At 33.5% G+C, this 288,358-nt stretch overlaps 9 protein-coding genes and 2 long non-coding RNA genes across 12 annotated transcripts; 2 read left to right on the forward strand and 9 right to left on the reverse strand.

The window, feature by feature from the left end:
- The first annotated feature begins 7,437 nt into the window (after positions 1–7,437).
- On the forward strand, positions 7,438–19,707 carry LOC123655037 (2-oxoisovalerate dehydrogenase subunit beta, mitochondrial). The gene is made up of 8 exons (XM_045590884.1): positions 7,438–7,558; positions 8,372–8,508; positions 14,299–14,442; positions 15,846–16,001; positions 16,367–16,538; positions 17,301–17,446; positions 18,105–18,191; positions 19,488–19,707. The coding sequence occupies exons 1-8, from the start codon at positions 7,438–7,440 to the stop codon at positions 19,626–19,628; spliced, it is 1,104 nt and encodes a 367-aa protein (XP_045446840.1). The 3' UTR covers positions 19,629–19,707.
- A 5,035-nt stretch (positions 19,708–24,742) lies between these two features.
- LOC123655038 (inner nuclear membrane protein Man1-like) lies at positions 24,743–27,875 on the reverse strand. Its single transcript, XM_045590885.1, has 2 exons — positions 27,779–27,875; positions 24,743–27,693 (listed from the first exon to the last, which is right to left on the reverse strand). The coding sequence occupies exon 2, from the start codon at positions 27,683–27,685 to the stop codon at positions 25,358–25,360; it is 2,328 nt and encodes a 775-aa protein (XP_045446841.1). The 5' UTR covers positions 27,686–27,693; positions 27,779–27,875; the 3' UTR covers positions 24,743–25,357.
- A 3,910-nt stretch (positions 27,876–31,785) lies between these two features.
- On the reverse strand, positions 31,786–44,260 carry LOC123655039 (fatty-acid amide hydrolase 2-B-like). The gene is made up of 10 exons (XM_045590887.1): positions 44,093–44,260; positions 41,904–42,129; positions 41,109–41,326; positions 37,619–37,730; positions 36,614–36,792; positions 34,875–34,994; positions 34,252–34,353; positions 33,332–33,499; positions 32,809–32,988; positions 31,786–32,130 (listed from the first exon to the last, which is right to left on the reverse strand). The coding sequence occupies exons 1-10, from the start codon at positions 44,258–44,260 to the stop codon at positions 32,041–32,043; spliced, it is 1,563 nt and encodes a 520-aa protein (XP_045446843.1). The 3' UTR covers positions 31,786–32,040.
- A 28,205-nt stretch (positions 44,261–72,465) lies between these two features.
- LOC123655439 lies at positions 72,466–76,944 on the reverse strand. The gene is made up of 2 exons (XR_006743400.1): positions 76,820–76,944; positions 72,466–74,329 (listed from the first exon to the last, which is right to left on the reverse strand). It is a non-coding gene; the product is annotated as an uncharacterized LOC123655439 (long non-coding RNA).
- Positions 76,945–77,923: 979 nt separating this feature from the next.
- On the reverse strand, positions 77,924–138,651 carry LOC123655437 (amphiphysin). Of its 2 annotated transcripts, XM_045591248.1 has the most exons (8): positions 138,422–138,651; positions 89,534–89,669; positions 84,410–84,600; positions 83,458–83,562; positions 81,793–81,963; positions 81,061–81,175; positions 79,568–79,759; positions 77,981–78,744 (listed from the first exon to the last, which is right to left on the reverse strand). In XM_045591248.1, exons 1-8 carry the CDS (start codon positions 138,488–138,490, stop codon positions 78,557–78,559), a joined length of 1,167 nt encoding a protein of 388 aa, XP_045447204.1. In that variant the 5' UTR covers positions 138,491–138,651; the 3' UTR covers positions 77,981–78,556. The 2 variants fall into 2 exon arrangements, with proteins under 2 accessions (XP_045447205.1, XP_045447204.1); XM_045591249.1 differs by lacking the exon at positions 79,568–79,759 and having other exon boundaries at positions 77,924–78,744.
- LOC123655438 lies at positions 87,650–88,388 on the reverse strand. The gene is made up of 2 exons (XM_045591250.1): positions 88,227–88,388; positions 87,650–87,913 (listed from the first exon to the last, which is right to left on the reverse strand). Exons 1-2 carry the CDS (start codon positions 88,347–88,349, stop codon positions 87,674–87,676), a joined length of 363 nt encoding a protein of 120 aa, XP_045447206.1. The 5' UTR covers positions 88,350–88,388; the 3' UTR covers positions 87,650–87,673.
- Positions 138,652–140,066: 1,415 nt separating the features above from the next.
- Positions 140,067–177,110, forward strand: LOC123655436 (trichohyalin-like). Its single transcript, XM_045591247.1, has 14 exons — positions 140,067–140,315; positions 140,822–141,051; positions 154,419–154,583; positions 155,554–155,632; positions 159,094–159,297; positions 159,827–159,994; positions 165,389–165,565; positions 166,063–166,293; positions 167,691–167,920; positions 169,138–169,302; positions 169,990–170,068; positions 170,330–170,533; positions 170,920–171,104; positions 176,819–177,110. The coding sequence occupies exons 1-14, from the start codon at positions 140,313–140,315 to the stop codon at positions 177,018–177,020; spliced, it is 2,322 nt and encodes a 773-aa protein (XP_045447203.1). The 5' UTR covers positions 140,067–140,312; the 3' UTR covers positions 177,021–177,110.
- Positions 177,111–179,407: 2,297 nt separating this feature from the next.
- Positions 179,408–190,953, reverse strand: LOC123654917 (dynein regulatory complex protein 11-like). Its single transcript, XM_045590774.1, has 19 exons — positions 190,870–190,953; positions 189,491–189,657; positions 188,984–189,195; positions 188,569–188,764; positions 188,244–188,378; positions 187,599–187,710; positions 185,831–185,979; positions 185,042–185,201; positions 184,420–184,587; positions 183,602–183,750; positions 183,382–183,535; positions 183,176–183,279; positions 182,700–182,845; positions 182,054–182,211; positions 181,826–181,928; positions 181,290–181,413; positions 181,020–181,139; positions 180,256–180,328; positions 179,408–179,578 (listed from the first exon to the last, which is right to left on the reverse strand). Exons 1-19 carry the CDS (start codon positions 190,951–190,953, stop codon positions 179,435–179,437), a joined length of 2,658 nt encoding a protein of 885 aa, XP_045446730.1. The 3' UTR covers positions 179,408–179,434.
- A 20,699-nt stretch (positions 190,954–211,652) lies between these two features.
- LOC123654918 lies at positions 211,653–212,960 on the reverse strand. Its single transcript, XM_045590775.1, has one exon. The coding sequence runs from the start codon at positions 212,958–212,960 to the stop codon at positions 211,653–211,655; it is 1,308 nt and encodes a 435-aa protein (XP_045446731.1).
- Positions 212,961–213,205: 245 nt separating this feature from the next.
- LOC123654919 lies at positions 213,206–216,862 on the reverse strand. Its single transcript, XM_045590776.1, has one exon. It carries the CDS (start codon positions 216,860–216,862, stop codon positions 213,206–213,208), a length of 3,657 nt encoding a protein of 1,218 aa, XP_045446732.1.
- A 50,326-nt stretch (positions 216,863–267,188) lies between these two features.
- Positions 267,189–267,382, reverse strand: LOC123655040. The gene is made up of 2 exons (XR_006743307.1): positions 267,291–267,382; positions 267,189–267,247 (listed from the first exon to the last, which is right to left on the reverse strand). It is a non-coding gene; the product is annotated as an uncharacterized LOC123655040 (long non-coding RNA).
- Between the last annotated feature and the right edge of the window lie 20,976 nt (positions 267,383–288,358).

Consider the following 288,358-nt stretch of genomic DNA (forward strand, 5'->3'; position numbering starts at 1 on the left):
ATTACTGGACTTTCATTTGGACAAAATATCTGTGTTGTTACGGCAATAAAATATATAGCCGCCCCCTATCTTCCCGTGGGTGTCGTAAGAGGCGACTAAGAGATAGCATAGTTCCACTACCACCTTGGAACTTAAAAAGCCGACCGGTGGCGGGATAACCATCCAACTGCTGTCAAACGCCCTTAGTAGTGGAATATCAAAAAATCCGTTCTTAGCGGACGTTTACTAACTATAATCTACCTCCCTGCTAAATTTCAAAAACCGCTGGATCTTTGTCCATCCATCCAGGATGGACAAAGATCCAGCGGTTTTAGAGTTCTCGTGATGAGTGAGTCAGTGACCTTTCTCTTTTATATATATAGATTACGATGCATTATTTGGACTCCTTTTCACCATCTATAGAGCATACATTTTAAATTTCGTCTCTTACTTTAAAAACATAGGCCTTTCATACAAACTTCCGACCCTCGTTTTATCTTTTACGTCCTATACAAAACCTACCTTCCAAATTTCAAGTATGTAGGTGTTATAGTTTCGGAGATTTCGTGATGAGTGAGTCAACCTACCATCCCCCGTTTTAACCCCAAAAGGGAGTTGGTTTCTAAAGATACATTATTTGGACATCTTCTCACCATGTATAGACCATACATTTTAAATTTCAAGTATCTTACTTCAAAAACATAGGACTTTCATACAAACTTCCAACCCCAGTTTTATCCCGTTAACGGTTCCCGTTCTCGGCGGATGTTTACGCCCTATAAGGAACCTACCTGCCAAATTTCAAGTTTATAGTTGTTATATTTTCGGAGATGTAGAAGATGCAGAGTGACCCGACATCTCTACGCAGTGCCAAATAATCGAGCCGATCGGAGAGAATCTTTTCGCCAACGATTCGAGCCGCTCGGCGTTGAACACGGTCAAATGGAAGAAGCTGGTACTGAGGCGCCCCAGTCCATAGGTGAGAGCAGTATGGGTAGCCATGTTGGGCCGGATCTGTGCTTTATATAATTGTAGGCGGTGGCAAGGCATGAAATACTGCTTCGCCCTACTGAGCACACCAAGGTTCTTCGAGGCTAGTTTAGCCTTTCCTTCCAGATGACCACGAAATTGCACATTGCTCGATATGTCGACGCCAAGTATCCCAATACTGGCCGAGGCTGTTAGGGGAGTGCCTTCAAATTTGAGAGGAACGACGAAGGGTGATTTTTTTTGCGGTAAACGCGCAAACTTGTGTCTTATTAGGGTTAAATTGGACTAGTTTATGTTGTCCCCATTGCGACACTTTGGCTAAAAGAGACTCGATTTCAGACACAAGTTTGTTCCGACGCTCATCGACTTGTTCCCGAGAAATATTAGGACGGCCTGTGTAAAAGGCGTCCCCGGTGCTGTCGTCCGCATAACAATGAATGCCACTAGTTTGTAACAGGTCATTGATATGCAGAAGGAACAAGGTAGGTGATAGTACAGTTCGTGATGAGTGATTCAACCTACCATCCCCCGTTTTAACACTAAAAGGGAGTTGATTTCTAAAGATACATTATTTAGACACCTTCTCACCATCTATAGAGCATACATTTTAAATTTCAAGTCTCTTACTTCAAAAACATATGATTTTCATACAAACTTCCAACCCCCGGTTAACCCCTTAGCGGTCGAGTTTCGTAAAATCCGTTCTTAGCAGATGTCTACGACTTATAAGGAGCTTACCTGCCAAATTTCAAGTTTGTAGGTGTTATAGTTTCGGAGATTTCGTGATGAGTGAGTGACCTTTCGCTTTTATATATATTATATAGAAGATTAAAAACCAATCAACAAAATAAAAAAAAAAATCAAGAATAGAAAATATTTATATAAAATTCAACATTTTTTTTTCAAATTGTATTTCTTCTATACTATCCGAAGGAACTTCGTTCCTACCTGGTGTCCCATGACACCACAAAAGTTTTTATTTAATTGTACAGTAACTCAAGCATAACTACGTTAGTAAAAATGAATGTTGCTAAGCGCATAACTCGAGGATGGCTCGACCAAATCGGCTAATTTATTTTTTGGATGTTCCTTAAGGCCCACGGAAGGTTTTAATACACAAAAAAAAAAAGATTTGTGGCCCACGGAGTATATTCTGTGGTCCGTGGTGTAGCCGGTGTTCATCGATTTATAAGACGTGATCACCTCAAAAAACGATAAAATGGTGTCAGAAATATGCACAGAGAAAAATAGTGTTTGCTCACAAACACCACTTCAATTTACATCGACAAGTAATGAGGGGGTGATAGACGTGCGAGTAAGTTCACGAACTTGTGGCTCGACGACCTTTTTTTAAGACGACGACCTCCTTTAAAGTACGCGTACTTAGCGTGACACACTAGGTGTCTCCCTAAGTACGCCTACTTTAAAACCGCCGAGTAAGTTCGTTGGCGATCCAACAAGCTTGAAATTTTGCTCGAAACATACCTCCGCTCGAATGTGTGGCAACACTGCGAGCAGCGAGCCGCCAATTTTAACCGACTTCCAAAAAAAGAGAATGTTCTCAATTCGATTCTAGATGTATGTTACCTCAGAACTTTTGACTGGGTGGACCGATTTCCATGATTTTTTTTTTAAACCAAAGGTGTCGTGTGGTCCCATTTAAATTTTATTGCGATCTAACACGTAATTTTTGGGTTATATCTAATAATGCGTATTTACTTGACTGTTTTTTCGTCTACCTACGATGTGTTACTTGATACAATTGAAGTCGGTTTTTTTACACACAATTATGTTTCGCCAGTCCGTGGACGTGCAACGCTTGTAATGTAGGTTTGTAATTCTTATTACTTTTGATTGAGAAATTACTCAAAATGAATTATTTCAGAACTTCGTCTTTTTTTGTTTTAAAATGTAATACGATACAATTCCTAAGTAACACAAAGCTTCTTGTCGACGACATCACAATACAGAATGAATAAGCTTCACGTGTATCACCGACGTCGAGCCGAATAAGTTCGCGATATTAAAAACCGCGTACTTTAAGTACGCACGTCTATCAATCCCTTAACACAGGTGGTCAAAAATTACTCAATTAATTCGCATTATTACGGATGACTCAAAAATACTTGTCAGATGTCGATGAAATTTGAATGTACATGCGTATACGTAATTTAAATATATATGTGTATGTTAGATGACATGCAACAGCTTTCGGTTAAAAAAAGAATCATTAAAATCGGTACATACAGTAAAAAGTTATGAAGTAAAGATTTAAAAAAAGATACAGTCGAATTGAGATCCTCCTCCTTTTTGAAGTCGGTTAAAAATATGTTTTTTTTTACATTGCCTAACTAAACAGGTCACAGTACGTGTCTATGACTCGCATGTAATGTTATGCATGTGTCTGTCTGCGCTGTAAGGCCGACTTTTACTTTCAGTCACGACGCTGGACGGCCAATGACTCCAGCCGCGGTTACTGCCAGGTAATCTATGGCATTACTATTATATACAACTACTAACATATTACGGCTAAAATAAGCCAAGTTGATATTATGCATATAAAATACTAGAATAAATAAATAAATAAACCCCTCACACTCAATAGCCCACACTGGGACTTACTCCTTTGTCGGGGGTGCAAGAACTAATTGCCCCGACACGCGTCGACCAAAAAAATATTTTTCGAGAAAGGATATAGGCTGTATAACATCATAAGATTACCGATGTGAGCGGAACTTCAATGAAAAATGTTGCAAAAGTCAGGCCGCTAGCTCTCTCAAGCAATGTTTCTCCTGGTTTCAGTGCGGGCTAAGACGCGGGATGAAGCTAGCGTTTGGTATTTGTTAAATGATGTGGAAAACGCTATCTTTATTTTTATATCTATTATATATATTTTTATTTTTCACCTGCTTGAAAATTCTAGAATTCTAGATTACAGACATTACGAAAATCCTAATTATTGTAAAAATTGATAGCTGGGAACATATAAACTTTTTAATTAATATCGAAGCCCTAACAAAATGAATTATGAAAATAATACCAAGTTTCTTTTGAAAGTTTTATTTAAAAACAAGCTGTGCCCGCTATTTCGTCCGCATGGAATTTAATAAAAAAATTATTGTTCATTTCGCAGAGTTATAAAATAAATATTTCTTAAATAAAAGTAGCCTAAGTTACTCTATCCCGTCCCGTCAAAATCGGTCCAGCCGTTTCAGAGATTAGCCGGAAAAAAACAGACAGACAGACAAAAATTATAAAAAATATTATTTTGGTATATGTACCGTATACATGTGTATTTAGTAAAAAGCTGTTATTTTAATATTACAAACAGACACTCCAATTTTATTTATTTGTATAGATAACTTTTTACCCGCCACCGGCATGCAACAACGGTAACAAATTTTAGAATTACGGAGCAACTCGGGTTCTATTCCCGTTAGAAGATATTTATACGTATAGAAATCACTCACTGTTTAATTACAATGCGTTTGTCCTACTGTGTCTCGTTTGTTATCATTAGCATCAGATAACGATCCTTACTCTTAATGAGATCGTAGGTCAATCATTCACCAACCAACATATAATCGACGACCGAGAATTAACTTCGAGCCAAATTATATTAACGCATTGTATTCATTCTTCATAACTAAAACTGCGGAAAAGAAATTACGCTTAGCGTCTAAATATTACTTGTCCTAAATTTTGAGATTCTTAACATACTGTCTCTGTGTGGAAGAAGAACAACTTTATAATTATATTATTAAATCAAATTAAATATTATTTAGGCAGTAATAATAATAATAAAAATAATATTTATTTATAGATTAACTATTTATTTAAGCTGATAATAATCAAATATTCATTATTATTTATTTTTATAAACAACTAGCCGACCCGTGTCCACTTCGTTGGGCGTTAATTATTATTTTTGTAGTAATAATAGTAAAATTTTCGTCTCGTTCGCATTTTTCCGAATTTTTTGTTTAATAAGCCTATATCACTCCTGAATAGTGTAGCTTTCTGTTAGTAACAGAATTTTCATGATCGGATCAGTATTTGCGAATATTACCCCCTACAAACAAACAAATTTAGAAACTTTACCTCTTTATAATATTACGAGTAGTATAGATTATTTTATTTTCTTGACTCATTTCAAAAATCCTTCATCATCGTCATCACTTCAGCCTATCGCAGTCCACTGCTGGACATAGGCCTCCACAAGTTCGCGCTGATGGAAATGAAAAGTTGCATGGAAGGATGGTCATTTTTAGAGCAAGAAACTTGAAGCTTATTTTTTAGGCTGTTGATTCGATATAAATAAATATGACAAGGTTATAAAATATCAATAGGGAATAATAGAGCATGAAAGTTTGACTGGAAATATGTAAGGTTTATATGAATGTTTTATAAGCTTGCGACAAGAGACAAAATATTAGAGCTATTCTGGTGTCCAAAATAAACCAAAAGATATATCCAAAAAATGCTGTCCAAATTCACTATTTCACGCGGACGAAGTCGCAGGCGTCGTTAGTTATTTTTAAAGAATAAACACCTACCCTAGCTAATACAGCTCACTACGTTATAGTAGATGTGGCCACATAACATCCTTTGATCGATATTCACATTTGGCGTTGCGACAAAGTATGCATCGTCTCATAAATTCGCGTCATCAAAGATTACCCAAAAAGTACTCATTATATCTCCATTATATTTAAATGGAACCACAATGACAAGTATTAGCTTTTGATTTATAAAAAAAAAAAAAAAACATCAAAATCGGTGCACCCAGTAGAAGGTTATAAAGTGTAATACAAAAAAAAATTCAAGCAATTCAAGTAAATACGCGTTATCAAAGATTACTCAAATAATAGTAATCAGAACTCGATCAAATTTAAATGAGACTACATGACAAGCAATAAAATTCGATTAAAGAATCATCAAAATCGGTAAACCCGGTAAAAGTTATACCGTTTAATATAACGTAAGTCGATGAACAAATAGTCAAGTAAATACGCATTATTAGATATAACTCAAAAAACACTTATCAGATCTCAATTAAATATAAATGGGACCAAATGATAAGTATAAGCTTTTGATTTAATAAAAGAAACACCAAAATCGGTGCACCTAGTCAAAAGTTCTGAAGTAACATACATAAAATAAAAAAAAATACAATGGAATTTAGAACCTCCTCCTTGCTTTGCATTGCGGTGTGGTGTGGTGCGTTGCAGCTCGGTTGACCAGAGCTCCTGAGAGATTGGGGGTAGGGTCGGCAATGCGTTTGCGATGCTTCTGGTGTTGCAGGCATCTTTAAGGTATGGTAATCGCTTACCATAATGTGAGCCATACACTTGTTTGCCGACCTAGTTGTAAAGTTTGTGAAAAAAAAATGTGTGTGAGTACATAAGTACGCACGTAAAAAGTTATCCTTCATTGGCTAGCTAACTTCACGTTACTAACTTCTTCTTTGTTTACTAGCTAATTTCAGGTTTAAGTTTTTTTTCGTGACGGTATACGTGCGCATCATAAAATTTTACTCTCATCATTTTTCCCTAACATGCCAAAAGAAGTATAACTTTACGTATTTGTAGTAATCTATGATTTTAGCTGCCGCCGTCAACGTGATAACTAGTTGGATTTTGCTCTATCATTTACGAACCTTTTAATCTCATTGAACAAAGTCTAATTGAGTGTTTTTGATCTCCACTTATTATAATAACCAATTTCGTTACAATCTGACCAATATTTTTTTGCGAAAGAGAAAATTAAATATAACTAGCTGACCCGGCGAACTTAGTATCGCCTAACACAAACTTTATCGTATGGTATTAAAGTTCAAATTGACTTTTAAGTATTATCACAAATCTTTTGTATGGGAGTATAGAAAAGTTATAATATTCGAGGAAGGATTTTGTACCCATTTTCTATTATAGCTTTTTCATAACAATTTTATGTATAAAAGACTATTGTATACAACAAGAGTAGCAAATAAATTAATTGAAATAAACTGTACCAAAAATGTTTAACTTTATCACAGTCGTGTAGTTTTACTCCGTAAAATGAAATGTACAAGTCAAAAACGTCAACGTCAATGTTTTTTGTAATTAAAGATTATGTTATCTATATAAATATATAGATAACATACACAACATAAGAGCGTAAAGAATAATTACTATAAAAAAAAAATTATGCTATATATCATAATGTATTTAGGTATTCACCATTTCGCAATATTATAAATATTCTTATTCAGAATAGTAATTTTCATTCTAAAAGACGTTCATAAACTTTTACATATTATATTTGAAAAATAATTAAAAACCAATGTTTTTATAGCGTTAAAATCCCGATTCTTTCGTCATACGTTATCACAAATTATCAAGTTCACTAATTACAATTGCAGATAAGACATAATATTGAATTTATTCCTTACAGTAAGTTACAGTCCTACGGGCGTTACGTAGCGATATGGCTAGTCTAACTCAAAGAGTTTTGAATCTCAACAAATTATTTAAACGTGTTAACAATGGGACAAAAAGGCTTTCATCTCATTTTACATATTTTCCGGACAATGAAAAACCAGTGGAAGGTAAGTAACGGGAACTAAATTGAATAAATAAATTTGATAAACAGTTTTCATAGTAAGGATACTTTAATTTAGCAATCCTATAGTTCAATACAATCTTCTTTAATTTATTTCTCTAACAATTTGTAGAACTGCTTATAACTACCAAACAATTACTGTGATTAGAAATCTACTCAGAATACTAATATTTGTAAGCTCAATTAATAACAAAAGATAATTTTGCTTCTTTATATTAGAAATATTTAAAATATCTTATCGGTTACTTATAATACTTAGGGGTTACTTTATAAGGTAAACATAATTTTTCTCAATAGGTAATAAAGGATTTTACAGATGATTGTTTGATTTTTATTTATAATTATTTATTTATTTTTTTGTAATATAATTATGGGATGTGAACAATTAATTAAAATTTACAACTTAAGTACTTATGTTGCATGTGGTTTCTCCATAAGCTTACATTTAGCTACTATGCAAAAACTAGCTTATAGGTAACTGCGTGATGTTAGTATAGATTATTTTTCTTTTTTCTTTTTTTTAGTTTCAAAAAATTCTTAGAAATAAGTTTGTTTAGTTTATTAATTACAAGTAACAAATCATTCCTTTTATATATATATTTGAATAGATAAAACATTAGATGAAGTTTATGTATGTATATGTCAGAGGTTTTAATATCAAATTACATTTTTCATATATAACTATAGGTACATAGTTGTGGTATGTTTCCAGACCTCCGGCATCCATAGGATAATCCATTAAGATTTATTCTTCATTGAGTGTGAGACACCACTTATCATTTATTTATTTTTTATTCAGGAGAATATTCGAAAATGAATATGATGCAGGCTATAAACAATGCCATGGATTTGACACTCAAGAATGACCCTACGGCTGTGGTGTTTGGTGAAGACGTGGCTTTCGGTGGTGTCTTCAGGTGTGCTTTAGGATTACAGGTACAATTTACAATGTTCAATGTTTTACATCTTTTATTAAAGAATACTGAGGAATAGTTAGTTTACACTAGATATTTGTACTTTTTGTATAAAAGTATTTGGTTCTTGGATACAAAATTGCAAATTTTCTAACTTTCTAATATCTACATTAGTTATAACATTTTTTTTTTTTTTTTGATAACTTAAATTCCAAACTTTTCTATAAATAACATAAAAATATATTTTTGAATATATGTATTTAGTTTAGGATTATGAGTTTGTGTTGTTATAAATTTCCAATTTTTGTTAGTATTTAATAATAGCATACTTTATTTTATTTGTTTTTATATGTTCTACACAATGTATAAAACAAAAAGGTTAAATTACCCATAAATAAAACAACCATAAATAATCAAAGAACTTGAGACAGCTATTGTATAGCTAGAATATGAACAATAAAAGGAAAGTATTTTATAAAAATATATTTATTCTATGCTCTAGTTATGCTTATCAGGAAATAAATGACATTTTAAAAGTAATTACTTCTTCTTCTTCTTTAAAGACTATGGCTCCATCAGCTTTTCGCCGATGATTTTGCCAATGACAAGTACCTACTGAAAGTGTATAAGTCCGGAAATGGTCCGTTTTTGACAGTACAATAGTGGGATAAGCCGCTTAAACTGCAGTTAGTTGAAAATATTTGACATGACTATTTAACTTTAATTTATTGGTAAATTATAATTTTATATCATTGGTTCTAATAAACTTAGTTAAGACAACACAAAAAGAAGATGGCACTAAAGTTAGAAGATAAACAAACATTAACCGGCCGCGGAATGTTTTTGGGAAGCATATCATATAGTGATACAGTTAATTTCAGACAATTAAAAAATAAATGATCGAGAGATCCTTCCTCCAAGCCACATTCACATAAGGATTTATCACGAATGCGTAACTTAGCTAAGAACACAGGTGTGCAGGAGAAACCCAATCGTATATGAATAATTATCGACGTAGTAATTTTACCTAGGTCGGAGTATTTAAAAAACCATGGCTTGGTAGTGATACACGGCTGGATATTGCCATAATATTTACCTGTAACTAGTCTTGAAGATTGCCATAATCTATCCCAAGAATTATCCAGGCATTGTTTAGCCAAACTTCTAAAGTCTCGGGTAAAGCATTTATTATATTTATCGCAGCCTAGGTGAATCGCGTCTTTTGCACATATGTCTGCCATCTCATTACCTGTTATACCGCTGTGACTCGGTATCCAAGCAAGCGCTACTTCAATATTCGACTGATGACATTTGAACAGTGTTTCTTTTATCTTTAGAGTAATGGGAAGATTATTTTTAGCATGAAATGGACTTTTCAATAAATCCTGGAGGCAGCTTCGAGAGTCAGTGAATACTACAGATTTATTAAGACCATGAGATTCAATATACAAGACAGCTTCCAAAATGGCAATACATTCACCTGAGAAAGTTGAGGAGAGAGGAGGCAGTTTGTAATTCAAGATAATATTGTATTTAGGAATCCAGACAGCAGAACCAACGTTTAACTCGGGGTTAATTTTAGATGAGTCAGTGAAGAAATGTAACCATTCTGACCAGTCCGAATCGATTATTCTATTAAACTCAAGTGCGGCACCAGCTGATTCTTTAGTAATTCCTAGGTTCAAGATAATTCTAGGTTGATATATCAAGGAATCGTAGCTATACGTGAATAGTGGATTTTTGTCAAACTGATATATACTATTGATGTTGATTTTAAGAAAAGATTTAGTAAGGGGAGGTTTATCTTTATAGGTCCAAAAATTTGAATTATTAATAAGCTGATTGAGATCATGGAGTTTATTAATTAAAGGGTGAGAAAAGTTTTGTACGGCATTAACAAGGAACCTGTCACATAAGAACTGTCTGCGAAGATGTAAAGGAGGATCAACCAATTCCACTTGAAGGGCATTAGTAGGAGACATTTTCATTGCTCCAGCTATAATTCGTAGGCATTTCACTTGTAATCTAGTCCAATATGAGAGAGCAACCTTATTACATGGTTCCAAAACGAAACTTGCATAGTCAAAATGGCTACGTATAATCGCATTGTACAACAACTTCTGCGAATAAGGGTGCGATCCCCATCTAACGCCCGAGAGAGATCTTAGAATATTAATATTTTTTTCACATTTGTTAGAAATATAATTTAGATGTTGAACGCCCGACATTTTGGAGTCCAGTATGACTCCCAAAAATTTTACGTGATTCTGAATGGCAATAGGTTGGCTATTGATGTGAAGAGACACGCTATCTGGGACAGAGCGTTTTCGAGTGAAAACGATGCCAGAGCATTTTGGGACAGACAAGGTAAGACCATGATCAGTTAACCAATTATTTAAGTAGTACAGGGCAGAATTAAGTCTAGAAGTGCCCTCGGAAAAAGTGGAAGAACAAGAATAAAGAGCAATGTCATCAGCATATTGCAAAAACAGAGGACCGATTTGTCAAGGTCGTAAGTATACAAATTGTACAAAAGGGGGCTCAGAACGGAGCCCTGAGGAAGCCCTTTCCAGACTATTCTTTTTGGAAGTAATAAACCTTGGACGCGAACCGTGATGTATCGGGCAGAGTAAAGATTAAAAACAATATTGATCATTTTCATCGGCAAGTTTAAGTTAAACATTTTCGGACGGAGAATACTGAGCTCAACGTTATCGTATGCAGATGAGATATCAAGGAAGGCGCCAATAACATGTTTCCCAGAGCTAAGGGCACGCCAAACATCGGTGGTAAAGATGCTGAGGCTATCTAAAGAGCACCTTCCCCTTCCTAAAGCCAAATTGATATTTAGACAATAGGCCTCGACTCTCTATAAGCCACTCTAATCTATTTTTAATAAGGTGTTCCATAATTTTAGTCATAACAGATGAAAGAGCAATTGGTCTATATGAAGAAGGATTCCTGGGGTCTTTATTGGGTTTTAGGATAGGAATGATAATATGAGTTTTCCACGAATCAGGGACAATTCCGGAGCTATAGATTAAATTATAGATATCAAGCAGATATAGTTTAACAGAAGTGGGGGATTTCATAATAAAGGAGTATGGGATACCATCGATCCCAGGCGAAGAATCCTTAAGTCCATCAAGGGCAGAAAGTAGTTCGTTTAAAGAGAAGGAATCGTTGAATCTTTCGGAAGTCATGCAAGAGGGAAGACATAAAAAAATGTTTTCAGAAGGAACATAGGGAGGAGCTAGATTATTAACAAAGTTAGGCAACCAGTAAGAGGAATCGTTAGAAGAGACGATACGGTCATCCTGAAAAATTTGTCTGAAAGATTTTATTTTTCTCCACACAAGCGAGGCAGGAGCTCGCGGTGACAAAGACTCGCAGAAGTTACGCCACCCACTAGACTTTTTCTTTGAGAGTAAGCGCTTAGTCTTAGCAGTTGTTTTCTGTAAATTTAGGTAATTAATCATCGATAAATCAGAAAGATAGGTAACCTCAGCAGCCTTGCGTTTCCGAATACTATCTGTGCATTCAGAGTCCCACCATGGGGGCGAAGGTATTTTATCTAGAAAAGAATTTTTAAGTGGAATTGATTCATCAGCTGCAGAGGTTAGACACACACACACACACACAGAGTTAGTGTGTGATGAACATTAAAATCTCCTAAGATGACAAGAGGAGACGAAAATGTGGATAAGATATTGTTTAATTCTGAAATTAATGCTGAACTAGGGTGTGGTAAATAGATTGAAAACAATAATACATTAAATATTTTTGCACCAATTATTTGAAAACCAGGACCATGGTAAGGGATATGAATTTGCGAGAAGGTAACAGTTCTATCAATCAGAAGAGCGGACCCTCCGTAGCCATCATCTCTGTCATCACGTAAGCACAAGTAGCCAGGTACTCTAAATATAGAACGAGGCTGAAGCCTAGATTCTGAAAGAGCAAATATTGCAGGTTTATATTTATTGATTAAATAAATTAATTCATGTTTTTTATTTCGAATACTTCTACAATTCCATTGAATCCATTCCATTGAAATTGATCGTGCGACCCAGCATTTTTTACTAAAGTAGATATAAAAGTTTGCAATAAACTTAGGACATTGTTCGGTAAAGCGTCTCCAAACTTAGAGATCATGTTGACAAGAGCGCAGACCAAAATCTCAATTAAATTATCGTTAGGAGTTAAATTTGGGGTCGGCTCAATCATTTGGGGATTAGGAAAAGCACAACCGTTAGGCATGGTAGATTTAGGAGAGTTGGTGAGGGAGGAAAGAGCATAAACATCATAAGAGGGGCGCAAAGGGGTACTAGGACGAGGAGTACTGAACACCGTTTTACGGTAGGAGGTAGAGGGAATGGTAGGAGAGCTTTGGGATTGGTGAGTGATTTGAGGAGAAGGATCTGTAGGAGAGCTTTGGGATCGGTAAGTGACTTGAGGAGAGGGCTCTAGCCTAGGCGACGCTTGAGAAGCTGCAGCATAGGATAGCCGGGGCAGATGAGGGACACGCGATGAAGCCTCTGTGTAACCAATACTCTCTTTGGTCATAATTAGTTTAATCTGCTTTTGCCTTTCATGCTCCGGACACTTTGAAGATTCTGTAGCCTTATGATTGCCTCTGCAGAAAAGACAAGAGACATTTTCATCTGAGACAGAGCAGGTTTCGCCAGAGTGAGGTTGGGCACATTTGTAGCATCGGGGGGTGGAACGGCACTGGCCCTTAGTGTGACCGAAACGGCAACAAGCAAAGCATTGGATGATCGGTAATTGGTACAAAGAAACACGAAGGGATGCGTGAAAACAAAAAACTCTCTCAGGTAAATTCTGTCCAAGAAAGGTTAGGGCAACTGTAGTAGTAGGTATCCACTCAGGTTTTCCATCGGTAATTCTTTTTTTATTTAGGCGACGAGCTTTGATGACTTTACCGCAGTTATGAGGGTATTCCATTCCCTCAACCATATCTGATAAAGACCATTCAATGGGGACAGAGCGGACCACGCCAATCCTCGTGACTTGATATTGTGGGATAGAAGCCTCGTAGTTATTTGCGGATAGAATAGTATTATGGATAAATAAATTTGCTAGATCAGCCGACAAAAAATCTACAGAAATCCTATTTCTGCCTAGGTTTTTAATGCCTCCGTTAACAATTCCATTTGTGGAGTTCTTATAAAGGAACTGTGCGAAATTGAGAAGGCGAATGGATGGACCAGATTTTTGCACAGATTCCAATTTAGAAATATGAACAGAAAAGGGACCTTTATCATCCTGATTATAAGCAACTTTATTACCTGTGAAATCTGGATCAGTATAAGTGTCTAGCACAGAGGCAGACGGAGGAGAGGCTTTCTTTACACTTTCAGGAACAGGATCCATTGACAAGTGCCTTTTATTGCCGCCAACGCCGCCACCTCTCCCATCAGGAGGAGGTGAAGCGTCCCACTCCATATTAGGGACTACCACTTATTACATAAAATAAAAACAGCACTACTATTCAAAACAAACCGCCACAGTATACAAAATTCAACAATAAACACAAAAATTTCCACCAAATAATAGGAAAGATACAATAGCACGTGTTGACTCTCACCTACCCTCAAACCAAAAGTAATTAAACAATTTCCATTTTCATTACTGTACACAAATTTTAGTAGTCAACTGTTATAACTGTATACTTAGAATATAGGCATAGATAGAGCATTTTATAATAAAAAAAACCTACTACACTATACTGTATTTCTTTTTATCAGTAAATAAATCACATTTTAAAAGTAGTTAATATGTAAATTTTCAGGAAAAATATGGCAATGACAGGGTGTTTAACACTCCACTCTGTGAACAAGGTATCGCTGGGTTCGGTATCGGAATGGCTACAGCCGGTGCTACAGCAATTGCAGAGATACAATTTGCCGATTATATTTTCCCTGCATTTGATCAAGTTAGTCTTATTTCCTTTTTTCTAACTATTAAACTGCTATATTTGTAACAGTTTTATATCACAAGAGGCCTCTTTCTCCTACATTAATTTAAAGTGTTTATTAAAAAGAAATTAATAGATAAAGCCGCGATTCGGTGCAGGCTTCCATAGTTGGTAAAGATGTGTGGACTTAGCGACGTTGTATTTCATGCAAGATATTGTTAGTTTTGTTCTGAAACACAGTTTATATATTGTTTTCAAAAGAGTAACTGCCAAGTTTCATGCCAATTCTTCTCTACAGAATCACGGTAACTTTACTTTTAAAAATAATAATAACTTTCAAAATTTTAATTTGTAAAATGACGATTCGAAAGTACTTTTGAAGCCTATTTGAATAAAGTAATTTTTTTTATTTTAGTCCGTTGGCCCAGTTTGTAGTTATCCTGCTTTCTGCTCCGGAAGTATTTATTTGTATAAGTATTATTTATATCTATGTTTTTCGAAAAAAAAATGTAGCTATACCAGTCGACTGTTACCTATAACACAAGCATTAAGTTGCTTACTTTAGGAACAGACGACGGTGTGTGTATGTTGTAAATATTTATTTATTTATTTTTATTTTCAATGACCAGAAGTGAGATGTTACAGGGTGAATCGATTGTGATCGAAAAAAAAGAAAGACTAGTACTATTTTATTGAAAAAATCGGTTAGTTTTCTATTCTGTATTGCGCAGTTACAGTCTGTAACTTTCCCATTGCTGGGTAAAAATGGCTTGGCAAGTTTAATTTGGGATGAAAATAATGCTCAATATCATGTTACCTATCGCTGCTTTAGCGATAAGGCTGCCTGTTGCAACTAATCCAAATTTATTTTTTATTTATTTTTTTTACTTAATTAAACTTATGTTACTTTTGTGTTGGTGTGCAAAAAGTGTAAATAAATAAAAATAAATAAATCCTTTCAAATATCAAGCAGATTAATAATATGGATATTATATGTTTTGTAAATATTATATTAAAGCCATTATAATATTAAAATATTGGAGGTTTTTAATGTTTAGGTTCTGGTATAGTTTATCAAATATATGTTTAATCTGTGAGATATTTTACTACTGCATTAAATAATTGTAACTGTTAATATGAGACTCTTATTTATTATTTTATGTATATTTGCAACTGCACCCCACAGGGTACAGTATATCAAGAGGCGTTTATTTGACTATTTATTGTTTCTGTACAATGTGAGTTAGCTACAGGCGACTATGGCACTTTTTTATTATTTTCTGTAAATATGCAGCTACATCCCACAAGGGACTGTTTATCGTGAGTCGCTTTTCCTGTATATCTGCAGCTGCAACCACAGGGTACTGTTAAACATAAAGTGTTTATTTTATTAATATTATCATTATCTTTTTAACGTGTAGCTAGTGAATGAGGCAGCGAAGGCCCGCTACCGCTCAGGGGGTCAGTTTGAATGCGGGGCCCTCACTGTTAGGAGTCCGTGTGGAGCGGTCGGCCACGGGGGCCTGTATCACTCACAGAGCCCTGAAGCTTTCTTCGCACACGCGCCTGGCTTAAAAGTATTATAGTATTTCAGTTTTTTTAATAACAAAACACACACACACACACACGAACACATTCGTATATGAATACATATATGTATTCATATATGATAAATAAATTGTGGTGTATCCACACTTATATTGTTGGTGTGAATTGAATTTGTTCAAATTCTATATTTCCCACAATATGTAAGTCATTTCCCAAAGTAAAGCTTTAGCCACACCTTAAAATATCAGCTATTTGTTAATCAATGTGTCATCAAAACCAGTTTAGCAGATTCTCTCATTATTGACAAGTTAAAACTTAAAAAATGGAAACGAATATTTCATTTTAAAATGTAATAATTTGTTGTATATTTAATATATTATTGGAATATTTCCAGGTGGTAGTACCAAGAGGACCAATAACAGCAAAGGGGTTATTACTATCGTGTATACAAGACAGGGACCCGTGTATATTCCTGGAGCCCAAGATTCTGTACCGTTCCGCTACTGAAGATGTACCAGTGGATAACTTCACACTACCCATTGGAAAGGCACAGGTTTTGCGACAGGGTACGTTGACTTTGATTAAAAAATCGTAATTGATAAAAAAACAGCGAGTATACGGTACCTATAGCGTTTATTTATACTGTCGTTGAAACGTTAACAAATCGAGGAACCGCCATTTTGAAAAACAAAAGATCGGGTAACTGCTGATATAGACAATATAAAAACGGTACTTACATATGAAACAAGTAATAGGTTAATTATGCTTCAGGGAGTAAAAAGTTAATGAGTAAAATATAGCCAGTAATTAAATTTAGAAAACATTTACTCACCACCGATTTGCAGTATTATATTATAATATAATTAAATATATTTTTCTACAGTCACTAGTGATCACTGCCAATAAAATATGTTGTATAAACTTGAGCAGTGATAAAAAATCTTAATAAATCCTATAAAAAATTAAACTAAACGCCGTTGAAACCACCCAGGATACGTCCTATAATTAATTAATTAAGAAGAATAATTATATAAATTTTAGAACACCATCTTTAGGATAAACGTGTAGTTGCTCACACAACGTCCTGTATACATATTTATTTCGCTTCATGATTGCGTGAGTCTTCAATACACCAATTGTATCTCCGATAAAATATCCTTTGAAATAACAACACTAGTAAAATAATACTATCAATAGTTATGGCATTGTAAAAAAGTTTTTGTTCACAACGAAATAGGTCCACGCTTTTACAAGTAATATTGTGTCTTTAAGATTAAAGCGTAGCGGTTACTGTAATGATATTATTGATGGTGATGACAATGTTCCAGGCGACGCGGCGACACTGATAGGCTGGGGGACACAGGTTCATGTATTGTTGGAAGTGGCCCAAATGGTCCAGGATAAGTTGGGAGCCAGCTGCGAGGTCATCGATCTCATGTCTATCCTGCCGTGGGACCAGGAGACTGTTTTTAATGTGAGCACTGTACTGCTACGACTGTTTAAAATACGGAGGGCAGGGGTTGATTTAATGGAATCCAAAAATACAGCCCCGGGGCGTCCACAATATAGTGGCTCCACTAGACCTTTCCGACAAAAAATAAATTCTTACAAATTTCAACTAGTATGCAACTTTTTCTTTGTCATTTTTTTTTCACTGTTTTACCTCACCTTCAGTATTTTGTACATAAATGATTGTATTGTTCTTAAGTATAGAAAAAAAACGACTCACCTATTATAAAAAAAAATGTGGGAAATAAGTGGGGGGGGGGGTGATAAATTCATAAATCTGATTTTTTTTAGTCTGAACAAAACTTTGAAATAAAAATTCTTTACCCACGCTTAACTTGGAAAGTAAGCTGGTAAATGCGTGACCAAGGCTTTATGAAAAGTGTGATAAAAAGAGTTACGTTTCGTATATCTAAGACACAGTGGAGGCCTATTGTGCAGAAGTTTTACTTCAGTCGTGTGGTCTAAAGCACACTCGTTTGTTTTTTTTCAGTTTAAATCCAAAGGTTGCCTAGAAAAAAAATATCTATGAAATAAGGCCGAATTTTTTACTTTATTTGTTTTATATTTTTTTTTTATCTGGTGTACAATTATTATTATTACATATTGTTTTATTATCGTTACAGTCGGTGAAGAAAACAGGCCGCTGTCTGATAGCACATGAAGCACCACTCACTTGCGGATTCGGGGCCGAACTAGCCGCTGCCATACAGGTGACCTCACAACTAGCTTTAATATTTATAGATATGTAGATCTATTTATTACTTTATTATAATATCTAATCTATCTCTCTCATCTAATCATTAATTTTATACATCTATAAATCTTTCTGGTCATAAATATAGTACGAGATCTGGCTTATGGAATGTCCAGTGAGCGCGCAAGCACGGTTATAATTTACAATGAAAGGACGGTTTATCCAGAACCAACTCACTTCTTTAATTTAATAACTTTATTAATTGATTGCCGTTGTCTGGATGTGATTCATTAGGCAACTTATCAGATATACGTCGATATGTGTATTATCTTGCACATGTACTGGATCATTTTCATTAGACACATGAGAGTATATATTTCTTAAGCCAGATCTTAGACTAATAATGCTGTGAAAATAAGTATATTTCTTCACTAATTTTATACCACTAAAGACATTTGCATTTATACTAATTTTTGTAAGGTTTCATATCAAAACTGTCAACAAAACCATGATCATATGGTATTTAAAACCAATGAAATAAGTTATTTTAAAGTTGAAAGTGAATAAAATTAGTCATTATCAAGGTAATCAACTTGACGCTTGTGTTACAGGTAACAGCGGGTTGATATAGCTATGCTATGTTGGCGATAAACTCCGAAACTACTGAACCAATTTTTATCAAATTTTGTAAGCATCTGTAATTTGGTCCAACTTGGGAGATAGGCTAGTTTTTATCTCAATTATTGATTTCAATATTGGTTATTGCAAATTAAATATTTATTATACGACTTTAGTGTGTTAATATCGGTTACTTCTATAAAATCTTAATAGATGTCGGCTCGGCATCTAAATTGCACAGATATCTGGTAGATGGCGCTGCATTTCTATATCTAGATTATATATGGCGCGTTTGAATATAGAATTTATATATATTTTAATAAATTATAATTACTGAACCACAGCAATGCGTGGCTGGGTCAGCTAGTAAATATATATAATTACTCCCAGACTCAGGCGGGAATCGAACCCACAGCACTAATCAAAAATGTTATTGTGTATATTTATCATTGGAAGAGCGATGTCCCTAATACAAGCATGATGTGCTTATTAGGAGGCTTCATATACTACTGTTTAAGCTATTTTGTATGGAAATATATTTTTATCTATCTGCAATCAGCCATTTGATATAATCAGATTCGTTGGACTATTAATGTTTTGTATGGAGCGTCAAATCCACTAACTACTAATATGGAAAGAAATAAACGATTGTTTCTTATTTATATATATCTTATTCTTCGAACCGCCCCCGCAGGCCGAGTGCTTCCTGCACCTCGAGGCCCCAGTGCAGCGTGCGGCGGGCTGGGACGCGCCCTTCCCGCACGTGTTCGAGCCCTTCTACCTGCCCGGCCGCTGGCGCTGCTTCGACTACATCTCGCAACTGCTCAAATATTAGCGCCTCCCCTACTGCCCCAACATCAGCGCCTCCCCTACTGCCCCAACATCAGCGCCTCCCCTACTGCCCCAACATCAGCGCCTCCCCTAGTGCCCCAACATCAGCGCCTCCCCTACTGCCCCAACATCAGCGCCTCCCCTACTGCCCCAACATCAGCGCCTCTCCTAGTGCCCCAACATCAGCGCCTCCCCTACTGCCCCAACATCAGCGCCTCCCCTACTGCCCCAACATCAGCGCCTCCCCTACTGACCCAACATCAGCGCCTCCCCTAGTGCCCCAACATCAGCGCCTCCCCTACTGCCCCAACATCAGCGCCTCCCCTACTGCCCCAACATCAGCGCCTCCCCTAGTGGCCCAACATCAGCGCCTCCCCTACTGCCCCAACATCAGCGCCTCCCCTACTGCCCCAACATCAGCGCCTCCCCTAGTGCCCCAACATCAGCGCCTCCCCTAGTGCCCCAACATCAGCGCCTCCCCTACTGCCCCAACATCAGCGCCTCCCCTACTGCCCCAACATCAGCGCCTCCCCTAGTGCCCCAACATCAGCGCCTCCCCTACTGCCCCAACATCAGCGCCTCCCCTACTGCCCCAACATCAGCGCCTCCCCTACTGACCCAACATCAGCGCCTCCCCTAGTGCCCCAACATCAGCGCCTCCCCTACTGCCCCAACATCAGCGCCTCCCCTACTGCCCCAACATCAGCGCCTCCCCTAGTGGCCCAACATCAGCGCCTCCCCTACTGCCCCAACATCAGCGCCTCCCCTACTGCCCCAACATCAGCGCCTCCCCTAGTGCCCCAACATCAGCGCCTCCCCTACTGCCCCAACATCAGCGCCTCCCCTACTGCCCCAACATCAGCGCCTCCCCTAGTGCCCCAACATCAGCGCCTCCCCTACTGCCCCAACATCAGCGCCTCCCCTACTGCCCCAACATCAGCGCCTCCCCTACTGCCCCAACATCAGCGCCTCCCCTACTGCCCCAACATCAGCGCCTCCCCTACTGCCCCAACATCAGCGCCTCCCCTACTGCCCCAACATCAGCGCCTCCCCTAGTGCCCCAACATCAGCGCCTCCCCTACTGCCCCAACATCAGCGCCTCCCCTACTGCCCCAACATCAGCGCCTCCCCTACTGCCCCAACATCAGCGCCTCCCCTACTGACCCAACATCAGCGCCTCCCCTAGTGCCCCAACATCAGCGCCTCCCCTACTGCCCCAACATCAGCGCCTCCCCTACTGCCCCAACATCAGCGCCTCCCCTAGTGGCCCAACATCAGCGCCTCCCCTACTGCCCCAACATCAGCGCCTCCCCTACTGCCCCAACATCAGCGCCTCCCCTAGTGCCCCAACATCAGCGCCTCCCCTACTGCCCCAACATCAGCGCCTCCCCTACTGCCCCAACATCAGCGCCTCCCCTAGTGCCCCAACATCAGCGCCTCCCCTACTGCCCCAACATCAGCGCCTCCCCTAGTGCCCCAACATCAGCGCCTCCCCTACTGCCCCAACATCAGCGCCTCCCCTACTGCCCCAACATCAGCGCCTTACCTACTGCTCCAACATCAACGCCTCCACTACTGCTCCAACATCAGCGCCTTACCTACTGCTCCAACATGAGCGCCTATCCTCGAATATTAGTTACCTCCCTCCCTTATCCCTACTGCCGAGCTTGGGTAAAAGGCAGTAACCGTTTTTATTAATTTGTTTATCTACTAAACACTATTGCACATTTAAATTACACAAGAAAAATTACAATTTTTTTTCACTATCAAAGTAAAATTTTAACGCTATTATGTTTCTCTTATACACAATTAAGGGCTGGTTTCACCAATTGTGGATAACGCTATTTGACGAATAAATAGCATCCGACACTTTAAAGTTTTTGATTCATTAATATTTTTTACCATCGAATTCTACTATATCCATGAGATATTTCTATTCTCATATATTAATCTTAAAGATTTATTGATTGAGCAGATCCTCCTGGCCTATTCTACCTCCCGCTGTCAAAGTCTAATTGTATCGTCATGCGTCAATTAGCGTTATCCACAACTGAAAAAGGCCCTAAGTATTATTTATTTAACCTATGAAACAAATAATTCCATACAAATCATAATTTTTAACTCAGTTTTCTTAAATTTTGATATTTATATTGTACTGCCCTCTATTTGAGCATGGCAACATACCTACATAATGAGGAATTTCGGGGGGAGAAAATCCAAACAGTACCCCCTTAATTCCTAAATTCTGATATGATGATGACAGTTATATTTCAAGAAAAAATAATGTTATATATGATATTTTTCTAAAGTCTTAACACTTTGTATCAAAACGAATTAATCATCAGTAAGATAGATGAATGATAGATGTAATGTAATTATTTTTATACTTTTTAAAATTCTACATCAACTGTTATAATAGTGTTTATTAATCAGTGTTTTGTCATATTTCAATGTTTATAAATATATTGTATTGGTAAATGGTTGATAAGCACTTAAAGCTTAACAATTACATATAAGAAATGAATCTTGAAACAATATTCTTTTGTATTATTTTCCCTATTCCTGTTTGTATGAGTTACAATACTACTAATGAACCTGGTCTTCTCTCAAAATTCTCTATTTTACAATTATATTAACCTTAAAGAATATTAATGATTAAGTAAATTTAAATTTACCACTGATTCGATTTGTGTTATCTACAAAGAAAAAACAAAAAACTCCACACACTCCTAATATAACTTGCATGAAAATCTAAATTATGATCTTATATATTTATCGAAAATCCTAAATAAAATTGTATAGTATTGTATTGATAGACTAACTTAATAAAAATTTTGTTTATAAGGTAATTACGTTTGCAGCAATCAGGAGGTTGAAAAAAACCGAATAATTATTAATTATATTAAACGTCGCGTTGGCGCAACGGTCACAGCAATGGTTTGTTGTTGCGCTGGCGGTTACGGGTTCGATCCTCGCACATGACAAACATTTGTATTAGCTATACAGGTGTTTGCCGTGGTCTGGGTGTTTGTGCAGTCCTTGTGGATCTCCCCACCGTGCCTCGGAGAGCACATTAAGCTGTCAGTCCCGGTTGTTATCATGTACACCTGATAGCGATCGTTACTCATAGTAGTGAGAATATATCCGCCAACCCGCATTGAAGCAGCGTGGTGGATTAAGCTCTGATCCTTCTCCTACATGGAGAAAGAGACCGAGACCTATGCCCAGTAGTGGGATATTACAGGCTGAAACGTATATTATATTAGAACAATAATATATAGGTACTAATATTATAAAGAGGTAATATTTGATTATTTGTTTGTTCATTAGTTTCGGAGCCAGTAGGCTCCGATGACTCCGCTCCGTTGATTTGAGAAATTCTTGTATTGTTATGAAGCTACACTATACACGGGCCGCTAGTTATGTTATAATTAACGACTACTTTAGACGAAGGTGATCTAAATTGTATTACAGAGAATAAAATTAGAAATTAAAACAATGGGGCACTGCAAGGCTGATACAGGGAACTCCTGAGGTGGTCGCCTGGGTAGCTTTTGGTCCGGGAGCCTGTGACAGATTTTTAAATCCCTCCTAATCAAAAATTCTTCAAATATATTAGGGATTTATATTATGAATATTCGCGACCGTCAGCTGCAATTCCGTGTTGGGTCTTCAATTAATCTTTCCAGGTTAAAAGTTAAAGGCTCTCTCAAGCTTTCCACCCAGACACAGCAATCTAAAATTATTTTTCATTCACAGTAGCATATAAACTATCACCTATTTTTAGTTGAGTGAAAATCATTGAAAAAAATTTTTTTTTCATGTTGAAGCAGCCAGCTGACTTATAATCCACCATGTTGAGTCAGCTGACTTTATTAACCGACTTCCAAAAAAGGAGGAGGTTCTCAATTCGACTGTATTTTTTTTTTTTTTTTTTAATGTATGTTACATCAGAACTTTTGACTGGGTGGAGCGATTTCGACAAATTTTCTTTTAATCGAAAGGTGGTGCGTGCCAATTGGTCCCATTTAAATTTATTTGAGATCTAACAACTACTTTTCGAGCTATATCTAATAATGCGTTTTTACTTGACGCTTTTTTCGCCGACCTACGTTGTATTATACCACATAACTTTCTACTGGATGTACCGATTTTGATAATTCTTTTTTTTGTTGCAAAGGAGATATCCCAAGCTTAGTACCATGATAAGGAAACCAGGATCTAATGATGGGATCCCAGAGAAATCGAGGGAAACTCTTGAAAATCCACAATAACTTTTTACTGGGTGTACCGATTTTGATAATTCTTTTTTTGTTGGAAAGAAGATATCCCTAGTTTAGTACCATGATAAGGAAACCAGGATCTGATGATGGGATCCCAGAGAAATCGAGGGAACTTCTTGAAAATCCGCAATAACTTTTTACTGGGTGTACCGATTTTGATAATTTTTAATTTAATCGATAGCTGATGTTTGTCACGTGATCACATATAAATTTTATTGAGATCTGATTACAACTTTTTGAGTAATCTTTGATAACGCGTAGTTACTTGACTATTTTTGCGTCGATCTACGTTGTATTACTCGTCGATGTGATTGAAGTCGGTTTTTTTTTCGTTTACGAGCAAACACAATTATTTTTTTAAACATTGAAAAAAAATTTTTTTTCATGTTAAAACAGCCAGCTGACTTATAATCCACCATGTTGTCAGCTGACTTTACTTTTCCTTCAAGATAAAGTCAACTATAGTTGACTTTATCTTGAAGGATTATAATCCGACAAATTTTAAAGTGGAAGGAAATATCTAAAAAAACTTTTATTTATTCATACGTGGGCGTGGGGCTGCCCAACCCGTCGCAGTCTGTCGCGAATATTCATATCATAAATCCCTAATGCATTTTACCTAGCTACCGTACCATTTCAACATATCGTGAGATTACGGTTCACTAACTAGTGGTATTCTGTATGATAAAAAAATAAGTTTTTCACTAATGTAAAATATTAGAAATTAGTTTTTACATAAACACTAAGATTGTATTCACATTCCTGTTATTACTTCCAAATAAAAACCACATTTTTTCTAAATTATTTATTAAAATTAAAAATCAATACATAAAAAAATAATCCTAGAAGATAAATGAAGTTAGTAAGAGCACTTAAATTAAAAATTAATACATCAAAGAAATCAGTTTCATATTGTGCCATCGTTTCATACAAATGTTAAGTGAAAATAATAAAAAATTTAATTGAAAAACCTACAAACTTAACCTACCTAACAAACTAAAATTTTTAAACAACTCAAATCAAAACAGTAAATTCAAGTAACGAATGCAAACCATTTATTCTAGTAACTTAGAGTTTTAACTACATGTTAAATTTTGTGATGTCATTTATTTACAATGTCAAAAAGTATATTCTATTCTATTAACGTTAAAAGATTCATGTTCAATGAGCGGCAAACTGCATTGTAAGATAAACACTGTCTGCTTGCATAAAGATAACATAGTATGCAGTTGCTTAATTGTCTAGCCCGACGAGAGACATTATGCCATCTATTTATTCTAGGAAGATTTTAACCTTTTTACTTAAATACCCCAAAGGACTGACTAAATAGCTATGAGCATTTAAAAATCCTTTGATATAAAAAATAATAATTCGAAACCACTGGCGTAGTTTTGTACGGAATAAATATTCCAAAAATGTCCTGACCACTTTTAATTGTAGTATATAGGATTTATTCATCCCAGGTTCGCCGCAAACGGGACGGTTTCAAGTATGGTCCGGATGATGGGGAGTTAGGAAACCTTTGCATGTAACGCTCCAAACGTAAATATTTAACTGTGATGAGGCGTCCCTCATACCACCAGCCATGAAGACTCTTATAAACAATGCCAGCATCCATAGGGGTCGCACATTTTACATAAACACAGCATGATGTACGCTCAATGTCAATATGAAGAATGTTACAAGAATCGCATTTCTCGAGGATAACGTCCTGGATTATAGTTCTCAAGTTGGGATTAGTGTCGTTCTTTTCAAACATATGACGGATTTTCAAACATGGTGTTGGAGATACTGCTAGATTGTTCACGGAACCTTCCTGAGTTTCAAACGCCTGCCCCTGCCAGGAAGTGCTTCGTTTAGGACTGCTGTGGGAAGCGACCCACCTCCACACTCGGCAGTCCTCTCCATCTACCGACTGAACCTCCATTCGTACTCTACTTTCATTCTTCTGAATAAACTTGACTGCCGCATCCCAGGTAGAATACATTTTTTCTCTATTTGGAGGAGATATAAGAGTATCCCTCACATGGTCCACAGATATGTAGGGTTCCCCGCTGTCCTCAGTTTCTTGTGATATCACATCTATAATTTGTTCAACCATCGAATAAATTTCCTCACTTTTCTTCTTTTGATAATTTAAATAATATTTGTATAGTTTTTGCAAACCCAATACCAATACAGATATGATTCCAAGAATGGCTAATGTTAAACCAGCTGAATATAATGTATTAATAAACAGACATGAAACAGGAGTTGATGGGTCGGCAAGAGCTATTGCGACTCTGCCTTGATAGCGTTGGTTCAAAATATCATTAGTAGATGTAAGAGGTGTGTACTCTACTTTTTGATCGTATGAGGTTTGAAGCTGTACAACATTTAGACCCCATCTTGGATTATGGACAAGTAAAACTTCTAAGTTATTCAGTTCTTCCCTAATCTGACGGTTATCCTGTCCTGCTTGTTTTCTAGCTAATTCCATAATTTCTTTCTCTGTCAAGTAAGGTTGAGCTCCAGGCTCCCCACATTTAAAAGCAGCCGTCCGAGCGGTAAGTTTTGGATGTATAAATTTCAACAAATCTTTAGCCAAGCCTACTTGATCCTCAAGAACGCAATTAGCTTGGGGTCTATGAGATGGATTGTGACTGAGTTGACATATCGGTATCACACTGTTTGTGTCATCTACTACTGATGTGATATCATTTTTCTTAACTACATACACGAAAAATAAGAAAAAAAAAAAAAGTGCAACAAGAGCAACGAGGGCAAGGGACACAACATTATTCTTCAAGAATTTTTTATCATTTACTGCCTTATAGTCCACTATGTCAGATCTAGAAACGCCTGTGATATATGATCTGCGTGGGATTGTGCTTCCATTGGTTGTGTCACGGTCCAAAAATGATGGTGGTTTAGGTAGATCAGGCTTCAGAGACGTCAGCCGTCGTGTAAAATTACTCAAGTAGGGAGATTCAATTTCATCCACACTGGAAGTAGAAGGTTGATAAGTAGTAGAAGGTTGATAAGTCGTAGAAGCATAATTTGACGTGTAGGACCTGAGGGGTGGTCGATCAGCCATAGAAGAAGTTAAACCAAGTCGAGACCGTATTGAATTAAGTTGATCGGATGATGATAAATTAGATGTATAATTGGTTTGCGACAAAGACGGCCGAGAGAAAATAGATGACTTTCTGGGGCTTGTAGATGCGTCGTTTGTTGGCAGTGTGCTGGATATGTAGTCACTAGACCTTGAACTACTTCTAAAAGGACTAGATGTTTTCTTGTCACTGTCGACATCACTGTCCGAACCCGTTTCATAGTCGTCCTGGTCATTAGCGTAAGTACGTGTCACCCGACGCGTTGTAACCGTTTCCACTTCCTCGTGTGTGCGAACGGGGGCCTTCTCTTCCTCTGACTCTGATCCTTTATCTGAATCACGCTTAACAGGAGAGTCTTTCTTTATAGGTATCCGTCTCGACTTGTTAGACACAGGCGGTAACATCGCTCCGCCTGTAGTAGCCCTTCGACCACGTCTCTCTTTTGTAATGTTTGTAGAATCTAAGTCAGATTCTTCGCCGCTTGAATATCGTGCTAGTGATCGCCGACTCTCTACCTTGCTGTCAACGCTGTTTCGCGGCTTGCTTTTGTTGTCTAAGACCATTTTTAACTTTTTTACGAGTAACTTTCTCGTAGATGCTGTAATTGGCATTACAGGGAATCCATGCTCGGCCAGTTTGGTGCGGAGCTCCGCGTCTGACATTGAATCAACTTGATCGGCCATTGTGAAATCTGCAATAACAACAACCAATCCTTAGACCACCGCTAAGTTTTTTACGAAAAACAAAGTTACAAAACTAATAAGCAACTTTTTCACCTTATTTATAGAGCGTGCACACAATAATTACGTCAATTTCTAAAAACAAAAATTCACCGGCGCGTCATCTCGCACGCGCTAAAAACGTCGTTACGTTTAGAATGTTGTATTGCCAGTTAACTAGTTATTAGTTTGTTACTTTTTTACTACTCTTTCTCTACATACCTTGGCTTTTGCGCTTGTAAGGTATAAGCTATTAAAAAAACTTGTCTCAAGCTAAACAATTGTACATTTATACAAGATTGTGATTTATTATTTATACAAACACAATATCTATTACTTTATTTCGTGGCATAAACAACATTTCTACCTTGATTATGATTTAACTTCGCAATGGCAATGGTTAAAAATGATATAATTTGTGTGCTTACAAAGCATCTAAGCCTTACATGCTGAACATTTAAAAAAATATTTTGTTGTATTTGTATATAGTAAACAAAGGTTTACTGCCATGCAAAAAAAAATACTTTTAAATTAAAAGTTTTAATAATTTTAATATTGATAAAAGTTGCGTACGCACATAGATCAAGTATAAAAGGTATATCTAAGCGTACGCAATGTATTACGTTGAGTCGTTGATAAAGCTGAGAAGCGCGGTAAATTTAAAATCCTTTAAATAATATCTTTAGAATATTGTTTCAGGTAAATTTAATATTAAAATATCTACATGTTTTGAATTTTTATATGTATATCATCCATTCTTAATAGATTGATGGGCCAAAAGCGTGAAGATTAATAGAGATAGAATATATATATATATATATATATATATATATATATATATATATATATATATATATATATATATAGATAGAGAGAATATATTGTTAAGATTAATCTTAAAGTAGACAACCACTTCAAATTTTACGAAAATAAGTTATTTATTAACTTTCACAGCCACTGTCAAAAGTTAAAAGTGTTTCACTTGGCCAGGATTTTAACCGTTATTGTCATTTTTAAAGTCGGTTATTTCGGCGAAGTTTTGGATAATCGTGGTAAGTCCCGACAAGCAAAAAAACGATTTTTATTTGCATTGTCTTTAACTGGCGCAATACAAGCTTAAACTAACAAATTCACGAAAGACTAACCCTGTGTAACAAGTGAAGCTAATGCTGAGTGTTGGCTTTTTTTGTGGACGTGGAGTATTTTAGATTATAAGTCGTACATGTTTACTTGTATTATTCATTCTTATTGCTTTTACGACCAAATTAATGTTTTGATTTTCCTTTTTCTGGCTACGAAATCACTATCTTCATCAGGTAGATAATCAAATTTATAACACATAATTAATAACATATATTGATAACAAGATGCCAGTCAAAAAGTACAAGCAAATACTTACTAAAATAATATTGGTTAATTTTCCAAAAAAATATTTTTTTTTTTTAATATCATACACATCACAGCGATGCATGTATTAAAAAGCTTGGGTGCTGATGCCCAATTGTCCGCAACTACTCCGCAGCCAAGTATAAGCATATATTTCTTTTGTATTTATACCTTCGTGACAATTTTTATATACAACTTGGTTGGAACAAGTAGATATAAGACTCACCAGTGGTGTAGCGTGTTTTTTTGCCGCTCGGGGCCAACCGAAAATTTGTCACCCGTAATGATTTGCCTAAATTTTTTTTCTAATTAATGTAATATACTCATTGCAAGCACAATTTTAATCATGTACAAAAAATCGTGGTGATTTTCGTATGCCGTTAGAGGCCACCCTCACCCGGCACCGCTAACGCTACGCCACTACGGCTTACCTGATTATAAATGATTACCGCAGCTTATAGACGCCTACAACACCAGAAGCATCGCAAGTACGTCGTCAACATTACCCCCAATCCCCCCAGGAGCTCTGATCGCCCTACTCACCACAGGAACACAATACAGCTTAAAAGCAGTACCTATTATTTAGCCGTGTGTAAGGTCGAGGTACTTCCCCAGTAAGCCTCCAGATTTTGAACAGGATATTTCCTGCTGTTCCTGACCTCAGTTCAGTTAAATCGTGTGATCTATTTTCAATTAAAGCTCTCATTTTAGAATGATGCCTGAGTGGCCGCAAATAAGAGTTGCTAGTCTTTAAAAACGCTAGGTGTTAAATATATAGTGAAAGAGAGAGATATATATATTACCTATTGATTTCGCAGCTGGAATTTAAACTACTATCTGTTTATATTATTTACCCACTAGTTTTATATTTCGCATAGGTGTCGATTCGTATCCTCATACAAATATTTAAAAAAAATCTTTGACGTCGGTACTGACCATTTCAATATTACACAAAATTTTATTATCCTCTGGTTTTTTCGACTTTTACTATTCATTTCCTCTATCTTAACACAAACTGTTACTATTATTCCTAGTTATATGTAGGTACGGTTTTAAATAAATTGAACCATATTTTGAAAGTTTTATTATAATAATAAGAATATTGTATTTTTTTAAAGAATATTTATGTTACAAATACGTTTCAAAACGCTTATTTAAATATATTTCACAGCACATTCAGATTTAAGAGACAGTAATAAACACTATTTAAATAAAGGATTAATACATTTTTTACATAGAATAATTAAAATTAAATATTTTGAATATTTACAAATATTATTTTAAAAATTATTAGTATATTAAAAACCAATTAAATTGGTTAAATAGATATGGCATAAACATTTATCTATACAACAAACATAAACAGACAGAAGACTTTACTTTTAAACTTCCTTATTATAGTGTCCTCATATTTTTCTTTATCAAATGTTATCAATTTAAAAAAAAAGTTATATATAAACTAAGTACTTCTATAAGGTTTTTTTTATTAAACAAGAATATTTGGTAAGGTCCTGTAGATAAACCTAAGTGCTTTATTTTTATATAAAACATTTGTAGACAGTTACATTATCAACATAAATCAGTAAGTTTTTTAAAGTTTGTCCTATTTAAAAAAATAGCCTATATATTTTAATAATAAACAAGTTTACTTTTTAATGTTGTAGGTGGAATTGAATCTCTAGTTAGTTATATTATATAGGTAACATATTAAATGTAACATTTTAAATATTTCCCAGTTAACATAAAGCTGGTATTTAATGTTTTTCGATTTAAATACAATTTGATAACCTTTAATAAAACGGTCTGTTGGTATTAACAACACAAATAAAGTTAGAGCGTCTGCTGTTAACGTACAAAACACCATGTTTACCGAAACATGTGTGCGATATGATTTATTTATAAAAAGACTATAATAAAGTATACAAAAGTTAACAAATTATTACAGCATCAGAAAAATACACTAAGCTATTATGATATATGTATTTGCTATATTTAACTAAAGAATTTTCACTTATCATTCTATATCTCATATTGCTAAATAATAGAAAAAAAAAACCAGTAAAGAACTATAAAATTAACGTAAGTATAATTTTATTACAGTCTGACATACGAAAGCTAAACCTGTGTTTTAATTTTTTTTTTGTTTCATTTTTCTTTGTAATTTTTTATGCAATGATTAAGGATATAAAATTTCTGTTATTTTCAAGCGTTTTTCAGATTCAATTTTCGTATGTCAGATAAGTTAAAAATTACCAATTTAAGGAGGTAAGGTGTGCGCGCTTCATTACAAAATATGAAATTTATACATACTTGATATTTGTCACATAAATTAACAAATTGTATATAAATTTTAGTTAATTTGCGCTTTACAAACCATTAGTTTTATATGTATAAATAAAATACTGAATCATAATTTGTTTATGGAGCGTGCATATTTCATATAAGTTATTTGCTTGTTTCTTTAAACCCCATGTTTCTGAACCGTATTCTTAATTTGAATTGTATGATTTTGATTTTTAATACTGAGTTACATTTTGAACGTAACATATTTTCTTCAATTACAGTTATAAATAACATAATAGAATTACTTAATTGTATTTTTTTATTTAGATAAATATTTAGAAGTCTTCTTAGGTCATGCAATTTTTACATAATTAAAATAATATACACAACTTACATACAGTCGAATATAACTTTTTTTTTAATTTTGACTTCAGCTATATTTTTCACTATGTACATATCATATAAAATTAGGAAGAAACGCGCTGGGACTTCGATTCGACGTTTAAAAAGGTTTCTTTACTTTAAGTAGTCTTTAAGTTTATAGAATACGCAATCCAAAATCGATCTACCATACTTTTTGTATAATAGACACCACGTCATACATGTGGTTTATTGACTTTCGACATTTATGTGTAATTTTTTATTTAAATTTATGGCGCGGGTCGCCAGCCTCCAAAGCCTTTTTCGAGTTCTTTCGCAACTGCTAAACATAATCTGTCCTGGTTTGGTCCCGCTATCACCTGGAAAGGAGGTATTGTATTTTTTTGGTACAAAATTGTTAGGTTTACATTCGATAGTTAGATGTTTACAAGATGTTACATTACAACGCAGTTGCGTGAGTGCGTTGTATTTGTGGGTATGTTTGTGTAATGTGTTTGTGCTGTATGTATGTGTAGCGTGTTTGTGCGGTATGTTTGTGTAGCGTGTTTGTGCGGTATGTTTGTGTAGCGTATTTGTGCTGTATGTTTGTGTAACGTGTTTGTGCGGTATGTATGTGTTGCGTGTTTGTGCAGTATATTTGTGTAGCGTGGTTGTGCGGTATGTTTGTGAAGCGTGTTTGTGCGGTATGTTTGTGAAGCGTGTTTGTGCGGTATGTTTGTGAAGCGTGTTTGTGCGGTATGTTTGTAAAGCGTGTTTGTGCGGTATGCTTGTGAAGCGTGTTTGTGCGGTATGTTTGTGAAGCGTGTTTGTGCGGTATGTTTGTGAAGCGTGTTTGTGCGGTATGTTTGTAAAGCGTGTTTGTGCGGTATGCTTGTGAAGCGTGTTTGTGCGGTATGCTTGTGAAGCGTGTTTGTGCGGTATGTTTGTGAAGCGTGTTTGTGCGGTATGTTTGTGAAGCGTGTTTGTGCGGTATGTTTGTGAAGCGTGTTTGTGTATGTGTGCCCAGCATGCTGCACAGTGTGTGTGTGTGCGCGCACCTGCACGGCGACGGGCAGGCCGCGGCAGGTGCCCAGCGGCACGGCGGCGGCGGGCAGGCCCAGCACGTTGAGCAGCATGCTGTACAGCACGCCCGAGGCCCGCAGGAACACCTGCCGGTGCAGGTGCGCCTGCGAGCTGTGCACCGGGTACAGCAGCACGCCGGTGTCGCCCAGCTTCTCCTGGGGACGGAGGCGTGTGGAATTAGACTACGCCATCATATACTGAATTGCTTGAGTAAAACTAGGGCATCAAAATATATACATAAACATAAACTAAACATTAAAAAAAAAAAACAATACAAAACAATTTTAATGTGCAAAGGCGATCTCATTGCTAGAAGAGATCTTTTCCAGCCATTTTTATTATAAAAAGCTGATTTTTTTTTTTGTTGCAATCCAGGAAGGCTACAGGCTATATAATGTATTAGTGTGTTTTTTTCCTAAAATTAACGCGGGAAACCGCGTCGCATAGCTAGTAGTATAATAAAACTAAGTGTAAAATAATAGAAACAGCTGAACATACCGTCATCATCTGTCGCAGTCGAGCGGCCTTTTGTCGGTATTTCGGTAATGCGGCTTGTGGGATGTACAGTTGACTGTTTTTTAGCAAAGCGAAGCCTAATGCCTGCATCGATCGAGTTCCTCCTCCGAACAATACTTTAAGTAGCTCCAAGAACAGGCTCTTGTCTTGCTGGAAAAGTAGAAGTTAGTTTTGTAGTTCTGAGAGGTCATCCATAAAATGTATGGGCCAAAAAGGGGAAATGAGGGTGGTTTGTTTAGCTTGGGACGAGAAGAATGGGGGGGGGGGTCGAAAGAAATGTTACATTCACAGTTTATTATTTTTATAACACCACAGTTCATAAAATCGCAGCCAAATATAGATAGGATGGTGGTCAGCTTTCGTGACGTAATATTTATTAGGGGTAGCTGAAAGTTTGACTTGTGAGTGTTAGAGTCATTATCGTCATTTTGTCGTCAAGAGCTGACGATTTTCTATTCATAGTAACTTAAGTACCTACAGAAACAGGTTCAAGTCTTACAAAATCAAAATCGATAATCATCATCATCATCATTTCAGCCTATCGCAGTCCACTGTTGGACATAGGTCTCCAAAAGTTCGCGCCAAAAAAGACGTGAACTCATGTGTTTCGCCCACAGTCACCACGCTGGGCAGGTGGGTTGGTGAACGCAGGGCTGGCTTTCTCGCACTGAAGACGCTGCTACCCGTCTTCGGCCTGTATATTTCAAAGCCAGCCGTTGGATGGTTATCCCGCCACCGGTCGGCTTTTTAAGTTCCAAGGAGGTAGTGGAACTATATTATCCCTTAGCCGCCTCTTACGACACCCACGGGAAGAGAGGGATTGGCTATATTCTTTATGGTCATAACCACACAGCACTTCTACCATTCATGTTATAGGTAATTATTTATTTAATAAGACTTACTTTAGGATTCGCAGGATCTTGGAGCATATTGGGTATGTCCTTCATTGCGAAGAAAACCGATATTGACATTTCTACTGAATCTTCTAACTCTGTGAATTTTTCCTGGAAACAAAAATGTGATTTAAATTTAATTTATAGCATTAAATGCATATAATTATGAAATTGTAATGATAGGTATAGGAAATGTGTGTCCGCGCGTGAGTGTGTGTTTGCGTGCATGTGTGTGTGTGTGTGTGTGTGTGTGTGCGTATGTGTGTGTGTGTGTGTGTGCGTGTGTACGAATGTATGATTGTGTGCGTATGTATGATTGTGTGCGTATGTATGATTGTGTGCGTATGTGTGTGAGTGTGTGTGTGTGCGTATGTGTGTGTGTGTGTGTGTGTGTGTGTGCGTCTGTGTGTGTGCGTATGTGCGTGTATGTGTGCGTGTGTGCGTATGTGTGTGTTTGCGTGCGTTCGAAAGTGTGTGTGTGTGCGTATGTGTGTGTACATATGTGCGTTTGTGCGTATGTGTATGTGTGTACGTGTGTGCGTATGTATGTGTGTGCGTGTGTGTGTTTGTGTCTGCGTATGTGTGCGTGTGTGTTTGTGTCTGCGTATGTGTGTGTGTGCGTGTGTGCTCACCGCCTGCAGCGCGGCGCCCCGGTCCCGCAGCAGGTGCGCGGCCTGAGCGACCGCCGACTGTATGCAGTCCGCCACCGGCAGCAGGGCTACTGAGGACGTCGCCTCGCACATGTAGTACACCTGGTTGCGTGCACACCCAAGATAAAGTACTGGACTATGTTTGTTAAGTTTGTTAAGATTTTCTGAAATGCAGCTACATAAATCAACCAAACTGAACATTTTATAATCATTGGCACAGATTTGGTAAGTCTAACTAAAAAAAAATTAAAAATTTAACTTTTTTAATATTTTTTTTAAAGTATTAAAACCTACTGTGGGCTTTAAGGAACATACAAAAAAATATCTTAGCCGAATTTGTCGAGTCATTCTCGAGATATGCGCTTAGCAACATTCATTTTTATTTATATAAAAAGATTCTAATTGTAATAGATCACTTAGTGAAATTACCCAGACACCCAGACAATATCAAGATCAATAGGAATTCGTGTCTCTACGATGTACAAGGTTAACATTTTTGAATTGAAAATAATATTATGCCTATTATAGATGATTTATAATAAGTAGAAAAATTAATTAAAAACACATCAGAAAATTACAAATTACCAATTATGTCATACTAAATTATAAACACATACATTATATTATAAATATTAGTAGATGTGTTTCGTTTTTTCTAAGGTTATTGGAGACATGAAATCATGTGGACCACCAAAATCACCCAAAATGAAAACAAATCACTTGAAATCGCTCGAACTTTTGAATTAATTAAGCAAACAAAGATCGCTTCATTCGATCGAAAAAATTGTCGTAGACGAAATGGCTAAGTCCACAAATCGTCACCTTTACTACCGTATCACCGTGAGCTCAACCCTATTGAACATGTTTGGGCTCAAGTGAAGGGCTACGTGGCAACAAAAGTTATAAAAATGATGAAGTTCGAATCTTTTCTTACATGGAGTAGCTAAAGGCCAAAAATGGCTGTCATGTGTCAATCATGTGTAACCAAGATCGAAACAAAAATGTACGAAGTTGACGGGTATGTAGAAAATATGTTAGAGCAATTTATTGTTCACGTGTCTGCAGAAAATTCATCAAAATGAAGTGATGACGATAGTTTTTAAGATTACAAGAATTATATAAAATTTATTTTATTTATAAGTTCCTATCAAAAATATATTTATACTTTAACCAATATTGTTTTATTGTTATTTATTTTTGAAATTAGATATATACCTATATAAAAATAATTTATTTTTCTCTACAGTAAATTTTAGAAGTATTCAATATGAACGAGCCTTTACAATTTCAAAACCAGAATAAAGACGTTGGCCCCGCCCCTAACAATGACCCATCTCACTCTGTCAATATCGGAAATGTGCGAGAGACATACTCAGTAGGTACTAGCACAGCCTATGAAGTTCTTTTTACGCTGTGGTACTTAGTTTGTTAAAAAAAACAGACGAACAAATAAACCATCGACGTAATTCGTTTTGGACCTTTTCAACGTAGTTATTTTAACAACAAGTCCGTGATTATTTTATGAGGCAAAGCATATTTGATTCGAATAGAAAAATGCTGAAATTGTCAACTAATTTAAACCGCACCACGAAACTATAGTTTGTCCACTTAAAAAATCAAAGTATCCCAATAATTCATTCATACGAACTCCTGGAAAAGCCTTACCATCGTACAAATCCCACGATTACAAATTACAATTTCAAAAATATTGTCTAATTTACCTTTAGCTGATCAATTTTCACTGGCTTATCCAACTCCAGAAGACTTGCTTTATCACCCGCCATGACCTTCAGTAATGGAGCGAGGTCACTCGCGAAGCGGGTCATCGGACCCACGGTGAGGAACTTGGGGTAGTTCTCATCTGTCAGTGTTGGAATGTGACCTTCGATTGGTATTATACCTGTAAATATATGGGTGTGATAGATAACTAAAATGCTGTATAAAACAAAGCATCAACGTGTGCTTTTAAATGAAAAATAAGAAATTATAATTTTACTTAAGTTCAGCAAAATTATTTACTCCTGTTAAATAACAAAATTGGCAGGAAACACTGCAAACTTTGTCAGAGGACAATTAAGAAATTAAAACTACTATTTACCATTGATATATAATTACGCCTCTTTCCCGTTGGGGTAGGCAGAGACCACTTCTTTCCACTTGCTACCATCCTTACATACTTGTTTCGCCTCGTTCACTTTCATTATTCCCTTCATACATGCTCTTCGGTTTAGGGTACTCTTGATCTGGCCTTTTTTCAAGACGTCCCTTATTCGATATCGAAACATCCGCCAAGGTCTACCTCTTCCAGCCCTTCTGTTCACACTCGCCTTTACACTTTTTTCGTCAATCGCTCTTCACTCATTCTCTCGACATGTCCAAACCATCTGAGCATATCTTTCTAAATTTTTGTCACTACATATTCTTTCAGGCCACATTTTTATCATATTTGCTCATTTTCTATTTTCGTATCCTACATTGGCGGGTTAAGCCGAACCCGTCAATATTTACATTAACTACATAAGGTACTGCCACTTTCTCATTTTTTGTTGCCTTTTCTAATTGTTAAAATAATGACATAGTAAGAGACCCTAACAAGACACGATCTTCAACCATTCGTATTATCGATAAAAAATATTTTATATCTGCTTTAGTGCGTAACAATAAATCGCGAGAATCAGCTGAAAAATTCCTTAGACCATCAACAAATAAATGTATTTATATTGTACCTGGCGTAGGCTTATGCCCGTAAACTCCGCAGAAGGCAGCGGGTATTCGAATAGAACCCGCGATGTCAGATGCTACTGAAAATGGTGAAGCTCCACTCGCTAGTAACGCTGCCTGTGGAATTAATTGGTATTGTGAATCGATATGTCTGTATGACCCGACATAATTCGTATTAGCGACGCTTAAATCAACTAACGTGACTTGGACGAGCTGATCTAGCTGTTGTGATGTATTTGACACCAATATGAGCTATTTTATAAATTCACACATGTTATGTGTTCGCGGTTCAGCCTATAATATCCCACTGCTGGGCATAGGCCTCTTTCCTCATGTAGGAGAAGGATCAGAGCTTAATCCACCACGCTGCTCCAATGCGGGTTGGTGAAAATATATACCCTACTATGAGTAACGATCGCTATCAGGTGACCATGATAACAACCGGGACCGACGACTTAACGTGCTCTCCGAGGCACGGTGGAGAGACCCACAAGGACTGAACACCCAGACCACGGCAAACATCTGCATGACCAATACATATGTTTGTCATGTGCGGGGAGCGAACCCGCAACCGCCATCGCAACAGCCACAAACCAGTGCTGTGACCGTTTTTATGCTAGTAAAAGTATATTGATATAAAAGAGAAAAAAAATATTTTGATACGAGATTAAACACGGTTTAATGTAATCGTAGGTATCTGTGTAAGTAGGTTGCGGCCAAAACATAATCAAATATTTTTTTTTTTAAATATATAAACTAGCGCTTGACTGCGATCTCACCTGATGGCAAGTGAAGATGCAGCCTAAGGTGGTGCGCGCTTGCCTAGAAGATGCCTATTCACTCTTGATTTAAAGATACCCAAGTTATAGTTCGTTGGAAAAACGGTAGCCGGAAGGGCATTCCAAATTTTTGCGGTGCGTATTAGGAACGAGGAATCGTTTAGTGCGAGATCGTGGGATTTCAACCACATAGCGGTGCAGATTCATGCGATGCCTTGCGGTTCGGTGGTAGAAAGGTGATGGTGGAACCAAATTGTATAGTTGTATTTATTGTATATATTTTACAAAGTAAAATTTTAAAAGTAGTTATTATTTTTAAAAGTGAAGCTACCAGCGGTTCGGAATACAGATTCTGCAGGTTCTGCAAATTGTGTGTATGGTCACAAAATGATAAATTATTATTTTTTTTCCCTAAAAATTAAGAAAAATCTCAAAAAACTCCAAAAATAGCTCATTGGAATATAACAATTGTAATGTCAGAATTGCGTCTCAGATATTCTAACGAACTTATTGTGATATTAAATTACGACTGCACATACAACATGCGACCTTGAGGCAGTAAATCATATGCATTAGTAAAATTAACAGTCACTACAAATTTAACACACATATTGTACTAATATAGAAATATAGTTGTTTCAAACAGTGTTAGTGGTGATTTCCATATAATTACAGGCTTATATCAATTTTTAAGACATTGGTACATTCTTATGTATAACAAATGATATGGGTACTGCTTTTAAAGTTTTTTTTTTATTGCTTTCATTTTATCAAACAGCTTTTTAGGATGCTAAATGTCGTATAGTAAGAGATCCGAACTAAAAATGAATTTCCACCCATCTGCTTAATGAATTAAATTTATTTTAGTATATTAGAAAAAAATCGTGAAATATTCGACTGGAAAATTCCTGGCCAAGCTATATTTAATTCAAAATTGTTTTTTTTTTTTTAAATGCACCCACGAGTTATGGAATAAATTTTATATCTACCGACAGTATGAACCCTGTCGAAAATGCAAACTTGTATATTATTTTCCTGGCATAATTACTGGGCGGCAGGTATATTAATATATATTGTAATAATAACTTTCACACACATGTTTGATAATAAATCTTACATCAAAATGAGCACTGTTTCATTGCGAATACGATGAAATATAGGGTCGACTGTTAAACAATCGGGTTTGAATGACGGTTGGCGAATAGTATATAGCCTGGGCAGGAATTTTCCAACCATCTCTTTAGCGATTTATCTATAACATACTAAAATAGATACAAAGTATTTTTTGTGAAGCTCACATCTAGTTCGGATCTTAGACTATAGTATCTTTAAATAAATAAAGAGACTGCATAATTATAAAACTGTGTACCTGTCTTAACACTATTTACCTATGAACAGGAAACGTCTCAATATTTATTGAATTGTGTTTGTTTTTAATAGGTTAACACATAATGTGCGACTCGGTTGAAGTTATGTGTGTATACTGCACCTTATTTATAAAATATATGTACTTTTTGAAGTTATACTCCATTTGGCGCGTTAGGGAAACGTTATGTGGGTAAATTTTTACGATGCGCGCGCACGCCGTCACGAAAACAAACCGTCAGACTGAAGTTAGCTAGTCAAAGAGAAATAAGTTAGCAACGTGAAGTTAGCTAGCCAAAGAAGTTGGTATAACTTCTTACGTGCGTACATAACTACACATGCACTTTTTTTCTTACGATGAAATGTAAAATAAATGTCAGTTTATGAATCTAACCCCTGAGTGGTATCTGTTCATAAATCAGAACTCTAGGCTCTTAATTGTCTATGTTTATACAACGCGGAAAAAAAACGAAAATCATTAAATTACTCTACATACAAATTTCTAAACTATAGGTATATGTAGGTATAAAAATCAGTCGAATAGGCGAAGCAGTTTATTAGGTACAATACGGTTTATAACTGAACTTGATTAACTACTTCTACTTGACTGATTGTTTGTGAACAATATTCCTATATGGTTTAATTTATTGCCTCACACTTATATGTAAACTCTTTGTCATATTTTTTTTAATTCTATTTTTTTAAATGGAATGTGTTATCTGTAAAAACATTGCCTACTAATTTATTTACGGAAAAATAAATTCATATCATTACGTTAACGAGTAGTGTACACACAAAGTGTTTCGGAAACGGATTTCTACTAAATTAACGTTTATCACTTATTTTCTTAGGTTTATAACGAATGTTATAATTACTAGTATTACGTAATGTAAATATCAGCTCTCCCTTCGAAAGTTGTACATATAAGGTAAAATCGATACAGCCTTCGATTGTCTGTTTATCGATTTGTTTTAATTTAATGAATCAATTTATTCGATAATACTTTTTTTATTTCAATGAATTACTGAAAAATATTTCGTTATTTATAATTTCTAATAAATATCGCAAAAAGTTATGAAAATGTCGACAATATTCAAGAAATTGTGTAACCAATTATTTTGAAATTTTTGGAAGGTTTCCTATTTTTTGGTCACATTTCTTTCACACATTACAACAACAAAAAATAGCTAGAAAATTCACCATATACCTATAAGCATTGACATTAACGTCACGATCAACTTTAATTTTAGCGACACAAAATTTGGTAGGCCTAAACTCTCAAACTTGTGACAGAATTTGGTAAGCCATGAACTTATAGCTATAGTTCCCCTTAAATTTACACAAAACTCACCTCTCCACCTGAAGATCCCCCAGCAGTCCTGTTCAAGCAATACGGATTGTTTGTAGTTCCTCTTAAGAGGTTAGTGGTTTCCCAACCCAGACAAAGTTCAGGAGTGTTGGACACCAGTAGGGGGATGGCTCCCGCTTTCTTCACTAAGCGAACGGCTGCTCCGTCTTCCGGTGCTCTTCGTCCAGCGTGTTCTAGACAACCCACTGAGTTCGATAGACCTAGGATTGGAGAGCAAGAATATGATAAAACGTTTTGGTAAAACGGTTTAAAAAGTATACTACAGATGGATAGACCTCGTCCCTTTAAAGGAGAAGACGAATTCGCAATGCTATTCCACTGTTTGTTGGGAAATATATATGTTTCAAACATGCAGGTTTTCTCACCTTGAGCGCTGAGTACGAAATGACATTTAAAGAATCATTTAGTTGCTAACAAAAGTGTAATAGTTCCACTATCCCAAATAAACTCCTCATTTACAAAGTTTAAATATAAATGAGGTTTCAGTCATTTTTCGATGTGACTGGTTGTAGGGGTTGAATAATTACAAGACAACTGGTAAATATTGATCGATACGAGTATTAAAAAAATAATTTAAATCAATCAATCATTTGAACAAGAAAATAACTTCGATTATGTGAACACTGACAATCGTTTCATTTGCATAAAAATATTCAAAAAGTAAAATACAACAATTATCAGATTTTGAATTTAAAAAAAAAAGTTTCGTTTATGTTGATCCAATATTCCAAACCGTCAAATTTCTTAGAATTATAAGATACACCATCAAAGTCTTACCAGCTAACGAACAGCTCTCCTTTATTGTACACGGTACACCTAAAAATGGTTTGTCAGCGAACAATTTCTCTAGGCCTCCTTTCATCCTCGCCTCCGAGATCATTCGATCGACTTCACTCGCGTCGTTCAGAGCATCTCGGTAGCGCTCATCGACAACGGCGTTGAGTAAGGGATTCACTTCTTGCAATCTTGTTATATATTTGATTACTACTTCTTTGCTTGTCAGCTGTATTTAGAAACAATGTTTAAATATTTCAAGTAAAATTGAAACTAAAAATTTCTTAACTTTTCTATACATTTTGTGCACAGTCCTAAGAGCCAATTTCACAGGTCACAGATAAAGATATTTGATAAGAAATCAGCAGAAAACTTTCTGAAATGATTTTTCTTTTTTAGCATCAAACACTGCTTTGTCTATCAGATATTTTTATTCACATCGCGTAAAACGAAAAGTTATAAATTATCTCGAACATAAGTAATTAATAAGCTTTGAGAGCTTTATTAGCAAGACGTAAACCAGCCTTTAAGTGTTTTGCAATGCAATTTTATATAAATTTATCTGTTAAAATAATATCCAATTGCTAGTTCAATTCCTCTGTTACTGCCTTTCTAATCTTCTAAGATATCGCGTTCGCTAGTTAGAGCTGCTCTAAATATTTAATAACCAATTATATATTCGCTCAAGTCGTGTTTCTATAAACACTAAATTCTTTGATACTCAAGTAATTTAAGACATCCTAGCTTAGACACTGATTCTAGAAATAATGTTACTATAATCTCATTTAGACTTTAATATTTTAGTATTCAAGACATAGAACCGTATATACAACCTGAACAAAAGTACGCACAATCTAAATAAAACATTTACATACAGGGCACAGTTGACTTTCAATGCAACATCGGTAAAGCTGTCTTGTAATGCAATTAAAATTATTTATTCCCGAGTGCGGGCAATATGCTAATGATTCGGTTGCAGGGGTATTGTGCAATGTGGAGCCGTTGCCAATTTCGTGTTTCATTACTATATAAAGTCTATCATGTGCAAATGACGTAAGCGTAGCTGTTGATAAGACAAGTTTGATGGTCTAAAGACTTGCGTCAAACCTTAAGCCTAAGAATTTAACTAAGAGTAAATTAAATGTAAGGAATACGAAGGATATTGTTGTTAATCACCGTTTTTAATGTTATAAGTAGCAGTCTGTGGCCGTAACTACGAGTATGTTCGCTTTTACAATTTGACTTTCATCCATCTGCAAAAGTAACCTTACTATAACGGAATATTCCCAAAGTAAATATCATATAACAATCCTAGCTAGAGGACTAAATAAATAAATAAATATCTACACAATACACACACGTTCGTCTGTTCCTAAAGTAAGCAACTTAATGCTTGTGTTATAGGTAACAGCCGACTGGTATATAGCTACATTTTTTTTTCGATAAACATACTTGTAAATAATACATATATAAATATATAAATAAATATTTATAGTACACCCAGACTCGGGGTGGGAATCGAATCCACAACCCTCGGAGCAGAAAGCAGGGTCACTACAAACTGCGCCAACGGGCTAGTCAAACTAAAATTATTCCTAGTGTCATTATTAACTAAATTAACCTAAAAACAATTTAGAAATCTCTTACGCACATAATTAGGTATGTTACAATTTTATTACTAGTATAGATAAGTGTCTGAAGATACGGATAAATTTTACAGATATTAAATACTTTAGTGCAAAAGTTTTTCATTGTTATAACATAGAAAGTTATGATTCCGACCCTTATTAAAGTTTGGTCCTACCCAATACGCTATATTGTTTGACATTTATAGTTACTGCTTCGCTCTTTCATGTCATTACATCGCGTTTATAGCCTTATAACCCTGGAATAAACAGACTATATAACACAAGCGAATCTCTTCGTGTGATAAATTAATCCTCACCTTCTATTTTTAGAGGGTTTCGTCTAAATTTTAAATTTTATAGGCAAATGAGGATTTAAAAAACAACTGTATAGTTACGGCTATGACGGGTTGACCATTTTGAGACAGACATAAGCATATTGAAGTTGGCATATGGGTTTGTGTTTACAGGACAGGATTTTTTACTACTGAAAATTATTAATAGTGAGTACGAAATTTAGAAAATAGAAAATTGAATAGTCTTCGTTGTTAGTCTTCGTATACTTACTTCACCCTTTCTTATAGCTTCTGCGATGTCTGTAGCACTTCTCAATAGCAATGAGTCCGTCACCGGCGGGATCCGCATTCGATTCCGTGCACACAGCCAGAACAGTGGCGCGAGAAGGAAGTTCAGTACCCGTAGAATGATACCAACTATCCGTACGCCTACCTCCATGCTGCAAAAAAAAGCGTACTCATAATGTTTTGACAAGTGCTCTGGTAAATTTGATTGTATATAAAACAGGTGGTAAAGAAGTGCCGAATTTTATATTGCATAATATTTTAGGACCTCTTTGTATACCACATTTATAAACCGACTTTGGTACGCTAAATCTACAAGACTGCTCACAGATTTCGCTCACGATAAGGCTTTATAGAACTGTGGTGTGAAAAACAGTCCCCCCAATATTTAATCCATAAATTTGTTAGAAAGTTTCAGTAATATGAACTTAGTCCCTTATTTTAACATCCAGAATTTCTACAAACGCTGCAATACTTATTTAATATGCAATCAAAAGCCTAATAATAGTATTATTTATATACATAGGTATCTCTATATAATAATATATAAATAAAAATGAATGTTTTTGGGTAATTTATTTTTTGTATGTTCCTTAAGGGCCACGGAAGGTTTTAATACTTAAAAAAATTAATATTTACTAATAAACTTTTGACAGAACGAAGTTTGTCCGGGCAGCTAGTTTATTATAAAAAAATACTATAATATATAATTATAATATATATTATAATATATCTAATATATAAAGTTCTCGTGTCGCAGTGTTTGTAGTTAAACTCCTCCGAAACGGCTTGAACGATTCTCGTGAAATTTTGTATGCATATTGGATAGGTCTGAGAATCGAACAACATCTATTTTTCAGCCCCCTAAATGTTAAGGGTAGTCCACCCCAAATTTTTTTCATAAATCAATCATAATCAATTTTTGGATAAATTATTTATTTTTTAATTTTTTATGATACAACATTATAAAATACATACAACCATTAACGATAACCCCTAAATTTTCAACCCTCTACGATAAACCCCATATATTTTATTTGTTAATTATAAAATTTAATTTTTTGGTAAGATCTTTATTTTTATTTTGTAATTACTTAGAATAAAAAAATTATATTACTCTTAATTTTCCAGCTCTCTACGATCAACCCCTATTTTTCAATCGCAATTTTTATTTTTTATTATTTTTAATAATTTTCTTTAATGATCTTTTTCTCAATTCAATTTGATCTCCTACCTTCGCCGGTCGATAACTGATCAACTATCAATCGATCAGTTATCCCCGCTAGATGTCTACCGTTGTCACCTCTCATCCAGCAAACGTCACGGAGTAGGGATGAGAACGATACTTTCATTGTCTACAACGCTTTTGATTATAAGTAAATCCCCGCACACTTATAGTAGATAGTTTATTGGCAAAACAACGTTTGCCGGGTCAGCTAGAAATATATAATATAGTTAGTTGTCTACCTTAAAAACAGACGCAACGTACATTACGTTACGAAAAACAACTCATAACAAATGCCTCATACCAAAAATTTTAGTCTCCTGTTTACTGAAACGAAAGTATGTAAAAACTGACTTGAGTTTCATTTGCATGGACGTAAATTCGTCGGGTACTCGAGGTTGAAATTTATTCTAAAATTATGTTGATCTAGACCGCTCGTATTAACAAGGTCATTTTCTCTAAAAGCCATTCAGTTGTTTTTGCATAAAACAATAATAAAAGAACAGATGTATTCTTCAATTCTATATTTATAAATGTTAAGGTTTTAAGATGTTTATTTATCATGAGAACAATGCCAGTTCACTTAAAATGAGATATTAAATATATACTAATAACTATAATAACAATTTTTCTACCATGAACTGCGTCCGCATAGTATTTAAAAAAAATTATTGTTCAGTTCGCAGATTTACAAAATAAATACATTTCTAAAATAAAATTAGCCTAAGTTACTCCTTATTACATCAGTTATCTGCCAGTTAAAGTCCCGTCAAAATTGATCCAGCCGTTTCGGAGATAGCCGGAACAAACAGACAGACAGACAGACAAACAGACAGACAGACAAAAATTGTAAAAATGTTATTTTGGTATATGTACCGTGTATACATCCATATGCATTTTGTAAAAAACGGTTATTTTATTATTACAAACAGACACTCGATTTTATTTATTTGTATAGATTTTATGACGTAGTATGTAAAGTATGATTTTTGAGCTTTCGTTTTCGTTTCGCTTTTCGTTTGGAATTTGGTACATTATCGCATTCTCTTATATACCCATATATAATATTATGTATGATTGTTGACGACGCGTTGGCGTTACGGTTGCAGCACTGGTTTGTGGCTGTTGCGCTGGCGGTTGCGGGTTCGATCCCGGTACATGACAAACATTTGTATTGGCCATGTAGATATGTGCCGTGTTCTGGGTGTTTGAGTAGTCCTTGTGGGTCTCCCCACCGTGCCTCGGACACACGTGAAGCTGACGGTCCCGGTTGTTATCATGTACACCTGCTAGCGATCGTTTCTCATAGCAGGGAATATATCCGCCAATTCGCATTGGAGCAGCGTGGTGGATTAAGCTCTGATCCTTCTCCTATGTACATGAGGAAAGAGACCTATGCCCAGCAGTAAGATATTACAGGCTGAAGCGTATGATTGTTAACAATACAATGATACTATAAAGTTATGGGTATATATTATAGTTAAAATATTCAATGATTAATCTCGTGCCATTTCCACCTATTTGAGCCGCATAAATTTAAATTATTTTGGGTACATTTCGGTCTTATCTAGAGAAAAGCTTATGAAGGTTTCTATTTGTAAACCAAACGAAATATTATTTTATGACATTTTCAAGGCAGTGTTTAAAGTCTGAAACAGCAGTAATAAACGAATGCCACATCTGTCTTATATGATTAAATAATAATAATTAAAAAAAAAACATAATAATTTTTAAGGTCTCACTTTTAAATTAATTAATATTGGATTTAATTATAAGACTTTTAATATTTTTCGCTTTCACCCGGAACATTTCTGTAGCTATAAATAAAAATCCATTGCCGCATTTATGAAATATACTTCGAAGGTGAGAGACAAAGGTTTTTTGTGATTACCATGGATATATTATTTAACTTTGTATAAAATAAAGTGTTTGGAAAAATCTCGATGTCGGATACATGTCGACATGTCGCACAATAAATTAAAACAGCCGTTATAATACCACGCGTCCTCTAGCACGACAGTCAGCTGAGACCACTGCAAAAAATCCATATTTTTTATACAACTAGGTCGGCTCACCTGATGGTAAGCGATTGCCGTAGCCTATAGACGCCTGTAATACCAGAATCATCGCAAACATATTACCGACCCTACCTCTAACGCTCCCCAAAGTTCTGGTCACCTTACTCACCACAGAAGCACAACACTACATGAGTAGGTACATTGTTATTTAGTTGTGATCTTTAATGATTTATTATAATTGTTTTCAAGTGTTCAATCTCAATTTTAAACAGACAAAAGCTATTTGTATTTACTCACGACAAAAGTATAGAATTTCCAATAACCTAAACAAATACGAATTTCACATAACTAACGTCTTCAATCATTTCCATTGTTTACAATGGAGCGAAGAACAGTAAATTATAGACTCGAAAGCGTTTCAATGGTCTTAACATTGTTTACTCGAATAGAGTATTAATTCCTTCTATATTGAAATTCTACGTAGAGATCGTTTATTTCTATGTAAAATGACGTTTAAACTATAATTTAAAAAAAACCAACGCAATTAATCATACGAAAATAAATATTCACATTATGCAGACAAAGCCTCACATCATTTTGTTAAACAGCTTCAAATTCCTAGATCGTTTTTTACCAAACAAACCCAAGAACCACAAGAAAACTCTCGATAACGATTACGACTCAGACTGTAACATCCTATTGCTGAGCATAGGCGTTTTTCTTTACGTTGAGGAAGGATCAGAGCTTATAGTTCACCACGCTGCTCCACTGCGGGTTAGCGGATTCCCTACCGACTTGTTAACGTGCTGTCAGAGTAACGGTGGGGAGACCCACAAGGACTGACAACCAAACTGGAAAGAAATATTTGTACCACAGACTGTGATTTGTACAAATACAAATATCCATCCCGAGCGGAAATCGAACCTGCACTCGGCGGTGTGTGAGCACCGGTGCACGCACCACTACACCAGAGCGATGATAGATTAAAAAAAACTATATTAATGCGTATTTACATATAATATACGATAAATTAAAAAAATTGAATAAAAAAATAAAATATTTCATTTATTTCATTTCATTAAAACACTAATATGTAGAGAATTTTTAGAAATATGTACTTTTATATAATTAACGTATAATATATTTACAAGTTTCCTTGACCTTATATTTTGTTTCAATAAAAACAATACTTTTTTTCATAAGAAGTTGAAGGTACATTTGTACTAAATTAATATTTGTAAAAACAAAGAGAACACAGCTGGTAAACAAAAATGGAAACAAAAGATAATTTCTGGAACAAACAGCAATAACAAAATATATATTCTTTAATATTTCACCTAAACAACTAGCAATAATAACTAGCAATAAATTTGTTTCTACAGGTTTTTATAATAAATCAACGAAACCAAATTAGGGTATTACCTAAATTGAACAAAACCTAAGGTTAAACACTGCTGGACAATTCCTATTTTTTATACGAAAAGGGCGGCAAACAAGCGCACGGCTAGCCTGATGGCAAGCGGCTACCGAAGCCTACAGACGCCTGTAAGCCTATAAGTATCCGACGCTAGTTGCCGACGCTACCCCCCGAACCTTTCCTCTGGCCACCTTACTCACAACAGAAACACAACACTACTTTGAGTATTGTTATTTATCTGCGATCTCCTGTAAGGTTGAAGTACTTCGCAAGATGGTCTGCTCGGATTTTGAGCAGGATATTTTCTGCTTTGCCCTATATGAAAATAGTATCAAGATTAATGAGTTTCTGGTAATTATCGAAAGGTTTTATACAATTGAAATATTCACGAGAAGAAACACTGAGACCAGTATTGACTAATTGTTTAAATACAACATCTGCTACAATATTGGAAATTAATCGAACGTTACTTAACTACTAAATTAAATTTTAAACGTAGTATGAATAATATATAATCAATTAATAATTAATCATTTGTTACCAAATTATTACAAAAATGTAATAAGCTGCTTAAGAGGATAAAAATAACATATCTTCTATTTTAAATAATTAGCAATACCCGTGCGAATAATTCGCACTAAATAAGTAAAAAAATCACCGACCATCTATGTCTTGACGTAGTTAGCCGTCACATATATAATTTTAATAATTAATTAATTTAGAAAAACAAAAGCGATAAAAAATTTTTTGTTAAGAATGCCGGTAGAGCAAACAATTATCTGTAAAATGATATATAATTTATGTTGAGTAATTGTGAGGTTTTTTTTTTAAAAAAAAGGGAGGCTAACATCTTAATCTTAGCGTATTAAGTAATATATGTGATGATAATATTAAACTGCTTATCTCATTCTTGGTATGTCTATGTATTCAAAACTATACAACAAGGACCCGACAGACATGTCGTATCCGGCGTAATGTCAACTGTCAAAGAGGAAAGTTTAAATAATTGTTAAGTTAGCCAAAATTTCCTTGTACCTATATTGTTTTGTACATACATTTTTGTCGTTTTTATAAGGTCAAAGTGAGCCCCGTGCCATTAAAATTCTGCGAAGCTTCGAAATAACTCACGAGCACATCGGAAGCGAAGGTTGTTCAAGAGTAGATGCATACGTGTTTTGAGACATTAATACTGAAATTACCCTAATTCGTCTCTGTCAGATACATCACCGTTTTATTCACCTCTTAATACCAGCGTATTGTATGTTAATTCAATGTTATGCGTATCGAATATATCTATATAAATATAAATTAATGAGCCGATTAGAATTTTTTTTTGTGTGTGAACTTGTTAATTAAATAATTGTGTTTGCTCGCAAACGAAAAAAAAACCGACTTCAATTACATCGACGAGTAATACAACGTAGGTAGATCGACGAAAAAATTGTCAACTACGCGTTATCAAATATTACTCAAAAAGTGGTTATCAGATCTCGATAAAATTTATATGTGACCACATGATAAACATCAGCTTTCGATTAAATTAAAAATTATCAAAATTGGTACACCCAGTAAAAAGTTCTTGCGGATTTTCGAGAGTTTCCCTCGATTTTTTTTTGGATCCCATCCAGGGTATCCAGGTATCAAACTAGGGATATCCCCTTTGCAACAAAAAAAAGAATTATCAAATTCCGTACATCCAGTAGAAAGTTATGCGGTATAATACAACGTAGGTCGACGAAAAAAGCGTCAAGTAAAAACGCATTATTAGATATAACTCGAAAAGTAGTTGTTAGATCTCAAACAAATTTAAATGGGACCAATTGGCGCACACCACCTTTCGATTAAAACATAATTTGTCGAAATCGGTCCACCCGGTCAAAAGTTCTGATGTAACATACATAAAAAAAAAATATATATATATAGTCGAATTGAGAACCTCCTCCTTTTTTGGAAGTCGGTTAAAAAGAGATAAAGCTTAATCTAGCAAGTTCTGGGGATAGCAAGACGCAAGGGCACCCATAAGGAAAAACTCCCAGGACGGTAATAAATATTTGTACAAACACAATTATACGTCCTCGAAGCGTGTCTGCGGCGGTGTTAACAGAAGAATATTTAAAAAAAAACAAACGACAAGAAAAATATGAAGAATTATGAAAAATCTTTAAAAACAGAAAAGAGTTCAGCGACTCGAGACAGGTTTAGTATACCCTTGAAAGGTAACATTATTAAGATAACATTGACAGTAAAGTCTATTGGGTTAGCCATTTGGTCCCATCTTGGAGTAGGAAAGCTTGAGCCCAAAAGGAGTACTTAGAAGAAGGAAGATCGCTTACAATTTTTATAAAAAATGAGTGAATGTTGACATTTTAAACCGTAGTAGTAAGTAAAGCTAAGTAGTTACTAAGTAGACTCTTGTACTGTCTTTATGCATTGTCAATCAACATACAAAATAAAACATATACGTACGTATGTATCAAAATGTTCAGAACCACTAAAATAATTATCATAATAATAACATAGCAGTAGTCAACAAAAATATCGCATATTAGTAGCAGAGCGGAAAAATATATAAAAAAAGGTTAATTTTACGTTTACAAACCTTAAAAAACCTACTTATAAAAGATTCTGGCGTTTAACTTAAAACGAACATTTAAACTTTGAACGAGTCAATAGCTGTTTTACATGAGGAATGTGCATCATTTTGCTCTATTCATTTGCTTTTCATCTCAATAGTACATTGTGACGCTGGCTGCCTGATACTGCAATATTATACAATACATATTATTTGTAGGTAGTGTATATTGTAGCGAGATAATCATCTGGCGCAGTGCCTCAGAGAAATCACAGATTAGACTTAGGCCGTGTTTTGACATACACTAGACAGATTAAATTTGAAAATAATAAGAATCTTAACAAAGTTTTATGAGTTTTACGAGAGATATTTTAACAAAGAAAAAAGTCTCGATAAAAATTGGGATAAAAAAAAAAATTTTTAGGAAAATGAGAGGGTTCTGCTATTGCAAATTTCAAATTGGTTTTAAAATACTTTTTCTATTAGTGTAGAAAAATTTAAGAATAAGAGAAATTAAGTGAGCGTCGCTGCGGATAGATTACTGTGAAATATCACTCTATGAAATATCATTAAACAAAATAGTGACGACGGGAACTTATTTTAAAAGTATATTACTTACCAGCTGTGCGAACGAAGGAAATTCGTTAATGGATTGAGCAAGCAAGCATTAATTTTTAATACCTCTTTTGATATTTTCCGACAAGTTGCGTATAAAGTTGCTGGTAGAAACCGCTCTTTTAGCGATAAGACCGCCTTTGTACTTTTATATCTTCCTTAATTTCTCATACTTTTGTTATTTGTATCTTTTGTTATGTGTATTTGTACTCGATAGTTGATATTGTTCTAGGTGACACTAATTGTCACTTCTCTGTGTACACTTCCCTACCGCTTTCACTACGCTGTGTCCTATATGTCTTTCTTTCTTTCTTTCTTTCTATATGCCCAAAGGTTGTCCGGAAGAGATCGCTACTCTAGCGATAAGACCGCCTTTGTGCACTGTTCTTTATTTGTTATATGTTATTGCGTTGATTATTGTAGTGTACAATAAAGAGTATCTATGTATCTATATATCTATCTATCTTTTAATGGTGTACAATATAGAGTATAATTATTATTAATACTCTAATATAGGAAAAAGAATACAACTGTATTCCACATAGCAAAACCCCTTTACTCTTTGGATATCAAAAGGTCCGTCGATAAAGTTATGCGTCAAAGTGACTATCTGATGGCAACGAATTTTTCGATGCGATGCAATTAGTCGGATTTGAGCGAGCGTTACGAAATAGTTTGAAAATATTCCAGAACTGGTCAAAGGGCTTATCCCAATTAAAAATGTACATATTGAATAGTCCTTTTTTACGTATACTTTTATTATTAATGAACCGATCTCGTTCTGTTTGATATAGATCGTTGAACTTCGTATATTAAATAAAAAATTCTATATAAAAATTATGTGGTATCATGGCACACCAGGTAGGGACGAAGTTCCTTCGGATTGTTGATTGGTTTTTTATTAAGTACATAAAAGTATTTAGGAAATTTCGTATTTTAGAAAATAACAAATACCGTAAAATAAAATAAATCAAACAAAATAATAATAATAATTCAAACTATTAAGTGAAATAAAAAAACATATGGCTTTATAAATTTTTGTCGACAGTATAAAATTACATAAATAATTTAAAAAAAAGTTTACTTGTAATATTTTAGTTTTCCAAACGTCATATTATACGAGTACAGTCGTGCGACTGATATTACGTCACTTCCGTTATATATTTTTCTTACGGTTTTAGTATAACATTTTTCTCAGTTCGGTCGCCCAGCCAAATGTCAAGCCTGCCGTAAGGAACTTCGTTCCAATAAATAATTTCTTAACAATTTACCAATTTTGTGTTTAAAAATTAAATTCTAATAAATTACTAGCCGTGCTCCGTATTTCCAAAGATAAGCGCGTTCAAATCAGGTTGACTGACGACCTTAAGAAGACAGTGGGAAGCCGCCGTATTCAGAGGCGAACATTAGGGGAGGCCTATGTCCAACAGTGGAGTATTAAAGGCTGATGGATGGAAGCGCATTTAATCAAACAAGTACATGGTCGTTATTTTGTTTCAATTTAACAAATTAACTATTTTTTTCGTATCTAGTTTATACCTAGGAAGGAAGAGGGGCCGAAATCGCGAAGGTAATACACGCGGGCTAAGTCGCAGGCGGAAAGTTAGTAATATATATAATTATAAATATATAACCATTCGTCATATAAAATTTAAACTAAACGAACCTGTTGGCTTACGCTGTAAGCTATAAAATTCACATACCTATGTGTTCTTTCGTAATCGGCTTGAAGCCTCACCTAAGACGATTACAGCCTTGAACGGTGTAATATAGATACATTGTGATCCTATATACATTGTGATCTAAGAAATTATCGATTATTTACTATATAAAATTCTAACAACTGAGGAAAACTAGTAGGCTAGCAAACAGATATTAAAAAAATGTGTGTGTGTGTGTATGTGTGTGTGTGTGTGTGTCAGCTTCGACACGAGACTGGAGTTTACTCCTTGGAACGTTTACCGTGATATTTAAAAGTATACATATTTATGTCTTTCTTGCAAGAGACGTTGCGCGGTAAATCATCACCCCCAGGGCAGATCGCGTTATACCACGGGCCCTATATCGTCTTAAGGAGTTAATTTCAAAAATTTACTACAGGCCCTATAGGAGTTAACTTCAAAAATTTGCGAGACTTTACGTTTGCAAAGTACTATTACATAAAAAATACTATGAAAGTATAAACATATTATTTATGCATTAATGAATATTGTATAATTATTTATTCTGCAGAGAAGGTTAACCGATCTGGTTTAGTTGTGTAAGTAATCGCCTTAACGTCGGCGGTCATTTGTTCGAACCTCAGATCAGAAAGTATTCCTACAAAATATTGTTTCTGACCTAGGTATGACTCTTGGAGAAAGTAAAACCGTAGGTTCCGGTTCTTATCGCAACCGTAGGATAAAATTAGATAATTATTATCAATAATTATATATATAAAATTGGAATGTCTGTTTGTAATATTAAAATAACCGCTTTTTAGTAAATTCATATGTATTTTATACACGGTACATATACCAAAATGACATTTTTTATAATTTTTGTCTGTCTGTCTGTGTCTGTTCGTTCCGGCTAATCTCTGAAACGGCTGGACCCATTTTGACGGGACTTTCACTGGCTGCTGCTGCTGCTGGATAGCTGATGTAATAAGGAGTAACTTAGGCTACTTTTATTTTATATATTTTATTTTATAACTATGCAAACTAAACATCTTATTAAATTCCACGCGGACGAAGTCACGGTCATAGCTAGTGTATTATAAAAATAGGTAGGAAATCTAGTCGATTTTGATAATTATAATCTTATTGTTTTAAGCATTGTGTTATAAATAATAATCTATAGGAAGTAGCATGAAAAGATTGGTTGTTCGATTTCTGACTGAGAGTATTAACAATTTATTTTTTATTTATAAAAAGTTATTAAATTACACGAAATATTTATTTTCATCGTGAAGTTTTTTTAAATTCAACTTCCTTCAATTGTTTCGTCGGCATAGTTTTCGATACACCAATGTATTTGAGTTTACACACTTGTAATGCGACGTTTTAGCCCATTTTTTAGATTTTTTTTGTGGTATAATTTTTTTTAGTATAACTAGGTCGACAAACAAGCGTACGGCTCACCTGATGGTATGCGATTACCGTAGCTTATAGACGTCTGCAACACCAGAAGCATCGTAAGCGCGTTGCCGACCCTTAAATAGCTATTACACTACACGGAGCTATTTTTTTTTTCATTTGTTAACATTCAGGGCGTAATAGAAGTAATAATAATTGATAACATCAAACCAAAAGAGATAACAATTTACTGCCCATTGTTACAATACATCGATCAGATATATTGTCTATAGATATAAATTACACGTCACTTTGTTTGTCCGCGATGGACTCCTAAACTACTTAACCGATTTTATTCAAATTTGCACACCGTGTGCAGTTTGATCCAACTTAAAAGATAGGCTACATTTTGTTTCGATATATAGAATTATTATATTCAAGAGAAAAAAAAAATAAGTAGGCACGAAGTTCGCCAGGTCGGCTAGTCTTTCTACTGTAACAGGTAACATTATTTTTTTATTTTCCTACAGAAACTTCTTCTATAGAAGATACTTTAAGATAATATCTAATAGGTATATAAAATTCTATTGTCGCGGTGTTTGTACTTAAACTCCTCCGAAACGGCTTGACAGATTCTCATGAAATTTTGTGTGCATATTGGGTAGGTCCGAGAGTAGAACAATATCTATTTTTCATACACCTAAGTTATAAAGGGGGGCGGGGTAGGGGTATTAAGGGTGTTTAAGAACATATATGGCAAAACAACGTTTGCGGGGTCAGCTAGTCCGTGTATATGAGTGTAAAGCGTTTGTTATTTTAAAGAATTCTATGATGATCTAATTCACATGTTGAAGTTTTATAAACTTACCAATGAAATTAGTACTATACTAATATTATAAAGAGGAAAGATTTGATTGTTTGTTTGTTTGCTGTGAATAGGCTCCGAAGCTAGTGAATCGATTTGAAAAACTCTTTCACTGTTGGGAAACTACACTATCCGCGGGTGACATAAGCTAGTAATATTTAAAAAAAAAAATAGGGACAAAAAATATTTTGAAATTTTTGTTCAATACCCGTGCGAAGCCGGGGCGGGATGCTAGTATATACATTTATTTAGAAAAACATTTACATAATACGAAACTGTTGGTGGGACATCCTTTTAAGTAAGTTTTTTACGTGTGTCACGATGTCCCACTCTTCCATACGTATAATATCGAAATTGAAAAAAGACACTTTGCATTTTTTACGCTGAATGATTTGTATAGTATCGATATTGAGTATAAGCTCATGAAAAATGTGATTTTATGTGTATTTTATAGCATTTTCTCTTTTTTCTTTGAAAATATACATAAAAAGTAGTTTTTTATGCCATCAAAAAAATAGAAAATTTTCAGTTTCGATACTGTACGTAGAGACAGTCGAGATATATATATATATATATATATATATATATATATTATATTTAATTATTTATACAACACACACGTAAAAAAAGATAAATTAAAAAATATTATTTTAAGGTTTATGCAGACGAGATCAGTGGTAAAAGATAGTGTTTAATACACATGAAAACTAAGCAGTCCATAAAAGGAGCTGTTTGACAGTAATATTGAATATTAACGTATTCGAAATAAGATTGAATTTGTAAATAAAAATTGTGTTTTTTATCAGATAATAAAAAAGGACTTCAATTTACATCGACAAGTAATAAAATGAGAACACTATTAACGTAGACAGTAAATAATATTCAATTAAATACGCATCATTTGAATAACTCAAAATCTACTCATAAGATTTTGCTCAAATTCGAATGGGACGACACAGCCATCACTAACTGTTCAAAATCGGTATATAGTATAGGTAGTAAAAAAATGTGACGTAAAAAAAAACAAAAATAGACTCGAATTGATAACCTTTTATTTAAGTAGGTTAAAAATAGAAAAGTTTATCAATTCTGTCATATACAATTTAACTTGCCTGTGGAAGTTAAACGCACAATAATGTATGTTAGTTTTATTCAATTACATAATCAATACTTATTAAAAAAATACTCTTTATCGTAAAATAATATAATAAAATTGTAACGGATCGCTGTCTGTACATGGAAGATATATGAAAAAAAAAATACTATTGGGACCTTTATCATCGCAAATAGCACCGAAAACAATAATTGTTAGAATTTTTGTCTGTTTGTCTGTGCGTTTGTGCACGCTAATCTCAGAAATGGCTTATCCGATTTAGATGTGGTTTTTAACCGACTTCCAAAAAAGGAGGAAGTTCTCAATTCGACTGTATTTTTTTTTATGTATGTTACATCAGAACTTTTGACCGTGTGGACCGATTTCGACAATTTTTTTTAATCGAAAGGTGGTGTGTGCCAATTGGTCCCATTTAAATTTATTTGAGATCTAACAACTACTTTTCGAGTTATATCTAATAATGCGTTTTTATTTGACGCTTTTTTCGTCGACCTACGTTGTATTATACCGCATAACTTTCTACTGGATGTACCGATTTTGATAATTCTTTTTTTGTTGGAAAGGAGATATCCTAAGTTTAGTACCATGATAAGGAAACTAGGATCTGATGATGGGATCCCAGAGAAATCGAGGGAAACTCTTGAAAATCCGCAACAACTTTTTACTTGGTGTACCGATTTTGATAATTCTCTTTTTGTTGGAAAGAAGATATCCCTAGTTTAGTACCATGATAAGGAAACCTGGATCTGATGATGGGATCCCAGAGAAATCGAGGGAACTTTTTGAAAATCCGCAATAACTTTTTACTGGGTGTACCAATTTTAATAATTTTTAATTTAATCGAAGGCTGATGTTTGTCATGTGATCACATATAAATTTTATTGAGATCTGATAACTACTTTTTGCGTAATCTTTGATAATGCGTAGTTACTTGAGTATTTTTTCGTCGATCTACGTTGTATTACTCGTCAATGTAATTGAAGTCGGTTTTTTTTTCGTTTGCGAGCAAACACAATTATCACTAAAAAATTGTAGTAAGTTCACTTAACACTTAGTGTTTGTTTCATGTCAAACGCTTTATAAAAAAATATGCCAATTTAAAGAAACGCGTTGAAAATGTAAATAACCAAAACGCGGACGAAGTCGCAGGCACAGCTAGTCGTCAAATATAAACCTCTATATCTTATACTATTGGATCTGGTAAACATGTGACCAATATGCTCGCTATTTGATAATTGTCTACCAAAGTACATAAACATTCTGTGATTTGTGTGTTGTTGTTACAAAAGAATTCTTTTATATTTGTTACTTTGATTACTTTAGCCATTAATTTAGTAAAATTATTAGTATTTATTTTAAGTGTTTTTTTCTTTCTGATCAAACGTTACTATTTAAACAATCATTATTTGCGAGGGCTAGTAGTTGTAGTCCTAAATACACCAAATAAAAATTATGATGAAGTCTAAGATAAACACAAGTTCATTAGGGTAAGGAGCGGGAAACATCTCTGCCGAAACGGATTTCATTTTCATCAGTGTTTCGTGACAGCGTAATGTTTTTACGCCTCTATACACTTTTAGAGACCGACTTTGATGTAGAGCGCATTTGTATTTATTTATTTTTTCTATCAACATAATATATGGATAAATAAAAATATAAATATTGTCTTATCCATGGTAGGATTTTTTCTAAAGTTAATATTTTTTCTATGTTCGAAGATTTGATACCATATTTTTTGTTTTTCTTGTAATAAACTCAAAAACAAATATTTGAAAAATTCTTTCGTCAGAAAAATGCTACCTTTTATACCTTATAGGCTATGTTTTAAAGGGGTAATGAGGAAAGAGGGGATAAAGGAATAGTCAAAGTAGTGTAGTCTACGCGGGTATAGTCGCGGCGCAAAGCTAGTAGCTTGTAAATTATATGTTTTGCTTAGAAAACAATTATAAGCAATGTCTAACGTTGACATAACTTGGCTTCTTAGTACAAAATTAGAAAATATAACAAAGCCCTTTGTTTACAATATCTGTCAAGTAACAAAGTCGATCACGTTCCTGTTTCAAAATTTCTTCATAAATCCATTTTTTTTTAATTTTAATGCTGTAAGCAGTGTGTATATTTTGTTATTAAAATAATGACTTATCTACTCTTTTTTTAAGTCGGTTAAAAATGGTATAGTTTGTTTTTTATTTTACTTATATGTCCCTTATGTACATAGATATCGGCCGTGTACAGCTTTACTATTATCTGTAGATAAGTTAAGATTACCTTATTTGATGAGGCAAAAATTAAGGCCCTGTTTGACCAGTTATGGATAACGCTATTTGACGGATGACGATACAAATAGACTGACAGCGGGAGCTAGAATAGCCAGTAGAACCTGTTTCTTGTTAATTATGAAGTTACTACTTTAACATTAAAAATAAAAAGAGCCTTTATTCAGACTCGGTTAACACATTAATTCCTTAATAATATAATATAATAATAAACTTAAAACAGTATTTCTACTGAACATATACATATAACTTTAACACTCGTAATTTTAAATTTAACATTATAATATAGTGATTTCTTTAAAAAAAAAAAATATTAGTTTTTTGCCTCGACAACCCTGTCTGTTTTTTTTATTTTAGACAAAGGCCAATTGCCTCCACATGTCTGTCACGTGTGTGTCTTGTCCATGTGTTACCTACCACAGCTTTGATTCCATCGACCCATCTTTGGAAAGGTCTACCCCTCTTTCTTTTCATGTAGCCTGTATACCAGTTCATTTAGTGTTTTGCTCCATTTCATTCAACATTAATATATGCGAATAAAAATATCTCATAAATATAGTAGAAATTTGGATGTTAAAAAGAAAATGAACCAACAAGTTTTTTTCTGTCTGATACTGTTATCCGCCACATAGGGTTATCCACAACTGGTGAGACAGGCCATAAATAAACGTATATATATATATATATATATATTTTTTTTTTTTTTGATTCGTTATACTATTTAAAATATTGAGCATTATCACTAAAAAAAACACTATGGTCTGGACCTACAACGCTCAGTACATTAATATACAATTCATGTTTTGCCTTTTATGTTTGACTAGCTGTGCCCGCGACTTCTTTCGCATGGAATTTAACAAAATAGTTTTAGTTTAGTTCGCAGTTAAAAAAAAAAAAACTAAAATAAAAGTAGCCCAAGTGTACTCCTTATTACATCAGCTATCTGCCAGTGAAAGTCCAGTCACAATCGGTCTTGCGGTTTCAGAGATTAGCCGGAACAAACAAACAGATGGACAGACAGATAAAAATTATAAAAAATGTTATTTTGGTATATGTACCATGTATATATACATATGAATTCAGTAAAAAGCGGTTATTTTAATATTACAAATAGACACTCAAATTTTTTTTATTTGTATAGATTTGTATCATACTTATTTATTTTTATATTAAACTGTATCTATAGTATTGTGAGATATGTTCTATAGTATTGTGAGAGAGATAGTATTTATCTACTACTAGACGTATACATCCATATAGTCAAGGCGTTTTGCATAGTAAAGCGCATATTGCACATAAAACTAAAAATACATACAATTATGAAATATTTTAATCGTAAAGAATAAAAAAAAATCTTTATATAAATAATAATTACAGTATCTCGGAAAAGTATATACCTATATTTATTTTATTTGAGAAAAATCCAGTGAAACAAAATTTTTCTTATGACGAGTTTATGAAAAATAGGGACTTTAGTTTGTTTTTTCATCACATAAAGTGGAGATGCGTTGTAATTTTTTTTTTTTATTAGAAAAGGGAGATATTTTTGTTTCATTAAAGATGTTTATATCATCTTAATATATAATGTTAAATATTATAAATACTACCTTTATGCTTGGGGAATCGCTATTAAATACCAACAGAAGTATATAACATTTTTTATACTGTTATTTAATCTAACACTTACTGCATTATTTAATCAATCATTTAATTGTTTAAGTTTCGTAAATTATTAAATCAAAAAAAAAGGATGACACTTTTTAATTTATAAACCCAAATTTTCAATAATGTATTACATTTTTTGTAATAATTTCCTTATTATTTATTATTTTCATTTTAAAAAATTAACACATAAACTCTACAAAAAATATAAATATTCGATACTTACTTGGAACAACTTTTTCGAAATTTATTAAATTAAACGTTACACTGTATCTGAACACAACAACCAAAATATATTTATGTGTATATATTTTTTTTAATTTATTAAATAATAATGTTTTAAATATAGTTTTATTAGGCCGCTTTCCGCGCTGCCTCCTCGACGTCGCGGTAAAGACTAAACACAACTCAGATCAGTCAGTTGAAAACAAAACGGATGTATTATGTATATAAAACGATTAGTATCTTAGTATCATTATCAACATTATTACAGCCGATACAGTCCACTGCTGGACATAGGTCTCCACAAGTTTACGCCAAAAATAACGTGAAATTACATATACGTAACTCATGTGTATTAGTAATTTAAACAAAATTGAAACTTACACTATTTATTATCTCATTAAAATAGTCAAATTGATTATTTATTTACCTATTCGTATATTTTTGTCGGCCATATTAGCATGCTGGGTCTAAACTGATTATTATTATGTAGCGAAATTATTCATTTCGGTAGCGCATTTTTTTTGTATTCATTATTGATTCTACCTGTAACATCTTAATGCTGGGCATAGGAGGAGAAAGAGTCTTCATGTAGGAGAAGGATCGGAGCTTAATCCACCACTGCAGAATGGTGGATAATAATTAACAATTTTGTAAATTTTATATAGATAGATACCTAGAACTAATTACTTGAGGTAGGTGAAGAAAATCTATTATTTTTAAGGATGAAATATTATTTTTGGTTATTGATTTGAAATTATTGAGTGCATATTACATACATACATTTTTCTAGAAATATCTCTTTTGAAGGGAAAAAATAAATAATAAAAGGAAAGAAAGGAAGAAATTGGAAGGAATGAAGCCCAAAACATTGTATTTTATTTAAAAAAAATCGTTATTATTTGCTCGTTCGATTCGAAGACTAAAATTCCCCGTTAACAAAACAAAAACAAAAAAAAAATAACCTTAAAAATTCGGTATATTTTAAATTATGCCAGAGAAAAAGAGAGAAAAGTATTTTTTATAATTTATTAACGCCTTACACTCAAAGGACTGGAATTGGAATGTAAATTCTATGTCGGGTAATTATACAAAACTAGCTTTTAGCTTGTGTAAAGCATAAACGCTCAAACTAGAACAAGCACCTATCATTACAGGCCTATACAGTCCACTGCTGGACATAGGCCTCCACAAGTTTACGCCAAAAAGAACATGAACTCATGTGCTTTGCCCATAGTCACCACGCTGGGCAGGCGGGTTGGTGACCGCAGTACTGGCTTTGTCGCACCGAAGACGCTGCTGCCCGTCTTCGGCCTCTCTATTTCAAAGCTAGCAGTTGGATGGTTATCCCGCCATCGGTCGGCTTTATAGGTTCCAAGGTGGTAGTGGAACTGTGTCATCACTTAGTCTCCTCTTACGACACCCACAGGAAGAGAGGGGGTGGCTATATTCTTAATGCTGTAACCACACAGTAAGCACCTATACGCCTATACAAATAACTGTCATGTGCAATCGAAGTCGCGAGCGCCAGCGCATCAGCCAGTTTGGTCCGGTAGCTAGTAACAAATTTTCATGGCCAATTTTCTACCAATCGTAACTTCGTAAAATGCATTAGGGGTTTATATTATGAATACTCCCAACCATCAGCTGCGACTCGTGGGTAGGGCGCGGACAGTGGCAGCCTCGCACGCATGGAGAAAAAAAAAGTTATTTGGTCATTTGTTCATTAGAAGGCTTTTTTTCACATATATACTTTTCGGTAATTTTTGTAAAAAAAAAACAAAAAAAAAAATCTTTATCAAAGGCTTCATTTCATGATTGTTAAGTTATTAATTTAAAATAATGGTAGAAACCATCGCTTGGGTGATGTAGAATTTGTTGAGAAGAACCAACAAGAACCTCATTTCTTTTTGATAACCGTGAGCCATAACAACAATTATATAGAGTTATATATTTATTTGCGTGTATCGTACTTAGCCGGATGTTGTTTTTTTTCTCAATTTGAAGTTTGAACCAAAATATACCGGTCCTTCTTGTTTTTTGAGAATAATTTCGGTATAAAAAACGATGTCGGCAATAGGTAGAAACAATTTGACGGTAAAAGGGTCATTTTGTGGTTGTTGTTGTGTCGCGAGCTTGACTTGCTTGATTACAATAATCGCAAGTCATTTCGATTTCGCGATGTAAGCGCTTGTTTTAAAAATCAATTAAAATTTACTTATATCTGTCACCTACATCACATGTATATATTTATGGAAATTTTATTTGACGGGTCCTTTTAGGAGCACTAGGATAGGAACTAAAGCAATTATTTTATATTTTTTCTCGGTGTGACCGTCATTTCGTTTGGTCATCTTGTAAAACCTAATTAGTTTATTATCTATACCTACAAATATTATACAAAAAATTGAAGAGTTTATTTGTTTGTTTAAACACGCTATTTCAGGAACGTATGGCTTGGTAAATTACTTTTATGTTCAATAGTCCATTTACCGAGGAAGTCTATAGGCTATATAACATCACGCTATGATCAATAGAAGCTAATCATTCATAAGACACAAGGACACGGGAACTTTTTTTTTTTTTTTTTGAGAGTTTCCGTTGCGTGCGCTGCGTCAACGGTTAAACGTATTCGTTTGTATTTACTTAACTCTTTGGACTCTTTTTTCTTTTTTCTTCGTCGATCTATTCTTGTTTTAGTCGAAAGCTGATTCTTGTCTTGTCGTCTCATTTAAAATTGTATCGAGAGTTGTTGACTACTTTTTGAGTAATCTTTGATAACGCGTATTTACTTGACTATTTTTTCGTCTACCAACGTTGTATTACTGTCTTGTCGATGTAATTGAAGTCGGTTTTTTTTTTCGTTTGCGTGCATGCACAATTATTATATTTATAGATAGAGAGAGCCAACCGGTGGCGGGATAACAATCCAACTGCTGGCTTTGAAATACACAAGCCGAAGACGGACAGCAGCGTCTTCGGTGCGACAAAGCCAGCCCTGCGGTCACCAACCCGCCTGCCCAGCGTGGTGCCTATAGGCAAAGCACATGAGTTCACGTTATTTTTGGCGTAAACTTGTGGAGGCCTATGTCCAGCAATGGACTGTATAGGCTGTAATGATGATAGAGATAAGTAATATCAATATGACGTGTAAGGAAATTGCACGTGTGTCTTATCGTTAAAAGTATCAAGGTTCAAATTCCGTCGATACCCAAATATATCTAAAGGATCTATGTATTTAATTTACGGAAATACATGGTACTTATAATAAAATAATGATAAATATGTTGACGGATCTGTCTCGGCTATACCTATTCTAAAAAATATATATGTATAGACATGAAAAAAATCAACAAGCAGCAGTTTTCGAAAATAAAAAGATTAATCAAAATCGGTAAACCCAGAGAAAGCTATGAGATATCACATAAAAAATACAGTAGAATTTGGAATCTCCACCTTTATTCAAATAGGTTTAAAAGCGAATAGTAGTTACGTACTTACATTATGATTTTTTTGGTCACGTATTCAATAATTGTGTTTGCTTGCAAGCGAAAAAAAACGAGTTCAATTATATGGACCAGTAACAACGTGAGTAGACGAAACAATAGCCAAGTAAATCATCAAATTTTCATCAAATTTAAGTGGGACTACATGACAAGTACCAGCTTTCGATTAAAAAAAGAATCATCAAAATCGATACACCCAATAAAAAGTTATGAGGTATAATATAACGTAGGTCGACGAAAAAGTATTTAAGTAAATACGCACTATTAGATATATTTCGAAAAGTACTTGTCAGGTCTCATTTCAACTTAAATGGGACCACATAACACGAAACACATTTCGATTAAAAAGAATCATCGAAATCGGTGCACCCGGTCAAAAGTTCTGACGTGACAATTACATCGACGAGTAACACAACGTAGATCGAGGAAAAAATAGTCAAGTAACAACGCATTATCAAAGATTACTCAAAAAGTAGTTATCAGATCTCGATGAAATTTAAATGTGACCACATGATAAACTTCGGCTTTCGATTAAATTAAAAATCATTAAAATCGGTACACCTAATAAAAAGTTATTGCGGATTTTTTTTTTATGTCACTAGGTAGGCAAACAAGCGTACGGCTCACCTGATGGTAAGCGATTACCGTAGCTTATAAAAAGACGCCTACAACACCAGAAGCATCGCAGGCGCGCTGCCGACCCAATCCCCAATCCCCCCCCCCCAGGAGCTCTGGTCACCTTACTCACCAACAGGAACACAATACTGCTTGAAAACTGTATTATTTTGCTGTGATCTTCTATAAGGTCGAGGTACTACCCCAGTCGGGCTGCTCCATATTTTGAGCAGGAAATTCCTGCTGTGCCCTACCTCAGTAAAAAATTTTCAAGAAGTTCCCTAGATTTATCTGGGATCTCATCATCAGATTCTGGTTTCCTTATTATGGCACCAAACTAGGGATATCCCCTTTCCAAAAAAAAAAGAATTATCAAAATCGGTACATCCAGTAGAAAGTTATGCGGTATAATACAACGTAGGTCGACGAAAAAAGCATCAAGTAAAAACGCATTATTATATATAACTCGAAAAGTAGTTGTTAGATCGCAAATAAATTTAAATGGGACCAATTGGCACACACCACCTTTCGATTAAAACAAAATTTGTCGAAATCGGTCTACCCGGTCAAAAGTTCTGATGTAACATACATTAAAAATAATTGTGTTTGCTCGCAAACGAAAAAAAAACTGACTTCAATTACATCGACGAGTAGTACAACGTAGATCGACAAAAAAATAGTCAAGTAACTGCGCGTTATCAAAGATTACTCAAAAAGTAGTTATCAGATCTCAATAAAATTTATATGTGACCACATGACAAACATCAGCTTTCGATTAAATTAAAAATTATTAAAATCGGTACATCCAGTAAAAAGTTATTGCGGATTTTCAAGAAGTTCCATCAATTTCTCTGGGATCCCATCATCAGATCCTGGTTTCCTTATCATGGTACTAAACTTGGGATATCTCCTTTCCAACAAAAAAATAATTATCAAAATCGGTATATCCAGTAGAAAGTTATGTAGTATAATACAACGTAGGTCGATGAAAAAAGCGTCAAGTAAAAACGCATTATTAGATATAGCTCGAAAAGTAGTTGTTAGATCTCAAGTAAATTTAAATGGGACCAATTGGCACACACCACCTTTCGATTAAAAGAAAATTTGATTTGTCGAAATCGCTCCACCCAGTCAAAAGTTCTGATGTAACATACATAAAAAAATAAAAAAAATAAAAAAAAATACAGTCGAATTGAGAACCTCTTCCTTTTTTGGAAGTCGGTTAAAAAAAATACAGTCGAATTTAGAACCTCCTCCTTTTTTGGAAGTCGGTTAAAAATAGCTGTGTCCGCGACTTCATCCGCGTGGAATTTAACAAAAAGTTATTTTTCAGTTCGCAGAGTTATAAAATAAATAAATTTCTAAAATAAAAGAAGCCTAAGTTACTCCTTATTACATAAGCTATCTGCCAGTGAAAGTCCCTTCAAAATCGGTCTAGCCATTTCAAAGATTAACGAAAACAAACAGACAGACAGACAGACAGACAAAAATTATAAAAAAAGTCATTTTGGTATATTAATAATAATTAATTAATTAACGCTTTACACTCAACGGATATGTACCGTGTATACATCCATATATATGCATTAAGTAAAAAGCGTTTATTTTAACATTACAAACACACTCCAACTTTATTTATTTGTATTTGTGTCTAAGTAATCAAAATATACTTATAACAATAATTGGGTAAGAAATATTTTAACAAGATTTTAAAAATAACAAATTGTATATAAATAAAATCCATAAAGTATCGTAGGTGAGCAAGTTTTACTCGTATACTCCAATGTCACGTGGCAGTACATACATAATGAACTTTCCAAATCAATACCATTATACAATAATATTAAAAAATTAATTACATTGTTAACTATATTAAAGGCTATAAACAACTGGTTCTTCCTTTTCCTGCTTCACTTAACCGACCTCAAATTTTTGTTTTCGAAATTTGCAATGCGACTGTCAACATAAGTTTAGCTAAATATAAATAACAATGGAATATTTTTGTTTTCGAACTGCAACAAGGTGTTTGTCGTTAATTTTAGAAGTTATTAAAGCGGAAGGTGATATATGTCTTGAAGTATTGTTTAAATTATATTGCTGAGACCTTACGACGTTCCCAAGATAGATTATCAGACATCATTTTATCTCAAAGGATATACGAGTACACTCATGTACGGAAGTGAAAGTTGGGTATGGCAGAAGAAACATTAAAGCAGAATAAATGCAGTTGAGATGAGAGCGTTGAGAAGTATGATAGGAGTTAAACTGAGTGACAGGATATGAAATAGTGAGATAAGGAAACGTTGTGGTCTGAAAGAAGATGTAGTGACAAAAATTGAGAATGGTATGCTCAGATGGTTTGGACATGTCGAGAGAATGAGTGAAGAACGATTGACGAAAAATGTGTATAAGGCGAGTGTGAATGGAAGGGTTGGAAGGGGTAGAGCTAGGCGGACGTTCCGAGACCAAATAAGGGACGTCTTGAAAAAAGGCCGGGTCAAGAGTACCCTAAACCGAAGAGCATGTATGAAGGGAATAATGAAAGTGGACGAGGCGAAACAAGTATGTAAGGATCGTAGCAAGTGGAAAGAAGTGGTCTCTGCCTACCCCTACGGGAAAGAGGCGTGATTATATGTATGTATGTTTGTATAAAAATTTAATTTAGAGAAAAAATAAATAAAAAAAAAAAACACAAACGTTATTTAGGCGTAAGTAATCGGTTATGAAAGAACTAGGCCGTAGGGGAGTGCGCACTTAAACCGAAATTGAAAATTGATATTCAATTTGAATATTCCGTATCACTTTTGCGCGGCGCTTACTGCGCTTGTGGGAAATAGAGCAATCTGATCAATCTATTCTTTGGAAAAAAAATTAAAATTACAGGAGAAAATCCTACCGGTGGCCGTTGAGTGTGAAGCGTTTATTTTGTTTATTTATTTAATTTTTCAGGTTTATGGAAATTTATACATATAATAATAGAACTAGCGATATAAGGTTCCCGAGTCTGTTTCGCAACGCGATGGAGGATGTATTTATGACCTTGGATTTGAAGGGACGGCGCATCAATGGTGGCGACGACACCTTACACCTTTGTTTCGCAAACAATATCTTTGCCGATATGTTGGAGGAGTTAGGCCAAATGTGTAACGACCTAAATGAATTCTACCTAAATGAGGTCTCGGTGTAATTTTTTTTTATGTCCCTACGTCGGCAAACAAGCGTACGGTTCACCTGATGGTAAGAGATTACCTTAGCTTATAGACGCCTGCAATACCAGAAGCATCGCAAGCGCGTTATCGAACCAATCCCCAATCCCACCCCCCCAGGAGCTCTGGTCACCTTACTAACCAACAGGAACATAGAACTGCTTAAAAAGTATTATTTAGATGTGATCTTCTGTAAGGTCGAGGTACTACCCCAGTCGGGCTGCTCCATATTTTGAGCAGGAAATTCCTGCTGTGCCCTACCTCAGTTAATAAATTTTGAAAAGACGATTCAAATATTGTGCTATGCTTAAAGTAATAAAAAAAAAAATGTCTTCGAGCAATGCGTCCTGCTCGTGTTGACATACGGGAGACATGGACATTGGCGATGAGTCCAGTCCACAAGTTTAAAGTCACTCAACGTGCTATGGTACAGGCTATGCCTCTTTCGAAGTTAAGATTAGGAATGAGATTTTCCTCGAGAGAGCAGTCTGTAGTCAGTTGAAGTAACAGTAGGCTGGTGACGTATTTCGCAGGTTCTATGGCTACTGTAGTAGATATGTCCTGGTGTCGATCTACATACGATTATAAGCAGATACTGGATATCGAAGAACATACCGCAGTATTTCGGGTTAAAGAAAATGTTTAACGATTTTTAGGCGGTTTTTTATCATAAGCGCTGTAACTAAAGTTATTAACTAGGGATACACTTTGTTTGTACTGTGTGGCTACGGTACTAAAGAATCTAGCCACCCCCTCTCTTCCCGTGGGTGTCGTAAGAGGCGACTAAGGGATAACACAGTTCCGCTACCACCTTGGAACTTAAAAAGCCGATCGGTGGCGGGATAACCATCCAACTGCTGGTTTTTAAATACACAGGCCGAAGACGGGCAGCAGCGTCTTCGGTACGACAAAGCCAGCCCTGCGGTCACCAACCCGCCTGCCCAGCGTGGTGACTATGGGCAAAACACATAAGTTCACGTTATTTTTGGCGTAAACTCGTGGAGGCATATGTCCAGCAGTGGACTGTATAGGCTGTAATGATGATGATGATGACATTTTGAAAACTAATTAATCATTTTTCCGTCTAGATTACCAGAAAACGTTAGGTTCATAAATTTGTATAAAATTAAGTGTTAGAAAAGACAAAACGTCGAATGATGTATGAAATGTTAATTATAAATATATGAAAATATTAAATTAAAAAATGTAAAGCTAACAGTTCTGCTACACATGGTTTCAGATCTCCTCAAAAGGTTACAGCATCATTTTGCAAAAAACTATTTTGTTAAATTTTAAAATTGTTTTACTTTTTTCTGGGCCAGCTCAACAACATACTTTGAAATAAAATAAATTCTTCGCTCATTAATTACCATTTCAATTTATTATAGTAGTTAATCACTAAATAATTCTCGCAAAAAAAAATGAACTAAAGTAATAAACAAACATAGCAAAAGTATAAAAAAAGTACTTACAAAATTAATAACTCCATTCAGTTTCATGTTGCACAAGTTCAAACTGCCTGTTCACAGAAAAAAAAAATAGAAACTATTACAATACCAAACCATACCAAAAATAAAATTAAAGCTAAACATAAAAAAGAAACAACTTATGCAGTGTTTTCTGTAATGTTATCATTTTAGCGAAGAAAATTTTTTATTTATATAATATCATTTTTTGATGTAGGTAATAGAGAATTATAAAATATTCAAATTTAAATAACAACAAACATTATTTCACACAGACGTTTATCAAAAAATCTGGAAGAATAATGAAGCCCTATTTTTTTTCTATTTTTAACATTAATTAATCAGCCTGTTTATCTAATACCCCACTTTATCTTAAAAAATATAATAGGGTAAGGTACAATATATATATACAATATAACACGTATCAATAACATAGCTGGTTAAATATAATGACAACTTAAAAGATATAGAATAAAAAAAATATTATGCAAATATTTTATAAGTGATATGGTATAATAAGAATAAGAATAAAATATTAAAAATATATATTAAGCTTAGCTTTTAAGAATTAATTTCAAAATTAATTTTACTTATTACATACTTGAAAAGTTAAAAAAGTCGCCTTGTTTTATTAAGATAAGTTGTATTAAGTAAATACTAGTTTTTTTTTTTTTTTTTTCAAGATAGATCAATCTTATCAAATCTAAACAAAAATATTTAAGTATATTTACGATCGAAATATATTGTTTATCTTTTTGTCAATGAAAAATTGTTCGCAATAAAGTAGGTAAATAAAAAATTAGTTGAAAAAACTTACTCAATATTATGATTGTAGATTTTACACCTGAAAATAAAACAATATCTTAAATCCCTCACCTGGCTATAGTCAGGAAATCTATTTATCACCAATAAAACATACTGCGATTCTTTTACTAAGTATAACACATATTTTACATGAAATTTAAATATGAAAACACAAATAAAGGTTTGTTAGAAAAAATTTAGGCCGATTTCGTCGCAAAATGAGATAATTCACAACCGTATTTGATGAAAACAATTCGTGCAAAATATCAAAAGGTCATCGAACCGAAAGATACGAGGTAAATCGATCAACTCACCGGTATGGCTGATACCTGCGCAGTATTGGGAAAATAAACAAAAATAAATTACTTTATCAATATAACAGTTCAGATGTACACTTATTTACTTATTAGATTTGTTATTAACATTTTTGTTTGATGATAAACACTTTATTAAAAATACTGAACTTGGATATTGACATTGACATTTGAACATCGGACAGGGTCGTAACTATGGAGTGTAGTCATAACATAAAAAATAAAAACATTGTCAACAACACATGAGATATGTACCTACCTTAGATATTTAGCATTTTAACTATTTTTGTTCCCACTTATTTTAAAGTTATCAAAAATATAACAAACAACTTGCTAAATATCTAACGATTCATTATTTCACTTTCACTACATAAATTTAAAACTTTTTTATAGTTTATTTGTAAGGCCATTATTATCATGGCAATTGGAGTTCGTACTACATAACATTAGATGAAACGATAATAAGAACTTTGACCGTAACACAACGCACTCGGCGTGCGATGTCAAGTAAGTGTTTCGAAGAGGTATTCTGCTCTTCTAGAATATTCAATCTAAATGATGAAACCCGTGGTAAACAGGATATGATGGTCAAAGAAATAAGAAGTATTAACAAATACACAGCTATATTATAGAATAATCACGAGGCGACAACAAAGATATCAATCCTTCTATTTGTTACTTTCTATGAGTAACGATCGCTATCGGGTGTACATGATCATGATAACAACCAGGAAAGGCGGCTTAACGTGCTATCCGAGGCACGGTGGGGAGACCCACAGACTGCACAAACACCCAAACCTCGGCCAGTACCAGGCCTCTCTATGGCCAATACAAATGTTTGTCATGTGCGGGGATCGACCCCGCAATAGCCACAAACCAGTGCTGTGACCGTTTATTTTATTTTTACTTTTTTAACAATAAATACAGTTAAGATTGAAATATCAAATAAGCAATTCAATGATTAAATTCATTTTTTTTTCACACAAAATTGTTTCAACAACATGAAAATCGCGATGGTAATATTTTTGCCTATGGAGTTAGTGTTCGTATTCAATAGATTTATTGAGGTAGTGCACAGCAGGAAATACCTTGCCTAAACATTTGGAGCAGTTGCATTGGGGAAGTACTTGAACCTTACAAAAGATCACATCTAAATAATACTGGTCTCAAGTAGTGTTATGTTCCTTTGGTGAGTAAGGTGGTCAGAGCCCCTGGAGTGGATCGGTAGTAGGATCGGCAACGCGGTTGCGATGCTGCTGGGTGTGCAGGTGTAATAGGTAACACTATCCTCTCACCATCAGGTGAACCGTACCCGTGTTTGCCACTGACTTGATTTAGTCAAAAAAAAAATTGGATTATAAAACCATTACAAACGTGAATATATTAAAGTCATTAAAAAAAAGTCATTTATGTGAGAAACATTTTATTTGCAGTTGTAAAAACTGTACAAATCTTAACAAACTTATAAATTATCATCTATTATGGACCTTCCATGGCACTGCTGATGACAAAAGCCACACAAACGTCGCACTTAGACTACATAGAATTTACACTCTCAATTCCTATAATAACATCAGTCAAATGATTTTCCTCGAAGGCAGATTGAAGGTAGTCTAAGAAAAATATCTTATGGCTTTTGACTTCATTATTGCTTTTTAAAGAACTTTCACTAACTGTTACACTGCGTACCTTTAAAAAGTATACAATTATATTAGAAACGGGAGACTTCGATTATATTTAGTTATTTATAAAATAATCCCAAGGTTTTTTTCTTATTTCTACAATGGTATATGTGAAGATGATTATGTATATACCCGAAGCACCATTTTTGACACATTTTTTTGTTATTTATTTTGTTTGAGTACAGTAACATGATTTGGTCAATTTATACAAGATATTTTTCCATTAAATAATAATTTTTATAGGTTTTTATTTTTATTCTCTACACTTTTTATGTTTCATATTAATTTGTATAATAAATCAGAATAAAATTTAAATAGTTGAAAAACATCTATATTTCGTTATTCATAAGAACATGTCTAATAAATATTAGTAATCAGTTCACTAAAGGTTAAAAAAAACAATAAGTAAAATTAATAATGTCTACTTAAAAAAAAGCAAGTTTACAGATAAAATATATATTCGATTAAATTACTTGCTATGATAAAATAATTGTTTCAACAATAAAAGGTCAACAACTAAAAACTATTTATGTACACTAGAACTAAACATGGTTCAGGAAAAAATATGAATTTGAAAAAGAAATAGTAAAATTTGTTCGAAAAAAAAAGGTGTATGTCATACACAGATAATGAATAATCTACAGTAGAATGTTAAGGAATAAATACTGGATAGATTATATATTATACAAACAAACAGTCAAACAAGTTCAAATGCAACCCGACAACGTTATCAAGTGAATAAAATGCAATCAGAATCATATTATTTAAAAAAAAATGACATAAATCATAAGAAAACAAATAATCTCTTTTCATAATATTTCAAATTTTAATTTCAATATAGGATAATTAACTAATTTAATTAAATACTATTCTTCTATTGGGAATAAATATATCGAATTTAGATTTTTGGAAGAATTAGATTTCAGAGAATATGATATTTATCTTTATATATATGACATAAATTTAAGGTCACTTTCCTTTAGTATATGTAGTTTAACAATGAGCAATTTTAGATATTTTTTTTTACAATACAATACTTTATAAAATTCATCAAAAATATACAATACATAAAGATTACTAACGCCCAAGATATGTGGTTTACTAGTAATTTTATAAAACAGAAGCACATCCCGAGACAAAATTGCAATAAACAATGGCAACACCAAATTAATACATTGTTAATACTCTGTGGTACGTAGCGCTGTCACATGAAAAGATTGGATAAATTGATAGTGGGGGGGTTAAGATTCGTTGTGATACAACATATAATAAATAATATATATCTAACAACGCTCAACGACTATACTAAAATTATTAAACAGTGCGCAAAGTGTCTTGAACGTTGTGAAGATTATTGAAAACGAAATGAACTGAGGATGAGGATTTTGGAATATTCAGAACACTTTGCGCGTTTCGCCCCATATGATCGAGTTGAGGGTTTGCTCGTGTTTATACAAAGAGCGTCCGCGCTATAGAACTAGTATAGCGACGTCAGAGGCTGTGTTGCTCAAATAGGCCGCGTGAAGTTCGCTGGGAACATTCCCTTCTCATTGGTCGATTCCTTTATTCCCATTAGCCAGCCCTCCTCCTGATGACAAAATTGAATCGATTACGACTGGAATGTACAGACATTGAAGGATTACAAGTTCTACGGAATTGTAAATCTGGTCCTACAGCAAAAGCGAAATAGCAGACTATAGCTATTTCGAAATAAAAAAAAATTAAAGACAACATTCAAATACATAAAAGAACAATTGTGTCCTTTTTAACCGACTTCCAAAAAAGGAGGAGGTTCTCAATTCGACTGTATTTTTTTTTTTTTTTTTTTTTTTTATGTATGTTACATCAGAACTTTTGACCAGGTAGACCGATTTCGACAAATTTTGTTTTAATCGAAAGGTGGTGTGTGCCGATTGGTCCCATTTAAATTTATTTGAGATCTAACAACTACTTTTCGAATTATATCTAATAATGCGTTTTTACTTGACGCTTTTTTCGTCGACCTACGTTGTATTATACCACATAACTTTCTACTGGGTGTACCGATTTTGATAATTCTTTTTTTGTTGGAAAGGAGATATCCCTAGTTTGGTACCATGATAAGGAAACCAGGATCTGATGATGGGATCCCAGAGAAATCGAGAGAAACTCTTGAAAATCCGCAATAACTTTTTACTGGGTGTATCGATTTTGATAATTTTTACTTTAATCGAAAGCTGATGTTTATCATGTGGTCACATATAAATTTTATCGAGATCTGATGACTACTTTTTGATTAATCTTTGATAACGCGTATTTACTTGTCATTATTTTCGTCACCTTACGTTGTATTATACCTCATAACTTTTTACTGGGTGCACCGATTTTGACGTTTCTTATATAAATTAAAAGCTACTATTCGTCACGTGGTCCCATTCAAATTTAATTGAGATTTAATTCGTAATTTGTGAGTTATATCTAATATTGCGTATTTACTTGACGGTTTTTTCGTCACCCTACGTTGTATTATACGTTATATCTTTTTACTGGGTGCACTGATTTTGATCTTTTTTGTATAAATCAAAAGCTAATACTTGTCATGTCGTCCGTTTTAAATATGATTGAGATATAATGAGCAATTTTTGAGTAATCTTTGATGACACGTATTTACATGACGATGTTAAGACGACTGTGGTCATGTTCAATACTTTGCCACAACGCCATCTATCAAAATGTTATGAAATTACTTCGTTCACTATCGATCAAATTACAATATTCCACTAGAGTAAAGAGTAGCAGTTTATTCGTTATAAATATATTTGAGCTTTTAATTTTTGAGTTATTGCTAATACTGGGTATTTACTTGGCTATTTTACGTCGACCAAAGTTATATTAACCTCATTACTATTTTACTGGGTGGACCGATATCGATGATTCTTTTTTTAATCGATAGGTGGTGCTTGTCATGTGGTCTCATTTAAATATAATTGAGATTTGACTCGAACTTTTTGAGCTATATCTGATATGGCGTATTTACTTGACTGTTTTTGGAGTTTTCTCCTTAAGAATCGATTTTCATTTAAGGCCCCGGAATGAAAAAATTGAACAGTAAAATCTACTGAACGAATGACCTTGTTAGAGATGGCGTTCAGACGTTTTCTAATAACGCAATTAGGTTCCGATAGATAGCGTTATTGCATTCATTTATTTACAATTTGATATAGTAATAATATATTTCTTAGACTAGTAAGCCTTTTTGTGCCTATTTAGACAGTTGATCTGAAGGGGTAAACTCCAGTCGTGCATCGGAGCTGTGTGAAAACATGAACATTACATATTTTTAATAAAAAAGACATAAACCGTAATTCAATATAAATCCGCTTCAATTAAAAAACCCGCCGTATTAAGCGATGTCAGCGCTTCGCGCGAATCGACGACGGGCCTTTTATGAAATTTCTGCCTACAATCGCTAACAAAATGTTAGAAATAACAGTAGAACATTATATAATTCTACAATTTTATAATGTCGCGTTATATGGAATACGAACAAAGTATTACTATTTTTTCGTCGATCTACGTTGTATTACTCTTCGATGTAATTGAAGTCGGTTTTTTTTTTCGTTTGCGAGCAAACACAATTATCACTAAAGTAATGAAATGATTGCACTGTGTTTTTAATAAACGTTGAAACAGAATTACAACGCACACGTACGCGAGCAGAAGTGCGTGAGTTAGAGTACAAGTGTGTACGTATAGTAAAGATGTGTGGATTTACTAGCATTGTATTTCATGCAAGAAATTTACTAATTTTATGATAAAATACATGTTCTTTTCTTCAGAATCCGTATGGAATATAAATGATAGCACTACATTAACTATAATAAATTCGATTTGAACTTGTTAGGGTGCGAGTGTTAATACATGTTTAGAGTGTGGACATACATACGTGTGTGCTTGTGTGTGTGCGTATGCGCATGTGAGTGTCTGCTCATTTGTATGCGTGTGTGTATTCTTATAATAATTAAAACGGTTTACACCAGTTACATTAAGTGTGTATTTGTGTGTGTGTGTGTGTGTGTGTGTGTGTGTGTGCGCGCACCTGCTCGTCGGGGTCGTCGTACTCGACGACGCGGATGACGTCGCCCACCTCGAAGGAGAGCTCGTCGCTGTCCTCGCGCGTGTAGCGGTAGGTGGCGCGCACGCGGTACAGCGCGCCGGCCGGCAGCCCCGCCAGCGTGGCCCCTGCGGACGGCGCGGTCACTGGCTTGGACACTGGCGCGCGGCTCGCTCGACGGCGAGCGGTCCTACCCCCAACCCCCCCAGGAGCTCTGGTCACCTTACTCACCACAGGAACACAATACTGCACCTTCTGTACGATCGAGGCACTTCCCCAGTCGGGCATCCCCAGTCAACAATATAATTTACTCAGTTAACTAGTCTCGATTTATTAGTTTTACTAATTTCATGTTTGACGAAGTCAACAGTCGTGGATCCATCCCTACTTAAAAAACATATTTGTCTAAATTTTAGACCGTACAGACATTATGTGATGCTTGTTTCCTGACCTCCCTAAATAGGACTCTTTTCAAACTGAGGAGGATGAGGGGGGCTAAGTGTAAGATGTTTATATAAGTTTACGTTTGAATATTTATTATAATAGTATTTTATGTACTGTTAGTAAATAACCATGTCAAAAAAACTTGAAAGCAAAGCATTGGAAAAAAAATCAAGCCATTCAACAAATAAATATTTACAACATAATCTGCTGCCTGTAAACAAATATACAATAATTACATACATATAATACATATATACAAATGGTATGGATGTGGTATACATAATATTTATATACATACTTTTAATTTTACATAATCAGTAAACAAAAATGACTAACATTGTGTCTGTCTCACCTACTGACAAAATATTTTCGAAAAAAATAGCTATTTTATTCAAAGAAACCGATAAATTAATAGAATTGAGCATGTTAACTTTTTTGTCTACTTTTTCAAAAAATTCGTTTAGAAACAAAAATTTAAAAAAAAGATACCAAAAGGTCAATTTTTGAAAAAGTTTGGCTAATTGAAAAAAAAAACTATTTTTGAAAAATTCATTACTTTTTGGGTTGGATAAAAATGTTTTGCAAATAGTAGAAAACGGGGTCGGGCTCAAAGGTCGATTTGGCATGGAATACTTACCCCATATATATGTTTAATTATATTCTAAACTACCTAAAAGCGCCAAAAACAGGTTGTATTGTATTTGAACCTCTTTTAAATTTTTATTTTCGTTATTGCAATATATAGGCTAGTACTTTAAAATATTTACTTATCATAATTCTAAATAGTTTTACGACTCAGAGACAGAAAAAGAAATGACAAGAAAAAATACTTTTATATCACGGAACTTAAATTTTTAATCGTTTATTTATTTATTTTAATTAATTGTTAAAAATGGAAAATGTACTTTGTATTACAAGAAACATTTGAAATACAAATATGTGTTGCTACTAGCCCAATTTAAAGTAATTTTACCGAACAAATTTTTAAAGCTAGCTCAATTCAATTACACTCAATCTTTTTAAATTGTTTAACTTATTTAGAAGATGCCTGAACCGTAAATTTTACAGTCAATAAACTTATTTTTAATTGTTGAAAAAATTAATTTATAATCTCTCAAATTATATGATGAAATTTAGTCTGTGCTATTATTAATAAAAAAAGTATATTAATTTTTTATCTACATTCGAATTATTTTGATAGAGCAACACATATTTCTATTATCAAAGCCAATGTACACTACATATATATATAGTATACCCCATACCTTAACACATTTTCTACTTACCAACTGGTATATCGTAAACTTCTTCGTTCTTCATTTGATTATCTTTTTCTATATCTTTCTTATCGACATCTTTTTCTTTATCTATTTCCTTATCTTTATCTTGATCTTTTTGCTTTTCGTCGTTAACCTGTTTCTTTTCTTCGATGTTATTGTTGACTTTCTCTGGTGTTTCCGGCGACCCTGAGAGAAGTCGAGCTATTGGTTGCCTACATACTACGTCACACAGACTAACAAACTGGCAAAAATTTTACTTATTAAGAGCAGTGATTTCTAAACAGAGTCCAAGTTAATGACATTTTGCTATAAATTTGGCCACTGTAAAAATTAGAATTTCAATTTTTGATAGCAACAGGAAAGTAGATAAAATGTCATTTAGCAAATAGTGTACCGATTCAATTTTTCTTAGAATTTCAGCAATAATAAAGTTTATTTCATTTTTATTTTATTTAGGAAACAAACTCATAAAATCTCATAAAACTGATGCATAAACCAATCAAGTTTCCAATAGTAACCAATTCATCGATAAGCTAAAAAGTTTAGATTTATTGTTTTTTTTTTTTTTTAATTAATTGCCTTTTATGAATGAGGAATTAATGTTTAAGCGTGAAACATAAAAAAAGATTGGGAAACACTGTACAACCGTTTGAAATGGATAAAAAAATATAGAGCGCTTTTCTTCTTTAAAAGGTTAACTAAACCAAAATCAGGGTTCAATGTACCAACAAAATTTAGAACCGCTGTGAAACTCGAGAAAAACTTAAAAGTACGCTTTTGGAGGGTTCTTTGAAAATGTTCATACGCCAATCCTAGTAAAACCAAAAAAGCAATAGCGTCATCACTAACTGATGCTAGCTCAACAACTGTTTAAAACCGTTTCAACCTCGAGCATTTAACTTGGAGGGTGCTTTAAAAATGCTCATATATGAATAGCAAACCCACAATCATAATAGCGTAATCACTAATCGAATACTCTACGTACTACTTATGTAATCATTCTACTCACCGACAGGTATATCATACAAGTCCTCGACCTTCCTGTCGCTGGTGTCGTCCCGGGGGGAGTCTGGCACGGGGGGCGAGGGGCGGTCCCTCTGGGGGGTCGCGGGCGAAGGGGACTCTCTCGAGGGGGGGTTCTTCGCGAGGGAGTCCCTCGGGGGGGTCGAGGGCGCGCCGTTCAGCGCGGGGGAGGGCGGCGCTACACGCACACACACATTCATGCAAACACTGGCGATTGGCTTACGTGGGTAGTGACGTCACTGACCACATACATCGTGCGTGTGTACTGGTGACGTCATCGTCCACATGTAAATGATTGGTAATTCATAGTAATTGGATTATTTGAGTTTTGGTTGCATTTCTTTAATGTTAAGCCAATCTCCTGTATTGTTATGCAAACAAAAGGTTACTCAATTCCAAAATTTTATCAAAATATTATGTTACATGTTAGTAATCTAACTATTTTAATGGCTTGTTATTAATAATTTTAATACTTTTATCTTCATTGTCTCTATTTTTTAATTGAAAAAAATATTTTTCAAAGTAAACAGATCTTTTAAAAAAATCTTTTTTTGGTTAATGTAATAACCATTTACTGTAGTTAAAACAACGACAAAATAACACACACAACAAAAATAACGCTTCACAGCACAAACATAAACACACCAATATTAATTCAACAAGGCTCAGTGTGAGAAAACGATTGTGCGTTTGGAACCTTTGTTTGATTTGAAAGTTAACTAAACAGACGTACTACTATATAAATATACATAATCTCAAATAATTTTGGAAATGATGTATTAATATGATAAATTACTTGGAAAATTGTTTAAGTCATAGTGTACTAAAAATATTGGAATGTTTTTTTATACAACTAGTTCGGCAAAGAAGCGTACGGCTCACCCGATGGTAAGCGATTACCGCAATTTATAAAGGTCTGCAACACCAGAAGCATCGCAAGCGCCTTGCCGACCGCCCCAGATCCCCAATTCCCCCCAAAAGCTCTGGTCACTAATCCTCACCACCGGAACACAACACTGAGAGTATTATTTACATAGCTGTGATCTTCTGTAAGATCGAGGGAGTTCCCCTGTCGGGCTCCAGATTTCCAAAATCTAGAGCCCAAATCTAGAGCCCTTTACCTCAATTGTTATACATGCTATATTTATATGTTAAAGTACCAACAACCTAAAACATATTATCCTACTTATAATTCCAGAAATACCAAAGTTCCATACAAACATTAACTCCCCCTTTTTATGGTAGGAGTCTCCTAAACCCCTTTTCTAATCTCCTAACCGCTTATTAACAGACACGTTATGGACGGGTCACCTACGGACGCCATTTCTCTAAATTGTTTCATACTGTCTTTTAATAATATAAAATTATTAAACCTACCAAAAGCAATGTTACCAGTTCTATATGTTTAATTTCCAGTATTGCTAGAGTAAAATCAAACAAAGGTTCCTCAATGTGTATGTGTGGGTGTACTGTACTCACTCTGTAGAGTATCGGTGCCGCCGTTGGTTGCCGGTTTGATGGCTGGTTTCTTGTAGCTACCACGCTGGCTCTCAGTCGCTAGTTTGTCCGTGATCGCTTCCAGTTCCAAGAACACCTGAAGAGTAGACCATGGCTTGCGTGAATACATGCATATATTAGTTTTTTTTTTTAATATACAAGTGATATAACATCCACGGGCTTCATAACCCATGTCCTTTTTTATTCTAAAAACATGCAATTTTTATTTTTATTTTTTTTTTATTTCAAGGTAGGCGTTACTCAGCAACATCACTGTTCAAGTTACACTAACTTAATGTCTCCAAAAGAGACGTGAGTCCACCGACCGGTTCTTATTCTAATGTATGGTACAATTTATCCATGTTTTTTTTTTTTTTATTTATTTTTTCCTTATAATAATATACTTATATCTAGCTTAATCTTACATTATTTACATGCGTAAACGTTTTCTTAAAATATGTAAGTTAGACCACACATATTATACATATAATTTCTATGTTATTAAGGCACAAGATATATTTAATTTTGATCTGGGTTTCTGTCTTGGTGGGTCTATAACTGTCATCGTAGACACGTGATAGCAATCGTTACACATAGTAGGGGAATATACCCACCAACCCGTAGTGGAGCAGAATTGTGGATTAACAGAGGCCTATGTCCAATAGTGGGATGTGTAGGATGATAGGTGTAGGTAGAGCAACAGACTCTACTCACCTTGGAGCTCTCGGAGTGGAACAGCTGTTCAGCAGAGAACAGCGTCTGCAGGTTGTTGACGTAGAACAGCACGCGTGAGTCGTAGAGCGCGGGGAGTTCGTCGTGTAGCTCCGAGTTCAGGACCTCGTACGTGCGCTTGGCCTCCTCCAGCTGCTCCCTGCCCTTCGTTATCTGCAAAGGTTCGGATATTTATATTTTCATACATTTAAATATAAAAACGGGTGTGCTTTAGACCACACATCATTACAACCTATACAATCCACTGCTGGACATAGGCCTCCACAAGTTTACGCCAAAAATAACGTGAACTCATGTGTTTTGCCCATAGTCGCCACGCTGGGCAGGCGGGTTGGTGACCGCAGTACTGGCTTTGTCGCACCGAAGACGCTGCCGCCCGTCTTCGGCCTGTGTATTTCAAAGCCAGCAGTTGGATGGTTATCCCGCCATCGGTCGGCTTCTTAAGTTCCAAGGTGGTTGTGGAACCTTGTTATCCTTTAGTCGCCTCTTACGACACCCACGGGAAGAGAGGGGGTGGCTAAATTCTTTAGTGCCGTAGCCACACAGCACCTTTAGACCACACGACTGAAGTAAAACCTTCTTTAGCTCCATCTAACTTTATATCTCTCTCTCTCAACTTCCATTCGCCTCGCCCAATCACACTTTTCCTAACGCTCTCGTCACTCATTCAGAATCTTAATCCCCAAGTCGACCGTGCGTAAAGAAGTTTTACTTCAAAATGTACAAAAATATCACATGTATAATTGAAGGAACAAAAAGAAGATCTCTAAAAGAGATCTCTTTTCTGTCCTTCAATTAGTTCGTCATATGCTTACAATTATTAGCCTTGTCTTGCTACATTGGCAATTATTGCCTGACGATCTCCAAGTATTTTAGTGGATTAGGATTTTTTTGACGCTGATAAATCGTTTCAAAGGAATTCATTTTGACTGAAATTTCAAATTATAGACGTGTTATATTAGAAAATGTTATAAATTAATTAATTATTAAAATAAATTACATTAAACTAAAAAACCTTAAGTAAAACTAAAAAATATTATTAAAAGGAGTCCCTTTAGGCAAGGTTCCGAAGATACTGGCAGCGTTTCCCCTATGAATAGCTAGACTAATTCTTTGTGCGAAGTAGCTGCCAGCTCTTCGGTCTCCTGTGACGTCGAATAACCTTTTTGCTATTTCAAAATGTTATTCCCTCTAGCATGTGACGTTTAATAGTACCTATAGGTACCTGCTTTCTGCTCCGGGGGTTGTGGGTTCGATTCCCACCCTGAGTCTGGGTGTAATGTATATATTTATTTATATATTTATATATGTATTATTTATAAGTATGTTTCTCAAAAAAAATGTAGCTATACCAGTCGGCTGTTACCTATAACACAAGCATTAAGTTGCTTACTTTAGGGACAGACGACCGTGTGTGTATTGTGTAGATATTTATTTATTATTATTTATAGGTGGTGCCTAAGGTTTTAATTAAATGGTGATATTGTTTGTCTAATAATCTTGAGACAAAAGACGTTAGACCGCAGATAATAGACTGTAGTGAATTTATACATAAATTTAATATTTTAAGCACATGTGGTTCTGGATATTTGCGAATTAAGGAAACTCAGTGCGTAATCATAGAATTACAAAAATAAAAATATTTACCTTAACATCGTCCCGTCTTTTCGCTGCATTCGCCTGCAAATTCTGGAAACTATGCCTCTGGCTGTCATAGTCTACGAGTTTTCGGCCACGTTTTTCGATTTTTTTCTGAAAAAAACCGAAAACATATTTTATTATTAAATTTAACACATTTTAACCTACATAACATATTATGTATTTTATTTAAATTATTATTAAAAGATTGAAAACCAACATAAAGATTCCAATACATCTTAACTCAAAGTAAAATAACAATTATTGTATTTAAATACAAAATATCTGTTTGTTACGATTATTGATAGGCAAAACAATATATGTATATAAATTAAACGTTAAATTTAATAAGTTTACGTTTAAAACTTTAATAATATTAGTACAACGATTAAAAACGTGTTAGCCGCGCGTTTTCTGAGTATCATATCCCCAATATTTAGACAAATCGAGTTTATGCCTTTAACAACTTAACGGAGTTGTCACAAAGTTGTCACAACAATAGGCTTTAATGATTCAGGCTCGATTCCCGCTTCAGAAACTATTTAAATAGGTAAACATTTGTTACGAACAGAGTAATTACGTTTTTGATATGATTGACCACCGACATCATGGACCAAACTATTAAAAAGAAATTAATATTTAAAGCTTATTATTCGGTGCAGGATTATATTAATGATAAAGATGTATGGATTTAATGATGCTGTATTTTATGCAAGATATTACAAATTTAATTTTAAAAAAAAACACAATTCTTTTAAAAGAGTAATTTGCGAAGTTTCTTGGCGATTCTTCTTTACAGAATCTTCATTCCGAATTGTCGGTGGCTTCACTTTTAACAATATTTATTAAGTTAAGTCAAATATAATTTTAATTTGTCAAATTACGACCGAAAAGTGATTTTAAAGCCTATTTGAATAAAGTTATTTATAATTTTGTTGAGTATAAATAATGTGTAACTCACCCTAACTTCAGGGAACTGGTTCGTGTAAGTGTTGATCGGTATCAACACCTGATCTCCGAGCTTGTGCGAGAAGTCCTGCCAGAGCATCTCCATGTTCTGCGCTTGAACGTAGAGCAAATCGTGCCCGGACCAACTGCTTTCGTAAACCTCTGTGATCGCTTCCATTAGCGTCTTTGACGCTGTCTGAACCGCTGGAGAGGATGAAACCGATTTGAAAATTTCAGTAAGTTTCAAGTTACAAAGGCGGTAGGACAAAATCCTTTAGTGATTAAGGAATTAGATTTTCCGACAAAATATCACATAGCTCAATTTACTTCTCAAGTACTAGTCAGTAATTAAAAGGAGAATGCCCACCGCAGTATGGACTTTAGTTTCGCTTTGAAAAATTTTGTGCCATGATGATATTTACCACATTTTGTAGGTTCCTTAGTGTACATTTAATTAAAAAAAACGCTGTTTCTCTAGCTCGACGGGTATAATGAAAAAAAGTCACAACAAAAGTGGTTTTCTTATCCTTCTTTCATTTTGTATTTTTATTTACATTTGAAGTTTTAACTATCTGTAAATGTTTGAATATAATCTGAATGCAAGTAAGTTAATGCTTCAGTTTGCATATACTCTAGATTATTGAAGATATTTGACACAACAGAGATATTGACTTTCCCTTATACACAGGTTGATAACTTATGCACATGTTGTTTTAGAATTTGTGTTTTTAATCATTTAACTATGACCCAAGAAACCTACAAAAATATTTCAGATAAGACAGTGAGGCAATAAATAAAAAACAACTTGTGTATACAAAATCATTTTTTTTAACAAGTAAATACTACATTGTGCTATTCTTTGTAAGATAACTGACTTTGTTTTGAAATATAATTCTATAATAATAATTGGTATGAGGGGTATTTATTTGACACCTAGCAAACAGTCTTACAATCGTTTTGTAGATTAAACAATCAACAATTGGGATTGTGTTGTGTAAAACAAACAAATACTTTCATTTTGAAATATTTTAACAATTTAAATTATTCATTTTCAAATGAGAATTCATTAAATATGTCATCTAAAAACTGGGCCGGAGCAGTAACATCATTATATCTGCCCCACCCCAGGTACCACACCACACACATAACATGGGCACAACAACCTACAGTTCTGTTGCCCACAAGACAGCTGCAGCAATAACCTGATATAGCTTCGACACTATTGGCAACATTTTCATCTTTACTTATCAACAAATATGCATAATAAGTTCTGCCACCAATATGTCGAGACTTTATTCTCCCTCTCAGTAAGAAATGATTTGTGCCCAGAATAAGAGGAATATCTTCTTCAATTTCGTTATTAATTTCTATTGTGTAAGTGCCGTTTGTTCGTACGTGCTCACCGTAATATGAAGAAGCTTGCTTGAGCTGGTATGTCCCTAATGCAAATCTTTTCAAATCAGTTATGCTAAGTCTTGGGAACTGATCTAAATGTGGGTGGTGAGCATCAATGCTTACAAACGTAGCTCTTCGCCTATTATAATTTTCAATTCTTACAGTATTAGCAAGAACATTATCTATATGTAACCTATGTACCGCAATTGCCAAATATTCTGCTGCTTCTGGTATGTCTTCAATAAGTGGGTGCAATTTATTTGTTAAGGCACAGCCGTTCCGAAAATCGATCATTAAATGCTTAGCAGCTTTATTAAAAAACTCTTGGCGAAACAGTTTGAAGTCGCGTTTTAGACGACCATTGACCACTTCAACCACCCACCTACACATTGTTACACATCTCGACTTATTTGCTTGTTGTGTCGTAAGTTGATGCTCGCCTTCTGATAAAGACTCAGGCATATGAGCTTGATAGCCATATTCTATCAGTTCAGGTATTACATCCCTGAAACCTCTATCTAAAATAAAAATATCCCCCTCTCTAAAATATCTTCTCATTTCACCATTACTATTTCTAAATTCATTACTCATAATGGTAGCATCATTCACTGTCGCTCTATATGGACCTAAACAATCAAGGATATGGCCATCACAACAAACTATCATGAACGGCTTCACCAAATTAAGATGTTTATGTAAGCTGAAGGACTCTTTTTGAAATAAATAGTTGCTACTGCTTTGTACGTACACATATGTAGCATCACATATTACAATAGCGGGTCTCATTTCTGAAGAAGGATTAGGATTCCCGAACAGTCCTTCTGGAATTGTTTTATTCCTAGCTGCAACTTCTTCCACTGTCATGTGATTAAGGCCTAAATGTAAAGGAACCATCTGTTGGCTCATGCAGTTTCTTGCCTTATTCATATTTCTTTCTAAAGTGCTTCGGGGCATTTCAAATAAAGAACTGAGCCTTTCATTGCTATCACCGGTACGCAATTTGGCCAAATAAATACTTAATGCCACACTTGCAGAAGGCACTTCATTGTGCAGACTAGGCATTTCTGCTAAAAGTTCATGGAACTGAGCAGCTGTAACTCCAAGCCAATACTGGCAGAGATTGGGTGGCATCATATTTATGTTATTGAAATCCAACGTTCTTAAATTAATTCTCTCCATCATATTCAGCATGTGATCCATCTGTGATGCAGTAAAATCCCTAATATTAGATTGTAACTGCTCCCAACAATCATTTTCTAAATGGTATCTGCAGACACGAGCAGAAGATGGAATGTATAATCTATAGCGACATAATAACATTTCCTTCACTCCAGTTGGTACCAATAAACGTTCAACATTTTCACATCCTGAAAATATACAATGTCTTGAGGTTGCTGCAACACGTGAATAAGTTTGTGATATTATTCTAGCAGTTTCTTGACGTTGTGGGACCGAAATATGTGGAAGTGGAGGCGTCACAGGTATATGTGGTGGTTCTCTATTATCAGTTTCCTCATTGAAGGCTTCAATAGGTCTATTGGCATCTTGCCGCGTTTGTTTTTGAACATTTCTCCTAGCAGCAAGCCAGCATGCAGTACAAACTCTATTCAGATGAGAAACCTGAAATTAAAATATTTGTTAAGCAATATATTTATAAAAATTACTAGAACAACTAATATTTTCTAAAAATCTTATCTTAATATGTATGGGTATGCTTTGATAATCATAAAGAGTACATTTTTCACTAAACAAGGTTGTTTAAAAAGGGTGTGAAAAGATTATTATGGGGTCGGCAATGCGTCATCAGGTGGGCTGTATGCTTGTTTATTGTTGTTGATATTAAAAAGGAGACTGAATGTAAGTTTTAAAAAATCACATATAATCATAGTAAAAAAAATACACAAAAAATAATATGTACCAAATGAGGAAATGTCCAACTAATTATAACATTCCTTTCTGGGCTGTCTGGATGTACAAGATGAGTGCGGGCCCGCAGAATAGATATACCACAAGCAAAGCACACATTTCTATGTCCAGACACGGGCGATTGGGCTGGTACACCATCGGGTACTTGTTGTAGCATTCCAAAGCACTCCAAGCATATTCTACTATTAGAAGAAACCTAGAAAGAAATTAATATTCTTAATACTTAGTTTATTTTTAGCTACTAAGCTTATTACATATAAATACCTAACTCACTGATATTAATTGGATGGATTGGAGCCCAGCATAATTATCAATGTTTTTTACTATGTCCAAAATAAATACAGCACTAAGCATGCGCCATATTGTAATATAAAGGCTTTGTAAACTCCAATTAGTAGTTTCAGTTCCCTCTTCTAATGAAATAGTTGCCTCAGTCATAAAGTCTACGAGTTTTTTAATAATTGCGAGGCTGAATAGGTTATAAAAATATGTTAATACTTTTAACTTACCGGCGTTGGTGATACCCAGACACGAAGAATATTCACCATAGGCTCTGTTGCATCTTCCACCATGCGCCAGCGCTGGTGCGCCAATCTCATAGAGCAATTGATACACCGGCGAGTAACATCCATTGTCGTAGATAGGTATAGGTTTGGTTCACAAACACACCGAAAGTAAAGAGTCTCTGTCTCAAAAATATTTTCAATTTCTATAGTTCTAGGTGGAACACGAAGCTCAACTCGACAAAGAAAATAGAAAGAAAACAATAAAAAGCTCTGACACAATAACAAACGAACTTATTAGCACGAAAGTAGGTACGTCAGTAACAGTAAAACGAAATAGTTACACATTTGACTTATTTGATATCTTTTAAGTGAATATCGCATTATTGCCAGTTGTAGATCGATTATTGATTAATCGATTATGATTGACAAAACACTAAAACAGGATACTTTCAGATAGATTAATCAAATAAACTCATATTATTATCAAATAAAAATTGATTTTCTTTATTATTTAACATGTTATTATGAACTGCCAATTCGATATTTTAATAAAATAAATATAAGTGTATCGATTATATTTTGGTGAGTCGATTCGCTCGTACGAAAATTGCAATACTGAAGATTCAAATGTCAATAACAAAAAATACTTGGGAATTGCGAGTAAAACGGAAATGAATAAATTACTGCTTAATATGTGGATTCTTATCCGTCGAAGTTATGGCTAAGTATTTTACAATGGCTAGTGAAAATTAAAAACTTAGTTTTTAATATTAATTTGGTTTAGGCACAACGACGTGGAAGGAGGAAACCACCTATGGGCATTCCCCTTTATTTATCTTATCAAGGAGCCTCATTAGGATTATCGAAGACATAAAGTAAATTGGTTTTATGAATAATTTTTGTTTTTAGGTGTCTCTTATCGAAGTGAACATTTTAATATACTTAAAGAGTAATAATAACTTTAATTCAAACAAAACGTATAATCCACAATATGCATCTATTGTAGTAGTCTGCACTGTTAAATTAAAATTTAAAAAAGGGCTAAATATATATAACATAGCTCTCACATTTATTTTTGGGTAATAGCTAGAAGAAAAATACGTTTATTTTCGGCGAAATTTACAGCAATATAACGAGGTGTTTGTTTGAATGCGCTAGTTTCAGTTACTACTGATTCGAAATGAAAAATCCTTTGTGTAAGATCAAGCGAAGAAGGCTATAGGTTATATTACATTTTAGTACATTTTCTTTTGCATTGAAAGCGGTGGGGTTATTGCGGGGCACAGATAATTCATTTTATATAAACACACCTCTTATGCATCGTATGTAATTGTTGAATTCCTTCTGCAGTCTCGTCGCTTGCTGGTGTTGGCGGTTGAAGTTCTGTAGGTGTTCCTCGAAGATATCATCCAATGTCCGATCTACTTTGCCCAGATTTTGGAGCAACTGGAAAAAACAAAAACAAATCGTAAATACAAACTAAATAAATGCTTTAGACTAAACTTCGAGAATGAGAAGAGAATTCGACAATTCGACACAGACTCAACCGTCCGGGCCGTGCTAAAAAATTTAGCATGATTGGGACTCAACGGATTATCGTTAGCACAACAGTCAGCTGCTATGACCACTGCACAAAACCACCACCACCTCTAATAATGTAGTTAAAAACACATGACCTCACGCCATTTTTGGCGCGAACTTGTGGACGCCTATGTGTGTGTGTGTAGTTAAATATTTGTTTAAGACATATTTATATTAAGGTAAACAACTTAACACACAGCTTTCGATATTCAAATTATAGTGATCAGAGCAAATGTGAATTTATTATGTCGCCTACGTGATTGTTAATTAATGAATTACTATGTTTAGTAGGGTTGAGCCTCAGCCGTTGTCCCGTTATGCGTTAAGAGTAAATCTCCATGTTTCCAACTTCGCAAAGTAAACGTCTCATTTCTAGGTTATATTATTTGCATAAATAACTAAATCCCATAAATTATTTTTCAATTTCCAGAAAATTAATTTAAAGCTTATATTAAAAATACTTTGGTAGCTAAAGAATATTATTCGAATCAAGATTATGTTAATGATTAAGAATGGGTTTAGTGGCGCTGTATTTCATGCAAGACGTGGCTAAATGTATAGTGATTGGGGCTGTATTTCATGCAAGACATGGCTAAATATATAGTCATTGACATATTTTTTATTGTGTCGATTCTTCTCTGCAGAATCTACATTTACGTATCAACGTTAGCTTTCCAATAACACACTACACTAATTTATTAAAAACAATTACAATTTCCATTTGTAAACAGACGATTCAATACAACTTTTAGCCAACTTGAATAAATAATTTGTTGATTTTGATTTTGATCAACCTTGTAATTGCAAATCAACAAACATTCAAACTAATACCGTGTTCTCATTCGGTAGCCCTAACAATTACTTATAGCTATGTACAGGAACGTTGTAATTATCATGTATTAGTTAGGAAAGGTGACACTTGCTGAAATGAGAGACAGTCGTTACGCCTACTTAGCACCGCATAGTGTGTATCTCGCGACGTAATAATGTTAAATAACTTACATAATATAACCTTTTATTGTATACGAAATTATAATAAATATTTATTTATATAATAATTTATGACATTCTTTAGTTGAATATAATATATTACATGTTATGTAATAATTTAAACAAATTTTAACTAATGTTACGTTAAATTATATTATCGGAGGGAATATCTTAGAATTAATTGTATCTTCTAAATAAGTTTTTGACATATCATTAGTAATATCACAATAATTGTCTTTTTTATTTGAATTTTGAAAATTGATTTTTTTTTTATTATTGTGTTACTCTTTTTTAATTTCTTTAATCATTTTCAGTTTCACCAGTATAAAATTCAAACCTAAAACGCCATTCCAAAATAAATGCTGGTACAATCCTGCATTTTTAAGTAGCCCAGCTGTAATTTGTGAACATTCAATTAACAAATATTGGCTTTTTTTGGTATTTTTGTGGTATTTGCGTAACATATGTTACTAAGGTAACGCAAACTGAGATAATATCCACATAAAACTGCTAAAAAGTAGTCATAACTTCAAATACTAAACTTCGCGAAATTTGCAATTAATAAATTTTTACTTATGTAAAGAATATTCAGCATGGATAGAGAAGTCAATTTTATTAAATATTTTTTTAGTAGGCAAAATAGTGACAGTTTTTCGGGTAACAGACGATTAATGTACATATACTGTGTGGCTACGGTACTAAAGAATATAGCCACCCCCTCTCTTCCCGTGGGTGTCGTAAGAGGCGACTAAGGGATAACACAGTTCCGCTACCACCTTGGAACTTAAAAAACCGACCGGTGGCGAGATAACCATCCAACTGCTGGCTTTGAAATACACAGGCCGAAGATGCGCAGCAGCGTCTTCGGTGCGACAAAGCCAGCCCTGCGGTCACCAACCCGCCTGCCCAGCGTGGTGACTATGGGCAAAACACATGAGTTCACGTTGTTTTTGGCGTGAACTTGTGGAGGCCTATGTCCAGCAGTGGACTGTATAGGCTGTAATAATGTACATATTTTTTTGTGGACGGTAATACCTTTAAGTAAGTATAAAAATATCCACTGTTCACATATGTGTCGATGTCGTAATTACAATATTATCCATTAATATTCATATCCTTTAAATAAAATTTGACAGTCACCTTAACAGTGAAACAAAAAAAAAAAACATCTATAAAGGACAATGACACGACAGTATTTGTACATTAGTATTCGATCGGAACTCTCATACGGTCGCAAGTGATAATATATTCAAAGCGAAGTTAGGAAACAATGCAGAGATTGTCGCAAGGTCGCTGGCAAACGCATGAGAGACCGCATTCTAAGGCACCGAGGTCGTCTGCTAAACTGGTATGGAACTGTTATAGCTTATATCTGAACCCCTTTTCGCACACCACGCATCCCTATTCCTATTAAAATTCCTAACTGATAGCCGTCAGTCCCAAGAATCCACTCATCAGTTTCGATCCTCTACATCCATTCCCGACGGTTGTCGCACCAAATAATCCTGTATTTTAATTTCATAATCATTTTTAAAAATCAAATACCCTCGATGCAATAGAACGCATGGCATAAACTCGAAATAGTGTATGTATAACAATATCTGTCTGATAAAAATGAATGATGCATATTTGTTTATCACCATCAAATTCCAAATCATCTGTCAGATGATACTTGTATTCGCAAACTGTGACCCCAAAGATTGTAGTTTATCACTAGGAGGTAAAACAACACCTTAGAGCCTGTTTAACTGCTATCAAAAGCTTATCAGTAACTTATCTCCGAGATAAAGCAACTGGTGAAGCAGGCAATAAAAAATTAGAACAAATATCTTCCACCATTTTTGTAGTCAAACATAAATACTTCCAGATTAGACCTAGCTCAGAGTAACTCTAGTAGAGAGTTATAGAGCAATCTAGTATTTATTGATAACATCCTTTTCTGCATGTTATCGCCTTGGAATTCCGATCAACAGACAACAATTGTTGGGCATTATCTTACATTTTAACCATTTTATTACAATGTCTTCATACATTGCAGGCTTATTTAATATAATATGAATTGATGCAAACATAGGTTAGTATTAGGATAAACTTAGTAAATAATATTATGTTGAATATATTCGCTTATGTTATATATATTAAATTTGTAATTGTCTTTTTATCCGTTTATTTTTTAACCGGCTTCCAAAAAAGATTCGATTGTATTTTTTATGTTTGTCACCTCAGAACTTTTCATTCGATTCAAATTTCGATTCAGACAAAATTCGATTTCAAGCGATTATTTGATTTTTTTAATCGAAAGACGGCGCGTGTCACGTGTTCCCATTTGATTTTAATTTAGACCTGACAAGAACTTTTCGAGTTATATCTAATAATGCACATTTACTTGACTATTTTTTCGTCGACCTACGTACGTTGTATTACTAGTCGATGTAATTGAAGTCGGGTCTTTTCGTTAGCGAGCAAACACAATTATTATTTATTACGCATTAAAAACATTCAAGTTCTTTGAGGACACTTTTTATCGACGACCTTGTAATCAATGTTATCTAGATAAACCTCCATTTTGGATAGATGTCATAGATTATAACAATGAGTACATAGTACGTAATTTAATAACAATCATCATTTTATGATGACCGTAGTGTAACGATCGTCAGTATTGCGTCCAGCGTGACGTCACGTCCGCAACAGTTTCCTTTCGTTTTCGATTGTCTTTGACCGAGGCTTCACGTTGCTATTGTTTCATGGCACTCGTCTTCGATTACAACGATATGTCGACGGTCTTGTTCGCTCTTATCACATACGTATCAAAGTTTATTTATCCTTAAACCAGTCATTGTTTCTACGCATAAGTGTGAAGTTTATTAACGTGATTAGTTTATCGATAATTTCGTATCGGTCGATTGACTTATCACGGGGTCATAATTTGATATTACTAATAGTTTTCTAATTTAAACGATTGTTATGACAGTGTTAACTTTAAGTCGTAAAATGAAAACGTAAAGAAATCTGAACATCGTTGTATGTTCCATTCGCATCCTAGCTGTATTTTTTTGAGATGTAACGAGAGTATGATTCGCCTGAAACTATTACCGTAGGTCTATGGACATCTGCAACACCATATATGAGTTTCGATTTACCGACCAAGCAAATGCGTACCTACCTAGATAATTGGTTCGACAATTTACATTCCTACGCCTCATAAATCTAATAATATAGTGAAAAAGGATATTAAGCATTATGTTCAAAATAACACGTCCTTTTCTAAACACTACATTTTTACTTCACCCGGAAACTTGCAAAACAACGGATAAGTCGAATTAATCGATATCGAAGTAATTTCTAAATTATGAAAAATATTGTTTATTAAGCAACGATGAAAGCAATTAATACTGAACTGGCGTGTAATACTGGTAGAGTAATTTAGTATTTTTTAATAGTTGTTACAGTTTATACAAAATTAGCTTTGACCGCATATAATCAAGAACACGATGTATTAACTAACACGTTAACTAACACGTAAAACGATTGCGTACAATGTAACACGCTAACATTGTGACGAAAATTTATTTTTCTAACCAATTAAACGTGATAAAATCTTTCTAGAATAAATTATTCTTAGGAGTTACCTTGTAGTGAATTTCCTTGTAGAGGTTACGTTTGCTTTGATGCATGACATACGACTTAACTATAATTTGAATATAAGTATATACAATTTTTAAAAGCAGTATGTTTTGAATGCACTACAACCAACAGAATTTGGTAATTTCATAATTTATGATGACGATACAAAAGTTATTTTAAAGTATGCTTGAATTAAGTAAATTTTGATTACAATTGATAAATTATATAAAAATCATCTAAACTCTTATTTACAATTCGCTATGAACAGATAATAACTAGACTATTACTTTAGCCAATTAAAGAAATATGAGCTAATGCAAATATTTGAATGACTTGGCGCTTTTTCGTAAGTGAAAGCTAGGGTAAGAAAAAATGAGGTAAATCATACAAATATCGTGTTGTGGACCCGCGAACAGGTTCAAAGTTCCGAATATCTGAAGGAGAAAGTGACATTTCGATCCGCAGAAACTGATTATATTTAATAATTTTGTATTATTTAATTTACTTCTTATTTTAATAACAATATATAAAACATTGATGAGTCAATAATGCTACTTGTTTTTTTTTTATATTTATTTATTTAATTAATTAATTATATCCTCTTTGGTTTTTAAATTCAGAAAAATTGTGGTATTAAAAAAAGTTTGACGATCTTGTCGCAGTGGTCGCAGCAATTGGCTGTTGCGTTAGCGATCACGTTGCAATTCCCAGTTATAATAAATATTTATCTAGATCATAAAGGTGTTTTTTGTGGTCTATGCATGTGTGTTGTTGGCCACCAATTCAAGAACACAACCTACTGGGGACAGTTGAGAGTGAGACGTTTATAATAAAACTAAAACTGTAAATATTTATTACAAATATAAGTATAGCTTTTTGTAAGTAATTTTTTTTTTTGTTACGTGTTTAGGTAGGTCATTCTCGCTTGGTTACATCTCTTTAATGTCAAGGTCAACTCTTAGATTGTCGTGAACCGAATTGCAGTAATCGTTCCCAGCAAATCGTTAACGGTCGATGAACTGAAGGAGACAAAACAATATACAGATTCCTCAGGATTCGAGTATGAAATTTTAATAAACACCTGTTATTATTTTAATTATTTGCACATTTTGTACCACACACGCTGTACCTATCTACAATATTCACAATCTAAAATATTTATCTCTAGAAAAAGAAAGTCGCAAAATTTGCGACGTCTACTGTGCCGAAAAAAAAGAATAAATATCGGACCTAAAATCTTGATAAGAGTAAATTCATCCGCTTACTTCTGAGTGAAGTCAATGCAAAAACAAAACGTTCGCATGATGTCGCGTCGTAGAATTCGTTTGATTTTTTGTTTCTTGTAAAATACACTGCTCGGCGGGAGACCAGGTGCGTAACCAGTGCAGCGCTGGCGCGCCTAACATTGACATGTGCGGTGATGGACTATAAATAGACGATAATGTTGTTTACATGCGATAGTTTACTCAAATATCTAAAACAATTTGAGTTTGCTGTTCCATTTCTAAAGAAAGGACATTCGATTTTAACGACACGAGCGTGTCACTTGTGAATTCTTAGTAAATATCACCTTTTACATATTTAAAATACAAATGTTTATCAGACTTGGTTTTAGAATGTTTAGACTATGGTTTAAGAATTAAATCTTCGACTAAAGCTAATCGTCTTTTATTTAGTTGAGTATCGTCTTTTAGTTGAGTTTAAAATAGATGCTATTTTTTAATAAAAAATATTATCATACCAATTCTAATAAATACAAAGGAATAACCAACATGACGAAGCATAAGAGTATTTATTATTATTTCGTATGATGAAGAGATAATTAAATAATTTTATTTCATCATAATTATTATTGTATAATTTCTTATTATTACTTTATTTGCCTTTAATTTATGAAAATCAATTATTCTTACATAATTATTTTAAGGAAAACCTTGATACACACATGAAATAAGTTACAAAAACTTCGATTTTGTATTAAAAGACGTAAAAATTAAATTATAAATTGAATACATATACACAATAAAACGACGTGTGACTCTAATAATTATACAATAAATAAGTGCGGAAAATAATACAATAAATGCATAATTTTGGATAAATGTTTGTTCATTTTTCACGCAAAAACTACTGTTTGGAGTAAAACTTGGTAGGTACATAGCCGCAGTAATGTGTAATTTTAAACCCAATTGTAATTGTAATTTTAAATGAAAAAGTTATACGAATAAAACTAAAAGCGAAACTTCTGTAAAAATAGAGAACTGTCATTCAATATTAGCGTGCACTTGACACAATTCCCAACGCCATATTTTTTGTTAAGGTCTTATCATTCAACAAACAATTACATAACCAAATTACTGACATAAATGATATAATATTAAGCGTCATTAAAATACATAAGTAATTCGTAAGCGAATTTTATCATCAGCCTTCATGCACTGATGAACAAAAACCATTGTTATATAAAAGAAACTAAACCTAAAAAGTTATGGGTAGAAATGCACCACAGCTAAGCACAGTTCTCCTTTTTATACGACTACGTCGGTAAACTAGAGTGCCGCCCACCTGATACTAAGCAGTTACCGTAGCCTATAGACGTCTGCAACACCAGATGCATCGCAAGCGCGTTTTCGACGTTTATTATATACGACGATTATTATAACGCTAATCATATGTGACATCTCAAACATGCAAAAGTTTAATTATAATTGGAAATTTAAATAAATAGTCACGTAAAAATTAAATTGATTTAACAGAAAAATTTAATGATTAAAGTTAAACTAGGCTCAAATGTCGAAGTAACTAATCTCTTGACACTCAGATGTTCAACAAGTAAAACCGCTCAAAAAAATTAGTGTGCAATTAGCTGGCTGTCGGATCGTATACAGATCTCGTCTGATGAGATCAAATGTTTAACAATCTCTGTATTGAAATGTGACGTATCCACTACACACTACATGTACACGTTAATCTAAATGCTCTGATATAAATGGAAATTTTGGATGATAGCTTATCTTTCATCGACATTATGACTAGTTTTGGTATTTTTTCGCCTTTCGTAGATTTGAATGGATTATCTATTTTGATGCAATGGAATGGAAAAAAGCAGAAACTTTTTAATCGTAAAATAAAATCAAAATTTACATTATTAGATTATGCTTCAAATGTTAATAAATAAATATGATTAAAATTAACATATAAACACGATGTTTTTTGGGGTTTTTAAGGAAGGCGACTTAATTTCTGTGTTTTAGGTAACAGCCGCACGATAAAGGTACATTTTCGTTGTAATTATGTACACAACTATTGAAGCAGAAAACAGGGTCACTGCCAACAAAGCCAACTAGCCAGTCAATAATTGTGTTTGCTCGCAAACGAAAAAAAAACCGACTTCAATTACATCGACGAGTAGTACAACGTAGATCGACGAAAAAATAGTCAAGTAACTGCGTGTTATCAAAGATTACTCAAAAAGTATTTATCAGATCTCAATAAAATTTATATGTGACCACATGACAAACATCAGCTTTCGATTAAATTAAAAATTATTATAATCGGTATACCCAGTAAAAAGTTATTGCGGATTTTCAAGAGTTTCCCTCGATTTCTCTGGGATCCCATCATCAGATCCTGGTTTCCTTATCATGGAACTAAACTAGGGATATCTTCTTTTTAACAAAAAAAGAATTATCAAAATCGGTACATCCAGTAGAAAGTTATGCGGTATAATACAACGTAGGTCGACGAAAAAAGCGTCAAGTAAAAACGCATTATTAGATATAACTCGAAAAGTAGTTGTTAGATCTCAAATAAATTTAAATGGGACCAATTGGCACACACCACCTTTCGATTAAAAGAAAATTTGTCGAAATCACTCCACCCAGTCAAAAGTTCTGATGTAACATACATTAAAAAAAAAAAAATACAGTCGAATTGAGAACCTCCTCCTTTTTTGGAAGTCGGTTAAAAAGTACTTTTGAATCGTCATACTACAATAACGTTGCATACGTTAATTTTGTTATTATCTGAATTGCAATGTAGATTTTGATATTTATAATTAATAAAAGGATTTTCAAAACCAGTAGGTAGGTTCTCCTTTATCCAGAATTACTAAGGTAGATTTTCCTTTATCCAGAATTACTAAACTATACAATCTATTAGTACAGTTTAGATAAAATCCACAATAACATATCTGCCATCTGCCAGTATCTACTTTTTAATTGACATTTTCTTTTTGTTTAGTTTTAAGTCGTGTTTTCTTAATATGTCGTTGTATTCGCCTATAATTGAGAATGGCACTTTTAACGTTTTTTATCATTAATTCATATGTAAGATTAGTGTACTTTACAACATCTACAAATGTTCATTTTAATCATATCTACCTCTCTAGTGTTTTAATTTAATTGTTTCATTGTTTCCAATTAGCATTCATGAATGAGCTCGGCGAAGTGATTAACACCTATTGCATTATATTAAGCTGCTAAAATAATAATTGAGTTGAAAACAAATTGTGAACGTGACCAAGAGTCGGTTTAATTTCATAACACGGGAGATATTTCTGGACCGCAGGATACGATCAGATCGACCGCAAATATTGCAATAACCTAATATGACATAGTAATATTAGGTATACCTCACAGGCACCAAACACGCAATCACAATATTGTTACTTATAATAACATTGTTCAAATAAAAAAATTATTAAATCGATTTCGATATTCAGAAATTACTCGCTGAGCTCGCAAATCATTTTTAAATATAATAAAAAAATTTTGGTACTAAAACGTATTTCAAACAAGAATCTAATTTAAAGAATAACGCAGTAAAAACTAAGAAGAACAAGCTCTTGTTTGAGACGGTGAAATTTTTATGTTTATGTGTGAGAATTAAACAGACATATTTAACGAGACTTCCATTAAAAACATGGTTAACGTTGAACAATAGCTTTCCAAGATATGAAAAAGCTTATATCTTTCTCTAATAGCAAAATTTTTACGTTATAAAAAATCACGTTATCACCACAAAACCATTGCCCAATGAAAAATGAAAACAAATTTCTTATTAACTGTATATTTATCACAAATAAAAATTAGCCTCTGATAACCCAAACTTTATCCTATACCAAATTGCATCAAATAAAAAGAAAGTTTAAAAAAGAATTCCTCCGAAAAATTTGTTTTTCCACTCAAGAGAAAAAAGTAAAAGTGAAATAAGAAAACAGAAAGGTTTTAACATAACAAGATAAACAAAAGAGGATAGTCGTGTATCGCTGCCTATTTTCGTAGTAATTGAACAAGTAACGAACATTCACGTACATACAGTAGGTACAGACGCTCGCCATTGTCAAGCTGACAATACATCCATCCATTAAGAGTCGAAGGTTCTTGTTAATGCGTGATCAGTTAAACATACACATGTGTATGTGATACTTGTTAATCTTTTAGTTTACACATAAAATATTCTATTTGTAAAAGAAAATATTCTTACAAAATCAAAAGAGGACGTGTAACTAATAAATACACAAAAATTTCGATACACCATGTCGAACAAAGTTCCGCGAATCGGACTATCCCCAAAAATCCCATGAAATATTGAAAAGGTAAAGAATAGTTGTTAAAAATAGTTGTTGTTTTAGTTTAATGTCGGTCATGCTTGTTCCATCGAAAATCCTGATGTCGGTCAACTAGTGTTGCCCAAATGCAAGAACAAGACGAGACTTAGCCAGTCTTGGTCTTGGTCTTGCGCCAATACACCTGGTCTTGGTCTTGGTCTTGGTCTTGCGCTCCCAGTCTTGGTCTTGGTCTTGGTCTTGCAGCAAGAGTCTTGCAAGTCTTGCAATTACCTATTAGTCTATTACTATTTATTAAAGTTTACTTTAAATCTTAGAAAAACGTATTAGAATTGGAACATTGTGAGCTTGAATTAACATAGCCATAGTAAAGATCAATACTTACGTAAGTTAATGGCGTTTTTGAAAGTATCGCATGAATAGCTACGCAGAGTTAAAATTCTTTTAACTGTTAAAAAAATATTCTTACCGGTCCACTTCTTCCAGCGGTTACTAAAAAGCTTGTGATATCTCCACTTAATTTTGGTTTAACAGGAAGAAATATTTCTGATTCCTTTTTGTGGAAAGATATTAGATGTTTCCTTAAGCCTGAAGTGTTTCTGTTTTTCATTTTTATTTCAATCTTTTTATGTTGGCACAATTTACAGAAGGCAGTTTGGGATGAATGAATTATTTCGAAAAACTCCTCAAATTTGCTTTTGGGTCTTTTAGATCTGTGACTCAAACTCTCGTTACTCGGACTAGAATAATTTGAATCTTCGTCACTCATATTAAATTGTACACGTGATACGTTTTTAGAAAACAACGAGAATTAGTAAAAACAATTATTAAGTTAGACTCGAAGCACAGCTCAATTGGAAATGACTGGAATTAAAATAATTCCTTTATTTATAGTACGTTTCCTTGCTTTCTACCGCGCCGCCTCGCCACGTGCCGGCTCTATGAAAAGGATGCCGCCGCAAATCAAACAATGCCGCGTGCGGCGTACAAACACACACTAAATATTACCTACTTGTACAGACGCGACGCGTGAATAAAATATATGTAAAGAATTAGTGCCAATCACTATTCTTTACATATAAGTGAATGTTTTGGCGTACATCTATACTAATATTATAAAGCTGAAGAGTTCGTTTGTATGTTTGATGACAGAAGTTTTAAAATAAATAAATAAGTCCTGAACGTCACTATACCTCCAAAGTTACTATTCCTCGTGGACGAAGTCGCGGGCACAGCTAGTAAATACTTACTCTCATCATCTCTCTCAGAGATATTCGGGCTGGTAAGTAATACAAAACTCTTATCGCAGGCTTTTTATTTTATTAGTAGGTAAGTACCTACGCTTTTTATATTATTTTATTAGTTTTGTAGAATTTTTTTACACGTTTCAAGTATATTTAAAAGTGGCTACAATATTTATTAAACGGGTGATATTTGAACACTTTTTGCTATTTTTTCTTGTAAATACTTAAGAAATATAATGACTAAATGTACAATAATAGTAACTAAGTAATTAGTTTAAAACCATATAAGTAATCAATATTATAATATATACTTACTAGAATGAATTAATATGACATCTACTACCTATCCTTACCATTTTATCCTAATCATAATACTACTTGCGTGATCAGTATAATGTATTCATTTTCATTCTAAGCACTCTGAAACTTATTTATTCTTTGGAACACCTGTAGGTACTCTTAAAATTCGAAATTATTTTGCATGAGTATACCTACGCCCTATGGCGGCAATCAAATAGTGTCAAATGTTATGATTTCGGCGTGGCGGCAACGATTGTTTTAGATTTCAAAAGAAGCCGCCGGCGCGTGTATCATAACCATGTACTTCCGAAAAGCGGCAAATTTCTTTGAGAAGTAAGTACAAAACCTTTGATGCCGCATTATCAAAGTGCCGATGGTTAAAACATAACTATGCATGCACTCAGTTTGATTTTAATAGATATTTTTTTATTCGCTATGTTTATGGTATTAGTCGTAATGCGCATAGGTCCAGTTTTTCATATTCTTTGATACAGTTTTTTGCGTCTCATAGAATTCCTAAGCGTACCTACCTATACACCGAACTGTTACACCTAACTACTCAGTGAAATAGCGCTAAGTCCTAGCTGCAAGACGCAAGAGTCTTGCAGGCTATGTCTTGTTCTTGCTCAAGTCTTGCACGGTCAGTCTTGGTCTTGGTCTTGCTAAAAATACGCGGTCTTGCTCTTGGTCTTGGTCTTGCAAAAACGCAAGAACAAGACCAAGACTGCAAGACCAAGACTGAATTTGGGCAACACTACGGTCAACGTTATTCGACTTGGCGCAAATGAATTTTTTGGGCCTTAAACGTGTTAAAATTTGATTGCGATAGTTATATGTAAAATATATGGAAACGCTTATTTTAATATTCTTACAGCATAAAGAAAAACGTTTAAAGAATCGTAAAAATGTAACTACTTCAGTTACTTTAAAAAGCAGTTGAACTTTATAAAATATAAATTTTATTTTTAAAAGACCGATCCGAATAGAATTATCTACGAAAGTAGATTTCAATATTGGCTAGATTCCAAATCGCATGATAACTGCCTTGTGAAGTGCAAAAATATTAAAATTAGATTGATATAGGTCAGCGTTATAGGCGAATTTTAAAATCATTTCCAATAACTTTGCCCCAAAAAAAAAAACTGATTTTCAATCACTACTTACTAGTCAACATTGTCAGTTAGTTTTGCTAATTCTGTACAGAATTCGCTTTTGATGAATTATTGCAATTTCCTTCATAACAGTAATACAAATTCTGTGAATCTCGCGAGATTGACGTCAAAACGTTTGAATGTTGCAAGATTATGCAGTACTGTTAAATATAACAAACAACGGTTTATGAAAATTCGCTTTTCTTATACTTAACTTATTCGGATTGCTCAGTGACTATGTTTGATTGATTATAAAAGTTTATAACACAACTTTAAAAACATCGTTTACTTCAAAAACCTAAAAACTTTTTGTTGCTGAGAAAAAAAACTCTATGATATTTAATTCGGTAAAGATTTCGATTAATTATTAATTCTCTACACTTTATTTAGTAAGAGAATCAATAAAATTATTAAACACAAAAAAAAATCAATTTTGATATGAAACAACAAAATGGTGCTAATTATATACACGAGTCTTGTATAGCAATGAATTATTTCCAGCGCTGTAACAAACGTGAAATATAATATCTTACTCCCGACCTTGTACTACGTTACTGAAGTGTTAATTATGCGTAACTCGCGTAAACAGAAATTACTGCAAACACAAACGTGTCTGACAAACTTGCAAACACTGAGATAGTGGAAAATATTGTTTTGACGCAAGTTCGACCTCCATTAGGGGACATCAATTAATCACGTGAGGTTCGAAAGGCGGTCGGCATAAAATCAAGAAATATCACAATGGGGGAAAAGGGGGTTGTAATGAGACATCACTGTATTTATTTTTAGTTAAACACGCTCATTCTAAATCAAAGAAACTACTAATAAACACTTTGCAATCTTAATGCCTGGCTAATAAATTGTATTCATTATTATAATTTATTATTAGTTAATTTTCCAAAATTTATTGAGATTACGAGTATACATGTATTTAAAAATCATATTCTAAACATTTCAATATACTCAGCACAATAAAATATACGTGATTTTTGAATAGCATTTACCACATTTACCAAGAGGAGGTAGAAAGATAAAAAGTTAATAGATAATATAAAAACTTAATATCCGCGGAAAAATATAAATATCGAGATAAGATCGCAATTAATTCAACTCGTGTACTCGTACACTGTGTTCTCTCCATTTCAATCTATATTTGCTTATCCTTCAAAAGATCTAAAAGGACTTGGTTTATCTAGAATGAGGTTTCTTGAGAATTACTTTTTTTATTTACATTAGTGTTTGTTTTAGTTACGGGTTTTATTTACGGATATTGTTTACACACTGTTTGCAATTTACATGATTGTAACTAAAAGCTGTATAACTAAATGTAATGCAGTTCATACAATTAATATTTTTTATGCAACTAGGTCGGCAAATAAGCGTATGGCTCTCCTGATTGTAACCGATTACCGTAGCTTATATACAGATAGACACCTGCAACACCAGAAGCATCGCAAGCGTGTTGCCGAACTACCCCTGATTCTCCCTAGGAGCTCTGGTCACCGAACTCACCACAGGAACACAACACTGCTTAAAAGCTGTATTATTTAGCTATGATCTTCTGTAAGGTTGACGTAATTTCCCAGTAGGAATGCTCTAGATTTTGAACTGGATATTTTCTGCTGTGTTAAACCTCAGTTGATTATGATATACTCGTATATATAATTCTCGCGTCACAGTGTTGGATGAAATACTCCTCCGAAGGGGTTGGACCGATTTTTATGAAATTTTGTGTGCATATCGGGTAGGTCTGAGGATCGGCCAACATCAATAGATGATTTTTCATACCCCTAAGTTAAAAAGGGTGGGGGGGGGTTAAGGGGTTAATGTCATTTATGGCAAAACAACGTTTGTGGGGTCAGCTAGTTTTTGTATAAATATCGATATTTGTCGAAATTGAAATAAAAAATTAATAATATTAACTATGTACATTACTGGCTGTATTTAGGTCGCTGCGTAAATTCAAATATTCATAATAATCTTTGGTCCATGACCTATTTATGATTTGCGTTCGACAAGAACAAATATTTCATGCTTGTTTAATCTTATTTATAATAAACTATAAATTTTTAGAGGACATTTATTTACAATTTCCCCATAATTACTAGATCTAACGAATGTGGAGCAAATATCTTAAGCTTGAGCAAAATGTCTATGTTCTTTATTGATAATAATTTCTTCTAACACATGAACTCTCAATATCTAAAGCGTAAACACATACGAGTATTTTTAATTAATTATTAAACTACAGCTCTACACAATCAAATAGGCGAAATAGTAGTTGGGTGGGTGTATTTTAAAAATGTGTGGGACGTCCTCCGGCCCGTTGGACCGACGTACGTAAGATTGCCGGTATAGGCTGGATGACGATTGCGGAAAACCGGGATGTCTGGCGCGAACTTGGAGAGGCCTATGTCCAGCAGTGGATTTCAATAGGCTGAACTGATTCTGATTTTAAAAATAAAATGGTACTGATATAAATTGCTTAAGTGTTAAAAAATATTTTGAGTCACGTTAGCATTCTAAATTATCTCGTAAAGTATTTTTCAAAGTACTTATTGATCGAATCAAAACCGTTTTTATCTAATATACAAATATAATTTATACGAAAATAAAATAAGAGAATAAAGTATGAGAAGATACATCTTCTCATACTTTAGATGCAAATAAAAAAATGGTCAAAACTTTGCATTAAAAGAACGTATTCCATTTTCGACTATTAAAACATTAAAAAGTTATTCCTATTAGCAATAACAACGACCAGATGATATACAGCTTAGACTCAACTTGAGAAAATCCTAATCCTTTAATTTAGAACAAGTATATTATATGTGCATCCTTATAAATGTAAAACTAGCTGCACTTAGTAACGACACTTCCCGACCGGATTATAAGGTAATGTATATTTTGTTATAGTGTCCGGAGGAAGTGCCTAACGTGAAGTTAAGCTTATTAGTGACTACGAGTGACAATAGGTAAAGCAACTTTTAATGTTTCATACTGTATGTTCCACATTTTTAATAGCGTATCTTCAACCTGTGATTATTTAGTTAAAAATTTTAGTATCACACAGACAGATTCCTTAAACTTAATAATATCATGTCAAATTACAATTACAAGAACGTTATTTAAATGAAACAGCAGCCAATTTCTTTTTCTTTTTTTAAATTGAATAGCTAAGAATAATAAGGTCTGGCGATAGACATATTTGTGGCTATTTTGATAAAAAAATTAAGGCATATTTAAAATAATGTTTAATTTAGATTATAAAACAACTACGACGTCCCACATTTTTCTATATACATTTTACGTATCGTTAAAATAACGTACGAGCAAATCTTATATGCTACATAAAATGAAACAGGCTTAGAAAAAATAAATATCAATGTCATAAATGTTTCTCGTGGTTTAGTTCGAGACGACACATGTGATCATATTAAAAAAAAAAAAACACTAGAAAGTAATTCTGTTAATGCCTTTTTGGGGTTAACAATAAGGCGATGATATACCAACAATAGATCAATTTCGCTATACAAATAGGAGACAGAAGAATTTAAGTCTCTACTAAATTCTTTGACGTGGCTCTATTTCTAGAACCATTGTTGGCTCCTTGTATACCAGATGTAACTGGACAATGGGTATATTTTGACTATTATATATCTATAACATTTTGAATCTTAATGCTTTAGCTATAAGAACTAAAATATATAAGTAAAGCTCGACTGTTTCCGTGTCAAGGTTTTTAGCGTTAGCGATGTCATGTAAAGAATTTAGCAAAAGTTTATTTAGTAATTGTACTAAGCAATAAAGTGTTTTCAGCCTTATATTTATTTGGAAATTTTGTGTGGTATTTGTTTTCGTTGAGTTGCTAACAGTGTGATAACTACCATCTGTACCATATCATAAATTGAATGTTTTTTTTAAACAATATGCTCGTGCACTAGTATCAAATCATAATTAGTCTATTTTCAATAGTACATGAAGATACATGGTGTGATATTTATGAATTTTTATACAACAGGCGAAAAGATATTCTTTTCATACAATTTACGAACAAATTTAGAGAAATTAGGACGTAAGATTTTTTTATATGAATGAGAAGTCACGATATAAATAGAATACCGTTCAAACAAGTTTAGCAATTTTAGCGATTGAGTATCATACACAGTACTGTATATAAAATATATTTTAGAACTACGAGACAGAACAAACGTTTTCTTAATACAGACAGAAAATAACAATGAATTCAATTCTGTACTCACAATCTATATCTGTGTATCTGTGTTCACAATATAAGAATTAATTTAACGAGCCTACTGGACTAACTCAATTTAACTTTATTACATTCTAACAATGGTATAGTAATAATACTAAGTAGTTTTAGAGTGATAGCGTTCCTCTAAGTATTCTAATTGTCGAGTAACTAATGATAATAATCATACAAACGAAAGCGATAGTGAAAACTATTAAGACGAAACACTTGTACTTAAGGTGTCTGAACAATTTGATCACAATGAGCATATTCAATATGTGGGAACATTTTAAGTGAAAAACATTACCTAAGAGTACAACGAACGACCGTAAACTTGACACAATCCATACGCGCGAATAATTAATAAATTAAATTCCTCCAAATCTAACAAGCTTAGCTTTCTAGGTCAGCGTATAGGTCTAGGTCGACGGTTCGGAATCCATATCTAAGGGTGGATCGGACTTTGGAATATATAAACAACTGAAATATGTACTTAGTTATCGATTTGATAATTCAATATGAATGAGTCTGTGATTTTATTGTGCGGTGCAAAAAATTTAATGTTGTACGAAAAAAAAATAGAATTAAAACTATAAAGCAAAAGAAAAAGTAATTAATCGTTTATTTAGAAGGTATTATAATGATCGTGTGAAACAAACGGAGATCGGCAAAAATAGAAAGCAACGGACGCAAGGTAAGATGTGTGTCGCGCACGCAGGTGGATCTGGAGGGAGGGAAAGCGTGCGAGGAGAGCGAACGATAGCCGGAACCGAATTAACGAATAAAGAAAAGGGACGGGTACGGCCGGCGGACGACTCTAGCGTAGAACTTCTTGTTTTCCAAGAAACTAGAGAGACGTTCGGCCTCGTTACGGAACTTGTTCCTGCAATGTCACTAACGTAAACATGGTTTTTATATTTTAATGTAGGTCGAATTATTAGAGGCGTGACGAGTTATTACATTGATCATTATCTTCAAAGGAAAAAATACAATGCCAAAGGACAATACAATCAAAAGGAAGAGGATCTTAGGTTAGCATAGTTTAATTTACAGTAAAGAGTAATTTTAATTTGTAAAATGACGATTCCATAGTTCATTCGAAATGCCTGCTTGATTAAAGTAATTTATAATCTAATTTGAGTATTAATAGTTATTCAGACACTAATTTCGTAATGCAGAGCTAAACGTTTGCCTTAGTGACATTTGCTGTAACCCGTACAGACGCCTCAAGCTCGTTGGACGTTCACTCGCCGCATTCCTCACTCGATAAATCTGTTACACCAATCGCACGACCTACGGTTTGGGTTTATTGATCTGTACTTTTAACAAATTCGATTGTCGCATTTTTATCATAGAATCTTTATAAATCAAAGCGTTATAAAAATTATTTATTTAAGCACGAGAATAATTTTCAACCAATTATTAAGTTTTTAAGCAACTTTTGCTAAATAAAATAATTACTCCATTTGTTTAATTAAATATGCTATACTTATTTTATTGTAGATTTATAATTATTGAATTATAGTAATAAACATTGGCTTACACCAGAAATATATTCACGAATGTTTAACTCTTGTGTCTTGACCTCATTTCTTTTTAGATCATATGCGAGCTTGTCAAGATTTATAAATAAACGTTTGTGATTTTTGTAATATTTATCTAAAATTGAAGAATCCAATAATGAACGGCAAATATTGGTATAGCTACCACTTCTTATGCAAAATAGTCTAAAGTTTTAAGAATTATCTAATAGAACCCTCTTTTTTTCTAAGATCATTGGATAGAACTAATAGAAAGCTAATATAATATGGCCTACAATCTACATTATTGTCTACATGCTTAGAAATTATTATATTCTTAGGTCAGGTTAGAAGTGGAAGGAAATATAAATGCTGGAAAGATATACCACACCTTGTGTGAGAAACGATTGGAGTAGTAGTAGTAGTAGGCTGAGCATCGATAAAATAATGTAATTTCTTATAAAGTCTTGAAGAACAGACGAGCAAAAATGACAAAAACAGTCATATTATGTCCTATAAAAGTCAACTCGTCAAAAAATGAACATGCAAAAAAAATGTCCCAATACTTATAACATAATTACCAAACAAGTATATCGTAAAAACGAGACATCGTCCGAAAAAAACATGAACATCAATGAAGAAAGAATACACAGAAGATTCGAAACCGCTTCACCGTTTAGACAATGCAGCGATTACAACAGCCGAGTTCCGAGACAAAATTATGCGAGATTAGAAATAATTGAGGTACTGATAACCCGAATATTCAGTCGGCATCTCGACCTTGTTTTCATTTTCGTTCAGTCGCGCCGTGGGCTGTTTCACTCATTGGAAGGCACCGATAAGTGACATAACGCTTTATAAAAACAATCGTAAAACGATTAAAGAATCGTGACTCATGGTTTAATTTCTTTAGTAATAAATTTACGTACAAATCGCTTAACGTGAAGACATTTACAAAATTAAAATCTTCAGCAATACTTTTTTGTTAATTTTTCCTGCCCTTTTTTTATACATCGTACAAATTTGCTTATCATCGTAAGTTTTACAACGGCCCTTCATGTTAAGCGCAGTGTGGGACGACCTCAAGTAAGGTTGTCGGTATAGGCTGGATGAGGATTGCGGAAAACCGGGTTGTCTGGCGAGAACTTGGTAAGGTATTTATCTAAAAATGGACTGCTATAGGCTGACTGACTGATTGACTGACTTCAGTTTAACAGTCCGAAGATTGCTTAGAAAAGCCACGACAAGATCCAAAATATGTAGATTATTCATTACTAGTGCATAAAAAATAACAAAAAAAATCATAATTTAAATTTTGGACCGTTGCGGTAACTGTTGCGTTAAATGTTAATTGTTTAAGAATTATCTTTCTTATAACATTCTAGCGTCTTTTATAGTACACAAGCTGTAATTATATTATGAAAGTGAATTACTTCGAAACGAATTATGTCTAAATCTTGTTTCATAATATTTCAAATTAGTTCAGAAAACAGATTAATATGCAATCGTACGAAAACTTCTGTTTCATTACTTTCAATGACCACGGGTATAGTAAATATTATTGAAGTTACAAATAATATTAATATCTTTTTTATGTTTAGCATTATCAAACAGTAGTTTAAAAAGCAGTCAAAACTTAATTTCCGGCAAATTTTAGTCAACCAACTGATATAGAAATATATAGTAAATCAAGAAACACAATATATATAAGCATTATACCCAGATACAGAGCGGCAATTGTACTCACGACCCTGGAGCTAAAAGCAGGGTCACTACCAACTGCACTTAAAGCAAAACAATCAAAATAATGAAGAAAGCATAGAATTTGTCTATGTCATATGAAAAATTTCACGTGACGCTGGATTCCTCGTACCCGATCAGGTGGAATGTATTTGTAAACGCAGCATACACTTATAACCAACGAAACCCGTTCGGTTAGATCGAGTTACCGTTGACTTTGGGCACGCCGCTAAATAGACGGGTTATTTAGATAGTAGGACCTTAAATTTTTTGGAACTAGAAACGATAGAAAAAAAATTCCACGTTGTTTGAACGTACATATAATAAACTATTGAGGACAATAATTTTATTATATTTACTTGCAAACGAAAAAAAAAAACGACCAAAAAATTAATCATTGAAACACGAATTCTTAAAAAAAGGTAGCTTAAATAGTACTATCAGATGTCGATAAAAATTAAATAGGACATGACAAACATCAGCTATCGTTTTGAAAAATCAAAAAACACGTGGTAGCAAAAATAAAAAGACACAGCCGAATTGAGTAAACCCTTCCTTTTTCTAAAGTCAGCTTTAAACAATATCGTGTATTGTAACTATACGATTAGTCACGTTATAAGTGAAGAAAGTCTTTATAGATTTAATTAATCTCTTTAGTTTTTTAATACTTTTATGAAGGCTCTTAATAGAGACACCACGAATATTCGGCTAATTCGGTATTTGGCTAATTCGGCCGACACACAACTAGTAATATAATAAAAACAACTTGTATTTAACTTAAACCTTAATCCACGAACAAACTAATTAGTATTGTAGACATATAACAAATTACTATTGTTATATAACTGGATCTATGTACAAAGAATACATACAAGCTATACACAATTCCCTATTGGGAAACAATAAATGTTGTGACCAAATACGATGTGTACTCCTTACAGAGCATAAACAAAATAAAGAAACTTAAAAACTAAAACCCGACTACGACATAAATATTTTAGTACGTCACTCTTTTAGAGAACACCACATTCAATATAATGTCACAATATATAGCCTATAACCAGCGAATAATTTAGACGCTTCTAATGATACCTAAATTGTCTAAATATGAAAATTAGTTTGATAGATGAGGGAAGAGGTGATCTTAAACAACATAAATTCTTAGCTTCGTCATTTTCATCACACACAATGAAAATATACGATCAGTGCAACATTGACATATGTTTTTATTTTTAAAGATTTGTATGAAATTGGCAAATTAAATTTACACATGTAGGTATAATGCGATCCATCCTGCTATTACGGAGATCACGTCAACATGATCAGAGCAATTACTCGTTTCAATACATCGGCACCGCAATTAATGCATCTCAATTGATTGAGATGCACGATTGCTCTTCCATATATACTATATACAACGTATACAAGGTACAAGACAGTATTATAACTAAATGGGTACAATTGACTTCAAACTAATTTATCATAATTATTGAGATGTGGCACAGCAGGAAATATCTCGCTGAAAATCTGGAGCAGCTGGACTTGGGAAGTACCTCAACCTTGTAGAAGACCACAGCCAAATAATACTGCTGTTCCTGTGGGGGATAGCGAGAGCTCCAGAAGATGGCCGGACGTAGGGTCGGCAATGCGCTTGCTATATTGCTGATCTTGCAAACGTCTATTAGGCTACGATAACCGCTTTAATATCAGATGAACCGCAAGCAGTTTGCCACCCTAGTAAAAAAAAACAGACTTTTTGTATCGGTAAACTACTTCAGGCTTTTGAGTATGAGACGTTTATTTATAAGAACCAAAAAATCTGGATTATTTTAAAAAGTATAATCAATACTTGCGGTCATCGCTGAGATAGAAAAAGGAAACGTTCGAAATATAAAAGCAAGTAATAAAATTGCAATCATTTACTTTTTTCTACATTTAGCTTTGGCCGTTCGCTTATTCGACTGTATCATCCAATGATAAAGTTTACTAGTATTGACACAGTTCCTCATTGTTGTAAGTACAGAGCGATGCAAGCACAATGCTATGGGATTTTTGCGGTTCGGTAATTCTGAATAATTATTACTTTACTTTTACAAATTATATTTTACAATTTTTGTTCTTCTCATTTATGTGGTATTGTATATTTTTAAAATAATAAACTATATATTCCTTTCGGAAAATCTAAAATGTCATACGAATTGCTTTACAATTACATTACATACATATTCTAGTCAATCAAAAATTTTAGTTGGTACACTTTTTTAACCTACATAAATACTTCGAAACTTGTTTTAAATACCATTTATCGACGTAATTCAATAAAAATAGCAAATAACGAGCTACAAGTCACATCAAATCTCTTCAATTGGCTTATACTATCTTAAATTTACTGTGTAAAATGAATAGTGAAAAGATAAAAGTTATACAATGGATACCTGGTCATGTTGGTATAGAATACAATGAGGTGGTAGATGTACTAGCGAAGGAAGCTTGTTCTGAGGGTATTGTTTGTGATTGTTTACCACTATACTCTGAGATGTTACATGTTATTAAGATATGTCATTACATTTGGAAGGAGTATTTTGATGAATATTCGCGGACAAAAGGAGTATGATATAAGACTATCCAACCTAGTATATTTACTCGCCCATGGTTTGATGATGCAAAGATGAGTAGGTCTGATCCTGTTATTTCCTTCAGACTTCGATCCGGACACTTTCCCCTTAATGCATTTGCTTTTCTTATGGGAAAGGTAACTTCACCAAATAGCACGGAGTGCGAAAAAACAGAAGATGTCCATCACATTTTGACTGAATGTGTCCGGATTGAAGTCGAGACTTTTTATACAGAACACAATGTAATACATAATAACATAGGAGTTCTATCCTTGCTTTTTCTCATAGCGAAATATAAAAATAATATAAGTATAAAATTGTACAAATATATCTTAAGCGTCGTGTGCAAGATTTAGTGTGTAAAAATGAGTGCCATGTTTAACCTGTTAACAAACCCTTTATAAAAAAATAAAGATTAAAAAAAGAAATTACTTCAAATATATAATATTATTCATTATACTAACATTTTTGTTTCCAGTAGGCAGTAAGTAAGGAAAGTCATGATTAAAAGAGGTTTATCAACGCACAACACTGCTTTGAGATGTTTTAGAAATATATTCAATTCCCTAAACACGAATAAAATATATTAAGACATCTTATATTTATTTTATATAAATGTATAAGTATGTAACAATATTGATACTAAGAGAAGAGACGAAATTCAATATAGTTTAATTCTCCTTCATTGTTAATTTATGATAAATTTCCAAATTAACGCGGTAATGGAACGTAATTTATATTTTTTACAAGACATTCGAAATGGCGCTTAAAAGTTCACGATTCTAGTCGCCACGTTTTCTCGACATCGGATACGCTATCCAGCTTCCCAGACGGGAATAGTCACATCCCTGGCCTGGCTGCTGTCCATATTTTAAAACGTTTTCAAATGCCATAACTCCATTTAATCTTTCTACGAATCTCGATCTTGACTGCTCGTATTTAGGTCGAGATTCCTTCGTATTTGAGCACATAGACGTCATTAGTGAATGCGAGAGACTGATATAAGCTGCGTCTGTCTGCCCTTACGTAATTTTTAGTTGACGATGAACTCAATACGTCACAGCAACGTTTCCGGATGATAGATCGCTGGTTCTCCATCGGCCTATTATTGTGAATCGGTGTATCAAAGGGTGCAAGGTTAATGTGACCTTGTGATAGTTTTGAATGAGAGGAAAGTTGTGGCGACGTGAGATAATGCTTATAGGGTCGACTTTCACTTTAGCTTTCTTAGTAACATTGTTAGCTTCTTTAAGCAAATTTTACTGTTGTCGGTTTACTTAAAAAGAATAAATTTTGGTAAATAAAAAATATATGAGGATTAGATTTTATTTATTATAACTTTTCTAGACATTTCAAAAACAAGCAGTTTTGGACATGAATATGTAAGTAGTAAGTATACTGAGACGATCATATCGCTTACAGCGGTACTATTTTATAAATAGTACATACATCAGAACCTTCTGAATAATAAAAGAAATTTAATAGCCTATAATAATTCTTACTAATTTACAAAAGCGAAGATTTATATTATTACGAAGGTTTGCTTACTTTAACTGAAATATTTCAACAGGAAACACGAATAATAAATAAAATTGAAATTTCAACTTGAACGGAAGACATGCCATATATTTTTTAACAAAATAAACCGAACTGCCAAAACGTTAGGAATATATAATCTACCAGCTGTGCCGCGCGGTTTCGCCCGCGTTAATTTAAGAAATTGACGTACAAAAAATATTTTTTAAATTACTGTGGTACCCGGGTAACTTAAACCGACATCATTATCATCATCATCATCACATCAGCCTATCACAGTCCACTACTGGACACAGGACTCCCATAAGTTCGAGCCAAAAATGGCGTGAACTCATGCGTTTTGCCCATAGTCACCACGCTGGGCAGGCGGGTTGGTGACCACTTAAAGCGACACGCAGCTTCATTTCATATGATTTTACAATATCTCCTAAAATATGCGTCCAAATTAAACGCAATAAAAGGCAGTATATCTTCATAAAATTGCCTTTTTGATGAAGTATTTTTCATTTATAAGGATTTATATGCCTGTCGAATAATCCTTTTCATTTTTTGTGGCCATTAATTTGATGTTATTTTAAAACTATGATATCTTCTAAAATATTCATTGAAATCAACTGATGTTAGTGACAATTTTGTTCAAAAAGGAAAACTTGTGATGAATTATTTATTTGGATAAGGATTTATATAATGTATATAAGACCACCTTCGCAAATAATGCATTATTTTAATACTAACTAGATTATTATAAAAAAAGGTATAATAAGTTAATTTTAAAAGATAGACATAGGCTGTCACGGATTTTTTTTAGAACTTTTGATGGTAATAAATTCCGTCATACATAAATTTTTGGTAGCTTTTACCGTTTACCAACCAACGCACGCAACGGAAGTTCTAAAATAAGTATATTTTTTCCGGTTTTCCTAATATTTCTTATTAATTCTCAAATCCTATTTGTGGAAGCATGATGTTATATAGCCTACGTATTTCCTCGGGGAATGGATTAACCAATACAAAAAGACTGTTTTCAATTCGAACCAGTACGCGCATAGCTTTAGGACGATTAAACGAAATTGGACAATTCTTTTTTTAGTGTTCGTTTTCGTGAACATAAAGTTTTTATAAAAGAAAAATTAAAAAATATTATATATTCGCAAAAATAATAAAATAAAGCGGCACGAAATTCGCCGGGTCGGGTATATCACAAATATTCAAAGAAACTCAAATCAAATTTATTAAATAATACTCGCAATACCCGTGCGAATAATTCTCATTAAATAAGTAAAATAATTACCGACCATCAATCATTTTGACATTGTTTCAAAATTAAAGCCGTCATATATATAATTGTAATAAATAAATAATTTACAAAAACAAACGTAATAATAATTTTTTAGTTGTGGATGCCGTTAGAGGAAGCAATTATCTATAAAATGACATATAATTTATGTGGAGTAATTGTGAGGTTTTTATTAAAAAGGGGGGCAAAGTTAACCTAAGCGTATTAATATATATGATGATTCATTACGTAACAAATGTCAAAAGTATTAATTATACGTTTTGTTACAACCCACAAAAACAAAGATTTAACGCTACAATACATCCCATTAAATCGAAAAGAAAATCTCTTCGCGATTCTCGTACGAGAGATATATAGGCCACAAATCAAAGCTGTTTTAAATATAGCCGAATCCTCGTACTCGTAACGATCTAAATTCGTTTTAACGTTTATATCACACTTTTACTTTACGTAATATTACATGTCGAATTGTCGATAGCCGTGAAATTTTTGAAAGACTATTTCTGTTTTATAATACTGTTAACACGAAGTGTATGATGGACATTTTCGCCATCGTAGCGTTTCGCGTTACCGCACTAACTCTATTAAGACGGCTAACTCATTTCGCACCTAGTTTCATGTAGCTTCAGTTATCGTACTTTCACGTTATTACTCAATGCTTGATATTAACAATATTTTAAATAATGTATACATGGTTTCGACTACAATAAGTTTTGACAAACATTAATATAAAATCTTATATGTAAATCCGCTAATATCGAGAATATATCCGCCAACCCGCATTGAAGCAGCGTGGTGGATTAAGCTCTGATCCTTCTCCTACATGGGGAAAGAGGCCTATGCCCAGTAGTGGGATATTACAGGCTGAAGCGAAAGAAGTACTTTTTTATTCCCCACGTGTTTTAATAATTAAATTTTGCAAACTTTGCTTACAAAAATTTTACGTTTTTTCTCTGCGCATAAAATTAATCTTATACTATTAAACGAGTAATTCTTGTATATATGTATATCATACATAATCTGACTCTCGGAAACGGCTCCAACGATTTTCATGAAATTTAGTATGCTGGGGATTTCGGGGGAGATAAATAAATCTTTCTAGGATTCATTTTTGGAAAATGTTGTTTTGTCACTGTTTTTAGGTCATGAAAAAATGGCTACAATATCGTTAGAATACGAAGGTAAATTTTGTATTTGTCAATAAAGTTGTAATAGCTCAGGTGGGAAATCGGCCGGTCGCGATCGACCGAAAAGACCACGGTTTTGAAATTGGGTAGGTGTGAGAATCGGCCAATATCTTTTTTCATACCCCAAGTTATAAGAAAGAGGGGGTATTAAGGGAGTTAATAACGTATATAGCAAAACAACGTTTGCGGGGTCAGCTAGTTTACGGTAAAATTTGTTAAAATAGTTAATTTGCGTAATGAAAACGAGACATTTCTAGATTTTTAGTAGCACTTTTTCCTATTAAAATAAGATATACCGTTATTGGACTACATTTTAAAATTCATTTATACATTTTAATTAATTAACATGTCTCTTTTTACGGAATCACTACTTAATAATTTATAATATTACTAATACATGGCGGGATAACCATCCAACTGCTAGCTTTGAAATACACAGGCCGAAGACGGGCAGCTGCGTCTTTGGTGCGACAAAGCCAGCCCTGCGGTCACCAACCCGCCTGCCCAGCGAGGTGAATATGGGCAACACACACGAGTTCACGCATTTTTGGCGCGAACTTGTGTAGGCCTATGTCCAGCAGTGGACTGCAATAGGCTGAAATGATGATAATAATGATAATGATGATGATGGTGATGATGATGATCATGATGATGATGATGATTATGATGATGATGATGATGATGATGATGACTAATACATAATAGAAACTGGAAACAAAGACTCAGAAATCGATATAAATAAAAATGTATTGGCCTTATTTTTTTTGTAATTTGGTTATAGTATGTATTAACTGAAACGCTGTTGGTTTTCTTAATAAATAAATAAAGTATCACCGAAATGTACGCGTGTACCTACGCGCATAACTTTCGAACGCCTGCACCTAATTGCATTTTGTTGTTCTTTGCAGAATAACGTTTGTTTAAAAAATATTAAAAAATCGTTACGCACTAAAAATACAAGCATACTTTAGACCACACGACTGAAGTAAAACTTCTGAACAATAGGCCTGCACTGTGTTTACGATATACGAAACGTAACTGGCTATGAAAGAAAGAAACAAAATGTGTGCTCGCACCTCTCTCTCTCTCTTGCTCCGTTCGCCTCAATCGATCACACTTTTCGTAATGCTCTCGTCACGCATTCACCAGCTTACTCCCCAAGTCAAGCGTGTCTATTGTGCAGGCCTATTGTTAAAGAATTTTTATTTCAGTCGTGTAGTTTAAAGCGCACTCGTTTTTTTCTTTTAAACAAACCTTATTTTGATCAACAAGCTCGTTGGCGCATTTTGTAGTGACCCTGATAACTGATCCGGGGGTTGTGGGTTCGATTCCCACCCCGAGTCTGGGTGTAATATATATATGTATTATTTATTAAGTATGCTTATCGAAAAAAAATATTTAGCTATACCAGTCGGCTGTTACCTATAGCACAAGCATTAAGTTGCTTACTTTAAGAACAGACGACCGTGTGTGTATTCTGTAGATATTTGTTTATTTATTTATTTACAAGCAAACGAAAAAAGGAAACGTCCAATACGGTGCAGTTGTCCGAAAGTTATACGCGTACATACATTTTCGCAATTCATTTTTTATTTAATTAGATTCTACCACTAAAAAAATAATCACAGACAAGTTATTGGAAAAGTAATTTTACCGTCTTAATCTATATTTCCATCGTCCTCATACGAGTCGTCTCAGTTATCCATATAAAGACGTAGCCAGTGATTTCACATTTCGCGTGGGTCTGGCCGTTCGCCCTAAAGAGTGACTAATTTCAGTGTTTTTGGACCTATTCCGAACTTAGTCGTGGCCACAGAACCAGTTTCGTTTACATTATTAAAAATTTCCTTAAAAAGAACTGTGCTATCATTTGATTATTTATTAATTCATTAGGTTTAAAATTTAACTTCGTATTGAAAGATAACATCATAATAAAATTATCTAAACGCTTCACACTCAACGGCCAGCCAGCCAGCCAGTTTGATGACTTGAAAATTACTTTTATATCAAGAGTCCATACCTACACTCACACACCCGACTACAACAATCATCTGTATGACCTACACGAACGTTTGTCATCTATCATTCATCATCATCATCTCAGCCTGCAGTCCACTGCTGGACATAGGCCTCCACAAGTTCGCACCAGATATGGCGCGAACTCATGTGTGTTGCCCATAGTCACCACGCTGGGCAGGCTTTGTCGCACCTAAGAGGCCTTGTCATCTATACTAATATTATAGAGCTAAAAAGTTAATTTGTTTGTTTAAACACGCTAATCTCAGGAAGTACTGGATCGAATTGAAAAAATATTTTTTTGTTGGATAGCCTACCGATAAAGGCTACATATTTAAGTTAATTTAACGCGAATGTAACCGCGGGGCACAGTTAGTTTGTCATATGCGAGAACGGAAGACCCGACCGCTAGCATCAGTCACTTACTGACAACTTTTTTTTTTAATATCACTAGTTCGGCAAACAAGCGTACGGCTCATCTGATGGTAAGAGATTACCGTAGCTTATAGACGCCTGCAACACCAGAAGCATCGCAAGCGCGTTGCCGACCCAATCCCCAATCCCCCCCAGGAGCTCTGGTTACCTTATTCACCAACAGGAACACAATACTGCTTGAAAACAGTATTATTTAGCTGTGATCTTCTGTAAGGTCGAGGTCCCCAGTCGGGCTGCTCCATATTTTGAGCAGGAAATTCCTGCTGTTCCCTACCTCAGTAAAAAACAAAAAAAACTCGTATCTAAAGTTAGGGAGGCAACATGTTTTCCTTGGCTTATGCAATATTTTAAGCGATTATTTGTGTTACGTATAATTTTAATCAATTGTAAGGCTTATCGCCAAAAATAATAAATTATATAATTCGATAAATTTAGGCAATCGAGGTCAAATATTTAGAAGTGAATTTATTCTATTCATAAAGCATAGCTCACTAAGATACGTGGCACTTACGAATGATGTATCTGTCTTAAACAAGTGTTTGTTATTAGAGAAAATGTATAAGAATTTAAATTCGACGACTCGAGGAATTGCTGGACGAAATCCTTTCAAGTGATAAGCAATTTATTTACTTGGTTGCTAGTATCTAAAAAGATACTGTTATAAGATAACTAAAAAATTATCTATTTTCAGAACTTATCATAAAGCATTACATAAACAAACGAAAATAATTTTCGAAATCGGACTGGAAGATGTAAGATCGAGGCATCTTCAAAACAGACTTAAGACTTATAGACACCTCCATATAGACACCTCCATATAGACACATCCAGATATCACTTTACAAAGCCTATATTTAGACTCGACCAATTTGTTCCGATAAGAAACGACCAATCATTTTAGATAAATTTAAAACAATACTAAGTGAAACAACAATTTGAGGCAGATAGCGTTATCGTTTAGGATTCCGTGAATGTTTCGACCGACGTTCCAGATCTGAAGCCGATAACGAACGCATGTTCAGTGCTAGCAACTTGTGCAAAATAAAAATAAAACCCTTTCTTAAAAAGGACTTGTCATAACTATACAGTACTTTCTTACATCAGATATTATGGAGTTATGTCGAAAATTCAATTTGTATAATGTAATGGTAAGGTGAGACAATATTGTAAATAAAATTTAGAAAAAATGTTTAACACTAATGTGTATTACGTCCTACTCGTATTTTTATACGAATCTCTGAAGCGGTGCATTGAAATAAGGAATATTTATTATTAATAGCTTAATTTCAGTTAAAGCGAAACAAATAGCTGAAATATCCATTATGAATACATATAACGAAAATAGCCAATTATTCTCTTTGTTCAGGAAATTATCAAAGAATTCAAAGATAATTTAAAATATCCAATCACGTGATGATCGTGTTTGTATTATTGTAAATAACATTCTTAGAATTAATTTTTCTAAACAACAGTTGACCGTAACATGACTCGTACAAAACCAGACGATACAAACACTCTATATACATACATTTATTTCTGGATGTTATTTTATTTACGCACAAGTTTCCTGGTCGTCGATTGCTTAACTGTGACCCACATGAAAATTACCTAAGCGAGGTAATCGTGACGAAAAATAGACTAAACTTTTTTATCTGTTTACTGTTCTGCTACTCGAAATATAAGTTTATATCGGAAATTCGGGGTCACGTGACGAACTATTCTGGAATATGTGTGTAGTTACTTACTTACTATACTTTTGATAGTTTCAATAAAAAAAAAAAATGTGAACCAGAACATGAAGTGCTAAACAAATATAAGGCTTTTTTTATACAACTAGGTCGGCAAAAAGCATACGGCGCACGTGATGGTAAGCGATTACCGTAGCGTATAGGTATGTAGCGTATATTAACTTTAGTAATGATATAGCAGAGATGTTTTACTAATAAAATCGTCAATAATATTTTTTAAAAGAATTTATAGCTAATCATGAGATATTGGTACATATATAAAGACAATACTTGTGTCTTCTAAGGCTAACACTAATAATTGTGTTTGCTCGCAAACGAAAAAAAAAACCGACTTCAATTACATCGACGAGTACAACGTAGATCGACGAAAAAACAGTCAAGTAACTACACGTTATCAAAGATTACTCAAAAAGTGATTATCAGATCTCGATAAAATTTATATGTGACCACATGATAAACATCAGCTTTCGATTAAATCAAAAATTATCAAAATCGGTACACCCAGTAAAAAGTTATTGCGGATTTTCGAGAGTTTCCCTCGATTTCTCTGGGATCCCATCATCAGATCCTGGTTTCCTTATCATGGTACCAAACTAGGGATATCTTCTTTCTAACAAAAAAAGAATTATCAAAATCGGTACATTTAGTAAAAAGTTATGCGGTATAATACAACGCAGGTCGACGAAAAAAGCGTCAAGTAAAAACGCATTATTAGATATAACTCGAAAAGTAGTTGTTAGATCTCAAATAAATTTAAATGGGACCAATTGGCACACAAAACCTTTCGATTAAAACAAAATTTGTCAAAATCGGTCTACCCGGTCAAAAGTTCTGATGTAACATACATAAAAAAAAAAAAAAAAAAAAATACAGTCGAATTGAGAACCTCCTCCTTTTTTGGAAGTCGGTTAATAAAGATCTATATACTATCTTTAAAATAATACATATAACCATTAAGCTATATCTACTAATACGAAGTTATTTTCTACAAATCCTTAGGCCTTGAAGACTTAATACTTTTAAATACTAATGGAACTTTAAAATAATATCACAGTTAAGAAAATTACGCGAATTCAAAAAATAAAATCATATATCGAAATAGTCAGTTGGCAGACGCACTGCGGCCTACTTTTACTTGAATTAGTACCTGTGCAAAGCCAGACAGATAACTAGTATTGTTAATGTTACGCGAACACATACGAAAATTTGCAATAATACATTGACGAATACTAGAATACTAATAAAAAAATTATGTAAACACTAATCTAACATGAAGGCACAGCAGCCTTGTAAACTACTCAAGATATGATTCACGGCAATTTAGCTTTTAAGTAGTGGTAACAAAGGCGAAGCTAAATATATAACGGGAGACTATCCACCGGAGATTCATCATTGCGATGTCACGATGTTCTTATCAGATAAAGGCTACAAGGTTAAGAGTACGGAGATGTTCAATTACTTCGGAGAAAATCAAATGTATGTAATGGATTTTTTAAAACAAACACTTATACTGTCACAACTTATACTGTCTCAAACTTAAGTTACAGTAAGTAATGAAAATAAAAACGGTTTATTTATCAAGCATACAAAATAATGAATTAATGAATTTCTTTATTGTACACCATAAAGATACGAACAAGAATAGATACATATAAATACAGATGTACAAAGGCGGTCTTATCGCTAAGAGCGATTTCTTGCAGACAACCTTTGTGTATAGGACACGGCGTAGAAAATGAAGAAACATTAGGGAAGTGTTTGGGAGATCTGAAAAAAGATATGGCATGTAATAACGTGCATGATAGATTGTTTGAATTCAGGAATACAATGTGCATGATAAGTACATGATAGATTGAGTTCAGGAACAATGTTCTAGGGAATCTAAGATTGGGATGATCACATTACGGCAAATAGGATCAGATCCTACCGAATCTGAACTAACGGCTAATATACTCTTCTTAACACCAGAAACAGACAGTTGAGAGAAAGTAAAAGTTGACGACAGCAAAGGAGTCTTAATAGCAGAGAATTGATTGAGAGTGTTAGAGAGTATTAGATTTTGTCGTAGTCTCAAGTGTGAAATGTGAAATATTTATTAAATTGTTTAAGGTTAAAAGAATTTAAAGCAAACAATAAATAGGAAATCCTACTACTATTATATATGTGAGTGTATGTTTGTTTGTTGCGCTTTCACGCGAAAACTACTAAGCCGATATCATGAAACTGTACACATATTCTTGGAGGTATTAGAAGTAGCATAGGATACTTTTTATTTTAAAAAAAAAACAATGCAAGCGAAGCCACTGATAAAAGCTATTGCCAAATATTTCTTAGAATTGAATCGTTTATAGCAGAGGTTCCCAAACTTGTTTTCTCTACTGCCCACTTAGAGAATAAATTATTTTATAGTGCCCTCTTTGAGCAATCTTTTAATTAATATTAGTTGATGTTAACAAGTTGTAGTCGAGAGTCCTTATAGATTAAATGATAAATCGCCCCCCAAGTCTCTACACAACGCTACCATTTTTTTTTAGGTTTCTTACCGCCGCCCTTATTGCAGCGCCCACAGGGGGGCGTTATCGCCAACTTTGGGAAAGGATGGTTTAGAGAAACGCTAGTAAAATGCAATAGTCTCGGCTTGCATCTACTTCACAGTTCATACTTTTAAAATTACTGCCAATATACAGAATAAATTTAGAACATTAAAGACGAAAAAAAAATCTTCCATATTTTGTTGTAATTCTTTTACTATAGGTTAAAAACATACCTTTTATTTTGATCGAAGATATAAAATAAGTTAAACTGCAATTACCTGAAACAATTACAAAGATAAGTCGAATGACACTGATAAAAGAAATTTCTTTGATAAATTTCTTTAATATACTAGTCCAAGAAACGAGGTATTTGGTCAAGGCGATGCGAACAGGCTTGTTTAAGGTGAAGGCCAGATAGAAAGTGTAAGATGAAAGTGTACACAAAAACATCTCAGCCCGCTATCAGTTGGACGGAACACCGTAAACAAAATAACCCGAAGAGCTTTATCTGTGTTAAAAATTAACTTACTGTAAAACATTATCTTTGGTGTTAATTTTTATGTTGATTAAAGAATGACTATTCTCTGTTTTAATAAATTTATTCCCATTATTTATAATCTGTGTTTTTTATGTAATATGTACTCTGTGGGTTTGTTCTTTCTCTCTTTCTCTCTACTCTGTGGTTACTAGCGTAACAGTGACAAAACAGTGATTTTCAAATATGATAACATTGAACAGTTTTTTTTTTAGTTTCAATTTATTCTCAAGAGCCAATTTCAGAAGATACGCGGACAAACTATTTTATTTCGATAATTATATATTTGAATTTATTTGATTTCTGGAAAAGAATCATTTAAAATATTTAACATTTTACAATTGATAATGATAATACATCATTTAAAATTTTAGCGACGCTAATCGAAACCCTCTGACATAGACCGTTTTATCCCAACACACATCAAATCTATACTAATATTATAAAGCTGAAGAGTTTGTTTGTTTGTTTGAACGCGCTAATCTCAGCAACTACTGGTCCGATTTGAAACATTATTTGTGTTAGATAGCCCATTTATCAAGGAAGGCTATACAATAAATCATAACGCTAAGACCAATAGAAGCGGAGCACCAATGAAGAATGTTTCAAAATCGTTTTTTTTTCTTTCTGAGAGCTTCCGCGGCGTGCCCTGCGTTAACAGTAAAAGTTTTGCAAAAAATCATGTATAGCTTATTTGTTCCTATTCCACGCAGACGAAGTCGCAGGCAGAAGCTAGTAATTAAATATTTGGCAATTGCGTAAAGTTAAGTACGTTGCTTGATTAATAGTGAATAGGTTATATAATAATCTGCTAATAAAAAAAATATACCAGCAATATTGTAACTTCATGTTACCTAATTATCATTTTTCAAAAATTTATATTTTAGACTAAACTTGCATAAAAAATATTACACAAAACTATTGTATTATATAATTAAAATTAATCCAAAAATAATATGTACATTAAAAGCGAAATAGTTTCACAATTACTTACTATAATGCAACCGTATGATTTAGTAATATCTAATAATTATTTCGTGTATTGATATTTATCGATACTAATATTATAAATTAGAAAAACTTAGTTGTGTTTGTAACGGATAAGCTTAACTACTGCACCCATTTAAAATTCTCTCACCAGGAAAATACTACGTTATGACAAAGTGACATAGGCTAAATTTTAACGGTAGAAAACGGAACAACCAAAATCGGGTTACTCACGCAGACGAAGCCGCAAGCTAAAAGCTAATACTAAATAAAGTGTTGCCAATTTTAAACCTGACGTACAATAAAACGCAGTTTCTATTTATGTACGTATTTATTTCGATACAGACAAAAGACACGTGTAAATATGGCGAAGCAAGCTTAATTACAAATTAACGATTTCTTCAATCAAGATAAAACAAATACGTAATAATTATTAATTTGCTTACGACCTGTATAATATAAGTAAAAAATGGACGTCTACCTGTATTGCTCGCAAAACAGAAAACTACTATGATGTATACATACCATCTACTACCACCACTATCATCCACTATCATCTAGGTAGATGGCCATAAGGACCATTTTCAGTTCAGTTCTTTGCTTAATGGCTTTTGGTTGTGTCAGTTTGACACATATCATTTCGCCAATGTCACGTGGGATGGAGAACACACGAAGGAGATTGTTCGGTGAATTTGAGAATACAGGGACCTATTTTATCTCCAGCCGGCCTAGCATGCATACAACGAGATATCTCTTGACGAGAGAGAGAGATAATGTCTACATCGAGTATTTTCTCGATTACCCTAACATGCGAACTACGAGAGACAAAATTCTCTTCCGAAGACTTCGCCTTGTCGAGTAGAGAAACATTATCAACCATAATCACAACTGAATATCATTCTTATTTCTTATGTCGTAAAGTTGAATTTACAAGGTTATTGACTAATTTCAAACGAGTGACACATGTTTTATTTAACAATGTTCTCGGCCTTTTGGCTAAGATAAAAAGTGTATATCTAATTTAAAAAATCTAATATGGAAAATAAAACGGCGTAAGTAAATGAATTTAATTATATATGTAAAACAATATGCTCGTGTTGTGCTTTATATCTTGTCGCACATTAGATAATTGTAATTCTATCACGCAGTTTTTTTTTTTTTTTTTTTTAATTTTTAAAATTTTTTGAAATTTTTTTTTTTTGATTATTGATTTTACTTTTATTCTATTTAATTTTATTTTTAGTTATTGATTTTTTTAATATAATTTTGTTTTGTTTTTTATTCTGAATGTTGTCTTGTCTTGTTGTACTAACCCAATATGGACTTATACTTTGGTCTGAAATAAAGTATTATTATTATTATTATTATTTAGAATAAGAAGCAACAGGGCGCAAATACGTTTTTTGTGTCATTATATGGCACACTTCACTCGACTTTTCGCATTTCCCGCTCTTCGTATACCGAAATTATATAATTATAATAGGGAAACGCCATGGTATACAAAAAATAGGCACCCGGTTTTATTTATTTTTTATTTATCGTCTTTCTCGTCGATAATATTGAAGACGAGAAGTTTCTCTTCCTAAAACGACAAAATTCGACAAAATTACGATGTCATGTTAGCTTCCGTAGAGATAAATATCACAGATCACTAAAATTTAATGATTATCTCTTCTTGACGTAACGAGAAGAGTATCGCGTGCACGCATGTTAGCTACTGTAGACATAGAGAGATAATACGAGAAAAGGGGTAGACAAAATTTTGTCGTGGCGCGCATGCTAGGCCTGCAGGTGATAAAGCCTAACAGTATCTTAAATGGCAGATAACTTTGATCACCAAACGGTAGATCGGATCCTTAGTCACCTAGTTTTATTTAAAACGAATGTCTTTATACTTCATAGTAATAAACTCACGTTAACGATTAAGCAATATAAATAATTTTAACTGTAATGCAACAGAAGATGCGCTTCGATAAAATTAGAGTTAATTGCGACAATTAAGACGTTATTTCACTCTACAGTCGAGAGTAATATTGCAATTATTTGAGTTATAATGCATCAGAATTTTCTTAAATAATTATTATGTATTATTAACGAACTCCATTGAGGAACTAATTCTCTTGAACTTCTTCTTAAACTTTTGACGTTTTCTGTAAACTATTGCTAATAAAGAACTACTTTTTAAACATATATTATAGAAATAAATAAATAAATATCTCATAACATACACACACGGTCGTCTGTTCTCCTGTAAGCAACTTAATGCTTGTGTTATAGGCAACAGCTGAATGATATAGCTACATTTTTTTTTGATAAATATACATAGAATGAGTACTGAAATAAATTAAATACAAATATTACACCCAGACTCAGGCGGGAATCGAAACAGCAACCCTCGGAGCAGAAATTATGGTCACTACAAACTGTGTAACGGGTTAGTCAAAAAATAAAGAGGGTGATTTGTTTTTTAAATATATATAATCTTTTTATTTGCATTTTTAAAGCAATGTTAAAAATGGAATAATAATAATAATAATAATTTCTTTATTTCAGGTAACAATTGACCCATAAAACAATTCCTCTTAAACAATTCTTATAACAACCAGAAAAATTAATGAATGTCACGACAATTTGTGAAATACAATAATAAAATAATAAAATCACATTAATAATAAACAATACCTAATACAAATAAATAATTTTAACAATAATTTCATTATATTAAAACTAAAACAACTAATTACAACAAAACAATGTCAAATATGATATTTAATAAAATAGATGTGCATACATATAAATGTACAATAATAATTCTTTTCATATTATAGGCGAAATTTACCGGTTACAGGTGTTTCAGATTTTATATTACAGGGATTTTTAGAGACCCTACTTTAAATAATTTAAAAGATATTTCCAAACATTTAGATACACGTGGTAAGCCCTTGTCTTTTCAACAATTTTTAAGTTCTATACTTCAAATCACTTATAAGAAAAATAGCGTACCTACTGATAAATACGCTGAAATCTTACCATGGAATATTTTTTATATGCTTTGGTTCAGAACAATCTATAAAATATCCCTGATAGATACGCTGAAATCTTACCGTGGAGTATATTTTATATGCTTTGGCTCAGAACTCTAATTAAAAATAATATCCCTTGGAAGCACAGTGTATCCTACAATGGTTCATTAATGTATATTAAAAGGCTACTGTCTCTAATTAAAAAATGTTTAACTAAAAAGAACGAATATAACGAATCGGGGTCAAAAATCTTAACCTAATTGCACAAAGTAATATAATAGGTAGTATCTGTCCTATAATTTTTAATACTGAAATTATATTTTATTGCCAAATATTGTTACGGATATTATCAATATATAGAAAAAAAAAACTAACAGGTCGCTGTCTGTACATTTAAGATATATGTGAAAAAATGTTATTGGGATCTTTATCAACGCATATAGTACTCAAAAAAATGATTATCAGAATTTTTGTCTGTTTGTCCGTGTGTTTGTACACGCTTATCTAAGAAACGGCTAATCCAATTTAGATGTGGTTTTTATCGATATATTGTGGCAAGCTTAGCTCAACATTTAGTGTTCGTTTCATGTCCATCGCTTCATAAATAAAAAGGTATGCAAAGTTAAATAATCACGTTGAACATGCAAAGTCACTTTTTTACGCGGACGAAGTCGCGAGCACAGCTAGTCGACAATAAAAAGTATACTAAATATATTTATTACCACATTAGACAATCCACATTATCACAATTTTTGTTCAATATGTAAGTTTTACAATTCAATTCGTCGTTCACGATAGTTATATTAGCACCTTGACTCCGTCACCCGCTGGACCAGTTGGCAAGCGACATAGGAAGTGGGCGAATACCGAAAAACTTGGCGTTTACTATTTATATTAACTTTCCAATGAGGAAAAAACGTCTAAATTACTTGTGACAGTTACAACTCGGAGCCAGACAAAACTATCAGGAGTTACTTTTTAATGAATTTTTATACTGTTAGAGTAGCAAGCAAGCATGATACAATTAGTTCGTCTGATGGTAAGCGGTTATCATATCTTATGTACGCTTGCAACATTAGGAACACCATCAAAGCACATCCACACACCATCACAGCTCACACTTCCTTGCCAAAAAAAACACAAATCTTCTTGAGAGCATTAAAAAGACAATTAAATGTGTAGTTCCCGCACATTATTGAATTAATTTGCTTTCGTTACACATAAACACACATACCAAACCATACTCTACAACAGAAAAAATAATCATCGATCAAATGCAAAAATTTAGAAGGATGGACGTTTTTTTCACTATCACGATAGAACCGCTTTACCAGATCCATCTGGATGATATTCGGCAAAGAGATTCACGTAAAAGAAGTCACCAGAAACAAATAATGATTTATGTTCTTATTCCGAGATTTTCAGAAATACCGGTTTAGGATTAAGACACATAATTTAAGTTACGTAGATACTACAGTACATCTCTAAATATAAAAAAAAACAGGAAAATAAGACTTTACTATCGGATCATTTCAAAATCTTCTACAAAGATAAGCACCCAAATTTTCTTCCAACTTAACATGTCATATTATCAAATGAATAGTTTTCCCTCAATAAATCAGAATCTATTAAGCAACGTGACCAACGAAAGTGCTTCTATAATGGACGTGGGCGGGGCGTGGGATAGTCGTTATATAGGTATTAGGTATATTCAAAGTGGGAGTACAAGGACAGATCCCACACAATAAGACCTTACAAAGCCTCGAAATGCCTGTCTCTGACCTTTCTACATCGCTTTATGAAAGGTACACTTTTCGTCCTTGTCAGGATTCGTAACTCGATACAGTTAGGTAATATCTTTGATTTTGATGGCAATCGGGCAACTATTTATGTTATTTCTGTATTATTTAATTTATTTTTAAACATTATTGTACTAAAAATATGTTGTAGTTAGTTTTGAAAACAGTTTCAAGGTGCTTTTGAGCGGCAGACTTTCCTTGATAGGCCGACTATTATGATTGATATCCTCGACTCTAGTGAAAAGTATGAATAAAAAAAACGTCTACGATATTATCTTACGATATAAGTGTCTCTATTTTGCCAATTTTTTTACTAATTTGATCTGACTCTATATATACGTAGATTCCAGCTAGTTAAAAGAACTCAAAACTATCAAATATTTTTATTTTTCTAAATGTACAAATACTATCATCTGAATAAATAATTGGAACAGACTTATTATATAATTAAATAACATCGGAAATTTTAGTGCAGAACATAAAATGAGTCATGTCTGATAGCTGTGATACCATCGGTCAAAGACCCAGTATGTCGTTGTATTTTATTTAATAATGTATATTTATTTACCTTTCATTTATATTTATTCATTGTTGTTCTACTTCTATTGTAACGTTTCGACACATCATATTTTCCATACGTCAAATAAACTATCACAAATCTTCAATCAAAAATCCAATATTATAATTGTAGCTGATATTACCTTTTCCATTGAAGTCATATTTACAGTTATTTAATACTCATTTTACTAATATTAACGCACTCGTAACTCATCTAATGTAGCTGAAGATATCAAAAAACAATACCTAATCACACAACATCTGGTCGAGCTGTCTTTAATGTTGGATAAAATGACCAAAAAATGACTAAAACAAAGTGTAACGGGATATGCACCACCATTATCGTCACTCGTCTTTGCCACAATAGTTATGGATACTTTGGTCAGCTACCGAACCAATGGTAATACCAATGGTAATCGAAAAATATGGTAAATGGCTCATGTCGCATCCTAATAATAGAGGTATTTGACCACGAAAGCTGAAGTTACACTTACAACTAAAATTACCAATATGCTAAAACAAGTGACTAAAATTGTTTTCACGAGGAACATTTACAGCGGTGTTGGTTGCTATGAAAATATTTGGATTACACAAGATCGTGTCGTAAATTGGGTCAGGCTAACAACCTATTATTGTTTTCCGAACACCTGCCACGTAATTATTCCTCGTAATGTAACGTTACGAATGTCACTGTAACGTCTGAAGTGAGTCAGATTTACAGGCGTAAGAAGTAAAATTTGGGTTACTTGATTACGAGATTAACAAGAAGAGTAATGTGTTTAATGGTTGTATACCTACTACTTTTTAAAATTTTTGAAGTATTATAACTTCTTTAGAATCGTTGTAATTTGAAAGTCGAACAAATAAAGAAACAAACACATAAATGTACAGAAGAGAATTAGATAGAATATATTTCATGGTATTTTATATTCTCGGTGAAGAACTCTCGTAGGCTACTTTTCAGAAGTTTCATTTCTGCATTACACACACTTACTTTTTTTAATGTTTAAAGATATTTTATACTGACGCTGCTGAAACAGTCGGATTAAGAGCAACAATCGAATGTTTAGCGCACAGGTCTATGATGAAAAAAAATTTCGAGGAAATTTATATGAAACTTGTATTATTGACCTCCTTATTGCAAATATAATATTTTTTAATGTATCAAGTCACAACTTTTTTTTTATTGGCATGTATTGAAATCATTTTCTGTACATAGCTTACCTATGTTAAATAATTTTATAACGGTAAATTAGCAATTTTATACATTTTATAACAGGAATACAAAATTTTATATAGCAAAAAAATTACAGTGGAAATTGGGAGTTTAAGTAAAAAATGTCTTTGATGCGACTTTGACAGATCTCCATAAAGTATTGCTTTTACCACTTCACATCAAACTTGGCTTAATGTCACAGTTTGTTTAGAAATAATATCATTTTCAAGTGCCTTTGTTCACTTTTCCCTATGGTAAAAAAGTCAAGTCATCCAATAAAAAAACAAATTAAATCATTTTATTTTGGCAACTAATAACTGTAAAATAAACCTGACATTTCAAAACCACATTAAATTGATCTGTCAATAAAATATACTAAAATCAAAGTGTCAGCGGTTCCGCTTGCCATCGAAGCCCACAAACCAAATAGATTTGAAAGCAGACATAACATTATCTATAATGCAAATCCACACCTACATATCTGTGGTCATTTTTCGCTTTGTAAAGATGACGCTTTCTACGGCCCCAATGTTTACGAGAATGGACTTCCAATGTACAAATAACTCGCTATGGTAATTCCTAACTTAGAGGACAAACGTCTGAACTTGTTTCAAAGACGTTTCTATGTGCTGGTTAACTGATATACGGTGTACTAAAATGACAGTTATTACTTAATCAAATGTACCTTAAAAGCTTGAAATTTGTAATCAGGTCATTGTTCAAACAGAAAAACATCTCACTCTCAACGGGAGGATGAGTAGGATTATCTCCTCGTCGGGATCCTGGAAACACACATAATACACAAGCACAAATGCCCAGACCAAACATCTGTATGGCCAATAAAAAAAATTATTGCCATGTGCGGGGATCGAACCTACGATCGCTAGCGCAACAACCAGCGATGTGACCGCTGCGCCAACGCATCGTCAATGTATTTTTTATGTATTGGCCAATAAATTAATTTAATAATGTATAACATGGTCCTACTTGGGACATAGCGCTTCGTTTTATCCCGAGAAAATGCAAGATTCCTACATCATCCTAGACAAAAGTGAACGAAGTTGTGCGCAAAAGCTAGCTCACTATATTCTAGGTAATGTGTCGGTAAACATATTACGTTACTGTTATGATAACTACAGAAACAAGTCTGGTGTAACACAATGCGCATAGTGTATGTGATCAGGACTGCCATATTTTATATTTGTATATATTTTTGAGGTCGAGCATAACAGGACATATAAGTACCTCATCCTTACAAAAGATGATAGCTAAATAACACTACTCTCAACCAGTGTTGTGTTCTTGTAGTGCAGTGGTTCTTAACCTTTTAGTGATGAGAGACCATTTGTTAAAATTTATGTTTAACCACGGACCACTACTTTTTAACCGACTTTAAAAAATGAGGAGGTTACTCGATTCGAATTAAAATAAAATAAAAAATATATTTTTTTAATGTATGTTCGGGGATAACTTCGTCGTTTATGAACCGATTTTGATAATTCTTTTTTTGTTGGAAAGGAGATAGATATCCATGGTGGTACGGTATCCGTGGTGGTAGTAGGATTCCAGAGAAATCGAGGGAAACTCGAAAATCCGCATAACTTTTTAATGGGTGTACCGATTTTGATGATTTTTAATTTAATCGAAAGCCGATGTTTATCATGTGGTCACATTTAAATTTCATCGAGATCTGATGACAAGTTTTTGAGTAATCTTTGATAATGCGTATTTAATATGTACGATTTTTATTTTTGTGTTACCCACAATTAGGAATCCTAAACATTTTTGAATATCATATCAAAAATTGACCGCTCCAGCGGGATTCGAACCCGCGTCTTCGACATACCGTGTCGACGCTCTAGCCAATTAAGCTATGGAACGATATACCCGCTAGAGCGAAACTTTTTGATATGATGATTTTTACTTTCGGTTTAAGCGAACCGTGGCGCCGTCTATAGTGAGTTCTTTACAGAGACTCGTAACTATTCAAAGTTTCATATTACAATGAAAATCTTTGACAGGAGACGACACCATGCTATTTTTAATATGTACGATTTTTATTTTTGTGTTACCCACAATTAGGAATTCTAAACATTTTTGAATATCATATCAAAAATTGACCGCTCCAGCGGGATTCGAACCCGCGTCTTCGACATACCGTGTCGACGCTCTAGCCAATTAAGCTATGGAACGATATACCCGCTAGAGCGAAACTTTTTGATATGATGATTTTTACTTTCGGTTTAAGCGAACCGTGGCGCCGTCTATAGTGAGTTCTTTACAGAGACTCGTAACTATTCAAAGTTTTATATTACAATGAAAATCTTTGACAGGAGACGACACCATGCTATTTTTAATATGTACGATTTTTATTTTTGTGTTACCCACAATTAGGAATTCTAAACATTTTTGAATATCATATCAAAAATTGACCGCTCCAGCGGGATTCGAACCCGCGTCTTCGACATACCGTGTCGACGCTCTAGCCAATTAAGCTATGGAACGATATACCCGCTAGAGCGAAACTTTTTGATATGATGATTTTTACTTTCGGTTTAAGCGAACCGTGGCGCTTAAACCGAAAGTAAAAATCATCATATCAAAAAGTTTCGCTCTAGCGGGTATATCGTTCCATAGCTTAATTGGCTAGAGCGTCGACACGGTATGTCGAAGACGCGGGTTCGAATCCCGCTGGAGCGGTCAATTTTTGATATGATATTCAAAAATGTTTAGAATTCCTAATTGTGGGTAACACAAAAATAAAAATCGTACATATTAAAAATAGCATGGTGTCGTCTCCTGTCAAAGATTTTCATTGTAATATGAAACTTTGAATAGTTACGAGTCTCTGTAAAGAACTCACTATAGACGGCGCCACGGTTCGCTTAAACCGAAAGTAAAAATCATCATATCAAAAAGTTTCGCTCTAGCGGGTATATCGTTCCATAGCTTAATTGGCTAGAGCGTCGACACGGTATGTCGAAGACGCGGGTTCGAATCCCGCTGGAGCGGTCAATTTTTGATATGATATTCAAAAATGCGTATTTACTTGACTATTCTTTCGTCTACCTTCGTTGTATTACTTGTCGATATAATTGAAGACGGTTTTTTTCGTTTGCCTGCAAACACAATTATTTTGAAGTAAAATCTAGAGTATTTAGTTAAAACCTAGTGAGGCTCATTCACTCTACACCTCACTTTCGCGGACTACTTTGGGTGTCTCCACCTGCCACCAGTGGTCCGCGGACCTCTGGTTAAGAACCACTGCTGTAGTGATTAAGGTGGCCAGAGCTCTTGGGGAGGTTTGGGGCCGGGGGTCGGCGAGGCGATTGCGATGCTTCTGTTGTTGCAGGCGTCCATAGGCTATCACGCAGAACGTATGCTTGATTAAAATTTAAAAAAAAATTACAATAGTAAGCACTAGGCATTTATTTACATAAGCATTATATAATATCTAAGCAGTAAGACGTTAATGTGAACGAAAATGAAAGTGGTAATTAAATAATTGTATTTTAATGTATTTTATAAATCAGTGTATGTGGACGTCTTAATTATTGCATAAACAAATACGTAACCAGCAATGTGACGATTTTGCACTATTTTAGATTATGGATATAAATTCTAGTGCACCTACTTTAAGTGCATTAGACTAAAACTTATAACCTACTCATATCAACAATACCTATTATAACGATATTTATTTTTAGCGTCTCCATACAATCAGATTTTTATTCATTTCTAAAGCTTACATTTTAATGTGTTTTAAAGTTCTAATACTGGATGGTCAATAACTAGTACATATCAACTTTATAATAAAAAAAGAATATATCAATTGAAAATTTAACAGATGTTTTTTTTGGCGCGAATGTTTTTTGTCACAAAAAGTATGGATATTTTTTGTTAAAAAACATGTTTAAAATGATAAAAACGTTTAATCACAACGACACATTGCCAATGTTTGTATTTCTTTGTATTATTTATAGATATGAATGATACATGGTAAGATGAGATCATAATAGTATTATAATATGAAAAATATAGGTATAACCTGTATGATTGTATCGTATTTAAAAACATGCCACAGATAGTATATTATTTTTTATTTCAATACAAATATTAATTTAGTTTACTTATAAATATTTTATTTTAATAAAGGTGGACGTAAAGCCATTCAGCCTTATCTACCAATAAACCTTATGACGTAAAAAATAAGAAAACAGCGTTGAGGTGGGTTTATACAATTATTAAACAAAAAAATAAATAAACAGAAGTAATAACAAAAATTGTTTTGAAACATAGTACACATTTACTTACACGCACAAATTTACATACAAATATATCATATACATACGTACAAACATACATCAAAGAAAATAACAAACATCCACACAAGAATAAACATATAATATACATATGTATTTCATGATATGATTGCAATCAAAATAAGCCTGAATTTTTAATTGCAAATTGAAAAGAAAGTACAGAAGGGCTTTGAACTAAGTTTACTTCGGTACAACTTTTTAACCGAATTTTAAAAGAAAGAAGCATTGTTGATGGTTACTGGTAATTCATTCCACAGTCTAATGGCATTGACTGTGAAAGAATTAGGCACAAAACTAAATTTTTGAGAAGGTTGGAAAAAAAGGTCTCTAGAATGATTTGTTGAAAATTAAAATTAACAACAATTGAAGTTGAGATCGGTAAGACGAAATATGGTCGGATTTCATCATTTTCGTAGTTGTTCATGTCGTAGTTATGTAGTATTTAGTAGTAGGGTTTTAACACTTTTGTATAAAAAATAAAAAAAGTGTGTGGTTACCTACTTATACTCGTATACGCACGTAAGAAGTTATACTTCATTAGCTTGCTAACTTCACGTTGCAAACTTCTTCTTCGTGAACTAACTAACTTCAGGGTGTCGATTTTTTTTTTTCGTGACGGTGTTCGCGCGCATCGTAAAAATTTAATCTCATAATTATTCCTAACACGCCAAAATAAGTATAACTTCAAAAAATAAATAAATAGCCAGAAACCTTAAAATTGTTATAAATCGAATTTAGTATTTAAAAAATGTCACCAGCCCAGTGTGGTGACTATGGGCAACACACATGAGTTCGCGCCATTTTTGACGCAAACTTGTGGAGGCCTATGTCGAGCAGTGGACTGCAATAGGCTGAAATGATGATGATGATGATGATGATTTAAAAAACTATATGACCAAATTGTTAAATGTTCTCGATTTAACAATCTGGTCAAATTTAGTTGGCTACATAATGAAATTCGGCCATTTCACGAAATTTTGAAGCATTTTATGATGTGGCCAATTTTATGATATGGCCACGATATATATACATCACAGTTTACTTATTATAAAACCTGACATCCACTTCTAAATTTTTCTTTTTTTGATTAACGGTGTTAGTATGTACCACATTCGATTTTATAATTACCAATTCCGTTTCGATTGTCAGATGACAGCAACAAAAAAGTTGTACAGTAACTCTCAACAAAAGCAAATTTTTTCTAGGCCTTCACTTTTTGATAGCTATTATTACCGTTCAACTTAAGCTATCTACAGTATAAAAAGAAGTGGAATTTGCGAATAGAAATAAATAGTAGTTTAATATATTCTTTCAGTATTCTTTTACATTAGTTGACTTTAGCTATATGAATAAAAAAAGTTATGATACATAATAAAAAAAAAAACAACTAAAAATTTATGAATAGAAAATAAAATGTAAGAAATAAAACAAATAAGCCATTTCCAATATTTATTAAATTTGAACAAAACCCTTCTGAGATAAACTATCAATAAATGTATCTTTTCTAAAAAAATCAAGATAGATTTATGTAAAAAGAAAATAAATCCAAATTTTATTCAATTTATTAGAATTTAATTTTTTTTAAGAAAACTTTAAGTGATTTTTAAAAATTATAAATCTATGTACATTGATGATTTATCTAATAATCATTAGGTTTCTTAGCCGAAGTTTCTGTACAGTCATGTACCGGGCTGCTTGCCAATTCAGGTCAATATCCTACTCCATATGTATGCTCCACTTACTATTTATGTATTTTATTTCAGTGAAGCCTCTTAATGTGTCCATTATAAAAATAAAATTGCAACAAAAACATAATTCTAATATTATAAGTATGTGATTTTATGAGAGTAGACGTGTCGATTATAAATAGAAATATGAAATAAAAATTGCTCGGATAGCACACTGTCTCCAAACAGTCCACTGTTGCTAACACCAATGTTATTTATAAAATGGGCACACTTCCCCAGATCCGCTCATCACCTAACATAACTATATACTTATTCATTTAACAATTTTATTCATGTAATGATTGCATACTTTGGTTTTTTAGGTTTCTATTTTAAATTACGTTTGATCCAAATTTAACTCCACCTAATCAACCTATTAATAGGTACGAAGAATACCCTGGAACAGACGTAGTTAGCTTACCGCAATGATAACGTAAACTCAAGGCGGTCAGCTGAGTAGGTAAACAAGGATTGGTACTTGAAAAAATTTATATCCTACAAGTTTAGCAACAGGTGCAATTATGATACAATGAAAACACAAACCAACATGCCGCTAAGCCACGGAGTCTGATCGAACCAACGCAATTCCCTTTTTAAAACCAACTTTCACAGCACTGGCGCCTAGATTTTGAGCACAAAATATCTCGATGGAGACCACATAATTTTCATATATATAAAGCCATAAATACCTTCTCCTTTGCACGTCCAGCGTGTTTTTGCACTGATTTCGCGATTAACGCACCTTTACTCTCAGCCATTTTAATCACTATTTCATTACCGACTGTCTTTATTTTCGAAACACTATTAAATCGCAACTGTGCGGTTGCAATTTGCTGTCACACGTCAAAATCCAAGTGCCGTAAAATTGTACTAGCGTGAGTACGTGACGTGAGCTTTTGCTCTAGCGGTCGAAGACGGATTGACTTGAGTCTTGGCGTGAAGTATAAAGTTCGAAATACCAATAACAGGTGGCGCTCTAAAATTTTAATTTCTAAATTATTTAAGAATATTTTACTTTAATTTTTAAAGAAATAATTCATATTAAATTGCTTATTATCAATGTCAAATTAAATGTCAACTTCAAATTGTTTTTAAATTATATTTTGTTACTTATCGGTGGTAAGAATTACTTTAACTACTAAAATTAACCTGCCATCATTTTCAGTGTAAAACTGTTAATGGTTCCAACTTCCAACCAGATTAAAAAATAATCTATGAAAAATAAGATTTTATTAACATATAATAATAATCGAATAATAAAATAATCGATTTTTATTTGAAAATTTTCAGATTTTTTTCAGGCCGTCTATTCCGTATTATATATTTATTTTTGACGTGACAACGTCTTATAAATTGGTTTGCCGGGTGACACTTCAAGAAACTGCGTTACGCTCCGCTCACGTTATGCGCTCACAATGAGAGCGAGTGAGAGGCACGCGTCCCTTCCACTCGTGCATGGTTAGCCCGCCTAAGAGCGAGAGAGACAGACATAAAAAGTGAAAGGCACTGTTATTTAATTATTTAATTTGTAATTGTAGTAAACGCTGTTTCATTGTACGCAAATGTATTGCAAGTTATTGTATGTATATTTGTATATAATTACGTATGTATGTGTAAAGGTAAAAATAAAATTTTGTTAATATGAAATTCAGTGCGAGATTCTTTGTATAAATTAATGTTTTAAATATAATTCTTTGTATAAATAAATGTTTTAAATTGTTACTATTATTTCATCCTTCTTCCTACTATACGAATGAATATTCACATTAAAATTATTTTACCACTCAAAGTCGTTGTCACGTAAAACTTTCGCCCGTATACTGACTTTACAGGCAACTAATTTTTAATTATTATTTTTATATTTAACAACCACTGTGGTGTATTGGTACGTGTAGTCGCCTAAAACATCCATGGTTTGCGGGTTTGATTCCCGCTCGGGATGGATTTTTGTATATGTACAAATGTTTCTTTCCAGTTTGGATGTCCGTCTTTGTGGACTGTCTCCTCTGTGCCTCGGACAGCACGTGAAGCCGTAGGTCCCGGTCATTTAATAAATACCTGATAGCGATCGTTACTCATAGTAGGCAACATATCCACTAATTCGCAGTGTAACAGCGTGGTGGATTAAGCGCAAATTATTCTCCAACATGTACAGGCTAAATTGTCACTGTCCATATTATTTCTATGAAATAATCGATTAATATTTCGGATTACCTTTTACCTATTAATATGAAAATCGATTAATGAATAATCGATTCTCATATTTCTATAATCGATTGTTACAATCGATATTTATAAAATAATAATCGATTATTCTAAACATTGATTATTACTATACATCCCTACGCCAAGGTCAGACGCAGCTTGACAGCTCCGCTCAGCTCCGCTAAATTATTGCGTCGTAGTTGAAATTTGAAAGTCCTTCTCTTTCATTCTGTGTGTTTATTGACATAATAACGCGAATTGCGAACTTGCGAAGTTACCTACATCAGTAAGCTCGTAAGCTCAAAGTTGCGATACAGCACTGCGGTATTTATTAATCGATAAACAGACCTTGAACAAGACTTTTGTTTGAACAAGATGGTATGTATATTGTGTTTTTTTTTTTATTTATGTACACTGAATGATGAATCGACACAGTTACACTTCAAACATAGATAATTCTTTATAAATATGTCAATAACGTTTTTTAAACTACGGCATTTATGGCGTTGTAGGCCATATGGTCGCGGGCTCGCGGATGACACAAACTCGATGACGTAATAAAATCGGGAGTTTCAAAATAAAAATCGCAGTAATTCCCGTAGAATAAAATGTTTTGATACATATATAAACATATATATACATTACAAATAATCTCATAAAACCCCATAAAACATGGACAAATGCAGACCAAATTCTTATACCGAGTTATGAGACTTGAGAATTTCGTCTGCATTTGTCCATGTTTTATGAGGTTTGATAAATTTTTTCCATAGGATAGTTAGTGACGGTGAAAGTTTAAAAAAAACTTATATGATAATAACGAATGTAAATGGTAAAGTTGAACGCAATATAACCTTAGAAAATGGTTTTCGCTTACAAAATAGGCAGAAGAAAATCGCGCGAACAGAGCTTCTGCTGAAACGTCGTTTAGCGACCAAGAAGCGAGTGACAGGCAAGAACAATTCAAGATCGAAAGAAATATCCAGTATGGTCAGGCAATGCAGCGGCAACTAGCGAACCAACAGCAACAGAAACAGTTTGAACGTGAAGATAGAATTTTCGCGAATAAAATGATTGATGAAGAAATAAGAACTATTGCTGACGAGGATCAGAGGTAAGTGCCCTGTTGGCCTGATAGACTATTTTAGAAGATTTAGGGCTTGTTTCAGTGGTTGTGGATAAGTTAAGCCTGCAAATAAGCTACAAATAGACTTAAGTTGTAACACAACTTTTAATAATCTATAATATAAAAATGAGTCGCTGAATGTGTTGCTAAGCGCAAAACTCGAGAACGGTTGGACCAATTTCGCTAATTCTTTTTTTAAAATATTCCTTGAAGTACGAGGATGGTTCTTAGGGAGAGAAAAATTCTAAAAAAAAAATAATAAAATTAAAGAATCGACTGTTTGGCGATACGAAGTTCGCCGGGTCAGCTAGTTTAACATAAAAATATCTCGTAAATGTATCTGTTGTACTGTCAAATTACAGTATCCATGAGCGTTGCAACTCCCCTAGAAGTATCTGTACAAATGTACCTCTAATATGTAAGAATTTGTTTTATTAATGGTTGGCTAAGCTTTAGACTAGAAAAAACTGAATTATAGGGTATTTGGGGGTGGAGGGCGAAGGGTGTAGGGTAAGCTATACAAGGTAACACTGCCACACTTCGAAACCCCATGGTTATGGAGATATCCATGATTAAAGTTTTGAGATTAAAGAAAGAATTTAAGCTATTATAATACCTTTGAGCATCTGCCTTCACCTTAGCTCCGGCGCTGTGGGCAGTGCAATCCATGCACCGTTTCACAACTTTATAAGTTATTTTCGAACAGGAGTACGTAAAAACGATCTCGACTCCAAACAATACAACTTACAGTAACCATGCTTAGTTCCGTAGCTTTCACATGTTATATATTCACATTTCGCACTTGGTATTAAACATTTCAGATGTTAAGTTATTGTTTTCACACGGTTTTTTAACAAACGAGACAACTGATGTTTAATGACTGAGATATAGATGCTTTAAAAAAAATGGCGCGCCACTTATCGTTTCGCTCTAAAGCAATGTAGGCATAAATTCATTGTTTTTGTTAAAATAACTGTAAAGGCAAAGGTCTAAGACCTTACAGCCTTTTATGTTATGTTTTTTAATTAAATATATTTTATTTTTATTTATTTACTGTTATAAAATTACGCCGATAAACAGTGTAATTTTTAAATTAAATAGGTTAGGGTTTTTTAGATTAACATGATTACTTCTATTACGAAAATTATTCGAAAACGGGATATTTACCATGTTTATCATTTTTCGCTTTGCAGAGCTCGATATTTCGACATTGACTTCGAATGTCTTGATCACGAGACTGAAATTTGCGGGTAGATGTTGACGGCTTTAGCTGTGTCCATACCGGACTACCTCCTTTCTAACACGTTTGCTGCGTAAACACTGGTACTATTGTTATTTTCACCCCTACCATTTTCACCTGTTTTTCAAACTAGCGAAAATAATAAACATGGTAAATATCCCGTTTTGGAATAATTTTCGTAATAGGTTAGGGTTTTTTTTTTTTGGTAACAAAACGATGTCTATAAACGGTGTAATTTTTAAATTAGATAGGTTAGGGTTATTTTTTTTAGTAACAAAACTATGTCTATAAAACGGTGTAATTTTTAAATTAGATAGGTTAGGGTTATTTTTTTTTAGTAACAAAACGATGTCTATAAACGGTGTAATTTTTAAATTAAATAGGTTGGGTTTTTTTTTTGTAACGGAATTATGCCTATAAACGACACTTTCTGAAGTCAGATAGATTATGGTAATTTTTTTTATTCATGTCATGTTTTTCACTTAGTTACGGAACCACGATCCCACGAATATGCTGACGTACCAAACAGATGGAAAGTTCCCAGGCGACCACCGCATGAGTTTCCCATATTGGCCGAGTTCTCCGTATTAGCCTTTCAATGCCCCATTGTTCTAATTTTTAACTTTAATTATTGTATAATTATTTCGATCACTTTTTATTCCCACTTCGAATAAAGTAGTCGTTAGTCTTAAGAATAATTGTATTAATCTAGTATTAATAAATAATTATAAATTATTCGGTTTTTTTTCGACCTCCTAACTGCTGCAAACGTAATTGGCGCAGTCGGTAGGATTCTCGCGGGCCGGTTCGCGATCGGATTTAATTAATTACTCGATAATTATCATCACGTCGCGCGCCGCCCGGGTGACTATCAAGCACCGTTCGAGAATCCAGAATCTACGGACCTGTGGCAGCCGGGAGTGGAATCCAACAATCGATTCAATTGAGAAGAGACCAGATAATGCAGTTTATGTGAGTACATAAGAATTGTTCTCGTGTTGCTCCTTTCTAGACCTAAGCATATCCATAAGCTACCAAAATTTTCCATCCTAAAACATCTAGGATCCGAGAGCCTCAATCTAGGCAGGCCCGTCGGTTAGGTATAGATATAATAAGAAATATTAATTCGGAAGAAATTAATAATTCAAATTTAGATTGTAGTCGTTATAATTTAGTTAATATGTCTCACGATCCGGAAATCATATTTAAGGCCCTCCGCCTTGTCCCGGAGTTCGACGGGAATCCAAATATTTTAACTCGATTTATCCAAATTTGTGACCATTTAGCGATCCAATATCTTAGCGATTCACCAGGTAGTGAATTTTCTAACATATGCCTCCTAAACGGAATCTTAAATAAAATAACAGGCACAGCGGCAAGCAAAATTAATTCGAACGGAATACCCGACAGTTGGCTAGGTATTAAAACACTTTTAATTAATAACTTTTCCGACCAAAGGGATGAAACCGCCCTATACAATGATCTCTCCTTAGCCACACAGGGCAATAGAAGCCCTCAAGAATTTTATGATCATTGTCAAAATTTGTTTAGCACGCTAATGACTTACGTTACACTGCATGAGACACTATCCACCACTATCGAAGCAAAGCGCGATTTGTATAAAAAAGTAACTATGCAGGCTTATGTTCGTGGTCTTAAAGAACCATTAGGGTCCCGCATTCGTTGTATGCGACCACCAACAATAGAAAAAGCTCTTGAGTATGTACAGGAAGAACTTAACACTATGTACATGCACAGCCGCTTCGAGATTTCAAAACCCAACAAAACCACAACCGCTATACCCAACGCTACTCACCACACATTCACATCACGCACATTTCCACCTAGACCTAACACACAGCCTTTTAAATTTAACAATGAACACCAACACCCTAGACAACCCACACACACACAAAGAATGTTCGGTGCACCACCTCCGAACTACAACCCTAACAGTCACATGTTTAGGTTACCGCCTCGAAATAGTTTTACTCAGAGGCCTAATCAGGGCAATGAATTTCCTAGACCTATGAGCGGCGTGAGTCACTTCGTGCCTCGCCCACTGCCACCGACACAACATACACTCACAGGACACAATTGGCAAAAATACGGTAACCCTCCCCCAAGAAATTATTTTAAATCACGAGAAGTAAACTTTAATAACTGCGAAGACGATTACGACTCATACGATTATTATACAGACTTTGAACCTCATTATAACAGTGACGAATACGCGGAATACCCCTATGACTATGAGACTTATTCCCAAAATTATAACGATAATCCCACTACAGCACGAATAAAAGCCAATAACGAGACTACACCTGACGACAGTGAACAGGATTTTCAGAAAATCTCCCAATCCGACACCTTAAAATAGAAATAAATTTACATACACAACGTCACCTTCCATATATTCAAATATTATCGCCACCATTAAAATTATTAATTGATACGGGAGCCAACCAATCCTTTTTAAGCCCAGCAGTTGTAGAGAAATATTTATATGATTTTCCTTTAAATTATGATCCATTCGAAGTATGTAATGTTCATGCCAAAACTAGGAATAATTATTCAATAACCATACCGAACTTTAATGAATTTAATGACCCGAACGATATAACATTATATATATATAAATTTCATGACTTTTTCGATGGACTCATAGGAACTGACTTATTAGACAAATGGGAAGCAGTAATAGATTATAAAAATAAAACCTTAATTACCAAAACTGCTTCAAACCCCATATACGTACATGATTCCCGTAATCAAAATTTATACGAAGACATAATCCCAGCACGTCAATCAAAATTATTAAAAATTCCTATTAATATGCACGATGGTGAAGCATATATAAAAGAACAGAAAATTTCAAATTGCATAATTAGTGAATGTCTTACGTCAGTCAAGAATAGTAGAGGTATTGTAGAAGTTAAAAACCCCAGTAGGACCGATGTAATATTCTCAATGGACCAAGCCGTCTCTGCTGAAATTAACAATATCAATTTCACTTGCAATAAACAATCACAACGTGTAAAAGATGTTCTAATGCGACTTCGTACAGGGCATCTTAACGTTGAGGAACGTAAAAACTTAGAATTATTATGTACCAAGTACGCAGACGTATTTTATCTAGAAGGCGAGCCACTTACTTTTACAAATAAAATAAAGCACTCAATTAAAACCACCGACGAAGTCCCCGTTCACACGAAAAGCTATAGATACCCATATGTTCATAGACAGGAAGTACAGGAACAAATAGGTAAAATGCTCGATCAAGGAATAATAAGGCCCTCTAATTCAGCTTGGAGCTCACCTATTTGGGTTGTACCAAAAAAGGTTGATGCATCCGGTAAAAGAAAATGGCGAATAGTAGTCGATTTTCGCAAATTAAATGAAAAAACAATAGACGACAAATATCCGATCCCCAACATTAATGACGTATTAGATAAATTAGGAAAATGCCAATATTTCACAACGTTAGATTTAGCTAGCGGGTTTTATCAGGTACAGACAGATCCTCAGGATATACATAAAACAGCATTTAACGTAGAACATGGACATTACGAATTTCTTCGTATGCCCATGGGTTTAAAAAATTCACCGGCGACCTTTCAGCGTGTAATGGATGACGTGCTGAAAGGCCTACAAAACTCTATTTGTCTAGTCTATATGGACGATATTATTGTCTACAGTACATCCCTACAAGAGCACATAGTAAATTTAAAAACAGTTTTTCAGAGACTCCGTGAATCCAATTTTAAAATCCAAATGGATAAGTCAGAATTTTTAAAACATGAAACAGCTTTTCTAGGTCATATTATAAGCGCGGACGGAGTTAAACCTAACCCTGAAAAAATAGCTGCAATAGAAAAATACCCCATACCGAAAACACCAAAAGAAATAAAACAATTCCTAGGCCTAGTTGGATATTATCGTAAATTTATTCCGGACTTTGCAAAACTAACTAAACCGCTTACACAATGTCTAAAAAAAGGTAGGAAAATTATTTTAAATGACGAATATATATCAAGCTTTGAAAAATGTAAAACTGTTTTAACGAACGACCCAATACTTCAGTATCCTGATTTTAATAAAGAATTTAACCTAACGACCGATGCATCTAACGTGGCCATAGGCGCTATTTTATCACAAGGCCCTATAGGAACCGATAGACCGATTTGTTATGCTTCTAGGACTCTTAATGACAGTGAACAAAATTACAGTACCATAGAAAAGGAGTTATTAGCCATAGTCTGGGCTACAAAATACTTCAGGCCTTACTTATTTGGTAGGAAATTTAAGATAGTCACGGACCATAAGCCATTGCAGTGGATGATGAATTTAAAGGAACCGAACTCACGGCTTACAAGATGGCGTTTACGATTAAGTGAATATGACTATACAGTAATATACAAAAAAGGTAAGTGTAATACTAACGCGGACGCTCTCTCTAGAATAGAAATACATGCAGAAGAAACAAAATCATTAATAGAAGAAATCGATGAATTAAATTCACTATTAGGCAATCCATCGTATACCTTACGCAGAGCATCGAATTCTTCTACTATATCTATTCCTGAAAAATCAAACTCTTCAACAATAACCGCATCTCATCAATCTAACTCTTCTACATTAACGGCACACAGTAGTCACGAAAACCCTATTTTAGAAATACCGATTACTGATGAACCTCTTAATAAATTTCATAGACAAATAATTTTTACTATAGTTGACGGTATAAAAAGAAAACCTGCAGTATCAAAACCTTTCGAAAAACACACTCGAATTAACATCCAGTTAAGTAAAACTAATTTGGAGGAAGATTTAATTAACGCCGTAAAGGAATACATTGGTTCTGAAATTAAGACAGCTATTTTAGTTAATCCTATTTCATATATGTATACTGTAATTCCAATTTTACAAAGTAAGTTTAAATCATCTTCGATGAATTTAGTCTTAGTAAAAACTGAAATAGAGAACGTTAAAGAATACCCCAGACAGCAGGAAATTATTCGTCATTATCATGAGGGGAAGACAAATCACCGCGGAATCAATGAAACCTATTTATCGTTATCGCGAATTTACTTTTGGCCTAAAATGAAGGATCTAATAACTAAATTTATCACAGAATGTACTATATGCGGACAAGCTAAGTACGATCGAAATCCGGTCAGACCTCAATTTAACCTTGTACCTCCAGCGACGAAACCGTTTGAAGTTGTTCACATAGACGTACTGACAATACAGAGTATCAAATACGTGACCTTCATAGACGTTTTTACCAAATACGGACAAGCTTATTACTTACGTGACGGAACATCTGTTAGTGTATTACAAGCTCTTTTACAATATTGTACCCACCACGGCGTCCCTATGACTATTATTACTGACAACGGAACAGAATTTGCTAACCAATTATTTAACGAATTTACTAGACTTCACAAAATTAACCACCACAAAACCTTAGCTCATTCTCCTAATGGCAACGGAAATATTGAAAAATTTCATTTGACTCTCCTTGAACATCTACGACTTTTAAAATTGCAACATAAAGACGAACCCATTGTAAATCTTATGCCCTATGCTTTAATAGCCTACAATAGTTCTATACATAGTTTCACAAGATGTAGACCCTTTGATTTATTAAACGGACATTTTGACCCAAGAGACTGTCTTAATATTGACCTTACTCAACAAACGTTACAACAATACTTACAGACACATAAAGAACAGATGAAAAAAGTATATGACATCGTTAACCAATCATCCCTTAGTAACCGAACGACCCTTATCGAAAATAGAAATAGGACACGCGAACTTGAGATAGAATATGCACCCGATCAGCAGGTCTTTGTAAGGAACCCATTAGCTGACAGACAAAAAACAGCCCCAAGATATACACAAGACACCGTCCTTGCCGATTTACCTATACATATTTACACTAAAAAGAAACGTGGCCCTATAGCAAAGTCGCGATTAAAGCGAATCCCTAAAGCAGCGAATTTGTTACAGAATCCCGGTGCTCATGATACTACCCCTGGTACATCTTCAGGAAATCAAATTCGAGAGTCTTGATGATGGACCCGGAATACTTCCCTACAAACTTGGACCGATGAAAATAACGACACATTACCACACATTCTTACAATACATAAAACTCGACGACATAGAAGATAAAACACACAGTCTACAAAATCATTTACACAATTATCAAAATCAATTACCTAGCGACATATATTCGGTATATGAAATTCAAATAAATTACTTGCTAAACAAATTAGACGAAATATTATATCAAATTAAATCGTTACAACCAACCAGATCTAAAAGAGGGGTCATTGACGGACTCGGAACAGTTATAAAAAGTATTACAGGAAACTTGGATTATAAAGATGCTTTAAGATATAATGAAGCTATAAAATTATTAGAAAGTAATCAGGAAAAAATTACGAATGAAATTAATAATCAGTTAAGCATAAGCAAAGAATGGATTACTAAATATAATAGCGTTTTGACTCAACTAGTAGAAAATCAAAGTAAAATTAATAGCACCTTAATGTTAATACTTTCTAATATGAATGATTCGACTTTAATTAAATATGCCAAATTCGCCCAGCTTTTAGTAATACTAAGTGAAAACATAGACGATTTAAGGAATGAATTACTTAGGATAGAAAATAGTTTAGCTTTTACACATGCATCAAGCATGCACCATTCTATGATTAGTATAGATGTTTTAAGTTCAATGATAGATAAGCTTAAGAATATATACGGAAAAGAGAGTATTTTAAATTTAGAATTAAGAGATTATTATAATATAATTCAACCAGCTTCTTATTATGCTGATAAGCAAATAGTTTTCATATTCCGATTTCCTATTATATCTAAAGATAATTTTTCATTATATAGATTAGCAGTAGTACCTAATAGAAAATCACAAGCTCTCATCCCATCCTCTCCTTTCATTGCAACTAACGAGAATTCATTCGTGTACATAGAGGCCGAATGCCAGAAACATAGCAGCTGGTATCTCTGCGAAATGGAACTCAATCATCAAATTCGTACAAATTCAGATTGCATCCACGAGCTAATTATTAAACAGGTTTTAAAGGAATCCTGCCATTTAACTACAGTCAATCTTCTACGAGAATCAATGGAGAAACTGGACGATATGCACTACCTTATATCGTTCCCCCAGCATCAAAAGATACAAATATCATGCGGTAAACAGGAATTTACTTCATTAAAAGGAAGCTACCTCATAACTATTCCCCTAGGATGCAAAATCATATCCGAAGAATTTACATTAATTAACGACAACAACGAAATAAGAGGACAACCCTTAAAATTGATGAAGATATCCGATGAAGTTGCTCACCTAGATACAACTATTAATATATCATCTATAAATATCCAAGGACTCCATAGACTCAAGGATAAAATCATGATACAATCACCGCTACACATTGAACACCAAAAAGATACTACAATATATCATACAACCATTCCAATATACGCAATATTATTCAGTGCAGGTGCACTTATCATTTTATTAAACTATAGAAAGTATAAGAAAACCACTACAAAGAAGGAAGAAACCTCAGAAAATGGAGATAACCCAGAGAATCTTAAGGACACAAGTATTCCGGCAACTTTTTCGCTCAACATTCTCAAATAGTTGCCTCTCTAGGGGTGGAGGAGTTACGGAACCACGATCCCACGAATATGCTGACGTACCAAACAGATGGAAAGTTCCCAGGCGACCACCGCATGAGTTTCCCATATTGGCCGAGTTCTCCGTATTAGCCTTTCAATGCCCCATTGTTCTAATTTTTAACTTTAATTATTGTATAATTATTTCGATCACTTTTTATTCCCACTTCGAATAAAGTAGTCGTTAGTCTTAAGAATAATTGTATTAATCTAGTATTAATAAATAATTATAAATTATTCGGTTTTTTTTCGACCTCCTAACTGCTTCAAACGTAATTACTTCGTTATATTTTATTTATTTATTTATTGTCATATGAAATGAACTAAAATATTGAGTTTTTTTTCGTATATAACAGTAAATAAATAAAAATAAAATATATTTAAGTAAGAAACATAATATGAAACAAGGCTGTATGGTCTTAGACATTTTCCTTTACAGTTACTTAAACAAAAACAATGAATTTATGCTTACATTGTTTTGGAGCGAAACGATAAGTGGCCTGTCATTTTTTATTAAAATATCTATTTCTTAGTTGTATTTCAGTGTATCGTTTGTTAAAAAACCGTGTGAAAACGTTAAATTAATGTGTGAAATGTTAAAATCATGTGCGAAATGTGAAAACCACGGAACGGAGCATGAGTAACGTAAGTTGTATCGTTTGTTGATCTTGGAATCGAGATCGTTTTTATTTTGAAAATAACTAATGAAACGTGAAAATAACGTGTGAAATGTGAAAATAGCGTGTGAAATATGAAAAATCCGCGTGTGAAATGTGAAAATAACGTGTGAAAGCTGCGAAATTCTTTTTCTAACCTCAAAACTTTAACCATGGATATCTCCATAACCATGAGGTTTCGAAGTGTGACAGTGGTACCAGGGGTAGCGTTCTCCCCCCCTTCCCCCCACGGTCCCGAAATTCGGTTTTTCCCAATCTAAAGCTTTACCCAATTGTTTGTTGATTTCTTTGATTTTTTAATAAAAGGTAAAGTAATGATTTATTGGATGAAACATTGTCTATAAATACAATATTGTTTTCTACGATTACATAATTTGCATCATTCAATCAATAATTTTAACAAAAGGCAATTTGTTTTTATGCTTGATTGGCTTAAAATAATGCTTGCATCATATATAAGTTTCAAAGTAATATGTTATTGTTACAAGATGTTACAATAACACATAAATATAACTGACAACTGATAAAAATGTAAACAAGTTGTTTTTCTTCACTGTAAAAAGTATAAAATGTACATTCTTCCATATTCAAATCAAAAATCGGTTCCAATTTTTGCCTTAAAATATTATAAACCTAATTTTAAAAAAGTTGAGGTTCTCAATTTGATTGTTTGTTTTTTGTGTGATTTTGATGATTTTTTTTTTTCAAAAGCTAATGGTTGTCATATGGGCATTTAACAATGATTAAGGTTTGATGAGTGCTTTTTGTGTTATCCCTTGATCACGATCACAATAACAATCACAATTCACCATGTAACATCCCACTGCTGGGCATAGACCTCTTTACCCAAGTAGGAGAAGGATGTCAGCTTAATCCACCACGCTGTTCCACTGGGTTGGCGCATACGTTCCCCACAATGAGCAATGAATGAACAATCGTTATCAGGTCTATAGGATAAAAAACCAGACTGACAGCTTAACATGCTCTTCGAGGCACTATGTGGACAAGGACAGACATCTTAAGCGGAAAGTAATATTTGTAAATACAAATATCTGTCCCGATTGGGAATCGAACACGTGTCTGTGACACGGCATGCACCACCACACCGGAGTGGTTGTTATCCCTAATAATTGAACATTTATCGACCACTTACGTCATATTACTTGCCAATATAGATGAAATCAGTTAACCGACTTCAAAAAAAACTTTACTGAGTGGACAGATTACGATTTTAATCGTAAGGTAGTCATGTAATCCCATTTAAATTTAATCTTTTATAGTAGGTACTTTTCGAGTTGTATCTGATAATGCGTATTTACTTGACTTTTCGTCGACCTATGTAATATTATTATACCTCCATAAGTTTTTACTGTGTGTACCTATTTTGATGATTCTTGTTTAATCAAAAGCTGAAGCTTATCTTCTAGTTCTATTTTTAGTTTGATCGAGATATAATTACTACGTTTTGAGTAATCCTTGATAACACGTATTTACTTGACTATTCTTTCGTCTACCTACGTTGTATTACTGTCTTGTCGACCGTGTGTATATATATATGTATATATATATATATATATATATATATATATATATATATATATATATATATTATAAGTGTTCGCGGATAACTTCGTCGTTTATGAACCGATTTGGATAATTCTTTTTCTGTTGGAAAGGAGATACCCCAAGTGTGGTACCATGATAAGGAAACCAGGATCTGATGATGGAATCTCAGAGAAATCGAGGGAAACCCTCGAAAATCGTAATGACGAATTGCGTTTGTTATTTTTTTCGTCTATTTACGATGTATTACTTGTTGATGTAGTTGAAGTCGGTTTTTTTTTCGTTTGCGAGCAAACACTATTATTTCGATCGCAAGTATTCTCTTACTACTAAATACGCACTTATAACATGCCAGTTTGCTAAATGTGTGGTCGGTTATAGTTTGTGGGTGTCACTGGATTAGTTATAAGTGCGTGGACATTAGGCACGTAGGCGAACCAGATTTTTTTGTTTTGTTTACGTTTTAAGTTTTATTAATGAGTCATTTTTTATTTATAAATAGAAATTACGATTGTGAGTAAGCGAAGCACTAATCATCCTGTACAGTTTTTATATAATGCTGTTTGTAAATGTTTTAATTTTTCTAAATTGTATTAAAAAGCCGCAAAAAATGGCTCGTATCTCGGTGGTTCAGAAACTCGTTCAACACAGTAAAATAGTACATTAGTTTTATTTTAATATTAATATTTTTAGGGCCTGTTACACCTGAAATGAAATGAAAACATTTATTTCGTCATAAGCTGATGATATACCTACACACTTAACGAAAGTCAAAATAATGTCATTTACAAAAATTGTGGAGACTTGTGGAGGTCTATGTCCAGTAGTGGACTGCGTAAGGCTGCGGTGACAAAAATTATAATACAAATAAATTAAAAAAATTAAATAATATACTACAGCTTGAATAAATATACTACAGCTTTTAGATTCATTTTTATAAATAGAAATATCACATTAATACATTTGAATCGATTCGACCACGTCTCTGCAAAAGAAGCACAGCCCTACCAACCAGGTGGACTGACGACCTTAAGAAGACAGCGAGAAGCCGCTAGATACAAATGGCGCAGAATCGGACGGAGTGGCGAACTATAGGGAAGGCCCATGTCCAGCAGTGGACTGTTAAGAGCTGATGGATGGATGGATGGATGACATTTGAATTCGGTGGTCAAAAAGAATAATACATCAAAAACTTTTAGCTGTTGGATATCATTATCTGTCAAATAGCGTTATCCGCAACTGGTGAAACAGGCCTTTATATAATATATCTGATATTATATATCCTATTCTTCTTGAATACGTGATTTAAATGATTATTGGTTAGTATTTATAAAATTACTAGCTGTGCCCGCGGCTTCGCCCGCGTTGAAATCAGTGTGTCACAAAGTTTTCCTGGCAAACTTCCAGTGAAACTCTTATCAAAATCGGCTTAGCCGTTCCCTAAACCTTTGTCTGGCCAATGGTGGAGCCCTCTCTCCAATGGTGAAACCGCATGAAAATCCGTTCAGCAGATTTTGAGCGAATCGATCACATACACTTTTGGAGACCATGTTTGACTGAGTAACTTTTTAAAAGGCACTATTTTTATAATTTAATAGTTATTTTTTATAAAACCTGTCTATACATCACATTTTTAAATTTATTTTCAGGCTGTATATGTTTCATACAAACTATCAACACCAATTAAAGCCCCTTAGCAGTGGAATATCATAAAATCCGTTCTTAGCGAACGTCTGCTAACTATAATCTACCTCCCTGCCAAATTTTGTCTTTGTCCAACCTGGATGGATAGACCATCCAGCGGTTTTTGAGTTCTCGTGATGAGTGAGTTAGTGACATTTCTGTTTTATATATAGATTACGATGCATTATTTGGACACCTCCTCACCATCTATACAGCTTACATTTTAAATTTCAAGTCTCTTACTTCAAAAACATAGGACTTTCATACAAACTTCCAACCCCCGTTTTACCCCCTTAGGGGTCGAGTTTCGTAAAATCCGTTCTTAGCGGATGCCTACGTCTTATAAGGAACCTACCTGCTAAATTTCAAGTTTGTAGGTGTTATAGTTTCGGAGATTTCGTGATGAGTGAGTGACCTTTCGCTTTTATATATATTATTATAGATTATTTTTTAACAATATATTTTCCTTACAGAGAACTACAACATAAGCACGATCAAACTGAAATAATGAGGAACGAGATGATAATGTTCCAGAAAGAGAGAGAAGCTTTTAAAGAGAAGCAGAAGGAAATGGTTGTTATAGAAGATAGGAAGATAGAAGAACAGAGACAGGTCGGCTATGACAGAAGTTGCGCTATGTGAGTATATATAGATAAAAAATATTAAATCTAAAATTATTTAAAATTAATCTGTAGCAATTATATAAACAAAATATACACTTCATTCTACATAATCGTTACAGATGCTTTTAAAAATAGCAATAATAAGATTGGTGCAGCATTTTATGATCAACAAAATGGAGTTTGTATAAAATTGAAAATCAACTTTCAAGTCTCTATTATGGAAGCTGAACTTCTTGCTACTGCAGAGGCACTGTCCTATACCAATACTTTAAGCACTAACAGAATTTTAATATTAACTGACTCTAAAACCTCGTTGCAGCACCTGGCTCGTTGTACCTCGACATTTCGAGGTACAACGATAGCCTACTCCATTCTAGATACAATTACACAAATCAAAAAGAGTGGGAAAACGGTTATCTTGCAATCGATCCCATCTCACATTGCTCTAGCAGGCAACGAGTTAGTCAATACTTTAGCTAAAGAAGCTTCCACTGAGGGTATCCCCATTAACCTTTTACCTTTTTTTATCACCTATATATATATATTTACATACATACACACACATGCTTAGAATTCAATGTCCTGACCTATTTAAAGAATATTTTAACTAAAGATCTAAGAAGAAAGGTATATGGTATCGCACAATCCAACCACATCCTTGATGATGATTGAAAAATCATGTTTGAGTAGAACAGAAACTGTGACAGCACTGAGGCTTCGTTCCGGACACATTCCATGCAATAAATTCTCATTTCTTATGCGGAAAATTACATCTCCGAATTTCTCCGTCTGTAATGTTTTTACTACATTATTAGTATCAAATGAAAGGTTTTGCTGATAATACTAGACTGAGAAACCTGGCCAGTGATAACTAAAAATTAAAAAGGTTTTATTTTTTATGCACTAAAAAGACCAAAAAAAAAAGTTTTACATACAACTTATAAAAAGAGTTTCTATTAAAAGTGCTATTTGTATACATTTTCAGAGAGGAGGAGAGAGAAAGGAAGTTTCATGTACAGGATGAAAAAAATGATAGAGTCTTGACTAAGATGGTAGCCGATGAGGTAATTTGTTAACAATACTAGAATGTGAAAATTCAATTAGAAACCTTACTTACTGATTTATTGTTCTTTTGTATTTCTTTATAACAATAATTTTGAACCGACTCGAAATAATTGTTTGTTTGCAAACGAAAAAAAAAACCGAATTCAATTACATCGACCAGTACTAAAACGTCACTTCAGCTTATCGCCGTCCACTGCTGGACATAGGCCTCTCCAAGTTCGCGCCAAGCATCCCGGTTTTCCGCAATCCTCATCCAGCCACCACTGGCAATTTTACGTAGAACATCGGTTCACTACTAAAACGTAGGTAGATATAATAAAATAGTCAAGTAAATACGAGAATATAATATATTTTTTCATCTACTTACTCTTTATTACTTATCGATATAATTGAAGTCGGTTTTTTTTTCGTTTGTGAGCAGTGTGTAATTTATGTTTACTTTATGTACAGCTATTATAATCCTATCCTCCATAATTTTTCTTGTCTTACCTATGAGTTATTTATGCTGTATTGCAATTTACCCAACATATTAGGTCGGGGAAATAGTTTCTTCGTATTTTAAGTAAGTAAGATTTTTCAAAAATCATGTCCCATTTAGCTCAATAATTTGCCGCCATCTCGTAAGTAGTGATAGGGTTCCGTTGCTGTAGAAATTTAGGATAGAATATCTCATTAAAAACCAATAACAAATAGTTTGGATAGCCCTCTCTTGATATTAAATTTACACTACCTGGAGAATTCCAAAGAGACCGAAATATATGGAAATTTGGGGGGCAAGATCGGGGCTATTTGGGGGGAGGGGTGTTGCTGTGATAAAAGACGACACCTTTCAGTTGCTGGCAGTAGAAATCCGAATCGATGGTTTTGCCCGGCGATAAAAGCTCATGATAAATGATGCCCTTTTTATATAATAGCTTAAGTAGTGCAACAGCCTATATTTATTATTATCTATCAACTTTCAAATCATCACGGTGTTGTCGGGCTGCCTGAAACTGTTCACTAAATAAATATCTACACAATACACACACGGTCGTTTGTTCCTAAAGTAAGCAACTTAATGCTTGTGTTATAGATAACAGCCGACTGGTATAGCTACATTTTTTTTTCGATTGAAACATTATAAATAATACATATATAAATGAATATTGATATTAAACCCAGACTCGGGGTGGGAATCGAACCCACAACCCTCTGGGCAGAAAGCAGGCTAAAGCACTACAAACTGCACCAATGTATAATTAATAACGCTAGGTCGGCAAACAAGCGTACGGCTCACCTGATGGTAAGCGATTACTGTAGCTTATAGACGTCTGCAGCACCAGAAGCAAGCGCGTAGACGAAATTATCCCCAATCCCCCCCCCCCCCCCCCCCCCGAGAGCTCTAGTCCCTTTACTCACCAACAAGAGTACAACACTGCTCTAAAGCAGTACTATGTAGCTACGATCTTCTGTAAGGTCAAAGTACTGCCCCAGTCGGGCTATTCCATATTTCGAGCAAGAAATTTCCCGATGTGCCTTACCTCAGTTAAATCCTTGCCCTCCCAATCTCACCATACACTCAACATGGTTCGCGATAGTCTGTGCAGCTTGATCGATTTTGACTACGATCTCTTTCATACATTCTTATCGTAGGTGATCCACTTTTCGTCACCAGTCATCAATCTCTTCAAAAATGGTTTGGTATCATTGTGTCTTAAGAGAGAGATGAGTACACGGTCCATTAGGTTTCCTTCAGTGAGTTCATGCGGCGCCCATATATCGAGCTTTTTTGTATAGCCTTTGTCACAATTGTTTTATGGTCAGTTTTCAGATCTTCAGCTATATCGTAAGTACTTACATGTCGATCTAACTCCACTTTTTCAAAAATGTCATCACGTTTATCCGTAACTGGGCGACCAGAACGGATTCCATCTTTGACATCAGAATTTCCTGACTGAAAACACTTAAACCAATTTTATGCTACTCTTTCTGGAACTACATTAGGTCGTTACAATTTTTTTTCGCGCTTAAGTCATTTTATGGTTTTTTTAAAGTAAAACTTTAAAATGTACCGAATTTCTGCGTTGGATTCACCCAAATGGATGAATCGGTGAGGCGGACAGAAAAACAAAAAGTGGAGGGAAACCGTTGATTTCTTTTAATTTAATTTTTAAAATTTCACATTTTCACGGTATCAAAACAAGCCAGTTACAAACAGTACAACCAAAAAGATTTTATTTCAACTTTTTACTAGAAAATACGAAAAGACTTTTCCCCGACCTATTATATATTTTTGTTTAGGTTTTAGTGAATGTAATTTCTCATGTAAGTGATTTGTGTTCCTTTTGAGAAATAAATGATCTTTTACCTTAGGGTTCGTCCATTAATTACGTGAGATTCGGGAGGTCGGAAAAAATCACTAAATTTCACAAGAAAGGGTAGCTGTATAATGAGATGTCACGTGTATTTATATTTCGTTGAACGCGCGTTTGCTACACCAAAAAACAAGTAGCAAACACCCTGTGACCTTAATGTATATTTATTTTCCAAATTTAAATCACATTATACATCTATTTAAAGCTATTGTCTTTAAAAATTTCAAAAAAAATATACGTATTTTTTCGGTACGTTGGAGGGGTATGGTAATCTGAAACATCACCACATATCACTAAGAGGGGGTAGGGGGTAAAAAAGTTGCTAAACACATCACTTTATTAGTGGACGATTCCATATTTATAATGTTAAGTCGATATATAATAATGAGTACTTATTATTAATTGAACGGTTTCAGGCGGTCCGGCAACATCGTGATGGTATGAAAGTTGATAGATAATATGGTAAATGCGTAGTTTTACTGAGGGAGTAGCCCGACTGGGGTATTACCTCGACCTTACAGGAGATAACAGTTAAATTATATTGCTCTCAAGCAGTGTTGTGTTCCTGTTGGTAAGTAAGGTGACCAGAGCTCCTGGGGAGGGGGAGGGGGGATTGGGGATAAGGTCGACAACGCGCCTGCGATGCTTCTGGTCTTGCAGACGTCTATAACCTACAGAAATCGCATTAACATCAGGGGAACCATACGCTTGTTTGCCGACCTAGTGTTATTAATTATACATTTAACTGGTTTAAGCAGCCCGGTAACACTGATGATTTGAAAGTTAATAGATAATAATAAATATAGGCTGTTGCGCTAGCGGTCTCGGGTTCGATCCCTGCACATGACAAACATTTGTATTAGCCATACAGATTTTTATCGTGGTCTTGACGTATGTGCTTGTGTATTATGCGTATTTTCGGACCCCCGACACAGGAGAAAATCCTACTGGGGCCCGGATTGTGAGTCGTTTTGTTTTTATTTAGATATACATTAATTTACACTTTTTTTGAGAATGTAGATAATTTTGTGAAATTCGTAGTCTGTAACCATTACTTTGGTGAAATAAATATTTTCATTAAATTTCATTTCATTATATGATTACAGGCAGCCCGGCAAGACCGTGACGACTTGATCACCCTGCATCAAAACCAGGACCGTCGGGACAGGAACATTCAAGACGATCTGGAAGAGGAGATCCGAGTCCATAGAGACAACGCTGAGAACCAGGAGGGCCTGTTGTCCCAGATGGAGTACAAGAAGAACCGCGCCCTGCAGGAGAAGGAGAGGGACGTGGGCCTCCGGAGGAGTGTTAGTATACTGCTCGATGTAATATATCCTAGCTAGAAGGAAAAACTGCTGCCGAAAGTATACAGAAGTAATTTTCGAGATAGGCACGCTTATACAACATCACTTCAACCTATCGCAGTCCACTGCTGGACATAGATGTCCACAAGTTCGCGCCAAAAATGGCGTGAACACATATGTACTGTCCATAGTCACTACGCTGGGCAGGCGGCTTGGTGACGGCAGGGCCGGCTTTGTCGCACCGAATATGCTGCTGCCCATTTTCGGCCTGGGATATACAACATTGCAGGAGAATTATTAGCGAGGGGGTACCCTCAATATAAAAAAATGGGTCATTAAACTTGTCCGTCTCGAATATGTTTGGTTTAAACTTTACAGACAAATTTTCATACATTTTAACCGCACTTTATTTTAAAAGTCAATTCGCATTCGCATCCGCATGTGATAAATTCAATATACGTTACATCACTAATATATATATAATCATAATCTTGTCTTACTTATCGGAAATGATTAATTTCATATAATCCAGATGGAAGAACGAATGGCGGATGAGGATCTCGTAGAAGATGAATATCAACGTAAAGTAAAAGCAGAAAACTATCAATATGGCGCCGATCTACGTAAGCAGATACAAGACAACGCCGATAGGCGGTCAAAGGAAAAGGCTTTTGACAAAAAACGCAATGCAGATGATTACGTAAAATATCAAGAGTTTTAAGTTGACGTATCATGCACCACTAAGGGGCCATCCATGAATGTCGTCACACTAATTTCACGATTTTCTTACCCCTCCCTCGTTCTTGTCACATTTGTCAGTCTGAACCTAGTGTGACGTTACATATTTTGTTAGACATCAGTTTCGCTATTATTTTTATTTCTATGAAGAATAAACAAAATCACTAATTTATGGACCCTTCCCCACCCCTTGTCACTCGTTTCGTTACACTGTCACATTTCGTCCACCCCCCCCCCCCCCCCCCCCCCTCCCCTGATTGTGATTTTTTGTTTTATGGATGGCCCTTATCCCAACATTAATAACAACATAGGGAACCTACCCGTACGTGATCTGTTCAAAGGGGAAAGGTATTGATAAATACTACGCTTGGTCACTTGGTTACGTTTTCGTCACAAAGTCGATGAAATTACACACTTCATCCATCCATCCATCATCCATCATCCATCTGTATTCAAATATGGCATGCAGTGTTAGCGCTTTTATTTAACTCATTTTGGGAAGAAAAAAAATTGAAAACTATATTTCCAAATGCATGCCAAAATGAAGGGTAAAAATTGTAAAAATGTTTCAAGTAGTATGGGTATGTTTCTATGTTAGTTTGACACAAGGGTCCTCTGTTAATTCCGTGAGGTTTGTTCGGAAAAATGTAATACAAGAGGGGTTGTGATTTGTCACGTGATTTTTGAGTAGGGGGGTTAGTCTAGAACCTCGCCACATTACATGAGATATCACCGGGGTGTTAACAAGTTGCTAAAAATATCACGGCATTAACGGACGACCCCATACCCATCGTATTAAGGAAACATGAAGACAGTCATTAAGAATCATTGTATCCAAAAACTTGGACAAGTGCTGATACTTTCACGACGTTATTAATTTTAATAAGCTTCTTACAATTTTGTCAAATCCACTACTATACACATATTGGAATATATAATTAATATTTTTTTTGTCAGTTTGTGTACGTGTTGAAAACTTTAATTTTTTAACTTACCACTATTAAAATTAATTATTTCGCCGTAAAATGATTATACACACTTAACGAACATCAAAAAAGGTCTATATTTTCAAGAAAGTAACTAAAACAAAAATAAAACGTGGCAAAAACAACAGCCAAATCAAAAGGTTCCGGGTTCGAATCCCCCCGAGTCTGGATGTAATATTTGTATTTATTATTTATATGTATATTTGTCCAAATAAAAATTTGCTGTAATAGTCGGCTGTTTCCTACAACACAAGCATTAAGTTGCTTACCATCAGAACAGGCGATGTGTATAAAAAATAATTTTGCTAGAATGTGTGAACGAAAGTGTAGGAAATTTGAAACAGAGATAGGTTGTAGTAATAGAAACAGGCTATTTTATATCATGGTAAATGTACAACTGCTTCACGATAGCTTAGCAATATTTATTGAAATATATATTTTATATAAGTATTATACGTTGAGTGGTGTGTGTGATCTACAGGAGGTAAATAAAATAAAAAGACATTTTATTTTTTACATTAACAATTATCTAAACCGTACTAATAGACTGTTTGAAAAGACTGAATAAATCTTGCTGATTAAACAATTTTAATTTTAATAAAAAATGACATAGCTAGGAATTCAAGAAAAATATTAATTTGGATTTCAATTTGTAAATCACGTCTTGTCCTTAACCTCTTTTAGTGTAATATTAACAATTTAATAAAATGCATTTAACTTTTAAACTTGCTTGCAATGTTTCTAGTGTTGCAAGCGTCTATAAGCTATGGTAATCGCTTAGTATCAGGTCGGGCCGTACGCTTGTTTGCGACCTAGTCGTATAAAAAAGAAAAAAGAAATAAAAAAAAGAAAAAACAGAAAACAAAAAAAAAAAATATTATACTATGCTCTTGTTGTTATACTTCCTTATTAATATTTTATAAAAACTATAAAAAAGTAGATTTTGTGGTTTTACTAGCTAAATGGTATTTATGAAAATAAAAGAGTATTTACTAAATTGTTTAACTTCACTAATGTATCTAATGTTTATGTTTGAATTGTATAGTTGCTTATGAGATTATATGTAGAAAAACAGAATAAATATTCTTCGAATATTAAAAAAAGGTGATTGTGTATTTAGTCTTTAAAATGTTTAAAAAAAAATCTTATGTAACTACATATCTAATAAGCAGCTGTTTTATGTATGTCATATGTAATCCTGTAATCTTTTAGTTTATTAATTGTGTATCTCATAGGCGCATCTAGATTTTTTTAAAAGGGTGGTGCAGAAGCAAAAAAAAAAAAAAAAAAATTCAAAATTCAATTAGAGCAGAGTGTAAAATTGAAATATCATTTTTTTTTTTTTACCTTTACCATCTAAAGTTTTTCAATGATGTCTTGCGGATATTTTGACTTATCTAAAATTTAAATTATAAATTTAAAAATTTTGTTTTTAGTTTCGAGTCAGGGAGCAATGCCCCACTCTAGGTACGCCCGTGATATATGGATATTATATACTATTTTAAGATATTAAACGATGCTTAGACATAATTTACTTAATTATTACAATATAAACCATTATCTTCATATAGTAATTAATGATCAAGCAGGCGAAGATAAATATGTAGTGTCAAATTATCTAATTGTACTGTTGATACAATTAAAACTCGTGGCTGTTGATTATATCAGAGCGATTTCGTATTGTGTATGCTCTTAAGTCTTATGTCGATTATAATTCTTTAATTGTATCAGTAAAGGATATTTGGAAAGTCATAAAATTTCAAAAAGGAAAACTGCAGTTACCTTCTTTTACTTGTCAGCTGAATCAGGTTATCGCCTGTAGCATCTTTTATATTATTTTAAAATAATATGTAATTTATTTATTAATGTAGGAGTAGAGATGATTTCTAGAATCGCGTTGTCAGCTGTATTTGCACTGTGCTAATAAAAATTAACACATATTCGTACATTTGTTATTATTTTTCCTATTATTAAGGTTATATTCTATTGAGATTGTAGGCATAATAATGCAAAAGCAAAACATTTAAAGCCAAAAAAACCGAATCATATAAAGATTGCTAATCACATGGTGAAGTACGTAGAGTACTTAGTTTTAAATTAAAATATCAGTTATTTCATTATTGTTTCAAGTTTTTGGAGGCATCTAGCCTCACAAGATTTAAAGTTAGCAAGTTTCTCAGATTTCCTACGAGTAAAGTCCTTTAGAACTTCATTTAAAGTGGCTAATTGGCTCCTTGTCTTTCAAAAGTATTTGTCATTAAGAAGTATCAAACTGTGGTTTAGTCATTTTAATGTGCATATTTATTTATGTTTTTAAACTTATAATAGCCTTTTTTTACTTAAAGTCTATATAATAATTCAAATCCTTAAAACCCTTTTTGGTTTATAGTTGATATAGTTCTATAATCCCCTGCGGGAGCCTTCAGCCGCTTTAATTAGAGGGTCCCGGATCTGCAGGCAACAGGATCCCTCCAGCGACACGCTGGCTTCGGCGAAAAGGCCAGACCTCCTCCACGGGGACTGTCCGGCTCACCTCTGGACAATCCCGACGACGCCCTGTCTAGCAGGACCGCTTTCCCATCCCGGCCCGACATGGGCACAGGGGCGTTATTGGAGACGCATTAAGTAGCGCCTCCTACGCACCCCCGTTCGTCGCCTGCGGACGGAGGTTCGTCGGCGGCCTCCTCTCTCATCCGCTCATCATTCTCCTTCTGGGATATTACTGTCTCGCAGAAGGAGACTATCGCCTTCCAGGACTCGTCGTCGCCGAGCATCACGGTGATGAGTGGTGACGGTGGCAGTGACATAAATATGAAGTAATAGGACAGTGCAAACAAGGGCGAGGTATTATGGAAACGCTTAAACGATTTAAATTAATTACAAATACGCTACCTGAATACCAAAAAGGGTATTTGTGTGGGGTAGCCACATTTGTGGAATATATATGAAAATCTAGAACCTCGCAACTCGAGAAAGGCTGGATCAGTTAATTTTTTTTAATGTTTTTACAATGAACTTGAAAAATTATGATAATAGGCAAGGCAATGTTGGTCGAATTCTAGTCATAATAAAAATGGGTTTTTACTATACTTGGCCATCTATTACTAAGGTTCTGTTATTTAAATAGGTGCAAATGACGCTACATAGTCTCAGTAAGTCAGTACCATGCCATTTTAATATAAGTCAAGAAGTAATTATTTTTTGTGATTTGATGTTCTTAATTACTTTTGAACATAAAAGTTACGTTTATCTACTTTAATTTGGTAACGTTTTATAAGAAATTTAATTTCCTAAACAAATAATTGTGTTAAAAACCGAAAAAAAAACAAAATAAAAAAAAACCGATTTCAATTACATCGACGAGTAATACAACGTAGATCGACGAAAACATAGTCAACTAAATACTACTACAACTAACATTAGCTTTCGATTAAATTAAAAATTATTAAAATCGGTACACCCAGTAAAAAGTTATTGCGGATTTTCAAGACTTTCCCTCGATTTCTCTGGGATTCCATCATCAGATCCTGGTTTTCTTATCATGGTACTAAACTAGGGATATCTCCTTTCTAACAAAAAAAGAATTATCAAAATTGGTACATCCAGTAGAAAGCTATGCGGTATAATACAACGTCGGTCGACGAAAAAAGTATCAAGTAAAAACGCATTATTAGATATAACTCGAAAAGTAGTTGTTAGATCTCAAATAAATTTAAATGGGACCAATTGGCACACACCACCTTTCGATTAAAAAAAACATTTGTCGAAATCGGTCCACACGGTCAAAAGTTCTGATCTAACATACATTAAAAAAAAATACAGTCGAATTGAGAACCTCCTCCTTTTTTGGAAGTCGGTTAAAAAACGGATTATTTGGAGCATGGAGCATAGAGAAATCTCTCTCTCTCTTTCTCTATGCTCCATGATGTGAAGTATAAAGTTTGATATACATACTAACAACAGGTGGCGTGGCAGACATAGTAGGTTTATTACAAACAATTTAAGTATATTTTACTTTAATTTTAATCTTTAAAGAAAATATTTAAAATCAAGTATTTTCAGATTTTTAAAATTTAATCATTTCCTCACAATTTTAACACTTTTTTTAACTCCATTTTGTTTATAAACGTGACTGAATTGTCATACTAGACCATTTATATTCATTTTTCATCTGAAATTCTGGACGTTACGATTTGAATTTTTGATTGCATTTTGTTTACAAACATTTAAATTTTTTTTTTCCGAATCTCAAATACGTGAATTCTAAGTAAATTTATATTACTACTCTCATTATAAAATGGTATGTTTCTGTAATTTAAAACTTCTTTTGTTTAAAGGAATCAATTTTAAACCTTGTATACTATTTTTAGGAGCCCAAAACGGAACTTCAAAAAAATGCAATCGCGGAGGCACGTCGCAAAGAACTGGAATCATATCAAAGAGCCATAGATATACAATGGTTGAACAGTCGCATGGAGGACGGAAGGATGGGCCGGTGTCTTGCGTTAATTCGGAAGGAGGCTGAAATGGAAAAAGATTTTCAAGAGGTAACCTAATACTTCTTCTAAAAAAATTGTTTTGAATTAATGACTCATCTGTAGTCAAAAGAAGCTCAAATAATAACGGCAATTTTTTAAATGTGATTATTTATTTTATAGCATGAACTACGCGCGACTTACAATTAGAACTAGTGAAATGACACTTCTCTCTTTAAATCATAAAAATACAACCGAATTGAGAACCTCTTTTGGAAGTCAGACTCATAACATCCTGAAGAAATTTTAATATCAATTATATCAGTATAAATGTATTAAAGTTTCAGGCTGATAAAGAACATTTTACAACTCAGAAGTTTTCTTAGGCATACATTTAAAACAGAACTATATGATGTTTCTTCAAAAGTACATAAATATTATGCAAAAGTTTTAGAAAACAAGTGTAAAAAACCCAAAAAAAAAAGAAAATAAAAATCCTCTAAATTATATCTAATTTAACTAATAATTTTTATGTTGTTAAAAAATTATTTATAAAAAAATTTTTTTAGAGAACGGATCACGCAGCTATTGTAGATGCAAGAGCAAAGAAAGAAATAGCTCTCAGCGTACAAATAGCTAAAGAGAAACGTGAGGAAGCATGTCAACTGTTAAGAAGACACTACCTCAGGGAACATGACCCCAGTCTTAGAGAGCTTGTGAAGAAATTACAAGCAGGCTACGTACGCAGGGATCAACAGCAGCAAATATTGCATAATCAATATCGGAGGCTGCAGGAGAAGGTGAGAAAACAATTCAATTTTTTTATATGTTTAAAAAGATTTTATTTAACTTGTTATGTATGATATAAGTATGATATAAAATCGTTGATATGTTGCAATATTGACCTTTGTAATAAAAAAAAAACAAGGTAATTAATTTTTATCTTGATCTTGATTTTAGTTTTTATAATTTTCAAATTAACTAAATAAGAGTACCTACTTAATCTTGCTACAAGCTTTTATAATACATAAATTGTGTAATGACGTTATGTAGAATCTTCTCTTGTATTTTCCAAAATAAAAACATACATAATAAACAAATATCATATAAAATACACACACGGTCGTCTGTTTCTACGGTAAGTTGTGTTACAGGTAACAGCCGACTGTTATAACTATATATATATATATATATATATAAATACAAATATTATATTACACACAGACTCAGGCGGGAATCGAACCTGCAACCAAGTTCCAAAGGCCAAATCTTTGACATCTCTCATCATCATCTCTGTATCTTTGACAGTCAATTTTGACTTTTAATTGTGTCATTCAATTTGACTTATGACAAGCTCTTTTGTCTGTCATGTGTCTTTGACAGCTGAAAATTACTATCTTGCTTCGTATTTTAATCAATTATCTAGAATTTCAATTTCTGTGGTTATTTACATAATAATGCGAAGTTATATCAGTAAGCTACGGTAATTATATCTATTCGTTTGGGGATATGAGGAAATAGATTAATATACATACATAGACTGCTAAAATTATAACCCTCATTTTGGCTTTACCGTAGCTGACTACGTAAAAATGGTACGTATGTTGTGCTTTTATTTTTTATTATTTACACTTTATTGATGAACAGATAAACTAACATTTGAGACATTGATAATTCTTTATGAATATAATTACGATTTTTGTTCTACGGGAATTACCGCGATTTTACTATTGAAACTCTCGATATTACCTGAGGTAGGCCCTAGCAGGAAATTACCTCCTCAAAATATGGAGTAGCCCGACTGTGGTAGTACATGGACTTTACAGAAGATCACAGCTAAATAATACTGTTTTCAAGCAGTGTTGTGTTCCTGTTGGTAAGTAAGGCGCTTTGCGATCTTCTGGTGTTGCAGACTCCTAAGCTACAGTAATCGCTTACCATCAGGTGAGCTGTACGCTTGTTTGCCAACTCAGTTATATAAAAACAAAGGAATATTTCGGTGTCATTGTATCACCTGCGACCATAGTGCCTGCAACAACAGGGTAGTATCAGTAGTTTCAAAATAAAATCGCGGTAAATCCCGTGGAACAAATAGTGTCCATAGTGACGTGAAAGTTTAAAATTTATATAATAATAATGAATGGTAAAGTTGATTACAATATAACTTTTGATCAAATGGATTTTGCTTTCAATATAGGCAGAAGAAAATCGCGCGAACAGAGCTCTAGCCGAAGCGTCGTATAATGATCAAGAAGAGAGTGACAGGCAAGAACAACTAAAGATCGAAAGAAATACCGAGTATGGTTTGGCGATACAGCAGCAGCTAGTAAACAAACAGCAACAGAAACAGTGCGAATATGAAGATATGTTATGCGAGAAGAGAATGATCGATGACGAAATGAGGACTATTGCTGACGAGGATCAAAGGTAAAGGATATTTTAAAGGTTTAGGGCCAGTTTCACTGATTGTAATGTTTATCATGCAAATAATGTATTATAATAAGATTTTTAATTTGTAATTGTTTTGCTATTCAGCAGAACATTCATTAAGTTCAATATGCAGCACATAAAAAAAATGTTTTTCATTCATACAGATACAGAAATTAACATCAAAAATAGACCTTAGAACTTCTGATTTAGATGCATAGACTTTAACAACTGGAGGTAAAATAGGCCATTATCCACAACTATAAGATTCATATTAGTAAATAAAAATATCTCATATATAGAGGAATTTGCTGATAAAAAAATATAATATATCAAAAAATTCTATCTGTTGGATAGTACCAAGTACCATCAACCAGTGAAACAGGCCCCTCAAAGTATCTGAACAAATATTCGTATATAAGAGTATGGGAGTGTTTGTTGTATCAGTTGTTTGTTGATCTGTTTGATCCTTTATAAAAGGTAGTTATCTTTTATTGACTGACGCGTCAGCCGTAAATACAATATTGTTTACGACAATGACGTAATTTGGATCATTCAATCAATAAATTTACAAAAGGCAATTTGTTTTTATGCTTGATTGGTTTAAAATAATGCTCGAATGGATAATAATGGCTTTACAATACAAATATTGTCTATTGTAGACCAATAATAATTGTGTTTGCAGGCAAACGAAAAAAAACTAACTTCAATTATATCGACAAGTAATACAACGTATGTAGACGAATAATTGGTCAAGTAATTACGCATTATCAAAGAGAACTCCAAAGTTGTAATCGGATCTCGATGAAATTTAAATATGACCACATGATAAACATCGGCTTTCGATTAAATAAAATCATTAAAATCGGTACAGCCAGTAAAAAGTTATGCGGATTTTCGAGAGTTTCTCTCGATTTCTCTGGGATCCCATCATCAGATCCTGGTTTTCTTATCATGGCACCAAACCAGGGATATCTCCTTTCCAACAGAAAAAGAATTATCAAAATCGGTTCATAAGCGACTGGTCAAATTAAGTAACCTCCTCCTTTTCTGATGTCAGTTAAAAATACATAGACAGAAATAAGAAAACTAACGATATCCAAATGTATAAATAGTGGTCTTATCATTAAAAAAGAAATCACTTACAAAGATTTTTATTTGTTTATTGTTAAGCAGTTACAGAATTATTTATGTTTAACAATATATTTTCATTACAGAGAACTACAACATAAGCACGATCAAACTGAAATAATGAGAAACGAAATGATAATATTCCAGAAAGAGAGAGAAGCTTGGAAAAAGAAACAGAAGGAGATGGTCGTTATAGAAGATAGGAAGATAGAAGAACAGAGACAGGTCGCCTCTGATAGAAGTTCCGCTATGTGAGTTTTATATACCATTCGGGAACACACTAAAACTAAGTAATCTCTGGAGGGTCAATATCCTTTGAATCTCACGCTTTTTCTAGCTATATTCATTTACTCATCACATTGAGGGCTTTTTAAACTCAGGTGAAAGTAATTGAGATTTTCAGTTAGCAAAAAATGATTTAAAACCATATTTCGGTACTACCACCGAGGGGAAAGGAGGGGAGGGGTAAATAAAAAAATGGGTCAAATTCCCTTAACAAAGAACAGAACACTATGTTCCGAACACAAAGGATGCTCAGAGTTCTGCTTTCAATTGAATTGATTACTATAGGACTGTAACCTACTATACTGTACTAAAAATTAAAATTTGCCATTTGTGGAGTACAGTAAAAAAAAAAAAAACTAGTAGTTAATGCTCTAGTAGACTAATAAATATTTAAATTAAGATTTAGAAATCGCGCGTATCAACTGTAGTCTATAAAATGTTATTTACTTAGTACACAGGCTCAAGGAGGGAATCGAACCAATGACCAGGGTCGTTAGGTAAGCAGGTTCACGGGCAGCTAAAGAAGTTTTAGTTCAGTCGTGTGGTCTAAACCACACTCATTTTAATTTTTATTTTATTATATTATATAGGAAATCAACGCAAACTAGAGATTGAAATTGATTAAACTTAAAGCGATTTCAATAAATTTTCAGAGTAGCGGAGAGAGAAAAGAAAATGCAACTAAAGGATGAATCTAACGAAAAAGTTGCAACTAAGATGTTAGCAGACGAGGTAATTTATTAACAGTATTCAATCAGATTTGAAATTCAATGTAACTTGATGATTTTTGTTTGTAGTTGTTATAGCTTAAATGTTTTTAATAAATATACTTATAAATAATACATATATAAAGAATTAAATACAAACAATACACCCAGACTTAGGCGGGAATCTAATCCACGACTCCCAGAACAGAAAGTAGAGCCACTGCAAACTGCGCCAACGAGCTAGTCAATTAGAAATGAGTACTTATTATACATTGAACGGTTTCAGGCAGCTCGGCAACACCGTGATGATTTGATCACCCAGCTTCAGTACCAAGAATGTCTCGAGAGGAACATTCAAGATGACCTTGAAGAGGAGGAAAGGGTCCAAAAAGCTAAAACTGAAACCAAGGAGGGACTGCTGTCTCAGATGGAGTATAAAAAGAACAGTGTTTTAGAGGAGCAGGAGAGAGATGCTGGCTTCAGGAGGAGTGTTAGTATACTGGCCGACGCAATATAGCCTACCTAGGGTACTCCATTGATGGCTAAAGGTGTTGCTACCCTTGTAGTAGGTTTATGGCCTTTAACATTCTAGAAGAAAAAACTGGCTACCATGAGTAAACTTTAAATAATTTTGTACCTAAGAGAAAAGTACATTATCCAATAATAATAATAATGTCATGTTTTTTTTATATACAATTAGGTCGGCAAACAAGCGTACGGCTGTTGCTCTATGTCTAAATCACCCTCATTTTTTAATTATAATTGAATTGAAGTATTGTTAAATAGTTTTCAAACCACAACAAGTGTCTTAATGATGTATGAAATAAAAAAAAATATCATAAATTTATCGTACTAATTTGAAATTATGAATTGCAGATGGAGTTACAAATGGCGGACGAAGATGTCAAAGAAGAAGAAAGGAAACGTAAAATAAAAGCACAAAACGATCAATACTTTTCCGATCTACAGCAACAGATACAAGACAATGCCGCTAGACGTGCGAAGGAAAAAGCGATCGAGAACAAACGCGATGCAGAAGATAACGTAAAATATCAAGAGTGGTGAGTTGACGTATAATGTACCACTAAGGGGTCATTCGTAAATGACGGCAAACTAATTTCACGATTTTTTTGACCCCTTTGTCACCTGTCACATTTATCAGGCCGTACCTAGTGTGAATTTACATATTTACATTACAGTGTAATGTACCACTTATATAAAACAATAATACTTTTACATAGAGGTCGTCTGTTAATCATGTGACGTTTGAAAGAGTGTTGATTAGTGAATTGTAATGATATATCGAGTAATTTGTGTTTGCTCACAAACAAAAAAAAAAAACAATTTCAATTACATCTACTAGTTATAGTAGGTAGATGGAAATGTAGTCAAGTAAATGCGCGTTTTTTTAGAAATAACTCAAAAAGTAGTAGACAGATGTCGATTATATTTAAATGGAACCACATGAGAAGCACCAGCTTTCAGTTAAAAAAAAAGAATCATCAAAATCGGTACATCCACACATAAAAAAGCATATATAGGAAGTTAAAAAGTTGCTAAAAACGTGACGTGATTAATGGACGAACCCATACATTATGTCCATAACTTGGACGAGTGTTAATACTTTTACTTTGTTATTAGTTTTAATAAGTTTCTTACAATTTTTTCAAATTCACTACTATATAGATAGTGTAATAATATGTATATTATAATAATTAATATATATATATATATATACTAGCTGACCTGGCGAACTTCGTATCACCTTATTTTTATCTGAAATATAATAATAACATAATATATCAAAATAAAATATAGCCTATCTTTTAAGTTGGATCAAACTGCACACGGTGTGCAAATTTGACTAAAATCGGTTAAGTAGTTTAGGAGTCCATTGAGGACAAACATGACAGGAGACTTATATATATTAAGATATATTTTTCGTTTATGTAATGTGTTATTAAACTGGGGTCCTTCCGTTTAACTGCGATATCAGAATCGATATTATAACCTAAAAATGAAATTTACTTGCCCTAACGTTTTATTAAAATAATAAAATAAATATTAAATAATCATTATTTATAAAATGACCGGCGTGTGTACGTTAGTATCGTGGCAATGACCGAGTCATCAAGATTTTTAAGTTATTTATAGCCAATTTTTGTTTATCGTGCGATGCGTATCGGGGCGACGCTCTCTGGCCGGCGCTCAAGAGAGCTTTCATAGGTGGGGACGGCGTCCCAGCACTTTTCACTGCCGGCCATGGATGTGATCTTGGGCTCCTAAGTCGGACACTCCTCCAGCACGTGCTGTGCCGCCTCGTCGGAACAGTCCTGACAGTGGCGGCGACGAGGAGAGGGCTCCCTCCCGGCCACCCGACACAAGTACCACCCAAGCAGCCACGCTCCGAGAGGACCTGCGTGGCGTGTAAGGTTAGCACGCCATGCCGGTACCCAACCACTGCCCGAGGGCCCGCCGAGCCGCCTCGCTCGTCCGATGTCCCACACTCGGACGCTATCGTGGCTTTTGCAAACACCCTATCTTTACCAAACGCGGGACTAACCGCTCGAATTGCGCCCTGAACTTTACTGGCCGTCGAGCGCGAGACCCAGATACGTCATTGCCTGGAAAACCGGAGGAAAAAAGTAGGAAAGGAGTCAATGAAGAAAAAAGAGAAGAAGGGAAAACGGGAGAGTTACGGAGGGATGATTAGCAGGCGTCGGTTTTACGTCAGTACAAGCTTTGTTGTGCGGCCGGTAAGATGTGCACTTTACGTGAGTGCAGCGCCACTGGAAAGTCCCACTTATATACGCTCGACGGAACAACTCTGCTATAAGCAGAGGATTGGAGCACATTTCCCCATGAGTCGGTTACTCGATACACTGTCAAAATCATTACATTGATTTAAATTACTTTTCTCCTTCATTATCATCATCATTTCAGCCTATTGCAGTCCACTGCTGGACACAGGCCTCCACAAGTTCGCGCCAAAAATGCCGTGAACTCATGTGTGTTGCCCATAGTCACCACGCTGGGCAGGCGGGTTGGTGACCGCAGGGCTGGCTTTGTCGCACCGAAGACGCTGCTGCCCGTCTTCGGCCTGTGTATTTCAAAGCCAGCAGTTGGGTGGTTATCCCGCCACCGGTCGGCTTTATAAGTTCCATGGTGGCAGTGGAACTGTGTTATCCCTTAATCATCTCACACGACACCCACGGGAAGAGAGGGGGTGGCTATATTCTTTATTGCCCTAGTCACACAGCTTATAATGAGCCGCTACTGCTTCATTTTCAATTATAATTTCGGTTATGGTACGCCTCCATGTACCTCTTACATGACCATATACGGAAGGACGCCAGTTTAATAACACGTTGTATAAACGTTTAACAATTTAATTTTTTTAACTTACCACTATTAAAATGAATTATAAAGTGATTATACATACTTAATGAACGTAAAAAAATCTACATATAACTAACTACACTACTAAAATACTAACTAAAATAAAAAATCAAGGTAGCAAAAACAATCGTCAAATAAAAATCTGTTACTGACTTACGTAATGAACCCTACATTATACAATCTATGTATTATCTTGCCAGAATGTCTACGAAACTGTGTGAAGTTTGACACGGATAGATTGTAGTCTAGAATATTTTATTTTTATTTATTTTACGCTTTATTGTACACCAAAAAAATAAAATAAACAAGCGACATAGGCTACTTTATATTATAGTAAATGTGCAATTGTTCTGCGATAGCTTAGCAATTATATCGTACACAATACACATACCATGTCTTATAAGCACTATCGTTAAGTTTGTACATTTAAATGTCGCGGGCAATAGTTAGTTTTAATAATAATTTTTTTTAAAAATGCTTGTTAGTTTCTAAGCTGTAGATGCACCGGTGCTTTGCTGTGATAATTGTGAATAAATATCAATTCTATTCTACCTATGTAGTATTATTAGGGTCCATCTATAAATTATGTCTCGCAAAATTTGCCCCCCCCCCCCCCTTAGTCACAACAAGTCACAAATTCTTTCACATTTTTTTGGTCCCACCTACCCATTGCCACATCTGGATACCTTAAACAAAGACCCCTTACCCTTTTCCTACCCGCTATATGCCAACTTGTTTTATAAAACCGACCCTTTAACCAATTTTTACTATGACTTCAATGAAAATGTATTACATATATCTTTCATTACAAATGTATAGTTTTTCATTTCAATTATTGATATAGAATAGAATTGATGCCATTGTGTATTGCAGTAGTATGCAGTATAGTGGTCATGTAATGTAGATGTGATGTACAATCTTGTGTAATACATCTCAACATTTACAAATATTTATCTAGATTTCAATATATGACAGTAATGATTGCACAATAATTGTTGTCAAGTTGCAATTTTAAAGCGATAATGCTGCCACTGCTGAAAATTCTTTTCTATAGTAATAATCAGGCTTAGCAATTTTTGATGAGAGTTTGTGACAATAAGCGAGTGATTCGCAATTAATATCGTGGCTTGTTTTAACAGAGCTGTTAATCTTATTTGCAGTAAGTTCTGTGACAATGGTCATATAGATTTGTTTGTTTGTTTGTTAAATTATAGATCTACTTATTTTTTAATTTTGCTAGAAAATAACTACTATTAACTGAAGATTCTTAGCAGACTTAATTGGTATCAGGAAAAAAATGCCCATACATTTGGTGTCATGCCAAAAGAGGCATTTTTATATTCATATCTTAGACGTTTATTTGTTATATGTACGAGTACAAGTATTGTACTATTAGACTGTTCAAAAAGGCTGAATAAATTTCGCTTATTAAAAATATTTTAAGACTTGCTTACAAAAGACTTCTAGCTAGAAATTCATTCCAAAAATATTTTTTTCAAAAACATTAATTTGGAATTTACCAAATTACGTTTTTTGTTCTAAACCTCTTTCACTTTAAAATTAAAACAATTTAATTAAATGCATTTAACTTTAAAACCATAATTATAATGGTTTAAAACTTGAGTATTTTTAAGTTAGATCAAAAAACGCGTAATATTGTTTTTATAATTCATTATTAATATCTTATGAGAACGAAAAAAAAAAGTAGATTTTATGGTGGTTTTTGACGTCCGTCCCATGACTCATATTAGGATTGTGTAGTTACGAGAATGTATTTAGAAAAAAGAAAAATAAATTTCTTTAATGATTATAACAAAAAAAGTTAATTATGTATTTAGAGGCATTACAACAATAGTTATATTTGAATAAAAAAACTCTTACAATGTAATTACATATCTAATTCACAGCTGTTTTATGTATGTCATATATGTATCTTTTAGTTTATTAAGTATTTGTGGACATTATATACTATTTGATGCTTAGACATGATTGAACTGAATTATTACAATGTAAACAATTATCTTCATATAGTAATGATCAAGCAGGCGAAGATAAATATGTAGTGTCAAATTATCTAATTGTACTGTTGATACAATTAAAACTCGTTGATCTTGATTATATCAGAGCGATTTCGTATTGTGTATGATCTTAAGTCTTATGTCGATATTATTCTTTAATTGTATCAGTAAAGGATATTTGGAAAGTCATAAAATTTCAAAAAGGAAAACTGCAGTTACCCCCTTTTACTTGTCAGCTGAATCACGTTATCGCCTGTAGCATCTTTTATATTATTTTAAAATAATATGTAATTTATTTATTAATGTAGGAGTAGATGATTTGTAGAAACTCGTTGTCAGCTGTATTTGCACTGTGCTAATAAAAATTAAAACATATTCGTACATTTATTATTATTTTTACCCTTACTTTAATTTCTATAATTATTAAGATCGTAAGTATAATATTGCAATAGTAAAACATTTAAAGGAAAAAAACTGAAACATATGAAAGATTGCTAATCACACAATTAAATACCTACGAACTAAGTTTTAAATTGAAATATTAGTTGTCATTTGAAGTGATTTATTGGAGCCCTAAAGAGTATTGTCTTGTGCATATCTTGTGTTTAGGAAGTATTAAGCCCAAGTAAAAACGTTGATTTAACTTAAACAGTTTAAAAAAACGAGTGTGCTTTAGACCACACGACTGAAGTAAAACTTATCTAGCTCCATCTTACTTACGAGTATATCTCCCTCTCGACTTTCGTTAGCCTGGCCCGATCGCACTTTTCGTAACGCTCTCGTCACGTATTCACCAGCTCACTTCTCAAGTCGAGCGTGCGTAAACAAGTTTCACTTAAAAAAATAGAAACATTTCTTTTTATGTGACTGTCTTAACAAATAGTTAACATTATGTAAGGAATTAGAAACATGTTTTTTTATACTACTAGAACTTTAAACAAGCGTAAAGCCCGTTTGATGGTAAGCGGTTCTAAGTTTTGAGCCCTAACTCAATATAATTACTTTAAATATAAATATATATATATAAATATATATATATATATATATATATATATATATATATATATTTTATTTCACTAGATCGGCAATCAAGCGTACGGCTCACCTGATGGTAAGCGATTACCGTAGCTTATAGACGCCTGCAACACCAGAAGCATCGCAAGCGCGTTGCCGACCCAATCCCCCCAGGAGCTCTGGTCACCTTACTCACCAACAGGAACACAATACTGCTTGAAAGCAGTATTATTTAGCTGTGATCTTCTGTAAGGTCGAGGTACTTCCCCAGTCGGGTTGCTCCATATTTTGAGCAGGAAATTCCTGCTGTGCTCTACCTCAGTTAAAATAATATAATTTCTCAGGCGTAAAGAAGTTTCAGAAGAAAGGCAGAAGATTATGGAAGAGCACGTTCCTAAGCTGTTAGGTTATGTGCAACCAGGCGTTATTACACCCGAAGATGTGGCGAACCCGCGCTTAGCTAGCCTAGGCGTTAATATAACTTGTAACCGACCCAAGAGACTACCGAAGTGTAATGCCCAATGTCGGATTTTAAGAGAATATTGATGTGTGATGTGTTTTAAAACTATTTGTTATTTTGTTAGTTGCTGCTTCATTTTCCATTATTAGATTCCAATAAAGATTTTGTGATTTTAATGTGCTTATTTATTTGTTTTTTAAATTTATATTTTTTAACTGACTTACAAAGAAGGAGGAGGTTCTCAATTCGACTGTATTTTTTTTTTTTTTAATGTATGTTACTTCAGAACTTGTGACTGGGCGGACCGATTTCGACATTTTTTTTAATCGAAAGATGGTGTGTGTCATTTGGTGCCATTTAAATTTGTTTGAGATCTAACATCTAATTTTTCTAATAATGCGTTTTTACTTGACTATTCTCTCGTCGACCTACGTTGTTACTTGGTTGGTGTTACTTGTCGATGGAATTAAAGTCGACTTTTTTTTTCGTTTGCGAACAAATACAATTATTAAACTTAAAACTTAATAATAATTCAAATGCTTAAAACAGTTTTTGGTTTATAGTGGACTTGGTTTCATTTAAGTTTTCATAATAAATCAACATTGACAAGGGTTTGCTGCCAGCTAAATTCTTCTGTTATTAAAATATTTAGAACCATTCTTATGGTAGTCTCTGTTAGGTATAGGGTCCAATAAAAAAACGTATTTATATTGAAGTATTATTTATCCTAACTTCCTACTTGGTCAATATGAACACGATATTCTAATTTATCGTACTACGTAACTAAGTAATAGCAAAAATGGTCAGATTAAAAATAATCATAGCTTTTATATTTATACATTATAGAATGTTTTTGAACGAAGAGGGAATCTCCGGTCAGATATATTATTTTAATTTAAAATGTAACAGATAATAATCTTCGTTATAAATATAAAATAATAGGACCAAGGACAATGCAAACAAGGGAGAGGTAACAATTCAGCAAGTAATTAGAACGACCGCAGAGGGCACTGGAAACGTTTAAACGATTCAAATTAATTTCAAATTCGCTGTCTGAATACTAAAAAGGGTATGTGTGTGGGGTAGCCACATTTGTAGAAAATATGGAAGTGAAAAGTATATTAAATATTATCTAGATAAACGAAAAACTGTACTTCACAGTTTGTAACTGTCTTTAAATATGTTTAATGTTTAAAATGTGGTGTACAAGTATAAATAAATAAATAAAAACTCGAGAAACCAATCCACCATAAATTCGGATAATTTTTCATGTTTTCTCAAGCTGCTTACTTGAAAATTTAAGAAAATTATGAGATGTCTGTTAGTCCACTTAGTACCAGTATAAATGTGTCTTTACCATACATGGCTGTATTATTTAAGTGATGGTCATTGCCAGAAATTAATATTATAGTTTCAACAACCTATTTATATTTTTTCAATAGATGAAAATTACGCTACAAAGTCAGTACTTTTTCACATTCTATCTCTACGTATGGAAAAATGACTAGCGCTAAATCCGTCACAATGCTGGCAACAACCCATACTGAGACTAACAATAAATTATGATCAAGTTTTTAACTAAAAAAATGTTACATTTTAAAGAAAATTAAGATCATGTCCCAAAAAATTCTGGTCACATAAAATTTTCATAGAGTTAGCGTTTTTTTGTGAAATAAAGAAGTAAAGTCACTACATCAGCATTTTTATTACATTTCGACCCTTCATAAAAATCACCGAATACCGAATACCCTTTACGTCTAATTGACACTCGAACCTTTTATTTGTACGCACGTTTATGCATATCTGTTGACGACAGCGAAACGTAAGGTTATTTTATTTAGATTATCAGGACCATTATAGCTTTAATTATCATTTTGGGGTGAGTTAAATACCTGTTATTTCTGCCTATAAAACTTTATTTCTATTGACATATGAAAAGGAAGTGATTCTTAATTCGGATAATGTTTACTTTATTCTTCAAAATAAATTGTTTGGAAGTTGCGATTGTTAAATATCACTTCTTATAAGACGTAATTATGATTTTTTATTTGGTTGTGGTTAAACAAATCGACTTAGGTGTGGCAAACCGAATCGATAAAAAACTTGTAGAATTTTGAAGTGTTACACAACATATATATCTCACAGATTAAAATTATTACTTATCCCAGAAGGAACAATAAGTTCAGTTCAGTTCTTTGCTTAATGGCTTTTAGTTGTACCATTAAAGGATATAGACAAAAGCTGTCAGAGAGAATAGAGGTACATTTTTGATAGGTACCTATTATTATTATTATGTCATTACAATGGTGCAATACAAGAAGCCTGTTTTATATAAGCTTTTTGGTGCAATAATATAACCAGACATTACAATTTGAAGAATCTCTGAGAGGAACTAGGGTCCAATTGTTAGTAATGCTTCTGAGAATAAGTACAGAGTGCTCAGTTGATGACATCAATAAAAATAAAACAAAACTCATTAATATTTATTTAATGTTGACATTCATTTCTTGTTTTTCTTTATTTCCATTTTCCTCTTCCAGGTCTCGACAAGTGTTTTAAATTCCTTTCTTTCTTCCAAACATTTTCTTTCTAATTGACCCCAGTGAGTTTTTTCGTTGTACCATTTTAAATATCTTTGATAATCCTATAGATATAAGATACGTTAATATAAGTGTATATGATAAATAAATTAATTTATTTTCAATGCCGAGTCACTTTTTGTTAAAAAAATCAATACGAATATAGTAACATCGTAGAGTCCTAAGAATATTTCGCCGTGTACTCTACACAATGCAATGCTTAAATGAATGACACAAGTTTTTTTTTCATTTCAAACTACAAAGAATGATGTTAAAAGTGAGGGCCTTAGACTTGGAACACATTAGTAAAAAAGTAGTAGGTTTAGAAAACATCTAATATTTACGCGAATTTCACTAATACAACTACTACTACGTTACTACTTACCTATTGGTAATTTAAAATACCTAATCACAATAAATAAAACAGTTTCTTAACACCTTAAGGTCAAGAGATTTTGACAATTTGAGTCCCTTAAGGTAAAGCTCATATAAAGATAAAATTTACCCGTTCCAGAATTAAGAGCCTATAAATTTAAAAGTTATAATAGTCCTAAAAATTAATAGTTTATTAAAAATAAAGTAGTTACAAAGCAGTAAAGCCGGGGAAAAGATTTAAATATATGTGACCATAAAAATCCTGATTTGGCCAGTATTTTTTGTAGACAAAGTCTTGTTATCCACTAGTATTTACTATAAATGTATTTAAAATATCAAAAATACACATTTATTGTAAGTTACTTACAATCACTGTTTCACTTTCATCATCCAAAAAGAAATTGTAAATGTCCCTTGTATTTAATCCATGAGCTGCTATACTGAAAATAAAAATAGCTCGAAGTTAATTTCTTACCAATTATATTTTAACTTACTTCCTCGAAGGAAGAGTAATTAGTTTCGAATTCAAGTAGGTACAGATAAATGAGTATATAAGAAGTCATTTTTTATGGATATTTTTTTACCATAAAGTAGTAAAACAAGGGTACGGTCCGCCTGATGGTAAGTGGATACCGTAGGATATGGGTGCCTGAAATACCAGGAGTATTGTAAGTGCGTTGCCGACCCTACCTCCGAGCTGCCCCCATGAGTTCTGGCTGCTTACTCACAACAGGAACACAAAATTGCTTGGGAGCAGTGTTATTTAGCCATGATCTGTACCGTTGAGGTACTTTACCAGAGGCTTCTCAAAATTTTGAGCAGGATATTTCCGGCTGTGCTCTACTCAGTGAACTTTTTATACTATAAAAGTGGAAAATAAGCGTACGGTCCACCCGATGGTAAGATGATATCGTAGCCTGTAACATCAGGATCATTGTAAGTTTTGTTTAAATTTACTGTACCGACTTTATCCCCAACCTTCCCCCAGAGCTGTTGCGGAGCTGGAAACTGTATTCATTTGTCAAAATAGTACAAATTTCTGGTAATTGGTGCCTTCAGGCATTATATACCTTAAGATCTTGTGGTGAATTTCTATATAAGACATTACAGTGGGTAATAAATTCCACTTACTGCACGATTCGTTCGGCACTCAGAAAATCGTCCAATTTATTTATGATAGTCCCAAATGAATATCCTTGAAGAACACGTGCTAGACTTTGAATGTCCAAATTGTATGGTACTATGCGGTTACTGAAATGAAGGTGAAAAAAATATATGAAAATACTTCGATTTAACTCAAACAAAATAAAGGGTTCAGTTTTTGTCTAGTTTATGCAATAAAGTTACGTGTGTGGTTATTAGTATTTTTATAATAATAGGCAGTGGATCTAAGAAAATTACTTTTGTATCCAGTTTCTAAGAATGAGATGTACTTCGGAGTAGTTAGTTTCGGGCAAAAGTAAAACTGAGTTGAATTTTTTCAGCATCTCCGTACTCTTGGTCAGCCATGGTTCTGTGCAACTTCCTGTAATATTTTATTCGTTTATTTAAAACAGAATGTGAAAAAAATTAAAATGCTGAATCTCAAAGCATTTTTTTACTACAATGACGAATAAACTAGTTTTAGTTTCAAATTAGCAAATTTATTTGTATACTAAGGAATGAAAAAAACGAAAATTAGAACAGTAAACTACGCGTTTGAAATACTTTTAAGTTTGACCAAAGTCTAGTCAGTGAGTACTCGTTAGTCAGTTGCGCTAACAATAAGCCAAGTTTCATTTCTTCTAATTGGCAATAATTTCTTCTATTAATAATGCTTTGGCGGCAATTAAAATTGTAGCTTTGCTTCGTTGGACCTCTTCCTCTTCCTAAATATATTTTGGTTTAGTCCATGTCTACTTTTCCTACTTTTTTCTAAATTTTGTCATCATTTTTACCTATTATTGTGATGTTGTCTTGTTTATTAATCTTTTTAAATAATTTAAGTATGACGAAACGTTTTATTAGACCATAATTTCTATATGTTTCTGCTGGTGGGACCTATAAAATATATTAGTTCATTCAATTTTAAGTTACCATATTTTCTTTACTTATAAGTCTGCCATCAAGTGACAGAATCTTGTCAAATTATACATATAAAAATGATATTATCAGAATATTATTACCTTGGTACAAAAAAGTAGCTCAATATGCCTTATATAAATTAGTGAAGGTTGCGTATGTTTAGCACAAACAGCTACGTTATTAATTAATTGCTGTAAATACAGTGTGGTAACATTTTCAATTTCAATCTCACTCGGGTCTAACTCATAAAGTACAGCTTCTGAAAACGAATATAATTTTATCTAGTTATTTATTAGAATAAGTATATTCTCTTGCTAATATTCTGAGAGGAAATTTTCGCAGATTCGTTTTCAACTTAAAAAACAATCTTCTATAGTAAAATAAAAATTTAAAAATTATAATAGTTATAACGATTTCATTACGGAATGAGTATTTGTAAGTTTACAATTTTTTTTGGAAGTATGAGAAATTATACATAGGTAGTTGTGGCTCTCATCATCGTGTTTCAAGGATTACACAAAGCCATCGGACTTGGGTGTTCTCATAAACACGTAAAACACCTGATAGTTATTGCTACTTTTGGTATAAAAACGTAAAGGAGCAGTGGGTTCGATTTATTTAACCAATCATTTTCTTAAGTAGGAAAGAAGGACTTTATCCAACTCGGCGTTAAGAGGCTGGTTTAGTTCAATAAAGTTCACAGTCACTGTAAAAAACAAATTTGATACAAAACTGTGATTTAATTACCATTAACTGTAGCCATGACATGGACAAGCGTCGTCCTACCGCTAACCTTTGGCCCTACCAGCAATATTTTCTTAAAACCATGGATAACTTCTCTACATCTTTCCCACCAAATATTTCTTATTTCACCACCAAAAGGTACAACAGATCTAAAAGTATGTTATTCTAGATAGTTCTATCGACTTGCTCACTATTTAATTATATTATATTCTGTTTAGTAGCGTACTGGATTACGTTCTGACTACATGGAGAATCAGGCCTATGTCCAACAGTGGGACACTACAGGTTGAGTTAATCAATTTTTAATAATTGACGTTTAACGCCGTTGCTATAAACCTAAGTTTGGAATATAAAATATGGATTATACTAAATTTTCTACATAGATTAAGGACATCCCAACTTATAACAGGCATATTTTTCAAATTAAAACCGAAGATACCAGATTAAAACAATAAAAAAAAAGGAATTTTTTACTTTACCGTAATTCACACCGAAGATCTGCGCCTGCAAAGTTAACATCGCCGATGAAATTTTGAAAATTAGTTCTTGGATATTCTTTCAAGATTCCACTTATCGCAAGATTCTGAAACGAAAGTGTATGATTATCATCGTTTTAATAAATAACCACGGTTACTATTAAAAATTAATAAATAATATCTACTGTATATTTTTTATGCATGCTAACAGTTAATTTATCTTGTACATCTTCGTTTATTTTTTCTTTGATTCTTCGTTTTTTCTTTTTACGCTGTACTTTATCTATTCTTGGCTTCGGCATTTCTTCTCCATTGTTTTTATATTCTTCTTTTAAAGCTTTTTTAAGTACTTTCAGCTCTTCTCTACAAAAAATCAGACCACTTAGCAAAATTTACGTCGTATTTTTTAGTTTAAAGGTCTATACTTACCTCATATCGTCATCAATGGAATTACAAATTTCCATTTTAGCTTCCATACATATTTGTTCATTGTCGATATTTTTTATATATTTTTCCTTTGCTTCTACAGATGCTTCATCGTCGACGGCAGACCACATATTCTTATATGTTTTTATTGCCTGTATTTAATACGATATTTGGTCATATCATGATCGGTCAAAAATATACGATTAATTTAACATTTTAAAGTAAAGGATTCCGTGAAATTATACAAATATATTTGCGAAATAAATAAATGTTTGAATTACTCATATATATGTTATTTAATAACATTATGTTAATAATGTGAGGTATGACACTTACGCTGAGTTGCACGAAAAGAAATTAAAATTTAAGTAGTGATTAAACTAATTTAATCGCAAGAATTGTATGAAATTCTTGTGATTAAATTAGTTTGATCTCTACTTAAATTTTAATTTTGTTTCGTGCAACTCGGCGTTAGCCTCTAATCTTCATTTTAGCAGTGTGCCTGAATTTTATTTTACGATATAAATGTAACAATAAAATAGTAGAATAGTTTTGATTAAAAAACTACTCCGTAATTACTTCTCAAATGACAATCTGTGGTTATAACAAATGTAACAGCGATGACAAGTATATATGCTACTTTTTTTCTTTCGCACTTTTACAAATTTAAATTAAGACGTTAGAGTCTTAGACTAAAAATCTCAAGAAGAAGCTTATACGTAGCTCTGCGACTCACAGCGTATTATTTATTTTACTTTAGTTCAATGATTGACGATATGCTTCATGGAATAAATATTAAAAATAACAGCAGGAAAGCTAACAGTAAGTATATTTTCAGTTCTTTTTGAGGCAGGATAGTGGTATCCCGGATGTAACGTAGGATTTTTCATCATCTTCTTTAGAAGATCCGCTTCCAATTTCTTTTTCCTTAATTCTTCCTTCTTCAAAGCCATTTCTTCTTTTTTTAATTGTTGTTTTTCCCATTTTAACTATCAAAATAAACTGTGATATTATAATTGCCGTAGAGATTTATCAATAACCATCAAACTTATAAATTTGACTGAATTTGAGTATTTGATTGAATTTGAGTTGGTGCAGCGGTCACAGTACTGACTGTTGCGATGGAAGATGGAAGTCGCGTGTTCGATCCCCGCTCATGACAGATATTTGTATTGGCCATATAGATGTTGATTATTGTCGTGTTCTGGGCGTTTATGCTTGTGTATTGTGTGTTTCCGGATTTAGAAGAAAATCCTACTGGGGGCCGTTGAGTGTGAGGCGTTTATTTATTTATTTATAATTTTGATCTCTTTTATATTTCTTCACATGAGGTGCAAATAAGTATTTTTTTCGATACTTCCTAGCATACTGAGATGTAGTTAAAGGTTAATTGTATTAGGACTTCCTTCGTATAGTTTAATATACTATTTTACCCAAACAAACCTGTAATGCAGTCTTGTTTTTATTAGCTTTCTTGTTTTCTAAATAGATTTGATATTTTTCTAGCCATTCTAATGGCGAGGGTACTTCGTCTTTTATAATTAGAGCTGCGCCCCCTTGATTCTCCTTTGGAATGTCGTTGAATAACTTGATTTTTTCATACCTATGAATTATTAACTGCGATTTAGAAATATAAATTGAAAGCTGTGATATAAATAATGACTTTCGATGTTGTGACGGTATCTGTTAAAATGATTTTTGAATTTTATAAATTAGCTAATAGTTTATTTTTTTTGTTGCCTTTGTTTTTGTACGTGTTGACATCATTTATTGTAAAAGTTACAATGAGACTAGCTGTTTAGGACAAATGTCCCTAAATTTAATTTTAAAAAAGAAAACAAATTAAAAAGACAAGTGAAAAATAAATGAATAGACAACTTATCATAATTTTTGTGTTCTTTGTATTTTTTAATGTATACTTATTATTGTATAAATAATAAATAAAAAATATTTTTTTTTTGAATGAGTTACACTTAGAAATTACCACTATACTTTAATTTATTATTTTAATATTTGAAAGACTACAGTATTTCAAACAAACTATTAAAAATTAAAATTCAAATAAACTTATAAAGTACAAGGTAATAACAATTTATCCAAATAAAATAAGATTATTTGAGAAAGGCGAAATCTACTAAACATAGTAAAAATATATAGAGAGATAAAAATACTTAATAAAAATCTTTAATTTTTATGTAATGTATCCAATTTTGTAATTATAAAATTTTATACCATTCCTGGAACCAGCCACGTATATAATCACGAAATTCTTCAGCAATTTCACCTCTTCTTCTTTGCATAAACTTTTCTTTATAGTTGAGGCAATCGATTACTCTCTGATGTTCGTATTTTTTGTATAATTCCGCATATTTTGATTTAGCCTAAAAAAAAATTAAGAAATAAAAATTAATCTCCGAAACGCATGTACGCGCACAGCTTCCGAAAGACGCGACGGTACAAAAAATGTAAAAAAATCTTTTTTTTTTGTGTTCATTATTTACAGGTTTGCATAAAAGAAAATTAAAAATGATGGTATGGCGGCACGACTTTTAATTGCTCAAAATCTAGAGCAGCTCTACTGGGGAAGTACCTCAACCTTACAGAAGATCACACTTACATAATACTGCTTTCAAGCAGTGTTATGTTCCTGTGGTGAATAAGAAGACCAGAGCTCCTGGGGGGATTGGGGTTAGAATCGGTAACGCTATTGCGATGCTTCTAATGTTGCAGACGTCTAAAGTCTATGGTAATCGGTTGTCATCAGGAGAGCCGTACGCTTGTTCGCCGACGTAGTTGTATAAAATAATAATAAAAAAGTGTGTGTTTTAGCTTTGACGCACGAATGGAGTCTAAGAAAGAGATAAATACCATATCAAACGGTAAATAAATCATTCAAAAATCTATCGATCGATCGATGACGTTATTAGAAAACGTCGTCTATCAGACGATATCCGATAGACGACGACGTTTCATTCCAATACATGGCGTTACGAGAAACGTAACGAAGTAATTCGTTCAGCAGATTTTACTACTCATATTTTTTCATACAGGGGACCTTATACGAAAATCTATTCTTAACGAGTAAACTCCAAAAATTTAGTGTTTATAATCGCTTCAGCCTGTAATGTCCCACTACTGGACATAGGCCTCTTCCCCATGTAGGAGAAGGATCAGAGCTTAATCCACCACGCTGCTCCAATGCGGGTTGGCGGATATATTCCCTACTATGAGTAACGATCGCTATCGGGTGTACATGATAACAACCGGGACCGACAGCTTAATGTGCTCTCCGAGGCACAGTCGGGAAACCCACTAGGACTGCACAAACACTCAGACCACGGCAAACACCTGTATGGCCAATACAAATGTTTGTCATGTGTGGGGATCGAACCCGCAACCGCCAGCGCAATAGGTACAATCCATGGCTGTGACCGCTGCGGCAACGCGGCGTCATTAGTATTTATAATACTAGTTGGAATTTTAAATATGTATTTCTGTTGATCAGTCAGTCAGTAAGTACAGCCTATTACAGTTCACTGCTGAACTTAGGCCTCCCCACGTTCGCGCCAGACCGGTCCTGCGACACAGGTGACCAGTTCACTGCTACTTCAACTTGCTAATTTTGTGGCCTATGTCAGTTATCTTCGTTCTTTCACGTATAGTCTCTTTCCTAATCCTATCTTTGAGAGAGACCACAAGCCCTTACAGTTCACGTTCAGTGACTTTAAGCTTGTGGACCAGTCCCTTCATCCATCCACCCCATAGTCGCCACCCCGGGCAGGCGGGCTGCATATTTTATAGCCAGCATTTGCATAGCTATCCCGCCATCGGTCGGCTCCTATAGTCCCCGGCCAATATAGTAACTTTCTTATCACTGCGTCGCCTCTTACGACACCCATTTGAGAGAGGTAGTGGCTATATTTAATAAACCGCCAGTTGCAGTTGGTAGTTCTTATTAAATAAATAAGTAAAAATTTATTGTAACATTATCTACTCGTACCTCTTTATCTAGTTGAGATTTTTCGGCATTTATTTTATTACAGTAATTCAGATGAAGCAGCTCATCTCGATTGCAATCTCTTTTCTTTTTTCTCTTTAACTCAAAATATTCTCTGCAACGCACAACTATTTTATTTCATACAAGCTAAACCCGTTACTTCGTTTGCGACTGTCATCCTTTTCATTACGCCTACATAATAGATTATGCTAGTTAGGGAGAGCTGTACGATTTAATATTTCTACGCATTTCACGATCATTTAATATAATTTGAAGTTGAAATTTGAATTTGAATGCAGAATGTTGTGTGTTGGGTTATTTGTAAATACTAAATTATCGAGCATTAAAACATGGATACCACCTACTGGATATTCTTAACATATTTAATTTCTAATAAAAAGTTAAAAAGGTAGTAATGATTAGATTATTCCAGAAGTTTGATACGCGCCAAAATATAGACAGATAGTAAAAGCAGAAAAAGATTACATTTGTGAATTTGACATTAATTATAGTGTTCTCAAAAATGTTTTCAAGATATCTATAGTAAACAGAATTGGACCTCCCTGGTTACGGTTTTATTATAATTATAAATAAATATAATAAAGATAGAGATTTTGAATAATTTTATTTTACGAATTTACCATTTACCTTAAAACTTTTTGTATAAGTTTCGCACTTCTTTCTCTTAATTCAAAAGGTGCACTAGGTTTTAATGTACCTTTTAATTCTTTTTCCCAGAACTCCCTTTCCTGTTTTTGGTGTGTCTTATGTCGAATTACTTGTCTATATTTGCCATTAAAAAATAAATTAATTATTTGTAAAATCATTATGCTTGGTCATAATACATTTATTAGAATTTAAAAATGTTTTATAGTTCCTCCAAAAATTAATTATAATCGAAAATATTAGTCCTATTATTTATCTAAAATGTTCGAAAATATTTATAAAAAAGGGTACTGAAATTTTGCTTAACCTAGATCTTTCATGCGCTTGTATCAATGCAACGAGACCTCGTCTCATTAACGTTTCTTCTGATACCTTTTCTTCTACTTCATAAACTGTAGCCACATTGATTCCTTTGTGCTCGGATTTAACATTCTCATTCTCATTTTCCCACCAAGCTATTTCTAATACATCGTCCTCAAGTAATTGGTCATCTTTTTCACCGTCTAAAAGTCGTAAATATTTTGTAGATTAAATATAATGAATTATTTCACACAATTATATGACATAGTTTTTGTCTTGATGTGTGTGGTTTTTATATGCTCTACCTAATATTTTTATGTATGCTAAATTGCAAGTGATGCAAGACCATCAGTGATGACTAGATGAGATGAGACTTGAAAAGGCCTAAAGGTAGTCAATAAATAATTAACTAAACCATTTACCGAGTTTTTTTGTTTCAGCTTCCTTTATTTCTTTAGCCTTTAGAAAAGCCTCTTCAACCGCAGATTTAACTAAGTCTGACCTTTCATTTTTTACGGGAACATCCGAAAATTCAGTATCATCTGGTGTCAACTTTTGTTCAATCAATCCATTGCTTAAAAATTGAAAAAATGTTCCTTCCAATTTTGTTATTTGGTGTTTGAGTTCAAGAATCCTAAAATGAAAATATTTGAAATTGTAGATATATAAGTTTAGTTACTTATGATTCTATAGAGGTTTTTGAAGCCTTCCTTAAATTGTCGTTTTTTTTATACCAAAAGGATAAATTATGTGAATACTTAAATCAATTTTAAATGTTTTTAATTACTTTTTAGGGTTCCGTACCTCAAAAAGAAAAAACAGATCCTTATAGGATCACTTTGTTGTCCGTCTGTTCTTTGTTGTGTCTGTTTATTTACGTCTAGTTGGTTATGTAATAAATAAAATAATTATCATCACATATATTTCACCTCGCAACAACACTTTTGACGACGTTAGCAATGTATTCAGTCTTTTGTAGCTGTAGATTATGTTGGAGGCAGTCCAAAGCGTCATTGTAGCAAACTATGTAACTTCCAAGCATTGCAGTCAGTCGCTGGACTGCGTCACATATTTCTTTGTCATGGGCTTTTATTTCCTGGAAATAATTACGTAAATTCCGTAACTTAAACGAGTATTGCGAATGTTGATATTCGGTAAAAAGAACGATCTTGTAAAAAAATCCTCTGATTTCTTTGAAGATCTAAGTCTAAGTGTTATTTAGTCTAGAAAACATAGAATAATCATCTCATAGAATAATAATCATGTCATAGAATAATCCTTGAAAAATATGAGAATTACTAGCTGCTGCCCGCGACGTCGTCTGCGTGAACGCTATACAGCACCAAAAATACCTACAAATAATTAACATTCAATGCACAACTCCATCTATGACTTTTAAAAACAACTATTAACCTCGCCAACATGATCAAATTTAAATTATTTATATCCAAAAAGGGATTGATGATGATGTTTTTGAAGTCTCATAGATGGCGCTGCTTTAAAATTGTCTTGATACTACTCATATTCATTTAATTATATTTATAGGCCTAAGTTACTTATATTGCGTGAAGTTTATAGTGTGAAGCTAGCTTATAGAATGGTTATTATTATAATAACAACGACATTCAAATATGCGTCGTTAGATTACACGTTGTTACAGAATGCGTTGAAGAAATAAAGGTTCACTGCTTGTTCCCCGTAGGTGATAGCGTGATAAAATGTAGCCTATATGTTGACCCAAATTCTTAATAATATTCGAGCCAAATTTGAAGTAAATCCATGCAGTACCTTTTGAGTTTATCCCGGACATACATACAGACAAACAGAAAAACAGACAAAGAGACAAAAATTCTAAAAACTATTGTTGGCTTCGGTATCGATTGAAGATCACACCCCAAGTATTCTTTTAAAAAAGTATTCAATGTACAGTTTTGACTATCTTACCATTGTATTATATGTATAGATTATGGTCTGAACAAAACTTTTCTATTGTGCCCATTGTAATATAAAAAACGAGTGTGCCACTCCATACGACTGAAGTAAAACTTTTTATCTTCACTAACTTATATTTGCTACTCAACTTCTAATCGCCTCGCCCGATCATAGTTGTCGTAACTCTCTCGTCACGCATTAACCAACTTACCACCCCCAACCCCCAAGTAAAACGCGCGTGAAGAAGTTTTACTTTAATAAACCCAGTTATTACAAACTATATCAAATTTCATGATTATTAGTATTTTGGACATGTCCAGAAAAGTAGTATATGTATAATGTTATAGTGTGTTGAAATAGAGTTCCTTGAACTCACCTGATATTCAAGGTCCAATTCTACAATGTTATTTAATTTCTCTAGTGTATTCTTCCATTTTTTAAAGTAATAATCACTCGTCATTTTTAATTTTTCCTTAAAATATATTTACATCGTATTTATCAAAAATGTGCCCGAAAATTAATCAAGATGGTTATGGCTATCTTACATTAAGCCTCAAAATTCTCATTAAGCATTTTTGTGTGAAGTGATTTGATTGCACCTATATTACTCTAAAAGTAGGTGGTCAAACATTGATCACGATTAAAATATGCAATAATTCTTTAGTGGATAAACTACGTACAAATACGAATTTTGTTTTTGCTAGACATCAATGTTTTCGAGGAGAAAATTTATGGTAAAAAAATTAGTTGTTTGTAAAGTTGGTTTACGGACGATAGTTTTATGTGACAACGTCATAACAAAACATCTCCTCAGACGTATAGGCCAATCGAGTGATAGTATATGGAAGATAAATAGCATCTATTACATAGTAGCATATATATAGCATCTATTATCTTTATATTAATATACGAAGAGAAGGTAATTCCTCTTAATAGGAGATAGTAGTTTAACAAACTGATAAACAAAGTTCTATTACAGTTAAAAAGACGTAACAGCATAATTATTTCTTTAAAAATATGTTTTAATAACTTTAACTAACGTCTGGTAAAACAGTCACAAAATTTGAATCGATGCCTCGCCCTATAATTTCCAGGAGGTGTTTTATCTGGCAGCGAAGTTTCCTGCCGCGAATGTCAGCCATCTTGCGCCGGAAGTAGTAAACTCTTCCGCCCTGCGAGTGACACCTTGTCGTTTACATATCTTTTATCGCCACTCGAGCGATTCTGCGGCTTTTGTTTGCGCGTCATAAAAGTATATTGCTTTTGATATTTTCTCGTTTCATTGTTAACGTTCGGATCTTTAACATTTCTACTTATTTTGATAAATCTTACCGCTACATTAGGGCTGTGTCTATAGGAGTTAGAGATGAATGTAATTAAATTAAATATTTATCAATACCTGGTATTTATACCTTATATCTAACTTGATTTGAAACTTGATTTTTCGATTGTGTGTAATAAGTAATTTCAAAAAGTATGCGACCGATTTTGAAAAAAATGTTATTGGAAGAATGCTTCGTTTTTACTGATTTTACTGAGTGACATTGTATCTACTATATTTTAATTGAAGAAAAACAGAGCAACCAAAGTTGAATCATGCACGCAAATGAAGCCGTAGGTGGAAAGACAGACAAATTAGTATAAGAAGTAAGAAAAGTGTCACCAAAAACAAGTAACTAAGCACATAGTGATAAAATGAATTGACATAACTTTGTATCGAAATGATAGTTATATTTTGAGTTGAAAATAATTGAATCATTATTTAAAATATATTTCCTTCATAAACCTTCCTCAAAGGAAACCGATACTAATGGAATTTTTACATTGATCTCCATAAGAGACTATAAAAATTCTATACACCTCTGGGAATTGTTGGAAAAGCATTTTTTTATAAAACAAAAATGTTAGCTCTATAGATGGCGAAAAGGTAACCAAATAATTTATCTTTAGAAATCAACACCCTTTTGGTATTAAAACGGGGGATGGTAGGTTGACTCACTCATCACGAAATCTCCGAAACTATAACAGCTACAAACTTGATATTTTGTATGTAGGTTCCTTATAGGGCGTAGACATCTACTAAGAACGATTTTTATGAAACTCGAGTCGTGAGGGGATAAAACGGGGGTTGGAAGTTTGTATGAAAGTCCTGTGTTTTTGAAGTAAGAGACTTGAAATTTAAAATGCATGCTCTATAGGTGGTGATAAGGTGTCCAAATAATGTATCGTAATCTATATATATAAAAGAGAAAGGTCACTGACTCACTCATCACAAGAATTCAAAAACTGCTGGATGGTCCATTCATCCAGGATGGACAAAGATGAAATTTGGCAGGGAGGTAGATTATAATTAGTAGACGTCCGCTGGATGGATTTTGCGATATTCCACCGCTAAGGGGGTTTAATTGGGGTTGATAGTTTATATGAAACATTATACAGCATGGTCGGTTTAAAGGAAAATAACCGCGTTGCAACCCTATGTGTTCCAGAATCATTAATATTGATCACTTATAAGTAGCACAAAAAAATATATTTTTTACAATATCTAACCTTTGCCTTACTAGAATACTTTTTACCCCTGTCGTCACGGAGTCACGGAGGAATGTGCGTTACGCTATTCCGTGGCATATAGTTACGTAGAATCATATTAAAAACTAAATTGTATGCAGTATATTTTAAACATATTTACACTACAATACTATATTATTACTACACTATTTCATACCACAATTCCGACGAATTCAACGAACTATTTTGTTAAACGCGACGCGCGCTTCACGCGGACGTAGTCGCGGGCAGCAGTTGGTGTATTATAAAACAAAGTCCCCAAAAGTGTATGTGATCGATTCCCTCAAAATCTACAGAACGGATTTTCATGCGGTTTCACCAATGGAGAGAAGGTTTCAAAAGGAAGGCTTATGGAACGGCTAAGCCGATTATGATGAGAGTTTCACTGGAAGTTTGCCGGGAAAACTTGGCGTCACACTGATTTCAACGCGGGCGAAGCCGCGGGCACAGCTAGTATATATATATACGCTTCACGTTGTTTGTCAGCGATGGATGATATTATTAATTTATTTTACTTTACTTTACACAAAAATACAAACAAACACAGTAGCAAATGAAAACAAAGATGCACAAAGGCGATAGCTTTAGGGCAGAGGATACAATATGGTAGTGAAAAGAGTAAAAAGTGTACAATATGAAGATTCAAGGGATGAATAATAATAGTGTTCGATAAATTCAATACATATTATTATTATTACAAAAGCAAACACAATTGAAGTCACAGGTATCAGATATAATAACAAAAATATATTAAATTAACCGTCAATAAAAATATTACGTACTGTTGCCGTCATACTTTATAACATTCGGAGACGCTTTTCAACGTGAATTTATTTAGCGGTGTTCTGTTGCAGCTCCGGGGACAGAACGTGATACAGCCGAAAATGTGGAACAGGAATGATGACGGGCGTTGTGGGATTAGCTCGTGTCCGTTTCTCATACCTATAAGGTGTCCTGGATTATTTATTTTACAAAACGCTATTTGTATCCTGCGGTTTCACTGGTATAACCAGGGCTTGGTAACGATACCGATAAAATTACCTCTGACGTCGTTAAATAAAGATCCCTGCCATGTGTCAAGTTATGCGATCAAATAGAAATAAATAAAAGTACAAACTTTTACCTAACACAAATAGTTATTTTATAATATTTTAAGCATAAAGGGTATATTAAAGGTGTAAGCAAAAGTACAAGGGTGCGTAAAAGTTATCAATCGTCCTTGACGCGGCGCGGGGATTCCCGCGCGTCGATTTTGTGACGTCAGAGGTTATGATATCGGTATCGTTACCAAGCCCTGGGTATAATTTCTGATTTCGTGGGAATTTCGGGAGATAGAGTATCTTATTTGTTAGTCTGCACCTTCAACTATCTACGTATCGATTTTCGAATTCGATTGAATAGTATATGCGTAAAAGATTAACAAACATCTACCAAAAAAACTTGCATTTACAATATTTTTTGGACGGATGTGAAATAGTAGATAAATTTATTTAAGTTTTACCGTGTATAAATTTCGTTGACTAAATAGACATAAATAATTCATGAAATAAAAATGAATAAAAATTTGAAAACGTATTCAATTAAATACATATCCTATTACTTTTTTATTTAAATAAAAAGCTAATTAGTTTTTAAAAAGAAAATAGGTACATTTCCTGTTAAACTTGATTAAAAGCTATATAAATAAAACCTCTTTTGTTACTTCGTTGTAGTTACAATTAAAAAAAAAATGGAAAAACTGCCTTTTTTTTAAATTAATAAATACTTTTTTAAATAGCAACTATTTATTTTTATAATTAAAAACAGCTTGTGGTACTATAAATAATAATAAAAGTACGTTATTTCTGTTTATTTTTCGTAATATAAACGAAATATTTATAATAATGTTAAACATAATCGTAATAAACAAAGCGAGAAGGCGACGTTCAAATTAACTTTCGTCGTAAATTGGGCACGCAAACAAGTTTCAAATTGGCCCGCAGAGGCGTCGCTTTCGCTAAATACCTATAAAAATGTCGGCCCTCTGTGAAATATTGTGACTAATAATGTGGTACAAGTTATAAGTTACATGATGTCATTAGTGATTTCATTCGCAGTTTTACTTTCTTAAAGCATGTAATATGTGTGTCTTCGATATAATGTAGCTTTTTAACGGCAAAACAATTATTAAAATCGCTTTTGCAAGTAGATTAATCTTTCTTTCTTTTTGTTACAATTTTTTAATTTTGTTTCCTATCGGTTTTTAATAAACTGTATTATTAATATATAATTTTTAAATTTTACGGTTTATCGATAGTAAATTTAAAACTATTCTGGTTGTCAAGAAGAAGTGAAAGTGTAGTTACTTTTTCAGCTGTTATTCTGTAAATAGAGCCTGGGTGTGTGTCAATAAATACATTCATTTGCTTATTTATTTATTTGGTGTTTATTTATTCCTCTATTCTTGTCGTGTTCGTGAACAAAAACAATCTATACCTATTACCCAGCCAAAATGCCAAATATTTGTCAGTTGCCAGTTAGCAGCGTTACGCACGAACGAAAAATTAAGCGACTTTATAACTTTACACAATTAAAAAATGAAAAATTAACAGTTAAAATGTAAAATAAGCAAATACATTTTAAAAGAACTTACATTTTACACCACACGGTAAAGTCTATATAAATTGTAGCACTTACCGCGTCGAAACAGCACATTTCGGCTGATACGGCGACGGCGAGTGCTCGACGCTGAAATATCGCCGCTATCTGCTGAGAAGTGGGAGCACAAGTCATTTTTGCTCAAGTTATGCATTGTTTTTATTGGTGTTATAAACGACAATGAGTGTTTATCTTCACTTAGATTGTATTTATGTTCTTGGAGGTTTAGTCTTTTACGGCTGTTTTCATTTATCTAACTTTCAGGTTGCTCAAACAATTCGAATGTTTTTTACATAAAAATTCTATCACATATGTTAAATTTGCTATTTGTAATCTGCTTGTCACCTACATACAATTTTATTGCTAAATGGTCCAACAAATTAGCCTTGATTCTTCTTGTTATCATACAAAATCTTGCAGCAATTTCTATTTTTGAAGTGTAAATTATTTTGCACGGAAAGGCGTGATAAATTGAGCTCCAACCTTTCTTTGATTATAAGAGGGCTTTGTCGAACTTGGTTTGGTATATTTAAAGTAATTTCATTTCAGTAATGTTCATGTTTTTCATATATGTTTGGGTACTTTATACTTTAACTAAGTACAAATCAAGGATTTGTCAATTTATTTCCACTTCAATTTTGTCTAAATCAGGTCATTGAAAGGGTACAAGTTTACTTATTAGCTTTACTTCTAGTTCTACGTTTATTTTGGTTAGATCCGCACATTGAAAGCAACATATGTATTTTAATTTAGAGCACAAAGCGATGATAATCCCGAGTGGCCAGCAATAGCTACTCGTCATGGAACCGACTACATTACCAACGCGGTAAATCTTGTTCTCTAATCGCCCTACAATCGTATATTTCTTGATTAAGCGATCGTAAAAATGTCGTCTCACTCTGATATATGGGCAGCGAGCGGGAGAGGAGATTAGCCAGCGGTTTGTACAGCTTGATGTATGGTGATGGATTTGGTTTAATCTTGGATATCGTTGTTATGCTGTTATCTTGATGGAGCTTTTGATGATCATCACATCAGCCTATCGCAGTCCAGTACTGGACATAGGCCTCCACAAGTTAGTGCCAAAAATGGCGTGAACTCGTGTGTTTTGGCCATAGTCACCACGCTGGGCTGGTGACTGCAGGGCTGGCTTTGTTGCATCGAAGCTGCTGCCTATTTTCAGCCTGGTATTTCAAAGCCAGCAGTTTTTTACTATATGCAGGGTACCAACTTTGCGGTTGAGCTCTATTTTTTTTTGGTTAAATTGGTAATAATGAAGTATAGTAGGTATTGTTCAAATATTATCGTACCAGAAGTCGATACTAGTGTGGAAATTGTCGATAAAATTATCGATATTTTTGCGTACGTGCTTATTGCACTGACTGTATACATATAAACAAACTTGATGCATACGCAGACGATAACAGCAAGATGTGTAGAAACATCTGTCAATGTGTTATGCTTATGACAAATTGACAACCAATATTACATTGAAATTCGAATGAACGGTGTCTGTGTCAGTACAGAGGTAAGGAAATAATTCCCAAGTGATATTAAAATATGTCTTCATAATAATAATTTTTTCCAGTAATAATTTTTTTACAGTAATTAAAAAGCCTAAATTAAACAACTTAAACCACCTCTGGTTAACTATTGTTTGAAAAAAAAAATTTGAAAACAAGAAACGAAATTTTTGTAACATTGAAGAACGGATTTATTCAATTATATAAATAGAAAAGTTCAAACATAAAAAAAACAATATAAGGCTACATCTAATAAATAAAACAAAGTAAAAATAAACCAACAACATAAAGTAACTATGAATATAAAACAAAAATAAGCCATATTTTATTAAAACTGCGAAACGAATAGGTACAAAACTTCACCCTGCAACTGACAACAATTTAAGCTTGAAAAGAATCGGTGCAATAAATTTCGGGTGGCGTGTTGTCTAAAGACGGCGGCAACATAACAAACACTCTAACATCAACAATACTTGTAAGTTTTGACTTTTGAAACGTATAATATGAATTTCTATAAAAATAAAAGAATCTGCATTTTTTTTCTAAAAGTTTTTGAAGTAAAACGTCTTTAAGGACCCTTGACTTGGGAAGTAAACTGGTGAATGCGTGATAGGAGCGTTACGAAAAGTGTGATCGAGCGAGGCGAACGGAAGCTGAGAGGGAGATATAAGTTAGATACAGCTAGAGAAGTTTTACTTCAGTCGTGTTGTCTAAAGCACACTCGTTTTTTTTTTGCTGTATATTGCTGAAGTAACTGTTTATCATTTACTAATACAGATGTAAGATTCCGTTTTAAATCTAACGTCATATTGGACGAAGTATCGACTATGGTTATGATGATGATGATTCAGTCTGTTACATTCCACTGCTGGGCATAGGCCTTTTACTTCATATAGGTGAAGGATCGGAGCTATGCTATATGTTGGACTGTGTTTAAAATGCAGTTATTGTTATTAGCCAAGCGCAATCTATGTTGAGCCAATAAATAAACGAATGTGCCTATGCAAATCTGTAATTATAAGTATGTCAAACAATATACCATTTTTTAGATTTCATAAAGCTTTTAAAACAATACTGATATTATTTCACCATACACTAATTTAAAAGCCTTTATTATCTGGATCTAGGACGTGGTTTGGCCGCTTTCCATGTGTTTTTGGAACAGCAGAATCAATGATTTTGCTTTTTCAATGCCAACGACGGATCACTAACTTTCTCTAAATCTCACTATATACATTTTTGCATCTCAAATTTATTGGAAATTTAAATAATTATAAAATATTTAGCCTTAGTAGCCAGATAAAGTTAGGTAAATAGCCATATCTAACTTAACTTTTTTATTATTTAAATCAATGCCTATTTTCGTATTGTCACGTATCATCATCATATAATCTTTTCATTTCACATAAAAAAAAACCTATTACATTTTCATGTACCCTTCAACGGTCACATTTAAATCGTCCAATACGTAATCGAATGTCCTTTAGGGACAAAGCATTTGATCGTGTTACTTCATCCTTGAAGGATGGCGCTCCTCCCGGGCCCTCGCGATTTACGACTTTCCTGGAAAAAAAAAATGGAGACTCCACGGAGATTTCCACGACCGACATATTTTACTCGGAGGAAATGACGTAAGCGTCGACTTTCGAATTTACGAGTATGTAACTGAAACGATTTAGTTCACCCTCCGTATTGAACGGGTGTGAGATGTTTGTTGTTGGATTAAATATTTTCATATATATTTAGGGCTGTCTATTTATGTGAGGGTATGTATATAGGTTCTTAATCAATACTTACTTTTTATTAGAGATAAACGTATTTTTTCATGGCCGTTTTCATTTTCTGTATATTTAATATTAGTGTGTTCACATTTACACGATATTCACTCATTAGAAAGCTATTTTTATCGTTAATTTAATTGAAATAGCCATTAATTATTTAAAATAGTTAGGTATATGTGATGTGATATGTGATGAGCTGTTTAAAATTTAATTCGTGATTTCCATAAAGTTTTAATTCATAAACTTAACTAATTATGCAAAATACAACATTCAGAATTAAATAAAACTTTAATAAAAGATTAGTACATTCGAAAATATGTCACATCTTCACAACAAACAACACATGACAGAAGCAACTTATAAACTTAACAAATATATGTAATGAAAAGTTTGGACTCGATGTAGTCTAAGAAAAATAAGACGCGACCACCCAATTTGCTCCGTATATTCGGAAATGTTTTAAAAGTTATTCGGTGTGGCAAAATGTAATGGTCGAAGTAAAATAAAGCTGTCCTGAGACGGTACTGCAGCGAGCGGAGCGGCCGCGGGCGTGTTTTATGAAGGAAGTTGTACATCAAGCGATAAATCTCTCGGACGAGGCTACCAGACTGCGCGGTACACGAATCGTGGTCACGGGTTAAAATTTGTATTATTTTTTTAGGCTGAAATATCTGTCAGAACTTTCTAAACTAAGTAGACATCATTTTTCTTTTCATGAGTTAATTCATAAAAAACGTTTAATATTTAAGTCTTCAGAGTGGTACAGTTCAGCCGCACATAGGTATTTATGGCCCGAGCAGCATTTCACACTAGTTTCACAATAAAAAAGTCACAGCTCGCTCGATTTACATATATACGTAAAATATATTCATACTTGTACCTTTATATCTTTTATTTACAATAATCAAGGTTAAAGTGTAACAAACATCGCAATATCGAAAGGATTACGCAATTCGGAGCCTGATGTCCGTGATTAAAGCTTTTATAGAAACAAAAAGATCTACTGTAAAACAAAAATATTATAGATCCAGGTTAAAAAGGAATTTATGGAATGGAATATATGGAATAGGTAAAGTTTTAGTAATCTGTTTGTGGCTTTTGAGCAATTATTACCGCGAGAATTAGTGCAGCCGTAATTATGTTCGTATTTTTTGTGTAGGATTCTAATACTTGATAGACGTTTCTTATGGAGTTAAAAATCAAGAAAATTAGTGACATTGATGAAATCATTTTTTTTCCGTTTTGTAATTGGAAGTAATAGTAGATATTAGATCTTGTATATGAATTGTAACATATGAATAAAAAAAGAGTGTTTTAGACTACACGACTGAAGTAAGACTTTTTAGCTCCATCTAACTTATATCTCCTGTTCAACATCCGTTCGCCTCGCCTAATCACACTTTTAGTAACGATCTCGTCACGTTGCATTAATCAGCTTTCTTCCCAAGTCAAGCGTGCGTAAAAAAGTTTTTTTTTTTTTTTTTTATAAAAACTAAACATTTAAAAAATCTCAAATGTAAGCCGTAATTCGTGTGCCCTGTATCTCCCCGCCGGGTGATATATTGCGGGGCGCGCCACAAAGAATCACAAGTTGACAAATTCATTCCCCGCTTGACACCTCAGCGCCCCCGCGTGGGTCGGGGCGCTAATCTGTTACATACTTTTATACCGACTGACACGAATACTCGTATTCGTATTATATATTGATTATTCTATACGCTTTGCTAAAGATGAAGAGATCGTTATGACAAATGTTAGCTTGTAATGTATGGTTATGCGATTCTCTGTCAACTATTATAATGATTATTTTTCGGTATATAGCGTAGAATTATGTATTTATTGACATTTTTATGACTGTAATATATTCGTTATATTGCAAACTGTTGTAGCTTATTCAGTGATACAGAGATTTTTCTAGTGAGGTTAAATTGGTATTAAAAGAATTAGGTATTGCATTTATATCTTTGTATATTCACAGGAAAACATGAACAATGTTCTTGTGCGTTTTATCGTATTTATATTGAACACAAAATTTAATGCGAGGAAATTTTGTAAGGATCTTTGAATGGATGGATGGACAGTTGTCACTCTTTTCTCAAAACGTATTAATTCAATTATGATAAATCTTTGTGTATTAGTTGCAGAACTAGAATAACAGATTCTATTTCATGAGAAATTCTATAACGTTCAGTAATAGAAGAAGAGAAGGTCACCAACCCGCCTGCCCAGTGTGGTGACTATGGCCATGTCTGGCGCGCTTGGGGAGGCCTATGTCCAGCAGTGGACTGCGGTAGGCTGAACTAATGTTGAGGAATAGAAAGAGTAAAACCACAAGGCAGTACCAGTTCTACTAATATTATTAATGCCTATGTTTGTGAAGCTGGACTGATCTTTTTTACTTTTTCTCGCAAAAAGTATTGAGCTGATTGGGAGTAACTCTTGGTACGTAAGCAGCAGTACATCCAGCATAACACATAGGCGGTAACCATCTCGATATTTTTACGGGATCGGATATTCCGCGGATCAAACCGCGAGGTAACCAAGTATAAGTACATAGTTGCTTTTGAATGCGCGTGTATTCAAAAGAACTTTCGCAACCTACGTAATAACGTATTTCATTTTATTTGTTATAATAATATTGTTTATCAGCACGCGTCACCTATCCGTTAAGAGCGACAGACCATTAATGTTATTGATCGCCCCGCTGTCCTATTTAAAGAGCTGAATAAAAATGGCGACGAAACATTCTATGAAACAACTTTCTTTATTACCGACTTTACGAGCGCATAAATTTGTTTTATCTTTATGAATATTCAGAGAGTTGTTAAATGCAGTCAGACGTTTGTTGCTTTTTATTTCAAGTGATTCTGTGTTATTTACCGCGTTGACGTCAACGACGTTTTGTGCTTGTATATATTTTTGTTTCTTGTGTTGTGTTTTATCGTTTTGTTGAATGAGGTTAAATGCTACTTTGTCTACTTCTTTAACCTTATCATCTAATAAATTTGTGTTGTGTTTGAGATTAATCTCCATTTCTTCTTCCAAATAAAAAAAGTTCTTTACTTCATACGCTTCAGCCTGTAATATCCCACTAGGATCAGAGCTTAATCCACCACGCTGCTCCAATGCGGGTTGGCGGATACATTTCCTAATATGAGTAACGATCCCTATCAGGTGTACATGATAACAACTGGGACCGTCGGCTTACCGTGCTCTCCGAGGCACGGTGGGGAGACCCACAAGGATTGCACAGGCACCCAGACCACGACAAACACCTATATGGCCAATACAAATGTTTGTCACGTGCGGGGATCGAATCTGCAACCGCCAGCGCAACAGGTACAATCCATGGCTGTGACCGTTGAGCCAACGCGGCGTCTTTACTTCATGTGACATAGCTATTGGTTTTTTATTTCTGTAGTAAATTTTTTTATTTCTAATATGAGGGTATTAAAATGTAAATAAATAAAAAACTATTTAAATCGACTTCACAAAAAGGAGGAGGTTCTTAATTCGATTGTATTTTTTTAACGTATATTACCTCAGAAATTTTTACTGAATGGACTGATTTTGATGATTATTTTTTTAATCGAAAGATGGTGCTTGTTATGTGGTCCAATTTAACTTTGAGATCTGACGAGAACTTTACGAGTTATATCTAATAATGCGTTTTTACTTAACCATTTTTTCGTTGACCGTAGTTGTACCTCATAAGTATTTATAGGATGGACCAAATTCCATGATTTTTTAACGGCCGAACCCAATATTCAATCTATCTCTGGTTATGTCCTACTAGAGACAGAAATATCTATCTGTCATTCATTTTACTGACCCAATAAACTTGTCGACGATAGGCAATCTTATCCTTCAAAGCTGTCTATCGACGAGAGGGAGGATAGCTTACTAGAGATAACAGTTCGTATGAAAATGACAGTGTAAGCGTCCCAATAATAATAGAGTTCTATCTGTCAGTAACGTTGGTTATCTTTAGTAACAACAATATCCGATCTATAGTTTTCGGGGGATAACTAAGATTTATTACTTGAAAAAGTATTTTCTTTGTTTAAAATAAAATTAATTTCGAGTGAAAAATAATGGCAGACTCAAGTTCAAGTAGCAGTTCAAGTGATATTGCTCTTTTGCAACAATTAATTGAATAAAAATAATATGTTTCTTGTGAAATAATACTTACTTTACTCATCTTGTGAATAAAACAAACAATTTGGTGAATGATTGTACCTATAATTTGCAATGATTTGTATCATTTGAATTTTGATTTGTAAAAAAATTATACAAATTCAAACGAAACAACGATTCAATAATGCGTAATGGCGTCGTAGCGTCTTTTCGTGTCGTGTTAAAACGTTCCGTTACTAGATTTACCATGGATTCCATATTAAAATAATATCATTTATTATAAATTAAAAAGTCTGTGTAAAAATCAATTTGTCCATATTTTTATAAAACAAGATTACTTTAATATGAATAAAATTTGTATGACAAATTTAAATACTACAAAACATCTGTGTAACATAACTGAGGCCGTCTGTGACGCTGCGTATACTGGAATGTAAGGAAGATCTCAGGTAGCCGGTCTATCTACAGCTAACTGGAGATAGTAGTCCCCTATGCGAATTATTGGGACAACTACAAAGGATAGATAGTTAGTTATTAGCAGTCGATGATAACTACCTATCTCTATCTTTAGATTGAATATTGGGTTCGGCCGTAAATCGATAGCTGGTGCTTGTCGCATAATCTCATTTAAATTTTTTAAAGATCTGATGAGCAGTTTTTGAGTAATCTTTGATAACGCACATTTACTTAGTCCATTTACGTACGTATACTTTAATCTATTTACGTTGTATTAATTGCCGATGTAATTGAAGTCAGTTTTTTTTTCGTTTGCGAGCAAACTCAATTGTGTAGCATCTATTTAAAAATATCTATACAAATAAAAATTAAATTTGGCCCCTCTAGGTTTAACAGATTTTGTTTTAGAAAGGTAATCTAATTAACAAAGTAAATATAAAAAACATAATACAAAAAAAAAATGAATAAAATTTATTCTCAGATAAATCATAAATAATTAAAAGATATTTAAATAAACGTTACAATCAAACGACAATTTAAATTTGGAATCAGCAAAACCATAAAAGTTACCGCATTAACAAGCTGAAGTCGATGTCGGGGTTATCCTTCCGAGGGTGATAAATGGCCGACCCGACTTCACCCGACCTAACCCCATATTTCACCCTGAGAAGTAACCCCACCGAACGTATTACCTGATGAAAATATCCTGTCCCGTGCTGAAACAGTTTTCGTAAATCTGATGCGTTTTTAATGATTTACACCTTTTATAGTGTTTTTGTTTTAGTGTGGTTCAAACATTTTGTTTTTAAACTCAAATACTGTTATTATGTTAAGATTTTAGTAAAGATATATCTGCCATAGAACTATACACTATATTATATTAAAAATAAATGGCTTTTAAAAAATAGTATCATTGACTTTTGATATCAACTACCTATTACTTATTTTTTATACTGAGATACTAATTGTAATGAGATGTGTTCTATCTCAAGGTTAAATTGTCTAAGTATCGACATGGGACTAATATATTACGGCAAGGTGAGATGTTCTGACATTGAAAGGAATTTTGTTCTTATTACCGTTACCGTTACAATAGAGTATAATTTGGCCGTGTGTAAAGTAATAAAAATATTCTTTCAACATAAATAACGTTTGCCAGGTAAAATAAATAATAGGTTGTATGATTATTTATAAATATAAGGTAATTTTATCCGCTATCTAATATAACGAACACCTCTACTAAGTATTATCACACATTGTATGTATGACGCGTTGGCGCAACGGTCACAACATTAGTTTTTGGCTGTTCTGTTGGCGGTTGCGGGTTCGATCCCCACAGATGGCAAACATTCGTATTGGCCATACAGTTGTTTGCCGTGGTCTGAACATTTGTGCAGTCCTCGTGGGTCTCCCCTCCGTACCTCGGAGAGCACGTTAAGCCGTCGGTCCCGTTTGTTATCATGTACACCTGATAGCAATTGTTACTCGTAGTAGGGAATATATCCGCAGCGTGGTGGTGGGGTTAAGCTCTGATCCTTCTCCTACATGGGTAAAGAGGCATATGCCCAACCGTGGTATATTACAGGCTGAAGCGTATGTATATGCTATACGATTATTTAGTATTTATGAGCTAATCTATCGTATTTTTATTTCATCATCATCATCATCATCATCATTTCAGCCTATCACAGTCCACTGCTGGACATAGGCCTCCACAAGTTCGCGCCAAAAATGCGTGAACATATGTGTGTTCCCCATAGTCACCACGCTGGGCAGGCGGATTGGTGACCGTAGGACGGTCTTTGTCGCACCCAAGACGCTGCTGTCCGTCTTCGGCCTGTGTGTTTCAAAGCCAGCGGTTAGATAGTTATCCCGCAGTCGGTCGGCTTCTTAAATTCCAAGATGATGATATGATGGTATATGTACCGTGTATGCATCGATATGCATTTAGTAATAAGTGGTTATTTAATATTACAAACAGACACTCCAATTTTATTTATTTGTATAGATATAAAATACTTAATACATAATAACCAAATGCGCCTTCATAAAAATATTAGCAAACATTAAACAATATTTGAACGCCTGACAAAATATATTAGCAAATACGTTACGAATAATAGTTTGCTCCTAAGAAATTAAAAAAAAAACCCTTTTAAATAATTATATGTATACATATATCATAAATGCCTTTTAAGCATCGTTCTTTTAATGATAAAAAATGCACCAAGGTGCTAGAGACCGTTTACTTCAAGTGTTTCATGAATAAACGATGAATTTTCAAAGAGCATACATACTCGTAGTACACGTCATCGGTTTGCCGTGGCCACTCAATATAGACCACGTCAGCAAATTAAGATATCATTATTGCATTTAAATTGAGTACAGGTATCATTTTCAAACGGTAAAATTATATGGTGAGCGACAGACGGAGGTCGAACCGTGCCTTGCTCTGTCATTACGCGTTATTGATTGCTTATTTTATTGTAACGACGATATAAGGAGCCTATAATAGTCGTGTACGTTTGTTCATTTCAATTTGAGTGGAAAATATTACATATATACTTCGAGTAACATAAAGATTATGTATTGATAGAATGTTCGCTTGCGATATACCCGAAGTAATTGTATATTTTTAAAGTTCTTATTTGTAACATTCATATAAATAATTCACAACATAGGTTAGTTTACAAGTTTACAGCATATTATTCAATATTTTGACAATGTGTTGTTTGAGCTCTACTCTACATGTCTCCTTGACGCTTCAGCCTCTAATATTCCACTACTGGGCATAGGCCTCTTTCCCCATGTAGGAGAAGGATCAGAGCTTAATCCACCACGCTGCTCCAATGCGGTTTGGCGGCCTACTATGAGTAACGATCGCTATCAGATGTACATGATAACAACCGAGACCGACGGCTTAACGTGCTCTTCGAGGCACGGTGGGGAGACCCACCAACTGCACAAACACCCAGACCACGGCAAACATCTGTATGGCCAATACAAACGTTTGTTCATGTGCGGGGATCGAACCCGCAACCGCCAGCGCAATAGGCACAATCACAACAGCACAATGTCTCCTTTATTGTATTGAAATATCGTTGTTAAATTAATGAATATTAGTAACAATAAAAATAAAAATAAAATAGTCATACAATATAACTAATACGTTTTTTGCATATTTTTTATGTATGAGATTATTAATTAAATTTTATTTTAATTCATTAAAACTAACAATGTCCAAGAGTAACATCAGGCGAAGTACTAGGATATCATAAATCAATAATAGTTGACGTGATAATTAGAAGCACAAGAAAATGACACGTGTCTCTTTGCAAGTTCCTTGAGAATTATTTTTTAATTGATATGTAATGACGGCTACCTTGTTATTAAAAAAGGTCGATACTTATTGGTTCTTGGAAAATTAAATAATTAGAACGAAATAAAGAAAAGTTACGGAGAAATCGATTTTATTTTGAGAGCTGAAATAATGAATTTATATAATTATGTGTGATACTTGTTGTATGATGTATTTTTTGACACTATGTATATTTAATGTATGTTCTGTTATTAGTAAATAATTGAGGTCTACATAATTATTAATATTAAGGTATTCTCGTACACGCAAGCATATATATACACATGGTCAAAAATGATAAGAAACCTGATATATTGAGTACTTATACAAAAAAAACAGGGTTTTAGATCTGCGGTCAAAACATTATCAATAAAAATAAATAATATTGATCTAAATTATTCCTGTTTGTAAATTAACGATAACTTTTCGAAGTTACTAACAGGTTTTTCCATTTATCCATTAATTACTCCATATTAGCATCTAGAGCAGTGGTTCTCAACCAATGTGTCAGTCAATCAATTTGTGGCATACAAGAAGTTAGCTGTATTTGTAGGTAAAATAGGCCACTAGCCCGTTTCACCGCAATCAATAAACTAAACCAAACACAGTTGCAAATATACCATTTAACATACATTGGAATTCGATTGTGGAAAAGAAAATTTTATCTGTTTTATTCCGTCTTATGTCAGAAAACTTTAATGGCAACCGACGAAATGTACTCACAAAAAGTCACACAGTACAGTCACAGTTAAAAGTAAAAAGTTAAAAGTTAAAAGTAAACAACTTTCAGCTTTAATTTTTTCTTTGCGTGCCAAATTTTTAACTCATTAAAACCTGACATGACATAAAACGTTTGAGAATCACTGATCTATCTGATAAGTGAAGTAATAATGAAGCCTTGTTATCTTATTATTGTTTATTTATCGACCTGTCGCAGTTCCAGTTCATGTTAAACGACTGCCGCTTGTAATCGACATCAATTATAATAAAATATGAAAATTATGTATAACGATGTAATCGCCATGTTTTAATTGCCACATGAAATATTCATAGTTCGTACTAAAAGCGGCAACGCTGTTGTTAAAAGTTAAACAAATTGGAATTCTCTGTTATAATTATTGTACATAGGCATGACAAATATACTTTGTTGATAAATAATATAAGTGATGTTCGTATTAAATTGGTAAACCTTGATTACGATAGATGTTTTAACCCCAGAAGCAAAAAGTGTATATATTATTATGTCTAACATCCTTGATTTTACACAATATTCAGTACTTTACTTTGTGAGAGCTTCAATACAGATTTGTCGTTCATACATAACTTCGTCCAAGTTTTCCTCGGAATTTTGATAATACAGTAAAGATTCTTTTATAAGATTTTGTGGAAGTGTCATATCATATAGTAAGAGTAGTAAACAAAGTGTATACCAAACAATTACGGTTGAGATTGTAATAGAAAAGAAATTTCCTTAAAGTTTGAAAATGGATTTTTTTTTTGCAAAAACAATACTTCTATTCGTAAAAGAACGGAGAAATAATAGGTTTTTTTTTAGTTCCCTAAAGGATTTACTTTCATGTTAAGTCAGCTTGATTCATGTTAATATGGCTGGCTAGTTTATATGGCTTTTCTTGTAGTTTATCATATGAGTCATCGCCACTAACCAGCGGCAGCGTGACGGATAAAGCTCCGACCCTTCCTTGCATAGAGAAAGAGCCCCATGCCAATCAGTGGGATGTTACATGCTGAATCAATCTATCAAATCAATCAACTGTACGACACATGTTTATTTGCTTCTTTTGTAAATACAATGGTCTAGTAACTACGAAACTCTTTCATGCTTCTTAATATATGTAGGAATGAAATAAAGGTAACATTAATGATTGCTATTAAAGGAAATATCGAGGCAAACAAAAGTGTCATAAGCAAGAATTAAGTTAACAAAATACACATTGTCAGTTAACTATGACAACCTATTGTAAAAAATTGTGAATTTTACATACTTATTTTAAGTGATAACATCGATTATAAAAGTAGTTTTTTTTAAATAATTTAGTTTTATAGAAACTTTCAATTGATATTATCGATTTGTCATACGGCGGCTGTACAATAGTTACCTTTATTAAAAAAAAGTCAAAACTACATATTTACTGTATAGCAAAAAAAATAAATTCAATTATTGATATCATTTATAATTATTGTAGCGTCCTTGATTGACTCTACACACTTTTTACTTGTTAATATGAAATAAACCCGAATCACAATTAATTAAATAAATTAATTTATTGATCCTTGATAATGATCAAATGACCCGGTGTGCGAGCACGCGCGATCGCCTTGATAGATCGAAACGTACTGAATAATTATTATATTGATAACCAATTTATTTAATAAAATCGCTGATTCGCAAATGTACGACTTGGTTCGTACAATTATTATTTATAAATAAATCGTTACAAATTAAAAATATGTTATCTTTATTTATTAACTTTTTAGTAAAATAATGAAAAGAAAACATTTTATTACTATAGCTATACAAACGTAAACAACGTCACAAATAGTAAGTTCGTTTTATACAATTTCCAACTTCAACTAAAATGACAACTTGAAATATTATCCTAACATGTTAAAAGTAGAATTCAATTGTACATTTTGTTTTCCCTCAGTTTGTGTGTTCGCTGACATGTCGATGGCGTAACAAGTTCTCGGATTACGGCATACAATGAACATGTTGCAGGGTCATGCGATCACATTGGATTAGGCTTAGGCTATTATTGTTTTTTTTTTTTTGTATAAAGCAGTTTTTGCACTTTAATAATATGGGGTTTTTGTCACAGCCACAGATTTTATTTCGAATTTTAAAATGTAAAGAATTTTGTATTTTAAAGTTTAATTGTAGAAAAAAGGTTTGAAAAGAATAAATAAAGTATTGTATTTGTCATGTATTTGCTTCATATTCTGTTTGTTTATTTGTTATAAATATTTTTTTTTTGAAGTAAAACTTTTTTACGTACGTTTGACTTGATTAGTAAGCTGTTGAATGCGTGATGAGAGCGTTAGGTACGAAAAGTGTGATTGGGCGAGGCGAACGGAAGTTGAGATGGAGATATAAGTTAGATGGAGCTAAAGAAGTTTTACTTACTTCAGTCGTGTGGTCTAAAGCACACTCGTTTTTTCTTAGAGCTTGCTTTGTCATCAAACAATTGTGCTTAAATATTAATATAGTTAAATGTTGTTAAAAAATTGTTGATTGTAATACCTTGAAGTATTATTGATTCACTTAGAGCACATGTAAAATATAATAATTTAACACAATATCGTTCGAATATTTTAGAAAAATAATAATAAAAACATATATTTTCTATCAAATAATTAAAAATAATTAGCTACACAATACACTGCACTGTTACAGTAACATAAAAGAGCGATTAAGGTACCCTATTACGAACGCTATTGTCAAAGTAATCTTATTGTCGCGTCGGGCGATAATTACGCGCGTGAATGGATGCCTTTTGACGGCTCTAGACGGATTTGTGATAACGACACACTATTTTATAATTCCACATCGAAAACATCTCATCAATCCTTATCGCAAAGACATAAAGTTCGAATTTATATATTTTTCTGTTTCGTAATGTAAAATGGTTTGTAATAAAATAAATAGGCTTGTTTCCTTATCGATTTCGATCTCACAATGGCTGACGGTAATCGTAATATTTCACGAAGCTGATATTATTTTTTTACCAGCTAGTTTTTATGAAATATAGCCAGTTCGCATGACTACGTCGTTGTATGTTGATTAAAAATTAAGAAAGTGCGACGTTTAAATAATTTGTTATTACTACTATTATGAATGTTACGATTGATATCGTTGTGCTGGGAAAATATAATTTTTTATATTTTCTGTGATTTATAAAAGTCTAGAAATGTATTGTTGAAGCTTTAAATAGTAATGGTTAAACAATCCTAATCTTGTTTCCACCAATGCATCTTATAAATTTGTATTATAAGTAATATAGACTGTAGCAAACGCACCTCCACAAAGAAAACCGATAGGTGGCTTCTTACTACACTTTGGTCAGACCAGGAATAATCTGCCGATGTAATCGATGTTCAGAACGTTAATAGGCACGCAGCAACAAAATACAATGCACCCACGTACCTTAGAGAATCGATGATGACTTCCACTATCGTTAGGGCACACCAGCTGGTTGGATTCTGCACATCACTTCAAAGTCTTAGAGCAATTGCTAATAGTTTATTGTATCACGATTAGAGTTTGATGATAACACTTGCGCATAGAAGCTCGCGTGGCGGTCGAGTTCCGAATTACGACGTACGTTCGCGGTGCGATCATGTGTGCCACACCTAGTTGCTACTACCCTCAAGTTTTTGTCAAAAAATCTCAACTCGCGGGCAGTGAGCGCATAACAGCTTTTCAAGGCTGCGTTTTGTTGCTGCATAAATCTACTCACGCAGAACATCGATTACAACGGTAAAATCACGAAAAATGTACGATGACGGAACATCCCGCCCACCAAAATAGCTATGGTATTTTCAGGTAAAACAAAAAAAAAAATATGATAAACGGTGCGATACTAATAGTTATAAGAAAAAAAAAAAAAGAAAAAGGATTAAAACTAAAATACATAATACAGTTAAAACTACAAAACACAAGATGGATGGAATGGATGGAATGCTAGTCCTCCAGTGGCAGAGGGCACAACTTAACCAAAGGCCGTTGGATTACGTTATTGGTTGCAGTTTTAACCATTGCGATTCGAATGACTCCGTCAGCTCCAGCAAGAAGCTGCTGTACCCTACCAAGGGTCCAGTGTAACGGAGCGCGGTTGTCATCTTTGATAATGACCATCGATCCTACAACTAGAGGCTTCGAATCTTTGGTCCATTTGGCGCGTTGCGTTAAAGAATTCAGATATTCATTTTTCCATCTGGACCAAAAGTTTTGGTGAAAGGATTGTAACAGCTGCCACCGATGAAGCCGATTAACGTTAATTGAAGATAGATCCTCATCGGGGACTGCAGTTAACGGTTCTAAGGTCAGGAAGTGACCTGGAGTTAATGCTGATAAATCGTTAGGGTCAGCACTTACGGGGCAAAGCGGTCTCGAATTCAAAACAGCTTCTATTTGAGCGAAGAGCGTTGTTAGCTCTTCAAAAGTTAACACTTGATCACCAACAACCCGGTATAAATGAGTTTTGGCCGCTTTAATTTGAATCTCCCACACTCCGCCGAAGTGAGGAGCCGATGGAGGATTGAATTTGAATTCAATTCGCTCCGCATGTGAAGCATTCTCCATAAGGGAAGACAGTTGATTCCGGGCACCAACAAAATTGGTACCACAATCCGCATGAATAGTCGTGCAGCGACCACGACGCGCCACAAAACGCCGAAGAGTAGCGATAAAACCGTCCGCTGATAGTGTGGAAACGACCTCTAGATGAACCGCCTTTGTCGCGAGACAAACGAACACACAGAGGTACGCCTTGTCAATTTTAGCGCCACGATGTGGACCAAGTTTTATGCGAAAAGGTCCGCCAAAATCCACGCCCACGACAGAGAAAGGCTTCACCTGATTTACACGATATGCAGGCAAATCGCTCATGAACGGTTGTAACGGTTGAGGGTGCAGTCGATAGCACTTTATACATTTTGAAAGAACGCGACGCACTGCACGTTTCGCTGACACTACCCAAAACTGCCGCAATAGCAGAAAAATTGTTGTGTTTACACCAGGGTGGCAGTAACTACGATGTATGTGATCGATAATTAAATACGTTAGCGGATGATCAGAAGGTAAGAGTGCTGGATGTTTGTGTTCGTATTCCAGCCCCGAGCGAGAAAGTCTGCCGCCCACCCTGAGGACTCCGGAATCGTCGATGAATGGATTGAGTTTACGAAACTGTTTGATGACAGGTTTTTTAGTTTGTAAGCTTAAAATTTCATTTGAAAATTCTTGACTTTGGGTATGTGTTACTAATTGCATCAAGGAGTTATGACGTTCAATGTTATTTATAAAAAGATTTTTATTTGAGTTACAGCGCTTTCGAATTGAATTAATAAAACGATAAACATATGATAAAACGTTTAAAAGTTTTTGTAACGATGAAAAACGATGCGTCAAAGAGGTTAAAAAATGAGAATTGTCGTTATTAGCTCCTTGTCCGCTCAATAATGCCACTGATTTGCGGGCCTCAGCTTGGATAATCTCTTCTTCTTCCTGAGTTACAGTTACAACACGCAACGGCCATGAATCCTTTTCCTTTGCAAGCCAATCTGGTCCCGCCCACATAAGGAATTATTCAGAATTTCACTGGGGAAAAGTCCGCGAGAGCAAATATCAGCTGGATTGTCCTTGGAGGAAACGTGGTGCCAGCATTCTGGTGGAGTGATTTCCTGGATATGACTCACGCGGTTTGCTACAAAAGTAGTCCAGCGTGACGAGTGAGAGCGTAGCCAGGACAAAATGATAGTAGCATCTGACCACAAGAAGACAGAATCGATTGAAATGTGCGCAAGGTACGTATCATGAACATACTTATATAAATCAGCCAACAGGACTGCAGCACAAAGCTCTAGTCTCGGTAGTGGAATTCGCTTCAATGGAACTACTCGAGCTTTGGAACAGACAAAGAAGACCTGAATGTTTCCAGCTTCATCTGTGGCACGTAAATATATCACAGCACCATACGCGACTTCAGAACTGTCGCAAAATCCGTGCAGTTCGTATGATGTGGACTTCGAGCAGGTAAGTTTGCGCGGTATACGAAGTTGAGCTAGCTTCGGAAGTTGATCCGTATAAGAAGCCCATGAATGGACAACTTCGATGGGCGGCGTTTCATCCCAATTCACACCGAGAATCCAAAGTTTTTGGATCAAGCACTTAGCTTGGATTGTGATTGGTGAAAGAAAGCCTAAAGGATCAAAAATTCGCGCAAATTCGCTTAGGATTGAACGTTTAGTACAAGTTTGATGTGTGGGTTGTACCGAAAAGAGAAATGAATCCGATAAAGGGTCCCACTGAAGACCGAGAACCTTTAGAGGTGATGGTTCCGAGTGGTCAAGCGATATTGAACCTTGTAAGTGATGTTCAATGGGTAAGTCAGATAAAAGCTTTGGATCATTACTAACCCACTTACGAAGTTGAAAATGTCCTAAGTTAAAAAGTTTGATAAGTTGCGTCTTTGCTTCCTGAGCAACGTTAAAATCGTCAAAGCCGCAGACAACATCATCGACGTACACATTCGAGAGTACGATCTGTTTCGCCAGTGGAAATGCATCCCCCTCGTCGTCAGCAAGCTGTCGCAACGTACGGCAAGCGAGATAAGGAGATGAGGCTACACCATAAGTAACCGTATTCAAACGATACTCTCGAATATCATCGCGAGGCGACGATCTCCAGAGAATACGTTGATACTCGCGGTGTTCAGGCGAAATCAGAATCTGCCGATACATTTGGCGGACATCCGCCATGATTACGATTTGATGTTCCCGAAAATGTAAAAGAATTTTGAAAATGTCAGGTTGCAACTTCGGACCGATTAATTGAGAATCGTTGAAAGATTTAGAGTTACGATCCTTTGCAGACGCGTCAAACACAACTCGAAGACGAGTCGTAGTCGAGTCAGGACGTAAAACACAATGATGTGGGATGTAATATTTACCTGTACCCATTTGATCAAGTGGCACAAGTGACATGTGATTAGACTCGATATAGTCAGCCATGAATTCGCAGTATTGAGAGGATAATTCATGATCTGTTGATAGTCTTTTTTCAATCGCATAAAACCGTCGAAGTGCCACTTCGCGAGAGCCGTTAAAGATAGGTTCAGAATCATCTTTAAACGGATATTTGACAACATATCTACCAGAAGTATCACGATAGTGCTCTGCTACAAATTTTTGCTCACAAAGTTGTTCTTCTGGTGTCAATGAAGTCGCTTTCGGTACGTCGTCTAATTCCCAGAATCGATGCACTAATGAGTTTAAATCGGTATCGATATTGGACGATAAAGAAGATGTGAGTAAAGCCGCACTAGAATTTAAATAAGTTTTCCCAAGGAGAAGCCAACCGAATAACGATTCAAAAGCGGTAGGTTGATTTTGACTACCCTTGATTTGCTGACCTAACAGCGATTCGGCGAAAACATCAGCAGCTAACAATATGTCAACCGGTCCGGGAATATCGAAACTGGGATCCGCTAAAGTTAATGATTGAATGTGAGACCATCGGCATGAATTTAGTTCAGCTATTGGTTGATCGCTACAAATTTTCGGAATTACGTGCATATTTAATTTGAAATATATTTTATTTTGTGTGCCTATACAACACGTGACGTCTCCGCTAATAGGAGCAGAAGCTTCTCCGAGTCCGCAAACACTTGCCGAAGTTCGATTGGGTACTAAATGCAAACGTCTAACTGCCGACTCTGTTATAAAGTTACTTTGGCTACCAGTATCGAAAAGCGCTCGAAAAGATTGCATATTTCCATCAGCATCCTGAACCTGCACGATAGCAGTTGCAAGCAGCACGGTAGACCTTGAAGGAGATCTCGAGTATAAGGCTGCTGAGTTCACACTCTGTTGTGGCTTATTGGTACTGTCACGATGGAGTAGGCTGTGATGTTTACGTTTACATGTACGGCACGAAAATAAAGAATTACAATTCTTTAATTGATGAGAAGATTTTAAACAGTTATAACACCATTTCTTTTCTTCGGCAGTTTTAATACGTTCGTCTATCGATTTTTTTAGAAACTCGGTACACGATAAAATAGAATGCAATTGATTACAATACGAACACCTTTTAGTATAAGACGAAGGTTTGTTGTTATTAGTTGTAGACGTAACCGATTCATTGTTTGCAGTAACTAAGGTGTGTGACACACTGGGGCGTTTAGTTGTGTTTTGAAAAGGCTTACTATTCGATTTTGGTAATTCCAAAAAATGTGTATCCCGCATTAAAGCCTCACACTTAGATTGTAAAAATAGTTTTAATTGATTATAAGTCGGAAACTCGATATCGGAATGTTTTTCTTCAAAGCTACGACGCATTTCTGTATTAAGTTTTGATAAGATATGATACACAATGATGAAATCCCAGTCTTGAACCGGTAAATTAATTGTTTTCAAGATACTTAAGTTCTCATCAAAAGTGTCGAGAGACTTACGAAATTCCTTAGCATCCTTACACTTAAATTCAATATTAAGGATTTCGCGCCAACAAGTAAAAGCAAGATCGCGTTTGTTTTTATATCGAGCGCATAAGGCTTGGTACGCACTAGTGTAATGTTCATGAGTTAAAGGAAACGCTTTAACTACGGATAATGCGTCGCCGCTAAGGGAGGACACCAAATAGTGAAACTTTTCTGTTTCAGTAAGTGAAGAAGAATTATGAATTAAAGCGTTAAAAGTATCAAAATACTCCGGCCATTGCTTGATGTTACCAGAAAAACTAGGAAGTGTTATTTTCGGTAACCGAACATTTAACGATGATGAAACGCTTTTCGATTGCTTTTCATCGTCACTTCGAATTAAACCGCGATAAATAGAATCAATTTCGTAATACGTGTCATCAAATTGCTCCTGTAAACAAGCATCCGAGTCAGAAGCATCATCTAAAATCTCTAAAATACCGAAATGTGCGTCTTCAAAAGCCGCCGCTATGGTTTTAATGTCATGATGATAAGACAAAAATAAGTCGCGTTGAGAGGGATCACTCCTAGCCAATTGACCGATTTCTAAAGCTTTATTTAAACGTTTAATAGCAATTGTCCGCTTTCGACGCAAAGATGGCAAATCTTGTGCAGTATATTCGAAATCTTCAGATTTGGATTTAGATTTTTTCAAAGCACTAGACCTTCGCGTATGCTTACTTAAAAGTGACATTTTAATTTAGATTTAATTACCGAGTACAAATAAAGAAAAAAAAAAAATTAATTAAAAAAAAAATATATATTTATTCACTAAGTGTGTTACCGCCCTAACGCCTTGGAATATTGTTTACAAAAAGTACGATGCCTACGATCGATGCAGATGCGCTTCGATTGACAAGTATTTGAATAAAATATAAAAACATAAACGATGATAATTATACAATCTTTTTCTAAAGTATTTCGTTTAAACGGTTAATTATGATAAGTGAACAAATTAGTCGTAGTTTGAATTTTGAAGTTTTAATATTGTTTCGTATTATTTTGTTAAAAGTGAATACCTATTTACTTTACGGCTTAGTTGGATAAACAATTAAATAGTTTCACCTAACCGGCACGATGAGTTGGCGAGTTACCGGTGGGAAAAATATAACTACCCGATATTGAAAAAAATAAAAATAAAAATTCTATTTCGTGAATTATGAATTTTAATATGTTTTGCAAATATAGTACGATATTTAACGCTTAATGACGTATGAAATGATGCACAAATATTTATAGTTTGAACTTGTAATGCCTAAAAGAATTAACGTAAGCCGATAGGTAAATTAAGCACCGATAAAATTGATGATTGCTTAATTTGATCTTACAGTAATTCAAGACAAAACCAAAACGATGATTTTACGATATAAATCCCGATACATTGACTAGTTAGCCCGTAAGTACTGACACTGAACGTTTCTTTGGATTAGTATATTCCGATTAAATGATAACTCTGCAACCAACAACGATAAATATAGAATTATTACGATTTACAAAGTACTTATTTTAACCAGAAATACCACAGCTATTGTATGTCGGTACAGCACATGAGGTTAGTGGAAACCATCCCGGGTTTCGGCACCAGAGAAATGTAGCAAACGCACCTCCACAAAGAAAACCGATAGGTGGCTTCTTACTACACTTTGGTCAGACCAGGAATAATCTGCCGATGTAATCGATGTTCAGAACGTTAATAGGCACGCAGCAACAAAATACAATGCACCCACGTACCTTAGAGAATCGATGATGACTTCCACTATCGTTAGGGCACACCAGCTGGTTGGATTCTGCACATCACTTCAAAGTCTTAGAGCAATTGCTAATAGTTTATTGTATCACGATTAGAGTTTGATGATAACACTTGCGCATAGAAGCTCGCGTGGCGGTCGAGTTCCGAATTACGACGTACGTTCGCGGTGCGATCATGTGTGCCACACCTAGTTGCTACTACCCTCAAGTTTTTGTCAAAAAATCTCAACTCGCGGGCAGTGAGCGCATAACAGCTTTTCAAGGCTGCGTTTTGTTGCTGCATAAATCTACTCACGCAGAACATCGATTACAACGGTAAAATCACGAAAAATGTACGATGACGGAACATAGACAGACATATTAATAATATTTACATCAAGCATTCAGAAGAATCTACATTCCCAATTGGTGTTAGCTTCACAATAGCTGTGATTAGGAATATTTTATATATATATTTTTTAAATATTTGAATCTTATTTAATTATGGAAAAAAATTGTAGCTATTTCATTTAAAATGACGTTTCGAAAATGCTACTTGAATAAGTTTTTATTCGCTTCTTTGATTCAAAATTAAAACACAATATGTCCATCATGCTTTTATTACTAACATAGCCGCGCCTTTCCATTCTGTACAAGGCCAGAACGCAGCCTTAGAAAACTACTCGCATATATATTGTTAATGCCAAGAATTTTGCGTACTCATCTTGTATAGTTTGTTGTTCGCATTACCCTATTCTAGTATACGAGCAATATTTCAGCATGAAATGATGGTATTTATTTTAAAGCAAGGAAGAATAAGTGCTGCCAATCCACATTACTAGGTTTCTCGTCAAAAATACTTTACACTGCTTACTGAGCCATAAATTTTAATTAGGGTGGAACCGCGGGGCGCAGCTACTTAACACTGTATTTGCGTGCTTTTTATCTCCCCATGGTATCGAATAACCGTCACCCATCAACCATTATCGTATTTATATTCGCGTAACAAATGCAACAGTGTTTCGAGTATTGTCAGTGGCAAGCGAGTCGGATGTCATCGGTTCGAGGGTGCTCATAGAATAGGGCACTTGGTACCGGATTAGGGCTCTCATTGTTGACGTATGAATGGGAGCGAACCTAATAATGTGATGTTACTTTATTTCGGTAGGTTTACCAGTGTTGTGGGAAATATATGCGAATATATATTTATTTCATAATTTATCATAATATCTTAGAATTATTGATTTGCAAATAAAATAAGTAATCACCAGCATATCATATACTAAAATTTTCTCCGAAACAAGTATTATTGGTACAAGTATTATTATTATTATTCCAATCGGTTTCGTAATTTTCGCAGTGTAACCGAACAAAAAAACGTTCAGAAATAATAAAACTTCCATACAAGCTTTTAACCCATATTTATTCATACGTTTTTTTACCAGAAATAACAAAGCCCCACATAAACTTTGTAACCCCCAAACTACTCAAATACAAACTGAGTTTACTAAAATACTAAAAAATAAAACTATCAATGCAACAACACTATAAAAACTTTACAAATATCGCTTGTTACGCTCACTGGAATACAAGTACCTACTCATACAACATCTGCACAATATGTAATGCATTTTTCATACACATTGTACAATTTTGCGGCTTTCCTTTTGACTCGGTATGTGTAATTTGAACAGGATGTTTGGGGGCGTTGTAATGTGTGAATTTAGAACGATTTCTGTTTATAAGAATGGAGTTTTTTAATGGTAATACGACACAAGGATTATATTCATCATATGTAAGTATGGCAGACTTACAGCATAAGAAAATATTTTATTGATTTACAGGATTTGTGTCACCGATTACCGTTAAAGTTAATATCTGACGTGTGACGGAATCTAGCGGTTAGAACTTTCTGATACACAATATTATTATAATTAAACAAATTTTTCGGATTTTATCGCAGTTTATTAAGTTATTTAGATGCCCGACGTTTCTGATACTTTACAGCTGTAACGTTGTGCTGGAACGTTACTCTAATAAATAAGATCTTGTAGTAAAAGTTAAGTTTTTTCACTTTATTTTATCATGCTTCTACTTGTGGCGCCATCTATCGGCAACTTTTCGACACTTTGTGACTATTGGTGTTTCATATCGGCGTTTTTTCTCTAACGGACTTGATAGATGCCGCTGATGTTTTTTGGTAATTATTGATCTTTCTTTAATAAAATCAATTTAATTGTAATTAGAAATTCTAAATTTAATATTCCTGTCTACTCCTTAAATTATAAAATAATTTAATATCTAAATTTAAACTTAATAATTTATAAAAATACAGACTATGCTTAACGCATAGACTTTTGCTTGTCAATATTCCCTTGCTCGCGTGTCTTTGCTTCTCTTTTTCTTTGCATTTCGTTGCCGCCGAACCTCGAGACCTAACCTCGACCCTAACTCGGCTTAAATCCCGCTGGGGTAAGTTCTCATGATATCTATTATAATTACATATTGCTGGTGTTCTTAACTTAACGAGAAAATTGTAATTATTTATTATTTTGCTAATTGTGACACTGGTTTCTGAATTGTTCTTTTCCTGACTCGGAACTTTCTTCGTTCCAGGATTATTTTTACTTTAAGATTTATATCTTTAATTATACTTTGCTTCAAATCGAGTCACTGCCCTCGATTAATAACGGGCTGACTGATTACCGGCATTTACACCGGTGGAGATCTCCGCCGGTCATCGGACGAAGACGGAACTGAAGACCATCATCACCGGGAATTAGTCAGGCCAGTGTCCTTCCATATTACTTTCTAAGGTACGTTGTCGCGGCGTGGGCCAGCTAAGGAAATAAAGGCTGAAAATCAGGTGCCTAACGCGCCTGATTCCGAACCTACCCCCTGTTTTCTGACCGCGTGCTATTAAAATTCATAACTTAAAAAAAACTAGTATATTATTCTATTTCTACAACTACCACAACAACTCAGCGCGGCACAGCAACCATAGTTTTTTTTTATTTTTTATATCACTAGTTCGGCAAACAAGCGTACGGCTCACCTAATGGTAAGCAATCACCGTAGCATATAGACACCTGCAACACCAGAAGCATCGCAAGCGCGTTGCCGATCCAATCCCCAATCCTCCCCAGGAGCTCTGGTCACCTTACTCATCAACAGGAACACAATACTGCTTGAAAGCAGTTATTTAGCTGTGAGCTTCTGTAAGATCGAGGTACTTCCCCAGTCAGGCTGCTCCATATTTTGAGCAAGAAATTCCTGCTGTGCCCTACCTCATTTGCATAGTTGCAATAAACCGCAATAAAATCCTAAAAAATTGTTTCATTGTAATGACGTAAATTCGCGTAAACATTAGAACACAATATTATATCTTTTTCACCAGCAATTTCTTCTTTACTTATGAGATATCTGCAAAGCCTACTTGTGAATCTAAAATTTATAGTTTAGTAATTGAGGTGAAACAGGTCCTGACGGTCTATTTTGCTACCTGCTGTTAAAATTTATTAAAAACTTATGGGCAGGATAAACTTTATTAACAATTGGCGAAACATGCCCTCAGTATACCAGTGATCAGAAAGATGTCATATCCGCAAATAAAACACATTTTTTGTCTAAATTAGGCTAGCTCACTATAAGTACATAAAATATAAATAATCAAATTACCACCTACTGCTTAACGAGACAATAAATATCATAAAATCAACAGACAGACGTACGCCATAATAAAAACAAACGTGACGGTACTCTTAAAGAGACTAGGAGCAATTCTGATTTAACGGCATCTATTAGCAAAAAATGGAACTAGTACACTATATTAATCGTCATGTCAAAATCATAAAATCCACATCACTCAAAGAGTAACACAAAAAAGGTAATAATCTCGGCGCATTATTCGTAAAAAAGTAAATTAAAGTTATTATATAAATTACGTACCTGGTAACCATTAAATCGTAACAAGAATCAAGTTATGGCAATTCACGCGACTCTACCCACGTATTACGTACAACGAGCTATTAGATGCCGTCCCGTGTTATTTGGACCGATTTAATAACGTTTAATGGTCACCGTTCACAAATAATAACATATGGTAAGTAATTTGTGATGGTAAGATTACAGGGCAGGCTTCGATCCATCAGCGGTGATTTTGTATGACGGATTTTGAAGGTTATAAGTGTATGGCAAACCCATATCTATGTTATTTTAATAATATAAACTTATTTGAGTGTAGGTTTTTAATTTATGTATGCTAATAAAGATATTGTATAGTTAAAAATAAATCCAAATAATAATTCTAGTTTTTTTAACATCAAGCATCTTTCCTGAGGATACTCTGTGATGTACTATTGTACAAGCAACAAAATAAATGAAACAATTATGTCCAAATTAAGAAAATAAAAACCATTTTTTTTCTACACAATACACACACGGTCGTCTGTTTCTAAAGTAAGCAACTTAATGCTTGTGTAACAGCCGACTGGTATCATCATTACAGCCTATACAGTCCACTGCTGGACATAGGCCTCCACAAGTTTACGCCAAAAACAACGTGAACTCATCCGACTGGTATAGCCTCACATATATATATTTTTTTTCGATAAACATACTTGTAAATAATACATATATGAATATATAAATAAATATTTATATTACACCCAGACTCGGGGTGGGAATTGAACCCACAACCCTCGGACCAGAAAGCAGGGTCACTACAAACTGCGCCAACGGGCTAGTCAAAATATTTGTATAATTAAGAAGTCTTTAAAAGTAGCTAAATTTGTATCGACGTTTCACAAAATAGGTAGGGTATACCTTATAATTTTAGAATATTCATTGTGAAACTACCACCGGTATCATACCATCGGAATGCGGAGTTTGCTACGAAGAATTGGCAAGAAATTGAACAGATATTTACTCTTTAAAACAAGACTATTAAAGTCTTTTTAAAATAAACTTTAAATTTATTATTCGTTGTCAGCAACTGTAATATCATAAGTACGTGACGTTTGCTTCTAACTGAATCAGTGTGTTCATAATCTAATAAGAATGTAAAATAAAAAATTACGGACTTTCTGATTTAAAAAAATAGTAATTAAATAAAATTTTCAATTTGTCTCAACAAGGAGTTGTTAAAATGAATAGGCCATCGCAACTAATTGCAGGGCGATAAGCCGTGGGGCGATTTTTTGCAAGTCAAATAGGTTAACTTGTGAATTCGAGTGATTTTATGCTAATGCGCGCCCGCACCGTTTATTATGCAAAGCTCGGTTTTAGTGATGTCGATTATATCGATAAATGATAATTTTGACGTGATAACGTCTTATAAGTCGACAAACTTGTGACACATTTATCTCTCTTCAGCATTACGTCAGAGCTAGCAGTACGAAATAATTCAGTGATAATAATTCGATCCAATTCATAAGAGTATGCAATTTTTCATCAATGTTTCTTCATGGCGTTATCACTTAAAACTATCGTCCGTAATCCGACTTTACAGACAACCAATTTTTTAAATACAATGAATTTGATTTTCTACTGGTTTGATTGAACCGGTGTCTATGACTCTGCCTTCTGTTTCAGTAATATACATATATGTATATTTTACTTATGCGTAAATAGGTATAAAACAGAAAGATATGTAAGTACTTAAATCAATTGGGTGTTCTGTAATTGTGTTAGTTCACAAAAAAAAAAAAAACGATTTAAATTTACATCGACATATATAGTACGATAGACATTATTAAGTATAATTCAAAACAAGATCACACGACAAGCACTAGCTTTCGAGTAAAAAATACATCAAAATCAGTACATCCTGTAAAAAGTTAAAAAGAATATAGTCACATAAAGAACCTCCTCCGTTTTTGAAGTCGTTTTAAAACGCAGACAGAGTAAAAAAAAACCGAAATAAATATTGTAAACAGTTAAGGAATTAATAATAATAATAATAATAAACTTTATTTCGGGACTAGCCCATATAGTGTTAGTAACAATGATGCTTATAGTCTAATGTTAGTACAATTACATTTAAATAATTAAATAATTACATTTTAATAAATTTTGAATTAACAATAACTATAATAATATTTTTTTAAATAGATATATTATTACTTAAAAAATTTTCAAAATCAAATCTAACCAGCAAATTTTCAATGACCAATAATAATTGAATTAGTAAAGTAAAATAATGCAAGATATTATTTATCATCGATGTCGATAAAATTTCTCCCAACCCTAACCTCCCTTCTACGAGGGTTGCGGTCACCAATTTGCGTTTTAATTAACTATACATATAACGATTTGTTTTTGTTGCAAATTGTTTCGACCGATCTTGCGGCCGATTCCGTTTCCACGGAACCTGATGTTGGTTTGTTGTGTTCATTAATTGTTGGTGTGTTATTTCAAATAATACTGGATTTTACCATCAGTTTTATGTTTTGTAGTGTATGAAATAATATTGTAGTATTATTATATATTAATAATATAGTAGTATTAAGAGATACGAAATTTGTAAGGAATAATACTTTAGATTGTGTTTATATAAGTAAGTGTTGTTTTGTTATGGTTAGTAAGGTAGCCAGAATTCATGAGGAAGGAGTAAGAACTGCAATGCCCTCGTAATGTTTCTGATTCTGCAGGAGTTCACAGGCTACGGTATTCGTCTATTATCAGACGGATCGTAGGATTGCTCACGACCCTAGTAGCTAAATGGCAACATACCAGGATTGAGTCTTTTGGCATTTTTATACTTTGGATCAGTTACATGGTCTGTAGTGGCGACGAGACTTATTTAATTTGTATATATGTCTATTAAAAAAAGAAAAAGTGAAAAAAAGCTGAAGATATATTGGTGTTTTTTTTTTCGAAAGCCCAATCGTATACGATGAACTTTGATTCATTTAGAAAAACCGATATTTCGTGTAACCGATAACCGATCTCAAGTTCTACTCGTACAAGCGAAGATATAACTACTGCCTTCATGATGAAGTTCCGATATCTTTAAAGTTTGGTATGCGAGTGCATTGAAACAATGGCGGCCATATTTGATATTCAGACAACTGAATTTTTTTTTGGGGTAAAAAGCTTAACTCGTTGATCAGGTTAAGCAAAAGGCGTTAACTGACTATTTTTTTTAGGTTTAAAGCATTTTTGAAGGCTTTGTCGATATTTCTATCTATACCTATAATAAGACTGTAGAAGATTATTCTGTGTGTTGGAGATATTAAGAATAAAAATTTGGAAATGTATTCTGTAATCGACAGTGAAACTGAAATTGTTCTTTTATTTTTGTAGCAAACGGAATCGAAACTGAAATTTTGCGAAGTGTGAGAACATAATACGACCTAGGATACTGTATAATTTGATTTTCCAAAATTCAATACAGTTCCTCTGGAAGAAGAGATGAACATCAAAATGTATAATCATGAACAAAATTGCAGATCCACCGAATAATTAGATATAATATTTAAGCAAATTATATATAGGCGTTAATAACAAATATTCTTGTGTTCCATCAGATCTGTATTGCTTGTTTATAGCAAATACAGACTTAGAGCTAATAACTTCATGGCAAATTCAGCGAACACTTCCACCCCTTCCAGTATTAAGCTTTTGTTTTCATGACATTTGACATCACCATAGAGCCGCCATTGTGAAATCTATGCATGGCTGTACCAAGAGAATACAATAACACAAAGGAATTCGTTATTCAGATGCTTGACTGAGAGTATTCTCAGTACTAAGATATGCTTCTCAAAGCATAACCGCTGTCTGAGTTGAGCCTTCGCGACAATAGTTGAGCTATTTTCATAACTAAAAAGGTCATATATAGAGCTTATTTGAGAAGGATTGTCTTGTTTCAAAAGTATATCTAATATTATAAAGCTGAAAAATCTGTTTTTCTTTTTTAACTAATGGTTTGAATTGAAAACTTCATTCTAGGAAGGCTATAGGCTATTTTTTTCTCAAATTAACGCCAGGAAACACCGCTAGTTGTGTGACAAGAGAATGTAAAAGGTGAGAAAGAGATGTATGAAAAGTAAATTTCATGTTAGGAAAGAGGTGGATACACCAAATCTTACAATATCTCACCAAATATAGAAAGAGTAAATTAAAATATGTTTAGTAGGGATAATACGTTGTAAAAATAAAAAGATGAGTGAAGGTTTGAACAAGCCACAGTCTCCACTATCTTCAATTTTCATAATTAAAATTAAACAGAAAATAATACTATAGAAACTTACACGAGATTTAAATTTATAATACAAAACAGTACAATTACCAAATACAGAAGTAAGATTTCATGCAACAAAAATTGTATTTCGGTTCAAAAACTATCTTTTCAGCTTTCATCTCATAATTTCAGACCCTCAGTTTTCTATTCAAATATTCCATTCTTTGTAACGTTGTTCGAGTCTGTCGCATTGTCGACAAAACGCGAGATAATATGAATAAATATAATAGCGGTCGCAACAATGTCGCCACTTTAAAATATTATCAGGGTAAACTTTACAAATGCTTTAGATACTGGCGTTTTAGTTTTCTTCTTTATCGTAATTTATCTAAATTTATATAAAAAAAAATATATACATATACAAAGAAAAAAAAAAGATTATTTACACACATTTTTTAAAGACAGTTAAGGATATATGGAAACAGAAATGCATAGAATTTGTTCTTGAAACATATCAATTAATCATTGACAAACAAGAAGATCTCTGTGGTGTTATCAACGTAAAGCTTATTCACTTTTCAGATTGGATGACATTTTTGGTTACTGTTACGGTTTTAAAAAGTTTTTAAGGTGAGCAGGTTCTGTAACAGGTCATGAAAAAAAAAAACCCCGCAGCCTTAAATATGTTTATCATTTATATTATTTTGTACCAAATAATTTGCTTCGTTTTTTAGAGAAGTGGGTATTATTTTATGCATGGTATTTGCGAAGTCGGGAACTTAAGGTTCAGTATTATAATTTTAATATTCCTTTTAAAAAACACCCTCATCATATTAAACTTTATTACAACACAAATTAATAAATAACAAATTAAAAAATACATTTGAAAAAATTTAAAATAAGTACATAAAAAGAAAACAACAAACGCCACTGTACATGTTGTAAGTGATTGTCACAAACCGAGGCGCGAATAAAGTGTCAGGTGGCGGGTTATGTTGACTCAGATATATTATTCAGCGGTCGCCCGCCATGTTGTCGCTGTCACTTTACCGCGCTTACATTTTACCGATTGCTTTTAGTTTTAACTGCAATTTTTATCGTCATTATTTGATTCGCGTATGACGTTTGTAACGGGATTATCTTAAGCGTTTTTTTATGAACTTATTTTTTTTAACTTGTCAGTTTTGATTTTAAATGTTGAGAAATCTCTTTTGTATTGTGTTAGTTTTTTTCTTTAAAATTCTATTGAGGTTGTAATATATACCGTACTTTTGATTTCCATTATATCATAACGACATTTGCAAAATCAACGTTTTATTACAAGATCGTTAAAAATAATTTATACAAAAGTATGAATAAATGTTATTTTATTATATTTAAAAAGTTCTTACAAAGCGCCTGAACGCTAGTTAAATATTTGTTCTCTATTCGTAAAATTACAAACAACCCGACAAAGCACAACACTTAATTTTTCCGTACAATATACCTTGAGGCGGTTCTTTATCAGAAGTTAATAGAAAATAGGTAATAACAAGCACACAAAGGAGCGTAACTAACCCTTTATTCGATACAAACGGTGACATAAATAATATTTTTCTCGGAAAAATACAGGCTACCTTATATTTCTGTAGAGTTACCAAGGAGGTTTGATATTTCAAGGACACGTAAAAGATGATTAGTCGTTGCTTGATAATGTCAAATGTGTATTCAAGTTTGACATGTTTCGTTTTGTTAATGTTAGATTTTACTTTTTAATAAATAATCTTAAATAAATCAAATATGTTATTTTATAAAATATCCTTCAGTCAAATTAGAATCTAGATTATGAGTTTAATGCAATATAATTTAAAAAAAAAACTGAATGTTGGAGTGGTGCTGATTTCAAAAGCACGACATTTTAGTAAAAAATAAGTAGTTTATTTTAGCTCAGGTAGTAAACAAACATTCAATAAATGCGAAATGTGAATATAATTTTTTTTCTAAATAAAACAATATAAATGCGTTTACTATACTAATAAGTATAAATGTAAAAGGTTCGCATCAAAAGCATAGTCCTATAATTTTTGACATACGGCGTTATAACTGATCGCGTTAACTGTTACTCCTTTACCAGCCATCAAAAAAAAAAAAAAAAAAACAAATAAAATTAATTTAGTTTCCATAAACATGGCCACCCCAATACATAGGCGATAAGTTACAAATTTAACGACAAAAAGCTAGGCCATTTAACGTGAAATACTGTGGCGGGAGACAGTTTTCATAAAAGTTAAGGCTTTGCGTGAAACATGGCGTCCCGTGTAAGTACATGATTTGTTCCCCTATAACACGTTATTTATTTGCTTTGTGAATTTTTCGCTGGATTCGCGTGATGTGTGGGCTTAAATAGAGGGAGGGGCGGTTGGAATTGTTGACGGGTTGACGATTCGTTTTAAATTGTTTAGTTGTTTTACCCGTGGATTTTAAATAGCGTTTCTTGTGTTGGTTTTTTTTTTATACCACGAGGTCGACAAACAAGCGTACGGCTCACCTGATGGTAAGCGATTACCGTAGCTTATAGACGCCTGCAACACCAGAAGCATCGCAAGTGCGTTGCCGACCCATCCCCAATCCCCCCAGGAGCTCTGGTCACCTTACTCACCAACAGGAACACAATACTGCTTGAAAACAGTATTATTTAGCTGTGATCTTCTGTAAGGTCGAGGTACTACCCGAGTCGGGCTGCTCCATATTTTGAGCAGGAAATTCCTGCTGTGCTCTACCACAGTGGGGGTAAATATCAATTCATCATTACAGCCTATACAGTCCACTGCTGGACATAGGCCTCCACAAGTTTACGTCAAAAATAGCGTGAACTCATGTGTTTTGCCCACAGTCACCACGCTGGGCAGGCGGGTTGGTGACCGCAGTACTGGCTTTGTCGCACCAAAGACGCTAAATATCAATTAGAGACTACATATTGGAGTGAAGTAACTAACTAGGCATTAAATATGAATTGCTTAGTTTAAGTTATTAACCTTCGTACTCAACTGTGTGAGTGCATAAAAACCTGTACGGAAACATATAACATAAAACCAAGCCATCATCACCCCAAGAAATAAAAAATAAAACTTTTGAATACAATACATAATAAAAGTAAGGTTGTAGATATAAATATCTGACAGGTAGTGTTATTTGAGAGTAAAAAAGAAAAATATATTACTAACATTTTTTTAAAACTTTATCAATAGATAAATCTTACACGTCAGTTTTTTTACTAGGATTTTGGATTATTAGTAGATTTGTAGTACTAACTAACTAATTAATGTGAATTAATATAAAGAATATCATAACGGGAACTGCTTGCACTTTAGTTTAATTAGGTACATGATTCACAAATTATCACGACGAATAAATTTTTTCAAACACACATAAAAAGTGACCGCATCGACTTAAAATGACATAAAGTTTTAGCGAATGCTATGTTATTAAAAAAAATCCCACATAGTCCCAAGCGTAGCATTTTAGACTAAATTTATACTATGAAATTAATAATTATGTGATTAATAATTTTTTTCGACTTTCGAGGGATTTGCTCGATTTCTCTAAAATTCTATCATCAGATTCTGGTTTCCTTAACATGGTTACCACCGTTGTGATATCTCTTTTCCAACAAAAAAAGAATTATCAAAATCACTAATCACTATAAAACAAAGTCGCTTTCTCTGTCTCTATGTATGCTTAAATCTTTAAAACTACGCAACGGATTTTGATGCGTTTTTTTTAAATAGATAGAGTGATTGAAGAGGAAGGTTTATATGTATAATACATGCATAATATAGTAGAGGAATACTAGTAGCTGGTTTTAGGTATTTATGTCACTACCAACACAATGGTGTCCAATAAAGTTGTAGTAGCAATTCCATCTCTCTCTGTCTTTTGTATTAATTATTTGTAGAAATAAACAAAATTGGAGTGTCTGTTTGTAATATTAAAATAACCACTTTTTACTCAATTCATATGTGTACACATACACAGTACATAGACCAAAATAACATTTTTTATAATTTTTGTGTGTCTGTCTGTTTGTTCCGGCTAATCTGTGAAACGGCTGAACCGATTTTGACGGGACTTTCAATGGCAGATAGCTGATGTAGTAAGAAGTAAATTAAGCTACTTTTATTTTAGAAATGTATTTATTTTATAACTCTGCGAACTGAACAACAACTATTTTGTTAAATTCCACGCGGACGATATTGCGGGCACAGTTAGTATTTTACATATTTTATTATTTATTATTTCAAATATTTTGTCATATAAAACAAAATATTGAACACATGTCAAAACGCGAAATAACCAAAACACAGCGTCAAAGCTCAAGTTATCACTGCCATTCGCAATCGACTGTAGGTACGGCAAGGCAAACGCCTCCATACGTCTTTTTACTCTACGTAGGCCATTAGTCAAGTTTAATGGAGCGTTCCCCGGCGATATTCGTAATTTATGGCCACATTACACAGATATGACTTAGAAATTATCTGCTATCTTGGATTCCTTCATACTTTCAGCGGCCTGTCATATTTCTTTCAAATTTTGGCTAAACGTCGAATTTGGAAGATTTTATTGAGTGAGCTATGGGTGCTTAAGTGTAAATTTGTTTTTAAACTACCCTATAAATTACATATTAGGAACATTTTTATAGAATTTATGTATTTGTGATGATTTAAGTTCTAATACGTTGTGGTTTCGATAGAGTTATGAACTAACTTCGAGTGGGTATAGTTAATAGTTACTTAAGTATCTATTTATATGTGCCTTAGTATCTTATATTTGTTTGACATATCTCCGTTTTAGCTCTATAATACTTTTTGCTTTAAATGGCGTAGGCTATAAAGTAGGGCTAAAATTTACTTTTTTTTTAAATATCTACTCGAATAACGATTTTTTTTTTAAATTAATAAAATGTGATATTTATAACATTAAATGAAGCGAAACCGACTACGATAACTGGCCAGTATCTAAATTCCAGTTTAAAAAAAAGTTTGTAGAGGCAATGAATGGCTGCGATCATAAAGCCACTAAGACGCGATAACGCATGTCTAATAACAATAACGTTTGCTTATCGCTTGTTATCAATGAGCGATGTCAAACGGCGTAAATAACAAGCTATTGTTATTTGTCAGGCCATTCACACGTTTTCTTGTCTATGATTAGAGTTCATCTATCATTTCAATCGAAATAACAAGATCAGTTCCGTGACTTTGTAATGTATATATGAAATAAGTTTCTTTAAGTTTTTTAGTACCATTAGTGTGGCAAACAAGCGTACGACTCGCTTTATGTTTAACGGTTACCTTAAAACGCCTGTAATTTCAAGAGCATCGCAAGCGACGTACTCATTTTGTCCTAAACCCTCTCCAGCAGCTTAAGCTACTTAATCACCTAAGAACATGACAATACTTCAGAACAGTATTATTTGATTGTCATCTCTCGTAACCTGCTTTGTGGTTACGGCAGTAAAGAATATAGCCACCCCCTCTCTTCCCGTGGGTATCGTAAGAGGCGACTAAGGGATAACACAGTTCCATTACCACATTAGAACTTAAAAAACCGACCAATGGCGAGATAACCAGCCAACTGCTGGCTTTGAAATACACAGGCCGAAGACGGGTAGCAGTAGTTGTGTAGGTATTTATTTATTTTTGCAGTGAGCTTGGGGAGTCCTATGTCCAGCAGTGGACTGCGTGAGTAAGTAAAGTGAACTCTTGCCTAGTCGGGCTGTCACAGATTTTGAATAAGAATTCTTAGTAACATTAGAAAACTATTACTCAGAAGTAGTTTACGAGCTGACAGTATGGTATAAATATTAATTCTTTTACTCGTAACCTGTTGGTACTGTAAGCAATAAAATATAATACTATAAATAAAAGATAGTACACTGTAAGGCGTGGGTTAATGATAAAGATGAAAAATGGTCAGCGGGCGTGACACAACATATCTCTGTCAAAACATATTGTTGACAGTGTGAGTACACTTCCCGTTTCGTGAAACAATACCCTGACCTAAAAATACGAAAAAAAATTATAAGACAAAAAATTACAGCTAAAATGAAAGCGCTCGCGTGCGTACAAAAGTTTTTTTTTTTCTAAATTAATGTCTGCTATTAATCAGTGTTTATTTGCGCTGAGAGCCGCTTGTTAATTCGTTAGCAGATGAAAAGTTAAGCTATTATGGCGAATATTTCTTGTCTGTTTTTTCAACAACTCCATTAAGTTCATTCTTCACTAAACTTCGAAATATGTAGCGATATGAGATTTAATTGTTGAAATAAAACTGCTACGCACGCTTGGCTTGGCGAGTAAGATAGTGAATACGTGACGAGTGCGTTATGATAGGTAGGATCAGGCGAGGCGAATGAAAGTTGAGAGGGACATATAAGTTACTGAAGATAGAAAGAGAGAGAGTTACGTTTTGTAAGTTTTACTTCAGTCGTGTGGTCTAAAGTACACTCGTTTTTTTTGGTTTAGTTAAAACGTTTAAATATTTGTAATGTAAACAACTAGATAATTTAAATAATGTAATATAAATGACTTTTTTTTGGTTCTTGTGTCTGTACTTGAAATCTCTATAGAAATAAGTTTCAAATCAAATGAGTTGATATTAAAAGTAACTTATAATGTTTTTTTTATTACCACTATGTAATTTTTTTTGCTTAGATAATTCTAAGTTCAATAATTTAATAAGTTGAAATTGTAAGTATTATTTACGGTAGTAAGTACGGTAATATTAGTATAATAAAAGTGTCATAAAAATATTTTATTAACAATGGCTTGGATTACAATATAAATATTAATAATAAAAAAATGTAATAAGCTAATAATTATCAATATAGATATAGATAGCTAGTAAATTTATGCAAAATTTATCATTAAAACGTGTTTCAAAAATATCTTAAGCAATAGCGTGATATAGCTATAAAACCAGTCAAAAGATACGTTTAAAAAAGTATTTTTGTCGGTTCTTTCACGAGCTCTCTCAATCTTGTAACGGGAAGACAAATTGTTGCCTCTTAAGAATTAATTTGAAAGAATACTCCCATTTAGCTCGTTTTTCATTGTCATAATGTTTTTTTTTTCTTTTTTAAATAACGTTCAGTAATTAGCGTTTGATGTTTTGTAGGCTGTCTGTGATGTCTGTGCTTATGAATTCTTTGATGTGTTGTTGATTTGAAGAATTGATCGCTTTGTTAGTTTGATTGCGTCCGTTTTGAGATATGTTGCTGGTTATTAAAAAGTATGGCGTGAATTTCAAATTAAATTTGTTTCTGGTGTACGAATGTTTGAATGAAAGATATTGACTATTTTTTTGTCATATAATAAATATAATAAGAATGGAATAAATGCTTACTTCGAATCGGCTTGTGAAAAATTGTCTAAAACTATATAAGTACTTAATACGTTATCTGAAAATCACGTAATTATATTTTAAATCGTCGCCTGGTTGGAAGCTAGACCTCCATGATCACAACTTGAAAAGCCGTACCCTATTTTTGCAAAAGATTTTGGGTTCTTGTGTAGACAGACACAAATTCTAATAATAATTATTACGTCCTCTACTGCCCTCCCCAAAAAACTTTTACGTAGAGACTTCAATCGGTTACGATTTTATAAATCAGATAAATAGGTATATTCGTAAATACAAAACGAAGTTGTTTTATAATAATTTAACTTATAATAATTGTGTTTGCTGGCAAACGAAAAAAAATGACTTCAATTATATCGACAAGTAATACAACGTAGGGAGACGAAAAAATAGTCAGGTAAATACGCAATATCAAATATTACTCCAAAAGTTGTAATTAGATCGCGATGAAATTTAAATGTGACCACATGATAAACGTCGGCTTTCGATTAAATTAAAAATCATCAAAATCGGTACACCCAGTAAAAATTTATGCGGATTGTTGAGAGTTTCTTTTGATTTCTTTGGGATACTATCATCAGATCCTGGTTTCTTTATAATGGTACTACACTTAAGATATTTCCTTTCCAACATAAAAAGAATTATCAAAATCGGTTCATAAACGACGAAGTTATCGCCGAACACATATAAAATATATATGTTGCAGTCAAAACTCTTAACCAGTCAAAAGCACTATTGACTAGCAAAATCAGTCAGAAGTACTTTTGACCATTTGCTTTAGTCAATAATACTTTTGACTAAAATAACAGTTAAAAGTACTTTTGCCCAATGGAGCTGGTTAAAAGTACTTTTGACTAAATGATTCCGGCAAAAGTGGTTTTGACTGGTTGTATCAGTCAAAACTCTTAAAAAGTTAAGGTGGTCGATAAAAATAACGACAAACGCACATATAAACTTTTATATTACTCATTATTAGTGGAGAACGTGCTGATATTAGAACAAAAATGAGTGACTACGAAAAAAAGAAGGCTTTTTGCAAAAAAAATTTAGCGATCGAAGATATGAAAGATAGTCATTTCAATGTGATGACAAAAGAAAAATTTGAAAAGTTTGCAATGGATGTGGAAGACGCGAAATTTAATGAAAAGGAAACACCATTACAGTACAGTAGACTACAACGCTTTAACACATTGAAGTTTGTGGTATAAAAAAATTACTTACAAACACAGAACCTCTCAAATATTTTTGCTGGCTGAGGAAATCTACGACATTATTGATGCTGCTCATATTTCTATAGGGTCGCGATAGACTTAAGAATGAAACGGCAAAAAAGTACGCAAATGTTACAAAAGAAATGATTAATATATATTTATCAATGTGCGAAGTATGCCAAAGAAAAAAAAGCAAGAAAGGGATGGGTCATGTTTAGAAACCGATCCTGCACACTGAAATGAACAGCCGCTGCCAAGTCGATCTGATTGACATGCAGTCGTAAGAAGATTGCAAGCATAAATTTATTATGGTTTATTAGGATCATTTGACTAAATTTATTCACATCTAACGAGTTAATAGTGCTTTTGACTGACGCTTTTTTGCAGTTAAAACTACTTTTGACGGAGAGCGTCAGTCAAAAGTATTTTTAACCGCGAATTTGCAGTCAAAAGTACTAATAACCAATAATTTTCAGTCAAAACCACTTTTGACCAACTTTTCCAGTCAAAAGTACTTTTGACTGATTTCGCTAGTCAATAGTACTTTTGACTGGTTAAGAGTTCTGACTGCAACATATATCTTAATATATATAAATCTCGTGTCACAATGTTTGTCCTCAATGGACTCCTAAACTACTTAACCGATTTCAGTCAAATTTGCACACCGTGTGCAGTTTGATCTAACTTAAAAGATAGGCTATATTTTATTTTGATATATTATGTTATTATTATATTTCAGAAAAAAATAAGGTGATACGAAGTTCGCCAGGTCAGCTAGTATATATATACAGTCGAATTGAGTAACCGTCTCCTTTTATTAAATTCGATTAAAAACAACATTAACTATTATTAAATTATAGGTTTTTTAAGTAAGTAGGTATTTTTGTAATACTTCAAACCTTTAGAAAGGTCAATAATTTTCTAATATACACAATATATTTACAGACGATAACATGTTTAATACTACTCACTCCTTCATTATAATTCCCAATCGATATTATTACATATTTATGTCTGAAAGTTTATCAATCGATTTATTGCCAACGAGACACCTTGTCCTTCTGCTAAACGAGCGTGCCGTTGTAAATTTAACTGTTATTGTTTGACGTTAATATAAACGATTATTGTCCGGGAGACATGTTACAACTGATAGGGAAAAAAACATGAATAGTAAATTGTATTAGATGCGGTAGTCATGCAGACAACTGTTTTATTATTCATCATACAGATATTTTTTTATCATCTGGGCGTTTGCTAAAGTACAGTTAAATTGTATTGTGTCTATCCCTACCATACGTAGGAATCACATCCTAATGGCCCATTAAGCGTCTGGTGTTTTGTTATTTTGTTCTAGTCTCAAATTTGCCGCATCCATGTATTCCCAGATCAGGGTAAAGATTTATGAAATGCCTATGAAGGAAGACTCAAAGAAAACGACCTCTGATAACAGAGAGTTATGGGCAGTAATGTGCCGGTAGACGAGCTTGACGAGCTTTCACGAGCTTTGACTAGCTTTGATTAACTTTGTTTACATATTGATTGGCCCCAATGAAAAATTATATTTCTATGTAACTGTTTATTTATATTGGTAATATTATATTTTATTTTTTATTTTATTTTTATTTGGGAAACATACAATTTTATTTTACTTTATAATATTATGACTAATTACAATAACTGAAATCAGAAAAGTTTCCACTATTAGCTAATATATACAACAGTGCTATAACATTGCATGAAACACATTGTTTGGGAGAAAAAAAATTAACAAATCAAAATTGTATTATAGTGTATTTGTTTATAAATTAATTGAAACAGAAAAAATGTCTTTTTTGATTTATAAGTAACATTTTTTGATTGTAAAGTGTTAATTACGCCTATGATTCCTTTCGTAAAAAAACTTGATACGTCGAACTAAAGTTCCAGAACAATATAGGCTACATATAATCCCGACATTCCCACGGGATCGAAAATTACGCGAGTGAATCAACGTGGCGCAACTAGTATTTATATATACGAAATAGTATTGCATACATTGTTTATCAATACTAATGAACATCCACAAACACGTTCAAATGAATGTTGACTGATTGTACACTATTAAAATGGAAATAATGCGTTTAGCTCTAAAGCGTAAAGTATTAGCTATTACGAAAACAATAATAGCACCTAAACGTAATTGCTTACTCATTTGTGCTCCAACGTTGAGTAATGCTTATCATTAACTTGTGTTAAAGTTGTTGTATAGGTTATGGTTGACTTGAAGCTAATTTACTGCAACTTTCTTTGTTGGTTAATTAGTGGATATAAGGAAAACTAGTACATTTGTTATTGGCATCGTATAACAATAACGAAATGAGTATTTAAGTAGTATTATATTATTTGTTTTTGCTTTATGTAATGTATATACAAATAAGATAAATTAAATTAAGTATTAGTAAAATTACTTTATTTAATTAGGCTACAAATGCACGTTACGTTGCTATTTTACAAATAATAATTGTATGTTTAAATATTATTGATTATAATTAATGAGATACATAATGTAGATTCCGTTGAGAAGAATCCACAAGAAACTCTACAGTCAATAATTTTTAATCTATACATAAAAAAAAGGACTGCACAAACACCCAGACCGCGGCAAACACCTGTATGGTCAATACAAATGTTTGTCATGTGCGGGGATCGAACCCGCAGTGCAACAGACACAATTCATGGCTGTGACCGTTGCTCCAACGCGGCCTTGTGGGTCTCTCCACCGTGCCTCGGAGAGCACGTTAATGATACAAAAAAATCAGTCAGAGTTAATATAATATTTCATTATAAAACTGTATTTTGCTCAAATTATTGCTTCTATTTGAATTATTTTTTGCACCTAGCTTAGCTTATCATATTGCACATACAAGTAATTTAATAAAAGAAAAAAGTTTTTTTGTTATAAAAGCATACCGTGACGATATATTTCCACGCCGTGCGACATGTATTATGACGTCACAGCCGCCATTTGTAAAACTCAATTACCGCCGACGCGCTCCCTAATAATGATAATTGATGATGAAATTTGCAGCTTCGTGGAGAGATCCTTTCCGCTCATATATCTTGTTGACGTCGCGTTTCCGTAGCTTGATGCGTCTCGTTTGTTATTCGGCTTTGTAATTTCTTTTGAACTGCTTTTTGATTTATTTTGGAACTATAATTTAATTAGGTAATAATGTACAAATTATGAAACAAAACAATTGTTTTTTTATATAATAAAAAAATTACTTTAATTGCAACTTAATTTTCTTACTTCTTACTTTACTTCGAATAAAAGATCTAAATAAGTAAATAATTTATTAAAATAATTAAAATTAATAACTTCAGCTTGGTGTAACTAGTTTTTGTTTACAAAAAGTATGAAGTGAAAGTAGGTATATATCTTTAAATTATTTTTAATAATATACCAGTTTCTTTTTGTGTAAAAAATGTTTTTCAATGAAATTATTTACATTATTACATAATATTCTAAATTATTTAATAATTATTAGAAAGTGTCGTTTAAAATTATGTAATGGATACACACTTTCACGCTTTTTCTTCATAACAGCCCCTGTTTAATTTATAAATCGCTTCACGACTGATTAAAAACTCCTTTCAAAAATTTACGACAGGCGCTCGAAGACGGCGCGTCACTGGCAACTCAAATAATTTCGTCGGAAAATTAAAAAATAAATTTTAAATTTCGAACGATTGGATTGGCATTCTCGGAATTAGAGTATTGTTGAATGCTCGAGATTAATTTGAGGGATTTTTTCTTTCGTTTTCTTGATTATTGAGTGGAGTTGCTATATGTTTAATAATATTATGGTAATATAATTTTAGGTTTTTTTATGTATAATTTTGTAAGTAAGCCTTTGTTTACTTTATTAAGTAGACGTTAATTGAAAACGTATATGCATAAAAGTATATAATTTAAATATGTTTAAAGAATAAAGTAAAAAAAAAATTATAGGTACTTATACGAGTTAAGACGATTCGAAAAATCATTTGGAATCTAGTGAGACTAAAATTATTTTATATTGAGTTTTATTTACATAGAATAAATAAAGACGCATGTAAAATGACTGTGTTGATTAAACAGACAGCAAACATTAATTATTTCATCTTTTAACTAACCGACTTCAAAAACAAAGGAGAAGTTTCTCAGTTCGACTATTTATTTTATGTGTGGTACCTACCTGGCATCTCATAACTTTTTACTAGGTGGACCGATTTTGATGATTTTTTAATGGTTAGCCTGTTACTATGTGGTGCGATTTACATTGATGATCATTCCTGTTCAAATCATGATAGAGATATGGCTAGTAATTTATGAATTATCCCTAATAATGCGTTTTAGTTGAATATTTATTCCACAACCTACGTTTTATTCCTTGTCGATGTAAATTCAAGTTGTGTTTTTTCGTTTGCAAGCAAAAATAATCACTATGGCTATTTTTGAATTTAGCAAATCAAAAACATAAAAATGAGGTTGGCTTGCGTATTAATTATTGTATAATGAGGATTCAAATGTTTTTGGAGACTTAAACGAAGATATTTTTTATTTTGAGTTGATTATAAAGTTAAAATTAAATGAGATACTAAAACATCGAATAATATAACCCTGAACCTTGCGAGTATCCGCAGAAATGATCTAAAGTTATCTATCCTAAGGATTAGATAGAGGTACAATTTTCCAGACAAATTATGACGAACAAGTCGGAACGAAGGTAATGGGCAGTTGAAGGTGGCCGCGGGGCGCAATAAATCCCGAGATAAGTGCAGTGGTGTAATTCTGGTTATTAGGTTCTACTGTCTCGGAAACGATGTCTGGCCTGTTTATGGGGGCATGTGATGTCTGGGTTTTATCACTTTTTAATAAAAGATGACAGTTTTTGTGTTATTAATTGTGTTGGCCAATGATCACACCTAAATTACATAATAGATAATATTCGTGATTTCACTTTAATATAATTTGAAATTTTATTTAGATGTTGTTTTTATAATTTGTTATCTAAACAAAAGAGATTTACAATTCGCTGCTTATTATTTTGCTTATTTGTTTTAATTATAAAATAATATTCTTAAACGGGAAATGATATACTTGATTATATTTTTTTGTTCTTGTTTCAATGAGGTCGCTAGTATTTATATACTAACGACCTCTGTCCGTCCATATTTGCTTACACGATAAGTAGTCATAAACATATCCTATACTAAAACCTTCGAATCACGCAGCATCTTATGGTACAAGTATTATTCCGATCGGTTCAGTAGTTTTCGCAGTATAATCGAACAAAAAACCCTCTCCATTCATCAGTATAGAGTACCTGGATGACCGAGCTTAGCTCGGTATTTTTAGTAAATCGTGTTTTTGGAAATCATATTTAAATACGAATGGCATGTTGATAAAATATGAATAATATTTTCCAATTTTACCGACATAATAATAAAAAATATGAACTGGTTATTTAAATAAAAAATCATAAGTGTAATTAGAAAAAAAGGGAAAAAAATCGAACTGGAAACATGGGATTTGAATCGTAGTCTTTTCGGTCGATCCCGACCGGCCGATTTCCCACCTGAGCCATTACAACTTTATTAGTTGTTGTGAAATTTATCATCGTATTCTAACGATATTGTAGCCATTGTTTCATTGCCTAAAAACAGGGATAAAACGATATTTTCTAAAAACTAATCCTAGCTATATTGATTTATCGCCCACAAAATCCCTGTCATGCTAAATTTCATGAAAATCGTTGGAGCCGTTTCCGCGATTCAGATTATATATATATATATATATATATATATATATATATATATATACAAGAATTGCTCGAATAGTATTAGATTAGTCTCAATTTTGATTACTTAATTTCTACGTGGTTAAACTATGTACAAAAAAGATTATTTTACACTAATATACTCCCCTTATGTACTTCTTTACTTTGCAATAGTACCTATATTTGAACGTCGTTTGAACAAAAAAAAAATCCATAAAAACTCTATTACAGCTTAAGACAACAAAAAACACACGACGAAGTCACATTAAGTTAAAACAAAAACGACATCGGTCGGCGTTTACTTGATTGAGAGGGTTAAAAGTACTGCAAATTACAGGTTGGCCGGCTGACGTGTGATTACACGTTGCCTGTCGTGCTCGACGTAACGAGCTTCGCCCTCGGACGATTGACTTTAGACGGTTGAGCTGGTTACACAGTACGACATGGATGCGACACGATAATCCCTGTGACAGGATGTGTCGTGATAGCTAATGTACTAAAGGAAGTATTGATAAGATCTTAGGTAAGGTAATTAATAATGGACGAAACATTAAAATTAAATACGAGTTGTAGTTGACTGTGGTACGATGTGTCGTGATACCTAATATGATAATAATGGAAGCGTAGGAAGTAATGAAATAATTGGAATAAGGTTATCAGAGTGACTTGACAATGTGCATTTTGTTAAATTAATTTTAGCTTATGACACTTTTGTTTGACTCGATATATATTTTTTTATATCACTAGGTCGGCAAACAAGCGTACGGCTCACCTGATGGTAAGAGATTACTGTAGCTTATAGACGCCTGCAACACCATAAGCATCGCAAGCGCGTTGCCGACCCCATTAATTATAATCTGGCTAGGCAGGGCGGACAACTCAAGCAGTGAAGGTGAGCGTTGATGCGCATCTCAAAGGGTATCTCCTCAAACATCCACCTAGGTTGCAAGTCCTAGGCACTGCTCTGAGTTACTCCCTCTGCCGCACGATGGACTCGGCACCCGCACGGTGAATCCATCGAATGCTAAGAAGTTAGTCTCCGCTCCGTTGATCAATAACTTTCCCGCGTTCCGGACTGCATACCTTTCTACTAAAATCTCCTGTGTTATGAGATTTTGGTGATATCATAAATTATGTTTACTTGTGTCAACATCGACCGCTGAAGCCCACAGTAGACCAAGTACTCAGACACGATGAGCGAGAGAAATCTACCTCATTACGACATATATAAAAACAAATATCGTAAGCTGTAAAAGCATCCACAGAAAATTATTGAGTGGTTCAAAATGAGACGAAATTACAAATTACTCTAGCATTAAAGTTGAAAACGACTGAGTAGTGGGAATGTCAGCCATTAATAAAATACATGACGGCTGTTGGACGTCTATCATTATAAACTTGCTCTGATCTGTTAAGGGTGTTTAGATAACGTGGATGACGTCACAGGTCATTTTTCATAATTTATAAGACATTACAGGAGCGTATCGCCGCGATCTGTTAACGATAATTGAACAGAATAATGACGTCATTAATCATTTTTCGCGATTAGTAGAACATCATTTTAAACATCCAAAATATAAAGAAAATTTGCCGTATGTAAATATTTTTTTTACTGATTTATAATTAAAAATATAAATGGCAATACACATTAATTTTAGTATAAAGTTCATAGAAGTTAGTAATATAAAAAAAAAAAAAAAAACTTGTGAGAAGTTTTCAAATTAAATTCAGAAAACTTTCGAACGTTATTATTACTCAACTTCTATTTTATTAGTCTTGGTGCTTAGCTTATAATTTAGTTTTTAGGAAATTTTCTTATGTGTACATAATATAAAAAGCATGTGGTGTATACCTGTAACTGATTATGCAATTAGCGGAAATAAATCAAATATTTATTATACTGTAGATTTAAGTAACATTGTATCAATCGTTGGTGTACCAAATAAATAAATAAATAAACTTCAGTAAACTATTTTATTTATTTTTCTGATATATATATATATCATCGGTCATTAGTATATAAGTAATCCTAATGGTACATAAATTACAGATTATTTGTAAGATTTATACCTCCAGATGATAAGCGCATACACGCCGTTTAAAACATTTGAATCTTAACAGAGATCAGTAAGTACTATCCGATGGCAATGGTATGTTGGTGATCGACCAATAAATTTACAATAATAAATTTGGTATACATACTTTTATGCCAATTGTGCAATGGCACAACCTATGGGCACAACTAATAGCGACATGGTCAAAATGATGTTTCGGTGACGTACCCTTAAAAATAATGGTATATAACTAACAATTCGATTCGAATTAATGTTAATGATCAAGTATTAAGATAAAAAAAGTGTGTGTACTTTATATACGAACGTAAGAAGTTATATTTTATTAACTAAAAAAAGGGTGTCGGTTTTAATTGACGGTGTTCGCGCGCTTGACTAGCTAACCTCACGTTGCTAATTTCTTCTTTGACTAGCTAACTTCAGAGTGTCGGTTTTTCGTGACGGTATGCGCGCGCATCTTAAAAAAATTCATCATAAAAGATACTTCTGCTGTTGCAGGCGTCTATAAGCTATGGAAATCGCTTACCAACAGATGAGCCGTGCGCTTGTTTGCTGACCCAGTTATATAAATCAAAAATTATATTAATATAAAATTGTTTATAACAGCCGATAATAAAAACATAAATATTTTATGTATACATGATAAATATATATAACAAAGCATCTAAATATAATCGAGAGCTATAAAAATAAGTCATTATTGTTTAATAACGTCGTAAATTTGTCACGAGTGTACAACTTGTAATAGTTTTTATCGGAGCTAATAATTCTTTGATAGTATCCGACAGTTTGATAACGGTTGAACTGATAACTGAAATGTCATAACCCCCATTAGCTCGAACGCCTTATCATACACAAATGACAAGCTTTATTGTTACCACATCTTTATCCCGTAAACGGTATCTTTTTTTATATAAAATTTAATTATAATTAATTTAAAAAAAAGAATGTCGAACGAATGTCTGTAATATTTAGAGATATTTATTTATTAGAGTACTAGCAGTGCTCGTGACTTCGTCCGCGTGGAATTTGATATAAAAATATTCTTCAGTCGCAGAGTTACAAAATAAATAAGTTTCTAAAATAAAAGTGACTTAAGTTACTCCTTATTACATCAGCTATCTGCCAGTGAAAGTCCCGTCAAAATCGGTCCAGCCGTTTCAGACATTAGCCAGAACAAACAGACAGACAGACAAAAATTGTAAAAAAAATGTTATTATTAAAATTATTACGGTTATTTTATTATTATATTATTTTTATTTTATTATACTATTTTTATATTTTATTATACTATTATTATTATATTTTATTATACTATTTTTATTCTTCCTAAAGAATATTGTACACTTCCTATCCGTCACTACTATATCATGTCCTGTGCCCAAAGGTTATCTGGAAGAAATCGCTCTTCAGCGATAAGATCGCCTCTGTACATCTTTTTTTTTTTGTAATTACTACTGTTTGTTTATATTTTGGTGTACAATAAAGAATATATTATTATTATTATTATTATAAACAGACACTTCAATTTTATTTATTTGTATAGATTCACTTACACCTTTGCGAAAATCGAACTCACAAGAGCGGAATGCTGGATCACTAATTTTTCCGCAAACACATATGCCTACAGAATTACTTTAGCTTAAAAATCAAGCTGTTATAATACGTTTTTATATTAACATTTATAATGCTATTAGCGAATTATTAATAATAATAGCGACTAATAGCGACCGAATATTTAATAGCGACCTCTGCCCGTCCATATTTTTTACACGAAAGTAATCACCAACATATCATATACTAAAACCTTCTCCGAATCACGCTACAGCCATTTATTAGTATACTCGTAGATAACGTCGTGGTTCTAAAGCTCAGATATATAAAATCCTATATAATCTAGTTTATAATATTCTAATAAATTAATAATTAATTTTAAACTGTTTGGTTCTGTTCGTTACAATTGACTCGATAAGTTGTAAACGTGGCTTGACTGGAATGGATCTCTAAGCGATAAGTCTACCTTTGCAATCCATATCGTTCAAATTATTACAATGTTTTTATTATTTATTTTGTAATAAATAAACTCAAAAAAAATATTAAACCAACAGATTTATGTTACCGCTAAGTGACATAGATGATTATATTTTATCGTTAAACGTGTAATTTTATAAAATACACAATATATCTATATAAATAAAAAGTAATCGCTAAAGTACATATAACTTATATATTATATAATAACAATGCTCTATGCACTTATATTAACCGACTTTTTTTTATACAACTTGGTCGGCAAAACAGTCGGGCTGCTCCAGATTTTAAGCAGAATTTGTTCTGCTGTGCCGTCAGTTAAACGACTGATTGGATAATGTATTTATTTTTTACTATAAGAACGAGATATCTGTAAAAGAAAATTTAAAAGCAATCAATACATTTACGAAAAAAATGATTAGGTATGAAGTTCGCCAGATCAGCTAGTATTTGCTTATTTAGTTCTTTTTTGCAAATTTAGAATTACATTAAAGAAAATAATAATATTAATTTTTTTATTTAACTTGGTATGTATATAAGTTGAATGTAGAATCTTGTAACTCAGTTTGAAGAATTTTGAGATGAAATTTTGAATACACGTTTAATTTGGATGACAATGCATGTTTAGCTAGATGACGTAATTCTAAATCCAACATGGCGTCAACACCCAAGATGGCGGAGTAGTTATTTTTAATGCACTCCTACAATATGGGTATCTCCTACAATATGGTATACAAAATGGCTATATGTCAATTTTGCGACAAGCTTTTACATCATATAAATAGTGTAATGACGTTATATGTTGATAGTAAAAGTTTGAAAGGATAACTTTATTTTAGTCTTTTTAGCGCATTTAAAATAAAAGCTTATTTTTAAATGTTTTTTTTACTTTAATAAATTTTAATTTAAAACAGTGCCAAGGCATATTATGCTATGTTAGTATAAGATAAAGTTATAAACGAAAGGTCCTAAGCGACGCTATCGAGATGAACATAATTTATAAACAAAGAGAAGCATTATCTCATTCAAGCAACGCGTTAAAGTGCCATTGAGTTGTAACGGATTCATCCCATTGACTCGGTGGCGATTTTCACGTCAGCTAAATTGTGTTCGGGAACTTGGGGCGCGGCGTGTTTGATCAAATCTTGCGGTCAATTTGCTTGAATTAGATTGCTCTGGTGTTTGCTTACTAACGAAAAAAAACGACTTCAATTACATCGACCAATACAACGTCACTTCACACACTTCAGCCTATCGCAGTTTACTGCTGAACATAGGCCTCCACGAGTTTGCGCTAAAAATAGCGTGAACACATGTGTTTTGCCCATATTCACCACGCTGGGCAGGTGGGTTGTTGACCGTACAATATAACGTAGGTAGACGAAACAATAGTCAATACGAATTATTATACATATGAAAAACAAAAATAGTTGTTAAATCTCGATTAAATTTAAATGGAACCACATGACAGTCACCTTTCGATTAAAAAGACGAATCATCGAAGTCGGTCCATCCAGTTAAAAGTTATGACGTGACACACAAAAAAAATAGATTTGAATTGAGAAACTCCTATTTTGAAGTCTGTTAAAAATGAATCTTTAAACGTTACTAAGCGCAGAACTCGAAAATGACTGGATCAAATCTTGGGGAATTTTTCTAAAGTTTTTTTAATCATTTGTCGAAGGCTATTACGGAATACATATTTGGAAATCGGGCAGAAAATGAAAAAATTCCGTATAATGTTTTATTAGTTATTTTAAGTTCACGTGTTTGATAGTATATAAGATAGAATAGCGTCTGTTCTGTCGTTTAGTTTAAAATAATATGTTCTTATAAGTAGTAATTTATATTGTATTAGCTGACCCAGCAAATATTGGTTTACCATATATAATATTAGTGCCCTTAATTCCCGCCCTCCCCCTATAACTTAAGGGTATGAAAAATAGATGTTGGCCGATTCTCAGACCTATCCGATATGCACACGGAATTTCATAAAAATCGGTCCAGCCGTTTCGAAGGAGTATGGTAACTAGCAATGTGACGCGAGAATTTTATATTTATACTAATATTATAAAGAAGTAAAGTTTCTAACTTTGTTTGTTTGTAGGGAGTAATCTTCGCAAATACTGATCCGATCATGAAATTTTTTTCATTAACAGAAAGCTACACTATTACTACACTATTGAGGAGTGATATAGACTATATTTTATTGTTATTGAACAAAAGATTCAGTGAAAAATAATAGTATACGTAAATCAAGTCGGAGAAATCCGAGAGAGATGAAAACTTTACTATATATTTGCATCACAAAAATAATAATTAACGCCCAACGAAGTGGCCACGGGTCGGCTAGTATAAGATAAAGAAAAGGCAAAAAGACGATCCAGACATTATAAACTAAGTCGTAACTACTTTTAGTATATTTTAATCAAACTTTTTCAAAATATCTTAAAAATTTTATTGCAGTGATATGAACGAACGAAAATAATAAGTAATAATTAAGATCTTTGTCAGATAAGCTAAAGTTTATTTAAGATTTTAAATAATAATCGAGCAGAGATCTCATTTATGTCAATATGCTTTTAATATTCAAGTTTTTTTTTTTTGATAAAATTAAAATTTTTTAGTAATTTTCTAATTAGTGCATACTAAGTAAGATTTTATCTGAGCATCAAATCCTAAGTGAATTTACACGTTAGATTGTGGATTATGGTAATTATTTGTCATGTTTTAATGATCTGATTTTGATAACAGTTTTATGACAAGAGTTTGCGAGGGAGTTTTTAAATACCAATTTAATAGTTTGTATTACCTCCAAGCGATTTTTAATTATATTTCCTTTTTTATCTATATAAGCTGTTTTTGTAAAATGTAAAAGTTTTGAATTGTAAATAAATATCTATAACATACACACACCGTCGTCTGTTCCTAAAGTAAGCAACTTAATGCTTGTGTTATAGGTAACAGCCGACGGGTATAACCACATGAATATTTTTTTCGATAAACATACATATAAATAATACATATATAAATAAATGTATATATTACACCCAGACTCGGGGTAGGAATCGAAGCCACAAGAGCCGAGCAGAAAGCAGGGTCACTACAAACTGCGCCAACGGGCTAGTCTATTATTTTATTAGTTGTAATAACAACAATTGATATTTATAGATTTTTTTTAAACTTTTAAAAGTCGGATACTGCATACGTTTCATAAAGAAATTCCTTTGATAAGTTGACATTCCTGACACGAAATCTGTATCCAAGTTTGATTCAAAAGTATTAAAGGCACGCGTGTTGCTCAACTCGTAGAGCCTTTTTTGATGCACATCATTCATGAGTAACACGTAATCACAATGCTCTCCCACGAGGTAAGGCGAGGTGGCGCTCTTTCTGATGTGCTTCGGTTCCAGCGTGCTGTGTGGTCATCGCTGGTATTCGGTACATCTGTGACTCTTATACTTTTTATATATATAAAAATGAATATTTATTTGCATGTCCTTAAAAAAATTGTAAGCTATGCATTCGGTCATGTCATGATCTTCAGCAAAGTGTTGTGCATGAGCCCACAAGGGTTTTTGAGTTGTACGTACAAAAAAAAAGTAGCAACGCGCGCAAAGTACAGCTTTATAAATTATTGTTGGTATAAGAAATGCTTAAATTAATTTACATTCTAAGTTTGGAGTGGAATTTTCGCCGCTCTTGAATACGAGTATAGTAATTATCATAATCCAGAAATACTGTAAAACTAATGATTTGCCACTGCTTAGTAAATGATTCTAATTTCATTACTAAGGGCAACTAATGATACTTATTTTATTACAAATTAATGAAGTACAAGTAAGTATCAATGGTAAGGTTCCATCTCAGAACCTTGGGAGGAAACTTTAAAGGAAAACTATCAAGAATATAATGAAATATTTGTCCAAATCCCCTTAAAAACACTACTGTTTCTTCAAAGTGCATTCTGATTATAAATCATGATATACGATGGAATCGAGGTCCACAAGAATACAATTGTGGCATAAATTGCAAGGAGCAACACGGCGACCGCCGTCTGTAGGTGACGCAAAAAACAATTATATTTAAAATTCTGGAAGGCGTTCGCTGTCGGTGGTCTAAGCGATTGTTATTCAAGTCATTCCGAGGATGTTTGTCGGTCGACGATTTGTATGGACGTGGTCGATTAAACAAATATTGTTTGTTAATGATTTATTGGTTTCTGGGGTGGTATTATTGTAGGCTATAAATTTATACCCAGGAGGTCTGGATGGTCTAATGTAGTACTTATGACTAATTATTATGACTAAAATTGTCAATTTGTATTTGCGTGAATTTTGTTTATCTAAATAAAGATGGATTGAAATCTGAAGTATTTATTTTTCTAATAGTAGAAAAATTAGCCTTCGACCGTATATATATTTTATGTATGTTCGGAGATAACTGCGTCGTTTGTGAACCGATTTTGATAATTCTTTTTTTTTGTTGGAAAGGTGATATTTTAAGTGTGGTACCATGATAAGGAAACCAGGATTTGATGATGAGATCCCAGAGAAATCGAGGGAAACCCTCGCAAATCCACATAACTTTTTACTGGGTGTACCGATTTTGATGATTTTTAATTTAATCGAAAGCCGATGTTTATCATGTAGTCACATTTTAATTTCATCGAGATCTAATTACAACTTTTGGAGTAATCTTCGATAATGCGTATTTATTTGACTATTTTTTCGTCTACCTACGTTGTATTAGTTGTCGATGTAATTGAAGTCGGTGTTTTTCGTTTGCTGGCAAACACAGTTATGTGTAAGGTGTTGTTTATAATTAAATTAATTTTTTTGTGAAATCAATAGATGCATGTTATAATGAAACAACTATGACTGATGACTGAGATACATGTTTCTACCATCAAACAATAAGAAAAATGTAATATTGTTCTTTAAAGAACATTACCAAGTCTTTCTGTCCATCTTTTTCAGAAAGGGCACTTTATTATATTGTTTTCTAATGTTTACGCGAATTTTACTCATTATAATGAAACAACTTGGTAGAATTTTATCGCGGCTTATTAAGTTTTTTAAATGGCCGACGTTTCGCGGGAGTCCTCCCGTGACCACGGTTGCTGTAAAGTATCCGAAACGTCGGGCATCTAAAAAACTTAATAAACCACGATAAAATACGAAAAAGTTGTTTCCCTTTATAACTTTATTACGTGTGTGTGCGTATGCCAAGTATTAAATGCCATATGCTACTAAAACAATTGATTCACATATTGTGACTGTTTACATTACATCTGTATGTACGTATGTATGTATGTATGTAATCTCAACTCAACTACCTTCATACTCGGACTTTCTCAATCTCGCTACGTGTAATCAAACCGTTACCATTCCGAGTCGGTCTTAAGGGCCTCGTAACCGTAGGTGGGTTAACAGCTGACGTTCGTAGAATTTTTACTGCGGGTCTCCGTGACCGGAGCGAGTAGGGGTTGGACGTGTCTTTGTTTAAATGTAGGTTTTAAACTAATTGATTTTTTATTAGATTGTCCACTAAGAGTTCTTATTTTATCTTATTTGTTTTTATATAATTTTCTATTGATGATTATATGTATTGTATTAATTTTTAATATTTGATAAGTTATAGAAAGTAATTGATTTAGGTTTTTTGTTTATTTTTGTTTTTTTGGAACAACAATAACAAATGTAAATATACTATTTGAATTTTGTGTAATTGTGATATATCTACTTTGTAACATTTTTATATTGACAACAGGAGTAACTTAAGAAATATATTCTTAGTATATTACGTTGGATTCCTAATAAATAAATAAATAAAATAAATAAAAGACCAATGTAATATTTTTGATTTTGGTATACTAAAGTAAAGTACCTACCTTTTCACGATTCAGTAGCCGATTGAAGAAGGAGTGCATTTATATCAATTTAATTTAAGCTTAGTGGATTTGCAGTTTTCAGTTAGTATGACGTTTATTGTTACGTATTGTTAAAATTTTGACACAGTTTGTATTATAATGTGTACTAACTAAATCTTTATAATATTGATAATATGAAATGTACCCTTAAGCATGTAACGTGACAGAATGGTGAATTAAATTGCGAGACAAAAAGAGAAACAGGAGGTGAGGTTTTACTTAGCTATGGGACGTGGTTATGTGGATTTTATTCAGTCCAGCTGAAATTCCATAAACACTGAATCAAGATTTCTGGAAAGTACTTAACTAACTTAACCGCCCAGACCACGACAAATAACTTTTTTTGACTAGTCCTTGCAAACTGTGCTAGCTAGGTTTCTGTTACGTGGGATGTACATTTGATTTTCACATGAATTTGGGTGTAACAGATATAATTTTTATGTATCTATTATTCATATATTTATCGAAAAATAAGATATAGCGATATCAGCCGACTGTTACCAATAGCATAAGCAAGTTGGCTATCTTAGGAACAGACGACCGTCTTTGTAAGTTAAGGATATTTTTTAGGCCTATACGAAGTTGTCAGCTGTTGCAAGAACTGCTAAATTATCTTCGTACCATATCATGATATGATGGTCCTATCTACATATCATAAAAAGATAAATGATTATGATATATATGCACATAAATTTGATATTAATGTCTGAACATTATAAACATTATTTGTTTATTACAATCAACCCATCATAAACAAACGTACAAAAAACAAGTAGGCAAGTTGAAAACCGGTAGCAGTATTCCAACATGAAGTATAATATCCGGAGTTTATTATCAATAAACTAAGTAATAAACATGCCATTACGAATAAACATTCAAATGTAATTCTAGACATATTCTTTCGAGAGATATTTTACGAGTAACGAACCTACGGACATTTGCGTACGTCGCTCACATAGCGCGTTAACTCTTAATGACCGTCTTATTGCCGTTTTATGAAGTCGTTTTGATTCTAAATTTGAAAATAGACACACGAGGTGAATTTATTGATGACCTTATTTTGATGTTTATTGTAATCTTGCTGACCTGTTTATTGTAAGCTACTGTTTTGATGTGTCAACATACATTTAAAGTAAATAATAATAAATAAACACAAACGCCCAGCCTGTGTAGATATTTATTTATTTATTTATTTAAACATCTATATGGCCAATACAAATGTCTGTCGTGAGCGGGGACCGAACCTGCGACTCCCAGCGCCAGTGCTGTGACCGCTGCGCTAACGCGTAAGTATTTATTAAAAATAAATTAATAAATAAAGCTTATTATTCGGTGCAGAATTACATAGATGATAAAGATATGTGGACTTAGTGACGTCGTATTTCATGCAAGATATTACTAATTTTGTACTAAAACACAGTTTATATATTATTTTTCAAAAGAATAACTGCGGAGTTTCTTGCCGACTCTTCTCTGCATAATCTACATTCCAAATCGATGGTTTTAAAAATTTAATTTGTAAAATAACGATTCGGAAGTGCTTTTAAAGCCAATTTGAACAAAGTTATTTTGATTTTGACTTTTGCATTCATGTGACAGTACAAAGTTTTTCAACTCTGTACTGCCTAAAATTCATTAAAAAATAAGACATTGTCTAATTAAGCAGATTATTAAATGAGTTAGGTTAGGTTACAAATACAAAGGTATTTATATTGATTTTGATCCCACAGTTAAAATTTACTGTATTTTTTTTTATGTAGAAGGCTGTAAGCTTAGCTAAATATGATTTATAGCATAGGAGCTATAACTATAAATATAAAAAAAAAATCAGCAAAAAAGGAGCAAAACTTTGCAAAATAAAACTATTCAAGTTATATCCATGTTTCAATATTTATTAAGTAAATAGAAAAAAATAAAAATAATAAATAAAGTAAATAGAAAAAAATAAAAATAAAAATTGCATGTTTTTAGAATAAAAAAGGCCCATGTCCTTTTTCATAAGCCCGTGGATGTATCATCATTTCAGCCTATCACAGTCCACTGCTGGACATAGGCCTCCACAAGTTTACGCCAAAAATAACGTGAACTCATGTGTTTTACCCATAGTCACCACGCTGGGCAGGCGGGTTGGTGACCGCAGTACTGGCTTTGTCGCACCGAAGACGCTGCTGCCCGTCTTCGGCCTGTGTATTTCAAAGCCAGCAGTTGGATGGTTATCCCGCCATCGGTCGGCTTCTTAAGTTCCAAGGTGATTGTGGAACCTTGTTATCCCTTAGTCGCCTCTTACGACACCCACGGGAAGAGAGGGGGTGGCTAAATTCTTTAGTGCCGTAGCCACACAGCACGGATGTATATCACTTGTAAAAAAAAAAAAATTATTAAGTAAGTTACATTATTTAATATAGGTACTTATTTTATTTTTATTTATTTATTTAAGCATACATACAATACAATGTACATATTTTTACATTGCTATAATAAGCACTTACATACACAGGTACTCATAACTGTTTCGTTGTATTCAAAATTAGGTTTCATTGACTAGTAAGCAGGATTAGGTACACTGTTTAAATATATTTATAAGCTCACCCATGTTGTGGGTTGTTTTAAAGTTTTACAGGCGACAGCCGCCGTTACGATGATCCTTGACTGGAAAATTTATCGACTATAAGATTCTTAATTTATCGCTTGAACATTTATTTTCGGACGATGTTTGACTTTTATTAATATATGGCTTTAGCTGAAGGTACGGTTTTTTATATTAAAATTAATAGACAGATGGCACGTGTTGTCTGAATCATTTTCGTGTGTATATTTTAATATTATATTTAAGGTAATTAAATGAATAAATATCTTCACATTTAAATAACACACAAGGTCGTCTGTTCTTAAAATATGTATTATAACTGACGGCAGATATAGCTACATTTTTACACATATGAGCAATAGGAATATATTTTTATTTCATTTCATTTTATTTAGGAAATACAATAATTTAAAAATGTATACAGCTGATACACAAACCAATTGAAGAACAACTTCTTTAGTAATTGGGCCTGCACAATAGGCCTGCACGGTAGGCCTGCACTGAGTATTAGATATACGAAAGAGAAAGAAAATGTACGCTAGCACTTCCCTCTCTTTCACCGTTCGCCTCGTCCGATCACAGTTTTCGTAACGCCCTCGTCGCGCATTCAACAGTTCGCGCCCCAAGTCAAGCGTGCGTGAAGAAGTTTTAAGCTGGAAGCGAGAATGGATCCCTCAGCCTTCATAGCTGAATTCAGGTATGCGGACTAAACAACGCACTATTATAAATAAAAACTAAGCGTAGATTTGATTACGCTATTTGTACATATAGCACGTACACACAATATATGTGCGAATAACAGACCAAAATATATAGCGGCTTAAACATAATTTATTTACTTATTGTCCGAGACCAGTGACGAAAACAGTAAAACGATGAGTGAAACACACGAAGAATATTTCACGTGAATTAAAGCGACAAGTTGCGGCATGTTAGTTGAAATTACTTATCGACTTCAAAAATAGGATATGGCACTGAATGTGGTGGGAGCGAGATCGAAAAAAGGGTAACAAGAGTTTTTATCGACACTTCTTTCTAATCATTTCAGTGTTTATTTGACCCTGGGTCATAGACCTCTCACACTGTTTTTTATGTGTGTCACCTCATAACTTTTTACTGGTTGTACCGTCTGTATTCATCTACATCTGAATATAACCTACGTTTTGAGTTATTCTTAAATACGTGATTCTCCCTCTCTTCCCGTGGCTGTCGTTAGAGGCGACTAAGGGATAACACAGTTCCACTACCACCTTGGAACTATTAAAGCCGACCGATGGCGGAATAACCATCCAACTGCTGGCTTCAAAATTGAAATAAGATGGGCAGCAGCGTCTTCGGTGTGATAAAGCCAGTCCTGCGGTCACCAACCCGCCTGCCCGACTTGGTGACTATGGGAAACAAACATGAGACCGACACGGTCAGTCGGAGACGCGGGTTCGAATCCCGCTGGAGCGGTCAATTTTTGATATGATTTTCAAAAATGTTAACAAACATGAGTTCACGCCATTTTTGACGCGAACTTGTGGAGGCCTATGTCCAGCAGTGGACTGCGATAGGCTGAGGTGAGTGAATATTAATTGACTATTTTTTCGTCTACCTACGTTGTATTATTGTTGACGTATGCATGCTTTTGTTTTTGGAGTTTAGGAGTTTACTCCATAAGAATCGATATGCAATCGATTATAAAGTGATATAAAAGTGACATTAAAAAAAAGGCCCTAGAGTATGAAAAAAATATGAGGAGTAAACTCTAAGGGACGAATGACTTCGTTACGTTTCTCGTAATGCCATCCCAATAGGGTTCCGATGATGGCGTTATTTGATTCGCTTATTTACCATTGGATATGGTATTAATCTTTTTTTTAGACTAGTAAGACTTTTTCGTGCCTATCTAGACAGTCGATCTGAAGGAGTAAACTCCAGTCGTGTGTCGGAGCTGACACACACTTTTTTTGTGTAAGCAACACAATTACCGATATTTTCATATTACCTAGTGTCATTTGAGGTTGTCGCTCGCCTAGAAAAATGGGTTACAATTTAGGACTTAATTTTTAATAGTAAAGAGATGGTGTATATACTATATGGTATAATTATGGTATAATATATATACTGTGTGATTCTCTATATATCTTCATATAGCTTCATAAGGAATATAATTGTATTTGCTCGCAAACGAAAAAAACCGACTTCAATTACATCGACAAGTAATACAACGTAGGAAGACGAAAATACAATCAAGTAAATACGCATTATCAAAGATTACTCAAAAAGTTGTTATCAGATCTCGATAAAATTTATATGTGACCACATGATAAACACCAATTTTCGATTAAATTAAAAATGATCAAAATCGGTACACCCAGTAAACAGTTATCACGGATTTTCGAGAGTTTCCCTCGATTTCTGTGGGATTTCCTTCAGATCGACTGTCTAAATAGGCACAAAAAAGCCTTACTAGTCTAAGAAAAAGATTAATAACATATCAAATGGTAAATAAATGAATCAAATAAAGCCATTGGGTTCCGATAGATGGCGTTAACAAAAATGTAACGAGGTCATTCATTCAGTTGATTATACTCCTCATATTTTTTTCATATTGGGATCTTTAGATCATTACTCTAATAAACACCAAAAAGTTATACAAAACAAGAAAAACAAAGCGGTATTATCCATAAATAAATGGTCATACATTCGCGACTAAATTGGAAAACACAAATATGATTAATAAAAATTTCAACACAGACGTAACAACTTACTAAATGTCTTCCGTAGCAGGTGTAGCCGAACATTAACCATTACAATTAGCACATAAAAATTTATGAACGCAAACGCCTATCAAAACAGTCGATATAAATTCATTCAATATTACACAATGTCAATAAAATAAATCCCCCTAAAAGGATACACTACAAATACCTGTATAAGTAGGAGATTAAGTTGCGCGGGCGCATTTAGCGGCCGTCACATTTATTTCTTTATTTATTCGCGGCCAATAAGGCCTACATTCAAATAGTTCATTAGGCAAAGCGGCGACATATCGAGCCCTTTATATGCGGAGTTTGTTTGTGTACTTTATTTAACTGCGTCTTGTTGAAATAATCGTCTACACACGGACCTTTAGTATGACGAACACTTTGAATTAATTTTATTATTATTTTAGTATTATATATATTTTTCTTAAACACGTTATGTAAATACAATTTTCTAATTTGTTCCTATATACTGATATATATTGATATCATAAATGTAAAAGTTTGTAAAAAAGGATGGACGTTTGTTACGCTTTCACGCAAAAGTGCGTTACGGATTTTAATACAACTTATGGTGCGTATATAGCTGGAGATCCAGTAACACATGAGGCTAGTTTTTAGCCCTAAACTCTAATGAAATAGGAAATTAAGTGGGTGAAACTGCAAAACGCAGTTTGTATTATTATATTCACCAACACGCCTGCCCAGCGTGGTGACTATGGGCAAAACACATGAGTTCACGTCATTTTTGGCGTGAACTTGTGGAGGCCTATGTCCAGCAGTGGATTGTGGTAGGCTGAAATGATGATGATGATTATTATTATTATAATATTTATATTAACTTTTCTGATTTCTTATTTTATGTGTAAGTCATTTGAACTGCTTAGTTTTATAAAGCTTATACATTCAACTGTAGGTAAGATAGGGTGCCGTAATGGAAGCCGATCTAAATATTTCACCTTGTTCTTGTAGGTTATGCCACCGTGTCTCGGAGAGCACGTAAAGCATCTATTATTATCATAATCCGATAAAAGATCGAATTATCATCTGATGAAGATAATCTTGGCAAGGAAATTGTCTATCTCTTAATTTTTAATCATTCAAAATATATTAGTTGGCTAAAAAAGCTGTACATTTAGTTTGTCCGTGTGTATCGGTTGTCAGTCTGCAAATCATTGCGTGATGTGGTTATATACGAGCATCTCGCAATGGGAACGGGAAATCATTATAGTATGGACGGGCCTTAATACAAACGCGTGTTACAATGTTACTGGCTGAATTGATAATATTTAGAGGAAAACTTTCCACAGAACCTATATTTGTATTCGAAATTTAAAATAATTTCTTTTATAATTGTTAATTTTTTTATTTGTTTTTTTTTAGACTGTTGCTGCTGCTGTTTTTAACGCCAAATAATTTTAAATATCGAATCGATAATTTTTGTTAAGAAGCGCTTTATATGCTCTCATACATTTCCTCCTTTTGAATGCTTGAAGCGCTTGCAGTTACAAAAGTTGATTTTAATTTTTTTTATCGTTGATATTTTTTTTTGTTTCTAGGTGTAGGGGAAGCTTTTCAGTAACAAAAAACAATTAAAACACTACGAATCTTCCTTATGAATATAATTTTATTGTTATTATTATTATTCTCGGGCTTAATGGTTTTCAGTTGTATTTAATTTTACTAATTTTGTTACTCTACAAAGTAATATTTTTGTTTGTATGCATTAATACTACTCGCAAATGCGGTCTAAATTTACCAGGTCGTCTAACAATTAGTGTAACATATAATATGTACATACATGCGACATCTTAGAAACCAGCTATAAAAATTCCTTTACATTTGACACAAATAAAATAAAACATACAAAAGACATACATTCAAACACAGAACGACCTCTTTTAAAGTCGATTAAGATATATGGTAATCACGAAATCGTGATCGCTCTGAGCCTTGAGCGCGTGATAGATTCCAAGAGATAGCTCATTGCTATGCGCTGTACACAGCGCGACAATACTAACTGAGTCAAGGAAGCATTGATTTATGTATATACTAGGTTTTACCCGCGTCTCTGGACGCAAGGCTTTCGTGTAAATATTGTGTTTATTATAAGAAAAACAGACTTGAATTTACATATAGTAAACGATAAATACAATTCAAAAATTACTCAGATCTCGCTCAAATTGAAATTAGACCAGATGCGAAGCAACAGTCGTCGACTAAAAAATGAATCATCAAAATCGGTACATCTAGTAAAAAGCTACGAGCCACACAACAAACTACAGGTGAATTGAGAAACCTTCTCCTTTTTTGAAGTCGGTTAATTAATTATAGTCATTAGGTTTCTTATTATATTTCACAACATTGACAGGCTTTTAGTTGCATATGCCATTTGTACTACATTAGTTTAACTTCAGACCAGCATTTCTAAAATTGTCTAGATTCCTTAGGATGGTTCGACACTGACAGCTACTTCCTGTTATAAATATATTAAATATATACTCGTAATATATACGATACATATGACATGTTTGTTTGTTTGTTTTTTTAATTTATTGGCAGATAGTCTTTAGGTTATATGTAAAGAGTTTACACAGACGTGTCATAAACTTTGTACATATGCTTTGGTAAGACTTTAAATTTATCTTGCAACCTCAGAGCAAGATTCACTCGGAAAGCCTTGCCTGTTACTATTTGATGTTAATTTAAAAGTTTATAACTACAAAATTTTTCAAAGAAATAATAAATAATACTAAAAGGTTAATCAATGTCATTTATAAAATCGTAATCGCAATCGCATATGTAATTATTCCATTTCATCATTTCAGCCTATCGCAGTCCACTGCTGGACATAGGTCTTCACAAGTTCGCGCCAAAAATGGCGTGAACTCATGTGTGTTGCTCATAGTTACCACGCTGGGCGGGTGGGTTGGTGACGGCAGGGCTAGCTTTGTCGCACCGAAGACGCTGCTGCCCGTCGTGTGTATTTTAAAGCTAGCAGTTGGATGGTTATCCCGCCATCGGTCGACTTTTTAAGTTCCAAGGTGGTAGTGGAACTGTGTTATCCCTTAGTCGCCTCTTACGACACTCACTGGAAGAGTGGCTATATTCTGTACTGCCGTAACCACACAGCTAATATTAGCCATTTATAACAGTTTTTATAATGCATTTATAATCTTTCTTAATTATATTACTAAAAACAGAAACATAAAACTTTTACGTGATAATTAATTTCGTAAATAAATGAGTGACATACAGTTATACATTATTGTCAAATCGATTCCGTTACATTTTTTACAATATAACGATATATTAAATTTTTAAAACAAAATAAAAATATCCGGCAAACATATCCGTGGTTGTGCTAAAACACGGTCAACAATAAATTACGGCAAATCTGTGCGAGCGTTCGTCGGATAGTGATGGCCGATCGACGTTAAAAATAATCTCGATAAATCGAGTCAGAGATCAAAGCGTGAACAAATCGGGCGGGTGAGTTGCTCAGCTACGAAATATCGACTGTGGATGTGGTATAAAAAAAAACTATTCTTTATATTTGAAATGTGGTTAAAATGGTTAAAATATTCACTCTGACTATGACGTATCGAAATTAATTGTAAAGATTATCTTATTTGTCTCGTATGAACGTTGTTATAAATATTTTTAATAAAATTAATTCTAACCAAATTAAGGAAAAAAAATTGTACACTATTTGATACATCATAGATATTTCGAAAGGATTTTATAGTTTAATCTAATATTTATAACTATATTTTTTTTAATCTATATTTTCGATAATAAGGCACTTATCGATTTATTGTCCGTTTTCAAATATCCTTATCGTATTTGATGATAAATAAAAATTACGGTTTTATAGCTACGATAAAAGATTGAGGTCTTTGTCGCTAAAACAGTCTAGTTTCTAATATTTTAATTTATTACATTTACACCATAAATTGATAAGATTTATAATATCGTTCGAAGAATCTTTCCGCGAAGCAGTAATAACATTATCATATCAGAAATCAAAATCTTTTTAAATTATTTTTATTTAAATATATCTTTACGTGGAATCATTAAATTGTTAATAATATTTACATATTGTAGGTTATAGGTAGCTAATGGTAATTCATTAATAAATTTACAAATACACACGAAGATTTCGTTGAACATGACCAAATTTAATTTCTGTTTTAATTAATGTTTAATTTTTGATATTCAATGATATGTGTATTATTAGGGATAGGCCAAAAAATAATTATTAAATATTATATTATTATTCAACACAAAAAAATAGTCGAATGGACAACCTCCTCCTTTTTTAAAGTTTTTTAAAAATTAAGGTACCTAAGTAATAAAATATTGACAATTGATTTTATCAAAAATCAAATATTTATCGATTTTACCAACAGGTAATTTTTTAACATAACCTTCATCGTAATAAATTATCGAATTGCGTCAGTATATATTTGTGTCCAGTATAATAATTTAGTACATATTTAAACGTTATTAATACGAACAACTGTTTAATTCGAAACCGACAAGGTGTTTCATAGCTAATTATAAATTATTATTTGCTTGAACGCGTTACATAAATAACTTTAATTGACCTATAAAATATGTCGTCTTCCGCTATAAATATAAAATTTAACTAATTAATACATTATAAAAGTCTTTTGAATTTATATAAAAATATTTGTTTAATTTTTTTTATATTCTCTCTATTTGTTTTCTTTCTACTAATTATATTAATTACCGGATTTCCTTTCGTTTAATGTAATATATCAATGATTTACATGATACTATGACAGTGATGCATATCATATTATTTTGAAATTTTAATGTAATTCTTATATGGTCTATCCATATTTTGAAAAGAATCTTTGATATTTTTAACACTGATTTTGTAGTTATGTTTTGTAGTTTTTTGTTAGTTTAGTTATAAGTTCTTTTTTTATACTTACTGACTTCGTTCGCAATGAAATCTATCCCACGAAAATCGTTGTTTTATGGAGATTAATGACAAAAAAATATAAATAACTATGCCATCCAAGACTTAACTTTGTGGCAAATTCATCTGAATCCTTTCAGTTTCAGTCGTTCAAACATAAAGGTTACTCAATATATCCGTAGTTGTAATAGATGACACGTTTCAATAACATAGGTATATTCGTAAATAACGCAATACTAAGACTATTCTACTATACGTATGACGATAATAAGCTAACTGCAAGGGTCATTGAACTCAAGTGTATTAAATATATATTTTTTTATATACGAAAGGTATCGCGTCCAACTTTCTCCTTCAACGGTGCATCGTGATTTACTCGCGCGGGCGGGGGCGGGCGGGCGGAGGAGCACTCGACTAATAAAAAACACCCCGACGCCCTCCTGACTGATGCGACAATTAATTTAATCCTATTTCTCTGCGTCTTCCGAGCACTTAGGGCTGTCTGTGTCGAAATAAATAAATTTTTAATAATAATAATAAATAAAAAACATTAAAAGAACTACTACATTTGTCTCTAAGGTAGGATTCTAATGTACATTTTGATTATATTATTTAATATCACACAGTATTATAAAAAGGTACACTCATTTCGAAAATACAAATAAAACACTCATTACGATAATGGAGAAAAAAGCAAGACCAAATGTGTCAATGGATCAGCTACAATACGTAGTTATACGTCTTACGTTATACGTCTCCTTGGATTTGATGATTTTTCCATACAATTTAATAATAAAATAACCGATATAAAATATTAAAATTTATAGCAAAATATTATAAGAAAAGTAAATGGTTTTTTAATCGACTTCAAAAAGGAGGAGGTTACTCAATTCGACCGCATATAATTTTTTTTTAATGTATGTTCGGGGATAACTTCGTCATTTATGAAGCGATTTTAATAATTATTTTTTTATTGGAAAGGAAATACCTCAAGTGTAGTACCATCATAAGGAAACCAGGATCTGATGATGGAATCCCAGAGAAATCGAAGGAAACCCTTGAAAATCGCAGTGACGCTAGTCGTCGTGCGTTTGTTAATTTTTTTCGTCTACTTACGTTGTATTACTCGTCGATGTATTGATGTAGGTTTTTTTTCGTTTGCGAGAAAACACAATTACTTCGTTATTTTTTAGTCACTCCATCCATGTCACTACTATAAATTTAGTTCAGATAGCTTTGAGTTTAAATTCATTAATAACAATCATAGCTTTCTCACAATTTTACTTCGTAATCTAAATTATTAATAGCCCAGAATCTTTAAATCATTTACTTATGAGTTATTCATAATACAATAAAATAAATAGTAATAAAAAAAAAACAGACCGATCCGCAGCCCTGTCAATCGCGAGACGTAGACATCAACGCGGCAGGCGGCTATTAAACAAGACTAATTGAGCGATAAATTTCAGACGGGAGTCGGTGTAAAAACGAACGAGAGAGAAAAATCCTAGATGAAGGAATATTGAAAGCGGGCCGCGGAATTGATTACTGTCAATTAGGGCCGCCACTCCACGTCGGGGCCAGATGCTCGGTCCCGATACGGTTGCGAGTACAGTAAGGTAAGTAGGAAATAGTTTGCTTCGTGGAGTTGATATGAAGTTAAGATATAATCACAGTTGAATGGAATTTGTTTATTTAAATTTATTTTGTTTTAATTTTAATCGTTAATGTAATTTTATTCGTAATACTATGTTTATAATAATGTTATGCGGTGTGCCTGAGATAAATAAAATTTAATTTGTATTCAATTTGCCTCAGTTCAAGCTATTTATTACTAATATTATATAAAAAGTGGGTTTGTAATTTTATGTGTAATATATATGTATATTAGTTATTTGTTTTATGTCTTAGTAATTTTGTAAATTAAATGTTCGTGACATGTTTGGCTAGATGTTTTATTCTAGTGAATACTTATGTGTAATTTGTTTGTAATGTTGTATTGTGTTGAAATTTTTGTTTTATGTAAAAAACTGGGTAAGTAAAACTATTTATGTTAAGTTGATGATATTATTGGTTAATATTTAGTATTTTAGTAAAAATTATACTACTTTTGACTAGCCCGTTGGCGCAGTTTGTAGTGACCCTGCTTTCTGCTCCGAGGGTTGTGGGTTCGATTCCCACCCCGAGTCTGGGTGTAATATAAATATTTATTTATATATTTATATATGTATTATTTATAAGTATGTTTATCGAAAAAAAAAAATATGTAGCTATATCCCAGTCGGCTGTTACCTATAACACAAGCATTAAGTTGCTTACTTTAGGAACAGACGACCGTGTGTGTATTGTGTAGACATTTATTATTATTTATTATTATATTTAAAAACAGGTAAATTTGATTTTCTGATTAAGTAATCTATACTTGTTTGAAAATAATTACGTGTTCTTTTGTAGTTTCAATAAAATGTTAAGTAATAAATAATAACATTGTTACTCTTTTTATTTAATGTGAGCATTAACTCGAATTTTTTACTTTTCATTAAATAATTATAATATTATAGTAATTTTTATTAATCTTTGAAATAATTTGCTATCAAATAAGGTTTATGGCTTTTATAAAGGTTAGCGACAGAAACAGTTAAATAATCACATCAATATTGTTTTTCTATTACACACATATGCATTTTGTTCGTAAATGATATGAAAAAGGGGCTTATCCTACAAATGAGAATATACGTCAAGTCACGAAGTGTCATAACCGTCAGGCACTGCGTCACGGTTGTTACAATGTTACTGTTAATGAGCGGAGACTTGTCACAACCGCTGCCGCTTTTGATGTGATATTAACGAAATTGTGACCATAAATTATATTACCAGTACACATTAACTTATTTTATTTGCCGTGACTAATGTACGGTACGAAAATAAATTAATTTACATAAGACGTTTCGTAGATTTATCGTTTTATACTTCAAAGTATTCTCCACGGATCGCGTAAATAAACATATTTAACAATTTCCAAATCATTAAATTAGATTTATATAACAAAATATACGAGCGAACTCGAATATCATTGTCGTAATAACAATTACAGTAATTATTCTAGATCAACAATATTTTATACAGTTATTATTTGTATTGTAAAGATACAATACCGTTTCAGCTTTTTGTACGAGCATGACTGATTGCATATTGTTCGAACAATGCGAACGTAAACATTCAATAACGAAACTCGATACTATTCTATACCATTTTTAAGTACACGTTATACATTACTTGTTTATTTTCACACACTAATATTAGAATATATAAAAGCGAGAAATGTATATAAATTTAGGAGATGCGATCGTTGTGTGAGATGGTAGTGTTGTACCGCCAACGTGTCCGGGAGTCATGTCGATTAATAACATTTACAAGATGAAAGCCGTCGGGATGTTAGTGGCGATGAGCTCCAGAAATAAAAAGCAGCTTTATTCTATAACTCAGCTGGGGAAACTGGGGTGACAGTGACGTGCCTTTGATATGGGATATCGCCAGTTCTTACATTATTAAAAGGGTGTGATAGAATGATTGCTATTGACAGATGAAACTATATTTAAATTTTAAACACGTATAAACTGATGTTAAAATCAGTAAGTATTTCGTGTATCTTACGGCAGAATTGAAAAGATTATTTTTCACAAATATATATTTAATGTTGTTTGTGATTAATTAATTAATTTAATTAATTAATTTAGTTATTTAAACTTGTACTTATGATGTAAAATGAATTCTGTAACACATATTTAATGTATCAAAAAAAATCAAGCATGTTACCATTACGTTTACCATTTAATTTTCTAATTAATTCAACAACATTACAATTATAAAAATCGGACGCAATAAACTGTAACAAATCAAACGGTTTGTTAATATCAAAGCCAAATTTAAATTTATAATTGGACGAATATTTATCCGTCCACATTAATTACAATGGTGACATTAGTGACCACATGAAATATACTGTGTGCAGCTAATAGGTGGGACGGGCGTTAAGGAGGGCATAAATTAGTCGATGTTTTGACGCCGCGGTACTCGCCGACCATCTGTTTGTCGATATGTCACGGCACTAGCGTGGAACTATATGGAGCTGCACTGATTTAGTTATGTTGTTATTTAGTATTATGTTTGAAAAGATGGGAAGAATTTTAAGTAAGTATTGTTAATTCGTTTATGAATAGTATTAATGGAATGTTTGTTTTAGGATTGATTATTATTTTTGATATGAAATTAGACTGTGTATTTTTGAAGTAAGACTTCTTTAGGCATGCTTGACTTGGAGAGTAAGCTGGAGAATGCGTGACGAGAACGTTACGAAAAGTGTAATTGGGCGACGCGAACAGAGCAAGAGAGAGAGGTGCGAGCACACATTTTTTTCTCTCTTTCTCTCATAGCCAATTACGGTTCGTATATCTAAGACACAGTGTTAATGTGAAGATGTGTTAACTGTGAAGTTTTACTTCAGTCGTGTGGTCTAAAGCACAATCGTTTTGTTACGTATTAGGTACTTTTTTGGTACATTTTGTAACAATGAAATATTATTTATCAATAAAACATTGTTGTAGGTTTTTTCACTTCATCATCATCATTTCAGCCTATTACAGTCCACTGCTGGACATAGGCCTTCATAAGTTTGTACCAAAAATGGCACGAACTCATGTGCGTTGCCCATAGTCTCCACGCTGGGCAGGCGGGTTGGTGACCTTTTTCACTTATCTATCAATAAAGCATTGTAGTTTTTTTTTTGCGTAGTATTTATATGAATATAAACACATTCACAGCTCTGAATACGTACAACACTTAAAAAGAATCGTTATTTTTGATCCCCCAGCTCCCATGCGATGATAGTTCGCGACATTTGTACGCTCAGTCGGTCGTTTGAGTTTTTTTCAGCCTCTTAATTGCCTCGCATATATCTTAATGTATCAGCGGTTAGACGTTGTTTGTGGGACGCGAGGAACACTGAAACGTTTTCAATAACGCGCTTTGAGCCTGAAATATTGCCGACGGCTAGCTATAAAAATGTAAGTTAATATTGACTATGGCTTTTGATGACTTAGAGGATATAGTTGTAAGCGATTCTGCATCTAAATTCATGTCAATTAGGGTTATTTTCGTGTGTTTCGATATAAGATTGGGATCTGGCCGATGCGTTAATAAATAAAGATTCTTCAGCTAGGTTAATCGCTCTTAGGCTCTTCAGACAATATGTTATTGTCACATAATTTAGGAAATGTTGGATTAATACGATCTAGCGATTTCGAGTGTTTGTTTCGTGTTTTATTTCTGGAAACTATTCTTTCTTATTACTCGTTGGCAGCTCGAACGAATAAAGGACAATGGCAGATCCCCTAACAAATTTTTGTTGGCATAAATTTTTAGCGTCTACTAATGAAAAATATGTAGTAAAATAGTACTTAAATTCCTAATCACTTTTGCTTAAAGAAGCACCACCGAAAGAAGTAATGAATTGAAGATATTCCAGGTTGAACATTTAGAGGTTATGTGTCAACAACTTGTTGGTACCTGATCAAAAACTTAGTCAAATATATGTTAAATATAGTCCGAAACTACATTTTTAATAACTAGATAGATTGATTACAAAACCTTGTAGTAGATATATTTAGACTATCGACGCACTTACAGCAAAATAATAAATGGCTAATTAGCCATAAGTCCGCCCATTGTACTTCACTGTCTGTAACTATCTTTATGCTTTTTTTGTAATATATTTGTGGTGTACAATAAAGTATAAAATAAAAATAAAATAAAGAATAATATTTTTCTTGGACGCTTGTTTTAAACCTTAGGACTAAAATATTTCATATTCGGGGATTTTCTTTGTTACCTGTCCTTAGGTATTTCCTACATAGGTACATCAGCGTTAGCAGTAGGTGATATAAAATCGATGATCGACAATGATGTTCATCTTCTTAAATCATGAGCGCTGTATGTCAACAGATCTAATAAACCCTGCTCTTAGAATTTCTAGACCACGCTTCTGATTGGATTTTTCTTTAATAATAATCACCATAGATAATTACCAGGACCATCCACTTATCGTGCCCTTTGCAGCATGGGATCATTTTTTTATCAGATAATCAGATGAGCAGCCTGCAAGGTCTTAACCAAATAAGAAACAGTTTACAATGGCACACAAAATGATTATTCACTGCAAAAAATGAAAGTGCGGCCTCTAGGTTAAAAAGCAAACTCTAGAAACCACTTATATACAGATGTGTGGCATAAAGACAGTGGTCCTCTACAGTCAGTCAGAGTATCTGCTCATTTTTTCTAATAGAAGAAAGGCCTGTTTATAAAATAAAACAACATTATTTTCTTATTACGTATATTCTACATCGTCCCTAATAACAATGTCACCCAGAAACCCTGCCTGTGCTGTGATATTTTGTTGATGTCTCGCCCAACCAAGGTACCATACCAAAGTCATTGTATGCGCGCAACATCCAACAGTCCTTCCTCCAACTAAACAACTACAACAGTACTCTACTATTCCTGCTCGACCGGGTACATTATTTTTATTTTATATATATTTTATTAAAAGCTGGATTCTAGTCCTTCGCTCAATTATGACAGTTATGATTTTCAAGTGTTGTCATGGCTATCATACTATTTTACCTTTGCCATTCTCTAATTATTATTGTATTTATGAAATAATTGGGCTTAGTAAATAAATAAATAACGCGTTATTCTTTGTAATAAAACAATGTTTCGGGTTTATACAATATAAATCGTGTAACTTGATGCAATATAATACGTGTAAAGTGTATTATTTATTTAAAGGCAAAAAGTTCATTTATGTTACTAAGAGAAGATTTATTACCATGTGGCAACATTCAACGGAACTATCGCTAGGTACCTCATATTCCAATGACATGTCAAATCATTTTTACAATAATCAAATGTTCTTTTCATTAAAAATGATATTTTTCCTAGACTTACACAGATCTTAAAAATATATTGAAAAAACGTAAGAAATTATTTTATTTACATTTGACATTAAGACATTTATAAACGCTTAGGAATTCTATCAACAACTTTTTCGCCATTGTTCTTTTAATACATAAACGTAACGGCCTTCGGAGATGTATTTCGATAGATTATTCCTCGCGTCATTTATATGAGAAATTGTATTTAATTTGTATTTGATATAAAAACGTCAGTTCTGGAAATTATTTTATGAAGTTATGTTTCATCTTCGAATTCCTGTTTTATTTATGTTTCTTTTGATGTTTTCATCGCGTAATGTTTTTATGATATTTATTGAAAAGGATGGATGATTATTGTTAATTATAGGAATGTTGACACTTTCTAATATATCAACGGTACGGTTAAAGGCATAAATATTCATAAACCTCACTTATGATCATGGTACTTAAAACCGTGTAAATGTGTATGATTTTGTAGTGTGTTTATTCATGTGTCTAGTTTCTTGTTGTTAGTGTCAAGTGTTCTTATGAGTCTGCGATAATATCACACTAAATTTCGAAATCATTAATATTTTTATCTCTTGAATTTAATACAAATATATTAATATCATATCATAACTATTCATCCACTACTGGTCATAGGCCTCCACAAGTTGGCACAAAAATGGAGTGAACTCATGTGTTTTGCCCATAGTCACCACGCTGGGCAGGCGGGTTGGTGTCTGCAGGGCTGACTTTGTCTCATCGATGACGCTTCTGGCCGTCTTCGGCCTGTGTATTTCAAAGCCAGTAGTTGGATGATGGATTGCTATATTCTTAATGCCGTAACCACATAGTATATCATAACTATTTCTTAAATAATGTGTTATGATACTATAATAACAATCTAAAATGCCAAGAATATCTATGACAGGAAACAGGCATATTTTTAGTTATTGTTCTAGCGCTGTTAAACAAAAACTAAACAACAGTATCAAAAGCACTCGTGCACAACAAACGCATAAATCTCTTAACGAGAAAACTCGGGGTACAACACTTTTATAATTAGAATCGTAACAAATCACCGCTCCATTAGAGATGTAACGTCGACAAGATTAACGACTATCCCGGATAAGGTAACAATTATCCCGCGATCCCGGGATCCCCGGGATATCCCCCGGGACCGAGACTGATGGTCGCCCTACGGTACTCTTCATAATGAATGTGTTCAGTCACTTTAAGCGTACATCTTTTGATGTTGCGCGGTTTGAAAAATTGGTAAATTTTGTATTTATTATGGGGGTGTTTTTTTATTATTGTAATTTCGACTGTAATTGGAAACACACACTGGTTAACGATTTCCTGTGACTTTATTACAGGTCAAAAATATTACGGTGAAAGTTTTTTTAGTAAGTTTTCTTAAGTATACATCTCTTGTTTAGCACAGACGCTATTTATACTAATATTATAAAGCCGAAGAGTTTGTTTTCTTGGTTTTTTAGCGAACGAATTTTTTAACGGTTTAAGCAATCAATGGCTCCTAAGTATCAAGTCAACTAACAATTTTCGATAATTTCATTTTTTAAAATATTAATAGCATTTACTTCATTTCCTATCTACCTATGTTAAAAAAAATCCTAAAAATAAAATTATCCCTATAAATAACGAAAAAAAAAAAACATTATTTCATAAATTAATAACATAATATGAATTTTATTTTACACAGTTTAAGGCTATCAATATATAAATTCAAAATGATTATTTATTTTTTCTTGATTGTGTTAACATTTGAAATATTATAAACCTTACGCTCTTCTTATCGACTTCCTGTAAAGTTATTAGAAGTAGAGTTGACTCAGGATACTTAGGAGCCATCGCAATGATAAGATCTTCGCTATCTTTACCGACTCTTTATTAAAGAATTATAATACTAATATTTAAAAAAAAAACATGTTCACATAGAAAAATATACAATATAATTCGAAAACATCGTGCGCGTATTAAAATATAAAATAGTATTAAATAAATTGTAAAACATTGATGTTTGATCGCTCTAATGTTAAGTAACACACAAATAATTTTGATTTCAAATCAGTAGATTTTGACATTACGTAGGACCTAACTACCTAAGAAGCCTTAATGATATTTTATTTCACTTTTTCTTCATAAAAACGCTGGTGAAGCCGCGGGGCACAGCTAGTAAACTGTAAAGAAGGTAGCATATTTTGACAATACCAAATTATGTAGACAATTTCTTTTAGTATGTTGTGTACCTATCTTAAATTTTTCATATTCTTTAACAGCTAAAACTTCTTCATCTCCTCGATAGCAGACGCATGTCCAGCAGTGAGATTATGACGCTGTAAGGGGACATACATTAATTACGTCTGGATATAATTGTCCAATTATTATTGGATTGATTAAAAAAATATAAAATTTTACAAATAATAAAAAAAAAAATATTTTGAGCGTTCATGTTGCCCGGCTATTAAAATAATTTAGTTTTTGATTTGAATTTTATTTAATTTAAATAAATTAACCATAGTTTACTTGAACAGTTTATTATTTTCCGCCAATCTCTATTATATTCAGCGTCAACGTAAGAGTGGGGGGAGGAGGAATCTAAACTGACCGAAAAATAGTTTACGTAATTAATGGATGCCCCCTAACAATACGGTACAAACGCGCCATAAAATTAATATTTTTACAACTCGCTTTAAGCATCAAAAGATTACAGTTAACAAAACTAGGCATAGGTCTATACAAAGCCCCATAACAGTAAATAAGATTAAATAATTTCCGACATGTTTTCGTGTCCACAGGAAGCACATAAACGGCTCGAAATAAAGTTATTAAACAGAAATTGTTTTATTAATCGTTAAGATCACGAACGTAACATTGTAGGCATCGTTATTTGCAATTATATTACTTAATTATACCTAAGTTAGGTTCATTAAAATTTTATGACCCTAAGCTGATCGGAGATTAAATATTTCTAGGGTTCCTCATTAGTCAAATTAACTAGTTAATGAAGAAGTAAAAATTCAATCTCGACGAGATTTCACATTATAAATTTTAATGGTGTTTTAATTGGCATGGTGGTATGGATTTTTAGTTTTCTATTGGTTATATATTGGTACGTTTAAATGGTAATCTGTGAAGCTCGGATTGAGAAATTAAATGTTGGTTATTTGGTTATAGTGGTTATTTATAATTTGACTTGTTAGGTATTTAATTAAGTATTTCTCGATTTCTAATATTATGCTTTTTAACTCATAATGAAAATCGTTTTTTTATGTAAATAATTTTGACTGGAAAACATCTGTTAAAATTTTTTAAATTATTTGAATAGTGGAAATGAAAATTCACACATTTGTTCGTCAAACATCAGAATGTAATTATTCTTCGTATCCATCGTTTACTATTACAATAATAAAGTTTTGTAAAAAAAATTGAAAAAAATCAATAAAAATATAATTTCTTTATGCTGTAATAATAAAATATTTTATAATAACACAAGTTCTTTCTACGAATGCTTTTTATAAAGAAAATGAGAATATTAATTTTATTTTGAACTTGTTTTTTTTTTTTTTTTTTTAATAAAAAAGACAAAATTATAGTAATGAAATCTCAGCCAAAAAATTATTATGTATATAACAGAAAAAAAAAGATAATATTTTGCATACATTTTTAACTTACAATGGAAACTTTTGAAATCTTTGATATAATGTCAAGAAAATATATAGCGTAGTAAACCGACTTTGATAAAACAATTCTAGTTTAAAATTGAAATCACGCATGCAATTTCAACAAAATTTCCAACTTCACACACCAATCTTGAAACTAATTACAAAGAAAATACCAAACATTTAATAAGCAAACACTAAACAATGCCTGTTTTAATTTTCTACATCAAATACTGGATTTAGAACAGAAATAATAATTATGTAAATTAATTTCAAGTAATGAGTGAAGTATGTAAAATGCTTACTATTAATTTGTGTATTAACAGCGTGACACGTGACGTGGCGTGATCGTTACATTCGCGGAGAGAGTACGACGATTAATAATTTTATTTTGTTGACTTATAAATTAATTTACATTAATCATAATAATTTTTACGTCAGCTTTTATTATTATTTATTTTTATAATTTTATTTTTATTACACTCACCGTTGCGTTTTATACTTGGTTATTTTTAACCGACTTCCAAAAAAGGAGGAGGTTCTCAATTCGACTGTATGTTTTTTTTTTTTTTTTTTTTTTTTTTTTTTTTTTTATGTATGTTACATCAGAACTTTTGACCAGGTAGACCGATTTCGACAAATTTTGTTTTAATCGAAAGGTGGTGTGTGCCGATTGGTCCCATTTAAATTTATTTGAGATCTAACAACTACTTTTCGAATTATATCTAATAATGCGTTTTTACTTGACGCTTTTTTCGTCGACCTACGTTGTATTATACCACATAACTTTCTACTGGGTGTACCGATTTTGATAATTCTTTTTTTGTTGGAAAGGGGATATCCTTAGTTTGGTACCATGATAAGGAAACCAGGATCTGATGATGGGATCCCAGAGAAATCGAGGGAAACTCTTGAAAATCCGCAATAACTTTTTACTGGGTGTATCGATTTTGATAATTTTTACTTTAATCGAAAGCTGATGTTTATCATGTGGTCACATATAAATTTTATCGATTTCTGATAACTACTTTTTGATTAATCTTTGATAACGCGTATTTACTTGACATTATTTTCGTCACCTTACGTTGTATTATACCTCATAACTTTTTACTGGGTGCACCGATTTTGACGTTTCTTATATAAATTAAAAGCTACTATTCGTCACGTGATCCCATTCAAATTTAATTGAGATTTGATTCGTAATTTGTGAGTTATATCTAATATTGCGTATTTACTTGACGGTTTTTTCGTCACCCTACGTTGTATTATACGTTATATCTTTTTACTGGGTGCACTGATTTTGATCTTTTTTGTATAAATCAAAAGCTAATACTTGTCATGTCGTCCGTTTTAAATATGATTGAGATATAATGAGCGATTTTTGAGTAATCTTTGATGACACGTATTTACATGACGATGTTAAGACGACTGTGGTCATGTTCAATACTTTGCCACAACGCCATCTATCAAAATGTAATGAAATTACTTCGTTCACTATCGATCAAATTACAATATTCCACTAGAGTAGAGAGTAGCAGTTTATTCGTTATTAATATATTTGAGCTTTTAATTTTTGAGTTATCGCTAATACTGGGTATTTACTTGGCTATTTTACGTCGACCAACGTTATATTAACCTCATTACTATTTTACTGGGTGGACCGATATCGATGATTCTTTTTTTAATCGATAGGTGGTGCTTGTCATGTGGTCTCATTTAAATATAATTGGGATTTGACTCGAACTTTTTGAGCTATATCTGATATGGCGTATTTACTTGACTGTTTTTGGAGTTTTCTTCTTAAGAATCGATTTTCATTTAAGGCCCCGGAATGAAAAAATTGAACAGTAAAATCTACTGAACGAATGACCTTGTTAGAGATGGCGTTCAGACGTTTTCTAATAACGCAATTAGGTTCCGATAGATGGCGTTATTGCATTCATTTATTTACAATTTGATATAGTAATAATATATTTCTTAGACTAGTAAGCCTTTTTGTGCCTATTTAGACAGTTGATCTGAAGGGGTAAACTCCAGTCGTGCATCGGAGCTGTGTGAAAACATGAACATTACATATTTTTAATAAAAAAGACATAAACCGTAATTCAATATAAATCCGCTTCAACTAAAAAACCCGCCGTAATAAGCGATGTCAGCGCTTCGCGCGAATCGACGACGGGCCTTTTATGAAATTTCTACCTACAATCGCTAACAAAATGTTAGAAATAACAGTAGAACATTATATAATTCTACAATTTTATAATGTCGCGTTATATGGAATACGAACAAAGTATTACTATTTTTTCGTCGATCTACGTTGTATTACTCTTCGATGTAATTGAAGTCGGTTTTTTTTTCGTTTGCGAGCAAACACAATTATTATCCAAACATAACAGCTATGAAGTGGATAAATGGAGGGAACGTGACAAGATTGACATAAACGAGAGGATTACCCGAGAGATTTGACTAGTCCGTTGGCGCAGTTTGTAGTGACCCTGCTTTCTGCTCAGAGGGTTGTGGGTTCGATTTCTACCCCGAGTCTGGGTGTAATATAAATATTTATTTATACATTCATATATGTATTATTTATAAGTATGTTTATCGAAAAAAAAAATATGTGTAGCTACCAGTACCAATCGGCCTTACTTTAGGAATAGACGACCGTGTGTGTATTGTGTAGATATTTAAAAAAAAATTACCGTTACGTAACTAACGTTATATACAATTTTAGACTATTAGTAGCTTTATATATATAAGTAATGTATATGTAAAATAAGTAATATATACTTTATGTATTATATTACTTATTTTACACAAAAAAAGGATTATAGACTGTAACTTTAGATATTGACAGACAAACAACTATCATACTGAAAATAAAAGAATTTATATTTAAGTTAGAGCTTAGTACTTAGAAACTTAGCGTTTTAAGTCTGAAACTAAAGCGTCAACTGATCGAATTGAAACCATAAATTTGAGTAGACACTAAACAGTAAATTTAATTCTTATACAACGTATACAGTTGAGCACTTTTTTGTGTAATATTTAATTTCATACATTAGAAATACATGGTTAAAACCCCATACTAATAATGGCGCAGTAAAGCTGCCTTTAGTCAATCAACAGTATATTTTACATTGGTACAATGTAGTTAAAGCGCTAAAGCGCTGTTTTTACAGCTTTACAGTTTAAAATAACTTAAGTAGTAAGTAAAATACTAAAATAAATCGATAATAAAGCGGTAATTCCCTCGCTGTCAGTCTAATTGTAAACGTGACAAAACTGACACAGAACAGGGCGTGGCGTGACGCGTCGCAGATAAACAGTGGCGAGTCGCACGTCGCCCGGGAATTAACAAAAAATAATTAATTGCCCGACTAATGAATACGATGAGTTTACAGAGCACCGTAGCGTTCGCAACGACGTTACTATCTATTATTCTACATATTATTCTTTATTTTGTCGGTAACCTATATTGCTTGTATAAATATGTACCTATGTATATTTATGTTGTAATTATAAGGGCTAACTAGCCATTCTTTCAGATAGTTCGAATAATGTATGTTAATAAAGTGCTGTTTTGCACGCTTGATTTGGGGAGTACGCTGGTGAATGCGTGACGAGAGTGTTACGAGAAGTGTTATCGGGCGAGGCGAACGGTAGTTGAGAGGGAGATATAAGTTAGTAAAGATAGAAAGACAGAGAGTTACGTTTCGTAAGTTACTTAAGATTAATACTTAACAATCGTTTATAATTAATTTCTTAAATCAGAAAGAATTGTCAGTTATGTCGTTAACGATTACTTTTAGTTTAATGCTTTTGATATTTATGTCAAATTTTATACTTAGTTGTTACGGGTAATATTTATTTAATGACTTTATTACTTATAGTCTGAGATCCGAACTAGACGTGATCTACCTCCATTTGCTTAATGTATAAAAAATAATTACCTTCTTTAGAATGTTAAAGATAATCACAAAAAAATTGTCTGGAAAATTCCTGGCCAGGCCATTTTATATTTGCTAACCACCGTTCCAATCAGACTTTTAGCAGGCAACCTTATGTCACCGTATTTGAAATGACACAGCGCTTATTTTAATGTAAGATTTATTTATCAAAGATGTGAGTGAAAGTAACTAGTATAAATAATAAATAGTCTGGCCATAAATACTGTTAAAATTAAAAATAAACAAAATATTACATTTGAATTTGGAATCTGGCATTTTTATATGATTGTTCATTGTGTTTTCCCATTTTCGCGCCAATATATTATAAAATATTTTGTGATATTAAAATGGAATGGTGTAATAAAGAGAACCGAATCGCTGTGATTGCATTACACAAAGTAGGTGTGGAGCCAAATGCTATGAAATAGCTCTCATTTTGATGTATGATTTATTTATTAAACAAGTGGTTGAAAAAACTAGTATCAATAAATATTAATATACCTGTTTATATCTACCACCCAGTAGATATGCCAGGAAACCAATAGACAAACAAACATTAGCATTTTCTACAGGTAGGTATTTAAATTTATTCTTTAAACTCATAGGTGCATTTTATAATATAGATTGGTCAGGAATTATTAGGCAACCTCTTTCCGAGATTAATACATGAAAATAAATATGAAAACTTTTTCATCCATTAAGCAGATGGGTGAAGGTCGTCTGTACTTCGTATCTCTTACTATGAACATAAACAAAGTAGCGGTAATTATATGTACCAGAGTTAGTCACATAATCTCGCCATTTTACATATAATCTAATAAAGCTATTATAAAGAAATAATTGACTATAAATTTCATATTTCATGGGTATAAAAATATTTTTATTGGTAATTAACTCTTTATATAATAATAAATAAATAGCATATATACGTATATACGTGTATACAATACACGGTCATCGGAAGGTAAGTAAACATTTAGCATATACTAGCTGACATGGCGAACATTGTACCGTCATATTTTTTAAAGTTTTCAATAAAAATATCACGGTAAATAATCTCTATAAAATATAGCATAGATTTTAATTTGTACAAAATTTCATTAAAATCGGTGTAGTAGTTTCGGAGATTTGCAAGGACAAACATTGTGCCATGAGATTTATATATATATAAAATAATAATATATAGATTATACAAATATTAAGTTCAGTCTTAGGATAGGATTTAAATCCATGATCTTTAAGTGCAAAACAGCCAAACAGCAAGCTAGTCAAAGCAAATGTATCTATATAAACAAAAATCACTCACCGAAATATATGTACGCCCATCACTTCCGAATTACTGCAACAAATTGGATGATTCTTCTTTTACGTGTTCGTCATTCTACGGACAAGGTTTTAACATGGATATATTTCATCTGCTTTATTATACGTAAGCTGTGGCTCGCGGATTCACTCGCGTTCATTTGAAGATAAACGTAGTAAATTTTTTTCAAGTCTAACCAGTAGCTGTTGAGATAACGGCGTTCAAACAAACTAACAAACAGAATTTCAGTTTTATAATATTAGTATAGATAAATCGTGTCAAAATGTTCGTGCAGTCGGTACTTTATTCCCGAGGGTGGAGTTAGCCCTGATTTATTCGGATCATTTCCGCCACTCTTGCGGCTGTTTAGCCGACTCGCTGCTAAATTAACCGACAATTCAACACCGCGCTGTTACGGATAGCTGTACGAGGTATTTAATCTTTAGTCTTAATTAAATTCAGACACGTTATGTTTTCTATCGGTAAACTGACGAAAAACTAGTTAATAGCGGGGTAATGAGATTTGAGGGTGAAAGAGACAGCTGAGAAAAAAATTGAATGGGGATTTATGACTAGCCCGTTGGCGCAGCTTGTAGTGACCCTGCTTTCTGCTCCGAGGATTGTGGGTTAGATTCCCACACCCAGTCGGGTTGTAATATAAACATTTATTTATATATTTATATAATATGTTATATATGTATTATTTATATGTATGTGTATCGAAAGAAAAAAATTATGTAGCTATACCAGTCGGCTGTTACCTATAACACAAGCATTAAGTTGCTTACTTTAGGAACAGACGACCGTGTGTGTATTGTGTAGATATTTATTTATTAATGTTGCTTCAGATAAAAGTTAGATGTTTAAAAATAATGTATAGGTGAAAATGGAGATGGTAGGAATTTGTCTTCTATTCTATGATACGATAGCTAAAGAATTTGTTTGTATCTATTAAAAAATGGACATAATTTGTGAGATGGAAATGATCTTCTATTTTGGACCCTAAATGAGTTGAACATAGAACCTCCTCCTTTTTTGAAGTGGTTTAAAAAACAATTGCTTATATGACTTTTATGTATTAAATATTAGCCTCTGATGATTTTTAAACAATTACAAAGCCAAGCAGTGCTGCGTTTGTACATCAATTGAAAAAAAAAATTATAAAGCATACATGCATTTTTTTATATTTTGCTAGATTATTATTATAACAATATTCAACACTACATATAATTTGTCGCATTATCTTGTTATAATACAGCTGCTATAGTCATGAGTAATTATGATTTATAATACAACTGAGTAGACGTAAAAATAGTTAAGTAAATACGCTTTTTCAACGATTACCTACTCAAACAGTGGTCACAATCAAATTTTACCAGAAGACAAACACCACCTTTCTTTTTGTTTATCGAAATTGGTCCACCCAATCAAAACTTCTGTTAGACAGATAAAAAAAAAATCGAATAGAGAACCTCCTTTTTGGAAGTCGCTTAATAAAGTAATTCAATTCTTTGCTTTAGTACTAAATTTATCTTTAGAAATTCCAATTTTTCATCGCAGGTAAATTCGTTCATACAATCCGTAAACTGAACTCTGTTAACTCACTATCAAGGGATGTAAGTTGTTGTCCCTTGTGCTAGCACACTGGCTCAGTTAGCGTTTGTTGCGGAACGTAGAAGCTAATTAGATGAATAAATAACAAGAGACATTTATGTTGTAGGTAATTACGTATTTTATTTTATATAATAATACACATTTTATTGCTTTCAAACATATGACAAAATTATTATAGCTATTTTATTTTTGAAGTAAAACTTCTCTACGCATGCTTCACTTGGGGTGTAAGCTGGTGAATGAGTGACGAGAGCGTTACGAAAAGTGTGATCAGGTGAAGCGAACGGAACAAGAGAGAGAGGTGCGAGCACACATTTCCTTTCTTTCATATTCAGTTACGTTTCGTACAGGAGGATAACACTTAGCAGTAGAGCAATATTCCTTGAGACTTATCTAATATATAAAATTTTCGTGTTGCGGTGTTTGTAGTTAAACTCCTCCGAAACGGCTGGGCCGATTCTTATGAAATTTTGTGTCCATATTGGGTAGGTCTGAGAATCGAACAACATCTATTTTCCATACCCCTCAGTTATAAGGGGGGGATTGAGGGGGTTAATAACATATATGGCAAAACAACGTTTGCGGGGTCAGCTAGTCTATGTGTATAAAAATTAGTCTATATTTTCTTTGTTCATGCCATCACGCGTGAACGGCTGGACTGATTTCGCTAATTGTTTTGATGTGTATGTTATTGCCAGGAAAAGGTTCTTATGAAAGAAAACATTAAGAAATTAGCGCGCAAAATTAGAAAAATTTAAGCATACTTAACTACCACATAAAATTATTTCTAACCTAACATTAGCGCATTGGACAATATAAACTTTTTAATGTAACCTTATGAAGTTTGACATAGAATTGACAGAAGATTGCTTATGACAGTTTTTTTTTTTAAATTAATTATAGCAATTCGAATTTAATATTCATAGTTAAAACAGGACAACGTCTGTCGGGTCAGCTAGTCTTCTATAAAGATAACCTACTTCCCTAGTCAAACTGCTTCGATTTTGTGCTACATAAATGTATTTTCAGTTATACCCTACGTCAATAGTGTTGCAATATTCATACAATTGTACGTATTACGTACACCTTAAAGGTGTAAAGCGCTGATTGAAAATCTTATTTTTGGAGTACTGGAACAAGTTCTAATTATCTTTCCTTCAATCTTCTGTTGCACATCACCTCCATCGTACATATTTAGATTTAGGTGTACCTAACAGTCGTGACGATATATCAAAATTAATTGATGCAAAATAATCAAAACTAATAGCAATATATTACCGCGAACTAAACCCACGATGAATCCAAACTTCCTTTGTGCTTATATAAAGCTTATAGCTTATAATAATAAACTACGTCGGGTATACCTACATTTATTTTAATATCAGTAACTTAATCACTATTACAATGGCATAAGGTTTAAATTGATTTGCAATAAAAGTAAAATTAAATTTGGACGAATTTTGCAGCAATTTTAATTTTGCTTTAATTGTCACCTTAAGTGTATAAACGTAAGGTTGGTATTCGTTAATATTTAATCTGTGGCGATGTTTGGTGATATGATACGTTGGTTCAGGGTTTAAAGGCGTAATTTGTGCAGCGGTTAGTGGTTTACAGGGTTGCCATATGTGTTTCTTTATCAGAACTGCAATCAATTTGTTTAAATTACAAAATAATGTACGTATTATTTCTTTTTGTTATAAAAAAGTTGTTTTTAGAATTTATATATATAATTATTGTACGAACCAATTATTCACTAAATTAAATACTGACTTTTAAAGCCTTTGGAAGACAAGTATTTTAGTAGGTGTCAATATTTTGTCCAAAAATTTGGGCTAGAAAATGAAAATCAGCTGTAATGATACTGTATTGACAAATAAAATGATCTTCCTGAATTTTCTTAGTAAAACTAGTCTTCTATCAGCTTTTGATTGAATATAATAATGACAGCTTTAGCAATATTTTAGTACTTCGTAAAATTATGACGTTTCTAGTGTCGGCACTGTGATGGCTGTAAAAGTTTTTTTTTGTAATCGAAGGAAATGCATTATAATTGTTGGTTATATTTCTTTGGCGTCAACCCTAGCGGTGAGCTAAGGGCCTACGTTCGGCGAGTGTTTACACAGGCTGTCTGCAGCCTTGTTAGTTGAGGATTGGCTTGTAGGTATTTATTGGAGATCACCGTGATGTATGCCCGGATTATCTCCGCTGAATGTTTCCGTTTGATTCCTAATTCCTTTCATTTTTCAAAAAAAGCATGAAAACATCTTTACAGTTCAGTAGCTTAAATACTGTGGCTTTGATTCAGTGTGATATAATACGATGTGTGTATTTAAGTAATTCAAACGTGATTAAGAACACGATGGAACCAGAACCAGAAACACATATTTATATGCAAATATTATTTATAAACGGTAGTTAAACATATATCTGTCGTGATTTATTAACATTTGCGTTATACCATCGTCGTTGGTTGACTCTAAAAATATTTGTAGTTAAACACTAGTTGTCCCTACACGCGGTATTTGCCATTTATTCTTGGTTATTTTTATGATTAACACATTTTTTATTATTATTTATAAGACGTTAGTAGAATTAAGAATCAATAAAAAAGTATTTTCTAAGTTGATGACGTAATTCATCAAATAATTGACGCAAAGTTACCTCTAACCGTCAAATTCTTGCAAGAATTTTTGTAACATTCGCTGAAATTAAATTGGCTGTTTGTAAAACCGTGAATCTCGTCATTCCAGATTGAGATATTCTGTGAAAAAAGCTAAAATCCCTTTCACAGCTGTACCCAGTTCTTAAAAAAAAATGTGGACCGGAAACTTAGGAAAATTTTCAAAGAATACGTCATGATCTTTACAAGTGCCGTGATTAAAATTTTCCAAATAATTTAGATAATACAAATATTTTTACAAAAACAAAGAGAGTCAGAGCATCTAGGATTGTTTATTGAAAGAAGAAAGAGGAATAAAGACCGAACCGAGACCTCGACCGAATGCGGGTTGGCGGACATATTCCCTACTATGTGTAGCGATCGCTATCAGGTATACATGATAACAGCCGGGATCGACGCTTACTGTACTCTCCAAGGCACGGTGGGGAGACCCACAAGAATTGCACAAACACGCAGATCACGGCAAATATCTGTATGTCCAATGCAAATGTTTGTCATGTGCGAGGATCGAACCCGCAACCGCTAGTGCAACAGCCACAAACCAATGCTGTGACCATTGCGCCAATGAGTCGTCACCTGCAAGCTTCTCACGTTAATTTACTTGTTCTATCAATAGACCCATCACAGTTCTATCATCATCATCATCATCATCATCATCATTTCAGCCTATTGCAGTCCACTGCCGGACATAGGCCTGCACAAGTTCGCGCCAAATATGGCGCGAACTCGTGTGTTTTGCCCATAGTCACCATGCTGGGCAGGCGGGTTGGTGACCGCAGGGCTGGCTTTGTCGCACCTAAGACGCTGCTGCCCATCTTCGGCCTGTGTATTTCAAAGCCAGCAATTAGATGGTTATCCCACCATCGGTCGGCTTTATAAGTTCCAACACAGTTTTACAATATTTTGTAATTGTTATTAGACAAGGTATGTTCTCAAAGTTATATCCGGAATAGAATACGGATAACCGTATCCAAAATAAGAAATTATTTAAACAAATACACAATTAATTAAATAATCCAAAAATAAAGAGACAAAATAAAACGCTGATTAAAAACAAATAATTACAACGTTTACAATGAAAATGCTTTTAAATTAATTGATCATTTTAAACTTAATGATACAGTTTACTGACATTTCCCGCTGTTATGTATCGATCTGTCTGTCTCACGTCAATTACTACTGAACGTAAATGGTGAGCTTTTTTATATAAAACTTTCTCGATAAGAGAGCAAGGATGAAGTTTTGGAGGGCATAGATATTATGTGAGATTAAAAGCTTGTTTCTGAGATTTTTTTACATTTAATTGGTAATTTAAATTTATTTTTAACGTCAATTATAGCACCCAATTATTTTTTTTTACTGTACAAGCCTGTGATTGACTGCGATCACGCAATGTCGATAAGCCGTGATGCCGTCTGAATTGGAGTGCTTACCTAGAAGTCTCTTATTATATATATAATTATTTCCGTGGGTACCGATATTGTAACCAACTGGAAGAGTGGAAGTCAGGAGATCATTCCATATTCAAGTAGAGCGTATTAAAAATAAGGAAGCGACGTGCTTCGTACGAATCCAAGGAGTCTCGTACGTTTCGTACAGTACGGAATGAGAAAATCCTTCTGGGATGCCTCACGGTGTGGTATTAAAAAAAGGATTGGAGATGACTATGAATTACATAATGTATCGAAGTATCATATGTTTTCGAAGTAAAACTTCTTTACGCACGCTTGAATTGGGGAAAGCGTTACAAAAAAGGCGATTGAGCGAGGCGAACGGAAAGCTGAGAGATAGATATAAGTTAGTGTAGATAGAAAGAGAGAGAGAGTTACGTTTCGTAAGTTTTATTTCAGTCGTGTAATCTAAAGCACAATCGTTTCTTTTTTTTGTTAACTTAAACTTTGTGTCATAGTACATAAAGTCCAATATTCACACGAAAAGTTATGGCATTTATATTTACATTAAAATTATTGCTCTATAAGAAAAAGTTTTCATCTAAGCGATAGTCGGATTGTTGAAGCTATTAATCCGATTTGTGAAGTTCTAAAAGTGTTAACTAGTCTATTATCTTGGGCACTGATGATACGTTTCTTATTTAAGATTGGTCAGTGACTAATGGAGAAAGCTATGCTCGGAGTTTCTCTAAGGATAAATCCTATGTAGCGATATGACAAACAGAACTATGTTTGATACAATTCATATAGCCCAATGATTAGTAAATTGAATTTGCAGTGCGCTGATCACGTATGTCACAAAAGTGACAACCGTTGAAGATGTGTTCTGGAGTGGAAACCGCACCTTGGTAAGCGTAACGCAGGATGCTTTCCAGCTATGTAGTGGTGTGCACAAAATGCCAAAAAAGGCTATTGGAGAGTCTTATGTCCAACAGTGCAGAAAAACTCGATGATAATGGTAATGATCAATAATAAAATTCAATTTTGCACCGCTTCAACAGAACGGTTTTCCAAAATAGATTAATCTATATAATTCACCGGCCAACCATTAAAAATCTTTAGGTTATATTACAATTTTATGTGCTTAGATATTTTCTATCCATTTCGACTCATTGGCGAACTGAACACACAGACATTTAGTCTATCCGTACCTTCTTCTATGTCACATAAGTTCATCTTCACGAACTCTACGAGCAGTAACAGTCCACGAATCAATTGTGAATTCCATAGGTAAATCCACTAACGACAGGCCGTATTGACGCATCCGTCCCTCACTTGTCTGTCCGCCTGTCTGTCACCGAGAACGCTGTCAATTAGTGGTGCGTTGAATTATTTGCTTTTTTGCAATGTTCCGTGAATGTTTCTCTTTGATCATTATGTTTTTAATGTTGATGTGAATTTAATTGCAGCATGATTTCACGTTGTATGATGTTATCTTTCTATAAATAATGATATGAATCAATGTTTTATTAAATAACGTATTAATCTAGGATACAATAATAGATAAAGTTGTCCTATAATTTGCAAGAAGGTATTCCATAAATTATTCTGTGAAAAACTATTGGAACAGGCACACTATTCTATCTACGAAAGAAGCTTTAGCCGATCTCTAATCTTAGGAACAATCGCTAAACGAAGTGAAATACAAAATAACACGTAAATGCATGTAGCGCTCTTAGCTGTAAATTTAATATAAAATTTGAATATAGTTCGCCGTATATTCATTAGTTTACATTCTGAATGACTGCAGGCTGTCACTCAAAATGTCTGTCAGGTGACATTCATTTTGATGTCAAACGTACTCAGACATCTGGTTGCTAGTTAAGGGTATTTTATAAAGCGCTTTTCCACTGATTTATGCAATTCATTCAATTAAAAAAATACATTATTAAGATTTATTTTGACATCCCGTGTCAAAAAATTTACGGCTAGGCTTCAGATTAAGAACCGCCATGAAAGACGTTGAAGTTAGATAGGTTAGGGTTATTTTTTTTCGTAACGAAATTATGTCGATAAACGGTCTAATTTGGAAGTTAGATAGGTTAGGGTTATTTTTTTTTTCGTAACGAAATTATGTCGATAAACGGTCTAATTTGGAAGTTAGATAGGTTAGGGTTATTTTTTTTTCGTAATGAAATTATGTCGATAAACGGTCTAATTTGGAAGTTAGATAGATTAGGGTAATTTTTTTTTTGTAACGAAAATATACCGATAAACGGTAAAAGTTTAGATAATTCGACGGTTTTTAACCTAAAGCCTTACCAAATTTACAAATAACCAAAATTATTTTAGGCTGTTATAATATACAATTTACTTTACAAAAAAAAAAGTTTCAGACATTGTTAATGTCAGCGTCATGACAGACGGCTCAATAAAGCAGTCAACACTTTTAATCAGACACATTAGACTAAGACTCCAATATTTAAAAACGTCTTGAAAATATGTTAGTGAAAAACAACGATATTAAACAACTTTCAATGGCTTCCGTGGATGCAAAAGAGCTTTCAACTTTAGAACAGTAAAACATAAAAATCGCAAAACTTTAATCATGCAAACCAAATTGTACGTTGAGCGAATATATTTAAAGTTGAAATTGGCGTAAAGTTTTATACGAAGGTAAGATGGTCGATTGTAAACCTAAGTGCCGATTTCCTGACCATTCTGTCAGGGCTGAGGAAGCGATAAATATAGCCAACAAGTGGCGAAATGTTTCTGTTAAATGTTTTATTGCTTGCGGTTTTTTTGAGCACGACGAAACTGTCGAGCGTTATTTATTTAAGATTAGCGTGTCATGAACAGATGTATGGATTGCACCTGCTTTAAACTGTCGAAACGAAATTGGAATGTGTATCGGATTTCGTCCTTTTCATTAAAATATTACAACAGTAAATTATTAAGTGAAATGTTGTCGTAATGATTCTAAGAACTATGCTAATGGAAGCTAAATTGTTTTGCTGAACATTATTTGTACAAACTAAATTGAAGATTGTAAGCCTGGTGGTCTGAGAGCTCGCGTAAGTGTTGTTTCATTCCAGACGAAACCTCACTTTAGGTACTCTATGTCCAGTATTAAAATTAATTAATATTGCTAATAGGAAAGTCAAGGTCGCAGTTCAACTTGCGCGTATTGTACAGAAATTTGTCTTTTATATTTTATAAGATTACACAGCCAATTAGAGAATTTACGGTGCTTCTTTCAATCCGTGTTACAAGGCCGTAGGTTAGAATACATCATTCTACGGTCAAAGCAAAGTAATAGCCGTAGATATTACGAATGACAACTGACATCGTCATAGAGAAACGGAATTGCTATTCAAAGATAAATTTTGCTTGTATGTCGTCTGTAATTATATCAACGCTTGAAAGGCAATAATTACTAAGCGACATGTTGGCAACTTTACTCTAGAGCATTTCAAAGTTTTTTTTTTTGAAAAAAATTCATCAAAAATCGCCTATTAGTCATTGTTACTCGATTCTAACGGATTTTAAATGCAGTTTGAAAGCTTTGTAAGCTGATATTTAAGGATTATTAATTTTCTCAATATTTTAAGAAATAGTGTCAATATCGCCCAAAATGTCGCTTGGTAATTATTGCCTTTCAAGCGTCGATATGATTTTTATATGAACGGTTACTTTTTGCGTTGTAAATAATGTTATGTTTTTATTAAATTTTATAGCTCATTAGTCTCAAAGCGTCTAGACAATTTCGTCCTCGTAATTACACAAGCTCATTCAGCATAAATGACCAGATGATTTCCACAAAGAATTTATATATAGGCGTTCGTTATTTGTATGTCATGCTTAGGTAAGTACAACAGAAGGTTACAGTATTCATATGTCTATGTTCTGACAGAAACATGACTGCTAATGTAAGCAGGCGATCATTTTTCATGCTTTGTGTACAACGCCGAGTCACTCCCCTACGATCCCTGGGCTGCCACATAAATAATTTATTGTGAGTCCCGATTTACATAATGGACAAGTGCCTTTGCTTGATGATGACACTTTTGAAACAAATGATTTTTGTTAAAATATAACGCTAATGTTTAAAGAGTTCGTTTTGTTAGGCGAGACTTGATGCATTTTTTTTGAATTACAAAAATGTTTTTCATGCTTTTGGTGTACGTGGGTTTAACTTATATCATAGAAGTTTTATTATATCTGATTTTTATTAAAAATCATAGTAAAATGAAATATTTATGGGTTATAAAATAGTATTGAAAATGTAATACTTACTTTATTTGTAAATATAATCAAAAAGTTTTTCAAATTACATTCATTATATTTTAACGAAAAACTGTTGTAAATGTGTAAGATGGTATAAATACAAAAATATCGTCAAAAACGTTTACACGAAATTCAACGAAATCGAAAGAATTTCCAAACAATGGATATAATTAATCACAAACTAAGAAAAACCCGAGCATCTGCAGTTTCGTCCGAATAAATTGCACGCAGCAGGAGAAGCCACTGCGGTAGATAATTAACATACTGCGTGAGTTTGCATACGTAACGAATGTATTGTCAGTGCTGATCTGTCGGCTGCATTTCCCCAAGAAGATGTTAAAAGATTGTAATAGGACTCGAAAGCGATATTTGTAAAAAAAATAGTCGATATTTCCTTTAGTAAATAATGAATCTAATATAATTTTAGGACATATTGTTTTAAGTAGTAAGAGATTCACTTAAAATGTGGTTGATAATCGACTCAAAAAAGGAGTAGGTCGTGTTATAACTTTTATCAGCGAGATATTCCTAATAATGCGTGTTTAATTGAGTATTTTTTTGGACAGTCTACGTTCATACTTATTTAGTACTGGTCGGTATAAATTGAATAAGTTTTTTTGCTTCATAACAAACAAAATATTCTTACAAATTTCAGTCAATTCGAACGAATGTAGCTGCTGATTGTTTTCGGGAAAACTGTACTTAAGTAGGAATAACATGTCCAGAGTAAGGGAAAGAATGGGAGAGTTTAAACAAGGCTTATTTCAAACTATATCATTATTTTAAAATTAGTTTATGTTTTATTTGTACTCATTAGTTTAAAATGAGTTTATGTTTTATGTTGTACTGTGTGGCTACGGTACTAAAGAATATGGCCACCCCCTCTCTTCCCGTGGGTGTCGTAAGAGGCGACTGAGGGATAACACGGTTCCGCTACCGCTGTGGCGGGATAACCATCCAACTGCTGGCTTTGAAATACACAGGCCGAAGACGGGCAGCAGCGTCTTCGGTGCGACAAAGCCAGCCCTGCGGTCACCAACCCGCCTGCCCAGCGTGGTGACTATGGGCAACACACATGAGCTCACGCATTTTTGGCGCGAACTTGTGGAGGCCTATGTCCAGCAGTGGACTGTATAGGCTGTAATGATGATTATGTTTTATTTAGTTTACAATTAAAATTAAACAGTTTGTTTGTATGAATCAGTATCCACTATTCGAATTTAATTTTTTTCTGCATTATATAGCCTTTAAGGCTTCAAGGTCCATAGGAATGGAACCGGAAATATAAACATAAAAACAAGACTATTTGTAATTTTTTTTAATTCCTATTAGTTCGAACCTTAAAGGATTGGAAACTTCTGGCTTATGCCGAGAGGCTTGAAGGAATGTCACGTAAAATGACAGGAATTGGAGGGCGAGAGACCGCTTTTTTGACGCTTGATACGTTGAATTTGTTCTGATTGGAGAAAACAGTTAGGGATTTCATAATTTATAAGGTTTTTGAAATTTAACAACCTTTTTTCTACATTTTTTTATATGGTATAATTATTTTTAATTTTTACTAACCGCAATATAAATATAAAACTTATGTAATAAGCATATAATTATTCCTAACAGCGGTCGTCGTTGCTAGACGTGTTTGCACAACCGCTCGTACTATCGATAGTT

Source organism: Melitaea cinxia, chromosome 7 (assembly GCF_905220565.1).
Source record: "Melitaea cinxia chromosome 7, ilMelCinx1.1, whole genome shotgun sequence".
Lineage (NCBI taxonomy): Eukaryota > Metazoa > Arthropoda > Insecta > Lepidoptera > Nymphalidae > Melitaea > Melitaea cinxia.

Bases quoted from the DNA above. Each gene is read 5' to 3' on its own strand.
- LOC123655039 (XM_045590887.1), bottom strand. From the start codon at position 44,260: ATGGAGGTAGGCGTACGGATAGTTGGTATCATTCTACGGGTACTGAAC. The intron at 42,130-44,092 runs GTAAGTATACGA...TTCTAAATACAG, and splicing joins AAGCTATAAGAAAGGGTGAA to CTGACAAGCAAAGAAGTAGT. The intron at 34,995-36,613 runs GTAAATTAGACA...GCACGCAACCAG, and splicing joins TGAAAATTGATCAGCTAAAG to GTGTACTACATGTGCGAGGC.
- LOC123654919 (XM_045590776.1), bottom strand. From the start codon at position 216,862: ATGTCACTTTTAAGTAAGCATACGCGAAGGTCTAGTGCTTTGAAAAAA.
- LOC123655438 (XM_045591250.1), bottom strand. From the start codon at position 88,349: ATGGATGTTACTCGCCGGTGTATCAATTGCTCTATGAGATTGGCGCAC. The intron at 87,914-88,226 runs GTAAGTTAAAAG...ATTTCTTTCTAG, and splicing joins TCTGGGTATCACCAACGCCG to GTTTCTTCTAATAGTAGAAT.
- LOC123655436 (XM_045591247.1), top strand. The intron at 169,303-169,989 runs GTGAGTTTTATA...ATAAATTTTCAG, and splicing joins TCTGATAGAAGTTCCGCTAT to AGTAGCGGAGAGAGAAAAGA. The intron at 170,069-170,329 runs GTAATTTATTAA...GAACGGTTTCAG, and splicing joins CTAAGATGTTAGCAGACGAG to GCAGCTCGGCAACACCGTGA.
- LOC123654917 (XM_045590774.1), bottom strand. From the start codon at position 190,953: ATGACGAGTGATTATTACTTTAAAAAATGGAAGAATACACTAGAGAAA. The intron at 183,280-183,381 runs GTTAGCATGCAT...CTTTCGTTTCAG, and splicing joins ATGTACAAGATAAATTAACT to AATCTTGCGATAAGTGGAAT. The intron at 180,329-181,019 runs GTAAGTGGAATT...TTTTATTTTCAG, and splicing joins AGTGCCGAACGAATCGTGCA to TATAGCAGCTCATGGATTAA.
- LOC123655437 (XM_045591248.1), bottom strand. From the start codon at position 138,490: ATGGCTGAGAGTAAAGGTGCGTTAATCGCGAAATCAGTGCAAAAACAC. The intron at 83,563-84,409 runs GTGAGTTACACA...GGTTTTTTTCAG, and splicing joins ACCAGTTCCCTGAAGTTAGG to AAAAAAATCGAAAAACGTGG. The intron at 79,760-81,060 runs GTGAGTACAGTA...GTGTGCGTGTAG, and splicing joins CGGCACCGATACTCTACAGA to CGCCGCCCTCCCCCGCGCTG.
- LOC123655037 (XM_045590884.1), top strand. From the start codon at position 7,438: ATGGCTAGTCTAACTCAAAGAGTTTTGAATCTCAACAAATTATTTAAA. The intron at 7,559-8,371 runs GTAAGTAACGGG...TTTTTTATTCAG, and splicing joins CAATGAAAAACCAGTGGAAG to GAGAATATTCGAAAATGAAT. The intron at 17,447-18,104 runs GTGAGCACTGTA...TTATCGTTACAG, and splicing joins ACCAGGAGACTGTTTTTAAT to TCGGTGAAGAAAACAGGCCG.
- LOC123655038 (XM_045590885.1), bottom strand. From the start codon at position 27,685: ATGGCCGATCAAGTTGATTCAATGTCAGACGCGGAGCTCCGCACCAAA.
- LOC123654918 (XM_045590775.1), bottom strand. From the start codon at position 212,960: ATGCAATTAGTAACACATACCCAAAGTCAAGAATTTTCAAATGAAATT.